Here is a 281,118-nt window from a genome sequence, read left to right on the forward strand (position 1 = left end):
ATCAATATCGCGATAAAATGGGCAATTTTACCTCGATAACGATAAAAGCACGATAAATTCCCCCTGAGGACCAAAATCAAAATAAATGCAGGAAATGCATATTAACTGTTTTTTATTGACCAACTGGTACACATTACTTTCAGTGAAAAATAAAAGTACACAAACCATTTGCATAAACATTCCAAATAGCTTTCTTTGCATGATTTGAACAATGTCACAAAGAACAGGAGAAAAAGGCTACCTCTCACAAAATCTTTTTTGGCAAATAGATTGTACCGAGATGCTGTAATGCCATTTGCAAAGGCCTAGATTTGTGTAAAGGTATCTTGTACACAATATAAATAATGCCATGTGCAAAGGAGCTAGTCACCTGTAAACAAACTGCTAAATAGAATGAAAAAAATGTCAATGGAATGCCAGTGCCAAATAAACGCGTGTGCTTCATCAGGAAAATGCCATCTCGAGTATTCTGGTGCGCAGTCGCCACTTGTGGTCTATGTAATGCACATTCAGGCTCAAACAGGGATGCATGTTGTGACTCGACCACAAGTCGGATGTGGATGTAAAATGCTTGACATGTCTCCGCTCCCGTCCCGATGTTGTCCATATTGGGAAGTACGGTTTGCAACAAATATTTTCGTACCTCTCTTCGGCTACGTTCATGAGGCGTTAAAATCCTGTGCGCTCCACTGTAACTAGAGGAGCTATATCTTTAGAGCTTTGTGCTCGGCTATCGCGTCCACCTCTGAGACGTTCTCTCGTATGGTGTCGCCTCCGTTATGGGCTGTTGTCACTTGTCCAAACTTGCTCCTCACTTTGAACTTTTAGCACAAGCTCCAAGTCAACAGCATGGTTGTGTTGTGGGTGGTGAAAAAGAAAAGGTCGGACGCGCTGTTTTGGTGCTTACGACGCACTTTGTAGTTCATGTTCTTTTGCTTGAACATCGTCTTTATGGAACGCAAAACATTTCCAAACGACAGATGTCGAATTTCTTTTCGGGACAAGCGCGACAGGAACAATTTCAACTAACGTTACTTCGTCTTCAGCCGTGTCAGCCGCTTCTGAATTTGAATCGCCAGCTACGAACGCGTCTTGTTTACATTCTTGTTTAGAAGGGTGGAGTCACGTGACGACGCGCGCTGTAGCCATCTTAAAGGGGCATGAACATCGCTGCAGACAGAAAAGACTTCTTTTTCTTTTTTTTTTTTTTTTAGACACCGAATTTACCGACATGGGCAAAATGATGTCTGTCATTGTAATACATTTCGGTAACGGTAAATTTTCGGTTTATCGCCCAGCCCTAGTAAGTCAGTTGTAGAAAAGTACCAGGAAAAATTAAAAGCAGGTTAGAAATAAAGAAGGTAGGCTAATTGTTATCTCGTATATACATAACAGTTTCAACTCTGTCATTTTATCATGATGAAAGACTTGCGAATGCCATTGTTATAAAAACACTCACCACAGTCCTTTGGGGACGTCATGAAAATGAGTAATCAGGAAGTCTTTATAGTGTATGGGTGCACTGGTAGTCTCTTTGTTTCTCTCTCTCCCCTCTATTCTCTCTTAAGTTTGGGAGATTGCTAACATATTGTGATGGAAATGCCAACTTTGGTCATTGGCTGACAAAAACAGATCTTTAACTACTGTGCACCACTGAAGTAAACACAAATAAAAATCATGAATCGAATTCTTACTTCTTCTTTTTAAATACTTTACTGACAATAATTAAGTACATTTAATAGAAAAGTATAGCAAATGTCAGACACTTTTAGGTTCTGCGTTACTACTACGGGTTACTAAAAGCATGTGGTATACATGCATGAATACAGGATGTGCCATACCTCAAGCAAAAGTAAATCATTGTTGAGCAACTCTTGCAGTAACGCTCTTGAAACCTGTTAACCAACATTTTCACCTCCATAAGAACACACCGTGCCAATGATGATTTTTTTTTTCATGTTAGTTCAATGTACACACCCTATGAGGTTATGTTCTATTTTTTGCTGTTTCTGCTTGTCTTTACTAGCCTACTGTGCAAAATGCAGAAACGTGTGACGTTAAGAAATTGGAGACAATGGGTAATGGTGGGTAAAATGCCCCGTTCCATTCCACTCACTTGTCCTCAAATGTCCCCGCTGTCCCCTATCAGCTGAGCGGAGTCGCTGCAGGTAAGACAAGAATGAAAGCTGGTTGGATTACTTTACATTACTCCAATCAATTATTCAAATATCCCCTTTGCTTTCGTGGCAACTTGACGGGACTTGCTGTGTTCTCACAGTAACAGTAAAACGTTCATTTTCTGGTGATTGACAGTGCAAATATGTCAGTGTCAGGTTTTGGCCCATGTCAAGCCGAGCCACCTGGGTCGCATAAAGTATATGAAGGAAAATTCATTGACAAACGAGTGGCACAGCCTTTGTCCCAGAGCGTGACTTTTCAGTTTTCAGGGTGTGAAAAGCTAATAAATATTTTAAAATTAGGTGTGTGTCAGAGGCAGGCCAACTCCATCAGGCGTCTGCTCGGCATACTCTCTCAGGGAAACAGGTGCAGCCACATGAAGGAGAATTTCATTTCCAAAATAGCATTTAGCATTTTGCTCCTGCTGCTGGAGCCCTTCTCTGAGAGAAATTCTCATGTAATCATACACCGTGGTTACGGAAAACGTCTGAAGTTGATCCGCAGAGACATATGGCGTCCTAGTGGAGGGGAGGAGCCACGGGGGCTTGAGGGACCCAAATAGGATTTAAATGTTTATTTTGTGATTATCTGCAAAGGGCGTATTGCTGTGACAACTACAGAAAATTGCCTGGGTGCATCATAATAAAACAAAATAAAATAAATACATGTGAGTAAACTATAAAGGTCAACAAATAAACTTTGAAAAAAGAATATTTGCGTAATATATGTTGTTATAGTATATAACATTATATATTTTCTAATCATATGCCAAGGAGAGTCAGTGATGGTGTAGCAAGCAACAACGGATTAGTTCCCACTCTGTGACGGTGTCTGTGCCCTGAGACTGGCTGGTGACCAGTTCAAAATTACGGTTTCTGAAATATTCGGAATAACCCATTTAAATGCATGAGCGCAGAGAGTTACTCCCGCATTTGAATATTCCGTTCATAACGGCAACGTCATGACGCAAATAGATGTCATTTGTGGTTGTTACTATCTATTGGCAATAAAACACATTATATTCATGTCACTCACCACAGGAATAAAGCAGTTGGTTTTCTCCTTCCTCCAAAAATGTGCTGCGTCTCTTGAGTTTAACAAATGATAGTTTACCTCACCTTGTGTATTTCCAGAGACATACAAACCTCTTGTGTGTCTATACAGATAGTGTCATTTTCGTATTTAGCAACATGAGACGGCCCTCGGTGGCTTCACTTCTTGCTACGGTGAGTAGAATCGTCCAAGTACTTCCTGTCCTACAAAAACTAAGTTTCCCTGAGAATAGAGCACGTGCAGAACACAAAGCAATGCGCCTTTCAAATGAGGCAACCCGACCACGTTTACATGAATAAAAAGGGTAACCTAAAGATCTTATTCAGGTTTTTTAAAACCCATACTTGAGCATATTTGGGTTTATGCATGTATTTACATGGCCTTTTAAAGGGTTATATTGGCTGCATGTAAACACAGTCTATGTATATGAGCGTGATTGAGAGAGCTGGCGGAGTAAGAATGAGGCGCCAGGAAGAAGAGATGGCGAGGGTGGAGGACTTTACGTCCTTCGGGTGACCAGTCCAGAGTGACGGTGAGTGAGCCAAGGAAGTGAAGAAACGGATCCGAGCAGGTTGGAAATTTCATTAGAGTTATTTTAAACAAGAGTCTCTCCCAGGATGAAGTGGAATGTGGTGAGGTCAGACATTCGGGAAGACATAAGGGCAGTTTGAGTTTGAGAGGTAGATGCAGAAGATGGACTTTGGTGGAAAGGATGATACACTGTGCCTACCCCTAACAAGACAATTCTAAAGGAAATAAAGGAAGAATGACAATGATAATCCAAATTAAATGCAATGACAGAAAAGTGCAGAATGGAATTAATATTACAAATATAAAAAATGGGAACAAGTCCCTTGAAAATTATTATAATGCAAGTAAATAATCATCTTAAAATGTTGAATTCAAAATCATTCATATATATATATATATATATATATATATATATATATATATATATATATAATGGTAATGATAAATTTCTCATCCATCCATTCTCTAAAGAACTTTTCCTCATTAAGGTTGCGGGTAATGTGAGGCCTATCCCAGCAAAACTTTGGGTAGTCACGCTGAACTGGTCGCCAGTCAGTTGCAGGGCCCAAGCTGAATTCTTTCATTTTAAATGGATTTGGATAACAATCAATGGTTAAAATTTCCCAACATCCAATATTTTTAATCTAATGTCTCAGTGCAATTATGTTCACAAATAATGATGCAAATAATGTATTTATTGGTAGTATAAACTAGAAAAAAAAAAAGATAAAGTAGAGGAAAGGTAAGTTTACATTTGACCACCTGTCATAAAAACTAAATAAATAGGACCATCGAGCATCATGAAGCACTTTAATGAAGACTCTCAATTTTAGTGAACCCCGACATTTATTCGGGTGCGCTAATAAATTTGCTGAACACTGTATATCGGGCCAGTTGTTGCTACTCGGACGTATGTGAACATCATTTAAATGGATTTGTATACTTTAGCTGCACTTCATTATAAAAATATTATAAAATGACGTTGGGTGTAATTTTTGTCAGGATGTGATTCTGTTGAGGGCCACTTTATAAACTGCAGGTTGTGATCCCACTCACACTTATAGCCAGTGCTGCGCAATTTTGAGTTTTTCTAATCGTGTCGTCAAATGCTGCCTGCTAAATAATGAGAGATGTGGCAATTAATTTTCTTTTAATCAAGGTTGAAATGAAGTAAATTGCTGCAGCTGGGCGAGTCCTCATTTTCTATTTTTGCAGCGATGCAAAACAAATACGATAAAATGATGGCCCTCCTCACCTCTTGTAATTAGAAAGCATGAATGTTGTGAGGGAGATGATACGTATAGTACCTCCGACTGCGTCTCTCCCCCTGGAGATCAGATTTCAGCGCTTTTGAAACAGATGACCATGTTTTCTTGGCCACGCCTCCCTTATTTGCCTCTTGTTGTTTCCCTCTGCTGCAGTTGAAGACAGCAAGAGCAGCCCAACGTGACATTGACTGCAGTGTTGTTTAATGCCTCTCAAATCTTATTAAAGACCACAGCTGTGAAAGACCTTGCTGACTCTTCACATTACCATTAACTGTGTTATTTCAGAAGCCTTGCGAGCTGATTAGGAATGTATTAAAATTACCTGGGCATTGTATTGTCAACATATGGCCAACAGCACTGTTCTGAAGCCGGCTTTTCTTTTTAATTTTGCCATGTGACGAGTGTACTTGTATTTTACATATCAAGCCTCTTTATAAACTTCTAAAGACAGACTTAGATTGGGATTTAAAGCCTCTTCTCTTGGAATATACCTTCTCTCTTGAGGGAAAAGTTAAGATTGTGGCGATATTGCCGTCTTCTCAGAGAACCTTAATTTCCTGTTGGAGGTGATTGAGGAAGTAGTCACCTGCCTCTTATTGTCTGCTGCTTTAAACATGTAAACATGGAGGCAGACAACATATCGAGGGGGGTTGTAATAACCACATTTGATGTATTTTAAATATGCATATTTGCTTTTAGTAATTGAAACTAAACCACAATGTGTTTTTGTACATTCACGGGTACAACATTCCACATGCATTCATGTACTTTTTCACAATTTTTATCAGTAGTAGTCATTTTTGCAATGATTTGCAAGTATAATACATATTTCATTAATTGCATTGAATAAATTCCTCATTATTATCATTACTGTTTGGCAAGGCAAAATATGTGAGATACATTTCCATTCAAGTTTTCATGACCAAATATGGTTCTTTCACTACAGGGGATTGCCCAACTACAGAGTTACGGTACATGTGTAAATGTGAGACAACACCGTCCTTTAATAGTTACTTGAATAAAATCCTAATCATGAGTTTGAATAACAATGAAGTGCTTGAGCTCCAACACAAAGGCTGCATTAAAACATTTGGTTTCTCCCGTATAACAATTACATTGCTCCTTTTTGTTTAGAAATGTTTTTGTTTGTTATTAAGTTGTCTTGCAGCAGTGTAAAAATGTAATGCATAATTCTGTAGGGCTCAAACGAGTCCACGAGTAATTCAGGTACCTTGGTTAAAAAAATTACTCAAAGCAATTTTTCTGCCTCTGGTACCCTCTTAATTACATGTACACTGTCAGGAAGATGTCAAGCTAAACGCAGCAACAAATGTTTATGGTATGCATGACAGTAATGTGCCGTCTACGTGGTGAGAAGGCCAATTTCAAATGATTACGCTGGACATCAATGCCATGGTACACTTTTATTTCAAAGTTGCTCCCGGCAGCATGTCATGGCGTAACGACTGATAACTTGTCTTCCAGACTATGTTTGAGGCGTTCATATTGGTGTCGCAAACTGTTGGCACTGACGTCAACAAGCCAACGTTGTCCTGAAATAACCTTCAATCGCTCACTAAGGCAGCTTAAAAAAAAACAATTAATTAAGATGAGACAGTATTGTATGGGGTCTGTTGATATCGTTTAGCAGTGGCTACAGCGCTAGCAGCTAGCAGTGCTCAGGTGCACGATAGGCTGGTGAAACCTATCTCTTTTAAAGCAGTTTAATACACTGTTTAAATGACTATGCTGACAGCCTGACACAGTTAGTGTTCCTACTGATCACTTTTTAACAATCCAGACTCATGCAAGTGTATTATTTTAGAGGTAGATAGAGACGGCATTTAAAATCTTGCCTTGGGCACTACATTGGCTAGGGCAGCCTTGCCTTACATGAATGCTTTTGGAAGGTACATTAAAGTAAACTGTCCTTTTAATTCGAAAAAAAAAAGTTAGAAATTCCTTCACATGCTCCTTGAGCAATGTTGACAGTATACGTGGGAGAATATTGTACTTTAAAAGAACAATTTCATCAAGTGCAGAAATGTAGATAATTGATTTTTGTGAAAAGCAACAATATTGATATTTAATGTTATTGTATCACCATTATGGTACAGTCAGTCTATTATTGACACTTTCTTTCAATCATTAAGACATGCTCCATATTCCAATTCTTGTCTTCTGCTGCTCATAAAGTCTCTGTGTGGCTGTGTCGCACGTGCAGTGTTGAAATACACTGGAAAACATAAATAAATAAAGCCCCGATTGAGGACGTACTCGGAGTTAGCACAATAAAGCCGGTACGACACCAGCTGTATAATGTTAACTACAATCCCACCACCACCACCGTTGCGGGGAAAAAAAAAATCGTTGTTTACCATACACCTGCCACCACCGTTAACTTCTATAAGACAGCCACCTGCTAAAGGACATTTGTACATGTCTTTATTTAATTAAGGTGAACGCACTTCATTGGCCCGTGCACATAATGTGACAGAGAATAAATCGACCTTGATCAGGCTCCTGCCAGTGGAGGCATGTGGAAGCAACGTGTCTTCCTCATTGATCTAAATGTCAGCTTTGCAAAAAGCCTTCCAACAACTAGACTATGCAACCAACGTGCATATCATACACATCGAACTTGCCCAAACTTGTACAATGTCCTGCATTTTGCAAATATAAAACCAGACATGCAGGACGATTCAATAAAAGGCTCTCCAAAAATGTCACTCAGATTGGGGTCAAATTTGACATTGTTTTGATGAGCATAAAAACATAAAAAACAATGACTCTTTGCCGAAAAATTTCTGTCTTTTAAGTTTGTTTAATCTTTTCCTACTATGCGCAACTGTGTCTACCTGACAAATGTGAGCAACTCACAAGCACAGAACATAAAGGCAAGACGTGATTGGATATACATTGTCACATGGTACTGTGACAATGAGGTCAACACTCAGTACAGTTGAGTTTATTAGTCATTTCTAGGTTAAAACTGGGCCAACAGTACAATGAAATGGGGCAAACTAGAAAAACAGGTCCGCTTGGCAAAAGGTGCCGTGCCTACATGTAAAATACGCAATTAATATTTGTATAAAAGATATGTGATCTAATGCAAAAATTACAATCAATGAGTCATTTCAGTAGAGTTGAAAAGTGTGACTCGCTAAAGGTGCTTTCATTAGTCCGTGTATGGATTTAAAAGAAAATAGTTTGACTCAGAAATGAAACCCTTTCTCTAAGTGTGACATCCTGGTAGGTAAAGACAAATATATAATTTGTTATTCACTGGTAGACATCATATTACATCTAAAATGTACTCTTGGTTGGTCAGCATGATGAAATTTTAAAAAGTGAGGATATGTTACTGTAAAATAGCCACTGAAGAATTTGCATATTGGAGCTACAGTATTTGTGACAAACAGATGCTGGAAGCTATCATTGCATATTGCATCACAAAGGTTTATAGTTGTAATGACATTTTCCATTTTGTGCGTCAATATGACAATAGATTTGAAGCTTGACAGCCAAACTGACTGATTCACCTCAGATTTGCCTGGATTTTAATAATCACACTAATCTATGTACAATACATACGCAACGGATTTAGTGAACGATAACAAAATAGCAAATGTGCAGTGGTAATTATAGAGGCCTTCTCTGAACATGTAATGCACTCAGAAAGAAGAAAATATTTAAAACTCTTACCTGCCATTCAAGTATGAAAACACATTTTTGACCTTCATGTTAGGTCGACTGAAGTGTATGATTAAGAAGAAGAACAATTCATGCTTGGACTTTTATATATTTATTATAATTAATATTCTTAGCTCTCTTCACAGCAATGATGTGCTACACTGAGGCTAAAGGGGGGGCAGACACCCTCCCTTGCAGAACCATATTACAGTAGATCAATATTGATGTAAATATTTTTACATTGTCATTATTTACCATAGTTGGACCTATTTAACTTTGAATTGGGGACCCCTGAATTATTTTATGCTTTTCGTTTTTTTTATCCACATTCAATAAATATGACCCCCACCATGTTTTTTTTTTGTGTGTGTGTTTTTTTGACAAGCCTACTAAACGCATGGAGAAAATATATTACAAAGCCATAAAAAGGTTACAAGACGGTAATCATATCAATGCAGGTCATAATCTGTATTATATCATTCTGACATAAATATTGCTTTACCTTATGTTAAAAACAATCAAAGATGTGTATTTTTGTTGGGAGGATACAGAGCAAACAATGTGTATTTTCTAACCTTGCTCTGACCTGTGATTAGCTTTTACTGTTTTACAATTAGTGAGACTGGTGAAGGCGTCAGCAGGGCGGAGGTGGGATAGCTACGCCCTTGAGAGTGGGACTTATGAATCAGCGGCTGGCAGTAAATGGAGCGAATCATTACTGAATCAAGTGATCTGCAGAATAATCTATTGATTTTCTGGTCTTTCGTACTTCTTTATTATTCTGTATCACAGTATTGCAACATCAGGAGGAACCCACTGATGGATGGGATGCGTCTGCTGGGGCCGTGGGGGCAGGCGGGCTGCTGTTTGCTAACACAGTCAAGGGTACTGGACGTGAAATGAGCTGCTACAGAAATGTTCACTTCTGAAAATCTTAACTAAATAAAGATGAGTCATACTTTAATTAATATGTTGATATTATGTTGGGTAAAGTTGGTGCGAGGCTTCAACAAACAGATTCCGCAACAACACAGATAAGAGCAGATGGAGAATGAGAAATGAAAAAAGTCCTTAACTCTTGTTTAAAATAGACATTTTTAGATGGATAAAGGTAGATAGATGTCTAATTTCAATTTTTCCTTTTTAAATGATAGGAAGGTCAAGAATACTGACTTTTCCTTTTTTTTTTGGTCCATCCAAAAATGATTGAAAATAATGTGTACACTCTTTTATTTATGTTTTAAAGTGACAAACACACAGAGCACAAAATCAGAGGATTTGTGCACTCACGCATTATTTGCTATTGATCCTTTTCATTCTTATTATGTACAACAGGATGTATCACCGAATTGCTAATTGGGAATAATCGGTCTGTCAATAGATGGCAAGAGTGCAGAATTTAGAGAAGGGAAGTTTCAAATACAACCTATGACAACGTGCCTTGTTTCAAGGAGCCTCATGCCCACAATAATTCCCAGGGAAGTATTGATGCAAGGCAGGCAACAAAAATGTGAGGGAAAACCTGAAGACCGGTGATGTTTGTGTTTCGCACGTGGGAAGGTAAACAGAGTGGCAGAAGCACTGAATACAACACATTTGACACACTCGTTTCAAATGACAAATGGAAAAGTTGTGTTACGTATCAATTAAATGTTTGAAACGAGTCAAATGATTCAGTGATTGATTCAGTGCAAATTCACCAAGTTCGTTTACAAAACCAGAGTCGGCTACCATCTATAATTTCAATAAGCAAAATTGTTAAGGTCAAGTTATTTCGATGTGTCCACTTTATGAGCCAACTGCACGAATCCGTGCTACAATGTATTATTTTCGTGATTATGTTTTATATATTATTGTGATTATTTGATTTTTCTTTCTAGCGCTGTATTGAACAGAAAACTGATTTCTGCCCAGTAGAATTTCCAGTTTGCCATTAGTGGCATGCTGTTCTTTTCCAGAACACAATCAAATTGGAACAGAATCAACAACGCCTCTGCTGGTTATAGCCAACTTGTGTGATTTAGTAGCATTTTAAAATTCTTTGAATTAATCCATTACATATCGTGGTCATCACTAATTAATGAATGACAATGACAAATATGTGTATTAATATCTGTAGCACAACGATTTAAAGTATTTTTATCTGTTCTCGTGGCATTTCCACACAGGAGACAGTCAGAGAGATCACGGCTTGATGAAGCCTACAGAACCAGATTATCTGCAAAAGGCAGCGTGGTAATACTGAGCCCCCCAAAGTGAAACCTCTCAACACTCCGACGGTGCATGGAAATTCTGTCTGTAAAGTTTATGAACAGAATCAGTTCTAAAGGTCAGCCTTGACGGAGTTCAACCCTTACTGGAAACAAATTTGACTTGCTGCCGGCAAAACTGCAAATTTCTGACATCGGTCAAACAGGAACTGAACGGCTCATATCACAGATCAGGTAACATATAACAGGGATGGGCAACTCCTTAATTTATTAAAAAGAAAACGCGAAAAATAACAATAACTTACTAACTAAATAAATAAATAAATAAATAAATTAGAGGCATTAGTCAGTGAACTCACATTTATGAACATTCAAAACAGTGTGCATCTACCGTGGTTGACATCGAACCGCAATGTAGAAGAATAGTAAACTTCGGTCATCTGCAGCAGGTTCTTGGTGCTGCCGTTCTCTTGCATCTCGATGCATGGCAAAAATTATTATACTGTAAATGACGGGTGTGCAGAAGAGAATCTTTGCATTTAAAATGATGTACGACCACATATGCCATTTAAGCAAATTGTTGAATAAATGTTACTGGTATTTTGCAAAGCGTGCTCAACATTTCATTAGTAAACAAATAAAGAAGACAGGCAAACTGTAGACATAAGATCATGTGTCATACGAGATAAGACGGTCATTAGTGTGACACTTCAACGGGCATGTTTGCAAAGAAACAATTTAGACACAATGATAAAATAGTAGCCAAAAATCATACGTAAAAACTGTTGGACAACTTACTGCTGTGAAACTATTGCATTTCATGAGTGGGGTAATTATGCAGTTAAATGGCCAAATATTAAATAAAACTATGTTTGAATTATATTGTTAGCCTATCTGAGCACTGCTGCCAAAAACAAACCGTGTGTTGTCTAAAGTTAGCCAAGTGCTGTTGCCAAAAATAACACCCTTACGTAGAGCTACTTGTGAGCTGATGCCAATAAACAAACACAAACCATGTATTGCACAAGAAGACACCAAAGTGTTGCCAATCTAACCACGTTCTCCATAAAGCTACCTAATCATTGAGGCCAAAAACTAACCACATAGTGGTTACTGTTGCAGCCTAGACAGCTAATGACAAGTGACTCAACAACTATTGCTTATAGCTACCATTTGGTGACAAATTGTTAGGTGCACTGGTAAACGAGGATTCTGAGAGTTGCACGACTCTCATCATGCCTTACAATACTACCCCAATAAACAATTATCTTATTGCATTTCTTTAGTTCAACACCTTGTATATAAAAAAAATCAAATACTTGTACTGTAGGTCAGTGTTTCCCAAGGTTTATCGAGCCAAGGCACATATTTCACATGTGAAAACATTCTCACGGCACACCACTTAGCTCAACAATGCACAAAAGTGGCTCCACGGGATAATTATGTACCTACTGTCATCTAGTCAAAGAAAATTTGATTGTTTGCCTGTTACGATATGTGGTTGGCATAGACAATAATCAAAACTTTGTTTTTTAAATTAGAAAATTAATCAGAATCAGGATGCCTTTTATTGTCATTATACTCAGTGTACATCTGAGGATCTCTCACGGCACACTGGTTGAGAACCACTGCTTTAGGCAATCTATGGAAATTGTGTTCTATTTTTGAGAAAGATTCTGACGTGGGGGTTCAAGGAAAGCCTAAAAAAAATCTTTTTTTTTTTTCTATTTTAATTAATGCTTTTGTTGTTTCGATATAAACACCGTCAACGAGTACCTGGGGAAAATGTGCGGTAAATGGTTAAATGGCACACCCCTGGTTTAGAGTGTTCCATCAACCCACCATGCATGTTTTTGGAACGTGGGAGGAAACTGGAGTACAAGGAGGAAACCCACGCAGGTATGGGGAGAACACGGATACTTACTTTGTCTTATTTTTTTCATGGTTTATCATATTTACGTGACGAACCTATGAATAAATCTTGTTAAACTTTGTGCGAGTGATATATCATGTACTGTCCACGTGGTAAAACAAACCAGAGGGTGATTTAATTAAATAAAGTAAAGTAAATTTAATTTGGTGTAATCATCACCACCTTACATGGAAAAAAAAAATTATTCAGTACGTGATGGAAGGGCATATACGGTGCACATAGTAATGGTATTTTTTTGTGATTAGGGGGGTGGGGTACTTATTGTGGCAGCACCTGCCAGAATCTGTATCCCCCCAGTAACTTTGCCGAGGAAGAAGGGATCCTGCTCAGATTTGCCACACTTACTCAAGATGATCCAATAAGTACACAGAATAAGTCACTTGATGGGTTGGGTTAATATTTTTGTGATTAGAGGGGGGGTACTTATTCTGGCGGGTGCTGCCAAGAATCAGCATCCCCTGGTAACTTTCCTACTGCGTAAGTGGTCAGTGAATGCACCTCGAGTCCGACGCAGAACGCGAGTGACTTTATTATTTTTTTTAGTCTTTTGCTACTCTTGACTCGGCTATCAGTGGTTATAAAAAAAATAAACAAATCAGTCAATTGGAATACAATTACGTGTTCTCTAACAGGATACCACCTATCTGCATTTTGCCACTTAATTTGATCTAGCTGGAAACACCATAGGCCACTTCACTCATCCTCTCCCCGTTTCATCGTGTTTTGATCACTGAAATTCCCTTATGGTAGCTTCATTGGTTGCAAAATTTCTTTGGTCTAACGAATGCAAATGCAGGTAATTTCCCCCCAATTTCGGCGGAGTCAAACGCTTACTTTACGTGTTAAATTGTAGCGAATGGTGCGCTGAAAACCGCACCGACGAAGACTACCACTTTCATGGAAAACCTACTTTAAATTGCAGCAAATCAAAAACACAAAATCATACATTCTTCGTGCCTTTCAATGAAAACAAACGTAGTAACATCGCGCCGCCTTCAGTCAATGCATGCGCGCTCCCGCGACAGGGGATACAGATTTTTTCGGGGGTAAGTACTATAGCACGACACCGGTCCCATGATGGTGCGAGGTGGGGACCAGTTCAGTCGTCAAAGTCACGGAGAATCCAGGCCACTTTTTCCAAGCCACACCTTTGAAGCGAGAAATTCAATTAAGGACTCCTCTTCCCACTTTGAGTTGGTCTCCAGGGCACATCTTCCAAGCGACTCGTCTTTAAAGAATCTAGAAAATAACACAATAAAACGTCAAAACACCCCCTCACCTAATAGTAATAATAGTAGTGATGATGCAAATAATAATAATAATATGACAACTCCAGAAAAGGCGCCACTCACCGTCACGGCACAAGGGTTGCTTGTAGTTTCAAGTGGCAGCAGGACGACAAAGTCCACCCAGGTAAGAGTTTGGCTTTTCCTCCAACTCCTCTCTGCATGTTTCAACCCTTGAGTGGAAGTCCACGCTGACGGAGACACGCGAGTGTGCACAGCTTGTGAAGGAGGGAGGGGGGCTGTGTGGGACAACCACATCCAAACGCTTGGCCGAGGGGAGCCGCTCGCTTCACCGGCCACCGGGACTTCCAGCCGCTTGGCGACGGCGACAGAGACGACTAGAGCCGCGTGTACTGTCCTGCCTTCCCTTTCCCCCCCTCAACTGTCTCCCACCTCAAACGTATCCGCTTTCATCCCAAACTAAATACTCCCAAAGCTATAACGGCGTCAAATGGGTTGAGACACACACTTCACTGAAGTCGAGACTCGTATTGCAACTTTTATTTGTTTTCGTTCGCTCTCCGCAACACGAGTTTAACTCACGCGACTTGAGAAAAAAGTACAAGTCGACACAACGACATTTATGTAGGACATGTTTTTTTTGCATGTGACGTAGAAAAACTGCGAAAAGTTCGCTTTGGGGGCGACGCTTTTGAAAGAAACTTAGTGAAACTCGCCATAAACAAATATGCAGCCCTCATATAGCATCATTTACTGTAAAGAGAGGAACTTCTATTGTTTACGTAGGTGCATTTAATATTGAGAGCTTGAAACACGGAAGTTATGTTTTTTTTATTTAATATTTTATTTCTTTAGTTGATTTGTTCTGAATAAATCGTGAACACATTTGCTATTTTTGTGCATATTCATGATTAACTTGTGCATAAGTGGCATCGTCCCATCATTTATCGCCAATTGGAATGCGAGTAAACACTTCTCAGAAACAGACTGATTTTCATGAACGTTTACGCACCAGAGCCCACACATTGTATTTGAAATGGTTGATATGATTCTGCGCAGGTTCCTGCTCTCAGTGGCTGACAGGCAGGTTTAATGACTTCCACCTCCTCTAGGACAAACAATCTGTTTAAAAAAACGTGTACATAACTCCTGCCTGTTTGCTTAGTCGTGATCGCTACAAAACACCACCATGATTTCAGATTTAATTTCATACGCCTTTTTTTTTTTTTGTTAAAAGGTGACTTCTCTTGCTGGCGTCTTGTCTGTGTTTGTTGCTCGTCTCATGTATGAGGACGAGGACAGGAATAGATGACTGGCACTTTAAACCCAGGTCTCTCATATTCTCGCCGGATCTTCCTCCTTTGCTAATTATTGTGTTGTTTTCAGAGCAAATATGTCATATCCATGGCGACCAGGCAGGTTTATTGTCTCTCTCATGCAATAGCTCACACAAGTAATTAATTATCCTTTCCCCTCTCTCTCTTTCCCCTCCTGTCTTTGGTTAAACAGATCATTCATGGAAAGCCATCATCTTTATTAAAATGCCACAGCTAGTACAACACAAGGTAAACAATGAACATTTTTCAATTTTACTATTTCAATGTCCCTTTTTGTGCTGTGATTCATTTTATACTGTACCTGATGTGTGTACTTTAGTGATATTTCTTCATCGTGCAGCAGCTGTGATGCATCCAATCATGCATGCAGAGTAACTCCCCAACAACCCTACACACACACGCACGCACCCCTACACACAGTGCTAAACAAGGCACCTTGAAACACAAGTTTAGGCAAGAAATCATCTTGCATTTTGTGTGAATTGCGTGCAAGCGTTTGCCAGATCAAAAGGCAAAATGGCTTTTGTGGAGACTTCTATTTCATGAGGTCACCATCTGAAATGACCAGCAGCAGGTGACACTGTCGAGGACTCTCGTCCACCTGCAAGCATTGCAGCTGTGGGTTAGGGTGCACTTCTGCCCCCCCCCACCACTGCCCTGCCCCCGGTAAAATAGATATGATGAGTTGCTGAGTGCTCCTTCGGTGTGGAATGTGACGGCACGTGTCTTCTGCTGCATGGAGGTCTGTCTTGAGCTGGACACCTTCCAGCCTTCACTGTCTGACTAGTGGCGCAGGTTCTCATCTCTCTTTAGCATTGATGTGACACAGCAATATCCATCTGTCAAACATATTGCCCCTTATTTTCCTTCCTGTCTTTTGACCTCTCTCTGCCTCCCTTCCTTCATCCTTCAATGACTTAAGTGAAGTACACAGTCTTTTTTAACATCTTAACTGGTCTTTAAAACGTGTGCGACCCCACATATGATGAGGAAAACTCAGCATGTGTGTGTTTACAGCTCCTGTAGTGTGCGGTGTGCTCAAAATGATCAACACATCACACTACACACATGACGATGTCTACACCGACAGTTACCATTCTCCTTACCTATCCCAAATGTCCGTCGTAGTTTCAAGACTGCCCTGTGAGAGGCAGCATGATGTCACAGAGTATGGGAGGGGGGGGGTTGTGGGGGTGACACCTTATTAATTGCTCTGGATAATTTGTTGGTGACATCCAATATTTGGGCTTTTGCTGACTTTGATTGCAAGTGTTGAATCTACTCAAATTGGCCCAACTGTTGGTATTTAGAGTATACACATTTGCTATTTGTGCTGTTTTATTTGTGTGTATACAGTTTTTGATTTGTCTGTCTTAAGAATGTAGAAAAAAAATCTCTAGCTGTGGACACTCTCATTGTAATTGTCGTGTGATGCACTAACATTCATATTTCCTGTAACTTAATCAGTCAATGAGATGCCTCATGTCTCATAAGTACCCATCTGCATCTGTCAAGGGGTGTTTAGAATTAAACCCATGTGTATTCTGCTTCTGTTTGACCTTGGCAGTGGACCTCTGTTTTTTTTATTTATTTTTTTATGTCAAATAAGCATCAGTAATCCCAGGCACCGCTTGACAGGCTTCAAGAGCCATTAGTTTTCTTTCCCAGCTCATAAGCTTTATCAATTGCTCCTTTGTGTAATGATTTTGTATACAAATTCACACAAGCATAGACTTTGGCCTTGTTAAAATAGACTGCCATCAACACGTCCTAGCATACCAGCATGGATATACACTTTTTGTTTTTTAATTACCTCGATTGTTTTTATTTTAGCACAGAGGAAATGCCCTTTTGCATGCTTGATCACTCAGTAGAAAAATCCAATATAATGGAGGTTCAAGGTGAATTGCATTCAGTGTGTTCTGCGAATGAAGGGAATTTCTGAGGCTAAATAAATAAATCACGTAGACAAAGAGCAATATGGACATAAAATAAATATTGATTATTTGCTGCGGTTCACATCTGAAAATGGCCTTTTTGGCAATTTGTCATAGGCTTTTTCAATACTTTTGAAAATTAGGCAGGCATGAAGTTGGAGGAATGGAACAAGTGAGGGAGAAAGACGAGAGAGATTTCACAGAGTGGAGAAAGGGACATGCTGCCCCTTTCTTAGCTCATTATCATTCCTAATAAGTCTTAAGGAAAGAAGGAGCATTGAGTGTAAATGCACAGTAATCCTTCCACTGTCCAAGGTTAGTAGGGACGTCAGCACAGACGCACCGTTCCCAGCTGGCCACTTTGGGACCAGAGGAGCACAGTTAAGGATAGATGTTCAAGGAGAAAGCGAGGGCATTTAGACTCTGGGTTAAGGTTATGCCCTTCCTTCTCAATGGCAATGCACCAGCTGGCATGTAGTCAGGGCTTTAAAACACCAATTTTTGGACATATTAAGTATAAAGCCATCACATGGGATTTAGAAGCCACATTAAGGATCCAAATGGGGCAATTTTGTCTTGGGCGTAGTGTTGAACTTAAAGCAACTCCCTGCACTTTTAGTGTGGTTCAGCAGCAAGCATTAAGATAAATCGGAAGAACTTGCGACCAATTAACTCATTGAACAGATTGCCACTCACTTGCAGCAATTGTTCAACCATGTTGCTTTAATGGATATCCAATGCAGTCTTTATTTATCTTCTTTTCTAAGATCACGGTCCAATGTTCTGTCACACGTGTTTTCTACATAGGTTTGCCACTATTGTAATTTCCATGCGTATTAATCAACTCAGACGTGGGACATTAATCTTAATTCACAGTGAAAAGCGGGGATTTCTATGACCGCACTAATTAGAGCAGTGAGTGGATTTGCTGTTACCTGTCAAGTTGTGTTTTTAGAATATATCAAATCTAATTTATTTATATATATATATATATATATATATATATATATATATATATATATATATATTAGGGCTGTCAAAATTAAAGCATTATTTCAGGTGATTAATCCAAAATTTTTTAACTCAGTTTGATTTACTTAAAAAATAATTTGCATACTTTGCAAATATTGTGCCATATTAGTTGTCTTTAGCACATCTCAGAACAAAACACCGTGTTTAAGTTACCACGGGGCCTTGCAAAGCAACACTGCTGGAGTGTGGCGCTGGTGGGGAGTTTTGAGAAATGTTTCGAAAAAAATGTCTGCAAAGATGTCTCCGTTTAGATCGTATTCAAGAATCCAAGAATGCTATTAGAACAGTCTTTGAATTAAATATACTTCATATTTGGTGATTTCGCATCAATTCCAAGATTTTATTCAAGTAAATATCTGTGATAAGCTTCGCAAAAAAATAGTAGTTGAAAAATGTGATTCGTCATGATTGATCATGGAATTTTTTGTAATTAATTAGTTAAATTAATCACGTGACAGCACTATATATGTGTATATATATATATATATATATATATATATCTAATGTGTGTGTGTGTATATATATATATATATATATATATATATATATATATATATATATATATATATAATGTGTATGTGTATATATATATATATATATATGTATATGTGTGTGTGTGGGGGTGGGTGGGGGGTGTGTGTGCGTTTGTGCGTGTGGGTGGGTGTGTGTGTATACTGCCATTTCTAAAGTGTAGTTCTCTGTCTGTAAAAAGATTTCAGCAGTGACTGCGTGTTGTAAAGTTTGTTGACTTCATGGTAAATTTGTGTTCTTGTGAATGCAGAACTCTGTTATAAAAATGTTAGTTCATCCAGACTTTATTATTAAGGATCGCTCCACATTTTGGCATTCGCTACTACTGCTCCTTACTTTGGACTTTCTTGAAAAGAGTTGCCTTACTTCCTCTAAATGAATGGGACAGAAGTCACACAAATTAAATTGGAGCTGGCCGTGTGGAGTTGGAGTTAACTTTTGTCTTGAACAGTGCAATCTCAGTGCCTTTCTGTCAAGCAAGGAAGGATGAATTAGCCTCAGGGCAGATGTTAACAGACCTTTGCTCACCATTTTGTTCCTTTTTTTGTATTTATACCTACCTTTTAAAGGTTATTTCCTGCAACGTTTCAGCAGCTTTTGCTCACTCTCACCTGTCACCATGTCTGATTTAGTGCCTGAGCCGCACTCATTGCTTTGACCCAACCTCGACTGTCTCACCATTTTCTTGATCAGTTTGCATTTTGGTTGCTGCCTATTTTGCTTTATTGCTGATCCACCCTCCACCCCACCTTACTCTCCAACCACCTCCTGAGAGGCTTGGGTGGCAGAGAGCCATCACCATGGTGATCTGAACACAGATTCCCTGCGCACCGGTCCATTGTGACAGGCGTGTGTTGAGGTGAGATGGAACAAAATGTTACAGCAACAGTTTTTTTTTTTGGTGTGTTTTTGTTTTTGCCTAATTGCCCTGGGATCCAACGGCTGACAGACTGGGAGTTAGAGTAACAGTTTTTATTTTATTGTTAGTTTTTCAACTACTGAATCTGTTGAAATACAGTAGAATACACACTGTCTCACACTTATTTTTCGTATGGCAGAAAATCTTTGATTTATTTTTTGCTAAGAATGATATGGGTCATCGCTTCACAAATGTGAAACTGTTTACCAATAACAAAATAAGCTCAAGCCCCTAATTATCCTGCTGCACATGCTTCAAGAAAACCACTCAATATTCCGGCTTTGTTCAATCACACGGAACCAAACAAAGTCATGATAATGTCCCCCAGTGTGTGAATTCAGGTACCGGGCCAGAACGATGCGTTAAAAAAAGCATAAAGTGTGACGCTGTTTTTCCTTTCGCCCAAATGTTAATTGACCACTGTGACTTACTTTATTCTTATATTCAAGGTAATTACTCGCCCTTGACCATATGTCAGTACAGTTTAACACAAGAGGATTGGGAGCTATATGAAGCACAACAAAAGACCAAGATGTTTGATTAATTGTTTTGATGCCATACAAAGATTTCTGGTTCAACAAGTTTGCTCAAAACCACATTTAAGAACAAAATAATTCAAATCTCGTAATTGTTATATTTACATTGTTTTTCTTAAAACCAATTGTAATGGCAATTTAGCCTGGAGTTTTATGAAAAGAAAATTCTACTTTATTTCTATCAGTAAAATCCAGACGCAATATACACTGAAAAGAAATGTTAGTGTAATTTATTTACTTTCATCAAGTAGTTGCACAAAATAAAATTATTTGTATTCAGAACCATGTTTTTAGTAGATATACAGTCTACCTCAATGTATATATCTGTATTCAGATGATTTTATTTTGTGCAACCAATTGACAAACTAAAATTGAGCAAATTGATTTCAGTCTACTCAAAACACGCTGCGCTTACAAGGTTACATTTTGCCTACAAATCATGGCTCTGCTTCAAATAACTGGTGAGCCGTGATTGGTCATAACCGTGATGTCAATTTCAGCCGAAAGAAAGTGACAAAATGGCCTCCTCCTGAGAAGGCCAAAAATGGGTGTATTTTGCTGCTTAACTCATATTTCGCAAACACAATATTAACTAGAACGCCTCGCAAACACAATATTAACTAGAACGCCATGTTTAGACTAGTGAAGGCGCACAGAATATTTTATTGCAAACGATTTTTTGGGGTTGACCTCCCTTTTAAAGCCACAAGATTTGAAATGTACACTGTGGTTTGATGTTTTGTTTTGAGACTTCTTTCGCCTACATTTTCCACAACTTCACGAGCCTCCTAATATCCTGATTGTTACAGGCTCTTTTAGCATTCCTGCAGGTAGCAAGTAATAGCAGATACTGCAAGGCCCTTCTTGCCCAGTTTATCTCTTGTCGACTGGCTCTCGATGATCAGACAGTATTGTCCTTTGAGCTCTTGCTTCGTGTTGATTTTTACCTACCTTGATCCAACCCGCATGCCTCTGGCTACCGATCTTAGAGAGAGTAAAGGTTGTATAGATAATATGGCATTGAAGAGATGTAGCAGGTTATGCCCTCAACCCTGAAGACGATGTTGGCTGTTACCATAACAGCTACCGGGTTGCCCTCAGTTGCTAGGGTTGGAAAGGAAGTTTGACCTGTAACACAGGGCACGAGGTGGGCTTCAAACACACAACCCTAACATCTGGACTAATGTCTGGGTTTCTTGCTCTTTGGGGGCAGGGGATGCCCCATGGCTTATGACATGACGTCCAAAAGTCATCTTGGTAGCCTTGTTAAAACTTTTGTGCCTGGCACGATGCAGTGGTTACTTTATTGACGGGGAATGCAGCGTTTGTGGAAAAAAAATCCACATTTTGGGCCAATTCAGTATTAATCAGAATGCCATGTTTGGGCGAGTGAAAACAGAACATATAACTGCAAAGGATATTTTGGGGTTGACTTCTCCTTTAAGTGGTTTTACGCATCAAGTATCATTAATTTTTGTGACTGCACAATAGCTGCCAGGTGTGTTCTTGCCAAGTCTGTAAGAGCAATAAGCTCTTTCGGTCACATTAACTCCCCTCGTAGGTGCAAAGGTGTCTTTCCCGAGAGATTCTTTTATGTTTGGAGACCTCACTTGCTTTATTGATTGCGATTACCACAGCAGCAACTTGTAGTCTCAGTTTGATCTTCGCTGCCGCATGGCATCCCACTTCAGGAACACTCTTGGCAAAAAAGGAAAATAAATAGTTTAGTGTACATTAGAATACAACTTGCCAGAAGGGACTCCTTCCTTCTCTCCTATTGCAGCTGGAGCAATGAGCAAATTGATTAGGAGAACTAGAACACACCTCCTTGGCTCTTATCGCCTCATTCTTGGACAATATTGCCGCGCCACGGGACAATCTAAATATTTCAAAGGGAACCCTTGGTAAATCTCAATAAATGGCTATGGGGCAGAGCAGCTGTCTCCTGCTGAGGGTTAGTGCCAATTTTCTAAACTATGATGAAAGAAAAGTTTTGGATTATTTAACCATGCATATCCTGTGGGCCCCCATTCCAGCAGCAGACCACGGTGATGATTGCACCCTCCACACCAGGACTACTCCCTTCCCTTTGGATCTATTAGTTTGAAATCATTTGGGTGATGACTCTTTGAAAGTGGCGGCCATTCTGGGATGTCGTGTTGAAAATGCCACAAAGACCTCTCTTTTATGCACAAACTCTAATTAAAAATGGTTAACCCCTCCACATCCCCAAGCTGCACAGGGAAAGACTTGGTAGCAATTTGGTGGATAATCAAATTGCATTTTAAATAGCGCTTAAAGATGACTGGGGTTTGCTCACAGGAAGAAGCAGTGGCACAAATTAGGCTTGAATAAGATGCTATGTGCTCAGAGGAACAATACAGGAAAATTCACATCATAACATGCACTGCTCGATTTACGTTGGTTAATGACTGCAAATGATTTTATTTAAAAAGACCATCAGATTTGTTTTCATGCATGCAGGAATACTGTTTTTATTTTAATTATGAAGTGCCCCTTGCTAAGTGGCATTTTCTTTCCAACGTGTCCTTACAATTTCACCAGTTGAGGAAAAACTACTAATGAGAGATGATTTGTTAACGGTTGTAGCACCTTGGAAACATTTTACTCTTAATTTCAGATTTTCGGTCCGACAGAAATGGCAAACTGGGTGGAAAATGTTGTCAAGAGCTATGTTTGTCTGGAAAATATCTGTGCTTAGACGCTGTCCCCCCACATTTGATTTACATCATTAAGTTCTTTTCAGCCAGTCAAATTGTCTATTCACCCAGCATTCCAGTGCATAGTGATATGCCGTTTTTAGAAAACAGAAAAATGACGGGCCCAAATTGCTTCTCCTAGAATAAGCAAAAAGTTAAATTACTATGAAATAAGAGAATTGGATAAAACTTGAACTCCTCACTTATCCTCACATTGTAATGTTCCTCGTCCAACTGCATGCATCAGATTGTGGTCTTTTTGTATCACCGGGACCGCGTTTCATGTTAAATTGGCTACTGAGACAAACCATTGCAGAGATCAGAAGTACTTTGTATGCACTTCATAGCACCAAAAGTGACACTTGAATATTAAGTGTGGAGCAGAGATGGCTAGTAACAATATATTTCCTCCGTTACATGAACTTTTCAAGTATTTTTTTGGGATAAATTGTACTTGCAGTCTTAATGCCACAAACCTTTTAGTTTTACTTAAGTATTTTGGGTAACAATGAACAATATTTAACTCCCATTCCATTGAGTTGTATTCTACCCTCTACTTAGAGTTGATATTTTTATTCTATCTATTACTCAGTCCGTGTATTCGTTTTGGTTTGATAGTGAGACTTCTGAAAAGTCCACATTTCAGCCTGCAATTAGGTCGGCTGTGTTCACACCCACAACAGCTCAAACCGCCATTTTTAAATATGCCTGCTATTAGATATCAGCAGGTTTAATACCCATCTAATCAGACATAGATTGCTTGTCGCACTCGATTTATGCCAGCCATGCACATAGAGCCGCACATCTTTTGACAGAATTGCCTTTATGGTATTTTATGAATATTTGATGGATTATGGTTTTAGCTAAAGTAATATTGCTGGAGAGTATTCACATTCCAAAATATTTTTGTCTATAGTGTTTGACCTTCATGTTCTGATGAAAAGAACAATCAGTCAGAGTTTAGTTAGTTAAGTTACTCGTTGTTTGAGTAGTTTTTCACTGAGTCCTTATTCTTATTTGGAGCAACTGTACTATTACTTTACGACATCAGCAACTTTACTCACCTCTGGTTTCCAGTCATAGCCTCTTTAATCATCTAAAACCATTTGTTGGCAATAGAATCTGTAGAAGCATATTTGTTTAATTAAATGGTATCTATCCACAATCCCAGTCTTGATCCACAAATTAGGTTGCACACGACTAGATGTAAATTCCACACTTGATTACTGTATACAACAATATCCAAATAAAGTCTCTTAAAATCTTTTTTCTTTCTTTCAAATATTATTTTTTAATGTGGCTCCGCTGCATTGTATGCAAAGTGGCATTTAGATCAAGGTGAGGCTACAATTATTGAACTTAATTACCATCATAACAAAAGTTCATTTGGCTGACTAATCTCATCTAGTACAGTCACGTAGATAACATGCTAATTGTTAGGAAAATAGGTAAAAACTGGAACAAACAACTAACAAAACAACAATGTTGTGGTACTTGTATTTTTATATTTGAGAAATTCTATTTGGTAGAGACCCTCCCTCTTCTAAGTGCAATGTAGTTTCTATCGAGTCGTTCCCGAATTGGTTTGGCAAACAAAGCCCTGATTGCTGTGTTAAAGCTGTTAAAGATAATTTCCAAGTTACTCTTATTCATGTTCATCTCACTTGATGAGTGTGGCTGTATTTACAGCTCTCCCTTAAATCCATGTTTATTTCAAATGCATTTTTAAAAACATCGGTCTTCATCTAAAGATTATTTTTGACTTCTTGCACGTTTATGAAGTTTGTTGCAAAGTTAATGACACTAGTGAGGTTTAATTGATCAAGTGGGTGACTGATCATAAAATTGAAGTCAATATTTGATTGTGCCACTGTGTCTGGGATGTATGACAAGACACACAAGGATGGAAGAAAATATTTACTCTTCAGTCTCTCCTCAGTCTCCGTTCGCTATTCAGTAAATACTCAGGATTTGGAAATGAATAGACTCGACATATTTTATTGAGTCCAAGCAAAAGAGTATTAGTTAAATATGCCCAATTTTAAGTGCGCTGGGATTAAATTTATGTCTGTATCCCCAGGTCACTCTCTTGTGACTGCAAATGATGTTATTAAGTCATTTTTTATTTATAGACATTTCAGCTTACAAGACAATAGACTCGTTCTGTTTTTACACTACGGCAGCCTTTATCTTTTTAATAAAAATCCTGACTTGGTGAAAGTTTAATTAATAAGGGACTTCAAGCAAGTGAAATGAGCAAGGGAGTTCAGTCTTTAAGGGACCGCTTATTTTTCAATCTAGGCTATCCTCCAAAAAAGAAAGAAAAAAAAAACGGTCAATTAGCGCGTTAAGCTGCAGAGACAAAAACTTCATTAGTTCTAGCAAAAAGAATAATAGGTTAGAAAGGTTTAGCTCTAGCGGCAGGGCGAAAGTACTAGCGTATTTTGTGTTACGCAATTATAAGTTTCAAGATGTTATTATGTTGAGGTATATGACTTTCTTATTGTAGTTTCTAAATTTGTAAGGACACCAGTTTCTCATCTGACAAATACAACTGTTTTAAGATTAAAAGTAAAACACGATCAAAAACCACTGAGAATATCTATTCTCTGGTCTGGTTGGTTGCTTTGGTCAAAATGTTGTTGCTGAATTTCTTATATCATAAAAAACAATTTAATGTTGTAGGAAGACCTTTCCTTTTGGAAACCTTCTTGTCCATTTAGAGTTTACTGCATGCTGTGAATGCTAGTAAACGATTGGCTACCGTAGATCCGCCAATAAATTAATTATTTCCACTCCATGGTTAAGTATGTGCTACTCTTCCAAATCGAGTGCTGGTACTTGGTTATTACACTTTAATAGCCAGGTTGCCAAACTAACGATATATTACACTGTGAGCTGGCTCAGATCAGAGAAGATGAATTGGCTATTAATTAGAGTTGTTCTGAGAGGGCACCGGGGAGAGACTCCTCATAGCCTCGCAATCAACGCCAACACAGCCTCTTGCGGCTGAGCCAGTTGGGACAGGCCCGGGTCACCGAGTTTTAGTGCAAAATTCTCTGAATCTGGTTGAAGGGGAACATTTAATCATCTAGCCTCGGCCTAACCATCGTCTTGATCGCAAATGTCCAAATTGCGGTTAATAGAGAGGTGTCGCAGGCTTTTTGGCTCTTTGAGCCTCTTTAACAAAAGCCTCACGTAACCAAAGACTTTGAATCAGAACACTTCACTGGAAAGATTTGACAAGCAAAGATGATTTGTGGGGAATATTGTTTGGCTCATTTTTGCTGCGCAGCCTCTAAATTAGCCCTTTTATCACAATTAATTAGGCTTTCTTATACGAGCTGTTCCATCTTGAGCGCATCCACGTAGGATAAATAAGTCAAAGCTGTAGGATATATGTCTTTTTATTGGCTCACTTGATCTCGGACGCATCTGTATTGGGGGCTGAAGCTGTCTCTGCGGTGCGACTTTGTGGAGGACTCTCTGCCATCACTCACTTTGAATGCCTCTTTTATGGCTCGTTTTGTTAAAAAAAAACACTTTTTTTTAATGCTAGGTATAAGGAGTTATGGGCCGTCGATGCAAATGAAGGAGTTTTGACAGTTTGTTATTCATGTCATCACCTTTTTAAACACTCAAATACAATAAATTTCACCGTGATATGCCACAATGAAATTGCCACTGAATATTATTAGTTATTTTAACAAGTTCCTTGTAAATAAGCATTAAATGTTTGAACGATGGGCAGGAAGAAAAATGGCTTTGCATCAACTTATTAGATGCTATAAAAGTGGCAGTGATTTATCATGGATGTTGTGTTAGCCATCTTTTGCTTATTTTGTAAGCTTGCTTTGTCTTGATGTGCCCATTAAATATGGAAGCGCTGTTAAAAGCCTGTGGTTTCCCTGATCATGAAAATGTTAGCTCCGGACATATTTTTGTACCTGTGGTCCTTGTGGGGAGATATATAGTTTGGAAATAACATCATCAAGTTTTTATGCTTTATATTATTATATTATTTATAGTTTTAGGACTTTAGTGTTTCTATGTAATGTAACTCAAATGATCTCAAGGGGCTAAAAATTGTGAAAACAAATGGAAATTTCCATACACTGATGGCGAGCTGTCACTATCAAATATTGTATTTTAGAAATTTTTATTCTTTCAGTCACTCCAGTGATTAATCGAGTAATCGTCTCAAAGATGTAGCATTGAATTGTATTAAATCAGTTTTTATCTGATAACATAATTTATTGTTTGGTATTACTATTGTTTATTGATGAAACAATGCCCAGTAGCAATTAAGCAATACCACGCCACAGGGAGTAATATCATACTGTATATTGTCACTCATGTGATGACTCTTGTCCAATCAAATTGCTCAGTCATACTTAAAACTAACTGTTGTATTAAATACCTTTACCGAATAATGTATCATGACAGACTAGTTTAAAAAAACAATGACTTGATTTATTCATCTTGGAAAACACACACAGACACACGCACGCACACGCACACACAAAACCTAGATATTTATCTCTAACTATCTCTAATCTTGAATTTATTTGAATCAACTTTGCCAGCTTGTGTATTATGTGTCAACTCATTTGACATTGCGAAAACAAATAAAAAAGTATCGGACAATACAGTATTGCCTAATACTGCTTGGATCACACATGAATCTATTAACTACAACTTAAATAATATATTTTGTTTTCCAAAGACATAATAAAATGGATTTTTTTGCCTAAGAAAACCCATCCGACAATAAAGAATGAAGAACTAAAAACGAATTAAAAATAGCATTAAATAAAAGAGGCATACACTGTATGAAAAATATTCATACAAAGTTTGTAAAACAAAGAATGAATAATAATTCCAGGCCACTAAAGTACAGTAGCAGTAATCACAAAACAAATGTCAAAGGCAATCGCATCCTTGCATTTTAACACAAATTAGTTTCCATTTGAAGTGGCGCGGTGGATGACTGGTTAGGATGTCCGTCTCACAGTTCGGAGGGTTCGATTCCGGCCCCGACCCTCCTGTGTGGACCTTGTATGTTCTCTCTCCTATGTGTGTGTATAAGCGTGAATGGTTGTTCGTCTGCGTATACTCATCATTGAAGTTGTTGGATGAAACACACACTAATGGCATGATGTTTGTGTTGTTTTCCGATGCTGAGTGGTAACACTTTCCACAGTACGGTTCACAACTGTAGTAAGACACGACCAAGAGGCTATACCTGTATTATCCCCAAATGCCGTGGTCACTTGGACAATATGCAAGTTTACCCTCAAATTCAGTTAAAGCACAAGTGAAGTAGCACCAGTGCAACAGAGTGATTGTTAATTTTTGAAAACCTTACATGTGTTGTGCTACGGAACACAAGATAAGACTGGTTAAAGAGGAACAAGTGCATGGCTCTCACTATAACAACAACCGCATTCCGTGTATTTTGAGTCGTCTTTTCATTCAATTGTTGACATTTGTTTCTATTCATCAAAATGTCTTTTCACATGAAACCTGTTCGTGGTGCAAAAAAGGTTAGGGAACAACCCACTGGCACGAATGGTCAAACTGCAAGTTAGCAACTACACAGTTGTCATAGCATGTCACTTATTAGCGTATTTTGATGGAGTCAGTCTCTCATCGAAGGGGGCCTAATGTTGCTTTGGCAGATGACCAATACATTGTTTGATATTTATCTACATTTGGAATAGGCCAGGTTGCCAATTTAATGCTATCAAATTTCATACGTATATTTTCTAATTCTTGCTTCCATGATATGAATCAGAATTTTGCCACTCGGGAGCAAAAAATGGAATTTTGTCAATTTAACTTTTAGCGAAAATCCTGTGTTTTTTAAAATTATTATATTTCATTGCACCTTAATTAAGACTATGTTCTACTAAATTTCTTATTTTTTCAATTTATTTATTTATTTATTTATTTATTTTTACCAAAACAACCTAGAAAAGTGTGCCAGATGAGCGGGTCGGTCCAAGTGACCAAAACTGGGTTATTTTTCACCCTGCAGTTCTAAGCGTGTGCCATATATGCATCAAAACATTTACATTTTTGCTAAATTGAATACTTCAATCATTTGCAGTGGTGTACGAAAACAAAATCATACCAACTATGTCATTGTCCAAATCCTCCTGCACCTAAAAATACCGGTGCATGTTTTGTAGGACAGTTTTGGTGACCAATGGAGTAATTCATTATACTGTAAATATGACGTTCTAAACATGTTTTCATTAGTTTTTTTTTTTTTTTAAACTATCCATTTTTAAGTCAAAATCATCAGTCAGTGGATTTTTGAAGGGTTTCAATAAAGGGCAGCAACATATTTTACTACAATTTTTGAAGATTATTCCCATCCTTGCCTGATTAATCCTTTGAAGTTTTTCTCTTTTTGTTAACAACATAAAACAATTGTTTCTGATTCACCGGAGTATTTACAGTATTTTATCCTGTATTGCAAAGTAATGCTTCATTTGGATGCTATTACAAGACTGGCGAGATCATCTCCGAACAAACGTGCTTTTCTTTGGACTTTCTTGACTCCCTTGTAGATATTCAGAAGGCTATTGTGGGTCATGTAATCCACCAACCCTTTTCTGTTTGGTTGGAAGCCACAGCAGCATTACACAAATCTCAGTGCTGTCTGCGCACATCACTCTTACTGCTTAGTGTGACGTGACGGCTGCCATGTCAGCAACACGGCACATCTCTGTTTTCCCTCTCCGGAGCCCTCTGTGAGTTTTCCCTGGGGTTGGCAGAATACGAGTGCCCCCTTGTCTGACTGGCTATAACCTTGCCACCAGCTTGTGTGTGTGTCTGTACGTGTGTGTGTGCACGCGCGTGTGTGATTTCTAACTCTAAAGACTTGAACAATGATGACTCAAGCCGCGCCGAGTGCACCTCAGGGAAGATATAGTGGAAATAAAAATAACAAGTGGATTTTTGACTGCAGTCAGATGTGGGAGGAGGCATGCTGGCACTGGGCTAAAAGCCTGACTAGATTCTATCCCCCTGTCATTAGATTAGGGTGTCTAGTGTTCAGGAAGTGCTGAAAGGCACTACAGATTGTATCTGCACGAAATGCTGTCCTTACGTCCAGTGACAGTTACCAGTCTCGGCTTTTGAATTCCACAGTAGTTCTCAATTCAGTTAATCCTGTTACTGTGGTTGTTTCTCTACCGCTTCCAAATATGAAGATGGCTGCATTTGACTCTCTGTTTGAACTCATCCGTGTACCCCACATGCCTTTGACTGCAATATTCATTTTCCTGACACCAGCATATGACTCTGTAACTTGTTTGTCTTGGATCATTGTTGAGAAATGCAAGGCCTTGATACTGCTTCTTTCCGTCTGTATACTTGAGAGACCTTCATCAAACAATGCTTGGTTTTTGTTATTTCTCCTGTTGGGTGGGCTGTGTTGATGTAACTCTGTGCAACTCTCTTCAGGGGCTTCCCCCATCATCTACTTGATGTGACGATAAACATAATTAGGCCAAAATGCGGAGATGTCTGAAAGAGCCGCACAGATTTACTTGAGAATACGATGTCTGTCAGTGGCTTGCAGCACGTGCCGGTGCAAATGTGCAAGGAGCTTAAAGGATCCTGGAAAAAATGGGGTCTTCTTTGAAATGCCACAATTAATTGCTATGCATTGTCCCCAACGCATGGATGATTAAATGTGCTCCTAAACTGCCCTGATTTGTGGGGGCACCTTGCCGATTTTATTTGCCACTGTTAACATTTTCATTCGTGCATTATGCATGGTGCTGTGGGCCAAGGAAGTGCTGCAAACAAATGGCCTGAGGGATCGGCGTAAACACGGCGTGCCATAAGGGCGAGACGAGTGGTAGTTGAGCGCCGCCCCGCTTAGCCAGTCTTTACACACAAACCAGGCAGCCTCTCTGCAGCTGCCTACTGTCACTTCCATCCCACATTCAAAACTATTGGCGAGGAATTTGCAGATAGAAATTGAAAATGGAAAGACAGGAGTTGGGCTTTAATATTAATCAACACTGAATGCATGTCTGATGGAATATTTCTGTCTAATTGGGTGTGATTCATCCTCCTTCAGCAAGTATAGGCTAAGGTCACTCTCACTAGTTAAATGTGACAGCTAAAGCAATGCACTGCCGGTTCCTTTGTGTTTAGGGATTTTAGTTCGTCATTGCAATAATCAGTGACTGATGGAAGCCTTAGTGTTTTATGAAGGCACGCCAAATCACATGCGCTCCTGTTTGAACATGAAACACAGAAAAGAATGATCTGATTTCACACATTTGAGGCATATTAACTGAGTGATTAGGATTCACTTGATCATGGTTCTTGATTGTCAGAAGAGCCAGCCTGCACCCGTGCTCTACTCGAGGTGTCAGCTGACATGTAATCGGCCCAGTGTGTCTCCATCCTCTCGCCCCTTGCTGAAAATGCAAATCCAAATGCAAACGACATTTAGACTGGACAGCTCTCGATACAGCACACTCATGTAATGTCATATGCAGTAGATAGATCGTGGCCATTTTTTCCACAAGAAATAATGTTCCAGCACATGAAAATGCTCAGGTTGGCATTAACTATAAATAATGTTCTTGCCACAGTAAAGACAGACAATATTGTATTTTATGGCCTGACCTTTAAAACGTTATTGTTTTTTTTTTTTTTTTGTGATAAATTTACTCTGAACGCGGGCATTAAACACGCCTCCATAATACAACAAAACAAAACCATCTCGCTGAATTTCCAGTTCTAGTGTATCATGCTGTCTATTGGATATGGAAAGTCTGTTTTATTGGACTGAAGAGAAGTGTTAAATAGGTGGCGACCAGCTCATTAGGATGCCTTTCCGAGCGTGAAAAATGACCTTTTCCCATCTAATTGTAGTCATAGATAGTTGACGGGAACCAGAGCAATACCAGAACCTGTACATTGACAAGGATCACTGGAAACAATTAGCATTACATTTCGCTACTCAGTCTGCAAGTCGCTTTCATTAACAATTTCAGTACACATTCTTTCTTTATTCTATGTCCGATTTAATTATTCATGACAGTTATAAGGTGGAAAATGCTTTATATAATTTATAAAGTGCAATGAGCTGCATGTTAACTTATGTATCATTGTCATACATTTGCTACTGTATACGGAGTGTATGTGTGCTTTATTATTTGTCAAATACACTGTGCACTAAGGTGTGCCGTAGGTTGACTCAAGCATAGTCCAAATTTCTGCGAAGTATTGTGGTGGATTATGAAAATGGCCATTGTCTGAATGGTTTGGAAAACCATGAAGCTTGATAGGAAGGCAAAACATAAAGGGATTATGTACTGTCCAAGCATTTCACACACTGTATTTCCTCAAATTGTTGCCTGGGTGTTTATTTACTCAGCTGCAGAGATTGCCATCCAGCTTTAAGAGATGAAAGAAACCTGTGCAAGGGTGGAGCTGGACATGCTAATGGGTGGGGAACTGTTACCTGTTCAAATGGGAATAGGATATGTCATTTCTGTTCTATTCACTATTCTACAGTATATTGACCAATGTTGCTATCAATAATTTTGCACTTGCCGCACTGCTCTAAAGCAATACTGTCTTGTCTTTGAACTTTTGTTTCTATTTCATTCCAATTCACATATTCCGTTTGTCTATAAATGAACCCAAGACCTCTAGCTGCATTGGCTATGTATGGTTTCAAGGTTTCTTTTAACACATATTCCACCTATTTTGTTGTCACACTCTTAACAGGGTTCATGTTTATGAGGTAATACTGATCATCCATCAGCTATACCTGTACCTACTATCACCTGTGGTGGAATGTTAACCAAAGTGTACCGCTTGTTGGGAATGTGGCTTTTGTTAAGGTTCTACAACCACCTTGTGGAACGACCTGCTCCCCCCCACCCCCAACCCCCCTGTTGAGTCTATTAGGGGAGAGGTGTTTGTTAAAGTGGATGACACCCGTAGTGGGTATTTGACACACGGCTGGTTGAGCACAGGCCATTCCTTGAAGAAATGCATCAAAATGACATTAATTGGATCACAAAAATGGAAACATTTGCCAATGGTGGAAGGAAAAAGTGACATCTACAAAGGAAATCATTGGCACAGAAAAGGATATACAACCAACGTATGTGATTGTTGAGATCATGAGACTGTAGATTTAATGTTCATGACTATGATTTTGTGGTGTCTGGCAGTAAACCATTTATTTCATGTTTTTATTTAAATATTTACGAATAGGCAAAATGATGCCCTGCAGTCCTTTAAGAGTACGTTAGATATTATCAAACATGTTCATCAGTATTCATCGATTATTATATTTTTAAAACATTTCGTCTAATCTCATTTAATTCCATGGAAAGAACAACCGGTTTTCTTCGAACATTAACCGCTGCCGTCGCAAGATTTTTTTTCTATGACTCTGCAATGTTTTGACCAATCATTCATAGATGAAGAAAACAATTTAAGGAACGTACAAATGTGATGCACATCTGTCAAACAGCCCAAGGGTGAAAAGCAGCACATAACAAGGCAACAAATGCTGATCTGGGACTTCTCTGCAGCAAAATAAAATATGGCTCAAGTTTTCATTAAGATCCTATTGATTAGCTTTTGCTTGCAATGAATTATGGAAGACATTAAATACAAGGGAAAATATTTTTATGTCTTTGCTTAGGCCATGCCAGAGTCCCCACTTTGCCTTGTTTACCTCATGTATGTTCATCTCGACAGGCATTTGAAGTTCTCATCTAATCTCCCAACTTTTGATACAAACATTAAATATTGTCATATTTGTTGCCAAATCAAATGAAATAAAATTCTTAATAAAGTTATTAAGTCACTTCTGAGAAAGACGCGTCTCAGAACCATCCCACATCTTGATGTGCTTTAATTTCAATTAACTTCAGTCTCTCAACATTTTATTATTTTTAACAAGAATGAGACAGTTCAAAATGTGGTATAATCAAGGTTACCGCTTGGTGGTAACATGGCTATAACAAGGGTAGCTACAAAAACCTAGTGGCACGATCTGTTATTTTTCCGCATTACTCATCAGCACCACTCCTCAAATGGGATAGGGGTAACTGGAGTCTATCCCAGCCGACTTCAGTTCTTTAGTCATTGGCAGGGCATATATGCTGTAATAAACAGTTAACACACACATTCGCACGTATGGACAATTTACAGTTCAGTTGACCAAAGAAGAATACACTGGATACGGTGGGAGAAACTCTTCCAAACCCTGGGAAAACATGCAAACTCCATAGAGCTGTTCCTTGGGAGAACTGTGATCTCCAGATTGTGGCAGGAGTACTAACAACTACATTGTCAACAACAAAAACAGTGTGTTGCAAAATAATGGATAATACAGTCATTTTGTATTAATATTAAACACATTTTGAATAATTCAGAAATCTATTTAATTTGTTGTTATCTAGCACCAAATCACAATACAAGTCATTGATTAAAGGGCATTGAACTATTATTTCATTAACCGCGATGGAGAAAAATTAAAAAATGATTTTGGTAATTACCTGTGTTATTAATTTAGAACAGAAATGGTCTGAAACTTAGGTTGGGTGATAAAAGAGGCAAGCCCAAAAACAGTCATCTCCAGGGCAATGTTTGACTTAAAATGAAATGTACATTTTACGTAACATCTTGCTAGGAATTGCACAAAAGAGAAAACAGCTCACTACATTTTTTACAAATAGCCCACATGCTGGGTCTGTGATCTTTAAGTATTTACCATACCTGCTGATAATTATCATGTTCTTCCCAAAGTGGTATCCAGTATTTCAGTAATTATTATATTCAAAATTTGTTTGCCTGTTTTTCATTTTGACAGAGCATAGAATGTGCAGCACATTATGTTTAAGCAATCATCACTTTACTTTGCTTTCCTTCTTGAGTCACTGTTGGAATATGAATGTGTCTTTTTTTTATTGTTAATTTGTCTCCTTTGCCTATAAACATATGACTTAAGTCATGACTTTTGAAATGGACTTGTACATGTACAACATGTGCTACATGTTATTTAGAAAGAGAAGAACTCGGCTCTCTCTCTGTGAATTTCTGTAGCTACGTAAAAATGGTAAATTGAAATAATAATTTTAATTGATATGGCGTATTAAATTTAATTCTTGTCATGAAATGAAATTGTTCATTTACTGTCTTGAGAGAGACAAGAGACTAATTTACAGTATTATTAAAAAAATAAATAAATCTTTGCATTGTTCTGACTGCAAGCACTTTGTATGCCAGGTGTTTTCCCTCAGGTCATTTCCTCAAGACAAATGGAAACGTGCCATGTTCTTTAAACATCCTGTTAATGTGTCTTATAAAAGTCAACGCAGCTGAGAACCCAAAAGCAGTGTTTTATTACAGTTTCTTTTCTTTGTCGGACATAGCTTTCTGTTTACGTTTTCAGGTAATTATAGTGTTGCTCCAGAAGATCGGCACAAATAAGCACTTGGAGGTAAAACAAAAAACAAAAAAAACATTTGGCCCGTAGCGCAACATCTTTGAGCTGGACTTGATACGCACACTGTCGGAATGCCTCCAAAAGACAGCCGAAGTGTCTGTCAACATTTTGATGGAGGATGTGTCTAGATTGATATGGCTTCTAATTTCTTACATTTTTTTAAGAGAAGTCTTAAAAAGCGTAATTTAAAATAGATATTTAAAAAAACTAGAAGTGCTGGTTTTATAAATGCATTACATTTTTTTCCAGGAGGATTTACAATGACAAATTGTTTCAAAATGTCGTTTTTGGCACCAGTAATCTTTTCACAGCCAATGTTATTTTTCGCATAAATGTATGTAGTTGGAAAAAAAAGCCTACTGCAGTCAAATTATAACGTATATAATGTTCAAAGTAACTTTTTCCATTCAGATGCCGTGAAAGAACGTAATGTTCTGAGAATGGAGAGTAGTACCTTCAGAACCCGAGACAAGCAAAAAAAAAATCCTTCTTTTCTCATGTGGAATTTAGTTGTCCTTCACGCAAGAGCCCATTGTTTTGATTTGTAGAAAGAAAGAGTGGGTGAATGTCTGAGTGTCTTTGTTTGGTCTGCGACACATTTGCTAACTTTCATCCGACAAAGGCAGTTTACTCAGCTAAGCATTGTTGAAATCAGACAATCAAAGCTATTACAGAAGGTCCGCATTCGTACACACAGTTTACTGAGTGTGTATGCGTGCTGCCTGTGCGGTAATCAATATATGCCAAGAAATACTGTATGCTTTGCACTTAGAGTAAGATCACAGAGGAAAATAACAATAAGTAATCTTGTGTCATTTAGCTGTTCTATGCAAAGTAATGCAATCATCTAATGTTTAGTGTAATGCATCAATCATGCAAAAATCTATTGTTGCATTAGCCGTGAAAGAACAATAATAATAAAAATGCTATAATGGTTTGGGCTTCCTTGTCATAAATCACACTTTGAGGGTGGGGAGGGGGGGGATCTTAACTTGCTATTTTAGCTCATCCCAGCAGCTCTGCTGAATGTCGAATAGCCACTGAAACAATAAAACAAACAAAAAACACATTTGGTCACTTTCAAACCCAAAGTGTTTGGAAACTGCGTGACGTCGCCTCCATCTGAAGATGACCCCAACACCTTCTCTGATGACATAAAGCAGTTTTTTGTTTGATAGCCACTCAACACTTCACTGTAAATCAACTGTAAATGCATAAAAACAGTGCCGCCTGCTCGATTTATTACTACATTACAAATCCTTTCAGACAAATATTAAAATAGGAACCAAATCAGTAGTGAGTTCAGTCTTGGAAGCTGACAGGCCGTCTGAATTTACATCGGTATTAGCATTGGAATAATAACACGGCTCTCAACTCTTGGCTGGATATGTTCCAAGTGTGTATTTCTGAGATGTATCAACAAAATGCTAATAGAATCAACACATTATCACCCTGTAGTTTACTTGGCACCATTACACCAAGATGCATACTGTATGTATTGTAGAGCTTGAAGCACACGTTCTATTCACTTGAACAAACACAGTTTTGTCGCAAATGTTTCTATTCGGTTTGGAGAAGTGTATTGTCAACCTTTAGAAGACTCTGAGTGGTGCTTTGAGTACTGTGTGAAGAGGATTTTCGATTTCACAGACTCTGCCGGGGAAGTGGGCGGAGAAGATAATATTCTGAAAGCGGGAGGAAAAAGCGAGCTTTAATAAACCTTTTTAGTAGGCATAATCATTCATTTTGAACCTTAAACTGAACAGAACAACAAAACAAATCATTTTGGGGGGGAAATACATGTATTTTAATGCCTCCAAGCAAAACTAATTAAAGACGACACCCAATTTACATAAATAAGCATTATAATTTGCATGCGTGCACAAGGGAATAGAGTCAGAAAAGAAAGCAATATTTTGCAGTCTGCTTATTTTGTTTTATTCACGGTTTAAGCTTAATAACGATTCATTTCGGCGGGGCGGAGAAAATAATCAAAGGGGGAATTGGAACTATCTCCAAAGATACAGCAGCTCTCTCTATTCAAAAGGTTCCTTCCAAGTAACCAGATGACTCCAAATTTGGAGTGGCACCTCCTAGCCTCACTCCAACTCAGGCTCCTTGAAAGGTGAAAAAAACGAGGTTTTAAAGCCCTGTATTGTATATTAGTATGCAGTTCTAGCATTGGGTAGAGAATTAATGGCGTTTACCGATAATGACTGTAATCGTGGCACAAATGGGGTGTTGAAATAGCAAACAACGGGCACAAGGCATGTAATGGGGATTTTATTAATTACAGCATGAGCAGTCTTCAGGATTTACTGTAGCCATGTGCCGGTCGAGACGAGGTCAACAAGTGTAATCTGACATTGAAAGGGTCACAATGAAAGTATCTTGGAAGTCTACAATTTAATGTTCTTTTAATGAACAAATGGTGGCATTTTTGTCGAAATTATAGATGTTCTGCATCAATTATTTATATGGATTGAACGTACAACTCAAAATAGTAAAAGCAGTTCACGTGTCTGACTGTCCATTTTAGCCATCCAAGACTCATTTATCAAAAATAAAACAAATAAATGGATAAAAGATGAAAACCCAGGAAGTGAAAAGCGGGAGGCTTTGACTGATGGTTTGAAAACGTATGTCATTGTAGAATTTCTGATAAGCAACGCTTTTCTAACGTAAAGCCGAACGACTGTCAAAAGACAGTTTTGCCCTGGAGGGCAAATAGTTGCTGCGCATACACATACAGTAGTGGTTCTGTTGGCCCGCCATTCATATTACAGCCTTGTTAGTCATTTTTACTGGTCGCTTGTGAACTGTGATTGTTTTTTTTTTTCAAAACCGCGCTCACACTCACACACGCACACAAAACATTCTTGTTTTACTAAGATGTTGTAAAATATATTGAAATACACTGAGAAGTTGTCAGCTAATTCACAAAGAAATCAACATACGGTCGCTCCGTCAGGTAAGAGACCATTCACCCATCAACTTATCAACAAGAGAGAATTGATTAAAAGTCCTTTTTATTACTCACTGCATCCTTAATGGACGCCAGACTTTCAAAATGGAAGAAACAATTAGAGTTTTACTGCTTTGTGGCCAATGCTGATTTATATAAATCATTGCACGGGTGTACATTTTCCAATAAAGGACTGAACCACTCCTGGCATACATAATTACCATGTCCGTATTTGGTACACACTGTCGACTGCATCGCTTTTAATTGGAAGGACTCAAAAGTCACACCAATTCATTCTCACTCAATCAACAGATTAGGTGTGTCCTTGATGGAAAATTTAAATCATTTTTCCCCTATATGCTTTAAAGCACAGGTGTCAAATTCAAGGCCTGGGGGCCAGATCCAGCCGGCCACATCGTATTATGTGGCCTGCGAAAGCAAATCATATTTCAACTTCCATGATCCTTGCTAAAATTCTCTCCAAATTTGAAATTGTCCGTGATAACGGGCCTCTGAGGGAAGCCGTAAAAATGCCCCGCGACAATAATCTAATAATCAAGCTTGGTTTTTCAAGCCCAAAAATAGACTTGACGCCAGCGGCAAACAAATATTATGAGAAGTACTTATATTTCACCTTAATGTTTAGTGGACGTAAACAAAATTTGCTTAGTTCATTTTAATTGTTGATGATTAAAGGTCATGTAACACGTTTTGCCCACTTACTATAAATTATGTACATCAGAGCCTCTCATCATTTTTGGCAAATTAGGCACTATTCACATTTAGTTATGTTGAATTAAAGGACAAAAACATGTGTTTTTAATATTCTAATCTAAGCAAGGCTTTGGGGCAAATTATTATCACACAGACTAGAGGAGTCAAATTCAACATCTGGCTTCATGGAACAAAGAGAGGGAAATTTAAACACAGTAATATACAAATCAATTACAGTGGCAACTTTTTCTTATTTAAACCCTGAAAGAAAGAGCTTGAAAATCACGTTTTTTTTTTTTTTTTTTTTTTTCAAGTATTGTATGGCACACCCTCGTTCATGGAGTTGAAGAACAATCTTTTTGAGGCACATGATCTTAACCTGACACATCAGACTTGAGTACTATAAAGTTCTCAGTCTTGGCACATTTTCAGCAAATAATTTCAAACATACGATGTGTTGGAGAACAAATATTTGAATTCACTTTTCAGGGGCTTTTGTCATCAAGTTTTAGGATGTGCTCACACTTTGTGCAGTGATCCATACCAACGGTTCTGCTTCGTTAAATACAACCAACATTTTATATGACCTATGTGAACATAGCCTATTTGTCATGTACATGCACGCGTGGCAGTTTTCTTGAATGCATGAAAACTTAACCCAATACTCATCTCAATGTGATCTTATGATTACGTTTCTAAAAATGTCTTTTGAAGTCAGTGACTTAAATAATAAATTTAAATATCTGCACTATGGAAACTGGATGATCCTTCACAGTGCCTTTGTAAACATTTTCCTATCCAGTGACACTCACACACAACTACACACAAAACACACGCACACACAAACACAAACTGGCTGAAACTAAGCAGCTGGGTTTTATTCTACATGTTAAGCCAACAATTTTGTGGAATTTTGCAAAGATAAAAGCGCGGATGAATCAGCGTATATGAGCAGTGTAATGTTGGTGCAAGATGTGTCAAAATCCCTAATTTTATATCCCTGAAAACATATGAACCCATTTAGAAAGAAAACATGCTGCTTTAAAAAAAAAAAGAAATACTGCGTTCTGTGCTGTCAGCAAATGTATCAAGATGAACAGATTTTTCGAGAAGAATTGTGAGCATGTGCAGTGGATTCCTTTTTTGTTCCATCGCGTGACAGCACAGTATTTTCTATACTGTTCTCTACAATATATTTATCTAACATGCCCAAAGGCAACAGATGGTAACATAACCTCAGAAAATCTCACCACTCAGGTTCCGATTTTCAGTTTTTTTCTGCCGTGCCCTTATGCATGCTGTTCTCAAACCTCACTTTGTTTCTGAGATGACTCAATTAATTTGAATGTAATTCAGTAAGTCTGCCCTTCTAATCATAACAGTATTTTTGGAAATAACCTGTACACCATCACGGCCGCAAAAGTCTGTCAAGTTTTTACTTTGTATTTGTGCTTTAACAAACATCAGTTCTCACAAAAAAAATGCACTTCAATTGGTTAAATATATAAATAAATTTTTTCTTTTTATAATACCTAATTTAAATGTTTTTGTTTAATCAACATCATCTAAAATAAAAATATGCCATCCCTAATCCCGTTTCTACTTCTTAATTAAGTGGGGGACTTTGGACTTCATAAAATTTCGTGGAAAAACATCACCTGAGTCCAAACTGGTTCTCAACAGTCAGTCACTCAACGGTTAACATATTTCAGCTCCTTTTGATTGCTGTTTTTATCACGAGAATCAAAATATGCACTTTTTCAGAGCCTTCCCTTGTTCGCATGTTCTGACAAGGCTTTAGCAAGTCACTTGGCTCCAGATTGTGTTTACTGCCTTACTCTGTGTTTTACCAAGTATGCCTTGTGGAAAATATTACCTTATATAAACACTTGAGTAACATCTAGTGAAATAGTACCCCAAAAAAGGCATGATGCTTCCTCCTCGCCTTTCAGTTACATAAATCAAAAGCAATAAAAAAAAACAAAAAAAGATAGTCACAGATTTTCACAACAGCCCCTCATTCATTTCAAATCGATATACAGTACTGCATTTTAAGTATATCTATAAAGATGCGATCTTTAATTCAGGTTTAGGTTTGGTCTCAGTTTATGATAATTAAATGAGATTTGGATAATTTTTTTTAGAGTATATCCTATTGTGCATTTCAGGTGTCAGTGGTGTGATGGAAAAAGGCGATTGTAAAGCAAATATCTTGAGAGACATATCTTATTTACTTGTGAAAAACTCCTCTTTTTGCTTTTTGGTAGTGTTTTTACATCAAGTATCTGTTCCCTGGGTGTGTACATTCTTTTGCAAGCTCTGAGGTCATGTGTGAAAAATGTATTGAAAACAGTCATGCCATAACGTATCAAAACCTGTTTTTTTACGTAATGATCAAGATGTGCTTGTCTTTTACAAAATAAGCCCTATCTGAAAAGATGCAATGAATGTACCTTTCAGTTTTTTTTTTCCCGTTTGATGCTCTCTGAGGCGAAAAGACACTGAAACCAAAGTTGGCAGCATTCTTTGGCAGTGACATACACCCACACACAGAAACAGACACACACCCGCACGCACACGCACACATACGCTCATGAGTATCACCTTATTTCTCAGTTTTTGAACAAGTCTGAAGTATATCTTGTCACACTTTGGGTATAGTGACAAAAGCGTATGCATAATAAGACTGACACAAACGATTATTTTGGTAGTCTACTAATCACCAACAGTAGTCGCCATTAGTTGACAAATTGGATCATCGCGGCATATCGCACCAGCAAGGAGCTACTCTTATATAACCATCATGAACTTATAATTTTTTAAGGTATATACAAATTATTAATAATGACAATTAAGATGGTAGTAGATTCAACTTTGATTAAACTTTGCAGGTTGTACCAGGATTTCGGTCATTTTTTATAAATGAGGGAGCAATTGAAAGTGATCAGGGAGTGATTGACTTATTTATTAACATATCAAACACAAAATAAGTTACGGAAGACCAAGACAAACCAACAACATCCGATGCCTGGACTCTTGGCAAATGTTATTCAGCCCCTGGGCGCTTGTTAACCACCTCAACCCCAGAGATATGAGAGCCCACCTCAGGGTCCCTAGACTCTAATTTTTCATTGGAAGTTGTATTGCTATAATTGAGGAGGTCTTTGAAGTATTCTCCATCTCCACCCACAACAATCTGAGTCGAGGTCAGCAACGTCCCATCCTCACACACTCTATGATAATGGTGCCCTGCTTGCCTCTCCTGAGCTGCCATATGACAAACAAATGTTAGTATTTTCCAAAACAGACTATTTTAGGATGGAAAGAAGGAAAACAAATATTTAGCAATTATAACATGGGAACAAGTGTCACGCAAGTCGGATGTAGCAGCCTCATGGGTATTAAATAGATCTCAGTTCATTGCAGAGGCATCTTAGACAGTCGTGTAGCCTCACCTGGTCTCATGTTTACCTCAGATGTTTGGATTAGAGAGCAGCCGGGCGGGACATATGAGACTAATCCATCGTACCTTTGCTTTACACTCAGCAACATCGTTGAGCAGCCTCCTTAAGAAATATGAAAAATAGCAGCGGCATTTTGAGGAATTTCATATTCATTTTTTTGGCGCATCAACACCATCGTCAGTATGCGTACTTAAATGTGATTTTAGGAAAGAAAGCATAAGCATGGGAGGGGTGGGAGAGAGAGTGGGAGAGAGAGAGGAGGTGAGAGAGAGAGTGAGAGAGAGAGAGAGAGGAGAGCGAGAGTAGAGAGAGAGAGAGAGAGAGGAGAGAGAGAGAGAGAGAGAGTGAGAGAGAGAGATGAGATGGAGAGGAGAGAGAGAGAGAAGAGAGGAGAGAGAGGAGAGGAGGAGAGAGAGAGAGGAGAGAAGAAGAGAGAGAGAAGAGAGAGAGAGGAGAGAGAGAGATGAGAGAGAGAGAGTGAGAGAGAGAAGAGGAGGAGAGAGAAGAGATAGAGAGAGAGAGAGAAGATGGATAGAGAGAGAGAGAGGAGAGAGAGAGAGACGAGAGGAGAGAGAGAGAGAGAGATATTTGCTAGTCAACGTGACTTTTTTCTGTTATCCCCACACCACTATGAGTAGTATCAACTTTTAATAATTAAGGCATTGTGATAGTGACTTAATTGAAAATGTAATAAGCAACAGTAATTACTTCATTTGATGAAGGCTCTCTTCCACGATTATAGTTATTTAAAACTGGTAATTAGCAGCCATGGGAATTTCACTTTTTCTCTTCTTTTCAGTTTAAACACAAATATATTTCATATTTTTTAAATAATTTTAGCTACATGGTTTGAATTATTATATTTTTGTCATTTGACAATGACAAGCATACCCATCTCAGAATATGTCTAATAATTAAAAATGTTTATTTTTGGGATTATTTTAGACTCAAACTGCAATGTCAAAAATAATTGAATTGCCAAACAACAGCTAATACACCGATATACATTAATGTGTATGTCATGACATGGTAATATGGGATGGATGCAATCATGATCTGGGTACGTAGATGAAAAGGTTTTGCCTCATGTGAATTCTTTTGATGGCTCATACACAACATTGAAACTAATATATGGACCTTGCGTACAATATGATTGCTTTGAAATGTCCTGATTTCTAAAAAGCTACCAATGATGATAAACCGTGTTTCATGTTTATCAACAGAAATCAGATGGCAGCGTCAGGATTGGGCTGTAGGTGATGAAGACAGCAAATTCACCTTCAGCAAACTACTCAAAAGTAAGGCCAATTTTCAAGGATACCATATAAGCTATTGATGAATGAATTACCGCAGTTTTTGGATCAGTGCAAGCAGAAGACACATCTACATCCAGATAACAACCCCAAAATTAAATTTGGGCCTATTATCATATCCTCATGCCGAGTCATCCCTGCACGTTGAACACTTTATCCTTGAAGACTTTATTGTTCTTGTCAAGTACAAAATTACCTTGTAAATGGGGGCAATAAAGACCAGTGATTCTTTTACTTTATTGAGCTAAGAACTCATTTTACATTAGAAAAAACACCCGTCAAAACAACACAACACAAATGTCACAAAAACTATGCATACTTAAAAGAAATGATGTCGAAATTTGCTTGTTGACATAATCAGTGTAAAATTTGGGCCTGTTTAATTTACCACAATGCTTAAAACCTTCCACTATATACAGTATTATTATGCAGTAGCTTCTGCCATCCAATGGCAAAACTGAATTTTATTGTTCTTATTGTCCCTATACAAGGTTGCCAATGATAGGCAGACATTTGTATTTTTCAGAAAAAAACAAGTGAAATTGGGTCATTTCCCCGCGGCACGGTGGCCCGACTGGTTAGCACGATGGCCTCACAGTGAGAGACAGCATCGGGCGTGGGTTCAATCCCAGCTCTGGCCATCCTGTGTGGAGTTTGCATGTTCTCCCCGTGCCTGCGTGGGTTTCCTCCGGGTACTCCGGTTTCCTCCTACATTCCAAAAACATGCATGGTAGGCCGATTGAACACTGTAAAATTGCCCCTAGGTATGAGTGTGAAAACCAACGCAGGGGTGGAGAGAACATGCAAACTCCATACAGGGAGGCCCGGAGCCGGAAATGAACCCTGCACCTCTGAACTGTGTGGCAGACTTGCTTACCAGTGGTCCACCGTGCCAGCCTCATACTATAAATATTTGTTCTAAATGAAACTCATCACTCAAATATCAAGTAATTTGTAATTAAAAGTATCCCATTAAGAACAAATTATTAGGTCATTGACATTTCTTTCAACAAAGCCAAAATGTGGCCTCGTATGCCAAGTACAGGTTGGTCTGCTATGGTTTGAACTTGCACCTCTGTTTTGTGAAACAACATAATTGTCTCCAACATGCACACAACCAGAATGCACCAGTCATGATACCCCAAGGCCTAGATTAATTAAGCTATGAAAACCCATGAGCAGAGCGCATTCAGCAGGTGCCTGTTTGCTTTGCTGTGGGACTTGTTTTTGGCACTGGTGCTCATTATAAATCTATAATGAAGTTACAGTTTTATTTTCTTTTTTTAATACTGTCATTGGCAATACTCTTGGTTATATAGCCCTATTTAGTAAAAATTGTGCGCGTGTGTTTACTCTTTAACATATAACCAACAATTCCTTATCAAGCTATTTTTCCGTAATTGTTGCTGCCGAGGTAGTTTTCCATTATGGGATTGATTGAAAATAGGAAAATATTCAAGTAATAATCTGTGATTTTCTTTGAGGTGTATTCTTCTTTTTACAGACTAATACTTGTAAAAATACAATATTAGATATTACATGTATTTTAGCTTTTTGATTGGCAATGCAGATGTGACTGAGTCAAATTACAGATTTGTCATATTTTGTAGTGAGGGACATCACATCCAGTCAGAGGTGCTGCTTTAATGATCGACATGAGAGACCATCCAGTGATTCCATGTGCAGTGAAATGCTGGCCAATCACGGTGCAGTTATACCTGGAAGGATGGCAGCATCTATGCACAACGGTACAGGAAGTAGGGAAAGTTTATTCATGATTTTCATTCTTGTCCAATAAAGTTCCGTTCCTATAAATACGCAGATTGAGGCCTTGGCCCGTTTTCAAATCGTCAACACCTATTTGTAGGTTTCAAAATGGGGTGAGTCTCTGCAAATCCAGACTTGCGGTGGCTCTACATAAACCACTTGAAGGGACATACTTTTCAAGCACTTTGTTTGACAGGTGTAAATTATACTTTACGCTTCAAGTTTGAGCTGTGGTATTCTTCGCTCAATGTGCTCTAGTGATTCTCACTGCTTTCCTCCACGCTTTCCCCCACTGGGCTTTACCCAAGGGGAAGAGGCCTTCCACGTGTTGTAATAAGGGTAGCTGATATAATGAAGGTCATTGTAATCTCAGAGCTAATGTGCCAAGGAGTCAAGGAAGTGTAGCTTGACTTGCCAGGAAGGCATGCATGTGGTGCCACCGGGGATCATGCTGATAGGGTTATCTTGGCTAACCTGACTCTAATACAGGCCTTGCGCTGCTGTTTGTGTCTGTGTCAGAGCTGAACTTTTCCCTGGGATCCCCTTCATCTGAGGGTGGGCATGGGATGAGGCTCCATCCTGGTTAAATCCCATCCCAAGGTGTTTGGCTCTCTTCTCTGTTCCCACACTCGCTGCTCTTCATCTCGGTGACTGTCTGACTCGGAAAACAGACTGCTTTCGATTGAATGTGCTTGACAAAGAAACATTACATCGCTGTCTGCAGAGGACTGGCTCATAAGAGATGACCTCTAAATCTAATCCTATCCCTCAGGATATGCAAATGTCCTCTGATCAAATTTGATTTGTTTTTTTGTCAGTTCAGGACCCGGCAGTTTGCTTACGACTCTGATACAAGCCAACCCAAAGGATGGTGCACATATGAAGCGCTGACTCCAGGCTTTGCTCTCAAACATAAGACACAGGAGATGACTGTGTTGTTGAGCGATGACCTTATGATTTGGAGCACGTTCAAATTTTTCAGTTTTAAAAATGCGCCCAATCTGTTTGTTTTTTATTTTGATGAGACCATATTTTTTTTCCCGTTTTATACTTGTGTTGCATTGTGGTCAACAAAACAAAAATGCACTGCTTTATTGCACTGTAAATCACTTCTTTGTACATTTATTGTTTTCTATGGCAGTGTCTTTGAAAAACTTTGAATGTCTTTCCTTGTTCAAAAGAACAACAAAAGAAAAAAAAAATGCACGCCCAGTCGCTGCGATCCTATCATTCAAACTTCTGAGCCTCTCTTTGTGGCTTCCTGGAGGACTACGGTGAGATGATCTCTTTTGTTTCGCATCATTAGTTCCATCTGTTGTGCGAGCAGGCCTGTCTGTTCCGGAGCATGCCGATGTGATGGTCGCTAGGAGCGACTGGGCGACTGGAGACGCAACCGTCCTGGTGGCTGGTGGCCTGACCTCAGCCACCAGCATCGCCTTGTCCGTGATCTCGATGACACTCATTGCTGCTTGACTGCTTTAACTTTGACTTAAAGAGAACATCCGAGGAAAGCCCACATGCATGTGCTTCAAGAACAGGAATTATGGCAAACACAGTTTTTTTAATCAGAACGATTTTGATGAAAGTTATTGTTTTTTTTTTTTAAACAAAATTAATTTTATCCTACAGTTGCTTACATTGCAATGCAATGTACATGGCGTCCACTCTGTCGGTCAGATTGTCATGCTTATCTTCTTGCAATCAGGAGTAAACGATGTGCCTAACAGATGTAGCATTTTCTCCCAACAAGGAAATATTTTATTCATGATTTACATGAATGATAAATCTTCAGAAGGTCTTAGCGCTGATGGGCATACACAATTTAACATCTGTCTACTTCAGAATAATTAGTTGCATATCAGAACACTTGGGATTTTATTTTTTTGATCTAATTATGTATTTCACAGCAGGAGAATAAATGCTGCGAAAAAAAAGAATTGCGCATTCCTAGTTTTTCCCCTTTAAAGAGTCCCTTTTAGTTTCTGGACCAAATACATGTACACTCCCTCCCAAGCTAAGGCCAAGAAACGTGGCCTTACCTTTTAATTAGAATTTGTAATTCTCCTCTGAATATTTCCATAATGTCTCCCGCGTGAATTGCTCCGGCCTTATTGCCACAGTGTGGGATGTACAGCACAAGGGCATCCGTGTGCATGTCAGTGGAGAGATCACCAGATCATTTTCATTGAAGATGGAGCCATCAAAGGTCATAGCCATCTAAATGACCTAACCTTGCAATGTAACACCTGGATGTAAAAGTGGACTCATCCTATCTAGTGGGATGTTCGTAATGCACCTCTAATGTATAAAGTACGGAAATAAAATGAGAGTTATAGGTTGACGCTAGAGGTTCAGTGGGTTAGAGAATACTGTAACTAGAGAGGGAAGGAAGACTGTGTTGGTATCACCCAAGGTGACAGGCTACTGCCAAAGTGCTATATTTGTTGGATCCATGATGAAATAAAGTCTGCGGAAAAGGCCAATATTCAGTTTGAATTGATTCTCTGAAAACTCCAGAAGTGAATATGCTTTCATTTTGATAGTATTACTATGGACAAAATGCGTTGCGTCCGTTTCACCTCGCCATTACTTTGCTCCATTAGGACAAAACCTGCTGATTTTATTTTTGCCCAGTCTATTTTCTGTGATAAAATGAAAATCTGAGAGCTTTATTAAGTCAGAGTGACACCTAAAGCTGAGAGCCTGTAGGAAAATAAGTCTTGTGGGATCTAGTTTCCGTTGATTTTTTTTTTCCCCCCTATTTCCAGCTCCTGATCAAATACTGCACTTTCCAGTAGAGGCCTAATGGGAGTGTCAAGTTCCTCTCACTCCATTACCTTTGAAGAGTTCATCTTTTGGCGTGTGTGTAGTGCCGCGCAATGCAGCGAGACCTGTGAGCATTTATGTTTGCTAAATTTAGAACTGAGAATTTTATTAATTGTGTTGAATGTTCCAAGACAAGCCATGGCTAACGCCAATGATGTATTGTGTGAATTCGGGATGTGTTTCTCCATCACTGAAGTTGATGTCATATGCGTCTCGATACACTGCCGCTTTTACTATACATTCATGATATGTATTAAGTTGCTCCTGATGTGACACGTTTTACTCCAATTACGATGCCGATTACTCCAATTGCACTGAGATATGATTTGATTGTATTTGGCAGACTGCTGCCATCGTAATGACGTTTGAAGCGATTTTATCTCAACCATGACACTGTTCTTCAAATTGGGCCATCGCATCTCAGTCCACGTCTCCACATAGTTTCAAAGAGACACATCTTCTCTGCATTTTGGCAAAAGTGAAAATGGTTTTATTTTTAAAAAAGGTATGACAGTGTATTGCTGCTTATAAGTTTTTTTAATCAAAATATATTTACTCCTCAGCTTTATTTATTTATTTATTTTTTTTATTCCACTTGTCTTTATGCTACAAGATTTCATGTGTGGCCGAGTCTCGGCAACTGGTTTTGTGGCGATTCGAGGTACGAATTCCTGGGTGTTATTTTCATCTAAAGTGAAAATGCCTTTCTCTCTCTTGGATGATGCAAATTTAATGGTTGAACACATTTTTGGAGATACTGTAGGCCTGTGCAGAGGGCCGAGCCAAGGGGGGCCTTTTTTCAAATCATCTGCTGGTGTATTGCTTCAGCGGCCGCAACATAATGCCTCTGTTGTTCTTGTACCTGACCGTATTTCTTGAGCACATGGCGAGTTCCGTCCCTTCCGGTCCTGTCTTACAGTGTGCGGTAGCTCTTGAGGGTAATTTGGATCCAGTCGCATTGACATTGAGGAGGCATGCCGTATCACCTTTCAAATCCGGGTTTCGATATGTCTGAGTCACTTCAGTGCACTGTGACAATTTGCGCTGGCCTCTCCCAATTTTTAAATGAAATGTTAGACAGGCTGGCCAATGCACATACCTGTACATCTAATTGCTAGTCTCTCTGGGAGAGTTAAATCTAACGGAGCGTGGCTTTTATGGGGTTTGCTGGCTTCCCCAAAATAATCAATGATTGTTTAATTTTCTTTAACTCATTAATGTTTGTTTGCATATTCCACTAACACTTCCAATGTCATCACTTCAACTTCATTTTGGGTTTTCGAAGCTCTCCCAAATTTTCCGTGGTGAAAACCATCAGAGCTATTTAAAGTTAAATCTCTCTTTTCAATACAGTGGACAATTTGCCAAGAGCATGCACAATTTCTTACGAGTGAGTGAACACTCAATTTAGTGCCCGTTCTTTGGGATTTTAATTAAAGATCACTTTCTTAGTATATGCACACACTAAACAGGACCACCATCAGTCCACACAATATGTGAGCGTTAACATAAAATTTAGTGCCCACTATTTGCTATCTTGTTAAATCGGGCTTTTACGGTCTATTCAGATGGCTTTGACATGCTCACAGCCTTAGGTGGCATGTTTTGTTTGCTTCTGTGATATGCTAGTCCACATTTGAGTTTTTTCTTTGGCATTTCAGCACCGCCGTCAATAATCATCTGCACTTGTTCATTTAAACTTTTTTCCTCAGTGAGGCTTTGTGATAGTGTTTCCTTTGAAAACAAACAAAACATGGGCACCAATCTCTTGGTTAGCGGCCATTTGAATATCCATTCAATATAACCAGCTCAGCTGTGAGCCATACAGGATATGTCATGCTGAGCATCCCCCCTGAAAATACGCCCCCACCCCCTTCCTGTTTCAAAGCTATCAGCTTTTGGTTCCCCTGGGAGAACCAGCATCATCCTGTGGGCTTTATTTAAACTTGTTGGGACGATCTGGTGCTTTTCATCCAGTAGGCTAAATGACATTTAGAGAACATCACCATGTGATAAAAGGGTATTTGAGTTCCAACCCGTGGGTGACTGTTTCCGGTTGCAGTAATATGCTTGCAGGATTTTCAATGGACGCACAATTTGGTCCACTTCTGTACTCCTGCTGCTCGTGTACTTGGCTCCAAGAGTAGGATGATGGATGCTAAGACAAAGTCTCTACTGATAATGTTAAAAGAAAGACAAATGTGGAAAAATGACAAAGGCACGGTTTCAACTTGAAAGGAGACTCTCAGACTAGTTTTAAATGACCTTTTCTCTTAAAATATCTACGGCTAAAGGTATGCCACTTAAATAAATGTCATTTTACAATTTATGGTTTCAGTGTTAGACTTTGATAGGTGGTATTTGAGCTTATTCTCAGGGGCATTATGTAGGCTTTTGTAAATGGCACTAGTAGCAAAGTACTGTAATTAGTCGAAATTCTTTTTTTTTTTTATATATATTTGTATGTTTATCTTAAAAAGCTTTGTTTATCGTTAAAAAAAATGATATGGTTATTGATATTCCCAACCAAGCACTTTCAAACAATCGCACGATTTAGTAATTGGCATGATACATTAGTCAATTATATATATATATATATATATATATATATATATATATATTTTTTTTTTTTTTTTTTTTTGTACAATTGGTTATTCTTGAAACATCTGCAGTATATGGAAAATATGTTCTTTATGTTCTGACATTTAAAGTCATTCAATTGAATAATAATAATTTATGAATTCATTGATTACAATAAATTCCTGTCTTTTATGCATTACGTGGGGGAATGGGGTTGTGTGACTGGTTGTTGTGGTACCCTTGGCAACATAATGCGGCTCTCTGTTGCGTTGTCTCGCAGTTACATTTTGGTGAGTTGAATTGCCAGTGAGTAAAATTCAATAAAATCCAAATGTGGTTGTTTTCAAGCGCAGCAATGTAGGCGCAAAGTCTGATACAGTGGGGAATTACCGTTTCAATATTCAGTTGAAGTTTAATCAAATTCCCATCCTTGTTTCAAGACGAAAGATGATGTTTTTAGGCACAATGGGATTTTTACACGATGCTCTCGGTTTATTGTGGCATTCCGCTGTGGGGCGGGATTGCGCAGGTGCAGATACTTTGTACATGTGGAGTACGACTCATGTTGTTGCAAAGTTGTCCCCTTTGGAAATGATGTTGTACTTACCCATTAATATGATTTCCTAGGAAATTCACATGAGATCAGGATGGGCATTTTAACAGAATCCTCGCGGATGGGGCTTTCATTACATCTCAGAGTCTTAGAGAGACGTTCAGTACATCTCAGGGAATTAATTAAGGCACTTGAAGTGCATTCCTTTTTATTGTTCATTTGGTATTTTACTGTCATTTGATGGCATGTATTATGAAGGTGGACAAAAAGTTAGGGGAACACTTTGACATAAAATAAAGGTCCCTGGCCTGAAGTGGACCTGTGTTACCACTGCCATGTGGCATGGGCCCCAACTGTTTGGCGATCAGGACACCCCAGCACATCTTTTTTTCATCACCTCTTTAACTGCCTTTTAAATCATCAAAGTGGTCAGCCTCAGTGTGTTACTTTTTTTTGTACCATCTTGGGAGGACGACTGTGCTTTGCCATTACATTATTGGACCATTAAACCGCAGCCCCTCCCACTCTTAAGCACTTCGGTTCTGTATAAATGCATCAGAATTACCTCCAGAGGGGGGTGGTGCAAAAAGACCACTGGAAAGCCTACTTACTCTCTTAATGATATCTTGTCCTTTTAAAAGTCGTCATCTTCTTTCACAAAATGGATGAGTATGGAAGCGGAGCACCTATGGGACTGAGGTCATCCCAACCTTCTTGTACAGACAGGAAGTTGCTTTCTCAGAAAAGAGACTGGGTAGTTTGAACCCGAAAGAGGGAAGCTAGAACAGGAACATTGCCGTTTGTGTGAGATTTTCTTCCTTTAGCTCAGGTGTGCGCAAACTACAGCCCGGGGGCCACATGCGGCCCGTTAAACGTTTTAAATACAGTGGTGTGTCAATGACATATTTTGTTGTAGTGCTTTTGTTCACTTTCTTAAATTTAAATGTATTTTTTTTTTCTCAGATGAGATGAGGTTACCAAAACACTCCATCCAACTGCTCCGGGTCCAGCCCCTCTGTAAAATTTTAGAACCCGGCAATCACAAAGTTTGCCCACCCCTGCTTTAGCTATTTAAGTTTAGCTGTGTGGCTTTAAATATTTAATAGAAATATCCACACAACTTAAAACTATCCTCCTGAGTGAAAGTAAATAATGTTGGCCATCCCAGGGAATGGTCAAGGATTATTTTTTTGTGAGTGTCTTTTTTTTAAAAATTTTTTATTTTTTATTAAATCAAGGCACCACTTCCCTTAATTTTATATCACAAATCACCACCAAATACAAACCTCACCGAAAATATCAATGCCGTACAGAAATAAGGAACACCTTATCTTCATTTACTCACAAATGGACTTACAAAAAGTGGGAAGTCTGGTTAATCAAATACAAATCTGATATAATTGATGGAATCCATCACTAATTCTGTTGTATGAATAGCAACAGGTGGATATGGAGCTTTATTGTACCATCTAACAGAAGAGCATATTTATTGCTGAATATGTCATTGGTATAGATAGATGAGCAAATATATATTTATATTTAATAAATACTAACTTTCTGCCAAATGAAGTGAAATGGATTAATTTCCCGCGGCACCCCGGATGATGTCTCACGACACACCAGAGTGCTACGGCACCCTAGTTGGGAATCATCGGGTCATAGAAGGACGACATGTACTTTTATTGGAGTTTTCCCCTGAAATGCCATCACCTTTGGATTTTCTCCAGTCACACATCAAATGGGTGAGGTGTAGTCAGTTATATACATGACATGTGTCTCTAAGGAGCCTCTCATTTGTATAATAGCCTTCAGACAAGGTCAGAGCAGTTGGTGTGTCTTTGAAGACGGAGGAAAGAGAACATGTTCGCTCTTCATTGTGCCTGTGGAGCCGAAGAAATGTGCGATCATGGTGTCAAGGGGCTTCCACTCTTCACAGATGATATGAATCAGACATGAAACGATTTAGATGGAGTGATAGCTATCTTAATACCGCGCGCCGTCCGTTGACTGGAGGAAAGCACTGGGAAGCGGAATTGGCTGCCGATTTAGAGTGAAATCGCAGGGAAACGTATCCATCTGGTGTATGAATAATTTAGTCGACTCAAGTTGGTTCCTGTTGCTGCAGTGTTTGTGCTTGCCTTCGTCTCCCTGCGCAGCACCCCGTAGCCCTTTCCTCTTAGACTTCTCTCCTGAGGCTTGTTTGTGATGCTTAAAGGGAAGTTGGGCGACACAAGGATTCTCTGGAAGAGACAATGATTTTCTATCCCTGTTGTGCTTAATGTCTCGTTTGAAATCTCCCACATGGACATGTTCCCAGATAAGTTTCGCTCTTATTAGTATATCGCATGCAGAGAGGCCTTTTAGACACACATTACCTGTGGATATAGGGAATGAGACGGGAATTTGAATATAACTAGCAACATACATTGTGTCAATTGATTATGTGGCACTGAAGAGACGTCTATCATTGTTCTCTGGCGATTTAATCTCAATTGTCATGACAAGAAGCGTAATATAAGTGATGTGCTCTTCAAACACATTTCACGCATGCTTTATACCAGAGGTCTCAAACTCTGGTCCTCCAGGGCCGCTTTCCTGTTTCATGTTTTCCATCTGTCCCTCCTGCAAGACACCTTATTCACATGATTAGGATCCTTATCAGGCTCCTGCAGAGGTTGCCGGTGAGCTGATCATTTGAATCAGGTGTGTTGCAGCAAGGAGAGATGGAAAACATGAAACAGGAAAGCGGCCCGGAGTTTGAGACAACTGCTTTCCACTTTGGATATCGAGCCATCCATTATCTGAGCCGCTGATATTGTGGGTATTTGGGGTGCTATAATAATAGTAGCGGATTAGGGAAAGCGTGTTAACAAAGCGCTTAAAAAGTCTTTATTGATATTCCAAAATGAAGGCTTTTATTTTTTGTAAATATTATATAACCTCCCTGTCTTTGAAACAAATTCAAATAACGGCATTGTCGAACTTGCTGACAAGAAAAATAACAACTAGTCAGTATTTCATTTTGCGTGAGGCTAAATAAGTCGGATTTGAGGTAGTTCACGAAAATGAATGGTTTTACTTGCTCTCTGGAATCACTGTAAAAATGTCATACTAATTTCATATAGCTAATCAAATCTTGGAATGTAACATTGAGACCAGCTCAAGCTTAGTCATGTTTATTTAAAAAAAAAAAAAAAATCTTCAGTTTGGCTTCCATCACATACTCTGCAATGACTTACCAATAATAATAATAATAATAATAATAATAATGAATACAATTTAAAATTGTGGTAATTGTATTTGTCCCCAAAAAATATTTCTACATGCTGACTCCACACACATGCACAATCGCACCCACTGCCTGTGCTGCAGCATGTGCGAGACAGAGGAAAGGGAGCTCAGCATCTCACTCAAGGGTGGGAACATACAGGACAAATTGCTCAATTCTTCACCCTAAAGAACATTGTTGTCACTTGCTTTCTTTTGATGTTACGACAAATAATATTCCTAACAATGAAGGGTTTTCATGGTCTACTTTGAATGAAATTAAATAGCATTGCATTGCTTTGGACATCATATGTATTACACATGTTTTTCTAAAGGAAGCATCCATTTAGGTGTTGGTCAGCTGCACTTGATCTGAAATAAAAAATGTACATAGATGTACTTGTCTCCTGCAGTGTACAAAAATGCAATCACTCTCTAAGAAAAGTCCCGGCGTGAAGGAAGGCAGTGGCTCTGAGAAAGATGAGGAGGATGGAAAGAGGAGGAGAGCGACGGAGGAAGAGCGGAAGGGAGGGAGGCATGAGGGGGATGTGACAGGCCCTTGAAATCTCAACCTCGCTCTCCTGGCGCCCGCACTAATCAACCCCTGTAATTTATGCAGAAAATATGATTTATATTTAATTTCACTACACTTGCATTGTTAATTTGAGATGTAATTAACGCGTCGCCACAGCAACCAATTTCTCAATGCTGTAAATTATCTCTGCCTTTTCATCAAAATTCAGTTACATTGACTCCTGTGTGCAGTGTCGCGATGCAATTAGGTTACCAGGGTAACTCCTGAGTGTTAATTTCCTTTTGTTTTATTAGAAGCAGAAGTTTTATAACGTAAGTGCGCTTCACTTTTTGATGCACATCTATATATTATTCTTTGAAATCTAAAGCAGAGGACTGTTATTTGAAGCCTGTGGAACATAGCGCTCATGAAGACAAGTCTACACCGGTGCTCCCTCAAATGATTGATGACCAAGAGTTTGCTGCTGCGCTAGTCGAGGTGTTTCCAAGTTGTCCTTTTGGGAAAGGGCATATTTGTCAAAAGGAATCTATATCAATGAGAAATGTGTTCATTGTTGAAATTTAAGGGAGCTCTGTCTTTCCACCGCCTCCCCTTCTTCCTCTCCATCACTTCCTTTCTGCCTCGCGCATACAAACATGCTCCTGCATATCACGCGCCTCCTTTATTTTATTTTTTTTATTCCCTCAACAGTAACTGTGAAATGACTCAATATTTTAATCAACTGTGTCTAATTTGCACTCCAGCAGAAGATCGGGCCACATGTGTGTTGTTGTTGCCCTGCTGTTGCCCGGGAGCGGCCCTAGATTGCCACGCTCACCAGTCTCTGTGGCCCACTCAGTTCAACCGTCTCCAATCCGTCCCCACTCGGTTAGTCTTCAAGCAAAATCAGGTCTTTTGCTGTTAAGCACTGGTTAAAGGTAATTACCTATATTTCAGAGCATTTTTTTCCATTTATTTAGAATCCGGTTCGGGCTGACATAACACACAAAGGCTTCTTTATCAATGAACGAATGAAAGAAAATTCATTTCAATCAGTCATTTTAAAACATAAACCAGAAAGGCATAGGGTAAAGATCTGGCTTATTTTCGTGTACCATGCATCACTGTGAATTATTCATCTTAACCTTGTGTAACTATAACGTGTCTTGGTTATTACCTACCAAAACTTTAAAACTGTAGAAATTCAAACCTAGAATTTTTTGGCCTGTCGTTGAAATACCAGAAAATTTCTTCATTTTAACTACTGATTAAAGCTGATTATGTTTTTTTTCTCCCCAAAAATTCTCCAAGCTTCTCATGCTTAGAAATTACGCAAATATAAGTGGCTTATTATCATCCCTGTCACTCACATGGTTCTGCTCCCATATAGTGAGATGCCCGTTTCAAATTCAAACTTACCAAACAAATATGGTTGCTTGGGATATAATTGGCATTTTAATTACCTCCACAAATCAATTTCCATTTTCATCACTGTTTTACCCCCCCCCCCTTCTCCTTTTATCAGTATAACACAGAAACAAGTCTCTGATTTCTATTAAACTTTGTGGAGTGGTAAATTAATGCATTGAATTTAATAAGGAGATGTTGATCGGCATTGTGAAGTTGCATTAACAGGCGTGCGAACCAAAATGTTTTGTTTTTTCCCATATATTGTCGCCCATCCAAATTCGACAGAATCAGACTTTTTTACAAGTGTGACACAGCCCACAGAAAACGTTTTTAGGAAAGTTAATGCATTGAACACCCTTAACTGCTGGTTCATGTAGCTTGTCTGTTGCTTCAACAAAGTCTCAAGTTTAACTATTCGTGCCACAGTCACATTAGTGTGTGAGAAAAGGTCATCAAGGATGCTTTCATGGAACTTCCACTTTGAAAGTTGATTAGACTTGTTTATTTATTCAGGTCCAAAAGAGTATTTGCTTTTGTCGCATTTATTCCCATTTTGCAAGCACAAGAGGCCTTGGAAGACAAGTTACCAAGGAACGCAAAATTTTAATTAGTGTATTTTAATCATTCAGGCTTTTCAAGCTAATCCACAGACCCCTGAGAATTCCCAAGATGCAGCTCTGTGCTGCTTTACCATTTATTGTTGAGTCTATTATAATTACTGTTAGCAGGTGGGGGAAGGGAGACGTTTATTATGTTTTTCCATCTTTATTATAATTACTAGGGGGGAAAAATGAAAGGATGCTGTTTCATTAAGTATAGAGATGATGCCATTTTCACCCTGTTTTCTCCTCAGTCTTTTTCCTGCCTTTGTTCTAAAGCGCTATTGTACTGCCTTTCATTCAGCCGCTTTCATACATTGCACAGCTTTATGGGCGGAAAAAAAACAACAAAAAGAAAAAGCTCTTATTAAGAAGGGAAAGATGTTTTAAAAAGACTTTTTTTCTGAAATAGACTCCAACATTTGAAACGGTGCTCTGTGCATGCAGTGGTATTGAAATACAAATACATGTTCGTTAATAGAGTTGGATCGGGATCAGAACATAAATGCTCAACTTTTCTTTAACATTCCTCATTAATGGAAGATAAGAGGACGAGTAAATCTTTAAGCCCCTCGCTTTTTGTGCTCTGCAGGGATTTTAGCATCTTCCAGCAATATTTCATGTTTGTTTAAATATTATTTTGCCGCAGCCTCTTCCTCTTAAGTCCCCAAAGTGTATACTTCTAAAACAATCAGACGAATTGGAATTTGGATCCAGTAGTACTTTGATGGAAGCTACTGTGTGCAGACCAACTTTAAGTAGTGGAGCAACTCTCTGCGTGTGTATGTTTGACAGTGCTTATTGTCAAATGGATGCTCTAAGCGTTGAGCTTGGAGAGTGGCTGAGTTGAAGTCAACCACTTCTCATAAGACTTAATGCTTGTCATCATTTCAGTTTCTGTCAAGAGCCCCATTTTGCCGATGGGTCTCATCCATTTTCCCAAGTGAACAGATTTGAAGCTGTCATTTGGGTGGAAAGCAGTTTGCATTACTTTTCCTCAGAATGAACTAATTAGGTCTGCATTTCTTGGAATGGATGTTACGCTGCAAGTTTCTGATTTCCAGCAATATATTAAAAGCCACCCTGAAAGATTATTTGCATTCTGCTGCAACCACGTCTGGAATGGGGAGAATGATTTTTACTTTTTTAAAATTGATTTGAAGGTTTTAACTATCAAGGATTCGATATAAAACAATATGTTTGGCATCCATTTCTAGTGGGGGAATTTATTATGCGTAGAGTTGGCGGAAGCTGACTCTATAGAGATTATTTTTCAGTTGTTTGGAAGAGCTTTCAAAGCAGAATTTCAATAATGTTTGGAAAACTAAGTTACAGTCCAAACTGTTGCAACTATAAAGAAAAAAAAACTTTATTAACTGTAAAGACAATGTTTTAATGACATTGGAATATTGGGTGCATTCATAAATTCACTCTGATGCCCAAACACGATTGAGAGTGGGAGTGTTCTGAAAATCAGAGTGCACTGCCCCCCTATAAATTAAAGACACAGCCGTGTTTTTGCTGTTGTTGTGACTGGCATGACTACTGTAAACATTAGCAACATCTTCCTGTAAAACCGCCAAAAAGCCACAAACCTCAGAAAAAAGTTAAGAACTTACCAAGTTCAGTTGCATTCATGGTGCAGGATTGACGATAAAAGGTAGTTTAAATCCCTCCTTGGCCGACAACATTTGCATCTTGTTTATACAATTTCCATGCGTCCTCTGGCTGTGCCGTATACCCGGTAAGAGCGGCAAGAGCGCGCTTCAGCACCCCTGTTTTGTGGCATTTTGAATAACCAAACGGCACATTGCAACACTGAGATTCTGAACCTTCTTAGTGCAACAGAGTGTGCTTGAAGTGTATTTCCGAACATACTCATTGTTAGTTATCACAGAAAAGCAGAAATTACCCAGTCAAACATTAGACTGTAACTCCTATTTGTGTCTGGTGTTACTTGAGAGGATGCTTCTGTAGTGTTCTGTACCTCAGTGTTTTAGTGAGCGATTTTGCCATCTCTCACAATTGCAGTCAGTCATTTTTGTTCATTCAAGGGAATGTATATCAACCATATCTAGTAATGAGTTCTAGTCAGAGGTGCGCAATTTAAAGAATTTTGCTGGTCCGTCATACATTATTTGTCAGCGGCCTGGGCACCCGTTTAGCATTGGCAGTGCGTCCATCCAAACTGTAATTGTCAGTCATTCTGCCCGTCAGTCCGTCATGTTTTTTTAATCTCACTTCAATCATCGATTCCGTCAGTAAATTTCACCGGTCCGCCAGTCCGTCTAGCAGCAGGCCTCACCCAAACTGACCTCCCCAAATCAACAAAAAACAAAACAAAATTATACTCCAACAGATGCAAAATCCAATGTGATTAAAATGGTAAATCAAGTGCATTACCTATCAGTGTTTCTCCATCAGATGTGTTAATATATATAACGAGTTACATTCATTTTTTTTGGGGTAATTTTATTACAGTTACTGAGTCTGGTAACAGATCATTAGCTTTCTGTAACTAACATTTTACTCTTGTCAGGCGCTTGGCCTGTGCAGCCTTTGAAGGGCACAGACAGTGGCAGGAATGCATCCTAATCAATGTAATAAATTCGCTTTAAATTTTTTTTCTTCCAAATAAAATTAGCGTTTTAACATGGTATTTGGGAGGGGTTATGTTGATGTTAATGTGCAATCGTATTCAATAGCAATATAAGGCATACTTCCAATTTTAACGATATGCTGTTTGGTAACTCAAGCAAGATTGCCTTTTTGGGGAAGTTCCTGAAAAAAAAAAATTGTTTTAGAGGTGAGAGATTTTCACCTGCCACGACAATAACATGATTGATTGATGCACTTTTCCAATTTTTTCAAAAGAGCAAAATATAAGTTGAACAATATAATACAGGGGGGGGGGGTGCTTAAAAATGATTAGCAATGAAAAATATCCATCTGCTTGGAACATTCGACAGATTTCTGATCATCACTGTCTTGGGTTAGAATGCTGAGAGTTTCATTATCTCTTCTGGAATATTCAAAAAGCCTGAGAAGACAGTTTTGACTATTCCCAAAATAATTTATTTATAACCTCAAAATCTGACCAAGCCACAGGAATCCCTTTGTAAAATGTACTGTTAACCAAGACCAAATGCTCTTGTAAATCAGTTACAAGATTGTGCAGATGTATGCTGATAATTGTGAGAGGCTGCCCAAAGAATGCACTTCCTTCTCACCATATGAAGTTTGGTATCCTGACAACACCTTTACACAATGTCTAATCTCACACATGATAATGAATGCATACATGTGTTGAAAGTTCAATTTTGTCTTATCACATTAAATGGCTTTGATACACGTGACAAATGATTCTCGAGAAGGCTCTCAAGACAATATTCTGTCAACGGCTTCATCTTTATGAACGACAATGCACTTTTCCAGTGCACATGTTTGTATTTAGTTTAAAGAGGGCAAGCAAAGGATACTTGATATGAGTGCCATTAAGCCATGTGGCTTCTCCCCTGTCTACATTGGCCAAATAACTGCTCAATTTAGTCGCAATCATGCTCTTAACATAGAGCTGGTTTTGGAGAGGAGCTTTTCTAATTATGGTCAATCTGTAAAAGATTGTTGTTGTGATTAGAGCACGACCGGCCCCGAATGCAAGCTGTACGTTCGAGGTAAAGACCAGGAAAACAAAACATTTAGAAGATAACTTGATTTCCCTTTTAACCCCATACTTTGTTGTGATTCGAACAATATTTATGGGATGTATGATGAAAAATTTGTATTCTCTCATGGGGCTGCCATTTTGTCACTTTTGTTGAAGGAAAATGGCATCACTAATGCTCAGGTCTTAGGTAATGACCAATCATTGGTACTTATTTTCTTAAGTTGAGTCTGATTTGTCGTTAGCTGTGCCCTGAGCAACTGTGATTTCATTTTCAGTCGACACAAGTGACAACTTGACAAGTGCCCCAACCCCCCGAAATTGCTAAGTACAGGGGAATTTTACTGCTCAACTCATATTTTACTAACACATTATTTGTAAGAATGCCATGTTTCGACTCGTGGGCCTGTATACATAGTTGTCTAATATACATTTTAGGGTTGACTTCCCCTTTGATTATTTCACAAAATAATTATCAACAATTAATTAATTAGGGGGCGGCACGGTGCCCGACTGGTTAGCACGATGGCCTCAAAGTGAGAGACAGCATCGGTCGTGGGTTCAATCCCAGCTCCGGCCTAACTTTTCTGTGGATGGCTGTGCATTTTTTTGGGTGTGTGGAGTAATGTTGTCACGATAACATAAATTCTGACTTTGATACTCTACTTGCGTAAAGTACCTCAATCAATGATACCATGTCAAAAACTTCAAACATCAGTAAAAACAAAATGAAACTGTGGAATAATAACTCACAGTTGGACAACTTCAACTTCATTGTATTTGTATTTATTTGAAGAATTGCTGTAAAATTTAGTTAAAATCAAGAAAAAAACATTTTTGAACACTACTTCACATTTTATATAAAAGCAGTACTTTACAATAAGACTTCGGGCACCAAAAGATATTTTCTTTGTTATTTAAGTTTGCTATTGCTTGATAGTTTGTGACCCAACTGGTCATATACATAATGTGTTTTACAACAGCATCTAACAATACATATAATTCCGCTTATAATTCCACTGGATGCAATAGATAAGCACACGGTCTCCGTTGCCAAAATGCATCGAGCGGATCATGCAGCATTTCAGTGACGGGGGCGATTGAGCAAGCGACCTGAAAATGTGCACACAACGTCCTCTATGGAAGACAAAGAGTGCCAGTTAAGTTTGTGGCAAATTACACATCCAGACTTGGATATTTATTTTTTTATAGGGGATTAATTTAACCTTCTGCACATCACAGATAGGCTTCCGCGGACGCACAAATACCGGTATTTGGAAATTATGGTGTCACATGATACTGCGCTGGTACTGGTACTTAGTGCAACTGTATTGTGGATTAATGTGTTTAGCTTGTTGCCCTCATTTATCTCCATCCATTTTTCCCCCCAAAGAAAAACTCCTCATCCACGCCTGGCCACCTTACTTGCTCTTTTTTTGTTTCTTATTATTGCCTGGCCATGATGCTCTTAGGAACGTTTCCTCTTCAATGTTCCACCATATGGTTGTAGTTAGGCACAATGCATCGGTTTGCCGTCATTTAACACGAGCATTAACCATGCTAAAAGCTTTGAAAAAGCTCCACTTCTGCTATTCTTAAATTCCTCATCCAAAACATTGCAGTAATTCAAACTTTTAGCGTGATTTACAGTCAGAAACCTTCAGCATTTTCTAACCAGCGTACGCCATTTCAAGTCAATTCGGCAACCTTTGAAACGGAGATCAGACAGCCTCTAAATTATGGTTACTGTTGATGAACTCAAGGGTCATACGGAGGATTCCAGCTTATTCATCAAACGTTTAGAGGGACACAAAGTGTAACTCACATCACAAATGGCAATTAAAAAGTACCACTGAGACTGAGTCCAATTTGGTGTTGTTCCTTTAACATTATTGGAAATTATGTTCCGAATTAAGCAAAAACATATTTTTGAAGAGGCTTTGTGACACATTACTCTTTGTTTCTACAAACACAAGCCATTCAGACTAATAACGGGCAGCAAATAGGAGCGCAGGTCGTTATTTAAAGGGAGTGAGCTACATTATAATAACTTTTAACACGTGACACCATTCAGTTCCTTTCCTAGGCACTTGTTTCTTCCCCTTCACACCTTTACAGCTCCACAACCAACCCTCGGAGTAAGTGGTGCCCTATGTGACATATTAAACAACATAACAGGTACAGCTTTAGTGTCACCTCCTTTTCAGTGAGATCCAACCCCCCGCACTAAACGTAAGCTGTTATAGGGCCCAAAGGAACTCAGCAGTCTATTTTCCAATGATGTTGTCAGCCATGTGGTGTACACTCCTGAGAGGTGAGGGTAATCAGCCTTTTCATCTCTCGAGGACGGCCCACGTTGACATGTTGGCGGGCTCTATCCTTTCCTTTGCTATCAATCTGTTTTGTACGTCTTTGTTTACTTTTCTTTCTTTTAAACATGAATTTTGAGCTCTGTAAATGTCATTTAACTTTCCCAAGAGAAATAACAAATCACACTCAGTTTGCTTAAATGACAGCATTTAATATGGGAACTTGAAGAAACAACTCTTTAAAGAGGACATGTTGAAATACTTGAACATTTCATCTCCCAAAATGTTTTGTAGAGTATTTTTGCGGGACTTTGTAATTGTCCAAAACATATTAAACATAGTTAATATATTTGGATCATCTTAAGAAATAATTGATTGACATTTAAACAATCCCCATGTTATACCACAATAGTGGCACATAATGTAGCGGTTTCAAAACATGGATTGTACTCCATGTTTGTGAAACTTCACCAACAAAAATCGACAGTCCTCTCCTCATCTTGAACATAAATAAAAAGTTGTTGTTGAAATGCCAAGTTTTTTTTGACTGTTTGTATGCTTATAAAATTAAGCTCAATTATTAGATTTTTTCCCACAGTTATTGTGACCGATTACCAACACAAGTGAGTTGCACAGGACAACTAAAAAAAAAAGTAGAATTAAAAAAATTGAGTCGCGATGTAGAAATAAAGAACTAACATACTGTGTTTGCACAAGTGTGCACACCCTCATAACTGGGGATGTCGCTGTGATCAGAAATGAGCAATCACATCATATTAAATGGCAGTCAGCACACACCTGCTGCGATTTATCGTGCCAATGAGTCACGATGAGTCACTCAAATAATGTTCACATGTTCTTGTAGGCTTTTGCATGCATGGTGGTGACGGCATCATACGGTGAGGTTGTTTGTATTCCGTTGGAAGCTTCTACATAGACAAGGTGCAAGGATTTTGAATTTCAACTTTTGGAAATCGATAAACGGACATTTATCATTTTAATTTTTCACAGTTAGTAGTATTTTAATAGTACTTTTTTCCCCCTGTCCAGTGTTGATACAAAAACTTCAGATTTCTGCTCGAAACAATGAACAAAGAAAATTCAATGGCCACCAAAGCCTACCTGAAATGTATTTGATGTTAATCAGTTTTTAAATGGTGGTGTAACTGTAGTTTTGTGAATGGATGAAAGAATGAATGGCTTTGCTGCCTGAAAGTTTACCCGTATGAGGTCAGCTTCAACAGCCGCTTTAACAACCTTGAGTTATACCTGATCAAAGATTTAGCTCTTTTCAGTTTCGGTCTACTGATAAAAGGAATATGTGAAGCAACTCTAAATTTGACATTATGGGTCTCTAGACAGGGTTTTCCAACCCTTTTTTTTTTTTAGCACAATACACATACTAATCGTACTTACTCCCTTGGACTTCAATTTACGAAACGTAATAAGAAAATACATTTTGTATTGCTGCATTATCAAGATAATACAAAACTAATGTAAACTCATAATGGGACCCAATAATTGAATACAATATACATAAATCAAGAAAGACCTTTTGTCTGCTTGTTGATCAGTAAAAATAGCCTGCGGCATTTCATAATAACAATCAAACCTGGTCCTGAAGCAAAATTTTGTAAAAGCTGCTGATTGAGTCGTAACAACTGATGAGCCTTAGAATCGGTTTTCATAAATGTAAACACAATCTCTGGCACAATTAGATTACTAAATAATGTTATTATGTTGCATCATTGTGAGTGAGCCGAAATCAGCACATGGCAGAGGATCACAATGTCATTTCTAGAAAAAGATTGCTACCTAAACACCCTCATTATCGCACACGTTTCTTAGAAGGCTTTGAACTCTTGGAACACACCTTCCTTTTGTGTAGGTGTGGAACAATTGCTCTCTTCTGTGCACCTCCCTAAAATAGCAGACGTGCAAGGCTTGTAAGAAAATTAGTCAATTTAATTTCCTTGAGTAATGAAAATGTCATGCACCATTTAATAAAACTGCGAGAAAAAAAAGTCTCGAGTTTTACACGCTGCCGAAAGAGAGGACCCCGTGGATTTGAAAGTTTGACAGTTGCCCCTTTTGATGTTTTCTCTGAGTTTTGTTTCTTTTCTTTTTTTTCTTCCTCGGTGTGATTTCAAATTAATCGTAACAGCTCGGATGTAAATATGAAATTGAGACTTGTTTGGTCTCCCTGTGACAAGCCAGAGCGCTTCTGGCTGAGGCAGCTGATATCTCTTTCCCCTTTAAACTGCAAATTATTTTACGTTTATGAGTTTGTCTCATCTTCAAGGTCAAAAATGTAATTTTTGCTCTTTCAAAGTGTTATAACCTTAAAAGAGAAGCGCCATCCTTGCTGATTAATGAGAGACTCCTGCATTTGATGTTTCAGCTGTGACATTTTAAACTTTAAATATTTTATATGCATACCTGTGAGAAAAAAAAATGAAGACATGCATTCATGTGGAATAAACGGTATTGCAGAGAAGAAAGGCTAGGCCGGGTATCATTTTAATAGAACAGTTAGAGTGCAATGGTTTTTCTTGGTGATTTTTATTTGAGGTTTTTATGTGTGCGCAAGCTGATTTAAAGGCACACTAAATCATTGGGGATGGGGAGTGCTGGATTATGCATTTAATCAAGGAATAGGCCTTGGGAGAATAGCTAGCCGAGTCACCGGGGCATCAGTGAGCCTTGGCTCGAACATGGGGCCAACCTTCTTTGTTCTTCACCATAATGGGCCATTTTCACATCATTTGGAAGGGAAAAAAAAAATAAGAGCCTTTGCTTTTGTTCTAGCCGTGCCCCCATGATAACTGGAAGAAAACGCCTGCATCTACTTAGAAGAAATTAGGAAACTGGCACACAAATCCCGTTTAGCAGAGTCCAAATTAGGTTTATTTTGGGAGATCACATGTTTACACAATCTCTTTCATAATACTATATAACATTTTATTCCAAGTACCAGTTTCAGGAGCATTTTTTTTTTTATTTGCTCCAAACTGGTCAATGCAAATCCACAGCAGTAAAAAAAGCATCCACAAAAACATACATTCAAGAAAATGTAAGTGCTCAACACAAAAACACAGCATGTATCGAAACAATTAGTATCATTTCATTTATCATTATATATTGTGATTTGAATATTTTATTGCACGAAAGCAGCACACCGCGTAATCCGATACGTCGTAGCTGATCTATCGATAACACTGAAGTAGGTGATCTGCTGAAGTAATGGAAATCACATGCGCTTATCACAAGTCAGTGTCGCCTGGACACACTTTTAAAGTTTTTTAGATGCACTCGCGACTTATTGTAGCTTTAAGGCCCGGATTGTAAAATGAAACTCAAATCCCTCATTTTCTGTGTCATCGAGACAGTTTGGTGTAGCAATGAATTGTTTCATTATTAGTCTTTAGCAGTTAGCATTCGAGATGCTCGTCATGACTGACAAAACCACATTATCTTGTTATAGACAATCAGTATTTTTTTTTCAATTCATTCAAGTAAGTTTATAGCCCTCAAAACTACTACTGTAAATGTAGTGCAAAGTCTAAAGTGACTCTTGGGGTGAGTTTAGATAGGAGTCGTATATACTGTAGTGTGCGACTGTTGGAAATGATTTTAGTTGAAGAGTTTAGTTGAATTGTTAAGAAGCAAATTATAGATTTTCATAGGTCGTTTTGCATTTTATATATATATATATATATATATATATATATATATATATATATATAATTTTTTTTTTTTTAATTTTTTTTTTTTTTTATTTCACGCTTGACGGTTTAGAAGATACTCCAGACACCCAAGTATGTATTTGAATACAAAAATTTAAGAGCAATTTTCCGCAATCTGACCCCTATAAATGGCACTTACTTTCTGATGCATGTTTCTGTCTGAATATATTATTGCCATGAGCAGTTGGGACACGCCCATTTTCAACACATTTCTTTAGATTAGATTACTTGTTTTATGGTCTCCGTCTTGTTGCTCTCTTTGTTGCCGCTTTTAACCTGTGGTGCCCTTTCAGAAATGCCGAAAAGCACAAGGAAAAAAACCCCACAAGTTATCCTTTATCCTTCACTCAGATGAAGTCTTATGAAGGTCTTGTGTGACGTCATGTGCACTAACAATTCCACTTTTGGCATGCAGTGTTCCACTCAAACACAGATCGTGTTTTCCTGTATTCTGTTCTCCATGAAGCTGACAGCTTGGTTGGCGAGATGTGCACAAGCAATTGAGTCGGCTTTTAGCATGGCTGTGAAAGGTTATCTGATGAGCCATTGCCACCTTGTTTTCGTTGATGAAATTTAATTATGAATTTGGACGCATTCCAGAATAATAACAAACGAGCAAGATTTTGGTGTGTAATTTAAATTTTCTATATATTCTGCAATTCTTTTGTACTTTTCTCATGTGAAACTCACCATGCAAAGTGAAATGTGCACAGTCCAGCATCAGTCTTATCTCTGCACACACAGTGCTGCTATCCATGAAATTGAAACAGTCTTTTGAAAGAAAATAAAAGTGTGCGCATATATATAGTTGTGCCGGGATCGATTCCGGCTTCGGCCTTCCTGTGTGGGGTTTGCATCCATTATCTGTACCGCTTGTCCTCACTAAGGTCGCGGGGTGTGCTGGAGCCTATTCCAGCTATCTTAGGCGGGGGACACCCAGAACTGGTTGCCAGCCAATTGCAGGGCACGCAGAAACGAACAACCATCCGCGCTCACACTCATGCCTAGGGGCAATTTAGAGTGTTCAATCGACCTGCTATGCATGTTTTTGGAATGTGGGAGGAAACCGGAGTACCCGGAGGAAACCCATGCAGGCACGGGGAGAACATGCAAACTCCACACAAGCCGGAGCCGGAATTGAACCCCGGCACAACTATATATATGTGTACCCTTTTTTTTCCCTCTGGCACTATATATATATATATATATATATATATATATATATATATATATACACACACCATGTCAAAGGTTTTAATACTATACATACTACTACTATTAATGCCAGATGCTTAATAAACATGAGTTGAGAGAAAAGGTTGTTGAGGTTTTTCGGTTATGTTTAATAGTGTAGTCCTGTTAGCCTGAGGCAAGTTATTGTCACAGTCTCCAAGATGTTCCCATTACCAACAGTTCTTTGAAAATTAATACGTGTGCTTAATGCTTGATGACTTGCTTTCCTGCTGGCCGGCAAAGCTTAATGTTTAATTTAAAAGTCATTGCGTGCTTTGTACGTCAGAGCCATACAACTGTCTCAGGTCGTAATCAAGCTGGCAGTGCATGAATCAAGGATGAACTTTGAAAGCAAATGGAAGGTAATGGTAACACATTCATACAAGGTGCCAAGACATTATTTTTTATATGGCAAACGAACCGCATGCCTGGATAATATCCCTTCTTTTGGTATGTCTGAAAGCTTTGAATGGATTGCACATGCACTATAATATAATACATAGCATTGTGTGAGCAAACATTGCCTGAATTATAGTACAACTTTGTTCACTTCTTTTTGTCTATTTCAACAACCGGGAATCAAACCAGCCCGTTTCTGCTTGATGATCAATACTACAGCTCTGAGAATTTGACATTAAAAATAAAAATATAATAATAATATACACATAGTGAAATAGTAGCATTCATGCTGATCGTGGTCAGTGGGTGGGTAGGAACCAATCTTGTATTTTAGTTCAGTTTCAATTTCTGCACACAATGTGTATGACAATGTCTCTCAATACATTTGTCCATATAATTTCGATTTACATACAACTGGATCTCCAGTTTTGTCAGTTTTTCCATAGATCAACCATATAGAGGAGGGATGTGCTTTCAATGAGTGCATAGTTTGTTTTCTCCTTCTATTTGCTCCTGTGGGGGATTAATGCTGCCAATCACTCTGACTGGCACCTCTCAAATCACACCCTTGCAGCAAAGTGGCTGATTTTGTCAGGGAGAGAATGGCGTTATCGGTACAACCTTGTTTGGAGACTCGCAAAACCGCTAAAGCCGCAATTCATGGGAGATCTGTTTACAATCTGCTCCGGCCATTGACTGCTAAACAGCCTGCACAGATCCATCCTGGGCCACTCTCAGCAGGAGCGGAGCAGAGCAATTACATCCTCAAACAGCAATCTGAGGCTTGGACGGCATGCAAACAGACATCAAGTACACACACAAACACTGACAGATTCTGTCATAAGCAATATGTTTTCTCAAGACTGCACGGAGTCTTGTTAAGCTTTTCGTATAAATATGTCGGGTCTATATAATGTCGCATGTGCTGTGGAGGGTACTCATTTTGCTGACTTGGAGGTGTCTAATTTCACTTTACCTGATTCAGAAAGCCTCATCCTGGTTCTTGGCTTTCCTGTACATGATGGCTGAAAAAGAGAATTTTGTCCCTTTTCAAAATATTTTCCTTGCCAAAAACTCTGTTGATGGTTGGTTGGGATTATTGCAGATTGGTCAAAATATCCATGGATAGGCTTTGTAAAATAGAGCAGATGTGTGACAAATATTACAAGCACCACCGTTTGCTGCCAGGTTGTCACACATTAAAAAAAAAAAAAAAGGTAATACATGAACATCAACTGCAATGCTTTTCGTTTTTTGGACTTGATTTAGCTTTATTTATTTATTTAGTTATTTTTCCTTCACATGTTTTATGATATTGTAAAATTAAATGTTCAAACTTGATCCTTAAAGTGGGCTTGTTTTACACGTAATTCTGAAAGCCAGAAATGACTAAGGTTGAAATCAATTGACTGGATATAAATATTTCGTAGAGTGTTTTTTAAAAGTGTATAATTTGTATACCCATGAAAACAACAGCGATACAGTGTAGCTGCCTGCTCTCACGTTGACCGGACAACGTCACCCCGTGCGTCAAATTTGAGAGCTGAAAATGATGTCCTGTCAAAGACAGTTACTTGGTTGAAAACAAAATTGACTAAACAAACCACAAGGAACCTTTCTAAATCTCGCTTGTTGTCACACGAGGCCAATTTTACGACCAGCTTTCTCAGGTGCAATATATATTCGTTCTTGCATAGCCGCGTACCGCTACGCAACAATCTTTCTGGATTTCAGGGAACTCGCATACGCACTCCAACTACAAACGGGTGATGAATAGTCAGTATGAATGCGGACTTGGGGCAGTCTCATTAGTCCATTGTGACGAGTTCTGTAATTTTTATTGGTCAGATGTGAAGCGTGAATAAACCGCGTTAAAAGCTGAATCCGTAATGGTGAATGATCGTGAATTTTTGCCGCATTTTCTAAATATTCCATATGCACAAAACACAGAATCCCCCCCCCCCCTCCAAAAAAAAAAAATAAAATGAAACATTTACATTTGGTGCTTTGCTGTAAATGTGACTAGGTTAAAGTAAAGAAATTACAATACATTTAGCCATAAATAAAATGGCAATTACAAATTTAACTTAAAACAAAGTAATATTTTTAACAATTTGAATTAAGAAAAAATACACTATAGGAGTTAGAGCTGTTGTACACTTTTTTCAGTAGATGTGTATGGCTGTATGTTTTCCCTTATAGATACATCGATTAACTAAATAAAGCCTCCTGTGGCCCGGGCCTTTACAGTAACTGTGACTATAAATTTGAACAAATATTAGCATGCCACAAAGCTTGTGGGAGAATGTCCTTTGCGCAGATGAAAGAAAAGTGGAAATTTTTGGGAAGTCACATCAGTAATGATGCATCCAAAGAGTAGAACACTGTACCTACTGTGAAGGGAGAGTGGAGACTAGTTACGCTCGTTACTGTTTTGTCGCATCTGGCACCCGGCGTCTTAAATTTGTGCAGTGTTCAATAGCATCTGGAGATTATCAAGGCATTCTTGATTATAATATGCTTAAAAAAAGATCAGTCTTCGCTGCAGGTCATGGCTCCCCCAAAAGGACCAATAACCAAAAACACACACATGAATAAACAAAGAATGGTTGGGAATAAAATGAGCAGACTATTCTGAAGTGGCCTTCCTCAAGGATTGATCTAAATCTTAGTGAATATCTGTTGAAGGAGCAGTCAGAAGAAGTCAGCGTTCAAAACTGCGAGAGCTTGAGTACTTTGTTCACAATGAGTGGGCCAAAATAGCTAACAACAGGTGCACAAGAGCCACTGAGAGTTACACAAATTGCTTGACTGCTGAGATTGCCTCAAAAGGTTGTACAGTAAAATATTACACAGTTGGTTTTGTCCAGTCCAGTTTCATTCCTTCTCAAACTGGGTTCCCCATTTCCTTATGTCAAACACACTGTAACTAATCTGGGGCTAAAAATTGATTTTGTAATAGAGCAACAGATTCAATCTTTTGTGAAATCCATTTTTTTCAGAGAAGGATTTGATTTAAGGTCAAGTATTTTCTTTCTTGTCAGGATTTTGAAGGACTTAGACATACGTCTTTCTCCATCCGACTTGATGGGTGCTAGCCAGGCCTCCTTCTCTCGATCGCAGTCGGTCCAGAATGCTGCTGCCCAACTTCTACCTGGCGCGTGCAGGCGACATCATATTTCACCTGTACTGGTATTTCTCCATTGGCTCCAAATCCATGTTTATATAATTCAGTTTAAAATAATAGTGTTTGCTCATCGAAATCTAAATGGACTCGCTCCTTCCTTTCATTCTGCCATTTTACAACAACACATTCCAGTATGACCTCAGAGGTTAGACGACAGATAACTCCTTGTCGTTCCAAAATAAAAACTCAAACTCAAGGGAGAAAGGCTTTGCTGATGCGGGCCCCAAACTCTGGAATCAGCTTCAAATAATTATTTCCAGGATTTTATGACTTGAGGCACGCATGTCTTTTTGTTAACCCTCATTCCTAGATACAGTTGACAATAAGTAAGTCAGCAAGCTTCTCAATTGAATTTTTTTTATTTTTTTTTTTACTAACTCGAATAGCGAATATTTACAGTACATTACACAAACTACTTTACCTTCTGGCTCCTTACAGGAGGTCCAAACTGCAAAGTGCTTTACATTCAAGATGAACCCTGTTTGGAATTCAAGCAGGGAGACTTGCGAGTCTTCCGAAGCAAGGTTAAAAGCTGTAAAGATATCATAAGAAGATTAAAAGCATTAGAGGTGTTGTCAGTGGATCATTTTTATTTTGCCCACCACACTGCTCGTCAGCATTTCTTCTTCTTTTTTTTCCGTTGTTAGATTGGACATATGGCTCTCTAATCCAAAGTGGCTGATTGTTATTTTTACAACCGTGCAAGATTTTCTCATTTGGGGTGACACTAAATCATCATTTCACTCAATGGTCTACTGAATGAAAAAGTGGAGAACAGAGCACAAATGCACTTTCCATCCCAGCTCAAGCCGTTTACGGTATGATGCTTATATTTGTAGTAATTATTTACTTTATTCAATGCTGTTTGTCACTCAACCTTGAAATATTGCATTTTGTGCGTAATTGTCATTCATTATGACTTGATGTGTGTTGAAGTCCACTGTGCTATATTACAATTAGCAAAATAATGAACTACATTTTCTGAACAATATATCACAGTCGGTGTCAGTCAGGGTTTACGATTCTTAAAATGGAAGCCCTCTGATGAGTGTTTAGTGTTAAACTTGAGGATGATGCAAAAGTATATTGTTTCATCCATTAAAGGATTTTAATAGTTGAATTACATTATTGATATATTTCTTTCTTTTTACAGTGACAAATATATGACTGATTTGAAGGTTTGTCATGTCAAAGACGAATTACATTAGTCTGGCTTTTGGAGGAGTTGTCATTTTGCGATGCCACTGGAAAGCGATAAAATGTATGCGACATTCAATGTGGTTGTTACAAGAGTGCGCGTCTTTTTAAGGGCATTGTTTAAAAAGACAGTAATCGAGAGGGAGCAGCAACAGTACATGTAGGTGATATATGATGATGTAATCACATTTTGTGATGGAACGAACAATAGCGTTTCAGAACAGATTCAGATTTATTTTGAATGTTCATCAGCTTGTTAAGCACAGATGGATGATCCTGACAGAATTAAAATAAACTAAAGTAAACAAAAAAATTCATTCGCCTGTATTTTTTTTTTATTAGAATTGTAGGTGTTTATGAGATTCAGAGTGAATGATGATATGTGACAATTAGTCGCAGCAATTAGTGTTACTGTTAAGAAGCGTTTTTGTTTTCTCTCACCCATACAGAATGTCACAAATAAATCCTGGCTTGCATTTGCATATTAATTGGATCTGAGACGTCAAGCATCTTTCATTAAGCAAAATGATCTGCATATTTGGAGACATAAAATAGTTTATTTCAGTGTGGGGAGAGAAGTCATTGAAAATGACCGCATACGGGATGTAAACTTTGGCTGATCCATTAAACCTTTACCCCCTGGCAGTGGATGGAACACACAAAGCGACAGCAGGCTGATTAACAGTGTGATGTTTCAAACAAAGCCACGCCAAAAGGAAAGCAACTAAAGGAGCATACTGAACTCTGTCTATTTCAAATTCTATTTGTTCTTATGTATTATCAGCACAACGATGACAGTTTCTACGTCGATGACACACTTTTTACTTGATTGTTGTTGACAATGCAATCGCCGCGTTTTACATTGATAAGCGTGCGTATGGACTAGACAATGTGTGCGTGCTGCAACCTTGAAACTGTGTGAGCAATCTTCCACACAAACAGAAATTGTCTAGCATTGGAAATTGTCTTATTGAATAAGTCATAGTTGTATTTGAATCAGCAGTTTTGTTTAGCTTCTTTTCGGATTAGGCCCTCAAGGAACCCAACCCCACGATTATCAAAATCCCTTGTGTCATCTGCACTTGTCTTTCAAAGTTACCCTGAATAGCTCTAACTCTGCTCTGCTAATTACTACAACAGCCAACCTCCCTTGAAAGCGTTATTTGGACATCTTGTCCTATTGTTTAAAGATTGTGTACGCCAAGTGATAAAATTCTCCTCCACTTGGTCTGCTCTGTACTTCAAAAGTAAGTCAAATCCCAGGAGAATATAATGCTGGACAAAGTAGACAAGGAGGCGGATGACACAGACATTGTTTGTTCGCTGTGTCTGGTGGCCAATCTAAAGGGAAAAGTGACATTGGTTGCTTCGATACGATTAGGCACAGAGGCTGGGAATGGAAAGTGGAAAGACTGCCTATCGCGGCGTGGACATAGTTAGGGGCCGGACTTGTGAATAATTTGATTAGTTTGTTGGGGAATATATCTGGAGGATTATGTAAATGGCGGTGCCCCCTCGCACAATTCTTTTGAACTCTTCACAACTCACATCTGCCGGGGTCGACAGCTAGACAGGACGGCCGCCTTCTTGTAGCCTGATTCCTCCGCGTTGGAGGAAGGTGCTTAAAGGTCATTTTTAGTACAAACAGACTTGTCCTGAAAGACCTCTCTATTCCAAAGAGCTTCAATTCATTTTGTGTTGATGTCCATGCAATTATCATTTTCTTTGAGTCAACAATAGCTGAGCGTAGGACAATTAATGTTGTATACTAATTAGCCAGACTGTGTGCGTGTTTGTCACCAGTAACCTCTTGCAAGTATATGTACACACTGGAATCTCTTGGACCTGTTTACAATAAATTTGAGAATATCTCTGCCTCTCCCCCTGTGTCTTTTGCTCATGAGATTTCCCCCCCCCCATGCCTTATTTGGTATATTTCGGGGTGGGGATATGTTTGTGTTGAGAACTATGGCAACCAAAGTCAAGGTGACCAAGAGCATGTTACACACAATAGATTACCAGAATGGAGGCTAGAGACAATGCAGTCAGCACACACCAAAAAAAAAAAAAAAAAAAAAAGAGCCTTTATCTGCAAACCGGTTGTTGGGATTTTAGAGACCATCCCTGGGCTGGATTTATTGTTCGGGTGAGTCCAACCTGTACACTCTTCACTGCTTGAATGATAACTTACTATGTATACACCCACTGGCCACTACATGTGATACACCTGTATAACCAAATTAGTTCCAATATAAGTAATGGTGTGCGTGTGCGTGTGCGTGTGCGTGTGTGTGTGTGTTGTCTGTATTTGTAAATGGGCTATTATGAATGACACGCTCAGAGATGCACTCAGCTCACTAAAATATTACAAACAGCTATTGGTTAACACCCTTGCAAACTGTCATTACAAATATGCAATTCTTAGCAATGACTACTCTAAAGGCAGAATACAACTGCACAATAGAGCTCTTACATTTGGATCTTTAAATTGTGTTACTGTACCGAATACTGCAGCCAGTGAGAGGTCAAGGTTCATCAGAAACACTTTAATCCAAGTGAAAAATTATATTAGATCTTTTTAACTTTAAAGAAGAATTAACTACATTTAAGTCCTTGTTGTAAACTTGACACAACACAGAGAAGGGTCTGACTCCCGAATTTGACAGATTTAAAAAAAAAAACAACAACAAAAAAAAAAGACAGGCATGTAAAATGAAATTTCAATATAGCCATTGTCTCTGGGCAGCTCAAGTTTTTACTCTAAATCAGTGCTTCTCAATTATTTTATGTTACACCGCCCCTAGCAAGAAAAAAACAATTTGGGCTCCCACCCCACCGCCCACTCTCCACCGCAACTATAAATAATAGCATTTTCGTTGCAAAACAAACCTACACCGTAGAGTTAATACTCGCTGTGCACAATAGGCAATGAGCGCCACTGCCAACTACTGGAATGGATGTGCAATTACACTTTATTGTAGGACGACGGAAAAAAAGCATGTTACCCAGGGTCACGCGCACACCCCCTCAGCATTACACCGCACTAGGGTGGGGGGCCCGCCCCACTATTTGAGAAGCGCTGCTCTAAATGATGGGGAAGGAGCAACTCATGCATTTCAACCGCGCAACATATTCAGGAAATTGGCACTATTTGCAATTGTGTTGATGTAATCAAATGTTGTTTTTTGAAATGTTTTGTTGCATCTAAATTTCATAGAGTAAGCCTTTTAACAAAGCTCTATTGTTCGGCCAACCTCAGGAAAAGAGCAAAATTTCAGCAGCTGGTCGAAAATCTGGCATGCTCATGGCAGCACATGTTCAGCAAACACAGTCAACAACTTGTGCTCGCATGCGCGTCGTGTCTGCAAATGTATGTTGAGGCCTTCCGAGATGACATGTTTCTGACTTTGCTGTGCGGTGTGGTGCCAACCCACTAAAACGCATCATCCTTTTGGCAGACCATGTTGTGGGATTTCAGTCTCATTTGACAATATGTGAATTAAATAAAACATGCAGATTTTTACTGTCGGTAACACATTTTTTTTTAGCTTCCCTGCACCAGCGCACCCCCATACTGTGATATGAAATACAGGCAATGCCTAGTGCGATAGCGTGTTTGCTGTGTGCTGCCGTTTCCCCTCTCCAAAGACTGATGTCCTGACACACTGACATGAAAGAAGCCTGACAAAACCTCCCACTTCCCATCTTTGGATATAGTTTATTATTTTTATTCTTGGGAATATCTGCATGATTACTTCACCAACAGGAAGGAGGATACAAGGACATACTGTAATTATGTTCAAAGATACAGTTTTTGACTTGAGCAATCAGTTTTGGAATCCTCTTTTGTGGTTGTCGTGCAATTGGAGGAGTCTGCTTTGCCCCGGCTTGTGACCACTTGTTGAAGGGGTTGGGAGTGATTTAGGGAGGGCAGCTGGATAACAGAGATTGCATTTATGTATTCTGAGAGCGCTTTATTTTTGCAAGCAGCTCTCAGCTCACAGTTGCCTCTTTCATGTCTTTGTGGTGGATTCTATGTAATGTGTGTAATGAGTATGACTAAAGCGAGGAACAGCTGAGAGAATGGAGGTGTGGAGAGAAGAAAAGGATTGAAAAAAAAATTGCAAAATGTTCAATGGTAACCGTGGGGCAATGTGGACCACTGGAAGCGCTTAAGTGTTAAATGCGTATTTCCTCCTGCTCCCTTAGAAAAAATGGAAACGGAAGACAGACATTTATAGATCTGTCCTCTGTGACACACTCCATGTGCATATTAGATTCAACATGTTTGAGAATGATTAATTCAATATTCTGATAAAGTAGTCCTTTAATCAGTTCATGACATCGTCTCTAATAGGGGCTTTTTCGAACATACCCTTCCTTATTGTTTCCTTCAGCTTAAGGAAAGCACTTCAGGATTCCGAGTGTGATTGTTCAGTGTTGCTATGTGTGTGTGGGTAGATATGGAGGTCTTAATACCCGAGAGAGGTCAAGGGTCAAGCATTAAGAAAGCTGCCTGCTTGGATCACTGTATTAAAGATTTCGCTCTGTTGAAATACTCTAGTGTCTTTTTGTAAATAATCAAGGAGTCCTTGAGCATACACATTTAAAATCGAATAAATAAACACCAGAGACTGATTTAGACAAAGGATCACAGGAAGTAGTCCACAGTGCCAATATGAAGAGATTTTTATTTATTTTTTTTCCTTTTCACTCTCGACCACAGAGAGGGTGTTTACAGAGCCTTGCTCAGCAACAGGAATACCCTGATGGTCTCATGCTGTTACCTTTAGTCTTCTTTGCTTGGTTTCATAATCGTGTTGTTTGACCTTCTACACTGGAACAGTTTGTTTTAACCTCATTCCTCTAAAATTCTGGAAAACAATGGGGCTGGGGATAGGAAGTCACATCTCACCCTATCAAAAACAGATTGTGAAAAAGACTCAAATATAGCAAGGGGCAAGAGCAGTGGCAATGCTTTATAAATAAAACTGAAACTACAAAATAAAAGTTAAAAATAAAAAGAAAATAAAAAACAGAAAACAATAGGATCATTTTTGGGCAAGCACATATACTGGGTGGGTTAAAAGTGCATGTCTGGTTTTACAAATGAGTCTGGCTAAAGCACCAAGTCGGTTGTACCAAACCAAAACATTTGGAAGGACATGGAAGTGTAATTTCCCAAATTCATCGTAGTCTTTGTCCTAAGAGTTGCTGTTGAAATCCGTGAACACGACGACTGGTTGAGCTGGAGGACACATCATATGTTAATTAAAAACACGGAACTAATGTCTTACTTTTCTTTTAACTTGTAACCAAAGTAAAACAATGGCATTTGCAATAAACCATAGTGAGTTTCTTTTCACTCACTCTTTATTCAAATAATTTCACATGACTTCACTCATAATTTTACCTTCTTCCTTTTGTTAGTAAGTACATTAAAACTCATGCATGTGTACTTTACATTTTTTAAATAGGTGACCGGAACATTGTTCTTGATTTACACTATTCTTATTTTTTTGTTAAAAGTGATTGTTGAAGTTTGATAATATTTTTCATACGTTTTCTCAATTCAGGGAGCCACATTTTGTAAATGCATAATTGATACGAATGTGCTACTTTATGCTTGAAGATACCAGGACTGTGTTTCCTCCAAATTGTCAGCGATATGAATCATTTTCAAATTATGAAGCACCATGAATGCTCCATACAGTAATATGTTGTCACTTGCAAATAAACCAACTAAATATGGAAAGTTAGCCCAGGATATGAATCACTTTGGTGTTAAGTGTACTGGATTTGCACTCAGTGGTTGGAGCAACAGTTCGTATTTCACTTCCATTGAGAGTCTTTATCTGCTCAAAATAACCTTCTTCTGGTTTGCCTCTTGTCAGAATCTCTAAAGAGGGACAAGAGTGAGCATTATCACACAAACTCAAAATAACCCCAGAAATCAGACAGTACCTTTTTAGGTCATGAGTCCCTGAAGGGAAGTAAGTGAACAAAACTGTATTTACGTGCACAGGACAGCATAACCCCAGAATGACTTGTTGGCAAGCGGATTGACTTTAAAACAATCACTTAAAATAGTAAGCTTGCACACTTTAAAATGGATTTATTTGCAATATCTCGCGTCAAATAGACCTGTGTTGTTTTGCTACTGACTAGAAAATTCCTAACATAATCTGAATTTTCATTTGCACTCGACGAATGCGATTGTCTTCTAACAGAATACTTGCTCAGTACCGTATAGTAAATGAAAAGAACATAACAAGTTTAACAGGTGAGTTTTGATGCCTCACTCTTTTTTGATTCACTTGACACACAGACAAAAAAAGTTCTGCCTGTTCCACAACATGCCTTACTTGTGTTTTTTGGACTGGATTTTGTCCTTGAAAAGGGCATGAAAACTGACAGTCTGTGGGTGTGTGCATGCCTGCGCTCAACACTTGGATGGGGCTGAATAGCGTCACAAGTGACACAGATTGGGAAAAGTGACACTTCCTTGAAATACTCTTTGAGGCAGTTAGATAAAGATTTTTGTGGCTTTATCATAAATGCCACTGTTTCATTAAAAAGGTTAAAGTACTTTGGATGTGGTGGTGGCCTTTTAAGTCTGGTGATGAATATGCGAGAAAGGGGACAAAATTGTGCAATTTAAGAGCAGATTATCAGGATACAAATATAGACGTGGCATCGTCGGTATTCGTCAGGTGCTCCTTTGAACTGGTAGCTGCTTCTTGATTTTGCTTTGACAATGGGGCGAAACTGCATGCTGATTTTCCTTAACACCTTAAATACCCGTAACAAATCAATTTAGTAAATTCAAAAAACACCACAGAGAAAAGTGTTGCTGACTAACCAAGTATATAAAATGAGGCTCCACTCTAAAAGGGGAGTGGGCGTGTTTGCTGAATGTGCCGATCCCCGCCCCACTCAACCGTTAACTGCCAGTCAAATGCCGCTACTGTAGATAGCAGTGTATGCATGCACTTTGAAAACGATGGTAGCTTACCCAAGGTAAAATCACGTTGGGAAGCTCACTTTTAAAATCAAATAGTTACTGTGGGCTTTCATCACAAAATGAGCACAGCATGCATTTTACACTTATTGGTGGCCGTATCATTTCTTCCAGCGGTCAGCCAACCATGTCACTGTGCAGCTCAAATGATTATTCTTGCTCAATTCCCAATTGAATCACTGGGCAGCATTTTTGTCTTACTGGACCAAATAAATGTAGAAAAAGGGTTTGCTATATCTCCACAATTTAAAAAGACACAGTTCTCAGTCTTTGCAAATGTTTTCAGCAATGTGTCATGTATTTAGAAACAAATCTACAATTTTACTTTACAGGGACTTAAAATGTCCTTCAAATTATTTACTGAACTGTGCCTCAACGTACAATGCTTAGCAAATATATTTGATCTGCTACCCAATGTAAGGGCTCTGCGCAGGATCGGTAAATTGCATTTTATGCAAAATCAGCGATCGGTTTGAGTGTCACACATCGGATCCGCAAACTCAGAAAGGCTGGCAAACTCTCGTTCACTCCAGAGGCGTTGGGTTCAGGTTTTTTCCCCAATATCTTGTAATATTTATTTTCTTTTTGGGGGAGGGGGCGCGACCCCATGATGCATTTACCTATGCATTTCAATGGGCATCAATTATGGGTGATTTTTGGCTATCCGTGGCCGGGGCCACTCTCATTCCCCGACCCGAACTAGATTGGTCGACTGAACAGTAAACAAACAAGTTGTTGAAATAGATTGGATAGATTGTTCCATCGCCAACCACAATGAGCGGATCGATGACCTGTTTTTTATCTTGCTCGTCAGTGATCAGCTCCAGAAACCTAATCGTGTAAAGCCTATTAAAATGTTACTTAAAATTTGTTCAAGTTTAAGTTTCTTTTTTTTTTTTTTTTTTTTGAATGAAGATGGTTTCTACTGAGACAAAACAAATGCTTCCAAATTGAAATGTTTTGCAACCTGACCAAATCAAAGTTTGACTAGCGTCATGGAACGGACTGCTACCAAAATAGCTCTTACGTAATTGTTATATTCTTCAAATCTAGTAATTTACTTGATTCTTCTAAAGCTTCTCTTCCTCCCTGGCCGTGTGTTCTTGGCAATGCTCCACACTTTGATTGTTGTGGTTTCCAGAAGTCCTAAACTGTAGTCACTGGCCACTCTTTCTGTCACTGGTAGACCTTCTGTCTCGTTAGCCCCCACTGACTCCTCTTAACCCCCTCCTGATTTTGTCGCATTGGAGCAGCTGCTTTCCATCACCTTGGCATATTTCTGCACGGATATCCTTTGATTCTTTTTATTTTTCCGTAAAATGAGTCTTGCTGTGGGCTAGATATGCAAACATACATCACAATAGTGAATATTTTTCAGGGGCCCTTCTAAGAACTGTAGAAAAATCAAAGAAGGTCACAGGTTCACTCTTGTAAACAAAAATTCGTTTAGCCAAGATAATGATTCACATTCTTTAGCTTATGAACCATCGTAGCCATTTTCTTGCCCCCAACCTCAACAATATGTAAAACTGGACCGCAGTTAATCAGCTCAATTGAACCCATTTCTTGCTGTGACCTCTACACACTGTAATTTGAGTGATGGAAGAAGGGGGGAGTTGAGGCTGCAAGATCGTAGTTTCAAGGAGGACAATCAGTGACCCTATATGGGCGCCTTTCCTGCATATACCAGCATGTTAAGGGGGAAACTGATAGGCAGGTGAAATATCTGGCACTTACAGAAAAGAGGCAGCGAGGACAGACAGGACAGAATGGATATGGATTGAGTCACAAGGCTGACGCGGCCTTCCTAAGGAAATGAATATTCCTTGTAAAGTACACTTGGTGACACTTAGTTGTAAGGACATAACACAAGAGCAAAGGCAATCTACTCACTTTTAGTTTGCACGCTAATGCCATGCTTTGTATGCGGTTCAGATGCTTTCTTCTTTTTTATACTTAACGTTCAATATTATTGTTATATAGCAAAGTATAAACAATTGCAAAATCAATTTGTATGAATAGTCATGTCTGATAATTCCCACAAGGCCAAGGTATTGGTCCACTGTGTCCACCACATTTTTTGTTTGTGTTCAGAACACACATCGCAGCTTTATTTTGTATTTGTATTGATTTATTTTTCAATGTATACAGGGACAGTGCATATTAATTAAACCGTTTCCTGTAAATATGCCAGATCATAGCCAATGGCTAATTTGCATCCGTTGTCCCTGTGATTTGCATTCCTTTTAACTTGTATGTATGCTTTACAGTATCAAAAACAACTAAAAGGTGCCCGCCCGGATGTGATGTTCATTGTACCTAGCATCCATTTAATTCCATTTAGTTCAGGGAGTGCCGTTTGTTTATTTGATTTGCAGTTCAGTCACAAAGCTTTCAGCGCCACAGTTTGGTTGCCCATTTTTTTTTATTGGGCCATTGGGCAGTTAGGCTTGGGTGTTCCAAATTCTGCCGTGTAACAAGTGGCCACAGGACATACGACCTGGAAGAAGCCCCGAGGCAATCGGTTCATCTGCTTTAGCTAAACATTTCCTTGACTTTTAAACCATTATTTAAAATTGCATATAACTTATTTTGTCTTGAAATAACATCGCATACAAGAGGAAATACAATTTTAAATATTACTGCAGTTGCACAGCGTGCATAAGTAATTGTTGCCCCGCCATCCAACTCTTTGTAGAATAACAAAGTAAATACTGAAGTATGCTCCTCAATTTAAAACTAAACAAAGTGATTTAATTGAATTGTGTGTACGGTTACATAGAGTACCGTATGCATCCACTTTCACCCCACCAGCACAGGCAAATTATCATGTGGTGGACTTGCACTTTGTATCAGATGAAGGCGATGCAGTGGAGGCTCAACTAAACATGCCCAGGGGGCTTGAGTGAAACCAGCGTCTCGTTTTCAGGGGCAAACAAACACATACAGGGAGCAGACATGGCTGTCACATCTCCCTTAGCTCCCCTGTCACCCCTGAGGGCTGTGGGCAGAGGCGAGCTCGGTGCTGTAATGATGCCACACGAATGTACATCATACAAGGACAGCGATACCGCACATGACCAGACATGGTCACAAAAACATGCGGTGAGTAGACTCCAATGCACGTTGCCAAACTGCTGAGAGTATAAAATATTCCCCAGCCTTCCGGTTCCTCCCGAGGTCACCCAAGTGACCTCCCAAGGTTGAAAAGAAGCACGACAAGTCGACTGACTGGACTCGAGGATTGATCAGTGATTGTGCTGGCGCCAAGCAGCTGTATAGCTTTACAGCAGCCGGGGAGGAGGTTTAGTGGTTTTCAATAGTATTTCAGGATATCCTCGCTGCTGCACTTTTTGGCAGACTAACAGCTGTGACCAGCATTAGTGTTCAAGCAGCCGGTTCTTAATGTACCCCAGCCCTTTGCCTCATTTGTCACATGGCCTCCATTCAGCCCAAGTTACCCACTTGCCATCCGCATTGGTTGGATTGGTTCAAAGTAATGTGAGACCAGCCGTTTGCAATATGTTTGAGACCATCTCCACATTTGAATTTAAGGTCAGTCATGGTTATATGAGTGTTTGTGACATTCTCCCACAGATGCAAACAGCGTGGAGACACCTTTCTAATTAACAGAAATAAAAATGATTACTCTTTTTTTTTTTCTACCAGTCTATGGACCAAGGGAAATTAGTTACAAAGCCGTGTTGCTCATAATTTGACAACACTGCCTTGAATTCACTGAGATGTAAAATTAATTCTTGCAGTTGTTTTCAATGGGACCTTCATGTTCGCCGTGCTCATTGTTAGAAATCTGAGAAAAATACAAATGATTGGGCTTGGCTGAGTAACTTCATTGTGCGAGGAAAAGAAAGCCAAACTGGCTCGGGTTCAGTGGGTTTAGGCCTTTTGAGGGTTCATGTGTCAGGATTTATGTATTTAATTACACACACATTCTACTAATGGAAGTGGAGGAAAAAAAAGGGAAATGGATAAATAAAAGCCCATCAAGCCAATAAGCTTGTAGTTTCCCTCTTACTGAAAGTTGGCCACTACTGCTGTTTAGCTCCCCTTGAACTGGGCTAATACTTGTCTATTCCGATTAGGATTAGTGTGTGATGCATAGGCTCAGGGACCCAGGGCTCGTAATCTAATAAATCAAGATAAAAAACTCTGAGATTGGTTTACAGAGGACTGGGATTTACTGTGGCCATCTCCGAGAAAGAGGGATTAACACAGCATTTGGTGCTGTAGCTACACACACCCTATTCTGTTCCTACAGAGATGCAGGCCAAGCACGGAGGGAAGAAGACTGACTGGGAGGGGGTGGCGTGGAAGGCCTGGCATAAGCTTTATATTGCCTAACAGACAGCAAATTAGACTCGCGGTGACAAGGTCAGGTTAGACCTTGTTCAGAAGGCTTTGCTCCATGGACAGATTAAAGGTCCTTGACAGTTTTTGCACTTTCAGATCATGTTGAACATATTAGAAGTCATTGCTGAATGAAGTCCCTTTGCCACAAAGATGAGACATGAATGTAGAGACAGGTACACTGTCCCGTCCTTTCGCTATCGCTGAGAAAGGACTGGAGGCAGCAGGTTGAGTTGGATAATGTGCGCTCTAGCATGCCAGCAGTTCTCCAGACTGCTAAGAAAAATTTGGGCTGTTTACACCTGAAATGTGGGGTGAGGGGTACAGATGTTTTAGAGTCAAAATACAATCTTTTAAAAATGGATCTTGCAGTGGAAATTTTAGAAAATCTTCAAAGTACTGCTTCTCTGTGAAAATGTTAAAGGTTTTTGAGTCATGCGTGTCAAGATAATGAACTTGACTGCACATCTCCAGCTAAATATACTTTGACTGTGACCAACGGAGAAAACATTACTCCCATATCTGAAATTCTTAACCCAAATATTTGCAGATAAGCACAGATGAGCGAACAGTTGGTAAAATGCTGCTCTGTCTTGAAAATGACATTTTTTAAAAAATGTGCTTTTTCAGCCCTGTAGGAACGTGGAATGCTTTGACAATTTTATTGTCAGCGCATTTAAAACAAATAAAAAAAAAAAACAATTCTCAACATTTTCTACTTAATCGTTCTTGTCAACATCATCGGGAGTTAAAAAATTATTTCTATCCATCTACCATCCATCGATGCATCCATTTTCAACAGTTTTTTTCCGAATCATGCTGGGGTGTAACCATACATTGTTAAATAAATAGACTCGCCCATGCGTCTACTTTGCCACTTCGCATTGAACATGGATTATATATGTATATTTATATATATATTTATATATATACACATATATATATTTTTTTATTAAACTTAATCGACCCAAACATTTGAAATACAATTCAGTAAATTTCCCCTCCCTCGTCACATTGTATAATATATGGAGAGAGCAAGATCAATGAATAACGCAGAAATATTTTGGAAGCTCGCCGACTCACAGCAATGACGATGGAGATGAAGCTACCGTAATACAGTACATTCCCGTTTTAGCGTTGAACGTATGGTGTCTTATTTGTGAAAAACTGACAAAGTTTCCATGGTCTGAAATTGACTGTTGAAAATCTTCCGTCTCCTTGAGCATATAGTACAACCGCTGTATTGAAATGCGCTATATAAATAAAGTTGTATTATATTGTATTGTATCAACATGGTCTCATCCTACATTAGTGACGTTTTGGTTTTGTTTGTCTTGTTAAGACATGGCTAGAGGCAATTGCTGTTTCTTTTTCTTGTGTTTCTTCTTCATTCCTTTGTGGCTCAATGATGCCTTATTCGAACTGCAGTGCAGACCAATGTCACCATGCCGTGCCGCTATCATGACATTTCGTACAGTAAGGGAAAACGCGGAAGTGAATCAGCAAGGCGAGGCAGCACGCTGTGTCTCTACTGACAGAACACAAAGCGACACTCTGATTGGCTGAATCCGTACATACAGGTATTAGTTAGTGACGCACAGGATTTGAATGCCGAAACAATTCCGCAAAATGCCAGCAAACTGCTAATACATTCATTTTTAATCAACTTAGCAAAAGAATTCTAAATTCTGGAACCCATGATGGAGGGGCTTTACTGTATTGCGTAAGTATGTTAAGGTTGACATCAGAGCTGTTAAATGTATCTGGTATCACACAGGTGTATAGTACATCAGATGAAAAGCCTGATAAACACATATTTCCTGCTGCTCTTTTTTAGGCAAGCTTTTTCTAAGAAACCAGACCAACACGAGACTTTCTATACACTCTGTTGACTTGATTTTCACATCAGAAAAAAATCAAGCAACACATCCCAGTTTGTGCGGGAAGGCTCTTTGCTTTCCTTCTGAGGGAACTCTTAGTAATATCAGTGGGCAATTAGCAAGTAAACGAGAGAGAAATAGAGAAGCCAATTACTTCTGCGAGTTAGCTAAAGGCCATTTTAAACTGTGTGCCCATGACATAATAATGTTTATGGTAAATATTATAGTTGGAGACAGTGAGTGCATGGCGTGAGAGGCGAGGGGGAAAAAAAGGCATCAATCTCAGATGGAGAATAATTTATTAAGATCTGAGATGTGGCAATTACGTGGAAAGGACCAAAAAGAAAAAAAAAGAAGAAGCCAACTCTCCAGGAAGCGCATACATGATTGCAATCTTGATTAAATCCCCCTGGATCTAATGAGTTGATTTTCTGCTGTTAATATTGCATTGGCTGATGATGGATTCGTTAAGATAATGGAACGAAGCTAAAATATAAATGACTCCCTGTCAAGGAGCAGATTTTCGTCATTTTCCGTCTGACACCTCTGCCGTGGGGATTTGGTGAAGCCTTTTTGTGTTTAGAACCATAAGTATCTAGAATACTAATTGCTCATGTGTAGGAGCTTCTAATATCTCGCCCCCTCTCTACACCCCCAACCCCTCGTATCATCTTGGTAAATATGTCTACTACTCAGTCCTCAATGTAGAAACAAAGGAACTGAGTCACTCTTGTCTACATTAAAGTATAATTTTAGATCACTTTTACTATTAAAAGAGCCGTTACCATTCCTTATTTTGCATTAGTCAGCAAACATCCATTTTTTTCCTACCTGTGCCAAGTGATAAAGCACGTGCAAGAGGCTGTTAGTGTGTTTGTATTAAGATGGATTACACCAAAATTATATCTTTAAATTTAGATTTAAACATCTTTTAACATTTATTTTCTCTCATCGCATTTAAGTCAAAATGGATCTGCTCTTGCATTTTTATTTTACATTTTATTTTGAAATTCCCGTGGTTGTCTGCCCCTACTAGCGTTTCAGACAATCTTGAAAATTGGAGACTGTCACAAAATTGAATGGTGTCAGCTCTAGTAGGACTGGGCAAATAATTTAATCGGGATTTGATTGAAGAAAAATTTATTAATGTGCCTAACTGTGCATTTTCCATCTTATGAAAGTACCCTGAATGCAGCGTGTAGCCTGCGCAGTAAGCTTGTGAGATGTACGTGATTCGGCCCTCCTCGAACATGCTTTAAGATGTTTAATGAAAATCCAAGAAGCTTGAATTACACATGATATTTGCATTGCCATTTTATACTTGACAAAATAATGTTCAAGAATAAATGTTCAACGTGCAAGGATGAATAGGCATAAGAGTATGAAGATAGTTTTGAGCAGTTTAATTTTTTTTCTTGCTTAAATACTAACTTTTGAAATCAATTAATAGTTCTTTTTGCTAATCATTATTTAAATATCAGTAAAAATAATTTAGTTCCATATTTGCCCAGCACTTTTCTGGCCCATGGCAAGTTTTTATTTATTTATTTATTTATTGGGGGGAGAAACTGGTAAAATGCTCTTTGCATAATCCTATTCAACTTACTCAAAAACATCCTCTGTTATAATTCAGCAGACATCTCTCTATACGTTTACACCATTAGAACGCTATACAAAACATAATGAATGACAGAGATTAGTTTCAGCACGAATGGTATACTTTATTAATTTAACATAACCCACCTATTGACGCAACCCACCTGTGTAATCACAAACTTTGGCCATCATTCTCTTAATCACCATTGTAGTCAAGTTTCACGCTTGGCCTGACCCCTCTCGGGTGACAGTGATGATATTTTCCTGTTTCTTTGCCCTATTACCAGGGAACCTGTCTGATTGGTCAATCTGCTCTGGCCCTTTCTTGTGTGTGTCACTTTTTGTGTCCTTTAACATGGTTTTACGAGAAAGTCTTTTTTAATCAATCAAAAAGCAGGCAGAAAATAGGTTTTGTTATGGTCAGGCCCGGGGTCGTGTGATGCCTGGTGACAGCTCTTCAAAGGGGATAAAAAGGAATATTTTGTGAGGAAAACGGGGGTTTCCATGGCACCGGTACTTGTTGCACATGGATCACTATTCTTTAGTTCTGCGTGAGATTGAGGTTTCAAAGGGCTGGACAACAAAAATTAGGCGAGGACGGGACAGCGGGACTGTGGAGGTAGCTGCCCCCTACGCCCCCGACTCTGTCCTCCCCTGGGGGACAAGAGAATAGAAGCCAGAAGTGACAGCTCAAAAAGGGGCCTGCTAGGTGCTGTCAAATATGCATGAGTAAATGGTCAGTTTCCCATTCTGCTCCACTCCAAATGCTGACCGGCGGACACGCAGTGCAGACGCATTGTTGTGGATCATATTTCATGTAATTGGAGCTGGATTAATGGAAAGGAGATGTTCATCTGAAAATGTGTTTGGAAAATGAAAACAAGGAAGCAGAAACTTAATTGGCAGTTGTTGCAGTAAAAATGGTTACATTTAGCTTACGTTGACAGAACAGTGCTATTCCCATTTTAACTGGTTGGATGTCAAACCGAGTCAAAATAAAAGTGTAAAAAATGAAAAATGTAAGTCCAGCAAACTTGGCTGAAATCCACTTATCGAAGTTGTATTGGGATGATGTGGACAAGGCAGTGATTACTGTTCTTTATTGTTGTCGTAGCTTGTGTGCCTCACAAGATTGTCTCGTTATTTCCAATCAAGTTTCTTGTACGTATTTAGAATGCAAACCAAATTAAACGATTTTTTATGAAATATATCCAGGGAAAACAAAGAAAAAGGGACTTCCTTCAAGGTAACTCCTGGGCCGAATATTGTATGAAGCCACATCAAGCTACTCCTCATTTATTTTTCAAATCTCCGTTGAGATAAGCATACCAAAAAAAGTGGATGTACAATTTTTTAGGTGGAACAAATGGTGAATACAATGCACACAGCTCATGTGTTGCTTTCCTTTAAATCAAACAAATTTAGTTCAATGCCACCTGGTGTTTCAATGCCTTTCAGTTACCTTAGAATAATTACCTTTGTACTCCACCTTGAATTCCTCAACAATTACATATTCGTGTCTCTTTGAGAAATGACATTGAGAGGGCAAGGTGTTTTTTTTTTTTTTTTTTTGCATGTCAGGATTCCTTAAAGCAATTTGCAAACATTTCCATAGCATCATCACCGCCACCTTCATTAACAAACAAGGTTACCAACATGCTGTCAACACTCGTGCAATCAGCAGATTGTGTTTCGTTGTCGATCTTCCGTCACTCAGTCTTCAGTAGATTTGCACTCAAAATTGGAGCATTCAAAGAAATAAAAGATTTGATGTATTGATGAAAGTATAAGTGTAAGAAAGTCCTTGTATATCTATGTCCTGATTCAATTTCATCTTTAAATATTTCCAACTGCAGTCTAGTCAAAGTGTGACTACATACCACAACGACTTCTCAGTGTATTCTTTTTTTTTTTTATTCTTATTTTGTTCTTCAAGGTGCCCAACAATGTTCTGTCAGTCTGTTTAAAAGGTTAATGCAGCCGGGATATGTTCCTTGATAGGATTTTATCATTCTAGGCATGCTCTGTTTCCTGATGAATATATTAAAATTATTACTGTGCAAACAGAGTTTCTAATTACTGACCTGCTTGCCATTGTACTCTGCGTTCTGTATGCCCCCTCAAACCCCCTCCTCTCCATGCCTTGTTTATTTATCTGCACCAGTGAATACAGAATAGTCAATGCAATGTCATTTCCATCCACATGAAAATGATTTTGAAAATGCCAATCTTGCCTATTATACAGTGTAATTACTTGTCCGCTTTTTGATGTTATCATATATTCAGTCCTTGCTGAGGCTAAACATCTTTGTGGAGCTTGTCAGATGATGAAAAAGCATTTGGAACAAAAATACCCCATTTGGCAAAAGAAAGTGTTTTTTTCCGCCTTTACAAAGCCAGTCGTGTATTGAGGAATTCATCCATTGTGAGAGAAATTGAGATTCACCGCAAAGTGTAATGTTACTAAATTTGTTGGACGAAACGGGTTATGAGAATAAGCTCTGTAAGTATCATGCATCCGTGACATTGTTATGGAATACGGTTTTCGCTCTGCATTGTACATTCACCCCACATTTCACAGCAGGTGCACTATGTACAGTGAAATACGGCAACACCTTAATGCATTCTTGCGTTATGAATGAGCCTTTGCGAGTTTACAGGCCTGTCACCTCAGCAGGTTTTTCAACTTACATTGCCAAAAATGTTCATTTTGATCAGCCCAGCCTCGCCACCATCATGCAACGGTTCCTCACCAATAGTTGAAGACTTGGTCGGTACTCGGTGGGAAAGTGTCGTGAGCATTTGCACCATGCAAAAGGGCAACCTTGTTGTTTACTTGTCTGCCTGCAATGTTGCACAGGGGGGTTGATCAGGGGAGTTGATAGGAGCTGCAATTTAAAAAGAGGACACTTCAGCTCAGAACAAAAACAATTAAAGGAAAATGAAAGACATCCCCCAAGGGTTAAAAATAGAAAATTATCAACGCGCATCCATGAATCCGCTACGTCCCACACCGCCGAGCCCCCCTTCGTTCACCCCACGCCTCCCCCCGCAGAAACTTACTGGGTCTGCATTGTTATGTATGATCAGATCTGCCAGTTCTTCCTCTAAGCTCCTTGTCACATTTTGACTTAATGAAGTGCAACTTAGAAGGGAATTGGGTTCATCATGCTAGTCGCACGATGCTCCCTTGTTGTAGCAAACAGGAGCGGCATGGGACCGAAGCGCTACAGCGTGAGTCGTTATCATTCCGGTCAGTCTGTTTAACACAAAATTAAACAAAGAACTAATTAGTGCCTCATGAATTAATAACTGCACTGTTGCCGAGAAGAAGTTAGGTTGCTGAGGGGAGATATAAAATAAGTAGGAAGATCAGGTTAGAATTATTATTACTTTTTCGGGGATGCATGCGCTCTCAAGGTTAGGAAACTTTTTGAGAGGATTTAAAAGTGACTCAACCAGTACGGATGAAGTCAGTGTTTGTCCTCGTGTTGCATCTCGCCAGGGTTAATGGGTATCATAAATGACAAATGCACCTTTACTTTCCCACAAATATCAGAGGCATGTGGCAAGCGTATATTTGAATAAATCTAACATTACTTAAAGACGGGGCTGAAACGCAACTGAGCTGAAATATACATCTAAATGTGATTGAAAGTTAACTACTGAGGATGAACTGCTGACGTTAGAAATGACATTGGAGCACCAACATGTACTTATTTGACCTTCAAACTACGTACTAAAATCATTTACAGTACTGTACATTATTTCTCAAACTTTTCCCGCAAAAGACCTGACATACACTTTCTTGGCGTTCACTGTGTGAGTTAATCAATTGTAATGGAAAGTCCGAACAAACGCTTGTCTGTTTACTGACTCCTCTTCCTTTCTGTAAGCTTGCCGGCTTTTAAAATGAACCAGAAAAGCTGACATTTAAGCCGCCTGTGCCCTTGAAATGCTAATCTTAAGAAAAATTGTAATCACGAAGGAGGTTTTCTTGTTTTGTTTCTTGAGCTCAACCAAAGCAGGATAAAGCCGCCAGTTTTGCGCTGGTGCATCGATGGTTAAAGTCTCAACAGAATCTGCTTCAACACACAGCTCACTAAATTTCTGTCACGTCAGAAATTCATCTGATCATCATCCACCAACCACTCCTTGTACCCACCTGTGAACTGCACATAACAAGTCTGACAAGACTTGAAATTGGTTCAAAAGTCAGAATCCAATGACATTAAACGGTAATTGACAATGTGCGTCTAAATACAATCGTAGAAAATATTCTACCTTTCAAGTCTTGCAAACAACCACAAATGAAAGTCACAGATGACCCTGGTTACAGACAAAAATCTGACAACAAATATTGCTTTGGCTGACAAACTATGCTTCAGTTTCCAAACAGTCACCTCATCCTTGCAGAATGCTCAGTTGCATTTTCTCTCACACAACATATTTTTTGCTGATAATATTACTTTGGAAAACGGAGGAAATGTTCTTGTTTCTGACCCCATTACACAAAATCTGAACATACACCCCCCCCAGACGTCAGAGCTGCAACATGGGCCAGTCATATTGTAGGTCATAAGGCGGGAAGTGCAGTGACGCTTGAGTAGGATCTATACTATTCTAAAAAACAAAGCGGCAATAAATGTTCATTTATATGTGTATTTTTACACTAAACCCATAAAAAGAAGGTAAACATAACTTGGTACTGGGGCTGTATTTCCGTTCATTTTAATGGCAAAATTTGCTTTAGATCACAAACAGAGCGTCTGAACTAATTAAGTTCATGGCTCCATTTTACTGCTTATTGCAGGAAACCGTTGCCATTTTATTGTGATCAATGGTGCTGTGATTGGTTGGCCAGTCAGTATTCATGTTTGCGTCGCTTTGTTTTTTAGTTTTTTTTGGGTGTCTTAAATCCATCTGCAATATCCCATTTTGCCGGTTTTGTATGTGGATGAATTTATTCTCTTGATTTGCGTTTCGTCCTCAGTGACAGTTGACCGCAAATTTTTGGCTTAACGCCATAGCAGGCAAACCTCCTAATTCACTATTGAGATCCGGAAAAGTATTTGTCCAAATTTTCATTAGGGATCCTTACTTTTATCACATGCAAATGGTCCACACTCGGATTTTTGTCCAGGCAAAAACCACGCTTTGAGAAAGGCTTCTCTCTAGTTTTGGACCATCCTAGATGGCTCATGTTGTGCTAGCAGTCAAAACTCTAACATTAACTGCTGTGCACCGCGTCTTGTATGCAATGCATGTTAACAGTTTAAAATGTGTTTTAAAATGCATTTGTATTTGTAGAATGAGTATCTTCTGACCCAGTTGTTCCTTGATGCTACGTTGTGTTCTCCCAATTTTTCCTGATGCGGTCTTCTTCTCCAAGCTCTGACATATGTGCTCTTTCATACTGTTCATAAAAATCATGTGAGCGACAAGTCATCAGGAGTACAGATTGTTGTCGCCAGGTCCATATAGACATGACCTGTTTTCATTTATACACGACATGTTTCAATAATCTGCATCTCTGTTTTTTATGCTTCTCCTTCACTCTGCTTTTCAGATGAAGTGAGCCCCCTGAACGCAGTGACTCCCCAGGAAGAGAAAACGAGGTAAGACAAATCCTCAACATGACTGATTACTGTCCCCACCATCTCCCCTGTTCATATCTACAACAATATCAGGCATCTTCATTAATCCCCATGGATCAATGTGTCTGGGGGTTGTAAAAATTGACAAATGACTTATTAGAATCCCACCGTTTTATTTTCCAACTGATTAACTCACAGCAATGTCGTACACTACACTGGCACACTGATGTATCTGTTTTCCAAAGAGGGCCCCTCTCACTCGCTCCTGTTCTTGTCATGTGATGAGGTATGTAACGCTGTGTAAAATACATGCCAAACAGTGTATTGGCTCCGTGCTACAAGAACAATATGCTGCTTTTGACATACAACAACTGTGCTTTTATGAGTTCTTGGATATGAACAGCTGGAGCGCTTTGCTTTTACGTTGTGTTGCGCAGATATTATTATGAGCTCTGATATGTTTTGTGGAACAAAAGGTCCATTTACTTTGTGCGACGTGTTGTTATATCCTTGTGTTAATTTAAGGCTGATGTTCCGTAATACCTGGTTTATGTCTGGAAATTGTCACGGCAACATCCCACATTGTCTTCTTGACAAAATAATGCAATTTTGTTCCACGGTATGGCATTTATTACTGGAGCAGACATTAGACACAGACATCTAAGTACAGATGACATCCACCAAATTAACAAGAGGATAAAACCTTTTGTTGCTGATAAAAAAAAAATCTGCCTCTGTACAATTTGACTCTCCAGAGAACACTAATGACTTGTGACTTAAAGAAACTGGGTTGCTCCCCCCCCCCCCCTTCCCTCCTCCTTCTACTCCTCCTCTTCCCTGAGATGAAACCTTGTGTGCTAATGATGTTAGCTGGTATGAGCACAATGCTGATGTGGAAGTCTGTCATGAGGATGCAGACAACAACCCCTGCCCCTGGCCTCTTAGTCAAGAGGGATCTCAACATTCAGTAGTGACACCGTGGGCTGCCTCATGTCAAACTCGGAGACCCCGGCTACCACTGAGGGCTGGCATGGTCGTGAATTGAGACGGAAGGCTACACCACACTCCTTTGTGTCTGACGGTGTCACTCGCACACTGGAGACGAGACATGAAATGACAACTGTGGCACTTAGCGAAGATTCCCTTAAAGACGTGAACATTTATTATACATTTCTTCTATAGTGTAGGTGTTGATGTGCCATCCACAGCTGCATGCATGAACAAGTTGCTTTGCAAGTGCAGTATGACTGTCAAACTGTGTATACCGTCCAAACGTTTCCCTGGTGTGTAACCACATCGCAGCAACATCGTTAGTTTAATTGGCTTCTGATAAATGTTAATGCAACTTATAAAGACCAACTGGCTTTAACGCGGGGTTGGCGCGACACGAACCCCCCCCCCCCTCTCCTCATGGCTCTCATAGACGTAACGTAGGCCCAGGGAACACTCCTGGAGCAACACACAGTCGCTCTCCTAGACAGTGGGAAGAAAATTAAACTGCCAAATTTGTTTTCATTGGTCCCGGGGACGATCACAGGGGACGTTTGGGCTTTTAATTGAGCTCACTGAGCAGAAATGTATAGGGCTGCTTACCAACAGTGACGTCTCCCCTTTCCTTCTCGTTAGGCTCGAGCACATTGTTTGTTAAGTAAAGTGACGATTTGCCAAACATTAGTACCTACTTTGTAGCTGACAGTTGCTCCGTTTGTGTTGTTCCAATGTAGAAAAAGCAATGCAGACTTGACCATTATTGATTTTGTAAACTGTGGCTTATTTTCTTTAATGTTCTGCTTTTTTTGTCAAGCTCTCTGTATTAGGTTAATGTTTTAGGGTAAACATTGAGTTCATTCAGTCACTGACAGATCCAAAAAATCCAAAGTTTCACTAAAATGAAACCTATTGAGCATAATCCGCATTACTGATTCACTCTGGATGGGATAATATAGTCAACCTTATCATTCCCCAGCTCCTCTGTTGCAGTTTTTGTCCTTTAAATTTTTTTTCCACTGTGTCAAAACAAGCAAAGGCGACATGGATACGACAGTCCAGTGTAAATATTTATGATGTAACATCTCCATGTGAATAGACTTTCCTCTGAATCCATCCATCATTACGGGCATATGGTGAAAGCCCACCTCCCGATCCTATGGAGCTGAGACAGGAGCGGTGTGTCCCCCTCTCTCAAAGTATTTGTTTTTCTTTGGGCTGGGGGCAACCCAGCTGTGAGGGCATTTCATGTGTCAGCCCTGCGGTTTTTATTCAAGACCAACTTCAAAGCCCATTTTGCTCCATTGTTTCTTTGACTGGACTCCTGGACCTGAAAATCCCTAAACAGAGAAATTTGATGTAGGTCAAGTTCCAGCAGCCCATGAAAAAGTGACATTCTTAAAGTCAAAACATTAAAGTCACGGTTACCAGCTAATCTTTTTTTCGGCTTTGTACTTGTGTTTTTTTTTTCTTTTTTCTTATCAGAGTGCTTTTTGATACAGTCCAAAAACTAAATATTGAAAAAAAGATTTTTGCTATCGCCCTGTACGTTTGTGGGAACATGTCCCATTGAGTAAGTCAAGAATGGGTGTCAAATCTTACTAAATGTTTAACAGTATTTTCTTGCAAAGTTGGATTTTTTTCCACTGCTCTTGCAAAAGTCTGTAGTGGTTCACTTGAAAACAATGATGAGTCCAGTGAGGCCCAGAAGCATTTGGGAACTGACAGAGATTCTGTGAATTTCCTCCATACACCATCACAATGGGTTTGAATTAAAATAATGAAGTTGTTGAAGTATTGATTTTCAGCTTTTCCTGAAGATGTCTCACAAAAATATGGCATTTTCAGCTATTTTAAGTGGCGTACTCCCATTTTCATTTGCTCTAATCAAAGTGGCCTTTTCGCTGATGTCGCTACAAAGATCAATTCATATATTATAATACTCAACTTTAGTACAATTTTGAGTATATTCATTGAGTTTAGACAAAAAAAAAAAAAAAAAAAAAAAAAACCAATCAATCAATGCCCAAATACGTCTGGGCTTAACGAATATCAAGTGTGTTTGAGCTCTGACACACTTTTCCATTTTCCTTTATTGCTGTTCATCAGGATTCTAGAAACACTTCACTACTACTGCTCTTGTGTATGAACGAGACTTTGGGCTTGAAGCACAACTCAAGGCTGACTTATGCGACGCTTTAAAACCTGTACTTTGGATTTAGGCTTGCCTTATTGTTACAACGTGGAAGTACAGTATAGTTGAGTTGTAAGGCGCAGTGGATTTATCAGGTTGTGTGTTTGCAGTAGCTAAGGCTACAGCATTACCTAAGTGGATTACAAGGTTTTAGGCTTTTCTCCTTGCACAACATATTGGCAGAAAATAGGCATCGCAGACATTGGCTAAATATCACTACACGGCCTCACATCAAATTATCATTAGCTACGGAGGATCGCTGAAATGTGAATGAATACATCACCATTTTGACATGCCTCCAAAACGGTTGTAAAATCTTAATGCTGCTGTCCAGGTTTGTCCATTAATCTGCACTGATGAGGCTCCTTTGTGTTGTTAGCAATGGACAATATCTAAATAACAAAGGTAACTTTTGCATAGACAATTAACATGCCGTTAATACTCGGCCAATGCCAGCCTCACGGGAAAGCTGAGATACAACTTGACTCGGAATGGAGAAAAGTTCAAAATGCATGATGAACATTAGACTTGGGATCAGATATCCGATTATCTCAAACCAAACTGTTGATCCAACATTGTTCACTTGCAACTGGTTGCGTGCTGAACGATGCAACTCACTATGTAATTGTTGTTTGTTTGTTGTTTTTTTATGATCTTTGTGTTTCATTAAGTCACCTTAAGATGATACATGGTGAATAAATGCCATTTTTCCGTCCTTTCAAGTGGCTCTTTTCCCTCAATGCATCCATTCAAGCTTTCAATACCTTTTCTCCCTCTCTCTTCTCCTGTCTCTTTTTTTCCACGAGCAGGAGGGTTTTACTTTACTCCTTTGTCATCCTAATTGATTGCATTAACCTTTTGAGTATTGAATTTCCTGTGCATCACGCCGAGCACAATGTGGAATATTATCATAATCCTTCCAAGTAATGGACACAGGGCAATCAACAATGCTTTAGGAAAAGTACATCTTTGAAAGATGGAGCATCATATTATTTTCAGCCCAAAGATGTGGATTGGCTAGGAGTGTTGGGCTTGAAGAAACTTGGTCAAATTAAGTATGGCCCATTTGTTCATCTATCATGTAAGAGATGTATACCTCTTATGACTAATTTTGAACCATTGTGTCATGATGACCGGATGATTACCCAACAGTGTAAAGGAATAGCACAAGCATAGCAGCCTCCGTGATTTTACAGTTAATTGCCACATTACTTTAAAAATAACATGTTTAATGTCTGGTCAAGAGATACATCAGCTACAATGCTATTTGTACTAACGTATTTTATCCAAATACAAAGAAAGGGCATAAATAACAGAGTAATATGATAGCAAGAAATGCCTTTGAAAGGCTTTTGGGTAAGTGTCACTTAAATAACACTGATCGGCCAAGAGCTTATTTACTGAAAATAAAAAATAAAATGCATCCAGTACTGTCTACATTCAGAAGCGCACATGTTGCGATGGATTACATCCTTCCAACGACCTAGATGTACATTGGTAATTTACACAGACTATGTAAACACTGGCCTTTAACGCATCAAAGTAATTGATTGTTGAAAAAACGGACAAAAACCATTATTGTTTCCTTGGCAACGGCTAGTATTATCTGAGTGGTTTTGATGAATTGAGGCAAGATAGCCTGTAATTCATATTAGCTCTATTATTTTTTTTCACTGCAAAGGACAAAAATCAATTGCAACAAGCTCTCATGCATGGATAGATGCTATTATTGATCGGTACGTTGTTCATAGGGATAGTGCATTTGAGTTTGATTTAAGACAGGTCAATCAAAGCTACAGAGTGAGGCTCTTGGCTTGGATAAAATGTTTACAGTCAAAGAGGCTGTAGTCAGCTTTTGGGCACATTTTTGCAAATTCGCTCAAGTTTGTGATCAGAATAGAATCAAGTGATTGACTGAGGTGAGGTCAAAAAATAGGTCAAGGTCAGTCAAAAGCACAAAGCTTTACCCTGTCCGTCTTTTGTCTTCCATCAAGCGTCACTGGTATTCCACTGGGAAACTCTGCCCTGTCGGCATATGGAAAACAAGGACCGTAAGTTCAATTATACAAGGCCATGGGGCTCAAAATATTGACTGTAATAATTAACCAGTTCACCGGAAAAAAAAACTTTCTCAGGAACTAAGATGTTGAGGTTCCTATCAGTGACTTTGTGAGCTGCAGTGATTGGCTGATGGAGTGATCAACTATGTGATCTGCTGTTTGTGTTCCTCCGCTATCTTGCGTCATCATTCACCCCGCTGCGGTGTCATTTTTTTGAAGGATTTTTTACATGTATTTTTACGGTACAATATACTTCTGGGGTCACCAACTCCAGTCCATGAGGACCCCTTGTCCTGATTTAAATGATCCGGATCATTATCAGACTTCTGCAGAGTTTGTTGATGAGCTGATCATTGGAAACAGCTAAAATATGCAGGATAGGGTCTCTTGAGTTGGTGACCCTCTGTAATGTTCCCACATGTGGGAAAGTAGAGTCACAGTCACCAATAAACTCTTCATTCGAATAAACTGGAAGAACAGTAAAGCAGTGAACAAAGTCATGCCGCTGCTGTCACATATGTCACAATTTAAAGTGCCTGATTAACCTCAAATACATTTTTACTTCTAGAGATTTTAAAAATACTTTGTTTACTTTGCTGGTAGAAGGCTGAAGTTGCTTACGCTGAGTATTTCACTCGCTAATAATTCCCTTCGCCTTGTCTAAAGAAGCATAGCATAGCAGCTCCGCCATACTTCACTGTAGGGATGGTGTTCTTTTGGTGATGGGCGGTGAGGGTTTGCAACAAATATACAGTAGCTTTTGGAATTATGGTTAATAAGTTTTACCTTGGTTTCTTTGGATCATTACTCATTTCCCACATATATTTTTAAGATTTGTTGTCCATCGAAACCAAGGTGTGGCGCACAAAAGAGAGATTTTCGGGGTTAATCAGGCCCTTTAAATGTTGGCAGGTCTGTGCTGACATCCATTTTACATTTGTGTGAATGTAATTAGTTCATACCTTACACAGCTACATCCTGAGGAAATGCACCTGCGCAACCACATTATTTCAATTGTTTATTTTTACTTACCCTCTCGAAATGATACAAAAGAATGAATAAATTTGATTGTACAAGTTATAGGTCATGTTTCATGGTGGAAAGCGTTGAAATAATTTTCTTGATCTCCTCATTTATAGCACGGAACTTTTATAACAGGGGGTGTAGACTTATATAAGTGTATTAATTTCACTTGTGCATTTACTTGTGCATAAACTTTAATTCTTGTAAATTCCTATTTTTGGTTAATACAATGCATATTGGTCATTTTGTGGTGATTAATAATTTGCATTGATGTTGAGACAGTTCACATAAAAATATAAAGGCATTCAAAGTTAAGCAATGTTCCATGTTCTTGGCCATTTCTTGTCATCTGTCCTTGTGTTTATTTGTCAGCCTGGCTGCATTCGGGACCAGAAAAAGACAGAATCTTAATTGATCTAATCTGGTTAGCGCTTGCTATTTTCCACAGTTACATTAGAAATCCTCCCCCACCCCGCCTCGCTCCCTTCACCTCTCTCCTGCTCTACCCCCCATCTGCCCTGACCTACATGGTAGTCACATGGCCCCGACTCCCTGGCTTGCCATTTTATGGAAAATCTGCAGGAGATAAAGCCACAGGGTTTAAAGTGTTATCCCCGACTGTCCTTTGAGAAGGGCTAAACACTGAATGAGGTGTTATTGCATCAATGCCGTTGGACACTCACAGGCAGCAAAGAGGATATCTTCCTCCCTTTCTCTCTCTCCTCCTCCCCCCTTCAGTTTGATTGGATTTATTAGAGTGTCACCACTGTGACTTTGGGGGATTTCTCTTTCCCTGACACTGTCTTTGCATGCTTGCTTGGGTTATTTACTTAACTTGTCCAGAAAATGGACTGTGATCTACAGCTTACTGCCATGTCTGGGCAGGGACTTGTGCCTCATGCAAGTTAAGATGTACCAGACAGACACCTACGATTCTTGCTCACGCTGCTTTGCGTACTCCGCCACTGGTGCTGAGGGTTTAGTTTTGCACTGTGACCGAGTCCCCTTCACACTGTTGTCTGCCTCGACGTTTTCTGCTGCCCTTGCCATTCAGCCAATTACTGCAAAACAGCTTAAGCCATTTTATCTTTACTATTTTTTTCCTCCTCCCCTTCTCTTGTTCCTGCTATATGTTGATACACAGCTCCAGCTCAGAGCTGAAGGCAACAATTATAGTTTCTTGTCAGGTGCTTTATGGTTTAGAATTTATGACCGTTTAAAGTGGTCATTGAACTTGAACTCTTTTTTTGGGCTCGAAATTGAAATAAATTGCTTTTGTTTGTTGAGCAAATGCATAATTAAAGTTTTCAAAGAGTGTGGTGCTTGGTAACGATTTGGAATACTGCTCAAATTGCTGCTCTTTTCTTTATTTTAGACTCAGTGGTCTCTGAAGACTGTAATTAGCACAAAAGTAATGTATTTTTAGGCTTACTTGAAAACCGCTTGTCGTTTATTTATCTAATGAAAATTATGTACCCAAATCCAAATCATTTTTATGCTTATGACAGCTATGAAAGTGTAATGCAGTTTTTACTGTCACGCCTAATTTCCACATTCTTCATTGTCTTTGGTCCCATAGTCCATTTTCTTACATAACTACATGTTCAATAATTGTGATTATTTTTGCGTTATAAGCTTGCAGTTGTTTTCGTACGCGTGTAGTGCTTAACGGATGTATAACATAGAGTTACTATAGTTTGAGAATTTTTATGAATTTATTTATTTTTTTAATTTAGTTACCAGTAGTTTTAATTAGTTTTCAGTTTTTAGTCAAGTTTTATCATAAACATTTATGTAGTTTTAGTTTAGTTTACATTTTAATTGTGTGCAACATTAAATAAAGCCCATTGGTAAGAATTATGCAGTAAAAGTTCAAACAAAAAAAAAAATATCATTTTAAAACATTTTGATAATACAAGGTACAGTTTGCAAGATTAACAGTCCACAGACTTTGCATTACAATAAGCGCAGGGCATACCGCTACAGTTAGCATACATTCATGCGCCCTAATTATAATAAAGCTAGGATGCCTTGTTTGCCAAATTGCCAGCTTCTTAAGTGGATTGTACAGTGTGGTATATTTTTTATAAATGTTATGTTCTATATATGTTTTCTTCATCTACACAAACCAAAAAATGTCAAGAGCAGGTGAGCGAGCAATTGAGCCAAAGACACATGTAAAACATCTTCGTCTTCTAGGAGTCTTTTTAATTGGCTGTTTCTTGATGGTGTTGCTTTTTACCGACACACATTAAGAGGACTAAAACTCCCAAATGATTGATTGTTCGACCTTTTCTTCTTCTGGAAAAAAGCTGTAGTTGTTGGCAATATATATCGCCGGCGTTCTTTTCACGACATGTACTTTTACATTATCGGAAGAAACTGAAAAGAAAATACAAAGGATTTTGCGTTTCTCATTCTGACTGCTGTAGTGGCTGAAAATGTTAGATCTTTGCATACTACACATCACATTTTGCTGAGATTTTTCATGTGTGACCTTCTAGGTGGCATTTTAGATCACATGATACAATGTGCTTGGTATGCTGTTGGGCAACTGAACCACTGTCAATACAATGTCAAATGTAATGCAGCGCCACAAAGTACTTAGGAATGTGTCCAAAGTGCTCTGACATGTTGCATTCTGGTGCGAAAATGAACTGTGCCAATACACTCCTAAAATATTTCACTGTTGATGCAACTGTCAGGCTTGCATTTTGTGTGAAAATGAACATCTGAGTTTCTGCCCTGTTTGTACGTGAACCTTCAATTCTGAAAATGCACAGTGTTCTTAAAGAAAAGATGAGCTAAGCCCAACAGTGGGAACGGAAAGCAAAACTGCTTCATATGACAAAGTCAAGCCACTCGAAGGGAAGGTTAGAATTAGGATCCTGAAAGATTCATGCCTCCTTTTTATTTATAATTTGTTTTCTTTTCCTTATTGGAGTGTAGTTGCAAATGAATATTTGATGTATATAGCCTTAGAAGTAAGGAGGTGATGTGAGGAAAGGGAACAAAAAGAGAAAAGCGAAACAAGAGAGAAATGCATATTGCTAAGTTTGCGCTTTGGAATAAACTCAACTCTCTTTTCACAAGTGGCTTGTTAATTAAATGTGAGGGGAGTTCGCTATCTGCAGGTTGTGCTGAGCCCTGGCGAGGCGAGGGTGCGCCTCTCCGTATGCGCCGCGCTGGCCGCTGGGTAGTCTCTGCGCACAGAACACCATCTGCATTTTGCTGTTAACGCTCCTTCACATCCGAGGGAGGATTAGGAGAAAATCCCCAGGTTTTTTTCAACCAGTTGACAAATATCAGATTTGTCTCTTAAAAATTAGCTCCATCTATATCTCCCACCATATGACACACAAAAAAGATTATCTGTAATACCCAGCCAGCTTGGGTGTGGAAAAAGCAGATTAAAATTTCAGTTTGGTCATATTTACCCAGACACTTCTGTCTGCATTACACAGCAGACAGACCTCCTCACCAAGTGTCCCCCCCTGTCCACACGCACTCGTCCACTCATGGGCTCACACGCGCACACACATACAGATGCGCATGCACGCACGCACACATTCACCCACACGTACACACATCCCATACCTTCCAGAAACAAAATGTCTGCCTTGAACCAATTAGACATCATACCTAAATAATTCAGCGTTTTCCAGTTGGGCTTTCTCCTCCATGTGTCTTTAAACAGACACAGTTAGCTGCCAAAGGGGGCGAAAGTGAATAAAAGCAGCAGGTGCCTTTTCAGATGAAGCTTTGTACTCTGCAGAGGGTGCTGGGCTGTTATTTTAGCAGCCCACTGCTCAGGAGCAAGGGGGTGGTTGGGAATTGGGCCTGCTTGCTGACCTGAGAGCCCAGAGCTGTCCTGTTAGTGGCAGCGTGCTTGGCCACTTAAGTCGACTTGTAATCGGTATTGGCCTGAGTTGTTGGAGAAACAAGTATTCAGGTAGGATGCAGCATGTCAATAAAACCAAACAAACATTCTTAGATTATTAGTTGAATTGGTTTGTGTTCTAACCAGAAGTTCATGTGCCACAGTAATGTACAATATGACTTCACAATTTACTGTTAAAATGTTTATATACTGACAACCTCTGTTATTCAAGGGGGATAGAGGCCAAATCCTATGGTGAATAATCAAAATCAGTGAATAAGTGAACCCCCCCCAAATAAATTTCCTGTAGCTGCCACAAGATGACGCCAGAGTAAGTGAGAGGAAGATGATCATAAAGCATCAACACCATGCTTCTAGCATGAAAACAATCATGTACCCGTGTTCCATAAATATATCTTATATTCTAACTAACAATGCTGCTGATTCCGGTACCGATTCTGATACCGATCATGAGCATTTTTTTAGAGCTGCTAATAATGATTATTTTAATAATCAATTAATCTGTCAATCTTTTTTTTTTTTTTATTAAACTGATTTAACCGATTTTAAAATGATTCAATCCAAATTCCTATCCCTTTATTATACAAGAACAGGACAATTTGACAAAGCAAAAATGTGCAAACATACTGCATATTATGATTGAGTAACTGGTTAGGTCTCTAACATGCAGCGTTCCGACCTCTACACACACATCCGTCGTCGAAAAATCACATCTCCTGGCTGTCTGGAGAGAAGAGCGCGGAGACAAAGTAATCACTCTCATTCACGAATTACCGTCAAAGGCTACGCATTGACTATCGCCGCCGATGGCATGGAGGGGTACTACATCACACACATGTGCAGAAGGTCCGGAGTGGTTGGCATCTCATCTGATAAAATATTCAGCGTAGAATTCAGCGTAAGATTTACTTTGAGAATTGTACGCTAAATATTTTACTCTCAAATCTTCCTTTTTTTACTGGGACCAAAGATTGTCTTTTTCACAGTGGAATGTAGTGTACAAAATATACTGTGTAGAAAAGTACTTTCTTTTTCTTCAAGTTTAACATGTGGCTATGGAATGATCGATCCAACTATCTATCTATAACAATAAAAAGTAGGCCTATTTGTAGTAAGATATAGGTCATATTTATCCCGTTGTTTTGACACGTGTGTGTGTGTGTTACAATAGGATTCAATGGTTATTGGGCACGCATGCATTACTCATCATAAAGGTACTGCCTTTTAATGACAGGTGTGGCATTTGTTTTGGAGGACTGTAGCACAAAGAAATATAAAACTAAGATATGAACTTCAAGTGATTTTTTTTTCAGCATAATTAATTACTTTAAAAATTTGAAAGAACACTGGTCGTGACAGATGTGTGGATGTGCATGGACACTAGTCATTCGTATCAGAGGGATTTAAACCTTCAAGTATGATGCCGCTTAAGCTGAGGCTAAGTCACGTTGTTCTTCTGTACATATTCATGATCACATGAATAATCATCACCTGAGAAGGACATAACTGAAGGCCCGGGCCTCACCTGGTGTCCTGAATGCCGACAAGACCACTGCCCCACCCAGAGGTTGCTTTATGAACACAGGAGCCCCATAAATGAAATTAAGGTGTCAATTAGTCAATTACAGCATAATAACTCTGAGGGCAGACATTTAGAGACAGAGAGAATCTCAGCTAAGTTCATTTCCTGCGGCCCAAGAGCCTAGCGCTTGGCACACGTCACTCCCCACCCAGACTCGCTGAATAAGGGCCCCAGTGCTCTCCCTAATGTTATTTTCCCCTGGATATCTTTTTTGATCAACAATTTCCTTTCATGGGATTGTTTTTCACATGCAGGGGATGCACTATTTCTCTACCCAATTTGGCCAGGGAGAATTTTATAATTTAGTAATTAAAATCTTTGTTAGGCCTTAGAAATTGCGGCTAATTGAATTTAATGGAGAGATGAATTTCATTTTTATTTGATTAGCGGGACCCCTGGCATAGGTATTTATGGAAAAAACTCGACAAAAATATGCTGTGTGGGCTAAGATGGCATAATAGAATTACACCTAATCGGATTTCACTGTCATGAATTTCACTCTAATTTCACTATAATTTTCCATTAGATAGCTGGTTTACAAATATTTGCTCATCTGCGATGGGAAAGGCTATCTGTCTAAAATGATTACCGAGCAAGCCTTCAGAAATATGTCCCCTTCATCCCCCCCACCTCCCTTTTAAAAACCAGATTGCGAGGGATCAAAATTAGGAAGATTGCATTATGGATGTCTGCATCCGGGAGAGCAATGGGGGAGATATGATGATTACGGCCGGGGGATGAAAGCTGTGTCAAGAAAAATATATTACTCTAAAACATAGGCCTATTCTATCTACAAAATCTCTGCTCTCAGCACACTGCTGCCAAGTAACATACTATGTCATAATTCATGCGCTAGCATAAACAGTGCGCAAATAAAAGAAAGCCGTTGCAGCATGTTATAATGTGACTTATGCACCAGACAAACTCCATGTTAATTGCTTCCAAGTGTGTAACCATAATGAGATTCTGTTGTGATTTTCATCGTGTGTGTAAGTCGATCTAAACACAGCAATTATAAAAAATCAAACGAGATTGTGAAGAATCATTGTCAGCAGTGATGCAAATGACAATCATCAAGAGGTGCTGTTGCATTGCCATCATCATCGTCGTCGTCATAATCATAATCATCATCATCACCATCGAGCTGCCTTTAAGTTTAATATTCAGCTCAGTCCCTGCACAAAAATAAATATATAATGCATTCTAAACAGACGTGAGAGGGAATAATATCCCACATCATAGGCAACCTTGAATAACACAAGGCTGAACTCTTGTTGAATCCCACGTTAAAAGCCCCTGCTTCAGAATTAAGCTTTTACACGTTCAATTTCCTTTCCAATTTGACAGCAACATGCCAGTGAATATCAAGAATACACTTGTCAACGGCCTACAGAGAAGACAAACTCTTTATTTGTTGTGTTTAAAGTTTGATCCAGTGGAAGTTTCCTATGCCGTCCCCAAACAAAACCAAACAAATAACCAACCTGAACCTCCACCTGTCGGGGCAGAGCTCCACCCTCAGTCCATCTCTTGCAGCCCCTCCCTCCCTCCCTCACTCACTCACTGGCCCGAGCTGCCAGGAGACGGCGAGAGGAGTTCGAGAAACACAATCTGACTCCCAGCAAAGGTCAGATCTCCCACTCGGCATGTCTCTGGGCTTTGGGCACAAAAGCCACAGAATTCACATCTTTCAACTGGACCGTAGCCTTTGTCCCGGGAACGATGGCTTGTGAGTGGGCCCTGCACCAGACCAGCCCCTCCTGGCGAGCACTGTGAGGGGCAGCCAAACGTCTGCCCCCGCTGGCCCTTTGACTGATGCACCCCTGCCATGTCACATGCACGGCAGCCCGCGCACACACTCACACACGTACACACTCCACCTTGCCCTCAACATTCTCCTGCATGAAGCATACAATACACTGGGGCCACATCAAAGGAAAAGCCCCCACAGCTCCTTTTGAAAAGTAATGGTTTGGCCCCCGAAGATGGCCGTGGGTTGTGCTGCATCCACCCTCCCTGCCACTTGAATAGAATGCGTCTCTCCAAGTCCACTCGAATGGTACTGTAGATATGTAATCGGACTTTTTTTAATGATAGAATGCAACTGGACAGACATTGACACAACATATTCTTGAAACACATTCCACCAAAGAAAAGTGCTCTACAATCTCAATGTCTAATGCTGATGATGACTTTGTCCACATTGTTTTCCATTACTTAGATTCTCACTTAGATGGATCGCCAGTCTTAATGGAGCGTTCTGGATATTGCCAAAGAAAATGCAATGATGCATTTCTATCCACCACTGTAATATTAGCATTAAAAGCGGGTTCCGCTCAGACTATTTGTGTCTTTGTCAAAATCCTGACTGGAATATTAGGTTGTTGCCTGGCCAAATCTTGCCTACAGTCCATCCATTTTTTTTTGGGGGGGGGGGGGGGGGTACTGTCTAGTTATTACAATGATCTGCTTTGAACCCAGATGACCCATATTTGATCCTGTGCTTTCATTGAGTGAACAACAGAAACAACCCATATTTACACATTTTCCAAAAAGCTGTAAAACCGCTACACGTTGGCACAGACACAGAAGCGACAACCTTGACCAGCAATAATGACGATGTAAATAAAACGAACGTGATGACATCGCATTCAGTTTGGTCTCGACTGACTGTTCCCTGGGGAACGTGGGCATTACTACGCTGGCTGACATTGTTTTCTCTGTTTATTGGCCCTGCAAGCTTTTGTTTTGGCCTTCCGAGCTTTCGTTTTACCATGGTATGTTGTTTTAGATAGCTTTGAGTGTGTGTGTTTGTGGGTGTGTGTTATCAATCAGTGTATCTTGATGACATCTGTCTTGCATTGACTAGCTATGTGTTGTGAAAATCCAGAAAGGGCATTTCCGAGAACCACGCAACGTTTTTGGTAAAGAAGCAGGAAAATGTCAATTTCCTTGTTCTAAATCACCACAATTACGTTTTCTAATATAAATCCACAAAATGTCCTTTACAAAATGTCCATGTCGTGTAGGATAGTTGTGCTCTCATTTCACTTAGTTTTCAATGTTTTAATTATTAGTCCCAGACTGACAAGCGTGCATAATTATCTGTTTGGCAACATGACACCACATGCTAGGATTAAAGATTCTATTGTGGAAAGTTGCTTGAGTCTTTTGTAGTCATTAAAAGTATTTCAAAAACATTAAGCCTCACGAATGATATGATTCACAATAATGTAGTTTGAGTCCAAGTCAAGACCTCTATCATCTTTCGATACATATTATAATGTCCACATTGTAGAATTAACTTTACTGTAGTTATGGAATAATTTGTTTCCTTGCCAAAGCACACAGTCATAGTTTTTGGGCTTGGTTTTACATACCCACACTGAAATGCTGATTGTCAGATTAGCATCACAATGGAAACACATCATGGATGACCACATCAAAGGCACAAATAACACTCTTGAAAAACAGTAGGTTAGATGTAGTTCGACCTAGAATTCCAAGCACTCCAAAAGTTGTACAATTTGGAGTTTGAGCTAAATTGAATGAGTGGTCATCAAAAGTGACATCATCGTATGAGCCACCAGTGCACCTGGTTTGTGAATTCCATTATTGTCAGCTGATGCCAGCTGCACCTTTTATCTTCAATGAATATCTTGCTTTTTGCAACACTTTTTCTCTAAGGGCGATGGTGGTAAGTGAAAAAAGAATATCCACTTGTGATTATTGTGTGGGGCTTTTATTTTTATTTTGTTCTATTTTAGAGTTCTTTTTAAGAGACTCTTCAAATGGTCGCTCCCCACCTTACCTTTTTGAGTCCTCCACCCTTGCGCACCTGCCGGTTGCCTCAGGTCTGCGGACCAGACGCTTGGAGGTGGAGCCTTTTCCGGAGCCGGTTCCTCTCTTCAGACTGACCTCACACTAAACGTTAGGCAAGCCCCATCGCTTGACTTGTATGTTACTTAAATCATGGCTTAAATATTTGGTAAAGGATTTCCGACCAAGTTAACCAAACCAATGTTTGTCTAGTATCACAGAACTCATTGTGGTCGACCTTTGTCATGGTGTTGCCAAGTCAAAGTAAAAACACCCCTTTCATGAAACAAAATAATTAAGAAATATAACTTTTGATAAAACGGAGGCTACTCATGTATTTTTGGCCAGCACTGGATCGAAGCAGATCAAGTTTATTACATAATTAAGAATGCGAGCATGATACTTTTACCCTCAAGGAGTGACTGTTTTCCCTTTATGATCTTCGACGAGTCATCACATTTTAGAAATGAACCAAAACCTATTTTATGTATCTACTTTTTTTTGTTTTTATGCTGACAACACTCAGCTGAAGCCAGCACGGTGTATCATTGCATGCTGGTTCACAGCCATAAACTTGTTCATTTCCTCTTTTCTCTCTCCAGTAAATGCTAGTTAGCCACTACCTTTAGCCAATGCTTTGCCCTTTTGTAAACTCTGCATTCTTTATTCCAGAAGTCATGTGTACACGACAGGGGTATTATGTCCAAATGGTCCAGACACACTTTGCATGCCACTGCGGAAAAAAACTGCCAGGCAAATACGAGGTTTGACTTATAAAGTATTCATTGTCACCTGGTAACGGCCGCCCTTTATCATTTCACCTGAAATTACAACGAAAAATGATAGCTTATCAGAGGGAGGCATGGAGAGAGAGTGAGTATTAGATGACGTGGGAACTCTATTTGCGTGAGACCTGAAACTTATTTGCTTTAAGCTAAAAAGTCATAAACGTGTTTTTTTCCCCCCCAGATCTTTTTATTGATGCTTGGTGATTTTAAGACACGCCTCACCTTTATTACAGGTATTTTATTTTACTTTGTATCTAACAGGTGTGCACGCAAGTAGTGTGCATTTGCGCATGTGTACTTAAAACGTTAAATGCACGTCACATTCAAGTGTGTGACTGCGCAGTTGTGTATCAAGCATTTTGCAATTTCCGCTTTTAGTGGGATCGAAACGGAGAATGGGCCTTATTAAATAGTAATGTTGTCTCATTAGTGAACAACTCATTCAAATGACAAAGTATTTTGAGTGAATGTATGGAATCACTTAATGAACTGATTTGTTCCTTTCCTTCTCAATTTAGTTGAGCTCACCCGCAAGCGTGTGCTACAAATAGTGCTACTCGTGGGATGGCAATGGTGGATAAGCATGGAGGGGCCACCAATGTGATTGCGGGTTTTCTTGGAATCTCAGTCTTGCTGCATAGAACCTGTGTATATAAATATTTATATTTACATGAAACTGGTCAATGGTGCAAAAAAGATGTGGGCTCATTAACTTAGAGAAGTAGGACTGCCAAATCATTACTAGGGAAAATTCCATCGTCCAAGAAATAATAATTTTGCTTGCATCACAATTGGCTTGGGGACTATCCTTTGCTATTTTATTTTTAAATTGCTTCTTGAGTTGTAATTAAGTAAATGAATACAGCAATGACCTCTCTAAGTCCACATAAAAGAAAAGGTGTTACTTTTGCCGTGTTTTATTTTGATTTTATAAAGGCTGTGGAGGCCACTCAGACTCAGACTGCGGACAGGTTGGGCGGATATCTCTCTCTCTCTCTCGCTCTCGCTCTCTCTCTCTCTCTTTATATATATATATATATATATATATATATATATATATATATATATATATATATATATTACCCCCCCCCAAAAAAAAGAAATATATATATATATACATACGTGAAAAAATGCTCTCCAAAATTAGTAAATCCCATTCATTCATTCATGCTGGAGTTTATTCCAGCTGTCATTGGGTGGGAGACCCTGAACTGATTGCCCGCCAATCGCAGGGCACAAATAGACAAACAACCATTAACACTCACATACACACCCATGGACAATTTAGAGTCTTCAATTAACCAACCATGCATGTTTTTGGAACGCAGAAGGAAACCAGATTACCGGGAGAAAAAAGACGAATGTACGGGGAAAACATACAAACTCCAATACATGAAGGCCAGACTACGTTTTCAAAGCAATGACCTCGGAACTGTGAAGCGGATATGCTAAGATAAATACAATTAAATTATATAAAATAGTCACAATGAGTAATTACGGTGACATTATCAAAGTTTTGTTGCTGTGTCAAAATAGTTTTTGCTTCAAGTTAAAGTAGTCTTTTAGCAAAGTAATATTTTATTTTTAACCTATACCGTATATCCTGATGTGTTATAAAGACGATGAATATGCATAAAATACTTCTTTCTCCCTAAAAGAAGGAGGGGAAAAGGGCTCCCCTAATTTGAATGGAGGCAACACAGGCTCCTCCCCGAGAGAGTTGAAAGGCTAGAAGAGCACAAAGATGGAAAAGGCCAGCCCACTGAGGGAGGGAGTTTAAAAAAAAAAAAAAAAAAAGATCGCAGGGGCTCCTCTGCCATAATTTCCTATCAGCCTATTGAGACGACATCACCAGCAGCTTGGTCTGTGCGTGTGTGCATGGAAGCAAAGCAGAGGGCGAGAGAGAGGCAGAAGCACCAGAGAGAGAGAGAGGAGGGTAAGGGGGAGGCTCCATATTCTTTCACCTACCTCCCCCCAAGCCGCGAGAAGGAGGGGCCAGTGCCGAAGCTGCCAATCAAATCTGCTTGTGGCAGCCGGCATTATCGCAGCAACAAACTATTGACAGATTACATGTCAAGGAGTTTAGTGCATGATTGAAGGAAGCCCCTTTTTTTTTGTTGTAGTCACTTTTCCGCTTTATCTGCACATCCACCGAGCAACATTTGAATGACTTTCCACCAGAGTTGAGTAGTATTATGAAAGTTACATGTCTGAGAGGATTTAACTTCGACTTCCCTGAATATGGTGAGTACTCTCTTATTTTCCCACTTTGCCAGGTATTTTTTTTAATGCAGACAGTTAAAGGTGTGCCTTTATCTCGCTCCCTCACGCACACCTACTCACGCGCACACACTCACACACAGACTCAGGGGGAAGTTGTTCATGATTAAGCTATGTGCCAGCGAGGACGGCATACTGTATATAGTATACCTAAGTATTGCAACACCCTTATTTATAGCACTTTTCAGAGTGCCCAAAGGTGACTGCAATATCAAATATGATTGCCTCCCGTTCCACTCAGTGTTGACACCATAAAGCACACATGTGGAGAAAGTTCACTGGACCAGTTTCATTTTCTCTTGTCTGCTACTTACTTTCTTGTTTTAAAATAAATTTTCATCTATTTGTGAGCAGGCCAGCATATTTTTACTGTACAAATACAGGTGTTGGTTTTCTCCACAGAGGGACTGACAATGCCATTAGGATAGAATGAATGGCCTAAGGATTTGTTACCAAGGGGACAAAGCAAACAAACTGTTTTGTTGTCACACATGTAAATGGTGCAGGCCAGTCACTCTGGCCACCTTTTCATGTAAATCTGAATAGTGTATGTGCTGTTCAATCATATACACTTAAGTGGGAAGATCAAATTAAAATAACGTATACACTCTCCAGTGAATGGCATTCTGGCAGAAATACTGCATATTTCCGACTTGTGGGGATGAGATTGTCCTCCTGTAATCTGAATTAAATCGGCAGGGTCTTCTTGTATTTTATTTATTTTTTTATTATATTTAAATAATTACTATAGCACATTAACATTTAGCTCTTTATGTTTTGTGTGTTTGTGTTAAGTTTATACGGGTGTGTTTTCTATTGATGTGCACTTACCGTTGTGTGTGTGTGTGTACATGTGCGTGTGTGTGTTTGTGTGTCTGAGTAGTTGCTCTACATTTTATTTCGTATAACTGCACAATGTATCACCTTTTGCAAAACTTTCCAAATTAAATTTTCTATTCCGAAATATAAATATATATGTACTGTATATACAATCTATATATTCTGTATATGGCATAGTATGTATAGTTATATGAGAAGTTATGAAAATATTTGTTATGCTGCGGCATAATCGTAAATTATATTGTCTTACAAATATATTAAGATGCAGAATTTTTTGTCTTACATTTTTTTCCTAAACTGTAATTCACTCTCGTCAGCTTTTGCTTCAGGCTCTGATTTTTAATATGTCTGTGTGATACTTATAAACTCCCTCTGTTAGCAGTTTTTTTGTTTGCTTGTTGTTCAGAGTCCATCTTATTGGCACTTGAGCTCGTCATGATGGAGAAATTAAAGATGTTCTAACTAGGGCTGTTCACGTTACATTCAAGTAGATGTTGTCCACGAGGGCAAACTCATGCGAGTCAGACTCACGGGCTCGCCTGTCATATGTGGTCACTGTCGGTAAGCGCTGTGCACTTTTAGTCAAGAATAACAAGAGTTGAGTGGGATTCTTATCACGCCACACCCTAATTTTAAACTTTTCGTCAGTTCGGAAGATTTTTTTTTTCTCTCCCCTTATGAGTCATAATGTTGATTGCTTTCACCCTCACGGAGTTGTCTCATTAACCCTTTGTGGCACCCTCCATCTTTTATGGCCTTCTACAAAACCAGGATGAAATGAGGGAGGAAAACAAGTCGTGGTCTGAAGGGCCTCAATAACCTTATATCACAATTTAGCCATAACCTGAATCATTTTGATGTCCAAGCAATAAAATATGCTGTTGCGCTCCTATTTCTCCTGCTCCTCGGATGACAGTAAATTTACATTTTTTAATTAAACTCGCCAGAATTTTTTTATTGGGGGGCTGGGTTATGCAAATATGAATGTTGTGTACAGCAGATTAACAGAATTTTGAAATCAATTTTACAGGCATTTCATTTAGATGTGAATAAAAGTGAGTCATTGTCTTAAACCTCTTTCATGACAATTTTTTCCTGGGGATGCCATATATTCTATGAGGAGCCTTGTGGAGTTCTCCTCAGCAACGAGGCTCTGTCAACTGATTACAAAAAAAAAAAAAAAATTACGTCTTTAAAATGCTCTAATCTTTTTTCTTCTGTACAAACAAAAACATAAAAATGAATTTGATTATATGAGCCAATAACATGCTCAACTCACGCTCCCCAAAAAACTTTTAAAGTAATTTTAAGACTTAATTTTTCTGAGCAATTACAAAACATTTACAGATTAATTAATTAATTAACACATTTAATATTTCAGCATTTTATTTTTTTTTTCATTTTAGAAAGTTTTTTTGTTTTGAACTCATTTCATTTTGGTGTTTAAATAGAATTTGCCAAATGTATGGTTGCAAAAGAGAGTCACTGGTTGAAGATCATTGTAACATAGTTTAGTTATATGTAGCTTATATGTTTGTGGCGTTTTATGATCCGCTCGCACCGCTTGATTGATGTTTGTCGTGTGTGTGTGCGTGTGTGTGTGTGTTTTGCTTGGTTTGTGCAGAGGGAGAAGAGAGCGCACACAGACTGGAGACAAGGGGAGGGAATGGGGTGTGTGTGTGTGTGTGTGTGTGCGCGAGTGTGTCGGGGGGGCGTGTGTGTGTGTGCGTGTGTGTGTGTTTGTGTGCGTGATCGGGATAGTCGGCTAGAGATGGACAGCAGAGTCCTGATTGAGCATGTGCCCAGTCATCAAGTGGCCTTTTTAATTTTTGGAAAGAAACAAGTGAGATCAAACAGTGGAATAAAGTCCAGATGCACGTGGGCTGTCCTGCATCTTACTGCAGTAGTCAAAGTGTTGGCGGCTACTTGATATGGGCCACGAGTAAGGCAAGTGGCATCAACACCCCTTTTCTTCACGGCTGTGCACTCATGCATTGGCCGGCACCTAATTAAAACCTCAAAGCTCCCCGTCACCAATATGGAGTAATGGCCTAATTAATACACTGCACACAAATATTACAGAATGAGAAACATCTTCATTTTTTTTTTGTTTGTACATATGTGTTGAAATATGGTGGGATTTATCCAACTCAAAATGTTTCATTGTGCATTTTTATCTGTTGCAACAAATTAAAATCTGAATTAAAATTCCACAAAAAGAAAAAAAAACAACAGAAGAAGCTTCCTGCAGCAACTTGTATCATTCTCTTAATCTTACATAGCAAATTCAAATTTCACAGGGAGAAAGGGGAGAGAAATAATCTCAAGTCATTGATATGCCTTATAAGAGGGCAAAATAGAAAATGAAGAGGTAATTAGCAGAGTGGAAGACTTTGGCGTGTTTGTCTGAAAGCGCGGTCTCCACCGGCCATGAATGAATTTGCATGCTTCGCTTATCGAGGCGCACTTATTAGGCGGGCTGAAAGAGAGATTAAGCCGGCGCAAAATGTGGTGACTAATCCTTTTAAATGTGGCAGCGGGTTTTGAGGCGCAAACCGGGCGGCCCGCGCGTTCGTTAGCTGCAGCGGAATGTGACGGGTCGCAAATTTGATGCAAGGAGGGAGCGGATGCGGAGTTTGGCAAGGACGCTTATTGGTGACCATCTCTTGACCCTCTTATCTCTACAATCGAGGCACCATGTGGGGCTGGGCCCATATTAGATTTGTTTAAAACAAAAAAAAATTGCATATTGACATGTCTGTGTTTCTTTGCGTCTTGATGAAAATCTAAGAGAAGCGTTTCTCCCCTTCTTTCTCTTGCGCTATAAATGAGGAAATATTTGTTCTGCTGAGTTACAGAGCCAGTAGCCCCGTCCTCATCCGTAATTGACTGCAAACATGAATGTCTAAACACTGCCTGCACTCACCCTCCACTACAGCTTCCACCTCCTTCTTTTGCTTCATGGTGACATTAAGGTCAGCAATGATTACTCCTCTCGGTGCGTGTTATATCTGAAGGCCAGCTGCTCATTTTTGTCTGTGCCAGCGCAAAGAGAGACAGAGAAGTATAGCGAAGAGACAGAGTGGAGCAGGAGTTTGCCGTATTTCTTTCCTTTTTTTAGTTGGTAACTTGATAGGATTACATGGTTCTGGAGCCTACACCTGTTAAGAGGCTGTTAGAAGAACAGTTGGCAGTCCCGTGGCCGTGCCGCTAAGCTTTTTTTTTTTCTTTTTCTTCTCTCCCTATCTGTTGTCCGTTCCGTGTCGCCTTGTGGGGATTTTACCCGGCATGTACTGGTGGAGTTCATTTTGCAGGGCTTCAGCCACAGTGGAGACGGAGCGAGGGGGGCAAGCGCTCCTTGTGACATGCGAGTTTGTGTTCAAGTGTGTATCCTGCATCGGTGTGTGTGTTTTTGTGTATGATTGGGTCGCCCTCCCCACTCCCGAGACTCATTGTCTCCGTGCAGTCGCGCTTCCTTCTCTGACCTCAGTCACACGGGCAGAGCCACCCCCGCAACAACGTATAAGCAACACAAAGAATTTAATGTTGATTTGTTTTTCCTCACGGGTTGGGGACAGGTGTTGGCAGAGTTATAAAATGCCCAAATACTGGTTAAACCAGACCATTTAAATGATTAAGGGTTAGGTTGAGAACATTTGTGCATATTTTAGGAGTGCCAAAGACCTGTTGTCAATCAAAAATACTTTTGGAAGGAGTGGAGAAATGAGTAATGCATAAAATGTCTTGCTTGTTTTCTCTTGTTCGTCTATTATTTAAGAGGAAAACAGTGGTGAATTGTTGTCTCAAGCCGGGAGTGCGATTGCGCAGGAGACCGTTTGAAAGTGGTGACGGTTATCAGAAAAATCATATTACAGTTGGGTGTTTGGCGCCTGGCTGCAATGTTTCCCACTGCCTTATTTGGCCTTCAGCAGCTCCGTCACTTTCTGTAGGTCCGCAGCACCTGTTGCCCCTATTGTGCCGGAATTTTCTATATTTGGCGAGAAGTGGGGACTCTTTGGATTGGTGCGCGGGTCACAGTTTGTACTAGTTTGAGAGACATAAACTTGATATTCTCATGTCTATTTTAGTTTTTCTCCCGCAGTTGTTCAGCAGACAATATTAGACAACATGATTCACCCCACGAGGACCAAACATTTCTCAGCGGGGCTTCTAAATGTCATGTATGATATTGGCACGTCGTCTTTACACGGCCGCAAATGATCTCCCTTCTGAAGCGTGGGAGAAATTAAAAAAAAAAAAAAAAAAAGAGCAAAGTTAATACATATCTTGGGCTAACTTTTAATTGTTCTGATATGTAATCGCTAAATGACAATAAAAAAAGGAGGACGGCCACTTTAAAAGCTTTATCTCTGCTGCTCTGCGCTCAAAGTGTCATGTCCATAACAGCACCACCTGATCTACAGAGTAAAATAACCGCTTAGGCTTATTGTTTGGACAATATTGGAACCCCCCCCACCACCGCCACCCCCGACGCCCCAGCTCCCCTCGCTGCTCCGCTCCCCTCTCCCTTGATTCATTTCACCCACTGTCCTCGGCTGCTGGAAAATGGCGTTAATTTTTTTATTACCTGTTTGACTCTCCAGCCTTATTACTGTAGCCCCTTAATGTTCCCTGTAACCGTGGAAACCAGATGAATAAATGTCCGCCAAAGAAAATGAGATGATTAAACAGGTCACCCTTGCAAAACAAATTCGCTTGGTCGAGCGCAATTTGTGTACCAAGCGGCTGTCTTAACAGTTTGCTAACAAGGGGATTGTTTGCCAGACTCGTTCTAGAGGGGAGGGGGTGGTCCGGGCTTGGGGGATGAAGATATCTTGGAGGGAAGGGGGTTGATTGAAGAGAGAATATTTTAGATGGCCGTGCAGTTTGTCTCATCACTTTATTCTTCCTGATAGTCGGGTGTATGTTTATGATTTAAAGTTCCACCTTCATCCTTTGCGAACGGCACTTTTTGCTGCCTGCGCGCGTGTGCTTATTTAAATCATGTTGTTGTCAGCGGCATTTGGTGTGTGATCATCAGCAAGTGCAGTGGCAAATAGAAATCTCCTCATTTATGTGGCAACCAATCATTACTGCTAATTGTCCTTGAGGCCATCTGTATAGGGTTGCTCGTCCTCTGCGGGTTTTGAAACGGTGCTGGTCATGGGTTTACAAGTACTCGACCCAACTCCGGGGCGGCACAAATAACATCCGATAGTTTCCACTACAAAAGAAACGGCTTTAAGCCGCCGACAAAAATGATGACGCAAACCCAATCTGGCGGCAAATGATCACAATGTTGGTTTTCCATCCTGCAGTGTAATGTTCCCTGAAAAAACACCTTTCCACCAATCAGTACTGTTCATTTTTGTTTGCCATAGAACAGTTTGAAATAGTAAACCCTTATCCCGCCACTTCCTATGTAGGCAGGATGTCGATAGCGCGACAAACGGGAACCAGCCAATCAATTCAACAAGGAGAAGAATGTGACACAATTTCATACTAATATTTCAGCATGCTGACATTTTCCATAATCAAGCTACACAAACAAATGTTAATCTTCCGCGCATGTTTTGATATTCCAAAATTCAATTTCTGTGCCTTGCAATGGCTATTCGCCATACCACAATCATTCTATACCATTGCAGGCAGTAGTACCCCTTGGCTATCCTTGAACTTTTTTTACATTGCTTGTCATTCAATACCAAAAATGTTTAATGGGTAATGGACACAAGATTTTTATAACCTGCTTCCAGAGAAAATGTTTGCCGTTGTCATTGCTGGCTCAATGGTACGATGGCGCCTGTTCTAAATGACTTATGGTGAGTTGCTATCCAGTTCCTCGTAACCTGTCAAAACACAGGACTGACACACACAGGCCCACCTTGACATTTTTGGGCTTTCAACTTGCCGATGTCATGCTCTTTATTAGACAACCACACAATTGGCTATAAGTTTCATAGCACAAATTAACAGCGTAATTACCCAAAATGTCTTTTGGTTGTGGTTAACTTGCCGTATAAAAAAATATTTTGAACACTAAAATGTAATTATCATTGTTATCCATGAATTTTCAAAATTACTGTTCACGCCTTCCAAAATGTTTTAAAACAAAAAAAGTGTACGTTAATACTTGTTGTAGAAAACGTCAAATTATATTTATTTACTTGTATTCTGGGACAGATTTTTTTTAATGAAAATTTTCAGTGAAGTCCAGTGAGGGGGCTCACAATTAGGATGAAAAATGTAAATTTCTCATTCCTGTTCAAAACCTTAAAATGCCCAGAGCAGAAGCGTGAGCGTTGACGGACTTCCTGATGCTTCCGGAATCAGGATGGTCCGTTTATGACTGACGGTCTAATACTGTAAATGAGTTAAACACCAGAAATGTTTGGATTGGACCGAGGCTTACAGCGGTGCGGGCACCCTCACCCCCTGATGTCACTGATCTATAATAGAATAATGTGCATTTTAAAGGGGCATCCTGGGATGAAGGCAGCAAAAAAATGTTTCTGCCAGTGTCCAATTGTGATCGAGGGGAAATAATTTTGAGAAAAAATGCTTTCCAAAGAGAATCTAATTTCAAAGCTTTCTGAGCAACTGTGTATCCGCTCGTTGACTGAGCTGATCATTTTTGAGGGATGAAGCCACATAAATGATCAAACTTGTTAACGTCCAGGATGTGGCTGCGGTGTTGCATATGGAGGGATGCCAACGCTTGTGCCACTTAAGGGTGTTGCCTGTTTGCAATGATGCACCACCAGCACTTAGTGCCTTCTTGCTTAAAAAAAAGCCACATGGCTCTCAGCCCATGCCAATTTACACTTTTACAAATCCCAATCATTTGCCCCACATTTGGCCTTAAAAAATCTGAGAGAGGTCATTTGCTCAGGGGACAGCCATGGCCCTACCTGAGAGTGAGATTGTTGATGTGAACCATCATTTTTTTTTTCTTTCCACTGCGTGGCAAGGGGGGTATTTCATCCCAATACCGGGACACTATAGCTCAAAACTGAAAAGCACTTATGCATTATTGATGTTTTAATTTGTGCAAATGCCCAAGTCTTTGTTAAGTGATTATAGTGCTAGGGAGATAACAGGGGAGGTACTTTTCTATGAAACAAGAGCTTGCTTGCCGGCCGCACTGGAAGACCATTGAACTAAATCTAACGAGCTTCCACTCTGCTCAGTGAGACGGAGCTTCGTTGGCTGAGTGGGAGGGAATGAAGAGAGTTGACTCTAAATATCAACAGATAAGAAAAGAATCAACCATTGATCTTTCATCCATATTTCAGCTACACCCCTCCCGTTTATGATGCATGGTTTATAGGTCTTTTACATCCCTTATCAAAAATTATTTGATGTAAATACAATAGAACTGACCTGAAAAGCCCCATGTGCAAATACTCCTCGTGGCACACTAGGACCTGACCTTGGATGGGGGGAATGAAAAGTTGTAATACTTGCAAAACAAGCCAATAAAATAATGTCCTTCTGAAAGAAGGGAGTTTGGATAAATATAAAAGAGAAGCAATGATTAACTCCAGAACAAAGGTTATCAAGGATGACATTTTTAAAAACACAGTGATTCTTGTGCCTGCTGCAGTCACCCCTCCAAACTACTATCAAATATTTATTGCAATGGTTGATAATCAATAGTCGCTCTGATGCACGTGTATTATTTTTATTTGTTTTATTTTTTTGTGTGACCATACACTCTTGGGCTTTATTCGTGCGACCCAAGAGATAAGGGATTTTCTACCATTTAGGCTGCACTTTCAACATTAGTCACTTTGCTTTTCATTCATGAAGAAAGGCAGCTTCAGTAAAGCCAGCCTTCTTTGAGGTCCCCAGTTGAGGTAAAACACAAGATCATGCATGTGCATACGCGTATGCGCACACCCACAGAGACACACACGTGCACTCAAACTCACGCGCACACTCAAACTGCCTTACCAACGCATTTACTGCTTTATTAAGCTGTCTCATGAACCCTCCAGCAGAAGAGGAAAAAAAAGAGGAGGGGAAAAAAGAAAAAAAAAAAAGCCCATATTACTTAAATGATTTTATGTCATTGGTGAAATACAAAATGCTCACTTTTATTGTGTGCACAGAGAGCAGAGAGCCAGAAAAAAAAAGAGGTTGTCTTAGAAATTCAGAATTTCAATTAGCGTATGTAATCTGAACCTGCTGGCTTTGATAGGCGCTTTTTTTTCCTTTCACGAAGAATACAGCAGCACTTGTAAAACATTAATTAAGATGGCCTTTTTTTTTTTAAAGGAGTAAATTGTGCTTCATGCAGCCTCTGTTCCCCAGTTACCTCACAAGAGCTTCAACCCAAATCATTTGGAGAAAAAAAAAATTCAATTGGAGTTGTTTAAAACATGAAAGGGACACCATTGAGAGGATGATATCATGTGAGAGCTTAGCCTTTTGCTGGAGAATTGTAATGCATCCCGGCTGAGTGAAACCTAAGCTGCGTGCGGGAGAATGAGCCTCTATTTTAATGCCTTTCTACCTGACAGATGACTTTAGACTGTTTTGTATCACATTGCTCTGACATAGCAAATCATTGATTATTAATCATTTAATTGACAGCTAATCCTGCTTTCACGATTAAATCATCATAACTATTCTAAAAAGATGATATGCTATAAAATCCGAAGCAGAGTCCACGGAATACGGCACGTTGGCTGGTGAATACTACTTAACATGAAAAGTTATTACAGTCCATTCACAGAAAAGAAGCAATGGAATGAATCAAGACATAAAATGATGTAGTTTAGTCCCAACGGCGCATTTACTAATTTCATACGTACATTATGTCTCAGGTATAAAAAGGAATGTTAAAGATGATTCTTCTATTTAACTATTTATGAAACAAATTAGAATTTTATGTCATGTACCTCTTTGGAATATATAGTGAAGCGTGTCCCTCAAGTACACATATGCTCTGGCGCAGACTATTGTAAATCCTCTGGCAGTGGGAGATGAGTACACATAGAGATGATACATTAAAAGTGCCATAACTCGCACACCCAGCAAAGCTAAAAATCAATTGGAATGGATAGTTAAGCTGGCCCCTAAAAATCAATGAGCAATTCATGTCCTTGATCACAGCGAGTGTCATTCCTCTCAATGTTAGACCCAGCCGACGTGCCGATATTCACATTCAGCGTAAATTCATAGGAACATAGCATTCTCATATATTTTAAGATAGTGTTAAAGGAAATTTTGTAAAGGCCAACTGGTATATAAAATGCTCTTGTCAAAAATAGCAGTGTCAAATTTCCAGCCAAGTGTTGTTTTTAAACGCTGCAAAATGATGCAATCCAAGGACATTGTACACCAGGACAGGAAAGTAGAGAGGATCTCACACACACGCACGCACACGCACACACGCAAGAACGGGGGGGTCCAAAAGAAGAGAGTGAAAACTGTGTTTCAAAATAGCAATTTTGACCTTATTAATGCCATTAGTGTAACAGTCATAGTCGATCAAATCAAGGGATGACCGAATCTACTCTTCTGTCTCTGCACTGTGACGGGATCATGTCACCAACAATTTGGCCATTTTGTCTTGATGAGGGAAGTTTACTCTGCGGTCGAATGCAACATGCCGAATGATGCCTACTACCCTTCTCTTCTCTGTTCTTTGCTTGAGCCCAAGTAACTCAGCCAAGGAAGTGTCCATCGTTGTTTTTTTTTTTTTTTAAGGAGCAGGATTAAGCATTCACAACCAACATTTTGTTCCCAATATGCGCTAGAATAATCTCAAGCATTTAGCATAATTTCCAGATAAACGCTGGATATTATCCATGTAACAAGTACATTTGTATTAACCCCAAATTTGTATAATATTGAATATGTTTAATTTTGTACTGATCCATGCTAGAAAAATGTGGCCTTGGTAAAATTTCGCAAGAGTTTAGACATGGATTAGCTATTGCCATCCTGTTTTGTGCCTGCTCTTAAGAGAAGTGATCCATTCTTGGAGAACTACCATATTTTTACCCCAGATTTAGATAACGGCACTGTGACAAGCCACAATCTACTCCCAGGTTATTTCGGGCCCTTCCTGTCACTCACGTGTCCTGCCCGGCTTTGAGAGCAAAGACCAGTTCAGGGCAATGCTTCGACCCATCTTCTGTTTTTGCAACAACATATTTAACCCCCAAATCCAAGATTGTCCTGTCTGAAGCATTTTGACAGCATGCAACAGGTGGCCATGTTTTACAGCCCATTACTCTGGTAACATTTAAAAGGGTCATTCAGGTCCGCGAGCAAAATGCCTCAGATTTGGGGAGAGGGCCTTGGAAACAGTTGTCACCAAGAGGATCGGTGGAGCAGTTGCTCATCTCCTCATTGAGGTGCGAAATTTTCCAGCAGCTGCCGCTTGGCCTCTTCGGGACTTTTTTTCTTTCCCCTCATTTCCAATAAAGCAGAAATGAGTGTTTGCGGCAACTGGGAGGGAGAGGCCAACGGATTCTGTGTGCCCCGTCACTCACAATGTCAACCGTGTGTGTCCTCCCCGTCCGCCGGGTTACATCTCTCATCAGCCGCCAATCATAATGCACCGTGAGTTGGTGAGCTGAATGTGTTTCCACTGTTTTTTGTTTGTTTATTTGTTTGGTTGGTTTTTGTGTGGAGCATCTAAAATATCAAAAAAACATAATAGCATTTTTCTCGCCTGCGCCATCCTCCTTGCTGCCATTTCCTTGTCCTCTCTCCCTCACTACCCCCTTCTTCCCCCTCAATCCATCTGCATCATGTCGATCTGTCAGACTGCCAGTGTCTGTTCCAATTAGATTCCACTTAATTCACGTAACCTCGATTAACACGCAATCAAGCCCAGATAAATCACGTCCTTTAAGTTCCCCCCTCTGCCTCTCCTGTGTTGCTTTGCAACACTCACTTTTCCCCAACAAGCTTCCTTCCTCTGCCACATTTTTTGCACGCAAAATGTAAAAAAATTGCTGGTTTTATTTTCCGACGGGGGTTTACCATCATGTAAAGCGCTTCTTGTGATTCCGAGAGCCTTGCCGCTGGCCTCTCACCCCTGAAGATGAAGGTGTCCTAATTACATCTTTGGTACAGAAGCTACTAAAGACAGCCCTTGCTTTCGGGAGGCTGTGTAGTCTATTGTCTCTGTGACCTTTTTAGCTAGCGGACAATTGGTTTGACTAGATTACAAATTAAGACACAGCACCAGGCACTTAGACAGCAAGTCTGTTAGAGAGCAGTTGTGTTACCGGCATTTTGTGGAGGCCACCAGGCCACATATATATAAAGCGCAGAATAAAACACCACAAAGTCTGCCACTACCTGCTCATGTTCCATATTCATTTGACCATAAAAGGAAATTTATTTTCATGATAACTACAATGAGAACCTGCCAGTGGCAGGAAGGTAAAAAGAAAAAAGAAAATCACAGTGCCGCTCGGGATACGCGACTGATTATAGTTCTTTCAACAAAGTTAATAATTCACACTGTTTATGCAAATAGGAAAGAGGAATGTGGAATAACCAAACGGCAAAAGGCAGTTAAAAACACAAACCAAAGAGAAACAACCAGGGGCACTGAGAAAGCACACGCAGCACTCCTGGGGTCTTCTTTTATTAATCACAGCTAAAAGTGCTAACATTGACATGTTGAACAGATTAGCCTCTTTAATAACAGGGCGGGTCAACATGGCTACTGCTGCTGATACACGAGGATATCCTGTCGGGAGGTGAATGCTTCGTGTGTTCCATATCCTGACCTGTACCTCCATGGGCTTGGCCCCTGCGGAGCACTCAATCCAACCTGTTTATTCACTGTAATCGTTGTAAACAATAGCCTCCGTCTTTCTCTCACTTTAATTTTACCGGCATTTTTATACTTTGTAGTGAACATTTTGCCGGTTTGTTGTAATATATATAAAAGCATTAGTGCTTGCTGTGTTCACACGCCTATTGTTTAGTACAAAGTCATTGCATGAATATCTCGAAGCCAGTTAGAGCTGACAAGGCCTGCTGCAGTGCAAATAGGGCTTGAATTTAAAATGACATGAGGCTCTGACAAAAAATCACATTTGTCAACTCGTTTCTTCTGCTGCCTTAGCCTCCCTAACAATGTAATCAATTTAGGACTTTTCGCTTGTAATAAACATATAAATGTGGAATAGAAACTATGCCTATTCATCAGAAAGTTGTGCGTGTTTTATTTAATTAGTATTGGGTGCAAACACAATGACTATTGAATAAACACTCGATAGCCATCCGCTCTATCTTTTTCCATTTCTAAACTCTGCCCTCTGCCACAACAATGTCGCACTGTCTCTTTAAACAGGGTGACAGTTTTCACTTTAAGTCGAGCTATTTTTTTCCCCTCCCTTTCCCAGAGAAAAAAAAAGTAGAATAACGCTGATGAGTTTTAACAGCTTCAGCCAGGCGATGGGCAAATATAATAAATGTTTTTGTAGACGCCACCAGTGATTATCTCGTCGAGGCATTTGGGGTGAATGTAGTGGATTTAGAGGCTTGCCTCCCATTGTGCTGACATCACCCTTTCACAAACCAAATTAAATCATGGTTAAAATCATTTGAAACTCTCCCAGAGTCTGTCTCAAACGACTAAACAATGAAAGTCTGGGAACATTTTAAAGGGCACGCTGTGTGCATTTGATTGTGCGTGCCTATGTATATGGACATGAGTGGGTTGTGTCAGGGGGGTTGGGGTCGTTATGTTGAAATGGGGCCAATTTTACCCCCATGGTGAATAATGAGATAAGGCCTGCAATGGCCACTTGGTAGTATCTTAACGATATATATATATATACATACACATATTTCATTTTCAACGCTTGATTTTTTTTTTATTTATGCATTTTGCTTACTATAATTTGACCATACCAGTATTTAAATTGTTGTAGATTATTAGACTATTATGAATAATACATTCTATAATTCTAATACTATTATGTACATTGATACTGACACTAATCCTGCAGATTACAGTCACACAGTGGTCTGTTGTTAAATTGGACTTAAAGAAGTGTTTTAGTCCCATATTTGTTTGGCCTCCGACTCACCAATAGGATAAGTTGCTGTAGCGCGGCAGGAACACACTGGGAGTCATCAGCTGTTTCACCACTTGTGTGATGGTGCTTGGCACCTGTGACCTTGTGAAATGGACAAGAGGGGAGAAAAAAAAAACATGATGGAGCGCCTGAGTCAGCCGAGTCAGGGAAGGCGCAGTGGACAAGTGCGGAGGTGCACGGAGGTAGTGCATGATGAGGGTGGGGTAGGGGGGACTTACTAAAGGCCTCAGCTCAGCCCTTGTGTCCTGATGTGACAAGATTAGCTAAGCCCCGGTGAACAGGGCTGGTACTGCATGCGTGTGTGTGTGTGTGTGTGTGTGTGTGTGGCGGAATGGGAACTCAGAACTGCTGCTCGCCACCAGCCGAGCCAAGACAAGACATGCGAGATCAACAGCGAGTGGGCCCGTCGCTGCCATTACGCCTTCATCATCATCCTCCTCTTCCACCGACGGGAGGGGGCCAGACCACAGAAGCCGGGGCCAAGGCAGTCAAGATGCATTGGGGAGGGGTGGCACACAGTGGGGGACAAGTGGGCGGGCAGCTGGGGCTAAAGTGAACGCGAGCAGGGAAATGATCCTATTAAATTGAATTAAAGAGGCAGTCTTCATTTACCCCAAGAATGATGGATTTGGCTAATTAACAGTGTTAATGGGGACTGGTTAAAGAGGGCAAAGGAAACCAGTGATTGCAGACTGAAAAGGCCAGGTCGCTTGTCGGCAATTCTTTTAGAAAGACGGTGACACTCTTGCTTCTTTGTTTGATTTTCAAGGTGTTCTATTTTTTACCATCTCCATGAAAGGACGGCGGCTGTAAGTTGATCTGAACGCGACACATCAAACGATGTTGTTTACGGCACAGGCATGTGAAATCATAGCAATGGGCAAGTGTGGGTTTAGCGAGGATGTATTTCGCAGCAGTGAGTGCATTTTACCAGTTTAATGCCCTCATCCTGACAATCTAATTATGGCAGTCGCACTGTGTGTAAACGTGCGTGTGTGTGTGTGTGCGCGTGCAAGCAAAAACGGCACAATGTGGTGTGCTTGTGCGCCTGCATTTTCACTTTGGTCATTGCACAAACGCTATCTGCATGTCCTTAATTCTGGATGATGTGCAGGCCTCAGGCAGTGTGTGTGATGGAGAGGTTGCCTGTGTGCCAAGTTGGAGTGATCAGGCGGAGGGGGCCGTGCGCCGGCCCTCACCCCTTTCTGAACAATCCCATTGCGGCCCACCGCTTGTACTGTTGTGCGTTGCCAGTTTTCACACGGGAGCCAAGTAGCAGCGAGTCGGGCCCGCAAAGGAGCCAGATTTATGGGCGCTGTGCGGGGGCAATCTGCAGCTCGTCTATTGCTTTGGAAATAATAGCTAATCCCGGAGAACAACTTTAGTTAGCTTCATTTACATGATGCCAGCCATTGCCTTGCCTTAATAATTCTGGTTCTTCATTACACATGCAGGATATATTTCTCCCTGCATTGTTTGAGGTCAGTCGTTTTTCTTACGACGCAAAGCGGCGTATGTAATCAATTTCGACAGTTGCAAAGACACACACTCGACTGTCCATTACGTTGTACGGCAGATTACCTGCGCCCTGATTAGGCAGAGGGTGTAAGGGGATCAAATAATTTTATGCTACTTTCCCCCTCTCAAAAAAAAAAAGGAATTAACACCGCTGCTGTCTGCGCTTATGTGCGAACAAGAGAGTGTTTGGTAAAAAACAATCTCATCAAGCAGGAGGCCCTTTGCTTAGCAAGAGCTGACAGTCTTTGTGTATGTAAATGAAGAATTTAGACTAATGGAGTTGAACCGTTTCTAATTTTGTGATGGCAAGAGGATTTTGATTGAAAGTAATTAAGCAAGCTAGCTGTAAAATTAATTAAAGCAAAAGGAGGAGGGGTAGGGGGGACTTTTATTGGATTGGTTAGCGATATAGCTGCTGTCAGGCAGGGGGACAAATGGGGGTGACCTGGATTCTCTGCCCTCCCTCCTCCCACTCGGGACTTTTATGTCACTTTAATCTCCTTAGAGCGGCTGGTGTGCATTTGTTCGAAATAATCAAGGAAATATGGTCAGAAATTGTCAGCTTTCAGATCTAATTTACCTGACAGCCTTGCGAGTGTGTGTGCACGCACAAATATGTGACAGTGGCAGGTCCTTCTTTTTTTCTTGTCCTCCCCTCAGCTTTGCGGAAAATGCTTTTGACAGTCTTGAAAGCATCTCGCTTGTCGTTGGGCAGGGTGGGGGGATGAGGGACTTGGGTGGCGTTAAGATGGACATTTCAATGAGTCGTATTTGGCCCCGACTTAACACCTCTAACCCTGGTGCGTGTGAGCGTGTACTTGCGTGCGCGTGCGTGTGCATGTATATAAATGCTTAATTCCTTGTAACAAATTCAGATAACTTGCCACCAGTGTACCTGTACTTCCGAGCTACTGCTGTCTGCAAGTTAGCCCCAAACGAGCAGAAGCAGATTACGGCCATGACAAAGCCTGTTACAGCTACTTACCAATTGACAAATAAGATTGGACAATCTTGCGCCAACTCTCTGTCCCCTTACGTGTAGCTAAGCTTTGTATAATGTTTTGGGATATTCTGGATTTTCACACTGTAAAACCATAACTCAACGGCAGTTCAAAATATCCGCTCCCTGGTGCGATATTTGCTAAGCTAATAAGCAGCCATAAAATAGCCCTGCTAATGTCCTGCGACATCTATATGGCTTGGAGCTGTATGCGGTCCGTATTAAAGGTCCACGGGGTTCCTAACGATTCCACAGTGGGTGAGATGCCACTTCCTCTTAAAGCTTCTGTTTGTTGGCGTTTGTGGCCCAGGGTCGCGGTGTGGCCCTCAGTACCCCCTGAAGAGATAGTTAATTAAGGTCTAGGCCCAGACAACGCTGCTGGGATTCTCAGCCGCCGCGCTGTTGTCCTCCTGCCTTCTCTACTCTCCTCCTGGACTCTGCTGTTTGCGGAAAAGCAAAGCGCCACCATCAGGGCCTCTAACAGGATTAGGAAAGCTTCTCAGCTGCCCAAAAGACCCCCTTCCCTTCTGTACAATCCAAGTCCCATCCCTTCCTCCAACCCGAGTCCTGTTTTATCAATTAATATAATAAAAGGTGGAACAAAGAGCTTTCTTTCCGCGGCTGTGTAATTAGAGTAGGAGATCTCCTGAGGACTGGCATTCCTTGGTCCCGAAAAACATGATTCTCACTCCCAATCAACCCGCGCCGCTACCCCGTCGATTCAGCCACTCAGGCGGAACATGGCTGCTCGATACATAAGGGTGATAATGTAAAAGTAATGTACTCGTGACAGGAAAACGAGGCGTCATCCCATGTCCCACCTTTATCGGCGTGTTAACAAATGGATGCAACATTTGAGAAAATGATACATTATTAACTCAAATTTGCTCCTTTATGAAACTACACACCGCTGTCACCTTCACGTATCGGCCCGCACCAGTTCGTACACTCCAAATCACATTTGTCGTTGTTCCTATTCTAACACGTTAGGTGTCACTGCACACTGAACAAAAGTGAGAAATATTCACCTGAATTGAGAATATCAAGTTTGGCGTCTCTAAAGGTGAGATGCCATTGACTTTTTTAAGGCTGTCTTTGTCTCTCTGTTCTGCTTAACTATGTCTGCACGGGTGTGAAAGAGAGAGAGAGAGCGAGGGGGAGAGAGAGGGAGAGCGCCCACTTTCACAAGCACTGGAGCTTTCAATAGAAATTAGTTTTACAACATATGCAAATGTTCCCCCTTGCGAACGGGGTCTTTAAGTGACAGGTTGATATGTGATTAAACGACAATTAGAGTGCTGCAAATACGTGTCGGAAGTGGGTCGAGCACTGGGCGGCTCAGATGGAAAGGTATCACGCTATTGGGGAGAACATGTTCCAAGGTGGAACTATGCAACAAATTAGAGGTGAGAGCAGTCAAGGTTACATTCTCAGAAAGCTGCAGTGCCTTACTTTTTCTTTTTTAACAAGTAGCTGTATGGTGATTCAGAATATCTTGCATTCGGCAATGATGCATAATCCTGAAAAAGTTGCAAGAGTGAGGCCACCAAACTTAGATTAAACTCTTCTACTGTAAAGTACAAAACTATGACATATTTTATAGTAGCACAATGCACAATGCTTACAGACACATAAACGGGCTGCTGCTTATTCTGGCAGCAGATGGCCTCGTCTCTTTAATCCCTCTGATGCTGCGGTGGACAGTGGCTCCCGAACATCTCAGAAGCCAAAGCCTTAACAAAACTTGAGCTACTTTTCCTTGAAGTAACCCCAATTTGCCAAGAATTTGTCAGCTGTCAGCGCTTGTTAAGACACCAAAGGACACAGCTTTCTGCTTCCTCCACTTTGCGTTGTGTCACAGACGCTTCCCTTCACTTCCACCGGCAGAGGCAATGCAGGCAGGGTTTAGTGGTCGCTGTGTAGACCGCACATAACTTCTCTCGTGGTCTCTTTCCAGGAGGTGGAAGACTTTCTGCGCTGTAATGTGGCATGTGCAGAGGGCCGCAGGTGGGCTAATAGGCTTATAGGTCATCAATGAGCTCACCTTAATTAACGTTATTTGTGAGGCAATATTTGGTTCTTGTCATTATTGGAGAGGTTTAGCACATCCATGTAGAAACACTTTAAAATCACAGCAATATTTGAATAAATCCAACCTTGATATAGGAGGAGAATTGACCAAAATACAAGAAAAAATTAATTCTCTGTATAATGCAGTTGAATACTGCAATTCTTCACGTAAAACATTCAAATTTGTCAATCAAATCAAGCGCCTTTGTTTCAGCTCTTGTTGGATCTCGCTGAGCACGCATACTCCCTTTCCAATTGCTGTTTAATTTAAGTCCACTGTCAACATTTGTCTTAACCCTCGGTCATGATGTTCTCCGCAGCTTGCTCCTTCAATTTAATGTCAGTAAACACACTGTTGCATGCGGAAAGCACCAAATTTGTAAAGCAGCGTAAACCCAAATTAGGGCTGACTCTCGATAATGTATTATCACGTGAGAGCTTGGTGGGGGGGATAATAATCAGTGAGATTTGCTCACGTTTCCTGCAGGTCTGCTGAGATGCATGTACGTAGCTAATGGGATTGGGCTTTTTCCCCTCTATCCCTCTCCCGTGGCGTTATGGAGCTGCCAGCTGAACTTGAACGGATGCGCATGCTGCTGAGTCGTGCACAGGACTATTTCAAGACCGAAATGCGATTGTTTTAATACTTTAATCCACCTGTCCTTGGCATTCAGGATGTTGCAGAAGTCGCCTAATTATTTCACGGCCCTCTATCCTTCCACGTTGAAACACAATAGACAGCCGCAATCCCCTATTGAGTAGCTATTCAAATTGTTCATAGGAAAATAACGCACGCATGGAAACAAATCAGAATTTCTCCAGCCTCCTGTTTTGTTGTTGTACAGCTTTACTCCAAAAACTTACATCTTAATTGAAATATTAAAAATGCATATATGCAACGAGGACGTGAAATACTCCAAATCTCGCTATTAAATGACAAGTTTTCTCACATTTGTCCCAGGATCCAACCCCGATAGTATGCAAACACAAATATTTTCTTTTAATTAAAAAGGTCTCATCTCGCTATATCCTCCCCCAAGTCTGCCGCTGTTCTCACCGACCCCCCGAGTAAACACACGCACCCCCCAACACACACACACACACGCTCACGGTGTTGGTACTTTATCTACACTCTACACGCACATACAGGCAAATTTGAGAAAAGTGATTATTTTAATTGTGTCCTGGGCCATGGATTCCTCTTGACTAGCTGTTAATCTGTCAGAGCCAGGTTGTCAATTAAGAACCGGGGACACCAGCAGTGACGGCTGTCCAGTTCACTGATAGCCCCCTGAGGGACAGTTAACCCTCACACAGCCCCACCAAAAAAAAAAAGCCCAGCCTGTCGTGCAACCACCCCTCCTCGGGCTAGTACAGTCTACCAAAACCCAAGTAGGTACGAAAATGAAGAAAGAGGTTGTGCGGGTGGCATTTGCGTCCATGTGTGTTGATGAGGGACCGTCGCGTTGGCATGGCGTGTGCGTGCATGTGTGTTTGCGGACATGCAAAACGCATGGTTTTGTGGAGGCTGGCGGCTTGATAGTAATGCATGTTGATGGTTTTAGTGATTCTTCATTTCAGAAACAGGGGCCTCATTAACTTCAGTCTTCATCAGGCCAGCGAGCAGCGGGCACATTAGGGGTCCACAGGAAGTCGGAGTACAGGAGGAGAGTGCATTAGGGAGGCCTGGGGAGACACACTTCCCCTCGGTTCTACTTCCACCTCCAGTGCTTTTCTATATCTTAATGTAGCTTTCAGAGGAATTCAGATAGAGGTCAATAATTATACTCTTTAAATTATTCAGTCGAGGTCCTCTGTAATTGTGCTTTTTAGATGCTTGGACATCGACATGTTTTACTGCGCCTGACCGGATGAGGAGAACGTTTGTGCGTTTCGATGCAGGAGTCTGCCTCATTTATGACATGACAACACGTCATCGCCAAACGGAAGAATAAATCGCTCTGCTGAGCAAACCTGTCATCGCATCAGGTTTCTTAAACTAAGCGCCAGGACAGAGTTGTCAGAGACACGCAGCCACAAACATGTGGGAATGTTTTGTTTGGGACACGGGCGTGTTATCTTTGCAGGTCGAGGAGTGGAAAGCTCAAACTGCAAGGGTAGCGAAAAAAACTTCACTCGCCAACCAAACTTTCACCCCAAAGCCTGCCCCCCCTGCTACATTGACTGCACATGATAACACTGTCAAGAATGAATAATAAGCAGTATAAACACATGCTTGTTGAGAGCAGCGCTGCTCATTTCTGCTCTTGTCACTAAGGTCTAATATGTATCTGATACGTATCTGTTTGGGAGAGGCACTGAAAACTGTGTCGCACACCTGCAGTGCCAAACACACTCTGTAGACTTTTGTCACGGCCGGGGCAAGTCTGTAATTACTGTCTGGCGGTTCTTCGCTGCTGCATTAAAATAGTGTTTATCCTGTCGCCCGTGTTCCTGCCATGTTTTGCACCCAGACAGCCGACTCGCACCTCCCAAAACATTCTTTTTCCTCTCTTCCTCTTTTTGTGTCTCGGGCTCGTTGTGTTCAGTTGAGAACCGTTGCCTTATAAAAGAAGATATGCCTTTCGCTCCCCTCTGACACACCCACGCACAAATAAACATAAAAAGCTCATTTGTTAGCGCGTTCATTTCAAAGGCCTGCGCTGGAGAATATTGTTGGGGAGGAGGTGGGGGGTGCGGGGGGGGGGGTCGTTGGGGGGTGGAGTAATGCTTTGTCAAATGTTGACATGTGTTGCAAACATGGGGCCTTCAGCAGCAGCGTTTGGTGGGGCTGCTGCGGCACATTGTTGGCACATGAAGAGAGGATGCTTTGAAACAAGATTAGCCTCCAAATGCCCCTGCCTGACCCAACCAACCCCTCCTCATTCTGCCCCATCAATACTGCTGTGCATTTGAATGTGTGCATGTGCCCCTGCACTGAAACGCTAAATGATCGGATCAAGTGAAATATTGCGCGGCCCTGTTGTCTCTCTGCGCTGGCCGCTCTTGTTCTGCTGCGAGGCCCCAAAGTTTGGCACGTGGTCAGGGTGGGTTTTGCTGGCCAGGAAGAGCACATCGCTGCCACTGAGGCCTCCTCCTCCTCCTCCTCCTCCTCCTCCCCCTCCTCCTCCTCCGCCTCCCCTTGGCTTTGGGTCAGGGTGACACCGGGCAGGGGGAGGAAAAATCCATCACCCGACACCCTGCCCCACAAAAATGAATAAAAATTGGAAAACAACATGCAAGGTCCGCTTAATACAAGAACACTTGCAATATGCTGATGTTTTGTTTTGCACACTGTGTTTGCTAAATTGCCTTTGACTGCGTGCATCAGTAATGAAACTTTATGTCCTTGTGGAGAGGGCAGCAAGTCCGTTCCAGTTAGGACCGGGACGATCACACTCCTGTCTTGCTTTTGTAAGACTTTTATTTTTCCTTTCTAATCCACGTCCTTATGAATAAATGAAGCACATGAAGTCATTTTTTCCATATTTGCGTAAATTGCTTTAAAAGCATTTTATCATGTCATAAAAAGCGCAATTGATCTGCTGGGCTTAGCCCATTGGACAGCTGTGTGTTTTGTTAATGGCCACTTTGCTCCAAGCAGCTTATTAAAAAATTTATATATAAATGCTAAAATTGCATAAATTATTTAGATACAGTAAGCATTTTTTTTTGTTTTAGTCTGGCAGGGAGGGGCTGCTATCAGTATGGAAATGTACCATTGTGCGATATAGTAATACATCGGTCCAGACACATATGTGTCCTCTTCACTACACCCCCGCATGCACATGCAGAGACGCTACGAGAGAGGGAAAAAAAAAAAAAAAGTATATATTTTTTGATGACTTCGTTTCAGCAACCACGGAATGTCACCCATATCCCGGTTGATTGTACTTTCGAGTTTTATGATGTTTTTCCATTGATTTGTTTCCCCGGCGCAGCTGCCGACCTCTATTGAGGGACGAACATAATCAGCGCTGACGCAAATTAGATGGTTATTCGTTTTGAAAATTGACAGAAAAACAATAAAAAAGATGAAATGCTCCCAAATCAATAGATATAATGAAATTCAAATAATCCGAGAGATGGGGTCTCCATGGCAACTGATAATGTGGAAAAGAAAACAATTTAATAAAGGACAGACACGCTTTGAAAACAGATTGGGGAGGGTGGGGGTCGGCTGTAAAGCGGGGAGAGAAAGGTGGGGGAGATGGAGGGATAGGAGAAGGGAGGGAGGTCGGCCGAGGGGTGTTTGAGGCTCTAGTGCTTGCTCTATAGCTTGTTTCCCCCGGCGTGTGAAGGATCTGTGTCTGTCCCAAGGACACTGCAATAATTAGAAAAGCTTTCAGGCCAGAAAGTGCAGATTCAGGTTTTAATGCACAAAATTATTTCAGGGGCAGTGAATCGGAAAACCATTTGTTGGTGACCTTCCCGAAAGGCCTGCACCCCGCCCCCCCCTCCCCCTCCAACACTCCCTCACCCACACCCCCCTTCCGCGCGGGGCAAGATGGAGGCTATGTGGCATCGCTGGCTGAGTTATAGCATATTTGTGTTTTTATAGAGGCATGGGGAATGGAGTTGTGGGGGTGCGGGGGCTATGGGGTAAATGTGCGCCTATGATTATTTGTGTGTGGGTGTGTGCATGCGCAGGGGGATGGGTCACAGTGAGACCTTCATGTTTCGAGTGTGGAGTTTTTTGGGAAGAGGTAGGGGAGCGCAAAGATCAGAGCGGGGAGAAAGTGCGGTAGCGACAGACAGCGGGAAGTTGAGGATCCGGCTTTATTTACAGATCACTTGTCAAAAGGAGCAATTTAAGGGGAATACGCCCGTTCCTGCGCTGTGACAGGCGAGGTGGCTGTTTAGACGGGGAAAACAGCAAAAGACAAGCATGAACCTGAGTGCGAGATAGTCAAACAGACTTTTTCTGTTGAAGACACACAGAGCACACGGTGGCGAGGGAGGCGAGTGGGTGTTAAGTGACTTCATTTGTAGTCTATTTAAGGGATGTTTAACTTGCCCTTATGCTGCTCCTCCATCACCTAGTACTGCCTCTGCCTTCAACTTCCCCAGTGTGCAGTATTTTTGTCTAAATAGCAATTATTTTCTGTCATTTGAGCTAAAAGGTGTTTGTTTTCAGCCCTGCTTTCAAAGCGAGAATTGCAAGTACGTACTTGATTCAACATCCGTGTGCTGCTGTTTTCACATCCTTTTTTTGCGTGACAGTATGACACTTTGTCACGGTTTAGAAAGTCGTCTGATAGGGCGTTGAGCCTCATCTGTCAACGAATGCCCACAATTTTTGCGTCATTAGAGGGCTTTGTTTGATTCAAATAAAGGTGATCCACCCCTTGTTCAAATGAGAGCACGTCCAGGATATCTCGTCTTGACTGCAGATACCTTATCCTGTTCCTGGCAGCAATAAATAGAAAAACAAGTCCTCAGACAAACTTTGACCTGATAATGACACTTTTGATATTTTAATGGCATGGCAACTTGATGCGATCAGCGCTTTCTGCATTATAAACCAACTTTACAAGTTGAGCAATATTTGATAAAACAAAAATAATAATATGAGCTGGATAAAGTTCCAGCCTGTGTTAATCTCAGTGCTTTCTTATCTCCAAAGCAGAATCTGACAAATGTGCTGTGCCATTCTGCTGCTAATGAGACATCGCACTCCTTCGTCAAGTCTTTAACCATCATTTTGTTCTTTCCCCTGCATGATGTTTTTGAAGCAAACACGTTAAATTTGGCGTTAACAAGATGCGGCACACAGAAGGCAAACACGGGCTTGTTTAGACTCTTGACAGTCACATTCGAACTTCTTATCCTCTGGGGATTGTGCCCTTATTCGAAGACAAACACAAGAGATGACGCTCTTCAGCGGGACAGCTCATATGCTGCAGTATTGTTATTACGATGTGAAAAGTGACCCTCAAGTAGGAGAGAAACTAGAAATTCCCCACCGCAGACTAGCTGAGAGCCTTCAAATCTAACAGGCCAGTGTCAATGAGAATTGCTTTCACTTTTTTCCCCTCAAAAATCCTGTTAGGGCTGAAATATGAGTGCAAACAGGCACCCATGATGTATTTGTGTGCTTATGCACATATGCGCACACACACGCACACCCAGCGCACAAAGCAAGTGTTATCACTGTTAACAGCAGCACAAAACAGTTGATAGCCTGTGTTGTGTTTGAGTGGAAATTTGTGTGTCCAGATATAATAAAAAAAAAAAAAACACACACCCCCTCTCCCCTTTCAGCAGCTGGTGTTGCAATGTAACTCTGCCTTAGTGTGTGAATGTGTGTGTTTCTGTGAGTGTGTGACAGAGCGAGAGAGGGAGTGCCACTCCAACAGTGCCACACACTTGAGGGGCCAGGGGCCAAGACAGAGCCAGGTCGAACTGGACTGGAAACGGCCGAGGGCCAGCTCCCTGTGCAAATCACCCACTTTACACCTGTCTCTCTCTCACACACACACGCATGAACACCCCCACACGCACACAAACGCAGCAGTCGTGCTGTTCAGCGCAGGGTTCTCATTGTACCAGTGACAGGGGGGGCGTCCGTTAAGTGGCTCTCTCTTCCTGTGTGTGTTTGTGTGAGAGTTTTATGCCTGTGTGTGTGCGTGTGTGCGCACTTTTCCTCATGTCTGTGGGGTGGAGAAGCACGATGAAGGACCCCTACCGGTAAAGTGGGTAAACTTGCACAGCTTCGACATCTGTGCTGAGAGGTGGAGGAGGAGGAGGAGGGGGAGTGGAGTCAGACAGTGAGAGAGGAGGAGTAGGAGGACGATGAGGAGCACAGAGTGGGAAAGAGGAGAAGTGTGTGAAGGAGAGAGGGAGGGAGAGAGAGAGTAGAGCCCCGGCGCTGAGCAGTTGAGGAGAAAATGCCTTGTTTTGTGGAGAGAATCCTTCCAGGGCAGGAGGGAGAGGTGAGGCAGAGCGCGGAGGGCGGTCTGCTGCCAGGTAAGATTCTCACACACCTAACCCCTCACACGCACACATCCCCACCCCGCCTCCCGACCCTCACCCCCCCTCCCCCCTCCCCTCGCAGACAAAACACACACACGCACAGTGCAAACCTCGAGGTGAACCGCCGTGCTACTAGTTGCAGCTGGCGATGATGGCGTGGAATTGTTTAGAGAACAGGTGTCAATGTTAGTCTGGAATTGCTCTTTTACGATGATGTGATGAGGATTCACTTTTGCTTCAAGATCTCGACTTCAAGTCACAGACGGACAACTTTGTTAAAAGTTTTGCCCTGCTGGAAAGGACTTAACTTCATTCGTTACTGTTCAAAAGTAGTTGTTCTGGTTTTTAACTCTTGTTCTGTAGAAGTCACTTTTTTTTTTAATAACTTGTGCAAACAGTCTGCTTTCACTGTGATAGAATTTTTTACGATGTAATTATGCAAAAAACTTCAATCAAGATTTATTTGTTCATTTAAAATGTAATGGAATTTAAATCTAGTTTCCAAGAGTGGCCTAGACCAGAAAGCAGTACAAAGACAAGACAGGAGACACCAAACAGAACTTTTACCTGTTAGGAATGAATCAAAGCACAAGACAACTGAAGGGTCAGCATTAATAAGGAGCACGTCGGAGAAACTGTAAATTTAGACCTCCACAGTCCACAGAAATGTCATTCCTAATAAACAACAATTTACCTTTATTCTGCCATTTTAGGAGTTGAACCACAAATGAAATATTTTAACATGCTGGTTTTGTGCTCAAGTAAAGGATTACTACTCCGGCCACCACTAATTATATATTATTTCACTTTATTGCAAATGCATTTGATATTTTATGAAGCTCCTATTCAAGCAGTGGTGATGATTAAAGGCTACATCAATACATGGTGTACTGTAAGTACACCGTTGCACAGGCTAAAAGGGGAAATGATTCAAAAGTACCTTAAATCCCGCTGCTCTAATGTCAAGAGCAGATGTTTTTTTTTTTTTGTTTTTTTTTCGGACGCGACATTGAAATAATTTGCAGTGTGGAGATTGATTTGGCGGTTGAGGCGCAGATGTGATGGAGAGGTTTGTCATCTAAGGGATTTTCCACTCTGCACATGTAAACACTGTGTGCATGGGGCTCAAGAGTCTTGTTCCTCACTGTCGCGAAGGGGAGCGAATCCTCCTAGCGTACAATTCTATTTTCTTTTGCTTAAATAAACACGACATCACTAAGCGTAAACACAGATTTACATGCGGCCCCGTGGGTGTCTGCCTCGGCCTGCCGCCACACCGTGGTCCTCGCGAGTCAAGATGAGGAGCAGACACAAGTCGGTCGACTTTTTGGATTGCGCTTGTCTTGTTAAATAAATAAATTGATAAATAAATAGATAGAGTGATAGGGCTGCAGCTTCCTGAGTGAGAGGTGAAGTCACAATTGAATTTGGATTGTGTTACCATGACGATCTTGAAACCCCTCCCGAGTCCCACTGGGCCGCTCTGGTTGCCGTGCGCCAGCGCGTGTTTGTTATTTAACTTTATGTGTGTGTGTGTGTGTGTTTGAGCAGTGGGTGGTGGTAGCTGCATTCACCAGAGAGACATTGTACTAAGCAGACATTTCCCCCTCTGTTTTCACTCTGACCTGGTAGGAGATTGATGACTGAATTGTGGAGTACATGTTAACAGTAACTGGTGATTTATGAAGATACTTAGGGTAAGTGAGGCCGCACAAGCTGGAGGGGAAGAAAAAAAGAAAAAAAAAGATCTAGCCTTTTAAGTTAATGTAAAAATATAGCCTTTATAAGTAATAATTGTTATTACTGCTGCCGGGGCTGCACACGAATTTTGAGTTGGACTTGAAATGTGAACAACGTGAGGCTCTTCCTTTTTTTTGTTGGCCATGTGCCTTTTCTGGCTTTTGAACTCAACTTCAAAAGGTTTACTACATGGAAATACAATTTAGTGGAAACACTGCTACATTGGTGTCACATATATTATATACTGTACAGGATAACTTCAAATAATAAACGTAAAAAAAAAAGAAGAAAAGAAAGACTTTATCTGTTTTAAGTACAGTGGAAAACTTTCCTTGGACGACCTCTTGCACTGCAACAAGTGCACAATGTGCTTTGGCTGCCCCACTTAGCCCAATTTCTCAGTAAGACTTTATATGCAGTTTTTGATTCATTTTATTTTTCTTGGCTCACGACTTCCCGAAATATTATTCACAAGGGGGACATTACCTCTCTATTCAAATTTTGGAATTCAATTCACTTGGATGTGATCTATGGCATTTTTAAGCAAGAAAACAAAATTGGGAAATAAGGAAGAGAGCTTCCTGTGGAAAGATGGATAGTACTTCTTTTTTTTTTTTTTTTTTTTTTTTTTTTTTTTTTAAAGCCACCACTGAGTGACTGAGTGAAATGTTTCCCCTGTTCGTTCAGGGACAACTTTATTTCTTACTGGGGATTTAACACTCACTCAGTCCCCTCATAAATACAGCGTCCCTCAGCCTTTTGCTCGCCATAACTCACGCGCCAACTCTCCTGTTAACTAAACTCGTATAGCAGAGCCAAAGCTTGCTTGTCTTTTTGCCTCAGCCTTTCCCTCTCTTTTTCTTCCCTTAAGCTGATTTACACTGGACACAATCTCCTCTGACTGCTGCCTCACCTGGCGGCTCTGCCGATCTCCTCGACCCACTTGTATGGTGCGTTTTGGAAGAAAGGGCCATTTGAAAATGAGCCAGGCTAATCTCCTTCAAAGTCATCCGAACGCACGCCGAATAAGTGTCCCAGAATGTCCCAATACTTGGGACTCACTATTCCAACAGTTCAATAAATAGTCAGCACAGAACAGCAGATAGGCTTTGTTGATTGCTTGCAGCTGACACGAGCGCTCAGGTGGCGGTTTACTGTTCATCTGAAGTCGCCATTCAACAGAGACGTTTAGTTGACTTTTCCGCGGTATGGTTTAGAATGATGAACCCTATTCTAACTTGCGTTTCCGCTGTGGGGTGCGTAGGCCGACTTTAGTTGCGTCATTTACATGAAGTAAAGTGACATCAGCTCAAAATGGTTTTGGGCTGTTTGCATGCTAGAAACATACAGAACCTTTGCGGCCCATCAAGGTAATTTTCGTAATAGTTTGAACCCTAACAGAAGGGTGACTGAAAAAAAAAGTTAAAAAGTGTTATCAGTACCTTTAACCACCTTTGACAAGTGAAAACAATAACTGTAGTGCAAACGGGGTTGGTACCAGTTGGCAGGTTGGGAGGAGACTTTCTTTCCTTATGGTAGGGTTCCTGTATTGGTTGTTAACTGCCTCCTGGCGCCTTCTGTTCTCACAGTTCTGTCCCAAAGGCCCGACTCTGACATCTCCTGAAGCATCTAAAGAGCCTCTGAAGTCAAAATCGCCCATTTTGATGTCTCGTGGCAGTTTGTTGTATTTGCGTTTGAAAACACGGTCCTTGCTTGGAGAAATTACCTTGAGCACTTGTTGGTGGATGGGGGAGGAGGATCGCGTTCGGCTTTTTCTCCCCCGCCATCTCCCTACTCTCCTGGCTGTCCTTCCTCCCTTTTTGATCTTGCTATCAAATCTTCCCTTCTGTTTTCTGAGTGACGTTTACCCGAGAGTGCCGAGGGAAATGGCTGGCGTAAGAAGACGTTTGAGAAAATGCGTTTTAGCAAGCGATCACCTTTGATAGCGCCAAAGTTCCGGTGGGAGAGGAGAAGAAAGGCAATGAGTAGAAGAATTGTTGGTAATGAAAAAAGGCCTGGCAGGAGAGAGCATTGCTGTGATCCCAGCCTGGTAAACCAACATTGTACAGTACAGCAAATAGTACAGTGGCGCATCAAGGCTCCCTCTGCTCCGGTCCACCCACAGGACTGATCTGGATCTGGGATAGCACACGGTGTATTTTATTGCACACCAGCTGGCCACCAAGTAATCTCATAATGATACAATGACATTGTGCGCACGCACACACAAACGTACACGCGCACACACACAGTCTTTCACGCTAACAGGTGCTGCCATCAAACACTTATGCCTGCATCTTTAGCTGTGTCCAAAAAAAAAAAAAAAGAAAGAAATAATGGTGGATGTGGATCTTTGCTGGAGGACCGGCGAAACAAGAAATGTTAACTTTGGTAATTACTACCTCCATCGAGAAGCCGTGGAGAGGACAGAGAGGCAAGCACGCTACGAAGGAGGGCCCCGTGTGCAGATAATGATGGGGTATCATTGGAGCTCTGACTGTGTTAATCTTGCAGTGCTCAGTGTGTGTGTGAGTGTGTGTGTGCGTGTGTTTCTGTAGCGTTCAGCTTTACATTTAGTTCTTAGGTGCATTGCACAGTGTCATTTGATCTGTTACAGCCAAAACTGTACCCTCTAACGAGAGTATAAATGTGCTTTAAAGCAGGCAGGTCTTAATTAGGTGATTGGTTAATGGCATTTAAGTAATGAAATATTATAAATAAATCCGGCAGTTGGCTGGTGACCTGTTCTCACCCAAAGTCAACTCAAGCACACCCGTGACCCTTGTGAGGATAAGCAGAGTACAGAGAATATATACCAGTGTATCAACTACCAAGCCACAAATACTAATTGCCCTGAGCTGTAAAGTAGTCCAGAATGGTATGAAAGAGTCTCGTTTATACACCGTTGGAAGTGGACTGATTATCCTTGTGTTTAATTCCAAATAACAAACATCTTGTTTTACTTTGAAGAACAGTGACAAACAGTTTCTCATTTTACATTTTGTGACATGTTACAAACCAAAACTGTAACTGAATCATAATCACTTATTGAAAAAAAAATAATAGTCTGTTTAATCTTTAATCAAAAAACAAGGATTTGCAGTCACAATAAGAATGACCTCTAAGTGACCTGAAGCCCTCAAGTGCTGCCCTTTGCATTAATCAGTACCCAAGAAGTAGCTGTCAGTTTCAAAAACATTGTTGAGACTCCTTCTCGTGTGCTACAGCTTAATTGTTGTTTGGTTTTGTTTAATCAGTCAACAGGAGCAAATAACCAACAGTATTTGGTTTGTAAACAGCAATTGGTGGAAAAAAATGAATTTGCAATTCCATTTAATGCAAAATACGTTTCTATCGATTAATCGACTGAATAATCGAAAAAATAATCAATTCTAAAAAGTATTCAATAGTGGCAGCCATAATATTAACTAATACAGTTCATGACCTGGTGTTGTAAATGTATAATCCCACCTCAAAGGGCCAAAAGTCAAACCTATTTTTCACCTGAGGTCGAACCTTGACGATAGCATATAGACGATCCTACCCCACTTTTAGCCTGAGTGTAGTTTAGCAACGAGCTGTCATAATGGATCCCGCTGCAGTCACCATTTCTTGAAGACCATTTGGGAAAAGCACGCAACTTAGCAGGTTCCTATCAAGACGTGAGTGTGCGCTCTCTTTGCACGAGAGAGAAAGAATGGAGCAACGCATGAGGGGATGGAGCAAGTCAAACTTTCGATGTACTGCACCTTTTCCTCTTTTTTTCCTCTCCTCCTCTTTCCATTTGAAGTTCTGAGAGCCTGAGCCTCACCGCGCAGCAACGCAGGAGAAAGTGTAATGAATATGTATCAACACAGCATATGGCAGCGGTAGCACTGGGACTAGGTGTGTCCAGAAGGTAGAGTGCTGCCAATGCATTATTCTCCATTCAAATTAGAGAAGAGGAGCTGAAAGGTGTTCAGCACCTTCTCAGATGGGCCACTCGCAGAAGAATGAGAAATGGAAGAAGAGGCACCGTGTGAAATGAGCAAAACGCGAGAGGCTGTCACGAGTGCAGAAGTCAAGCAGTCAAGTTTTCTTGATTTCACATTTTTTTCACCCAACCCAGCGTTCGCTGACACAAACGTGATTAAAAGTGATCTTTCTGACACATTAGGATGCACACGGGAAGTAACCTCCTCTAAAGCGTTCATTATTAGATGCATGACAGACCTGAATATTTATAAAATAAGTTTAAATAATTAATTGCAGCAATCTGCTCCTGTAATTCATCAGATTTGCACTTCAACGGAGTATCCGTTTTCACTTTAAAATAATAATAAGAGGAATATGAATGTTGCAGAAATGTAAAACGGGCAGCTGGATGCAGCGAACGAGCGAGCGCCCCGCGTTTGCCGCTCAGGCTTTCCCTGTCGCCCGTCACCAGTTCAAGTCAAACTATATTTTAAGCCTTCAGTAATGCGCAGTCAGTTGTTGTGCGTGACAGTTTGGTGCGTGGTGCATCACAAGTGTCATGAAGATGAAGATGCAGGAAACAAAGTCGGTTTGGGGTACAATGCTAAAGTAGTTTCTGTGGTTTTTATAAAAAGGTAATTTATTTGTTTGAGTCAACTTAACAGTACTTCCTTCAGTTTAGTAAGACCCAAAATAGGCAGCGTTCTTTTTTCCCCGTAAAGTAGCACTGCTTGTTTCATTTTTTATTTTATTTTTTTTCCCTAAGCCCTTTTGAAAGATTTGTTTTATCACACCTTCAAACACAGTCACAGCGCATTCCTCTTTCGACTGAACTCCCAGAAACAACATTGTTCCTGTTTCAGGTGAAAACTGCCATGTTTGATTCTACCTCCTATTAAAGGTCTCACGAAAAGTTTTTTTTTTCTGATGATGATGATGATGTAGATCAGTTGAGAGAGTGAAACTGCGACAAACTGAGCCCACAATAATAAAACATATTGCTCAATGAATAATTCTCTGACGCTATTCTCTTTGAAAAGGCACAATTAATATTTTGATTTGACAGATGTCTGTAAATAATGTGGCTGGAGAGTATGCACAGCAGCAATAGATTGTACACTCACTCCCAACCACACTTGCGTGCGCACCGGTCATATCCTACTGACACGTCAGGCCGACTGACGTTTCCATCCTGCTTGTAAGAAAAAGACAACAAATGAGGGGGCTCACAGACACCGGGGGTCTCTGAAATCCCACAAGCAGGAAGACGCTTTCTTCCCACTTCCTCCTGCAGTCCTACAAAGAAACGAGTTTCATCAAATTTTAATGGTGCATCGGAAAAGTTTTGTGCAATATTATTTTATGGATGTGAGAGAGTGAAGTGAGATTGTGTAAGGTGACGTGGACAGGCAAGAAAAGAGTCGAAGCAAATAGTTAAAAGGCCGGCAATGATAGATGTAAAAAAATATATAAATTTATAGGTCTGTTGATAAGGAAAAGACTACTCTATCAGGGTGATGATGATGGAGGGCAACAAGATGTGTTTCAGAATCATCAAAGTCTTTAAAAAAAAGAATGAATTAATTAAAAGGTAACCTTGGACATCAATTAAATCAGTGGGGATGGAGGGGAAAAAAGTTATAGTAACTATGAAACCTCTCCTCCTTTTGGTGTTACTCATTGAGATTATTCATTTATTTTTATGCTGCAGTGCCTTATTTGCTGTCAAAATGTCTTAAGCCTCTTATTAGAGGAATGCCACAGCTCATTTTCTTGTAACGGCATTCATATGCTGGTGAAAGAGGGCATGTCTAAAGATCTAAACAGCCGGCTTTTTAGGCACCACATTAGGGCTCGGGTGTCATTGATTGACATTATTTGGCCTGACAGGGCCTCACATCAAGGTTAACCTCATGGACAAAAAGTGCTGCCCGCACCAACACACATTGACGCACGCCGACGCGATACGCTCATTCGCCCGCTAATATGCCGTCAAACAAAAAAAACGATCCTCAACCTCCTGTTGAGAGCCATGATGATGATGATGGCGTGTGTGTCTGTACGTGTGTGTATGAGTGTGTCATCTTCATTGTTGTAAGCGTGATGCCAGGTGGAGATTTGGAGACTTAATTGATAACTAATGGAGCGGCATGTGCTGAGTTTACCCTGGAGGATTGACACTCTGCGCGTGTGTGTGTGTGTGTGTGTCCTTTGACTTACTCAGCAGTGTATCTCCGGATTGTGCTGAATTAAACATGACCCCAAAAGATTACATGTCAATCTAGGTCACCTGACCTCTCAGACCAGCAGGTAATTGTGTTTTTCATACAAAAAGAAAGTGTGTAACAATTCCACACACACACACACACACCCCCACACTCACATAGGAATGATCTCACTCTCAACGAGCCACAAAAACAAAGCGAGATCCCCGTGACCAAACTACAAGTGAAGCAGTTAATCTGTACAGATATTAGCTGAAGGGCCCTTGAGAGGTGCACCGCTGAGCCCCCTTCTCCACTCACTGTACTACCCACGATGCCTTGCTGCCGCGCCACACGCCGCAGCCGTGGGACACACACACACACACGCACACACACCCCCACACAGGAGATGTCTGCTCATTTACCGTGGCGCTCGGTTTATCAAATTGCACCCCTGCGAACGTCTTGAAAGGGAACGTGGAAGCGGAGGCCCAAAACAAAGCTGCAGGAATAAATTTCCCCTGCTATTCTCAGCAAAAGCGTTTGAACTGTGTGTGCCAGTTGTGTATTTATCTAAATCCTGGACTCATGAAATTGAAACACAAGCGAAGTAATCCTGTGCTTCCAGCTGTGCGTCCAGATTTGATGTACAATATTAACACGTTAGCCATGTGTCCTGTGAATTACCCAAAGCAGCAAAGAGAATAAAAGTTGGCTGTTTTGGTGCGTAGCTGTCACAATGTTTCTTGTCACTATTGTCAGATCCTTTCTTCGCCCTTAAACCACTTTAGGCTGCTTGTCCTCTGCTCTGGAAAACACCATAATTACACTGTTTGTGATGAAGCCCCAGGGCGTATTTGTCCTTAGATTTGCCCTCAACTTCAGCGTCTTTTCCTCTTCCTCTTGCACTTCAAACATACCTTACATTGTTTTCTTCAGCCATCGTTTCTTACTTTAGCGCCTGCCCGTAGCGTCTTGTTTGTGTTTTGTGGCGACAAGATGGGCGCGTGCTGCTTAGCTTGAAGGCTCGTGTGTGATAATAGCTCGTAGACAATGCCAATACGAAATAGTCCGAACGGGCCCCTTCACTTTCGGAAGATGACACGCAATGAGCAAGGTCACATTCTAGACTGAAAGCAATAAGCGCTTTCTTGATAGGTAATACTTTGCAGAACAAAAAAAAATAAATAAGTAAGCAGGCAGATGTGCAAGCACCTGATTAAAAATAAAATAGATTTGTGCGAGAGAGGGGCCAGTGAGGGGAGGGGGTGCAAAGAAGACTTTTTGACCCACGTGCGTGTCGCTGTGCGCCTGTATGCAGGCATCGATCCTGCAGCGGAAGCTAAAAAAATCCATTAAAAAACAGAAAGGGAACAAAATGTTACAAATTGATAGTGATGGATGTTTTCCACAGCGGCACGCACGCACGCTCCCCATCTCTTTTGTTTTTCTGACTCTTTCTGCTCCGTCATATCTGCGATCATTGTGTCTACACTGCTATCTTCTTTCATAAAACTCAACTGAAACATCCTGGCAACCAGGGAACTCCAAAATGAGCAGATTTACATTCGAGTTGGGGAGCGCCGTCCCAGCACCAACTAAATCAGTTCCTTCAGCAAGACGCTGAGGCTCAGGTGGGCTGGCAGGGCTCAATATGCTATGCCAGCCCTTCTTCCACCAGTTGTAATCCGCCTGCAGGTACACACCCATCTTTACAGCCTGCTCTCTAAATCCCCACTCCACATAAACTTCCCCTCTGATGTGCCCACCCCCAAATCTTCATCTATCATCTAGTTGGCAATGGCATTGTTTTTAATCATCAGAACCTCAAAATTATTATCGCTTCTGATGCGGCAATTAAAACTTCAGGTCAGAGGCACAACGAGCGGTGATCAGCAGCCGAGCTGAGAAGTTTTAATTAGACGATCAGAACCATTAATGCACAAAAAAAAAGGTGTGCGCTGGGAAATTAACGGGAACGTCTTAATCAGGGTTAGCGACTCCGAAGAGGAGTCAAGTGAACAGAGAGCAAAAAACAAATCATTTCCGCACCACTGGGACAAAACTCAATTAAATATGGATGCGGAAAAATGGAAATTTCCCGGCATCAGCTTCGCAGACTCTAAGAAAAGTGTAGCAAAATCTCACACAGGGGTTGACGACCCCGCTTATTGTTATTCTTGTGTAATAAAAATGAGAAAAGGGGCCAGATGCTGAGGTCCGGGCATCGTGGCGCACGTCCATCAGTGGCTTTCCGCTTGACTAGCGCGCGGAGCAGAACAATTTCAAACACACTGCCTGCAATGGCCGCTGTGATTTGGAAAACACACACACACACACACATCTCAAAGACACAGCCCGGGTTCAAGGAGGTACACACTGATTGTTTCATCCACCAAAGGTTCATAAAGTTATAAGCTAAAGCAAATCTCAGTTGCATCATGTAAAATAATCTTCATCTCGCAGACCCTGTTTGTATTAATTAAGTCCTGATATTGCTTACTTATTTGCCTCCGCATCGTTCATATTGGAACTCAGCAGGAATCTTCAACAAACACTAATTTTAATAGTTTTATGGGGTAAATGTATTCGCTGTGTTCATGACACTAAAGTGGTTCGGCAGCTACCACTCTTAGTCCGACTATAAAACTCATCAGCTGCACAAACAAACTAAATTAAAGATTTACTGTCGACACGGGTTTTTAAAAAATCTAGATGTAAATTTTTACAACATAAGACACGTAGTGCGAGTAAAATGGATAATTAGTAGCAAGATGACAAAAAAAAAATTCACACAGGTTTACTTGGAGGTGATATATTTAAAACACAAGCAAACAAATATTATCTATTATATAGAGGCATGAAACTGATCTTGAAATGACCTAAAGTTGAGGAAGGAGAATGCGTATGGAGTCTCTATGTTGCGCATTAAAAATAATAAAATAAATAAATAAATTAAAAAAAAAGAATTGGACTCGGCTGAAGTCAGACAGACGTAAAGCCGTGACCCGACTCGTCACAGCCATCATTAAAATTCTCACATCCTTTCGTCGAAAGCCGCCTTGATTACAGTCTGTGCGCGTTCACGCAGATAATGCACTTCCAACAGCGTTATTAGGATTTGAAACGCCACTTGATTGGGCGTGATATCGTTCTGGCACACAAACAGAGCGTCTACATAAAAAACAACAACAACAAAAAAAAAAAAACAGACCTTTGGGGAGTCGTTTGTCGGCTCCGCGGTGTGTCGAACGCCTCTGAAAAAAAAACAGACTCTGAAAAGAACTTTCTGAGTCAACTTGAATAGGAACCAAGCCCATTTCAAGCATTTTGAATTGTTTCCTTTCTTCTTTTCCGCAGGTTTTGGCCTTATACAGACAAGAAATGGCGCTTGTGCTTTGCTCTGCGCTGTTTCCACTAAAAATAGTGTCACACTTAACATAAAGCAGCTGGAGAAATTTTATTCAGACATGTTCGACTTCAAACCTCTTGCTTTTTTTTTTTTTTTTTTTTTTTTGCTGTTGTTTTTTTTGTTCTTGTTTTTTATCCAAACTCGCAATCCAGACTGTGCTTGACAATTAACACACCGGGGTAAAACAAAAGTGTAAATACATCCAATCCACATGACAGCCTTGTTTTTCTTTCTGATATTCATTAATAAGGCAGAACGCTTAGTGGACTCATCGGGAGGTGGAGGAGTTGCTCCCAGAGGGAAACCATCTTTCATGTAGGTCCCCTTAGATTTGATATCATTGTACGCTATCATGCACACAAACGACTTGAGGTAAACAGCTTTCGTGTTACCATAGCAATCTGTAATGTAAGCAAAGGGCAAAAGAGCTGCTGCGGACAGAAACCTCAGCATAAATAATAGTGAAGACAGCTTCTATAAACCATCCAACCTTAACACCGTCCTCCTCGGGGCCTTTTAAGTAAGTTCTGCTCACGTTCTTTGTTGTTAAAAGAAAATCCGACATAAATAGTCTCTCGTGGAGAGGAACAACTGTGCAGGGGTCATTTTCTACGAGGATCCAGCGATGGCAATGCAAAGGTATTGGTAGTTAAAGCATGAAATACTGAACACGGTAAAAAGAAAAGGGGGGGGGGGGGGGAGACCTCCACTGCAACACCCAAATGACCTCAATCTTGCTTGGAGTGTACTTGTAAAAAAAAAAAAAAAAAAAAGTTGGAAATTTATGTCTTCCACTTCCTAATAGTTTTTCCAGCTGATTTTGTTTCTCTACCACCCCCCCCGCCCTCTGCCCCCCTTGAAAAAAAATTGCTGTCCTCTAAAAGGTTACCCTTTCAGCCCTGCTTGCAATTGTCTAACACTAATTTGTTGGTGTAATGTGCCGTTGCTACTTGCCCCCACCCCCAGCTCTCAAAACGACATCATTCCTGAAGTCATTGTTTCACTGAGGAAGTGTGCAATGTAAATACAGTAACTGAGAAAGCATGTGTGGCAAGCGCTGCTTGCATTGTCCGCTGACGGGGTGATTTGTACACTCCCTCCAATGGTATATCCTCTAATGATTCTTTGCTAAAGAAAATGAAAACAGGATTTTATGTTGCACCAGCGTGATTTACATAATGCCAGCAATGGCTCACGCGTGATTGTGTTGCGTTTTATGGCCGAGGGAAAATGAAGTGGCTTGCACTTGTTATAGAAAGTCAATTGAGTCTTAAAGATAGAACTTTGCAACCTATGATATCATGCATTCCTCTCCAGTGAAATTGTGCGCATATTATGTTAGGCGAGATGCAGCGTCAACACAACGAGAATAAATATCCGCTTCAGCCGGCTGCCGGAGCTTTACGTGAAATGAAAAAAACAGATCCCAACTTTTAAAAATATCGCAAATGGCGCGTTGCTCCTTAGTTATTTACAACCTCGATAAAAATCTGGCCTTGAGTCAGAGTCTGCAAAATGCCGTTGCAAGGTGAACTTTGGTGGCTCTGGAAATAAAGTGAAAGGTAACAGAGTGCACTTTCTGCCCTAAAAAGGCAGCTCGGGATGTGGAATGCCACAGGCAGCTGTTCCTGCCTCATCAGAGGACATGTTATAAAGATAGCCCCACTTGGGTTGAAATAATGCCACCCATTCCCGCCCCAAAGCACACTCTATCACACTCTATTGTTCCGGGAGGCCATCGTGGGGGGAGCCGGGCCATACGGTACGTCCAGGCCGCATGTCAAACGCGCTGACTTGCTGCGTGCTTTTGCATGACGTGCGACCGTCACGTTAGATGTCAGACTTGAGCGTCACAACCCAGAGTCGTGTTGTTGATCATAAGCACGCACACATTTTCTTTTTTAATCACTGGTAGTGTCCGTAAGCATTTATTTGTACAGTTGAGGCAAGAATGATTCATACCTTTGTCAAATTTTGAGTCAGAGTGACTTTCTGTTTGTTAATGGGTATCTTTAAGCTAGAAATGACGCATTATAGTGGCAAAAGTTGGATTAAGGGTAAAACAAAAAGTGAATAAGTACACCCAAAAAAAAAAATATTTTTTTTTATCACTCCACTTTAAAAGTGTTTTGAATCTGCGTATCGCTCTCTTGTCTCAGAGGCAGGTCGGGTCCACAGCCTCTAGAAGCACGATTGAAGATAACATTTCAGTGTTTCTATAGCGCTGTCATGTGAAGGATTATCTCGCCTGCTTGTACTGTAGTAGCATAAGGGGGAGAAGGGGGGGGTGATACATATCTGTCTGTGGTTTCAGCTGCCACTGCTCTTTTCTCCTTGTTTTTTTTCCACCACCCTGAGCTGCCAGTGGAGGTGCCACTTGGAAAGATATGTACAGTATCTCTGTGTCCTCACTCTTGTGCTCTTTTAAGTGCTTTGGACGAGTTATTAATAGCGGCAGTTACCATTCAATGTCCGTTGTTTTTCCATTGTGATATTTGAAATCCGATGTTGTTTATGACTGTATGCTTTGCAAGGAACCTCACAGTTCTCCTATTGAGAGCACGTCAAAGTGAGAGACTTAATCGACTATTTTCTGTTTTTCTTCTCCTCCCTCAGCTGAAAGGAGTTTATGCACTGAAACGACCTCAGGAAAACCCAAGATGGCCGCCAAAAGGAAAGGTGGCCTAAAACTCAATGCTATCTGTGCCAAGTTGAGCCGCCAGGTGGTGTTTGACAGTAGCTCGCAGAATGCCGAGGGAGAACAGAGCGTCGCTGAAAACAGCGAGCACGGCAGTTCCCACTACGATGACGAGACCAACTTCCACGAGAGCCTGAACTTGAGTCAGAGCCTAGAGGAGGACCAGAAGAGACGCGAGGCCATCGAAAAGTGGGTCAATGGCGAGTACGGCGACGAGCCGCCGGCGCCGGAGGGCGGCGACGAGCAGGAGCACGAGCCCCAAGACGCCGACGATGAAGACGCCCCTCCCGAAGGTGTCTACATGGTCCAGCCCAAAGGCTGCAGCGACGACGAAGATAACAACGGCGAGGAGGCGGAGCCCTTGGTTGGCTCTCAGGATGGCAGTTACCACGACGACAAAGATGCTGACAACGGGCCTTCCAAGCCTGACGCCTACATGCCGCCGAGCGAGGCCCAGAGCCGCCAAGCACCTTTCTCCTCTCCAGGTACATTTGACACCAGTCACTTTACTCAGCACCCTTTCTTTGCCCTTTAAAAAAAAGTCCACTTTAGAGTATTAAGGGGCAAAGGCTCAATTTGTGAGTGTGTGTGTGAGTGAGAGAGAGAGAGAGAGAGACATTGCCACATGCACATAAGCTTAAGTGTGCCCATTATTGGAAAGAGACACTCTAGAGTTGCGTTATGAATAGTCGATGACATTATTACCCTAAAGGCGGATTCAACTGGCGTGCTGGAGGGCGAACATAGGAACTTGTCAGTGTGTGCTAAACTGTACGAAGAACTTCATAAATGGAGTAGGCTTACAACGCCAGGCAGTTGTAGCAGCTGCGCGTGGTCAAGAGCACATGGCGGGGCCGGACTAAGCTTCATATTACACTCAGGATTACATATTGAGTCTTTGATTGTCCCTAAGCTCACTAAAGTTAGCCACTGCTGCACCATCAGCTTGACTATGTTCTGCAAAACATTATCTGCCAAGGGATCGGGAATAGTCGTAAAAACATAACATCCATCCTTGGCCCTCCCTTAAAATTACTCAAAAAGAAGATACATCGGAGATGATGCAATTGATCTGTTCCATGGCTAAAATGTGTTTGTACAGGGACTATTTTAACAGACTTTTTTCATATACCTGTAGTAAGATATTATTCGATAGAATAATTGAGTCTAAAAATATTTAGTAGTGACATCCCTAATTGAAAAACAAGGTGTCGTTTGAGAATGCTCACAAAAAAAGTAATATTTTACAGTTGAAAACTAACAATAAAAAGCTAATTGGGTAGAAATACAGTATTTATTTAAAAAAAAAAATCATTTTTATGCTCTTATTGTCTGTCAATATATGACTAAATCTGTTTGAATAAGCACAGAAGGCCCACACTCTTACCTCCACGATTGCACTATTACTGCAACAATTCATTTTATTTTTCCCTCGGAGTTCCTCTTTGTTGATTGTAAGTAGGGCATCTATACTTCTGTGTTTCTGATCAGCACACAATTAAAACATTTTTCATTCTCTCTCTTTCTCTCCCTCTCCACTGTCGTTCAAAGGCTGATGCGCAGTGCACATCATTATGCATATAAACATAGTGGCTTAATTATCTCTCACAACATCAGTGACAATGTAATTAACAAACATTGCAAGATCAATGAGAGAAACTGTGACCTTCAAAACATTTAACTCCTCACGCTGAGGCATCGTAAGGGATTTCCTATCAGTGCCAAACCCCTGAATAGTTTTCAAGATAATTTAAATGTGGGATGAGAGCCTCCGTCCGTATTTGTCAGTTAACAGCAAATACAAAATGCTCATATAGACCAAATAAGTTTGACCAAGACTCACATTTTGCTCAACTCTTAAAAGTTACTTTATATTTTAATCTATTTCAGAAGCTTTTTTAAATCTAATAATTAAAAGTAGCAATAATGTATGTCGAAAAAAAAATCAAAGGGACACATAAAGCCATCTTTGATTAAAATGTTGATCAGTGTAATGAAAAAATAAAATGTCACAATCTTACGTGTTATTTTAAGTTGGTTAACATTTAACGTAACTAAAAAAAAATGCATATCTGCAAGTGGTTTACATTGTGCAGGTATGATTCCAAAGTGACAAGCCTGCTCATGTTCCGACTCTAGATTAGTCCATATATAGCCACTAGCGTGCACCTTTATCATCAGCGACACCTCTGCCTCTCGTCCCGTTTGCAGACCCGCTATGCCACACTGATGCCCATATTTGGCTTGCTTAAAGGAGATATAATGCCCATCTGTTATCATATCTGCGAGGGAAAATGTGGCCTAATTGTCTCCAATATAGACAAGGCAGGTCTGCGTCTTGTTGCATTTTCAAGTGAGGAAGATTGCGAAGATTTTCCAGTGCCACCAAAGACACATTCAACGGCTACAGGAAAATGAATGAATTAAGATTTCCGTGATGTTCACATTAGAAAGGATCAATAGAACCTTAAATGTCAGTGGGAAGCAGCCTGATAGAGCTTGAGTGGGAAAAGTCATTTGCACTGTGTTTAAAAAAAAAAAAAAAAAAAAAAGGTTATCTCCTGTGCGTGTCAGCCCTAATCCTTGCAAGCCAACATCATTTGCCTCGCACTGATAGCCTTGTCACATGGCTCGCTCTCTAAATACACTCCTTGCGCTTTTTTCTTCTTTCCCAGGATGACGATAATACCGCAAGTAAATAAAATACTTTGAAAAAGCATATTGGCACCGCCGCAAATTACATATATATGCTTTTTTTTTTTTTATACAATACTCGCTCTGATGTAAAAAGAGGACATTACTCAAAGTCAATACGGATTAATCATAGCAGGGTCAATGTTTACATAAGTGATTATCATATATATTTAATTTTCAAATTGGCAATTTGGTGATAGGCTTTTTCATTATACCTCAAGTAGTCCAATGAAGTGCCATGTTGTGTGGTATAACCGGTATGGTAACTTTAGAGATATATGATCCACTGTGTCCTGGAATGACCTGAAAAAAAGAAAGCAGCACCAAAGTCCATTCAAACACTCTCAAGACAGTCACACCTGTTGTGAAGGTTTAGTACCCTAACGTGTGTTAAAGCACATTGAAATGCTGCCAGCCCGTTACCCCTCCTAAGACAAATAAGTCAATAAATGAATAAAAAGGTGAAGGGAAACAGGAGGCAACTCCAGTTTCAGTTTATGTGAAAACATTTGATGGAATTATCTATGGGCGGCTGATTCATTCAAGCATTCCTCTTAAATGTTTCATGCCCTTTTCGATCCACCGGATACTCTTTCACACTGATCCACCACGCACAAGAGCGACCCCAAAGCAGTGGGTGGAAATTTGGGGATTATTTTACATGCTGCTCAGGAGATGTGAAAAGCAGAGCGCAGCAACTCATTTAGCAATAACTGAGAAATTGGAGACAGGAGCTGAAATATTTGTGTATTAATTACACGAGTGGTAGGCGGTATTACCTCTGACCAGCTTAAGTGCGCTCTGCGGCTGAAAAAGCAATAAAGCACTTTTTTCGATGGGTAATGGGCAGTCAACTTTGCAGCAAAACATTTTAGGAAAAGTTAAGCGCTATTGCATGTAGGGATGTGGATAATGCTGCCTGGAGGAATTGGAATGGAGCATGTAGTAGTTCCCATAGCTGATCATAAACTTGCTGTTCTTTTTCAGATGTGACATGTGACTTTTTGGAGAAAGGGGGTTTAAAGATTAAACAAGTGAAGGTGTTGAAAGTAATATAATAAATATCATTCAATATTGTCAAATACCAACATGTGACTATAAGTAAGACTCTACTTTGTTGACAGTTTCACAAGTATGACGTCTTTTTGTCTTTTAGCTTGTCATTTGATATTCTACACACAATCAAGTTTCACAAACCGCAACGCATTTGTGTTTGTCGTGAATTGATTTGCAATGAGCCGATTCAAAAATCTCCAAGGTTTGTGTTCAGCGTTTGCTCGATCCAGTCAACCTGCAAATTTTGCAGAGGCGTAACGTTGAAACCAAAACAGGAAAAGCGCTACCTCAGACTGCCTGTTGACTGTTTGTCAAATGAAAACAAAATACACCAAGATGTTGTGACCCGGTTGTTTAAAACACTTTGCCAGCAAGTATATTTATTTCATCAAATCATATTTGCATCGATTTTACTAATATTTGTGACGTATTACATCATAATTCATGTCCTTTTAAAATGTTGTTTCAGTGATGTAAACTGAAGCAGTCATGAAAGTTTTACCTGTCAAATATGATCTTTGCATTGTTTCAGGAGAAGCATCTGCCCTGCGAGACTATGCAGCCAACACAATGAATGAGTTTTTGGGAATGTTTGGCTATGACGACCACCATATGCGGGATGAGCTCAACAAGAAGCTCACCTTTGAGAAGCTCAAAGCCGCTACCTCAGACCCCTCGACCCTCAGTAGCGAAGAGGCCTCTCGCCGAGCCCGCTTCTCCAAGTATGAAGAGTACATCCGGAAGTTAAAAGCCGGTGAGACTCTTCCGTGGCCCATGCGTGCGTCCCCACCCAAACCAGATGACCTCAATTCAAAACTGTCCCAAGACAAAAGTCCAACCATGCTCCAGACCTCCGGTGGCCTCCCAACAGCCGAGGCTCCGATCTATCCCACAAGCTTGGATCACAAGCAGCAAGGAGGAGCTCCTTTGGTTGCCGCTCAGCCATCGAATCCCTCTCACTTGCAGAACATAGCCTCCCGGGCCTCCAAGTATGACTTCTTTATTCAGAAACTGAAAATGGGTGAGAGTATACAGCCCAATGGTAATGCTTTTAAACGACCCTCCAAATATGACCTGGAGAACGTCAAGTTCCTGAACCTTTTCAAACCGGGCGACGGCAGCCCTGACATGGGCGGGGCCATTGCCTTTAAGACTGGTAAAGGTGGTCGCCCTTCCAAGTATGACATCAGAACAATCCAAAAGATGATGCCAGGAAATCCCGAAGGCTCGCTGATGCCCAACATTCTCGCGACTGCACCGGGGAACCCCGGAGCGCCCGGTGTCCCCACCATCGGCGCAGCTGGGGCCAGCATTCCACCGGGACTCACCGTGGACCAGACGGGTCATATAAGCTTTAGCACATCTGCATCCGACTACCTGAAGTCCAGCTTTTCCAAAACTGACTCCATCACCACTGGCACTGTGTCCTCCGTTAAGTAAGTCTGCGCAAACATTCAGGATTTTAAGACAAATTTCATCTGTTTTGATATTTATATATTGCCGCATGGATGCAGTTAGTGAACCCACACCAGAACCACAAGAACATGCTTTGCAAATTTTACTATGAGATAAACAATTCATACACAACTAAAAGTTGTTTAATCAGATTATTTCTTTTTTTAAATAACACACACGGTGTAACATAAATGTTGGGAGCTTAGTGCTAAAGTTATTGCTTCGCAAAGGAGCAGCTGAAGCCATGAGCTCACACACACACGTGACTGCTACAGCGAGTCACTTTGCCCGACGTAAAGGTAATTACCTCAGTGGAAGCCAACAGTACTGTAGTGTGAAATAGTGCATACAGCCCAATAGGACAGCGACATGATGAGTTGCGAAGGCACATGAAGTGTTTACTCGCTGTAGAGGCCCACTGGCGACTGATTTAGCCCAGTCATCGCAAAGTGACTGACTTGGTTCATTTTGGCTCGGGTGTAACAACCCTCCCTTTAATTACTTTGGAGTCATGGCTAACCTATCGCCGAGTCACATGGGCACATGCAACACTTTAAAGTAAGCGAACGAGAGGTACGCTAGTGTGCACCATTGGTGCCGAACCACTGTTTGATTAGTTTTAATCTCGTTTCTAGTTAGGTGAGGGCTATCAAAGGCAGCGTTCAAGAGCCCTCGGGCGCGTCTCCCTTGGGGGTTGGCCTTGGCTGGATTGGATTGTGGCTCACATGAGCTACAAGCTTGGCTAACTGACCCGTTTAGTGTGAGACATGGTCTGGCAGGACGTCCTCCCCTCTGGGCCAGATTAACCTCAGGTCATTCCCCATGTGGAGCTTCGCATGGAACTAAATGCCGCTGCTGAGGGGGACCAAAGCTGCATTGTAACTGTCATCCTGCAGATAGTACTGCTACCTTACAAAGGGAATCTTATCTCGGGTGAAAAAATATCATCCATTTAAATCCTTTCAAAGGTGAATCAGCTGGATATCTGAATAGTCCCATAAAGAGGACAGAATTTTCTTCCACTAGCCCATTATCCAGTTTTGCATATAAGCACTCACCAAAACACCCCCATAAAAGATTAATGTCCTTTTTGCTCCTGCATTTCTCCTTCCATTGGTTGAAAGGCCATGCATCAAATGTGTGCTCCTTCCGTCTCTGATTCATATGGCACAGGAAAATGCTGCTCTGCCGCGAGAAAATGTGAATTGATAGTCGAAAGTTTCCGCAAGTAAATATTGTGTCACTTTGTGTTTATTAACAACAGGCAGCCCAAACCTGCCATTAATCCTGTACCTTTTGTGTTTCCTGCGGCGTTAGGAATGGCCTGCCACCAGATAAACCTGCCAGCGACGACGTCAACCTCTACCAGAAATACATCGCCAGGTATGCAAATCCTTCAACGGGCCATGCTAAGCACCAATGAAACAATACATCCAAAGAGAGACAAAGCATTTCCCCTTCCACTGATGGTGTTTTATTCAGTGGTGTAACTAGATTCTGTTATGAAGATGCTCCATGTGCAGTGAATTGATTAAGAAAGAAACAATTTATGTGGCGAGCGGGATGAAAGGCAATGAAAACGAAATGGGTTGATTGTGCTTGTGACTGTAAATGTTGGATTACATTGCCAGGGTGTGCATACGCGCACGTGCTTAACCCACCTTTCATTAAACATGGCCTCAGATAAATACTAATTGTTGAGCTACTTCAACTTAAACTACGGTGTTCTTACTAATAATAATACGTTGGTGGAATACGAATTACGCAGCAAAATCCATTAGTTTTTATCAATTTTGCCATTTTGCTGTTGACTGAAGGTGACATCACAGCGCCTACGGGCTCAGGTAACGACAGCCACGGCTCACCTATTTTCTGGGTTTGGTCTTGTGATATTCGAATGCCGAGGCCCTTAGGCACTATGATGTCGTTTTCAGTCGACAGCACGTGGCAAAGTGGCCGGCGCCTGAGATGCTTAAAAACAGGTCGAGTTTGCAGCTTAAATCATATTCCAAAGAGGCAATATTCATCAGAGTGCCGTTTCAGACTCGCGGGGGCGCGTCAAACATTTTATTGTAAACAAGACAACGCTAACACAGCAAGTGGCGCGTTTGTCTCAATATTATCAGCGCGTGCATCACAGTCCTTCTCAAGATTTTTTTGTCTTGGAAGTAGTACACAAGAAAGGAGGTAGACCGGGAAGAGAATGGCAATTGTAGCATCTGCCTTCATACAACACGCGTTTGTAAACATGTCGATAATTTTCAAAGAAGGGATACGTAATGAGAAGCGCACAGCATGTATCAAATTGCAAACACTGTTCATTTCCGCGTTGGCCTTTTCTTACCAACAAGTTTATATGTGCGGAGAGCACATCATTGCATTGTGGCACCTTTGGATGAGAAGGCAAATATTCTACCAGCAATAAAACAATACCTCCAAACTCACACAGAAATGTAACGTGGATGTGTGTTGTAATTAAGACCACATAAAGCCAAACCAAGTAAAGTCCAAGATTTCTTTGTGCTATAGATCAACACAATTGTATTATTTCTGTTTTCTTTTCTGTTGGTCTGCCATTTATTTTTAAATGCACGATGCATATAAAAAGTCAATCAATTACAAAATAAAAAGGAACAAAATAAAGGAAGTAGAGGTGTCTTTGATGGCCACAGAACAATGCCGATGTCCCCCCCCTCCACTCCCCCCCACATCCGCGCCACCTCTCCCCCTGGTTACTAGATTCATTTAGAGCTGATGCTCAAAGGTGATAATCACTTGTTTGTTTATTCGGTCTAAAAAAGAAAGAAAAGCAGCATTTGAAAAGCCGAAGTGGCTTTGGCGTTAATGATTACTTCTCCAAGCCATAACATGAAGGGCACAAATCAAAGCCTTGGCACTGACACACACGCGCGTGCAAACACACACGGACACGCACAAAACCTCTTCCTTGGACTGATTACATTTTGCAAGAAGATTTAATTAAGGAATTTTTAATGAGGCTTCTGCTGGCACTGCCAAGAACTGTTTTGATATTTGCACTGCATAATGCATAAAATTTGTCTAAACATCTCGGCAGTTGATGCACGGGGAGGCTGCAGATAAGCTCAGATACAGTTTCAATTTCCGTGTTGGGTTGGGTTGGAGGGAAAGAGAAAGGAGGGATGGAAAAATGGGAAAGGAGAGCTCATAAAAAGGGCAAATGTAGCACAGAGTGGGAGATAGGAGTGGGGGAGGCTCCTCCTTGGAGCTAATGAGCACACGCAAGTTCTAAAAACTGCTTTGTACATGTGTTTGCACCCAATCCTTGTAAAAAAAAAAAAAAAAAAAGAGTTATCTAATCTCCTCACCACAAAACATTTGAGGCTTCCCTGGTTGTGTTTAGTCGCAGTTTTCCCTCTTACTTTCACGCACCCACGAATTGCCTCGGCACTTTGATCCGTGTCTCTATTGTAACTGGAGATGCGCTGCAATCTCTGCATCGTGGCGATATTAATATTTAATCTGCCGCTGAATAGCGGCGGCCCATTAGGCCCCCTGACGCGGCAAGTGGGAATTGTCCAGAGGCAAAGTGATACAGCTGGGCAATGAGCAGAGGGGTGGGCCGCAGTCTCAGGGGGCTCTGTGTGTTCATAAGGATGTATGCACGTGAACGAGGAGTGTATAGAAAGCACAAATGTTTCAGACATGTGTTGGCTTTATTGCTTTTTAAACCCCCTCCTCAATTTAGTTCTGCCGTGTTCCAGGCGCAAACGCACTTTCACACCCATGCATTGGACGAAAAAAAAAAAAAGAAAAAAAAGAGTAGTGGATATGGCGTTCAATTAGCTTAATGAACTCTGCAAAGTGATCTGTAAATGCAGCTCTGGGATAATCTGAACAAGGAAAAAACAGAAAGCGAGATGGGAAAAAAAATATTACTTAGTCCCCATCACTCCCCCCAAACACACACACACACACACACACACACGCACACTCCCTCCTCTCCTCTAGCGCTAGCAGATGGAGTTCTTGGCAGCAGCAGTGCAATGTTTATTTGTGTGTTTTCACTGGTAATTGGAGGATTTTAACAGTCATCATCGTCTGGCTTATAATCAGCGCCATAAAGTTGCTGTACTGTAGCAGGCAACAGCCGCCTTTTCCTATCTAGCGTCACACTAGATGAGAAGATGGTGAAAGGAAAGCTTTCTGATTTAAAAAAATAAATAAATAAATAAATCAGTATGATGTTTCTACGTCTCAAAATATAAGACCCTTTCCTCCCCAATAATGCAATAATGACATCGATTTGACAAGGATTTTCACAGCGTCGCGACATAAAGCATCAGGGGGCTTCACTGTGTGTAATAAGTGTGTCTTACGGCTGCGTTGGCAATAAATGGAGATAATTTGCCTGAAATTGGTGTGACAGCCCGGTAAATTGTCGCGTGGAGTGGTTTGTGAGCAGCGCTACTTTGAAGGTGAGTTGAGCGTCATGCCTTTGAAAACTCGCTCACCTGTTTTATTGCGCCTGCTTTCACTGTTGACAGGCTTCTTGATAGCCTTTATTGTTACACAGCTGTCCTAAATAGAAGTCCCCTCCATAGCCTGCGCCTATGTACAGAGGCGACAAAAATAACATTATATGTCATGTAAGGGGTCAAATTTGGTGCAGAAGTGTGGGCCTGGTTTTCGCTAAAAGTTCACCATTGCTTGGTAGGTTGGTAATCTCCCACTGCAAAGATATTCTCTTTTTAGATTATACGCAACTCACCTTGTCATTGGAATTAGGAAACAAGCGTTGCTCATCTTTTGTCCTGTTGGTGCAGCCCTTCCTCATCTCAGCGCTTCACTGCAATCTCCATTCCCATTTTAACCACTGCAGCATATTGCTTGAATTTTGCACAACTTACACATGATTTTTTTACATAGTGAAATAAGTCTTCTTTTGGTCTTCTTTTTGGGGATTGTGGTTACGCAAACTGCATGCAAAATGAATATGCCAACAAGCCCCACGGCACATGCGTATTGTCACAGTGTGCCCTTTGTTTTAAGGCAAACCACATTAGAACTTTGAAAATGTGACACAATTGAATTTACTGTAACACACCATAATCTCAGTCAATGAGAATCGTTTTCAACTCCGTGCTCACTGCACATTTAATTTTTCTTTTTTGCTCTTCTTATTATTCTCATTGTTATTTATTTGCCTTATGCTTTTAATGTTTAAATGTATCATTTTTGCATTTTACTGGAGGCAGCCAGGCTGTGACAATTGCGTTTCTCTTCAGAGATAATGTTATGTGTCAAATGTTCAGTTTTTACCCCAAAGTGGAAAATGGCAAATATAGTCAATTCCATTTTAAAAGCCATTTTATCCAAGTGGAGTTGCCTAAGAAATTCATTTTTTCACATGTCTTAATGTGTTTATTTTTCAGGTTTTCTGGGAGTCAACACTGCGGCCATGTGCATTGTGCCTACCAGTACAGGGAGCACTACCACTGCATGGACCCTGAGTGTAACTACCAGGTGAGCGTGAGTAATTTCTCCCTTTTTGAACAGCACTTAATGATTTAATTTGCGCTCACCCTGAAAACAATGCTGAAAGAAATAATGTTGCAACATTTGAGAGGTTTCAAGAACTGAGCGTAAGTCTGGAACAAAAAGTGTTCCGATAAAAATGTTGTTGTTTTGTCACGCAATGAAAAAGGAGACGTGACTACACAAACAGTGTGATGTGTCATCTTTTCATTATTCATAACTTCCTGCCGCATTTTAACTAATAATAAGTTTGTTAGCCTGTGGTTTTCCAAACAAAGCATTGTTTCGTTTGAAAGTGTCCCCTGGCTATTACTGTTCCCTGCTTGAAATGTGTTTATGATTTTGTTATTTATTTAGCAATATGCATCATTTAAAAACGTACCACCGTGGGGAAGAGTTGTCTCTAATCCAGTTTCTTGAATTTAACCTTGGTTAGGAAAGAGATCAATTATGTTGAGTAAATCACATAGCTGCAGCATATGGATTCGTCAAAAATGTCCCGACATCTCAACTCTGCACCATTTTCCGACTGAAGCCACTCTTTTTATTTTTTGGATGGCCACTGTTCAGAAAAATAATTTCATGTCATCATTTCGGGCGTTAGTTCGGGTGATCACCGTAATTTCCATGCATGGGCCCACGTTCCTCCGCTGCTTCTGCGCAAATCTTCTCGGCTAGCCGCTGTGGGTGTCAATTCCCTGAAAAGGAAAAAAAAGCACATGATGTGCAGTCCCTTTCGAAGTGATAACTCATGAAATGTTACGTGACACACACTCCTGGAATATTATCCCACTGCCAGCCTCTGGCCTATTGGCTGAGTCTTAACATTCTCCTTTCATGGGCTTGTACATGAGGGACGGTGTGTGTGCATCTTGCCACACTAGTGGGAATCCTAAAATAAATTGTAGCAAGTGGCTCCCAACCTTCATCACCACTCGACTGAAAATGAGATCTTTTTCCCAGTCAGCTCTCTCCATGGCCTATTTTGGACGCCTTGATGGATCGAATGTACAGAGACTGTTTTTCCAACTCATCTTCCGGTCCACGGCAGACCGACGTTCAGACATGTGCCGGGCTTTTTTTTTTTCCAGGAAAATCCTAAAAAGAGCTGAATATTAAGGATCCTAATGAAGTCTTTTCGAGTCAAACGAAAAAAATATGCGGTGGGAAACAGGCCAAGAGCGATGAAGAGGCGCTTTTTTTTATATTTTGTGCGCCAGTGGAACACACAACACAAAGCAATTAGCCTACTTTGTAGAGCAATTAGTTGCTTTTCAAAACACTTCTTTCTGATGTTTTTCCCCTCAACTGGAGATGAATATGGATTGAAGACAGAAGTGTCTCATTGATTTGCACATCTCCCGTTACAGTTTCTGTTACATCAGCTTAAGGCCAATTACAGCAGATTTGGTTGCTGCGGGTCTCCGAGGACTCACTTTTCTGCTTTCTATCTGCTGCATGTGGGAGGGATCATTTATTTAGTCATTTTAGATGCGAGGTCTCTTAGCGCATGCACTCATCATAAACGACAGCAAAAGCAAGTGTTCATAAATTGAAATTCCACTCTCAGCAATTGAACGTGAAACCTTATCTCTGCAAATTGAAAGGAAAAATGTTCTTTTTGGTGGCTTGGCTTGTTCATTTATCGTCTTCTTTTTGACTCTGGACAATTAATATGGAATGTTTTATTTCTAATAGTTTCAAAAAAATCAATTGAAACATTAATCTGATGTAAATAGCACACAATGCAGCTATTGCTTAAATTAGACCTTGATACTAAGTTTTAAAAGCACAGGTTAATGAACCCAAATGGACCTTAAGTATGGATGATGTCCGCAAGAAATTAGTCATTGCCCATAAAAAAGTGGACATTTTGAGTAACAGGAAACAAAGTGAACAGGCAGCGTTTGTGGAAACTTAACACATGGAAGCCCATTCGGTCCCAGTGCGAGCATATGGGCTGCCTGTGTTTGGAGAAGACTCATGTTGAGGAAAAAACGTCTTTTGAGGCATCCTGAGCTCCCCCCCGCCCCCAATTCCCCATCCTAACCCTCCAGCCCTCAAATGCCAACTGGCCAGCGTGTGCTGCAGCTGCTGTTTCTTTCCACTGAGATAAAGTGACATGTTGCTGTATCTGTGCCTCGTTTAAATAAACACTAACCTGTTGCTTTACACATCCCCTCCACTCCCAAATGCCCCCATTCCATTGCAGAGGTTTACCAGTAAGCAGGATGTGATCAGGCACTACAACATGCACAAGAAGAGGGACAACTCCCTGCAGCACGGTTTCATGCGCTTCAGCCCTCTGGATGACTGCAGCGTCTACTACCACGGCTGCCACCTCAATGGCAAAAGTACTCATTACCACTGCATGCAGGTACATCTCAACAACAAGAACACAGTTTGCAGTTTGCACATACTTAGAAATTCTTGTTTGGCCATCTGCAGTTGAACCAATATTATCCAAACCTATTTCAATAGTCAACTTGTATTTGTTGACAGGGTATATTTGAATCGGAATTGACATGAGGAAAAACACGAAGATATTGTTTTGTCATTGTTTTTTTTTGTTTTTTTTTCTTACAGTTTAAAATTCATTCATATGCTTGGCAAACTTCCACAGCATTATAAAGGATCATATTAGCTTTGCATGAGCATTTGAATAAACTGTACATTTAAAACATGTAATCTGACATAGCCGGAATAATTTAAAACGTGGAGCTGAAATGATGGGGAAAAAAAAACTTTTTACAACTGATATCAATTTCATACAATCAAATACAAGCTCAGCATTTCAAAATTTCAGTCAATTGCTTTAGAGCTTGACTAGTGGATATTTCAAAATGTACAGTATGTATGAGTCAGTTGTCCTGATTTGCTGTCACCCTCCTAACACATGAGGCGCTCATTGACATTCAGAAGCATTTTGCTGAAAGGACTTTATTCGGGGTCTTTTTTGTTTAAAATAGCATTGATGAAAATGAGCGATTGAACATGTACTCTACAGCTAAATATAGAAGCTCCACGGCAAAAAGTGTTTTTCTTAGTGCAGCATATAGATGCTGTGACGTTCCCGTTTAAACATCAGTCATGTAGTTATGTCACTTTTATGTTTTCTCCTATTGAGTTGTTGAGAGCACATGCTGCAGTAGAGGCTTTAAGACACCAACCACATCGAGTCAAACATCAAAGGCCATTAAAATAGGCTAGCAAAGGTAAAAGGTGTCATCTCGATTTAGGGAGATAAGTCACTCACAACAAAAAAAGCACCCCCACACTCTTTTCCATCCACACTGAAGCGTCTGAAAGAATGTGTATTCAGATTGAAGATTAAAATTGATGTACTTCTATCTACACACTCAAGGCAGCTGCTCCCACCTCTTTGTTCCCTCGCTCCTTAATTGGCGTGGATGAAATTCAGTTAGGTGTTTATGGAAATGTACACATTCTTCATGTTTTAGTACCAGGCAGACGGTTGAAGAAAATTCCCCCGTCTGGATTTGTTTAATTTTTTTAGCACATCTGCTTAATTTCAATGTGTCATTTTGCTTTTAAGCATTCCTTGCTAGTGGAGGATATGCTTGAGAACGATTTGTATTTTTTTACTATGTTATTGTTATTAGAACATTTCAGCTCTTGTTTTAGCTCTGCTGTCAAGCTGCAGATGTTGGCATAGGGATCCATCCATTATCTGAGGAAACTACAGTGACATTTTTTTTTTTGATTGTTTGACTTGATATGGAGAGGTTTGCCGTTTTGTGTGGGCAACAAACACCATGGATGATATGCTGTATGTTTGATTCTTTGAATTTAAACATTGCCACTGTCCAGCCAGCACCTTCCGTATTAGGTTTGAGGGTTCAACTTGAGACCATCATGCTCCACTTTCTTCCCCTGTTAGAGTAAATTTGTGGTGACCTCTGCCTCTAAATGTGAGAGGAAAATACTGTAGTTTCAGGTACCTCTTGCTTCTTGAAAGCAGCATTGCTTTCAATAGCAAACCACAAATTAAATGTTGAACATGAGAACCATTTCTCGGACGTTTTCTTAACCACAGAAAGAGCTTCCTTGTTTGCCTCCTCTACCAAACGGAAATCCTGCGGGCCAACCCTTGTTTCTACTTGGCAGGTTGGCTGTAGCAAGGTGTACACCAGCACCTCGGATGTCATGACGCATGAAAATTTCCACAAAAAGAATGCTCAGCTGATCAATGATGGCTTCCAGAGGTTCCGTGCGACTGAGGACTGCGGCACAGTCGGGTGCCAGTTTTACGGCCAGAAGACCACGCACTTCCATTGCAGGTGACGTTTGACAAATCAAATCCACTTTTTTTTTTTTATTATTATATTTCTTTACACTAACTTACATAACCTCACAGAAAGTTTGTCCTAACTTGTGTTTTTTATACCATACCAATATTGACAAAACATTGCAAAGCTGTGTGGCATGGATTGAGGAAGAAACGTTTTGGGTGCCATTTGAAAAGATACAAAATTCATCTTCTTCTGATTTATTTCTTTGTCTCTGTAATGTACATTGTCTCCCCCTAGTGGACTGGAGTCGAACATTATTGCCGGCAAATTACCGCAACTCTTGACTTTGATAGCTGATATCAATGATTAAAAAATAACCAAGTGTGTAAAATGAAACTTCAAAAATCAGAAAAGATCAAACCGTTGTCTCCACTCTCGAATACTGAAGGCTTGTCTGAACCTGTGCCTTCCATTGGTTGGTATATATCCCACCAGATTGTTGCGGGGTTTATCCACGCTTCTACCACATGACGCAGCCATGCCTGAAGCCCTGATCCACATGCTGGCTGTCAGTTTGGACTATCCATCCATCCATTATCTGAGCCGCTTTTCCTCACAAGAGTCGCGGACCCGTTTGGACAAACAAAAGCAAAACCAAGAAAAAAAAGTAAAAAAAAATCTATGCATTCACAGCCAACTCATCCTGGGATCCAAGTACATCAGTTGGCCTCTTTTTAGTCAAGCCCCCAAAAAATCAGGAATCAGGAAAACTGAAATGCTTTAATATACTGTAACACCATATCTCCACAACAGAGTACTACATGCAAAGTAGTTGTCAGTCTTACCATTTTTTGCAGAAATAATCTTCGAACATGTCCAATATTAGCAGTCTTCCAGACACTCTTTTCTGAAATGTTTTTCTTGCAATCTGTGTCACACAAGCTGCAAGGAGAGCCACTACTTGGCAAATGACAAACAAACACACCTACTGAGGCCCACTTTGCAGTTTGCCCACAGCAAACTATGACGGAACGTCTCCCACTGCCAACCGGTGAATACGTGTCAGACAGCGGTCACTGAATTGCCTCTTTAAACAGCCCTCCATAATGGTTTGAATTATACGGAACCCTAAGTGGACATGGCCCAGGCGTCGACTGTATGTAACAGCTCACCTAACGCTCTTTATCCTCCTTATTTTCTCAGGCGCCCCGGCTGCACATTCACCTTCAAGAATAAGTGTGATATCGAGAAGCACAAGAGCTACCACATTAAGGACGACGCCTATGCCAAAGATGGCTTCAAGAAGTTCTACAAGTACGAGGAGTGCAAGTACGAGGGTTGCGTGTACAGCAAAGCCACCAACCACTTCCACTGCATCCGCTCGGGCTGCGGATTCACCTTCACCTCCACCAGCCAGATGACCTCCCACAAGCGCAAACACGAGCGCCGGCACATCCGCTCCTCCGGCGTCATGGGCCTCTCTTCCACCTTCCTGGCCCCGAAAGACGAGCCGGAAGAATCGAGCAACGATGACCTGATGGACTTCTCGGCCATCAGCAGCAAGAACTCAAGTCTGAGTGCCTCGCCCACCACCCAGCATTCTACCACTGTATCCCACCTCATGGCCACACCCACTACTGCTGTCTCCTCCTCCTCATCGGTGGGCCTCACCCTCAAGCCTACGTCCTCGCTGCCCAGTGTGGGCCAACGTATGTCCAGCCTGCTGTCCCAGGCCCTGCCCAGCAACATGCCGGTGGCCCTCTCTCTGTCCAATAGCCCCATGGCTGCTTCCAGCCCCTTCTACCCACTCATACCCAGGTTGCCTCTCCAGCCTCCTTCACATGCTGCTGGCCTGTTGTCAGCAGCCTCATCTGGGGCCCATTCCATGCCCACCGACTCGCTGACCCAAGGCTGCTCTACAGCGGGGGCGGACGGAGCCATGGCTTCTACCCCGACCTCCTTTTCCAGCTCCTCCATTATGGAGAAGATTTCGGCCAGCAAAGGTCTGATATCACCCATGATGGCCAGGCTGGCTGCTGCTGCGCTGAAGCCTTCCAACGGACCAGATGCAGGTCAGCCACTCCAACGACAATCACAAATCCAAAGATCATTTACCCTCAAATTGTCTTGAAAGCTCTAATAAGTCCTTTTGTACCCGTCAAGGCACGAATGTATCCCCACTGAATTATTATTGGATTCAAATGACACCATGTCAACAAGAGGACAACACTAGGGTCACTTTTTTTGTCTTAAAGGGCCATACCAGAAGCATGTTCTTCTGCTCTGGGCTTGTTGTTGTGTTGATGATGGTTCGTGCAATACTCATCATGCATTTGGAGAAAAATGCGTTGACAGAGCCGAGTAGACCCTGTAAAAGTCTTTTATGATGCTCAGCGAAAGGGGGGAGGCGAGCTCCCGGGGCCTGTGTGGTGGTTGAGGTGGTTCCTCATCATCAGCCCTCTTATCTGTGTCTGTCTGCGCCTGTTCCAAGCAAATGGAGGTGGAATCAAATTAAGCGTTGAGGGGGAAAAAAAACAAGAACAAAAAATCATGTTTTTTGTTTTTTTTTTGGGAGCTCCAAGCAAACTAAATTCTGAGGAAAAAAAACAACAGAAATCAGCCAAGCAGAAATGACAGCTGAGAGATTTTCCTCCTTCCATTAATACAAGATCAGAGACACACTTGCACGCATCAGCAAAGACACGCTTTTTGAAATTCCCTCAAAAACATGTCAACATCTATTTAGCATAAACAAAATCCACATACACTTTGAGAGGTAATTGCCGTGTTTGTGTTTATCATATTGTGCTCAATCAAGCCCACGAAAATGGAAATAAAAAGAAAGTTAAAGCCTTTAATTGATGAAGAACTGCACAGCGCTGTCTTAAATGTTGTCGCAGTGGGACCTCCTGTGCTGAGCCAGAGCAGGTGGGGTGCATGATAGAGATTGAGGCTGCAAGGGAGAGTGCGTCCGGATGTTGAGACTGGGAAGGTTTACAATTCCTAGTGGTGCTCCCTGGGAGATCTTTGGGACGCCTGCTCCGGGGGGGCTGAGGCGACCGAGCCCAGGCTGTCAGGCAGAGCTCCACCTCTGTGCTTCTAGCAGGTAGTCGCAATTGCTTGAAAGGGGCCCCTGCTGAGGGCGGGACCTCCACAGATGGTGCCAGCACCACCCCTTCTTTATGGCCCAGAGAGAGGCATCAACTCACATTTCGCTGCTGTTTAGCATCTAAAATTTTATAACGTCTATTGTAAGGTTGAGTGGAGACACAGGATGGGGGGTTAGCTGTGGTTTTGCTTCTCGGATTTGTCTCATCAATGTGTGATTTTTTTTTTTTTTGTGGGGGCTAAAATATAGGAAGTGGTTTTACTTCTCTTTCACAAAAATAAGTCCGTGTTCCAGTGGCCATTTCCATTGAGCCTTTTTTCCGTTGCTTTTACAATATGACAGTGAGCCTTTTTTTTTCTTTTACTTCCGCTATTTTTAATTAATGTTCCTCTCTAATTTACCCCTGCGTGTTTTGCCCAGAGATTCGAGCATATGAAAGGTTTACTAATTAGACACACTGTACAAATGATCTTTCGCAAGCTCTGTATCTTATCCAGCGCAATTACATGGCGGTACATTATTCCTGGATAATTTCCAGAAAGAAGCTGCTTTGAGACAAACTCATTTGTACTCCCTCTTTGGGAAAGAAAAAAAAAATCATAATGATTTGAAACAGAACAAGAGATGTTTGCACTTTCATCCGCCCTAAACAGTCAATTTATCCTCTGAGAATTTGAAAGAATTCTTTTATCTGCCTGGTGATCATGTGTTGATCACATAGCGAATGGCTTCTAAAGTCGCCTCTCATTTGGGCTGATTTAATTGTCAGTGACAAGGCTGGCTAGTTAATTTTGTGTGCACTGTGATCAAGTTGGGGGAGGGGGGGGGTGGACTTTGCAACCCTTTATGACCTCAAAGTAGACGGAAAATTATGACTGGATTTTTGTTGAGTGCCGCCCACCCCTCGCCAACAATCCCCTCAAACCACAGCCATTGTCAAGCTGAACTGACATTGACACTTGCCCGTCTCCGAGCTTTTAGCTGACAAGGCCCAAGACTGGCCTTTCTACTTCTATTCTGCCTGATATGTCTCTGGGTCATCTTGTAGCACCGAGTAGAGTGAGGGGGAGGGCGGATCATGGACATGTCCACCCTCCCACCTCTCGTACGTTTGTTCTTGTTTTCTCCCCAGCAGTTAAAAAAAAAAAAAAAAGGGGAAACCAGCCTTACCAGGATGAGTCCAAGGGCACACACTTGGCTGCCCATGACCTTGCCTGTCACAATCCCTCAACACAAGCCTCAATTCCTTACCAGATTCCAAAACCCTGCTGGTGTTCTGATGTTTTGGTGTGTAAGAGGGTACACCAGGGGGGCGGCCCCCATGCCTTCCGCGCTCCCATTTTCGCAGATAAAACACCACTTATTGTCTCCCAAAAGCCTCGGCTTCCCTGCATTGCCTCGGGACAAATTAATATTTCAATCCCTTGGGGCTTGGGGGAGAGGGTTCATCTTCCTGTCAACATTTCAGTCATACATTGTTCCACTGGTCTTTGTTTTTTTACCTCCACCAAGGAGGTTATATTTTCATGACTGTTTTATTTGTTCATGTTCACATTTCCTCATGTAGTGGTTGGAAACCTCTTTTTTTTAGGCCGGCTTTTATTCATACATAAATACACATTTAAAAATAATTAAGCATATGTTAATCTTTTTTTACCCCACAAAAAAAATTAAAATATCCTTGAATCGAGACTGTTTAATGCTTCGCTTTGTGCTACTGTTTTGGTTAGCACAAGAGATGAAATGTGCTAAGCCATTAATTGCAAGTGTGTGAACAAGTGGGTTTCCTGAGAGGGGGGAGGAAGTGGCTATTGAGAGAGAGAGAGACTTACTATAGTGAACAACCGTGGAGGCCACAGTTTGAGGAAATGGTGTTTACTTAACCATTTTCCATGGAAGTTTGAGAAAGAGTAGTCCAAAGAAAAACCGATTACAGCGTAGGTGTGGCGGACCAACAATATGAAGATCCAGATTTTCTTTTTTTTTTTTTAATTTCTGTTCTTAAGATGAATAAATCATGGGTGACATTTACAGTACATAGATGGAAGTGGACAATTTGGTGTTGGTCCTTATGATCATTTCTGCATCCGCATTCAACTGAATGCCATTGAAATTTTCTTCTGCATACTCCTCCCTTGAAGAATCTTCCAAATAACCTCTTTGGATCAGAACGCGAGCAAGAGGTCACGTAGTTTGAACCGATCTGATTGGCTGTCATCTCCAATCTGACCGTCATAACACCCCTGTTCCTCGTGGGTACGCTCGGCGGTATTGGCTGCAGCACGTCGCCAAGCCAACGAGGAGTCGGTAGGGTGGGGGGTGTCCAATCTGAGTCTGCCACTTTCCCTCAGCATTAGCATCTCACTTAATGACCAGTTAAGAGGCAGCCCGGCAAATGAGTTGTGACAAGTGCTGCAGAAAAAGGAGACTTTTTCCCTCATATCGCCCGCCTCTCAATCAACATTTAAAAGGCTTGACGGCCTGACATAATTTCACAATAATTATCACTCCGAGTTCTCTTTTCGAGCCAGGACAGAAGTCAGAATGGATCTCGTCACAGGATAATAGTGCTGACCAACAATAACGTTGTTGTTTCTCCTTGATCATCAGGGTGCGGGCAGCCGGTCTCAGTCAGCCAATTTCATCTGGCTCAAGTGAAGCAGGAACCGGTGGATGCCGCGTCAGGGGCCTCACAGGATTCCACACAGGAACACAGTTTGGACCTGAGCAAGAAAGACAACAGGTAAACTGAGTCTCAAGTCTTTTTGAAAAATGTGGACCATGCAAATTAACAACTCTGATTGATTGAATACGAGCGAGAATTGCCGACGAGATTGTTTATCTGAAACTCACCATTTATTCAAATCCGCTCGCGTCTCAATTTTTGTCGGAGAAGAATGTTTGCGTAAACCTTCAAGTTCAACTCACAGTCTATCTTTTTTTTTTTTAACAAGACAGTGTTTTCATCTTCATTACACTGACACACCTTGTGTGATAAATAGTAATATTTACTGTTCTCATGCAAATCTTTACTAAACATTGTTCATTTTCCTTGTTCCAGTAATGAATCAAATGGACATGCTGTACCAGGGAATGCATCTCTTTTATCCTCGCTTATGAATAAGGTAAGATCCATCCATCAAAGCCCTTTCATCCCAAGACAAATTAGCGGCACACGGCGGGGCCTGTTTGTTTTTTAATGTTTCACCGCTAATAAGATGAGTTTGTATCATTTAAATTTTCCAGCCATTTTTCACACAGTGTAATTTCCATCGCACCTCACACAAATTAATATAATGAAGTAGTAGCTGGCTGCTACACCAGATATATAGTGATGTTTGTTTTCTGATGAGCTGTTTTGAACTCGGGGCTCCAATTTTTTCTTCCCCTTTATGTTTCTTCTCCTGCCCTGTCTGGCACTGCATTTATCCACATTTCTAAATGATATGATTAAAACGCCTCCGTAGAAAAGAAGAGGGAGGTGTACTCTCATTTTTTAGCAAGTCCAAATGTAAGGCTATGGAAATTTGAATGTGTGTGCGTGTGTCCGTGTGTGTTGTGAAGATTAAAATGGACAATGTCTTCCATCACATTAATGACAGGTCAGCCCCCCGTTTCTTTTAACACATGGGCAACTGTTCAAGATCTCCTTTCCAATAAAATGTTCCCAATGTCATCATTATTAGTATTGAGATGGACTTGTCCTCACTTTCAGTTGAAGTCAGAGCGATTAAAAAGCTTGTCAGGTTGGCTTTTGGGAGGTTTATTCAAGCCTCCACATCACATTAAAGGGTTAACCGACAGTCCCAGAGGATGCTTGGCAGACATTCCTGGCTTGCACTCAAGCAAAATGCTGAATGTTTGTCAACCCGTTTGCGTTTTTCTCCCCTCGCCAAATCATTTGCACGCGTGCGAGTGTGTAAACTCTCCCACCACAGTGAATATTTTTGAAGAGCCCAGCACATGCTTGTTAGTTTTACACTGCACGTCTTATTGTAGATGTCACAGGTGAACCCTGCACTCTTCAACGCCATGCATCTGAAGACAGAGCTGGAGAGCGGCCAGGGCGGTGATAACCCGGAGGCGGCCCAGTACCTGAGCCAAGTTCTGAAGAGGCCCCAGCTAGACAAACCCAGTGAAATCTGGAGGACATACCTCCGTAGGTAAGAAAACAAACATCAAACTCATGGTCAGATTGTAGAAACATTAACAGACTTGTTGTTGGTCTTCTCATGGATCTAAAAGTCAGCCATTATCAAGGCACTACTATTTTTAAAAAAAATATATATTTAAATTTCGCTATGAATTGAATTGTTTTATTTTGTGAAAAGGTAAAAGAAAAAAACAAAATGTAAAAATGGTGAGTGGAACGCCATATTTGGTCCGAGTAAAATAGACAACAGAGTACAGTCTTTTGATAAGTTTTCAGTCTGAATGTGCTGCTGATAGTCAGTGTACAAGAAACACAGTTCTGCTCATGTGTTTCACAGGAAACCCCCTAAAAAAAATCTTATGCTTGAACCTAGTCTGACGGGAATCTAAATTGATTTGACATTTGTAATACAGTTAGAGAGATGACGTCAGATGTGTCATTTGTTGTAACTGGTTTCCTTTCTGTCTACGTAAAGGTTTGACACAGATGACTTCTGTGAGGCTCAGTGTGACTTCCTCCAGAAAGTGCACTTTCACTGTCTGGTAGAGGACTGTGGTGCTCTCTTCAGTACTGTGGATGGAGCCATAAAACATGCAAAGTATGTGCTGCATCATTTAAGGCTCAGAAAATATATCATATTGATCTGCATAAAAAAATTAAAAAAAAAACAACCTCCTGTGATTTTAGTTTCCACCTCCGAGCCACTCTGAAAGTGAAGTCAGAGCCTCCGTTCAGCGAGGGCAAAGTGTCCGGCGAGGGCGGTCCTCTGCGGCCCGCTGCCCCCGTCTCCATGGCTAACAACCCCTCAATGGATGTGGCGCATCTCCCCTCCTCTGGTGGCTACAGCTCGCCACCTCCCTCCCTGCTGGCCTGGAAGCAGCTGACCGGCAGCATCCCTCAGATGCCGGCCTCCATGCCCAACTTGCCAGCCAACTCCCCTTTGGCCACCACCTCGCTGGAGAATGCAAAGCCGCAAGTCAAACCTGGTTTTCTGCAGTTCCAGGAAAAGTATGACAAACATTTATTGACATGTTAGTCGTTACGTGGAAAGCTAAAACGCAGAACTTTGTTGCATAGCTTGACTATTTTCCAGAGGCTAAGAATGCATTCCTTGCATGAGCTTCAATTTGCATGCTCACACACAAACACACACGCGCACTACTGTAGTGGTGCACTCGAAAAATACCATGGCCTGCAGCAACACATTCGACAAACATGGCTGATATGCTGTGCTGAAAATGCTGCTTTGCTTTGAAAATTGCATAAAAGTGGTTAGGCAGTGTGTGTTAAGACATGCCACGTTGTCTGCCATGGATTAGAGTTTACACAGTGACGAATAGTGGTGTCTTCCTCATTGCACTTAGCAAAGTAAAACCTCCTCTGCCCTAATTTGCTCAATTTCATATATTTTCACACTTCAGTGCTTCTGGTCAGTCCCCACGTTGATTATTTTTGCAAATTATTGATCAATATGAGTGTTGAAAATCTGCCCATTTCAACATTTTAAAACTTGTTCACAACCACTGACAAGTATACTATTGCATTTTTTTTCAACAAGGGCGCGTGGGAGTGCATGAGTATGAAGCTACTCCACGGTAAATTTCACATTTTTAAAAAATGTTACTGATGCACAACCACCAGTAGATGATATTGATACCCTGCTTTAGATATAAGAGCAGCAGTAAACAAATTAATTTTGTGCAACCGACCTACTTATGATTCTAAAAGAAAGAAAAATAGCTGAATTTTTTTTTTTTTCGTGGTAATAGAAGAGTTTATTATTTCATTTGGCAGTTTGGTGTTTATATAATAATTGACCACAATATCCAGTGGGTCTTAAAATGTCAAAATGCTTTTAAATGTCTGTCAATCGATGAGTTTTTACTCATTCTTTTTCATTGTTTTTTCATCCAGTGATCCCTGTTTGGCAACGGACTGCAAGTACTCCAACAAGTTCCACTTCCACTGCTTGTTCGGCAATTGCAAGTATGTGTGCAAGACATCGGGCAAGGCCGAGTCCCACTGTTTGGACCACATCAACCCCAACAACAACCTGGTCAACGTCCGCGACCAGTTTTCCTACTACTCCCTTCAGTGTCTGTGTCCCAACCAGGTGAGTGCGCAGTGATGATACCTGCTGTCAGCCCGTCTGCCAGTGTTTTCAAAGCATGAAGTATGCTGCCCATTAGAGCACTATTTGAGGTGATTGGGCTCAAGGCTTTCACAAGCGCAGCTCACCGTCTTCCATCTCAGCTGAAAAAGACAGTCAAGTCAGCCCAGTAATGCCTGTTTATATGTCAATAATGTCATTTTGACTGGCGCATTCTCCTCTCAGAAAAGGCCAATTTAGCTGATATTACCCAATAAATCATTGTCACTGGCACAGTAAACAAGGCTGTCTGGAATAGGGCAAAAATCAGCCGAATGCTTTGCAAATGAAACCTAAATGGCAGCCCCTGCCTGCTCTCATGAGCCCATATTTGGAAAACCGTTTAAATGAATTCATTAATGTGTCGAAAATCACCCCTTTCACAAATACACCGCCCCCCACCCCAGCCCAGCCCACCCTTGCCTTCACCCTGTCCTCCCTCCCTCCTCCCACAGCTTCCATCTCTTGAACAGAGCAGATCTTATTTGGCTCGGTCCTTTGGGATGTGGGCCTCACCAACAGATGGTGGTGTACAGACACGATAGAGAGGAGGGGTGGCACCTTCTTCTTCTTAGATAGTGGCCCTGTTCCAGCAGGGAACAATTCGTCGAGAAATTGAAATCAGAAACGTTGTTGTTGTGCTGGGGCCAAGCTGAAATGACAATCAAGAAAGTCAAGACGCTGAAGACTATCAGAGGCGTTAATACATCACAGGATATCATAGCACTCACCAGATATGCAAATATGCCAGAGCAGGTATGAATTAAGGACTGTGGTGGGTAGTGTTCGTCCATAGAAGGCTCTATGGACAGGGTCATTATGTCAGTGTCATCGTATGTATGTATGGCATCAATGCAATCAAATGAGCAAAACAGATAAATTCTGCCATTTGATATGATCTTGCAATGCTGTGACATCATGAGCTCCCTTTGAAGTGTTTAGACTGAGCAAAGTAATACGCCCAAGGAATTAGTCACAGATTTTATCCTTATATGGAGTTTAACCAGCACGATGAAATTGACTTTATTCAAGTATTCCGGCGCCTTTTACTCAGCGTTCACACGCAACCATCAACAACTGTAAATTATATAATTACTATCAATTTATTTTTTTCCTTATCCACATCCGACGTTAGCTCACGAAATTCTATGCGCGTCCTGTCTGCACAGCACTGTGAGTTCCGAATGCGCGGCCACTACCACTGTCTGCGGCCCGGATGCTACTTTGTCACCAACATCACCACCAAACTGCCGTGGCACGTCAAGAAGCACGAGAAGGCCGAGCGCCGCGCCGCCAATGGCTTCAAGTATTTCACCAAGAGGGAGGAGTGCGGGCGATTGGGTAAGAAACATTTTCATCCTTGAGTGAAGTGATTCCCAACCATTGTGCTGCAGCGCAGTATTGTGTCGTAAGAGATAATCAGGTATGCCACGGGTAATTAGCCAGTTTTACTTAATAGGTCGGAAATGTATTATTTCTTTCCAGCGAGGTACAATCTGTGTCTTTGTTCATCTATCTATATCCATCATCATTTAAGCATAGAGAATATACTTTTTGTGACATTAATGTTTGGTTGTCTTTTGATTTTCATGTCAAATTTTTGCCCCGGCTCAAAAAATGTTGAGAAAGTGAATGAGACCCAATTGGCTTCGCACAAATCCTCCATGTTGTGAACTCTTTTCCAAATGTAAGAGTTATACACTATTGATATTTTCTAGTATCATAAGCCACTGGTGGTCATTCGATGCTGGAGCGGATTCTTGTTGAGGAATTTGAGGAATCACAGCTGGCCATGACTAAAATAAACCACATGCTAAAGTCAGAAAGTCAGATCTCATGTTAAATGTACTTAAGTTTTGAAAGTTAAATTATTAAAAAAAAAAGAAAAAAAGTTTGATTATGCTTTTATTCTATTTCTATTCATTTGTTTTTCTTCAATAATGTCGTCAAAGATGTACATGTCAGGTAATGAGCGGAATTACCCAGGTCCATTGTGATGCTGGCCTCTGCTGGCCTCGGGTCCAAGGGAGCGACACATGCACACACACACACGTAAAGACTTCCTTGTTACCTGCGTGTTGGTTTCATTACCTCCCTCAAATGCTATTTCCACCACATCAGCACAGACAGGTAGTTTCCGCTTTGTGCTCCGCAGTTGGCATTACAACAATTATGAAATTCTTCAGGTGAAACAATTGAGCAACAATTTTGTAGTAATGAGTAACAAGGAGCTTTAGGGGGGGTTTATGTAACACACTCAAGTACGGATACATGAGAATTTTACTTAAATACAACAACAAAATATGTGAACAATTTTGGTCTTCGGTCTGTTTTCTTGCTTTCCTCAGTCTCCTTTCAAATAGAAACGTCCTTACTTTGAACAAAAGCCTCAGGAGTAAAATACTGGAGCTCCTGATTTTCCTCCATTGTTATTGTTTGTTAGTTCTGACTTGTGCGTTTTATGCGCTGTTAGTTTTCTCAGTTTCCCTCGGTACTAATTTGAAGTGGAAAAACGACAACCTCTTTTTTTCTGACTTTGACCATCAAGCTTTCGTTCCCATGCCTTGAGATGTACATTAATTTTCGGTCAACTCTCAAAAGCCAAAGTGCAGTGTTGCAATGAAAGAGGGGAGGAGATGTTTGTTTCTTATTTTTTTTATCACTCGCAATGACACTTCAGGTCCCCAAGGTAGTCGTACTGTAGCAGCAATAACATCAGTGGGTATCCGGCTTTGTTTTCCTTTTCCTTTTTGCCCCTGTCAGAAATGAGCAATTAGGTTTGTGTTAGTTAATTAACCGGCTTGTCTGGTTTAGCCTGTTTGCGCTGGGAAGCTGCGCCTCACAGCCGCCATTGCCACGGCGCACAAATGAATTAAAAGTGATCTGGGTTTTTTTGTTGTTGTTGTTTTTTCAGACGGTTACACAAGCTTTTCATAACGCTTAGACAAAGCAAACAAAAACTAGCCCGAAACAGCTGTTTTTTGTCCCCAGCCGGATCTGCCAAGTGTATTGTTTGAGCGGGGGCGTGGGGTGGTGGTGCTGGTGGGGGGGGGACAGAAAGGATTAACATGGATAACACTCCAGTCATAAAGAATTGATGGCTTGCCAGTATCCATGGCAGCGACATTAAACTAAACACCACAGATGATGTTACCTGGTTTGTGTGTGACAAAAGGCACGCCATGTCACAGTGGTTACTGTTATTTGCTCAACTTGGCCTGGTTTAAAACGTGACCCGTGTGTGTGTGTGTGTGAGCTATTTGATGACACACACGTATGGCGCTCTTAAACCCGGGTGCCATGGTTACTGACACGCTAGCACCTGCCCAGCATGTTACTCAATTATTTCAGCCTGCCTTTATATGAGAGTATTTGATTAAGTGGCGCAAAATGGAACATTCATTTAATTCAAAATCATAAAGCAATTAGGGATTAAAAACAGGAGGAAAGAGCAGAAGATGTTTCAAAAGAAGGGAACAAAAGAGCAAATGACAACAGAGACACTTGGAAAAATGAATTTAATACGTCAATGATTGTGTATTTACTTTGGCTCGCAGGGGTGCGTGTGCATTATTGGCCCACAGAAAATGAGAATTTATTTATGTAAATTCCTAATTGAATAAAACATGTCAGTGTAATAAAAGAGCTCCACAGGTTTAGTGCACAAAAGTCCTGACTTGCTCAGTGTGACACGCCAATGATCTAATATTCCTCCTACGTGCACTTTCTCTTTTACCATACCTGCTGCATATCATGAAATTAAAAAAACTAAAAATATTGCACTTTGTGTGATCTAATCATTATAACCCCTATCGCACCAACAATATTCAGGAAAGCAGCTTCTCGCTTAAACGGCAAACCCAGTTTACAAGAATTGTTGTTTCTGTATGTTTTGCCAGGTTGCAAATATAACCAAGTCAACAGCCATTTTCACTGCATCCGCGAAGGCTGCCAGTTCTCCTTCCTGCTCAAGCACCAGATGACTTCGCACGCACGCAAACACATGAGACGGATGCTGGGGAAGAACTTTGACCGCGTCCCATCCCAGGTACTGACTCAGCATGTGACACAAAATGCATGCCATTCTTAAAAGGGTAATTACACAATTACACGAAAGTCTGTCAAGGACACGTAGGTGCCCAGGTGTCTTCCACAACTTTTCAAAACAATTGACAACATTTCCTTTTTTTTCTGTGCAGAATTCACTTCAATTTATAAACACATTTCTAATCCAAACTATGGTTACAGAGAACTAATATAATATTCTCGTGTGTTATCAAATTTGACATTATGCACTCACAAGTCCCATTTCGAGAAATGCAATTACTGTATTTTGTGGTAAGCATGAAACAGGAACATCAACAGTACATGTACAAATAAAAACGTAAAAATACATTCAAATAAACACATAATAATAAATACAAAATGATACAACTTGATTTGTATAGCACATTTCCTAAATAAAATAAAATAAAATAAAACTTAGAGTAAGGGTCACCACCATGTTGCCTGAGGGCCCCATGTGGCCCCCAAGGACTACATGAGTTCTCCGCTGGACTGTTATCTAAATAGCTCACCAGAGATGGGACATTGTGATTGACGTGAACATTTGAAAATGTGACCACTGTCTTAGTTTTATAAAAATAAAGTGTTGTCTATTGATGTGTATCTCTTTCCTATTTTTAGGTAAACAACATTAGCATTAGTGGTCCCCAACCACCAATAGATAATTAAAAAAATATATTTATCAATTTTTTTTGTAACATGTTCTTCCTTGACTAATAATACAACTTGCAATTCTTCTCATGCCATATCAATCTGTGACATTCAAGACTTTGAAGGAAAATTTTCTCATTGTGTCGCATTCTCAGTCTCTGTGGCAAGTATAGTACTGCAAAGGGACTCCCATGTGGATTTTCTGGTTCTGTTTGTCCTTTTTTCCCGCATGTAAAAACAAGTATGCGGTTCCAAAAGGCAACCCCTGCATGAATTAAATGTGTTTTTGCATTGTTACAGGTCATGCCACTGAGCCAGAGAACTGATGACCTGCATCGTGGCTCTGGCATGATGTCGGGGGCCATGGCGGCCCACTCTGATATCACTTCCAGTTACTCCTCCGCCACCGTTGAGGAGGCTGACGATTACGTCGACTACATGGGAGGCGGGGGCAGCCCCTTGGGTATCTCCTCCGAGTCGTCCAATCAAGACCGCAGCTGCACCAGCACCCCAGTGGGCAATGATGGCTCCCCAGCAGGTAGGTTCTTCACACAAGTACACACGGGAGGAGTGTGACAGGTGGAGACACGCAATGTCATGCATCACTCATCATCATGAAATCACACACTGTATGTCCTCATTTAGGAGTTCAGACCTAATTTAGGTAATCAGAGCTGTATGCTGCTGTTTCTTTCAGTTACAGCTATGGATAAAATCTGCTTGGGTGTTCTTATATCTGTGTATTTTTTTATTTATGTGTTTAATTAATATGGACATCACGAAAATAATGGACAAACCAGATGCTTTATTTGAAGGGTAATTAATCTTCAACACTTCTTAAAAGGTACTGTTGATGAAATATTAATAATTTTCCCTCTAAATGTGTGTGAGCATTCAACACGGACCACGATAGCAACATCAGACACGCACACGGCGACCAAACTAGTATCGCACGTGTCCAAAACCCGAGATCATAACAAGTTATATGATGCAGATATGTTACTAAAACAATTCATATTTCAAATCTCTTTCAGAGGTAGTAGTTTCAATATGAAACATCTAAAGCGTCATGTAAGCAACCCTGTCCAGACTTGAGCCAAGTTGTGAGGTGCCTGTTAGGCTCAGTCTCCAGCCTCAACCAACTTTGAAAGTAAATTTCAGAGTCTGGAGGCTCCTTTAGTGGACAAATTCCACCATTCAAAAGAGGTCTTAAACATACAGTACATCTTCTCCATTTGTTCCAAATGTTTTGTACATATAATGTGGCTTCATGTGAACTTTATCACTCTTTTAGTCTGGTGAATCATGCTTATTTAAAAAAAACTGTATACCTGCTTTCTCCATGTGGTGCCTCCTCTGTCATCATTGAAGTTCTAGCTGGTGCTTACTTGTCTTGAATGGCCCTCATTTTGTATCATTCTCTTATCTTTATCTTCCCTTTTTACCTCCCGTCCTTGTGCGTGTGTGTGCGTGTGTGTGTGTGTGTGTGGTGTGTGCGTCCCAAACCTCTTCCCTCCTGCCCGCCCTTCACCCTCTTTGGTCAACCTGTCTCTCCAGGACAAGGCTGCCTCACCACCACCACCACCTCTGCTCCCACCACCCCTGCTGACACTAGCCAAAACGCTCCTCCTTCCTCACCTCCTCCTGCTCCTCTTCCACCACCGCCACTTCCACCTCCTCCTTCCGTTCCTCAAGCTGGCCTGCTGGCCCAGGCTACATCACTGTCTCCCGCTCTCCTCCGACCACCCCTGCCCTCGCTCCCATACCTCCTCTCTCCATCCTGTCTGTCATACTCTCTGCTCAGCGCCTCTCTGGGAGCCACTCTGAGTGTTGTCATGCCAACCAACACACCAGCTTACAGCCCCATCATTGCCACTCCGTCGCCGGTTAAAAATGACGTCCCTATAGTGCAGGACGCTGCAGGTACTTATCCCCGAAGCAAAACAACACTGGAGCTGTCACTCACTGTTGAGTTCTGTGCAACATGTTCATTGTGTCAGTTAAACTTGCTGAGTGGGTTTGTGGGGAGAAAATAGTAAAGTGGGTTTCCCAGCATGCATTTACAGTCGTGATAAAAACACTGGCTTTACATTACACCAGGGAACTATTTTTTTTGTTGAATTAGGTCTGATCTGCTTTTCTCTGACACATAGTTTATGAGCTACAGGAACACGATTTCTTAAAAAGAATACATTATTGTGTATGCATGTAAACAAAACACTAAGCTGGGATAGTTGTAGCCTTTGAAAACAAAAAATGCATAAAACATAGAACTTGTGCCCATTGTTGCAAGGTTAAGTTTGCAAATATTGATAGTACTGACCTATTGGGAGCCGTACACACCTCTCACCTCACTTTCTCAATGGTGACAGCGCCAACAAGTTGCCACATAGCTGTAGACTGGTCTAATCATAATAACATAAGAGGTTTTACCACAGCTCATCAGTTGAATTTTGGTTGTCTGGTAACCTGTGGAGAAAAAAATCTGCATGCCAATTTTCATTTTAATCAATATAAACATCTAACTCAAAAGATTTTTTTTTTCTGTGAAGTCTTTCTAAAAAATGTTGGATCGTGTCCAACTACGGTGCATGAAGAATTGTGATTCTTTGTGCAGCGGAGCTCACCTCCTGATTGCCATGACGAATGACGATTCACTGTCTCAATACTTTTGTCCCAATAGTGCACATTGAGAGCGTGAAATATTATCTCAAGGAGATAATATTTCAGCAATAGTGCTCTAAACTTGGTACTGTCTTAAAAAAAAAAAAGAAAACCTTAGTCCTCATCTCATCTTCCATTAACAAGGCAGTTATTTTAATCACGCCTCAAGTTTTATCGAGGCCCAATGTTTCCCATCTTGCCGAACGGGGATCACATCATTAGCGGTGACCGCAGGGTGTTGCAGAAGGTGGGCGCCCCCCCCATAAAATAACACGCAGATGAGAGGGCCGGTTAAGACCCACAGCTCTGTCTCTGTTTGGAGGCAGGAGACACCCTGTAAAAGTGTCATGTTCCAAAGTCACTCTATCACTTTCCTCCCTCTTTGAATCATTATGGGAATAATAGGAGTAAGAATTTGTGGCTCTCCGTGCTTACTCAGCTGTGAACCACTTCTGGCTGAGTAAGGTCGGACATTAGCGTTGCAACCAGGAAGATCCCACAATGTGATTACGAAGTTTGTGGCTTTCACTTGGAGAAGCAACTGATTATTCTTTAATGTGCATCCTCTCTTTATTTTCCAACAGGAAACACCATCTCCATCCCCACTGCCGCCGGGGCCAAGAAGCGCTTCTGGATAATCGAGGACATGTCCCCGTTCGGCAAGCGCCGCAAAACCGCGTCCTCACGCAAGATGCTGGATGAGGGAATGATGCTGGATGGTTTCCGGCGCTACGACCTGTACGAGAACTGCAAGGACTCGGGCTGCCAATTCTCCCTGAAGGTGACCCACTACCACTGCACCCGCGAGAACTGTGGCTACAAATTCTGCGGCCGCACCCACATGTACAAGCACGCCCAGCACCACGACCGCGTGGACAACCTGGTCCTGGATGACTTCAAGCGCTTCAAGTCCACGCTGAGCTGCAACTTTCTGGATTGCCAGTTTTCGGGCAACAGCACACACTTCCACTGCCTGCGCTGCGGCTTCCGCTGCACCGACAGCACCAAGGTGACGGCCCACCGCAAGCACCACGGCAAGCAGGACGTGATCAGCGCCGCCGGCTTCTGCCAGTTCAGCTCCAGCGTCGACTGCGAGGTTCCCGACTGCAAGTACAAGCTCAAGTGCTCCCACTTCCACTGCACCTTCCCTGAATGTAAGCACACAGTGGTGGGGATGTCCCAGATGGACTCCCACAAGCGCAAGCACGAGAAGCAGGAGCGGGGCGAGCTGCCGTCCGTGTCGCCCAAGCCAGAAGCCATGCACCACCTGGCCTCCTCGGCCGGCCCTCAAGCCTCCATGGCTCTCAATGCATCCCGTGGGCTGAGCCACTCCGTCAACAACAGTAGCGCCCACTGCATGCTCTACTCAAGCGGCTGCGTTGGGTCAGAGTACAACCACCCGTACCCGCCGTCCTCCATCAGCCTGGACGGCTCCCTCAACCTGGGCACCGACACCAGCAGCTCCCTGTTCTTCCTCAAGAACGCAACCGGTTTGGGTCTCAACGACTCTCTGGACCTGAGCAAGAAGATCCACCAGGAGGTGGCGCGACGCACACCGGGCCACAACGCGCCACTGCGCATGCTGGCGGCACAGGACGACACCACCGGAACGTCCGGGGAGGCCGAGGACGATCTGTCACCCGAGGAGGAGGCGCGAGCTGAAGATGAAGAGGACGAAGAAGAGGAGGAGGATGACGACGATGCGGAGGAAGAGCTCAACACTGACTCAAATGATGATTCGACGGCAGAGCCCGAAGAGGAGAAGGACGCCGGGGAGAGTTTTGATGCTTCCGTCAGCCACGCTGACGCTTCCCGACTGGAAAAACAAGATGGCGACCCCTGAAGACAAAACGTCGGCTAAAGCGACCCGATGTACGATGAACAAAGAAGAATGAAAGAGGCCTCATTCATCATGTTTGGAGACAACTAGAAACAACGGCAGCCAGGACAATAGAAGGAAAAAGAAGATGACAGCCCAAATATGATTTATGATGATGTTTACAAGATGACCAACATTATTCATTCAATAATGCATTAACAATTATGAACGGAGACACGTGGAATTGAGCCCCGGTTTACACATCGGAGCGGCAATGTAAAACATTTTACTACACATCAGTCTTTGTGTGTGCGTGCATGTTTGACTTTAATTTATTTCTATTTTTATTTTTCACGTTTTTGTGTGGAAAAAAAAAAAACAACAACAAATCTCTCTCTATAACGATCTATGTAAGTGTGCGACGACAGAGAAGGAACTTTGCCCTCTTGCTCCACTCCACATGACCTGCGAGGAAGCACACGTTTTGAAAAAAAAAAAAAAAAAAAAGGGAAGTGAATCACTAAGGAAGAACAGGATACGTTCAAACGTTAGATTTTTTTTTTCTTGTTGTATTATGTGTAATTATTATTATTATGACACACCAAGAGAGTGCGGGAGTCTCGCCTCTTTAACTCTCTCTAAGACGTTGGACTTGTTCGGGGGAGGCGTGTAAGCGAGCCGCGCGGTTGGTCCGGGAGGCCGCTGAGCTCAGCCTCACTCCGGCTGACATTCTGCAAGAAAAGGCACCAAATAAGCAGCCTGTGTAATTTAAATCCCCCATCCGATGATAACCACCATCTTTGGTGGAAAAAATCAACTCTGTGTGTGGTTAGTGCACTTTTCTACTAGCTGACCATGACGCAAATACCGTGGCGGTGGATGACTCGTGTTTATTTTTGTTACCATTTGCATTACGATGTTGTTTTGTTGCTGTCAGTGAGAAGCATATCAATCTGTAAGCTGAATTCATGAAAGTGTGTGTTATGGGGGGGGGGGGGGGGTTGTCCAAGAGTTGATTAGATGTAGCGTGGGAAGGAGGGAGGAGCATCAGGTAGTGTATTTAATGTTGGAAAAATGTACAGACCGAAACTGCCTCAAACGGCGTTACGTTTCCTTTTTCTTTTCTGTTTTTTTTTTTTCTCCCGCTGTTCTCTGTCTTGGCCTTAACGGTCATGCTCCGGCTGTAACGGTTTTTATTTAATATTTATGTGAACTTCCAAAAATGAGAATTTTTAGGGTGTTATTGCACTTTTTAGTTTCATTTTACCATCTGGGGATTAAAAAAAAATATTATATATATATGATATATATCTTTTTACAGGGAATTTGCTTTAAATGATGTTGTTTTAGTTCATTTTGCTTTAATGCACAAATAGATGTTAGTGTGACAAAAATGTTTTGTGGTTTTATTTAAAAAAAAAAAAAAACGTTTTTTTTTTCTTTTTTTTTCTTTTGATGGGAAACTTTGGTAACAAGAAAATGTGTGTGCCAGATAAAAATGGCATGCTTGCAAGAAACACTAAAATGGACTGTGATTTTAAGTTTTAAACTTCATGGCGATGCTCTTATTGTAGTGCTAAATTATGAATCTGTCACTCTGGTTTATATTGAGCAAATATGTATGACTGAGGAGTGGACACACTGGTTATGAATGATCTCCTGAGCTTGGCAGTGGAAATAAATATCCATCATATAGGGAATAATGACGTGTGTAGATGATTTTCCTCCAGCTATTGTTTTAAGAAGAAAAAAAAGAGGCTGTACAGTATTTTCCTCTGTAAAAAAAAATGGAAAAAAAGCTCCTTGAGGAAATTTTAAAAACAAACCCATAAGAAGGAAAAAAGTGAATAATAAAAAGAAGAATACAAATAACGTCATAGTTTGCTTGTGTGTGTGAGACATTTCTCCAATATGACTGTTTCCGATTTTTTTCCAAACAGTTATACTGATCATTGGCTTCCGTTATTCAGCATTTTCACAACAATGTCAATGCTCAAACTCACTGATTAGAATGTGTCTGGTTTATTTAAAAATGTGTTTTATTCTTTTGTCATTTCTGTGTGTGCTTTATGATTTTCTTCCTCATTAAGTGAACTTTTTTTTTTTTTTGGTTTTTATTTGTAGTTTGCTGTGGGCATGCCTCGTTCACAGACTGTCTCCCGGGATTCTCTCGCAAAGCAAGAGATCCTCCTAGATTGGTTTTTGCATCTTTTTTCTTGCTTGTTTGTTTTTTTTCTTTTTCTGACAACTGTAGGAGCTGGGAGACAATAATCACTTGAATTTAGTTTCTACGTTTGTATGTGTGTGGCTGTAAAATTGCAGGATTTGTAAAAAGTTGGAAATAAAGAAAATATATAATGACGACATACAGTACATGTTGTGCTTGAGCTTGTCAGAGGGGCTCCGGGGGGGCTTGATGAAAGCAGGGCCAAAGGTTAAAGCCGTCCATTTGCTGCCTTTTTTGTAATGTCACCGACACTACTGAAGTGTGTGTGCATGTGTCTCACTGTTAGAACACACTAAGTTCCCCAGCTGCTCAAAGCTTCGATTCATATTTCATGACCTTGTGCCCTGCTTTGTTCTACTGTAAATCCGACTGGGACATTTTTGTCTGTCTCACATGATCCATAAAAAAAACGAAGAGGCGATAGGGAAGCAAAAAGTCCAAATTCTCCTCATTCACTCAGGTGGAAGAAGCTGCAATATTAGTTGTCGGCCACAGTTGATAGCTAAGAGTAAAGTGAACCTAACAAAATTTGTATTGTATTGTAAATTTGGAATGTAAATTGTTGTTTCTTCACACCGCCGCACGTATCGCTTCTGTGTTTTTACCCACTTAGAGTCTCTCTCTCTCTCTCTCTCTCATCCTTCTCGAAGTTGAACTCTCAGTCAAAGGGTCAGTGTACACGCAACAGAATTACAAAATTTCATTCTGCTTCGAATGCAGATATTTGAATTCTATACACGCGGTATTTACCCGGTTAAGGACAAAAGATGGCTATTTTTTTTAAAGAGTAAGGCGATGCAGGGGTTAGAGTATGGGGCACCGTAATTTCATTATTTGCTTTGAGGGACATGGTGGGCTCCACTCCCACTCCCATGTGTCACTGCGCTGTAGCCTGTGTGCCAAGCCTGTCCGTCTGTCTGTCCACTCGTCTACAGCTGTTGCCGTTCTACCTCCTTCACTTCCTTGTGATGTTTTTCCCCCAATAAAAAAAAAAAAAAACGCTGAGGAAAAGGAGGTAAAGACATCACCATCTGCCCACCAGCTGGCATCCTGTATATAATCATCAGATTATAAAAAATGCTAAACATGAAAATTATATTACACCAAAACCAGACGGAAACAACATCTTAATCCTGTGCAGGCTTCTATCGAAAGGACATATAGTTTTGGATTGAAAAGCTGAAAAAGGCAGATTCTGATGTGAAAGTGTTTTGCATTCTGTGGTCAAGCACATAAAGTAAGAATTTATCACTTTAAAAAAAGTCTGTCTTTTATCATGAAATATTTTATTTACAATATTTTATCATGTCTTTTTGGCACCTTTAAGCTTGCTGAACTGATATCCGGATGTTTTACAAACAAAAGTCACGATGTCACGCGAGGCAGCAAATCTCATTGGGCTCAGTGTGTAAATCCGCAAATGTTTGCATTTTATTTCTTTTTATGAGTAGGAAAGGTTAGCAGTCATTGAAAATCTGAAAGCATGACGGCTATGACTAAAACATAAACATTATCATACCAAGTAAACCAACATATATCTCTCCATCAAAATGACTTTCAGCCTAACTGTTAATTTTCTTTTGTGGTATTTGCAACACAGATTTTTCATGTTGAGTAATCGTTTTGTATGCCAGGAAAATTTTGAGTACGAGTGAGACAACGTTATGTGCTGAGAAAGCCGACCGACAGGTGTATGCTACATATGTGATCGTATGATGCTTTAAAGGCAGAACAGGGCCCAAAAGAGATGAAGTGCTTCCTAATGGCAGCTTGTATTAAGTTCACAAAGCGTGGAGGGCGGGCGAGCTAATGCAAGCAAAGCAGGCGCTTGGGCCTGTGCGCTCTCACGTGAACACAGATATTGTACAGTGAACTCTGACAAGATTTATGAAGATTGGCCTCAAGACTCAATGCATGCCTGCTCCTGTGGTGATAGCTACAAGATGAACTGGAGAGGTTCTAAGAGGACAAGGCGCCAGTGATGAAATTTGAGTGTGCTCATGTGAAATTAGAATGCCAGTCAGACCAATTGTGACGATACAACAAAAAGTGCAAAGATACAGACAAAGATATCGTACATTTGAGAGCCAGAAGTGTCACACATTGAGTCCAATCTGGAATAATGTCGCCTTCGGAGCAGGCTGGCTCAAATTATTTTTAGCCAAAAACCTGAAGAGCCTCGCCCAGCCATAGACATCAATGTCGGTATGTTTTATGAGGCACTCTCGCTCGAGGTCTGCGCAGAAGAAGAACAGCATCAAAGTAAACCTATGTGCTCTCATATGCCCACTTCCGTTTGGCTGTCACGGCCAAACTAAACGATGCTGCGCACCACTGCGTGGAGGCCTCTCTCTTCCCTCAATCAATATTTAAAAAATTTAATCCTGCAAAATAATCGATAATCATGACTGTAACTGTAATCATTTTTTTTTTTACTTTAACAGAATAAAGATACCGTACATTTATTTGTAGCTGATTATGTAACGCCGGTACATCCGTCACTCCCCAAGCCTGGTCACACTCGTGACTAAAAGTGACGCCTGCACCTTGTAACAAACGCAGGTGCAACTCTCAGATGGTTTAGTTTTTTTTTTCTCAAATCAAATCATGACTGCAAGTGTGTCCACTGTATTACATATTCTTTTGAAATGTCGAACACCCCCACCCCTCAAAAGAGTGCGGACCTCGGCAGATCGCTTCCGAAGACGCATAACTGGTCTGCTTCTTTGTTGCTGTTAACAATGCAAAAAGTGTTTGATGGAAGTCAAGATGTGGTTTGCGTAAAACAAAACATTTTACTGCTTTACTTGCAGACGTTTCCCCTCCTCGACCTTCCTTTAAATCTTCCATTTGTCTATTTTTGCATGCGTATGGGCTTATTTTGGGAAGCCCTCGGTCTCGCGCAGAAAAAGGCGTCTTCGCCATCGGTAGCAGCTGTTGCTGCTGAGGCTCCTCGAAGGAAATGGCGTCTTGGACACCCATTCATCCAATTTTGCGTTAACAAGACCTTATTGGATGCGGGGCCACAGGAGCGCATGTGGCTTTGCCTTATGTGGTCGTGTTTGGACGTGCTGCTGCTTTTCGTCAACGTGTGAGAGCGCCTTGCTGAGTTTAGAGTTTGAGTCAAGTTGCTCTGCCTTGTTACAATAAATCAGCGGCAGCTTTCATTGAGATAAAGCCTTTTCAATGCAAACTTGAAGTGTGTCTGTGAAGTTGAAATAAGAAGAATGCTCTTGGCACAGCAACCGCCACAAGAACAATTATTCACGAGAACGTCACACTTGGAGCATGAGAAAAATGCTTTTTTCCAACAAGTGGCTTGTTGAGACACTGTTCAGACACGTTTTTATTTCCAAGCAATCTTCCATGACCTGCTGCTAATGTACACATCTACCTTTGTGTGTTTGATCATAATTCCATCTTCCTCCCCTCCAGTTGTGCAACTGCAGAATGCTCGGCTTCAGGCTGGGTGACATTTCTTTCTCCCTTTTGCCTTAAACACCCCTCCCGTTGCTTCAAGTGGTGGTTGGCATTTCTTTCGCTCTAACTGAAAACAACAACAGAAAAAAAAAAGTCTTCTTTCAATCTTGGACCTACAGATGACAGCATTCTTGACACGGTTTTGCTGGAACATTCCGTTAGCGACACTAGACAACCGTGTGGGTGAGAAAATGTTGAAAAGCAGAAAAAACTGGATTCACTTCACACAGCGCTGCTGCCAAGATTGTGACAGTGTCTTGCTCAACACATCTTGTGCAAAACATGACACTGTCTGACTTTTCGGAGCTTTGTCACAACTATACAGTAGGTTGAGTTGTTTGCGTTCTGAAGGAAGCATGGCGATCACTTTACTCGGGAAGTCTGTATTGTTGCTCCCTTGGATTTTGTTGTGGTTCACAGGAAGTGTCATTTTTTTTGTGTTTTTTTGTGGTTCCTACCTTAGATTGAATTTGTGCGTACACTACTGCTTTTGCATTCAAATTTTTTTGGGGGGTGAACTAAAAGAGACAGAATCCAGTGGGAAGATTTGCACTGCGGCTCTTTAAACATCATTCAGACGTGTTACATAAATGTTTACTGAGTAACAACAAATATTGTTCTCATTTGTCTCATTTCTACCTCGGGTTTTTTTTCAGTCATACATAAATTCATCGTTCCTAGAATTAAAGCTGACTCTGCCAGCAGAACAAACCACAAATAGCAGACAGCAGCTCGAAACAAGTGCAAGAATTAAGTCTCCAGTGGTTGGCACCAACTGGACCTGACCTCATTGTCACAAGGAAGGAGTGAAATGGGAGGAAAAGAAAAAGTCGCAAAAGCCAGAGGAATATTCCACTGCGAGTGCCACGGTGAAGTTCGTCCGACTGGCAAGTGAGGCCTCGCTTACTGCTTTCCTGGCAAACTGTGAGCTCCTTAAGTGCTAAGCTGTAAATTTGCTTAATTTGACACGAGTCTGAGGGGAATGGGATCATTTTCTTGCAGTGGAATAAAAAAAAAAAAAAATCTGGCAAAGAGTGTGACAAGGAGTTGGAGTGCTCCAATGTGCTGTTTCTGCTGCGAGATGATGGCTGTAACACACAGCGGACAGTGTTTGACGGAGCTGTAAAACCACTCCATTCTGGCGCTAGCAGACTATGACTCACTGCAAATGAAAATAATGAAAATGAACGTTCCCACTCGAGAGGCTCGGGGTGGGTTGCGTACCGAGCTTTAAACCCAAACACTCAGTGCGGCAATTTGTTTCTGTCATTGTCGACAGGAAATACCTTGTTATATTCTCAGCTCATTTACAAAAAGACAGGTTTCATTCTAAAGGTCACTGGTGGTGTGGTAACATGTTTCTGACTACTGACAGGAAACATGCCGGTCAAAAGAAAGGAATTGGAGACACAAAATGTTGCTTGTGTAAGTGGGATTTCCACATCTGTAAACATTTTTGAAATACCAGAAACAAAAGTCCTCGCAACATATTGGGCTCGATATTCGTGGATAGTGCTCGGGTGAGCGGGACTAAAAACTGGTGCATTTTGATTTTTGTGCCAGAGCAAGTTTATGGTGTGCTTGGAAATTTGGCAGACCGTACGTTTCCTTTTACAGCCCGTGGCGCACATGACAATTTGGTGGTTGAAAGTTGACTCAACTTTACAGCTGTTACAAGCAGGTCTAAGTTGTGGTGCAGGTGTTGTAACTTTATTTTGATGAATTTGTGAATTTTAGAGATTTTTAGGGAGCTTCTTGGCCACGTCAAAGATGTTGGGGATGCGGACGATGAGCTTCTGCATAGACTCCAGAGAGTCAGTTTGAGCTTCCACAAAATGGGACTGTGCCTCTCACACACCAATTTTAGAGGTGGTTGTGGTCATGCCCACAATGGCACAAACCACCCCGTTTAGAACTGCGTGGGCCTGCCAAAAAAGACAAAAAATACCAAAAGGAAGAAAACGCCACCCATTCGCACAGTTAGGTTGCATTTTGTGCTAAACTTGCGATGGGCACGAAAAGACAAAAAAGGTTAGGTGTTAGGGTTAGGGGTTAGGTGTTAGGTGTTAGGGTTAGGCATTAGTATTAGGGTTAGTATAGGTTTAGGGTTATAGGTTAGGGTTAGGGTAGGGTTAGGGTTAGTGTAGGGTTAGAGTTAGGGTTCGGGTAGGGTTTAGGGTTAGGGCTCGGGTTGGTGTTGGTGTTGGGTTTATGGTGTTAGGTTTGGGGGAGATAGGGTTAACGTTTAGGGTTTGGGTGAGGGGGTTAGGGTTTGGGGTTTTTGTTTAGCGTTTAAGGTTTAGGGTTAGAGTTACACACACTAATATTAATTTTGTACTTGTGGTGCACTGTCAAATGTTCCATGGTGAAAACCATCAGAGCTATGCTGAGGGTGGATTGCAAAACCCGCATTTTAAATAGGCGAATGCCGCCATTTGTAAATCTTTTGTCACTTTGTTTATTTCTCCGGTTTTCAAAATCTTTGGGATCTTGGTAAGACACTCCCTGCTTGCTTGTGGAGTGCTATTCTGCTTAATTCACTTAACGTCTGGCGTAACTTCTTCTCTTAAGACCCCTTGCTGATGTTGGTCCGCAGGATCTCTTCATAGGCATGCTGGTTCGTCGGCCAACATTGAAGAGAAAAACTTATAGTTTGGATTTCAAATTTATCTTTGTTTGACACCAGTCCAGGAAGCCCACACCTCATATATGATGCAGAAAAAGCAAAATGTACCACAGTTAATCCTCTGACACTCCCAGAGCTGCTTGAGGGTGGTTGCACGTCTCACAGGTATATGTTCGCTTCCTCTCTTTTCTCATGCAAACATTACTCTCAAGTGTCATTTCCAAACAACTACACATTTGACACCGACAGAGTGACTTTTACCCACAGGTCATTAACATTGTTTTTTCTTAGTTCGTTAGTCTTGACCTCATCATTCAAAAAAAAAAAACACAGTCTTGATCTCACAGTGAATTTTTTTTTCAACACATTTTTCTGGGGGTTAAGATCGGGGATGTCGATTGTGGCTATGTAAAGCCCTTTGAGACTGTCTGTGATTAAGAGCTATACAAATAAAATTGACTTGACTTGACATATTTTTCTTACGAAGATTAATAGCGAAAGCAACAAAGCACTGTAGATTATTCTAGAGATAAATACATGTTCTCTTATATTTTAAGATTGGCTTTAGTGACTTTATAATGTTCATGTAAACAGAAACAAAAAGAAGCGGAAAAGGAGCGGTCGGTTCTTCAAAATCAAGTTTTTCTTTTAGGAACAAAACATTGTTAAATGACGCAGCTGTGGATGCGTGACGAGGGGGTCAAAGCTGAGTCAGAAGAGTAAAGCAAAATTTCTAGAGTCTAGAAGAGAAACATACAATTTATTAACCAGTATTTATTTTTCACAAATTAAAAACCCTTCGCAGGAGTCTTGACCCTCCAATTATTATTAGGCTCATTTGGACCCTATTAAATATTAATCATCTCTATTTATTTTTTTCTCTCGCTTGTTTACAATTAATGACTTAATTTAATGAGGACAATTGGATAAACTAAAAATAATTTTCCGTCTTTCCTGTCCTGTATAATCATTTTCTGCAGTGTAGAACAAGAATATGCACAGGACAGACTGTTCCTGTTAATCAATCAAACATGGCTGCCATCTGAAGAAAGTGCTGCAGTACATCCATGTACAGTATATCTGAACCGAGGTCCGACGCAGAGAAATTGTTGAAGTTAGTTGCAAACACAGCAGGAGGTGAAACTGTGTCGTTTTGTGCTTCTTTCCGTATACTGGAACATAGCTTCAGATTATACGGGGCATTCTGGCGCTGGTGGCTATGCTAGCAACTATGCTGTGATCCTGTATCATGTGTTCCTGTGCTGTCACAGGCGGTCCGATAACTCCACTGATACAACAGCTCTGCGTAGCTTTTGGCTTTGACATTTTTGTGACACGTTTGTGGCGCTGGGTCGTAATGGCCATCTCTTGCAAGAAAAAAAACAATGGCGGATGTTCGACCAGGATGTTGAGTGAAGAAACTCACTGTGAACAAATTAGCCCAACACATTCGGGATAAGTGGCTCATCTAAAGATCTAGGCCGCTCATTAAATCATTACTTGGTTGTGTAGTTTCACACTCGGTGAGTGGTCAGACCCTCCGGAGTCAGGATTTTGAAAGTAAGATGTGTTTTCCCTTCAGTTTGTGGAACATCAAATTTGAATCTGAAATGGTGCTTCATTTTTATCATCTAATTTCCACAGTTAATTTTTGTGACGGTGGGTTGACTTCAAATCTTTCAGTCTCCACTGAGCCTCTTTGCCCCCCCCACCCTCGAATGTCTAACTTTAAAAATACTGGTTTGCGAAGCACAGCTGTGACCTTCATAAAGAGTGCAGGACAACAGGTGTGAATCACATGTGCGCTAATCTTTCACATTATGGTTATTGATAACAGACACCGCACAGGCTGCAGTTAAAACTCTGTAATTTAATATCGAATACATCAGCAATGTGATATTTGTAGCACAGAAGAAGCAAAGGTTGGGAAGATTCTGTTGACGCTAATTTTAGAAAAAGTCCATCATTTACTCGGGGGTTCTGTTACCAGAAGAATTCTGTCAGTATTGCAGACCCTCTTAAACAAGACATTGGGTTGACCAACATGGCCTTTGGGGATTATTACTCCATTTTTTGGCTTCTGTAAAGGCATTAAAATGGGATTGCATTTAGCTGAGATGACATTGTGGCCAATGTTGGTGGACAAGGTCACTGAAAGTACAACAAACCTCTATGGTGTATGTTCACATTGGTTCTGGCTGTTGGTCCTATTAATGATGTAAGAGTGACAATAAAAATAAAATCAAATGGCACTTTTAAAGTTGAAAAACTATGATGATCTGTAGTTCTTCCTTGTACTGCATATGCAATTTCCAGAATGGAACATAAGCTGCCAGCCCAGTAATGCAGCTGCAGTGAATATAACATCTACACACTCCTACCAAGGTTTGAAAATAAAATAAAATAAAATAAAATAAAATAAATAAAATAAAATAAATTAAAATAAAATAAAATAAAATAAAATAAAATAAAATAAAATAAAATAAAATAAAATAAAATAAAATAAAATAAAATAAAATAAATGATTCCAAAAATTCTCCATAAATGTGAACTATGATCTGTGCATACCAATTTGATATATTTTAGAGACAGGAAGCTAACAATTGAGGGATGTGGCTGTAGCTTTCACATTCAAACTCGTGTTAAATAGTAGTCAACACACACCTGCCACCAAATTAATTACTCTGATTCAGCCGAAATAAATCTCATTTGTTCTAGTAGGCGTTTTCTTACTTCTGCCTGAAGGTTATCTTACTTAGATCCCTAAACACTTCTGGGAAAAGATTCTTGCCTCAAATTTCAAAAAGGATCTTTGGCGCAAACATAACACTGTTCATTACCAAAAGAAAACCATACACAGAGTGAAGCATGGTGGTGACAGCATCATAATTTTGGGGTGTTTTCGACAGCTGGAACTGGCCTTAGTAAACATGGAGGAAATTATGAGGAGTTCCAAATAGCATTGGGGTAAATAAAACATTCAGGCATCTGCTATAAAGCACTAAAAAGCAATAAAATAAAACAAGACAAACAAATAAAAACAATACAAGAAAAGTCGATGAGAAGATTTGAACTTTATTTTGGGTTAGTCATAGGCACTTTTAACATGAGCTTCAATGTGATCGATTAAAAGGGAACTCAAAACAACATTTTTCTTAATCTGACTATTATCACGCTCGTGCAATAAGAATTAAATCGAGCAATTCACCGACCAACTTCGCATGAGTAATGACTAAACATGGCGCCCCCCTTAGCCAAGTAGTGTTTTGAATATTTTGTGTTTAGAATACGTTGTGGATTAAAGTAAAGATAAAAATGACAAAACAAAACAGCAATCACACGACTTAAATGTTGAAAGAAGTTTTGAAATGACTTATCTTGGGTATTTTTTGGGGGGGGGTTACATGGCATGTGGAATCCATTCCATCTTTAGCGAACCTAACATGGTTGCTCATCCCTACAAAAAAGCTTACATTTTATCCACACCCTGAAGACAAGCAGCCCTGTTTGATGCCTGTAGAATAAAAGTACAAATGTCATTCGAGTAGATCTTGTTTATATCTCGCGTATTTTATTAAATATATACTAAATAAAGCAGCCATGCTACACTCCGCAAGACTCGTTGTATGCCCCCACCTTTTGCTAGCGGCCCAGTCCAATATGCACAGACACCTGTTGCTTCTGTGGCGCCTGCAGCTGTAGTCTCTTTACAGGCTGACAGGCCTTCCCTTGGATAATCCAATTTACTCACAACTGCATCAGTGATTTATATGCTGCATGATCGCTTGTTTTTTTTTTTTCCATTTACAGTTTGTTTCTCCTCATCCTCACCTCGGTATGATGGCTCATTAGAGCACTGGTGACAAGAGCCGTATCACTCTTTTACCTGCCGATTAAAGCTAGTGGCGTCCGTGGAAGAGCCCTTCCGTGCGTTGACATGACAGCCCAAAAGTATCCATCCATGCTCTACATTTGGATTTGAAAAAGTGCCAGGACAAAATCAAGTGATACAAGCCAGACGAGGATTGAGTGTTTTTATAGCTGGTGATGACAAAGTGCTTATACAACTCGGACACACGCTACTGGCAAAGCCCGTGGCTGACCTTGGATTTTCAAATGTTCCCCTTTTCACGAGGAAGGAAGGAGCCAGTGTCGAGTAGCTGCGCAGCGTTCCTGAGACACTTTTAGTGACAGTCATGAAATGTTTTTAAAGGACTTCTTACATCATCAGGAAGACACTTTTGAGGAAAGTCATCAGTCACGCACACAGAGCATGGTAACAGCGGCAGAATGATGGTGGTCTAATAACTGGAAGGTTTCTGGTTTCACCACTGACACATGTTAAGAGCTGTAATGAAAGAGGTGAAAGTTTATGCAATAGGGTAAAAGTATACACTGTACGTTACTTCCAAGCGGCGAAGGATAGTCAGTTTTTGGGTGAACATTCCAGATTAACCAAAAATGCACTACAACTTTTGCAGGTAAACTTAATTTGACTTTTTGTCAACCAGTGCTTCTCAAACCTTTTCCAGCAAGTTCCAGCAAATCGCTCCAAAGTACCACCATCGTGACCACCATTAAAATGTAGTTGTGTAGCAGGCCACAATCAGGGGCGCCCATGAAGCAGATCGTGAGCAACCTGTAGCTCTTGATGGGAATGTCTGTAACTCGTATGGCGGAACTCAATCATTGCCAGTCCTCCAAGTTTTTGCGATTGAGTTAACTGCTTGTAAATAGCAGTGAAGGAGTTAAAAAAAAGGAGAAAAAAAAAGTAGACTCCCGCCTGTCATCCATTGTGAAATTTGTCACTTGATTGACAGGGCTGCAATTCACAGAATTGGGGTACATTTCAGTTCTGCAAAGTACACCAAAATACATAAAAATAACTAAGTCAATTTAAATAAAGAGGGAGATCATCTGGATGCCGCTCACATGCTGAAAAAGCATCGGAATCGTTGGCCTGAAAGTTCAACAAAAACTAGGCACATGCTTTATTCCTAAAGTTTGTATGTAATATACTTTATTTACCTTTACAGTAATTTCCAGTCAACAAAGCACACCTGATTAAATGCCACAAATCACCACAATATAACATGGACTATTTATGAAGAAATAGGTCACACAAGAGTTTTTTTTTTTTTTAATTTTGCATTACCTTAAATAACGGGAAATTCTTTTCGGATTGCAATCATCATCTTCCCCCTGTTGCGCACCAAACCCACCAAAGCCCTTTGTTCCTTTCTCGCGATTGAAATTCACAGACGATCTCGAGCAATCTTCTTTATCACGCAGCATTCCAAGCCCATTGAAGACTGTTGGTAAGAGTGGATTTTTTTTACTCTGCTCTACGCTGTCAGGAGCCACTGTTTGTAATTGCTTAATAACAGTGTTATTAACACAAAATTTTTATTTATTTATTTTTTAACTATTTTTAATGTCACTCACAGCCGCCCCCTCCTCACTGTAAATGGTTGAATGTTCTGTATGAATGAGGAGTGCAGAGTTGTGGTCTGAACCATGTGTAGTAGTCATCTGAGCATCTGCTTTGAGCTCACAACACACGCATTGATCCAAGGAGATACCCAGCCCTCTAACCTGCTGAGTGCTCAGTTCCAGTGAACAATGGAGTTCGCAGCACGTCAATACACTATCCTATTGAGTGCTCTCCGTTTAGCAGCATGATTGATGAGGTTAAGGCTCCCAGCCGGGGAGCAAAATCATGTCAAATCCAAGGTGCTGCATTGAGCAAACAATTTGTCCCAAATGAGGGAGAACATAGTTAAAAAAAAAAGACTTCAAGTGTTTTTACACTTTGTAGTGTTAGCAGATTATGCAAATTGTAGTGTTGTGCAGTGATGTAGTTGGGAGCCACTTTATGGACAAGAATATCCAAATAGCCCCAGACGCTAAATGATGTCCAAGTGGATTTATTACAGTCGGCCCCTATAAATCTCAGGTTGGCTTCAGCTGCAGCGAGGGGTTAATGGATTACAAAGGGATGCAGTATCGAACCACGCACAAGTTTATACACCTCATCGATACATGAAACACTATTGATCATTGAGAACCAGATCAATTAAATTCATACTCTTGATCACGCGTAGTAATATTCCGAATGTAGACTATGAGTGGAGAAAGGAGCCCCACTGTCAAAGGGTCATCCTACCTGACATAGAGAAATGACAAATGACAAAAATTTAAACTGGAAATACGGATGTGAAGTGCGGAATATAACGCGTTAAAAAAACATGTTTAGAATCTACAGTTCCTGAGGCATATTTTAGTATAAAACACAACACATGTGGAAATTCTTCCCAAGAAACGGTACAGAAATGATTATTGTACACCCCAATGAAAAATCAAAAATCAACATTATTGTAATCATCAAAATTCAGAACATTTTCTTGTATTCACTGATAAATGGATAAAATGCTTTCTTTTCAATGGCACTGTACTTATTTCTGATGAACACAGAAAAAAAACCAGACAAATCTGTGAAAAAAAGAGAGCCGACAATAAATCGTTTCTAAACGTAAACATAGTGTGACCTATAATGCGCATTAAATGAAAAAAAAATTAATTGGTTCAAAGGTGAAACTATTACTTTGCTTAAGTACTTGCTTTAATGACATCATTATTTTGGCGTAATTTATCAAGATGGCAATATTTATCCACTTCTCCTTGCAAAAGTGCTCCACTACATCCAGTATGCCAGATGGCAAGGGCAACACTTTTTCACATTTCACTTGAATTTACGTCTGGCAATTTGGGGGCCAATACACAACTTGAATTTATGCCGGAAAAGTATTTCTTAAGATTATTTGCATGCAGGCTTGCATGATCCATCCATTGCTTTTACTTTTCGGGGTCAGCTGTAACCTGCACATAAAAATACGAATCGCACTGTGGATTTTAAGTCAATTAACCTAACATGCATGTTTTAGAAATATGGTCTATGAGGCAGACATGCATGCACCTCAATGATGAATTGAGAAAAAAAAAATCCTCTTCATTTTAACAGACTAGGTTTTACTGTTCTATATTTTGGGGGGTTTTTGAATTATAGTTTGCTAAATTTATGAGTTAAAACTTTATATAGGGAATTATAATCACATTTTGAGAGACCAGCAGTCGCTATTGATGAATTTTCACGAATCACGGTCACGCTCTGTCTTTATCCCTGACTAAGGGAATCCACTGTATTTATTCTTTCAATATATGGGAATAACCTTGCATTGTAATGTCCTGGGTACTTTTTTTTTATCAACCGTATTACAAGGTGTCAGAAGCAAGGGTGAACCAAAGGACTTGGTGTTAGACAATGTGTGTGCAGATTCACGTTTGGTCCTTCAAAGGCTCCTCCTCCCTCATGCAGTGGACCTCATAAACCGTGGCAAATTTAGACAGGTCTAAAGTGTCTTATTTTATAAGGAATGCTTTAACATTAAATATACTTATACTTACATTTAAAAGAAAACTTCGCCGATTTCGAACGCGGTGCCTTCGGGTGCCTCCATGTTTTAAGGGTAGAAGCAATGAAGGCAACAAAAAAGTCTGCCCCTTCACCCATTTCTCATCTCCACTGAAACGAAAACCATATTTGAAGGCAGGATTCGATTTAGACATGAGTAAGAGGTCAACTTGTGCCGGAAGTAACATCATGTAGCAGACCAATTGAGCCTATGAATTTGAACACAGCTACAGAGTGTATAGTAGCCTAGAAAAGTGAACAACACGACCCGAAAAACATAGCATCAAAATGAAAACATCTGCTTTATACCATTGAAAACCATTTTTTATTATAGACCGACACCTTTCAAACAAAGAAATTACTAGAAACCTCATAATTTACATTACAGCATGATATTTTCAGTTTCCTACTAAGCTATTGGTACAGAGCCAGATGATTCAAGCATACAGTAAATGGTTGGTCAGAACTGCGATCACACATGTGGCGTTGTCCCTCTACCTTGGTGTGTTCATATGAAGGCCAAGTGATGGGAGATGAATGTGGCACAAGAGCCGAGATTTATCCTGTCTTCTCACTCGCGGACCCGTCTCGAGCTGCAGACAGAGTGACTAATTCAATAAGTCAAGTATTCATTTATTACTTTCCTTTTCTATCACGGGACATTTTCATAAGCTTCCCGCATCCACCTGCGCACACACACTGAGAAAACAAGTGACACAAATTCTGCAACTTCCATCTGTGGCAGCCCTTGGTGTCTTACTGCATCACAATAACAAAATACGGGCGCAGTTTTCAGGAAAGATTAGTCACTGTGGGAGGGTCTGCTTAATTTGGACCGGGGGGCTTGTTACGGAAAATAACACAATGCAACTGGGCGTTCTGTATTAGATTTGCGCTCTTAGCCTGCTTGACATTTCAAGCTGCATGAACTAATACATCTGTTATTTGTTGATCATTTGATTATTTAACATACTTCACAAACCAAATCAGCTGCTCTGCTGGAGATGCGGATACAGCACACGAGTCGCGACTCCCCCCCTCGCCCGCCCCCACCTCCCTCACCTGCCACGCACAAACAAACACCCTCACTGATTCGCAATTCAGCCCTTAGTGAAAGAGGAAAGAAAACATTTATCCAGCACTCTCCTCTGAGCTTATGTGCATCCTGACACTTGCATGGAACAAAGTCACTCATCACATTCTAATCTTGAATTTCAGGGCTTTTACTTCACCCAAATGCCACCGCGCTGGCCTTGTGAGTTATTGACAGACGGACACCAATGTGGTAGCGCCCATAAAAAAAGGCTAAAAGCTGGTCGGGATTATACTTTCCAACTGCCACCCAAAAGAATTGAGCGAAGTGAGAATGTGAGAGTACCTTTTTGAGACAACAAATGAATATATGACACTGACCCACAGCTGCTGAGAATGAGAAGATGGAACTATTCTATTTAAAAGCATTTACACTGCCTTGTTAGTTCCACAGAACATTTCACCTAATTTGCAGGACGAAATCGTCATCAAAAGTATTTAGAAATCCTGCAAATGTTTGCTTCATCAAATCTTACATTTTTATTGGCAATTCTTTTGAGGAGATATGAGGGGAGGGATCTGTAATTTTAATTTCTTTGCTATTTCCCACTCTGAGAATTAAGTTTGTGAACCGAGTTTCCACTGAATTTAAAGAGCAACTGCACAAAGCTGAATAGCACAGTAACAATGATGGAAGCAGAATCAGGGTAAGCGGAGAAGTCCCAGATGGGTGAAAAACAGTATTTAACAGCTGTCTAATCCACCTCACTTTCATTGCCAGCACCCTCTGGGCGCCTGAGTTTATCCTCTTGGTTGTTATGGATGTGTCCCTCTCCACCTTGACGATCCTCGCTCTGCATGCTTGGGCCGTCCAACTCTTCGTTTTCCCGGCTCACATCGTCATTCTCTCCCTTCTCTCCCTGCACCTCCATGCGAACTTGGTCTTTCAAGCCCAAGGGCAGCGCCGCATCGAGAGCCACGACATCGCCGTTGACCCCGAGTGGCCCACCCAACACATCCCGCGGACTCAGGCGTCCATCTTTCACTGGGGAGGAGTTGGCTGACTCATTACTGACAGGAGATATGTCGCTGCTGCTGTGGTTGACCGACTGGGAGCTGGACGCTGAAGACCCCTTCAAGGGAATCTGCCAAGAGGGGATCTTAGAAACAGAAGGAGTGGATGGAAATTGTCTCCTGTGACAGAGAATAAAAACATGATCACTTATTGACTGGAAATACGTGACGCCCACTAACGCATGCAATACTTAAGGCTCTCTCTAGTGAGCTCACTCATATAAAAGCTGAAAATATATACCCCATAAACGCATCCAGTTTGTGACCTGTTGACTTTGCTAACTTTCGTATTTTTCTTCCACGATATTGTCCCGGGCTTGCACGACTACCGTTTTGGAGGCGGTGTTTCTACCTTCAGTCTCCTTTTTTCGCAGGTAAAATTCACACTTCATAACCTTCCACTTTTTGGCCCTGATGAACTCTTGGTTGTTTTGGCTCATTGCATTTCTGCGTTGTAATCATTCATCTGTTTACGTTATGGCAAATTCCAGTGTGGCCTTCCTATTCTTCCTGTGCAGTATCTGTACTTTTGTTCATGAACTTCATTTATTCCCTGTGGAGGTGCTTGTTGACACTGCAATTCTTTTTAGGCCTTTGTTACAATGACAATGTTTCTTTCATTGACTTGCTGTTTTCTTGACTCTCCCCATACAACGTCTGTGAGGACACCAGTGGTTTCTTCAAAATGGTGGCCAATGCTTATGCAGTAACTCTAATTTTCCGTCATCTCTAATCTTCACTTTCTCACCTATAGACAGCTCTCTGGTTGTTATGTTGCTTACATAATAACCATCAGGTATAAATTCAAATGCGATCCTGTGAAAAGACAATAAGTGGCATTTATTGGTCTAAAGGTTGGAAAAGGCACCATCTACTTATTGGCGTATAAAAGAGGTTGTCCGACATTCATCTTTTAATGTTAAACTCAAATGTTTTCAGTTGACGGCAAAAACAAAGCACGTGGCCTATCTGCTTCAATACTTCAGGAGAGGCGTGTAAATGTAATCCTCTTAATTGGACAAATTGATCTTGTCTGTATTATGATTAGTGTCAGGACTCGGTGAAGCAGCAACAGCACAAATGCAGTTCTGTTGAGGAAAACATCTTTTTTTTTTTTATTTCAGTTAAACTGTTTCCCTTCTTCACTTTACTCTCACTAATAGGTGAGAGTAAACGTAAGGTCTCAGGAGCAATAGATGTCTTGTTTACCCATAAAAGTATGAAAATAAAGAAAATGGTACTGAAATGCTGATGATTGCAGTATGCTAATGGACAAAAGCAAGTTGTGAAATAAAAGCAATGGCGCAATCTGTAACCTCTAATGCCACAGTGAGATGATACCCCAAAACCACTTTTGACATTTATGGTTGTCTAAGTGTGCAAGTAATTTGGAAGACCATATAATATTTTATTAATTCATACCTAAACATAAATGTTTGAGTGATTCCTGGTGCAGTACAACAACTTAAAACCAGGCTTAAGAATGTGGCGTGATACTTGTTGGCAAGATGACGATCTGTACATCAAGTGATGCCATGAACTGGTGGCTCACTTTTATTTCATGTTACGAAAAATGCATGGTGGTAAATAACCACACTGTGTCTCATCAAGCATCCTCAAAAAATAATGATACTGTATATACTGTACCATAAAAGTTGTTACAATAAAAAGGTCAGCTCTATGACTAAAGTAGATGTGAACATCACCCTTGTGTGTGTTTTACAAATTCAACTATGCACTGAATGCATCTTAGGAGGAAAACAATTAGTCGTGCACGTTAAAAATATATTGTGTCCTTTAAAACGGAACGACATGGTGTGGATAGATGACAATGTAAAATATTATTCTTAAAATGTAGTCCGATTTGTATTAAAGCTATTCATGAGGGATGCGCCTCTTTAGTACTGTCACATGGCACGTGTGTGTGTGTGGGGGAGAGTGGGGGGTGAACAACTTTGTTACCTGCTGAGTAGTAAACCCTTCAAAGAGGCTATCTCAGCTTTCAGCTCTCCAACTGTTTGGTTGTCTAGGATGCGACTGCTTGTGGACGCCGCCTATAAGAAAATAGGGCACACAATGCATACGGCCAAAGTCAACAGGCCACTTTCAACAAATCTTCCATTGTCACTCAGTACAATATGAAATCATTTGAAAAACTGCTTTGTTCCACCCAAAAAAGAGACATTTGGCTATTGAGTAAACAAACATGACAAACACACACAAAGAAAATCAATACTTAATGGTTATGGTTATGGGTAGTCAGTCAAGAGTCTCCCAACTATCCAGAAAAAAAATTAAGGCACAAGGTTATGGGATAGATTTATGTGGAATAAATAATGAGACCAGTCTCACTTGAGTACAACTGTTGGGACATAAAGGTAAAAATAATCGGCCGGACGACTAATCAGTCCGGCTCGATAAAAAATACACAGGTTTAGATACAGGGAGAATAAAAAGGGACTAAAGTGTGTCTGGTTGGGATTTCATGCAACATGCACACAGCTAAACTCCTTTCATACAAGTGCTCGGGTTGCCTCAGTCTCTTTTTCTCCACTCTCGCAATCCTTAAAAGGGCCACGCACTCACAACAAAAGACACTCTTTCTTTGCGTGGGTGTGTGCGTGTGTGTTTGTGTTCTTTGAGCCCAATTTAGATCGTTGACGTGACACTTAATGTTTAACTGTTGGTCCGTTAAATGCACCGTTCTTGAATATTAAAGATGAAATAATTAATATTTGGATGAGATGACAAGAAGTCATTGAAAAACTTGAATACAGCCAAATTAAATTAATGAGCTAGTGGCTTGTCAATATTAGCATCCGAAAATACATCTTGCAAGTACGTTCCAATATTTGCTGTTTTGGGGTGGCCTGATGAAAATTGTATGATTTTAGAGATTGATTGTATCTATTTGTTGACCAAAGCGTATTTGAGTTTAAAAACGGCTTGTGGTGTGAAATATTTGTTCTGTATCAAATGACACTGCGACTCATTCGCATAAATTAAGTCAATTATAAATCAAATTTATTCAATCGTGGGTTTTTAATCAAGGCCTGCTTCTAGAACGTGTATGAACTTTGACAGGCTTCTTGGAGCAGATTCCAAATCATTTCCAGATACCTTGCTTTGAAACACAGACGTAGTCCCCGAAGGAGACCAGGTGAAAATTGTATGTGGGGGGAATAGAAAAAGGAACAGGCAATGACTTGATCTTTGACCTCAGTTTCCTCAGGGGTTTTGTGTTACATAATCATAAAATCAGTAAGATGACTGATTTGGTCTACAGGATTATCCCTGAAAATTGAGGTCGAGAAAGACACAAACTCAATAGACAAAGTGGACCGCCTCCAAAATGCAGGGGGACACACCATTAGTCCTGCTTTTTCTTTTATTCTCTTTCTTTCCTACAAGTATATTCTACAGGGCAAACAAAGTTCAGACAAAAGCCTTAAAAAAAAGACGGTAGATTTATGGAATCTGGTCCTACATTGAAGACTTGCATATGAGCAAGAAGAGATTACGTGAGGATACTCAAGTGAGAAGGGGCAAAGTCATGGGGAAACTGGACTAAAACCGTAATTAAGTCTCTCCTAACTCACCAGAGGACGCTTGTTAGGAATTGTGGACCCCCTATCAGGGAAAGAGTGATAATTTGGACTCTATCGCTTGTAATTAAATCTAAGAGAAATTAATTGAATCACATCTGAAAGGGATCATACTCATTTACAGAGCCAGGAGGAGGCCAAGGAGGAAAAGTGAAGGGCTGAAGAAAAGGAGGCGATGAGATGTATTTTCTCAGAGGATATGGTGGTTATCAGCTAGAAAACCTTGCCGAAAAAGAGCCATGTTTTAAAGGTGCTGCATTGGAAGCCAACAGAAAAAAAAATCTGAATACAGTCGGCGCGACATTAGAACTAGTAACGAGTAAAATTTGATTTTCATAACTAAGCTAAAGGCAAAACTTTACTTAAAAAAACAAACAAAAAAAACAGGATGAGATTAACTAAATGTGCTGAAAAATTAATACATGTAACTGAAAGCGAGACTAAATTTAAAAATGGCTGCAAAAAATAGAAGAAAACTAACAGCTAAAATGATAATATTTAGAAAAGAAAAACCAATCGGCAAAAAAAAATTAAAAATGGCACAAGTGCAACCTTGACTGCATGAATACGGCTTCGTGACGGGAGCCCTTGAGGCATCGACGGAGCCGAAAGCCCAGGGTGGAAAGTTTAGATTAACACTGACCAAAGAAGCACAGAAGCCTTCATAAATTAAGCACCGTGGAGAAACAAAACATCCAACTAGAAAAGTCCCTTGAATTTTTGAGAGAAAAGAAAATGGGCTGCAGCTTAAGAAATAACAATCAGTTTGAAAAGAGCTTTGAAAGCCAGCAACTTTGTAGCCAGACATTGGATAAGAGAACTTTCACCGTAGCGGCAACACAAGTTCCACTTGCAGCTGCGGAGATGACCATGACAGGATGGGACAGGCAAACGTAATAAAAGTCAACATATATCATAATTTATGAATGGGCCCCATACAACTCTGTACAGGAAAAGCGGGGCCTAAGGTCAATAAGGTTAAGAACCGCTGAGTGAGACTTACAAATTGGGCAATTAATTAATATTGTCATTAAATTAAAATTTAATTTCATTTAAATGTAATGACATCGTTTAAGAGCTAATGCACATTGTTTACACTCACGCCATGGGTGTGAACAGAGAGGAACAAGTTCACAAATGTTGCCAACTTAAAGATTTGGTCACGACATCTAGCGACTTTTGAGACAATTTGAGAAAAAAAAAACAAGCGAAAGAACAAGGATGAACCATTTTAAGAGCGTTTTTTTCTGAATGCCAAAAAAAAGCCCATTTGGAATCAGGGGAAATAAAGCAAATCTGGGAAAGGGGCAAAAAAAAGCAAAAGCAAGCTCGTTTTTGAATGTGAGTCACTTGCTTTGTCGTATAAGCGAAGGGAAAAAAAGAGAAATCCGATTTGTGTTTGCCTTATTATGAACAGTGTTGATATTTAATCACATTGTACTGACTTTGATACATGCTGTTGTCATGTTCTTCCTCAATTTATGCACTGACAGCAGAGATAGAAGAAACTGAATCCAATTTTATGACCAGGATGTACAATGGGAAGACAAAATATGTGAACCTGTTGGTTTATTCTTGTGATTTAGATGAAAGTCAGGTTACATTTTATGACCGATTTATGCAGAAGCCTAAGCAATTCCAAAGGGTTTACTACATTCTACCTCTTGCCCAAAGCCAGATGGGAGCGGCGCCAGCTCACCTGCGACTCGAATGAGGACAAGCACTAAGAAAATTAATCTATGAATAATTAGACACTTCTCTTCAGCTCTTGGAAATGGAAAGGAAATATGAAAAGTAAAATAACGTGGCTGTGGGAATGGATGGGTCCCAAGGTGAGACTAGTTGAGAAGCCTGGCTTTATATCATCACTTCATATGAAAAAAAAAAAAAAAGAAAGCTTAACAATGAAACCGTTAACCTCTTGCTACATACGGTACATAACATGTATTATCTTACATCGATGCTGTCGAGCAACACTATCTCTGACATGTCTGATTAAATTCAAAGAAACCTAATCAAACGTTGAGCCCGTGCTGAATTTCAGCTTTGCGATACATTACGTGAGCGTGTATACACACACATTGTGTGGAACTTCAGTGTTAAGTGCTTGGCTGCAGGCTAAGTGTTGGAGTATCAATGTCCGCTGAGACTGAAAGTGCGCTCAACCTCAAGTGCTGACATATCTCACACACCGCAGAAGCTTGTAAGATCTGATGTTTGCACAAACTGCTGATCAAGAAAATTATTAGCAGGCCATTCCATGGCATCGACGGTGAAATCCCCGCCCCCCCGGTCTGAAAGTTCTGTTTGAAATTTACAGTGACCTGAATTTTTAACTTCTGATAAAACTACATATACAAATATATGGACACATATACACACTGTTATTAACACCATGGTAGACTCTTGTTAAAATAATATCATAGCATTCATATAACCTTAGACTGTGTGTATTTTCACTCGCCACTGATACTCGCCCTACAAGCTAACGTTCAGCCAATTTGTGACTTCATCATCGAGATGACATTATGCAAATAACATTTTTGAGGTCTAGCTGACTTCCTGGAAAGCAGGTGCAGGGCTCTATGACATTTGTGTTAATTGTGCACTCATCTTTCTGAGCGTATTGTAAAAAAAAAGATACAATAAAATAATTTAAAAAAAAAAAAGTCCAACCATCTGAAGAAGACTAAATTATATAGCAAAAGGTTTAACCCACGAGATGTGTATTTAATTACCCAACACTTTCCATACTGTTTTTCATTGTGTAAAGACTACAAAAAGAGATTTCCTCTGCTAAGTATTTGTAAAGAAGAAACCAGATTAAACGCATTGTATTTCACTGCTCGAAAAAAAAAAAAGACATCAAGTGTAGCAGCACTCAAGGACAACAGCTCATCTGGTTAAATGAAGATAAACGCCTCTGGACCATTAGCAAAAAGATCTTTAACAAGCCTTGTTTAAGAGTGTCTGAAGGCAAATGAGTTCAGTTACTCTGCCGGCAGACACTACATTTCAAGTAACGCATGTATATTAATGATGGAATTAGCTTCAAAAGCAAGTCCCCAGAGGAGAGTTTTTGAGTGGAAACACTGGTACAGTGCAATTGATTTCACTCTATTTATGCTATTTCCCACTGGCAGTTAGTCTCGCACAAGCTAGGAGGCGGTTTCTAATCTTCAACGCTGTACCCACTAATAAAGAGAACGATCAGTGAGTTGAGACAGCGGGGCAAACACGGTTAACAGGCAGATTTGTAATGATAATGGGGCAGAAATATAGCAGTCTGTTTAACATCAGGGATGAATCATCCAGAGGCAAATCTATACTTCAGTTAGGCGGTAGCAATAGAGCAAATGAACCAAGACAGAATAGTTAAAAAGAGCGAAACAATACCATGCCATGAGGTATTGAAATGTGCATCAAAGGCTGCATTTACACTCCAGGTCCAAGTGCGCAATTCCAATTTAATGCTCATATCCTTGTTTATACATTTCAAACAATGTGCTCGTGCGCACAGACAACTCAATAAAGTACAAACATATCTACACAAATATCTGCCTCGGGCAGCAACAACACAGAATAGATTTTTTTTTTTTTTTAAAGAGAAATCTTCAATGTTACATATGGTTAAGCTGGCCTGACTGACAAGTTGTCAACACTGGTTCATGCAGGGAACCACAACACCTATTTTATTCTATACACGCAGTAGTGAATTTCGTTTAAATTTACTCAGAGAGTGTTTTTTTTTTTTTTTCCAGTTTGTGTTGTTTGGGCAGACACAGGCGTATATGACACCGATGCCGTATCTCAAGGCTTGCATTGACATCACAGTCAGGGACTGGGCCGGCCCACGAATAGTAAATACAATTGACATACAAATCGATTTGAGCTTTTTTTCCTAAAACAACAACATTTTTCACCAACAGTCAGTATATATTTTTTGCAGAAAGAGGGGAAAATCACGAGAAATGAGGTGTTGGGCTGGCGGTGGAATTTTTATTTATTTATTTATTTTTATTGCATATCCGTGGTTGGCTGAACCATGAGCATGCCGGAGTTGATTGTATATCCGATCTGTTTGTATACGCTGCAAGCAAGCGCATTGGCAGACATCCAATTCATAGCAGATTTTAATTCACATTTGGAAGAGACCAGATTTCCATTTCATTTTAGTTTGTCTTCATGCTGCAATGAGCCATATTTGAATTAAAAAAAACAAAACAGCTGAAGTGTGTCACTTGAACTATCTATGTGTGTTTCATGTAAATACAGCCAAAGTGTATTTTTGCAAAAGAGACATTTTTTTAGTTTCCAGTTGAGGGTCACTACATGCCCTCTACAAATGAGTGGTTTCCCAACTACAAGAAATGTTTACTTAGCATCCGAGGAAACCGAAAGTACCATGTGTTTTGGCTTAAGCGCACATTTCCGTGTTGAGAGGTATAATTGCTAAGCGTGGCGACGTTTGAGCAGCGTGGTGAGGCAAACCCATAAAACCGCAAACGGTGAATAAAAAGTAGCTCACCAACATAAACATGTGTTTCTCATCTTAAATCCCAACCCTGAAAACAATTTCCCAATTTCCTCCATGGCCAACAAGTCTTCCTGAACCAACTCGCGGGGAAAATTTAAGATCTACGCTGCAACTATAAAGCTGAGTTTACGATTTGTTTAATGGGTATTTTGATGTGAAATATACTTTTTATACACTACTGCTCTCCAACAAGGTACTCACAGCAAATGAAGTAGACACATTTTAATGCAATGTGTGATTTGAAAATGACAAATGAAAATGAAGAAAAACACTCCTCCATCCACCGGTGATGTGGCTGGCGTTTATTATCGCCACAATTTTATCAGCAGGATTCCACTTCAGGGACAATTGTCATTAATAAAGAAGAGTGGCACAGGCATAAAAGCAGAGTCATATTAATTGTCAAGTAAACAGACTGTATAATTTTAAGTGGAATCATTTTTTAATTTATTTTATATTTTTTTACATTTTAAAAACTAAATATTTCTGCGATTGTGAACGACACAATACGCAGCTGAAAACGTGAAATGGCACAAAGCGAGTTACGAATCTTTAAATCAATATTGGAGACACTTCTACTTTTTTCCCCTCATTTGAGCCGAAGCAGATGTGTCCACATATGTTTCCCTGAGGTATCCAGATGCTAGCCATGTGCTTAACAAGCTGTGGACATAAAACATTGTCTAAGATTGTCTACTTCCAAGACACTTTTTAGAGCCCAGAGATCATAAAGTAAATTACGAGCCGTGTTATAAAAACAGCGAGCAACATTTCATGCCAGCACATCACTTTTTAGAACACAGCCACTTCATCTAAACACTTACAATTCCGAAAAGATTACCAACACTGTCTATAAAAATCAAGGCAAAGACAAACGACAGTATAGCTTAACATTACGGTCTCATAATGAGATGAACCATACTTGTGTTGCGCAGCTTTAGTTCTGATGATAAACTGTATAATAAGGCTGTCTATCTATGGCAGTTATGAGCAAGGGCAGCACGGGAAGTTTTAGTGCATAGAAGCTTGGAGAACCCTCTTCGCTCCTCTCCTAATCAATCTGGAGAGTTCAGCTGAGCACCTTTACTGGGCTCCTTTGCAATTTCAAAGTTATTGCCTGTCCAACAATCATCACAGTAAGTCATTGCGATATTACAGGAAAACCTTCATCGTATTGTCTGCTTTGTTATGTTGTCTCATACTTGTTAGGATTTTCCTTTAGTGACAAAAATTATATTATGGGACTATGATGACAGGAAAGATAAGGTCAGTGAGCGAGAGGAGCGTTCACCATTAAACCCACAAAAAAATAAAAACAGCATAAAACTGTAATTGTTGTTTGGACAGGCTCCACCCAGTGCAAAATCCATTTTGGAGATTATTTGTAAAAATGAATAAAGTAAAACTAGCATGGTTCACTTTTCATTGTTGGCAATAAGTGACACGTGCCGAGATGATGACAACGATGAGGCGACAACTACCTCTGCTGCAGTCAGTTCCTGGGAGAGCTCTTGGATTTTCTGCTGCTGCTGGAACAGGAGCTCCTGGAGAGAAGTCATGGTCTGCTGTAGCTGTCCAACTGATAAAACAGGGGCGACAAGTCGTATTTGATACAAAAAAAATTACAATAGAAAGGCTACATGGTGTTACAAAAATAAATAAATTTTAAAAAAGCCTTCAACTTGTATCGCAGAGCAAAGCTGTCCAAGAAGAATTAAAGGAAATCGCCAGATGCTATTTGGTCAGTCAGTGGAGGCTGCACATAGGATGAAGATATTAATCTCTAGTGTCTGAACTTAAATCAAATAAGAGTCTCTAACCTTCCATTATCCACCCAGACACTTGCCTTCTAATGCATCTTAAATCCTCAAACGATCAACAAAGAAAAAAAACAAGGCTCTCATTTAGGAGGAGGCTGCCAGACAAAATGTCCCTCCTAATCCGAATAAATATTGTTCTTTTTTCCATTGACTTTGAAGATTGAATTAGTTCAAGTGTTGGTGTTGGATGCGGGTGTATGATTTCAAATAACAGCGGGCACAGTTTGTTGCCCCCTGCTTCCAGTCACGCATGTATTACCAAACAATGCATTAAGTTTCCCTGAGCTGATTATATTATAGAAAACCAATAAACATTCATATAAATCATGGGCGTGTAAAGTGTTAAATCAAGCCTAATAGGATTAACATCAACAGTTATTGTGGCGGTCCACTGCTGAGGTTGTCAGGCCAATGCTTAAAAAAAAAAAGCCTGATCTGCAGCCGGCTGGATGGGATGCGTGTAGAACCACGAAAATGTAGGCTTGGACAAAAGCTCGAGCCAGTTTGTGAGGTAGAAACCCAGCACATACAAAATATTTGATCTTTGAAAAAGGCAGCACCTGTATTTAAAATGGGTGGGGTGGTGTTTAATATAGGTAGGGTGCTGACATGTTTGATCTTTTCTTGCTTGCAGAACCCAACAAAATACAAGTTTGAGCAGGATGGCTGGTGCCAAAAACCCAAGCATTAAACCTGCTTATTCAGTTTGGGATCCTGAATGTGACCAAACTCTATGAGGGTTGTAATCAAAGTAAATAAAACAGCCCTCTTAAAAAAGGTGTCACTCAGGAAGTGTGTGCTAAATCAAGGGTTGCCCTTTTGGTTTCTAATGACGCCTTACTGTACAATGACTTTTCCATATGAGTAGGTCAGTCCACCAGTCTGTGTTGCTGACTTCTGAATTACCATTGGCCCGGTTTTTCAGCAACTACAGCCAAACTGCCCACAATCCAACCTTTGACTCCTTTGTACGGACAAAAATGCATAACTTCTTATCCCTAGTCATCACAGATATGAAGCCAAGAATAATGAAGTCAATGACTTTGGCAAAGCATGAATCAGAAGGCAGCTGTAGCTTTGACACATGCGTGTGCGTGTGTGCACTCATGACAGAAAGATGAGACACGATGATATGTGAGTCTTGCAGCTGGTGTGTGGGGAGTTCATATTGTCCATTCAGTAAATTATTCAGTAAATACTTCAATATAATGTACACTACATATGTCCAGGCCTGTATATCTTAATGGCCAGCTGGTCACCAATATGGTGTCCAAAGACACAGAGTGGCCAAACAGCCGCACAATTCCATTACAACTTCAGTGCATTGAAGTTGTTCCAAGATCCATTCATTAATTGAGAAGTTGCAGGCAAATCATAATGGGAGTCAAGGCCCCTACTCTCGAGCTGGTGCTGGCGAGAGAGACTAATGTAGTCGACTGTTCAACTAGATGCATCACCTTGTTGCACGTGGCACAAGAGAAACATGTGAACTCTAACAAAAAGGGGTTCAAGCAGTTGGCAGCAGCGAGACGCCTGGTCGCTATTATTCAGCGCAGGAAAGAGGGACGCAGCGAGAGGTGGAAGCAGACAAAGCAAAGGCAGTGGGAGTAGTGTAACATAATTGCAACCCCCACACCCCAATTGTAGACTGCAACAGTCATTAACTACAATAGCCGCTTGACTACTGCGAGTCATAGCAAATTAGTTCCAACACTGGCTGCAGAAGGGTATGTTTGTATTCTTTACCCAACTGGAGTCATATATTGATGACATAAAGAGCAAGAGCAAAAGATGAAAGAACAATGGAAGCACTTTAGACTTGACAATTGACAATTTGACTAACACTGATCTAAGTTACAGTAATATTATCCTTTATCTCTCATCAAAGGAGGCAGTACAAACGTATGCCTCTTTGACACTGTATATTACCATCTCTATTTAGATCTACTCAACTCGGAAACTACAAAAACTCATGCGGCATTGAAAGACAAATTTGGAACAAGACATGCTAAAAAACATCAAAAAAGGAAAGTGAATTTCCTGATTACTTTAGGATTATTTACACTCAGTTCTGCTTATACTTTACAACGTTTGAACATCATTCACATCAAGTGTCACATATTTCACAAATAGATATGTATATTTTATTTTTATTTTGCTCTAAATTAGCCCTTAGTATGGCTCACATGAATGTAGAAAGTGCACTTGTCGGACGACCTGAAAAGTCAACAGTTCAGGTGGCATTCGGTGATCTCTCTCCCTTACCCGCGCGTCCTGAGCGACATAAATGGGGGGCCATTTGGTGGCAACCTGGCGGCTCAGATCGAGATTGGCAACTCACAGGGAACTGAAGGCAGAGGCCTCGCTGTGCGTCTATAACAAAGGCCATACGTGATGCGACTTGGTTCTGAGACTAGAACGGATGAATTTTGTTTCCGTTCATTTTAATGGTAACAATTGCTTCGATTTTCAAATATTTGAGTTTGCAAACCGAGAATGAAATAAGTTGAACCGAGACAAGAGGCGTAGGTACCATCAATGAAAAAGGGGCACTGAGTCGAAGCTTTGTCAAAGTGCCTCTTATTTACACCATCCTGGATTTTTAATTATATTGACGAAGAGCAAGGGAAGCGTCCCTCTCTCTCTCTCTCTCTCGCTCGCTCTCTCCCTACGTGTCTGACAGCTAGCTTGAGATTCCTCACCTGTCCAACATGGGAGCTGCACCTGTCACTGTGTACTTAATCACCCACAAGGGCCAACGCTGGGTCTAGACGCCACACGGCGCCATGCTGCATGCACATCCAACCAACATGCACACAAGCAACACAGCAAATTAAAATGAACTTTCTCGCCACCGAAGGGGCAGAGCGTGGCTGATGATGATGACAGTGAAGCACTGGATAGGGTCGGTGCAGCGATGGAAGTGGGGGATGAGAGAAGGTGGGCGGCGGGAGGGGGGGAAAAGTTGTCATTTCCCGACTCCTCATTAATATTCTGAGGTTAAGAGCTTTTCAGCGAAACGTAATTAATTGAGCTCGAGCCTGACAGTAAACAAGCAATTTCAAATTAAAGCAAAATGACAGCGGCATCATTTGTTAAAAATGCGCAGGGCCTCCCAATTTTGGCAACAGATAAATGAGGGAAAATGTTAAGGAGGGAGAAACTGATGAAGATATTAATCTTCACCTGTCTGTGTCAGCGTGCCACTCATTGCTGCGATGTTGCTCTCCATCTTCTGCAGATGCTTCTTGTCCTCTCGGCTGTCCATAATGAGGGGAAGGATGTATTTCTGCAATTAAAAGCGTGGCGCAATATTAGACTTCTCTGGAAGAAAGATGAGTAGGAGCCAGTGCCACCAAGATGTGGCAATGGAGGGTCAAAGACATTGTTTTATTGGACTAGTGTATCATTGTGTAAACTGTGGCTGATTAAGTGCACATTTCCATGTCCGAGCAAGTGATTCAAGTATCAGGTGTTGAAGCCATTAGTAGATTAGAAAATGGCTTCACAGCTGTTGTTATTATTTCTTTAACATTTTAGTAATCTATCAAACTGGTTCCACATTTAAATTGGTGGATTTGATTTAATGTTGTCAATTATTTACGATTCAGATTCACTTCCATTTACATTTATTTGATTTCCAACAAGTCAAGGTAAATGATAATGAGAAAAAACCCCAAAACAAAACAAACATTTATCAGCTGAATCTATAATGACAATAATTATAAGATAAGATAGTTCTCAAAAAAATGAAATGAAATGAAATGAACATTGAACACAATAAACGGTCAAGCCTGCGTACTTACTGATTACTTCCTAATGAATAAAAGTTGACTGTGCGCATGGAACAGCGTTCACCAAATAAAACTGTATTTAAAAAAAATAAGGATTCACTGAAAATCTGGTCACAGAAACATTTTGACCATAAATATCCAATAAGTACATTTGCAGGTTTGGACCCACGGCTTTTATACTGGAGTTGTAAGTACCACGGCTTGTGATTAGGTGTTGATATTATTGCATCTTCCCCGTGTACAAAACTAGCCTTGCAGTTTTGCGGTTGTAGCTAGCTGGATAGCTAGCTAGCATGGCGGTTAAAGAGCAGCGGCTCTTTTTAAAAGCACTAATATTCACCTCCATATTGGCAAATAAGTTACAATTCTGACAAGTAGCGTTATCACAAAAGGAGGACGAGGAATAATTGAAAGGAAAAGACATGCTTATGCCAAACCGGAGCTAAGGCAAAGTCCAGAAATGTATCCAGATATAATTTAAGGTATGGTATTCTAATTTCTTTCAGTGCTTTGGTTTTCATACTTGGGTTCTTCGTTTTTTGGTTTTGGCAAAGAATTTTCGTTTTGGTGCGTCTCTTAAAAAACGTGAAGGACTCCTTCAGAGTCAATTTGGAGCCAATTTTCTGTCCAGCTCAATTGACAAGAGACCACAGCAGCGCAAGTAATAAACACTTTTTAGGGGGGAAAAATGAATGTCAACACGCGGTAACTAATAAATGGGTTGCTGTGACTGAGGTGTTTACAAGGTGCACAATAACAAAGTATGGGCAGAAGCCGGGACATATGGTGCGACTGGCGCGATGCTCTTGTGACATGACAGCAACCTGTGCCGTCCCGCCAGGGGATCCAAACACCCTGGTGATTGGGGGGCTGGCGAACTCTGCATTAGGGAAACTGAAGACTGCTAGCACTCTATTTTTGCGAGCTAACAACGTTGAGAACAAAAATGACGTGGTGATCTGAAAACTGGAAAAAAAATAAAAATAAATGTAATAAATAAAATAAACAAATAACAGGACAGAATAGTTCATGTCTGGCTGTGTCGTGTGTGCTGGCGCACCCCAAGAGGAAAACGGCGTGTCATCGGGCACAAGATTGCGTGCTAAAGCTTCTGTCCATCTCCAAAATGAGCGTAATGGCTTCCACATGCCACTCAGACTGCTACGACAGTAACAACCACTGTGGGATTAATCGCACTGAGGACAAGGGGCCCCATGAGCTCATGTTCAAGTGCCGTTAAGCCTGATACGAACCAGCGTGATTATTTTTAGATGGTCAGATGTCAGAAAAGGGTTTGGGCCATGTTAACCACAATATGTTTTAAAGAGAAAAACATACTGTAACTGTGGGGAAGGAAAGGGGAGTTGCGTCCATGTAAAATGAAGAGGTCTAAATATGGTCCTACGTTGACGTGAAAAAGGATCGCTTTAAAAAGCAAACCGAGCAAAGTTACATGCTGCTGAGATGGCGGCTATTTTAACAATATAATTCATCAAACTGATGCACTGGCCACCGATTTAAATGTAATATCAGTGAAAAAAATGAAAACAAAGTCAATTAGAGCACAGTCCCAAAGAGGTGGGGCCTACAGTACCTTGTAAAGTTGATGACAGCCGTAGGCAATGCCCACCATCATGATGGCGAAGGCACCATAGTCTCTCCATCTGTAGCCTTTTGGACCTTGATAACAGGGTACAATAATTCCACGTCAATACAAGAACTGCAAAATGTAGTCTCCTCAGGAATCTGCAGAGAAAAAGTGTTGATTCCGCAGAGAAAAATCCTGATTCTGCCGAGAGCAATTCCTGATTCCGCCGAATTAAAGTTGAATTTCCACGTGTATTAAAAAGCCTAAAATGACCAGTTGTAAAGCAAATTTCTGTAAAAATCAAGTCATTATTTTAGGGAAATGATTTGCAAAACCAAAACACTGTGAAACATTGCATCCATAAAATAATCAACAGCAATAGTCGCTCGTAGTCTCTGTTGCATTACTTCTATAGTGTAAAATATTTTACCAAACTGTATGTAATATGTTAACGCACAATTCATCGCCACCTATTTGAGATTTTTGCAACTCAGGCCCAAAGTGGGTAGTGAAAATAAAGTGTCTAAAATTACCTTCGATTGCAATAAAAAAAATTAATGTTTTTTTTTACCAATGGTTTCCCGACAGGACAGGTATGAAAAAAGGCCAGGATTAGACATTTACAAACATCTTTGAAGAGATGAGCAACAGGCTTTCAAGAATGGCTCGAGATGTTTTAAAATTTTAGAATTACTATTTTAGAATTCAGATACATATAATTCAGAGTGAATTATATGTTAATGACGGTGCTACGACTGTTTGCATGTCAATTCTGACTGGTACAATCCAACTGTACATAGTCGTTAGAACATCGAAGGCCAAGGATAGCAAGAGACTGTAAATCGCTTGAAATCATGTGGTAAAATGTGTTATGGTCCACTGAAACGGTTTGGTCATATTTCCAAAAGGCGCAGGCAAACACAACATTGCTCAAAACCAAAAGAACACCAGACGGAAAGTGAAGCAATGGTAGCAGTGTCATGGTTTGGTGTTGTTGGAACTGGGGACTTCGTCAAGGTGCAGGGGACTACCAAATACCAGTCAGTGTTACCACAAAAGCTTCAGGCTGAGGTGTGCATGGAATATGTCCTCACAATCCGACAAAACTGGCCCAATTTTGCTAAAAAGCATGGGCACATTTTGTCACTCAAGATGTACCATATTGATTGACTAAAAGTCGCATTAATGGAGGAAAAAGGTTTTTAAATGCTTTATCTTGGTCTCTTTTTTATTTTTTTATTTAATATCACAAAAAAATGACATTCGTACTGGACTGTGTGTGACTTTTTATAGCAACTGTAAACAAGCCAAAAACTGAAACAGGCAGAAATTAACTTGGGTAGTTATTTGTCGCTGTTCAGCTGAGTGACAGTTACTGTGAAACTGTGAAAAGTATGTCATTGTCTACGTTGTCATGAGGGCCAACTGTCTGTCACACTGGAAATTCCCCACTTAAGAAAAGCAGTGAACTGAAAATGTCATTACACAACAAAACAGGTCTTGTTGATAGTTTTTCTTTTATTTAACTACGTGACACTCAAATGAAAAAGAACACAAACCTCTGAATCAGAACACAGACACAGCATTCTAGTGCCAGTCTGATTTGACTTAATGTGACATTTTTTTTCTCCTGGCTTCATACGATTTGGCATGCAAATCAAATGAAAAATTGACTCTTATATTGTACGTGGTATATAATTTCAAGGTGAATGCTATTCGTTTCATACAAGGGGCATGTTTTATCGCTGCCGCAGCATTCAGAAATGAACCTGTAACCTTCTCTATCGAAATTTTTTGAATCATTCCCCAACATTTATATGGTAACCACGTAAATTTGGGTCTTCATCAACATTATAGCTGCGATAGACTGTCACCTGTCCCACAATACTGTGCTTCTGAAAGGCCTCGGAGTCCTTGGTATGGGTGGTTGACCCTGGACAAGACTCACTGCATCACATTGGGTCTTCACCTGCTCCCCCTCCCCTTTTGGACCTTTCATTCTTTCGCAGTCTCTGCCTTTTTCTCCAGCACTTCCACTCTGCCATCTTCCTTTTTTTTTTATTTGGTCACTTAAGCTGGGGAACAGTGGACTCCATCCCCCAGTTTTCCAATCTCCTCTCAAATTTATTGGGTTCAGTGGAGGCCTTCCTGTCCTTCTACCACATGGAAATAGAGATCAGAGTATCCATTACTTCGACAGAGATGGATGCGGGTCCCCATGTACAGTCCCTATAACAAGGACATCAAAGGAAGGTAGCCCTCTCTTTTCGGCATGACCCCCCATACAAGACTTCCCGCTCTCACCTCATTATGCAGCTTCCTTATAGCCATTTTGATATAAAACCCCCCACTATGGACAGAGAGCCACGAGTCCCCCTAACTACATGGCCATCCCATCAACGTCACTTTCATTACAAAACATGAGATGCCGGGGGAGTCAAGGACAGTGTGGTAATAAATGAGGGTGGAATACATCCGGAATCATTGTCATATGGGTTAAGCATTACGCAGACTTCATTCTGCATTGGTAAATCAGTGGACAGCGCTCATAACCTCTTGAGGTAATAAAGACACAAGTTGCCTTGTGGGGTCGTGCCATGGCGGAACTGTTTGAAATGCTATGGCAAGGGTAGATGTCAGGGGGGCGGAACTGCACAATGCCATATTCCAAAAGTCTGAAATCTCTATAACGGATATGGCTCTAATACATACAATAATGTCCAAAAAAAAAAATCCAGGAAATTGTCTAAGAATAGAATAGCACTCAATAGATCACAGTCCAACCATATACTGAAAGACATCCACATTTTGTACATGGAAAAAATCAGTAAGATGACTTTAGTATTAAGTTGAGCCTTTATTTTTTTACTTTTACTTTAAACTTTTGTGGGACTCGCACAAATTATAATAATGAAGAAAGAACAAAGTTTACTTTCCATGTAAGTATGCCATTGTGCGATCACCCAAAAAATAGTTGGTACTCACTGTGTGGAACAGCAGCGAAGTGAGGAGAGTAAAGAGGCTGTGGTGGGCCTCCAGTTCTCAAAGGCACGACCTCTTCTGTGCTGCCCGAACGCCGAATAGCCAACTCGACCTCCTCATCCGTCAAGCCTGCAATCAATTACGACATTTAAGAAACTCCTGAGGTTTTGGTGACTTACAGTATAATGTTCACAACAAAATGGCTCCTTTGCTAACCCAATGCATACATTAATACCTTCAATTGTCCTTTATATGAACTTATTCAATATCCCCAACTGTAAGTCTTAAGAATATATTTTCATTTCATAATTCAAAAATTCCTGAGAGAGTTTTAGGGATATCTTAAGTTTAAGGAATGCCCATCGAGGGAGACAATGTGCAAAGCTTCCCTCCAATGAAATCTGAAACTCTGCAAGCCTATTAACTGTCACCAAAGGCAAAGAAAATAAGTCTGTCCACTTCTCCTTGTTATATTTCCCATGTGGAAATTTCATACACCCCAGACAGCTGAAATGCATTATTTTAATTTCTTCATTGTAATGTAAATGTATTACATAAATTTGCAAATGCCAATATAATTTAATCTTCAGATCTTTTTAATGATTTTAGTTTTGATTAAATTGCAAACGGCTCCCTGATGGAGAATCAGAAGGGAGGAAGAAAAAAAAATCTAATATGAACATCCTCTTTTGTGGGAAGAAAGGGCTGCAGTCCAGGCTGCGTGTTGCCATTGATGTGGGTCTAAATTCAATGAACATTTGAGTCGAAACACAGAATAACATAATGTCATGAATTTATGATGAACTCGAGCCTATGAAATTACCAACCAGGACATCCCAAGAACTTTGTAGAAAACATTGTTACCATGAACGACAACTTACATTTAAAAATACACTGCAACCTTGACTTACGGGTTTAACTCATTCCGTGACCAAACTTGTAACTCAAAACACTTTTCTCCATTGAAATTTGGAAATGCAGTGAATTCGTTTCAGGGCTCCCAAAAACACAAAAATAATCAAAACATGCTTTTAGTGTGTAAAATACCACGAGAGGATTGTACTTCAAATTCAGTAATAACGACATTTTAAAGCATTGTGCTGCTAATTTCTGGTATGCATGCCGAGGCCACCAGGGGGCAGCAGAACAAACGCGTGCAAATGCCTGTGAGTACCATGGTATGGTCCGCTTGCATGTGCTGTTAGCGCTTGTGTTAAAATACAAGTTGTATAATTATTGCAACATCAATGCGCGTTTTGTGAGCTTTTCAATGCTGTTTTGCATGGTGTGTTGAAATGATTGAAAGGAGTGTTGTGAACAAAGGTAATGTGGCTTTGGTAAAATACACATGTAATTCCCTTTGTTTTATATTTAGCTTAAAAGCGAAGTTCAACTGGGAGTGGCAATAAGCAGTATGAAGCAAGTATTTGTCTCTTTTTAATCTGCCAAACTGTTGCCTGTTGTGTTTGCTGCCAACACAGCGAAGTAATCGCTCATATCTTGGAAAAAAAAACTTGTAAGTCAGGTTATTCATAAATTGAGGTGTCACTGTGCACCCTTTTAACACAAAAACTGCTAAGGTTACTCCATTACTTCAGAGGCATGGCAATTGTGAAAACACTGACATTCAAAAACTGCTTTTTGTGGGCTGACCTCATCAATGGGTTCCGAACAGGTAACTGATTCAAAACTGTCCTCTCAGATTATGGTTGGCTAGCCTTCAACTACAGTGGAGGGTGGGCAGAACTCGTAATAAATTCTGTCAAACGAGGGCCAAAGACTTGTCCTTCGGCCCTCTCCCATTAAAGAAGACCTCAACGGTGGCTTAGGTGGCCAGCCTCCCAAGCCAATAGGGTACAATCGAGACCGTCAAGATTTTTCAGGGCGCAACGAGATCTTCACGTTATTTAAACAGAGATCTCGAAAGAGATTCTTTTGGAGTTAACAGGAGCGCCTCATCCTCAACTTGAGAGTGTGGTCCAAACTGATGGTGGACGCTGATTCACTTCAAGAGTCATTATTTCCTTTACTTTATAATTAATCGCCAATTTTCTCATGCTATACTTTACAATGCAAAACAAACTGCAGAGATAAAATAAACAACTTCACGGAGCTTTGTGATGTTGTTTGTGTGTGAATGAATTTTATGCATTTTAAGGCGGTTGCAGCCACTTCCTCTTCGTGTCATGACAACACACCCAAGTAATTAAGAGCTCTTTTAACCAAGAAACTGGCAGAAAGTCAATGCAACACAATACCGTTTAATCGAGTTCCACACTGTCTGTAATGTGATTCTACATCGCCAGAAAATAAATCGGTAAGGTTCGATACCCCATGTTTTCAAAAGGTGGCACTCACAATCTACTACTGTAATCTACTGTGTACTTACACCCAGACGACATTAGTAAACCGGAAGTTCAATGGGTTCGCTGCAAAATCACAAAATCGGATTTTTTAATTGTACGACGAACAAGTAAGCTGTGTATCAAACGGGTTCATTTTTATGGGTAACGCATGTTAAATAAAATAGATCGATAACATATTTCACGCTAAATGCACACACTATTTCTTTCGTGTATTCTTCAGCGTTCGTCTGCAGGATTTAAACAACACACAATTCAGCTGCAGGCATTAAGTATTTTGCAAAGCAAAAACGGATCATTTATTGGAGTCTACTGTGCCTAATACTGTAACATCAAACAAAAGACTGAGTCAACTATCGTTATTTATCGAGAGCACACTTAAGGGATTCAAAGGATATATCATTTTGATCTGGTTTTGAACAAGTTTTTTTTGGAGGCTCTCATGTCACATGCCTGGATCACACTTTTCCAAGAACCACGCATGTCTCATAACCGCTTGTTGTATTTGAACTTGAACAAGTGATTTTGCACTTGTGTGTGGGGGATTAAGAGTGTATAATGTAGGCCAGGCAAAAAATACAAAATAACATTTGTTTTTAACCGAATGTGATATATCCACAAAGTAAACACAAAATTATGAGCATTTCCTCTATAAAATATAATGTTGTCATTTAGAACCAAAGACATTATGATACCCGTAATGCATTTTATCTGCTATAAATTGTCCTGATGTCAAATCAACACAGCTATTTGCATGTCAAAGGTATGGGAGCTAATTTCATGTAAATATGCAAAACTGTCTGAAAAACTGAATTGATCATTTGTCATGAACTATAAAAAGGGTGCAGCAACTCAGTCAGGGTGTTAAAGGGGATTTGTGGCTTAAAAGGTTTGGGTATGGCTGACTTATTACACAAAGTAATCTCCAAGTAGACTAAGGGGGGTCCTGGCCGTCCCCTACTTTAACTCCACAAGGACTTCAAATGGCAATGAAAATGGTTAAATAATTGACAGCAAATGTTGGTAATCTACAACAGGTCCTGAGTGCCAGGAAGTGGTGCACACCATGTGCTGAGGTTGTGCAGTCAGACTGCACTGTCAAATAAGCAATAATGTGTCCCTGGACTCCAGATTCATCTGACCACACCAGACTACACGGTGGCAGAGTATTGAGTGAGATGAGCAAGGATCTCGGTAGATTTTACCTTGTACCTTGATATGTAAATGTATTCGTGGCAGCTAACAAGTTTAACGAATGCACATTTTAATGGATGTTCGGTCATTAACATGATGTAAAGTTTATATAGGAAAATGAAAGTCAAATCAAGATGAAAACGTAATGCTCTTAAGCAGTTCTACGGTAAACGTGCAGCAACAAAGTAGTGTGGTTGGTGTTGATCTATTTGAACACAGCAGCAACAAATGAAAGCAGCCTTAGATCCAACAGAAAAGCGAACACGGTTTTACATATAAAAGGAAAGACAAAAAAAAAAGGCTTGATGAAATTTATGAGCGGTTCCAAAACCTGTAGAACGACCCCTGGACCCCTATTTCAGATCGACCCATGGGGTGATGATTTTTTTTAAGACATAAATTACACCTAATGACGACACCATAAAAAAGAACAATAATGGAAAGCTATTCTGTATTTCATTATCCTGTATTATTTGGTGCACCTGATACACACCGTGGCTGTTTATGAGTCACAGTATTAGCAGATGCTCAGCCAAAGCATTTGCTTTGACCTTGCCATTCTCATTGGGGCATGAAATTACGGTGCTGGCACCTCGATATTACAGCTATAAATACTGTAAACTGCATATCTGGACTACCTTTTCTATTGTCTTTCAACATAAACCTGATCGGTATTTATTTAAAGGAAAACCCATTGCTTGTCAGGTTATTTACAGCTCTATTTCCAGAGCCTCATATTCTCTCGGCATTTTTAAGGGCAAAGAGGCACTCAGGCTCTTTTATTAAATCAATTTCTCCGATTCTGGCATTCCTTGACTTTATGGGTCAAGACCTCGGCAGGACAGTCAATTCCAAAAATTGCGCACTGAAATAATTTGGGTAAAAGGTGAACACATTGTATAAGGGTCCTTGAGAACAATTAGATTTTGGATATCGTTTTTAAAACAAAGATCAACGGTACAGGTTATGTCAAGTAGAAGAAGGTCAATAGGATATTAAGAAGGGGAGCGTGACATCAACACATTGAATAAGTTGTGGTGATGGTCCTTCACATCCTTTTAGCTTCATACAACTGCTAGGAAAATGGCATACACTCTCATAGAGTATTCATTTATGTATTAAAAAAAGAGGAGACTGCTCTCATTTCCCTGCTTTTATCGCCCTACTGATGACAAAGTGGGCAAGGCCTCGACTAGGTGGCGCCGTGGAGTAATTTATAACCACATCAATCCCTTTACCTTCTTTGCAGGCCTTGGTCATTGTCATTTTTGTCCGAGAGGTGAGTCACATAACCCCACTTACATATAGCATCACATTAATATGTGGGATGATGAACCTTATCCTTACCCTTACCTTCATACCAGGCACGGTAATAGTCCAACAGCCTACCTATGTTCTCTCTGACCCTCACTCGATGGCCCTCTCCTCAGGGTGAAATGCATTATTATTTTGTCAACTCACAGCAAAGACGACACCAAAGAAAAGAAATAAGTCAAGTCAATCACTTAAGTGGAATTGACAGAAAATTAACTTCACTCTCATATTTTATGCCCAAAGAAACACCTTCCCAAACAAACTTGCTTGCTTGTCAGCTTTGGAGCTTCGGTCAAAGTGACACGTAACAAGATGGAAATGTTGTTGTCTTAGTCTTGAGAATGACATTTTAGGGTAATTGTGTGTGAGTAACTACTAATTGTCGAGGCTAAATTGTGGCTCCAAAATGGGTTTCAACACTTCAACTGGTACACACCCGCGTGTTAATTGTCAAAGACAGCACAAGCCACTAAATGAGGCAGCATCACATTATATTTCACTCAAACAGTAAAACATATTTAATGTTGGCAAAATTGCTCAGTTGGAGTAGTGTCTCGATGCAATTTATTTCCCAACTCCCTTTGCAAAAAAACCAAATGTATCTGTTTGATATTGTCATTCATATTACCTCTTGGAGACAAACTTTCAATATTTCAGCCAATTCATTCAACCAGATCTCAGATATGGCAGCTACAAATATCGGACTGCATAATTGCCAATTCATACCCGAGAGTTGACAGTTGAGGCAAAACCAAAATTATATTTTTCAATGAATATTGAAATCAACCAAACTATTAAGATGTCTTTGAAAAGAGAGATATGACCGTAGAGAAACCCTTCAGCGCAGATTAAGGCACAAATGAGCAGTGAAATAATATGCACAAGCGAGATTATTGTGTAAAGATTCTGCAACATGCAATCAAAGTGGGTCCTATTTTCCCCTTCATCAGCTGTCCAGACTCCAGCGTAAATATTGCCAGCAAGAGGAATCCAATTTAAATTCCACTCTACCGGGAGATAGTATTGTTTCATTTTATGTGTGCTTTGACATTTCTGGCTGTTAATATAAAGTAAAATCCAGAGGTATTTACATAAATATGACATTAAACTGTATTAGAAATTAAGACTGACACATTTGGAGTGGGAGAAGCGGGATGATTGAATTTCGAGATCAGATGGTGAGAAGACTGAGGCTGCGTTTTCACTGCAGGTCGCAATGCACAAATTCTCATTTAGTGCCTATAATGTGATTTGTCTCTTTACGTGTGTACCAATATATTTTTTTAAGATGTCCAAAATATTAAGAGTTTTGACACCAGGTGGATGTTGGCAAAATTAAGTAATTATTAGAATATACAATTTAACATGTCATTTGATGGACCGCGACCCTTGTGAGGAAAAGTGGTTCGGATAATGGTTGGATGTCATTTGTTGGACTGACTCTACCCCCAACCCCGATTTCCCACCATACTTCATCAGGGGTCTACGTTAAACCTTTTGGTGTGAACCAGTACTGGACCTTTATATTGCTGGCGTTGGGCTGATACCTCAAATGCCACAATTCGTCAATTTAGTATTTTTTCAAAAATCAATACTATTATTTTTTACAAATTATTCAGCAATATTGAGTATTGCAAATGAGTGAACCAGGTCAATAGTGTGTGTCGGACCTTTCACATGTTGCGAGAGACCAAAAGTATCAAGTACAGTAGAAAAGTTCTTTCATATTCTGAATCAAAAGGAAAGCAAAAAAGGTATCGATTAGCAGACTTACACAAGGAGCAAAAAAATAATAATAAAAAAAAAGCACGCTAATAAAACAGTTACCGTATTTTCCGGGCCATAGGGCGCTCTTTAAAGTCCCTAATCTTCCCCAAAACAAACAAAGCCCCTTGTAAAGCGACGCGCCCATTCTATGGACTGAGGCCCATTATATGGACTGAGCATCACTCTCGACCATCAACCCTTTTACTCATTGGGCTGTTCGGAGTGCATGTTAGCACACCCTGCTGGTCAAAGTCGGAGTCATCTGTGCTGCAAATTGACTGTGACTTATACATTATGTGAATATGGTATTTGGGTGATGGTGTAGGAGAAAGCTGGACAAAAGGGCAGCTGTCCACAATGATGTAGTCTGTCTTATCATTTATGTTATTGCAAGCAAGAAACGTCCCAGGTTTAGACAACAGACTGCAAAAAGCCCAGAGCACAACAGCACATCTCTCTAAACAGCCATGTGATTGGCTGAGTCTGAGTGGCTCCCAAGAAGCCATTGCTGTAATTGGCTAAGGCTGAGTGGCTCCCAAGAAGCCATTGCTATAATCTTTTTGTGTTATTTTTATTTCTTTTGGGTATTTCGATGGCATGAGAGATACATGTTTTGTGTTAATCTTATTTCTTTGTTTGCTTGTATGCAGAGTTTTTTTTTGTTTTTGATTTGAAACCGTGACTCTAAGGAGTGTGGTGACCAGTGAAGTCCCTCCCCTGACGTTGTCTAGTAGACTATTGCCATGACACCTTTTATTGGTCAGAGTCAGTGTTATTGACAGTGATTCCTTATAGTTTCAGGACATCTGTTTTTTTTTTTGGTTTGCTATATGTAAATGTATATAGGGGGAGACAGTGGCTGTAATGTCTTATTTTATGGAGCCAATCAATCAAGATATTAATCAAATTGAAGAATAAGGACAAGCCAGCTGATCACAAAATGTCCATAAAACGATAGAGACATACATACATTTTTGTACTTTGTTGTTTGCAACCTACAGTACATCATCAATATGAGCATATAGCGAAGAGTGAATACTGAGGCTGTGACAATTACATTTTAAGTGTCAAAGGTGGAACCAAGTATTTAATATACAGGGTTTGCGTAACCACAAAGCGCCGTAGGTCGAGATGCACTTACGCCAAGCACGTACTGTAAATAAAAAAACGTAAACCCCCCCAGAAATGAAAATGAGGTAGCCTTGTCAGAAGAAAAAAACTCAATATACCAAAACGGTATGAGGATGCAAAGTAAGCACTTTCCTAAATTATTTGATTTCCAGCTTTATTGTTGAGTGACTGAAGAGTTATCCTCTCAAAACGGTAATGTACTCTGTGCTTAGTGTTTCATTGCTCGAGTTTCTCTCATCTTTACAATGTCTTTCCCTGAGATCGATGTCCACATGCAAATTGAGGCTTCTTGCTCAGATCTACAGTGGAACTAACTTTCCAAAATATATCTGCATTAAAACATCATACATATTTCATGGACTCGAAGTGCAGTAAGAGCAAACAGTTTTTCGACTGCAGCAAAGAGTTTAAAACAAAGAGGAAAGAATGAAGTGTATGGCTGTATAAACATCTGATGACAGGCTCTTAGTCTTATTATTTATTCTAGCAAATCATCTTCACAGCGACAAACACAAGGAAAAGTCAAAAGATATCAAGAGCCAGGAAAAGCATACACACAGCTGGTTTGATTATGAAGCTTTTAGACTCACTTTAGGCTTTTTAAGTATCCTTAAACTAAAAATGCCCCTTAAGCAAATAACTTCAGAGAAAATAAACCCAACTTTAATAGTGCTTGCGTTTCGGATAGAAGAAAGGCGTGGCGCAGCACAACATGATTCCTTCAGCACATTACACTGAGCATGCCAAAATAAATTCAGTTTGGTGACTCAAATAATATTATGCATCATGTTTTAAAAGCAAGCAATGGCACAAAAAAATCCTATCGGGCAGGTTTCACATTTACAGTAACAGTAAAATTAAGTAAAAGGGTTCAAATGCTGGGGGGCAATATTGAAAATTCCATTGGAAATACACAGGGAGTTTGTCAATATTAATTTTCCTGAACCCAAAGGAGCGTCCCAATTGTTGTGTCATTTATTCACAGGACCTGAATCGTGCTCTCTGTAGAGAAAAATCGACCCTATTAGATGCCCCGGAGCAACAGCCCTAACCTCTGACTCCAACTAACAACTTTACAAAAACAAATAAGGGGCAGTCTCTCCAGCAGCATTTTCCAATACAAATGACTAAACATTAACAGTGCTCTCATTTGAAACAAAACTATGATTTCATTTTTTTATATATTCAATTTTACAATATTACAAAGGTATAGCCCCTTACCTTTTTTCTTCAGGAAGGCTTTTCTAGTGGCCAAGGGACTCTGATTTACTTTGGGATTTTGAAGAAATTTTATAGCTGTGGAAACCTAAGGAAGAGACAAATGGCAGATAAAAAAAAGAAAACATGAGATACACAGAAAAGCGACACTTTTTAAAAATCTACACTGTTTGTAAAGACAAGTATTCATTGTAAATTGGCTTTAAAAAAAAAGAGAGAGAGAGAATAAAAGGAATCCATTTAATGGAGGCCGCTAATAATGGAGCCCACCTGACTACTTTCAAGCCACTGTAAATGGAGAGAATGACCAAATCAGCAGTTATAAAATTAGCCCATCAAGAGTGGTGGACAAATGGAGTATGGAGCTTAATTTGCTATTACCCTCTTAAAGACAAACTTCCATTCTTAAGTGCGCACTGAAAGAAAATCTATACTTAATGCAGAGGTGATCATTTGTATCGAATAACTTTGGAATCCTAGGCTGAAAACCTTGGTAATTCTTCCAGTTAAAAACCTGCCATGATCAAATCACACAGCCTAAACGTTGTAATGACTTGAAACGTTAATGCACTAGAAAGTTAAATAGCATCAGAACATCAAAAGTTTTAAGTGCACTGCTTTCATCGATTCTATTATGTTTTCCTTTGAGATGAACTTTAATTTTCCATCCCAGTATGCATTTCCAAGAATCGGAAGGGAGGAGGGGGAATCGTCCGTCAAACTGCATTAAACAATAAATTTGAAGTGGGCGGCATGACGAGGAGTCTTGGAAAATGGATAAATATGCAAGAAGTTAGGGAAAGGGGAGCACAACTGGAGCGGAGGTTTCAATGACTTATTATCACACCTGTGGTGCCCGTGATTCAATGTAGAAGTCATCCCTCTAATGGGTTGAAAGGTTTTGATTACTCTTTGTTTCTTTTAGTGTTGAAAGATACAAAGTGATTGAGCGCCCCGCCAGTAGTAATTCATTTTGGGTAATGCATTGCATATAGCGTGCACCCATTTCAATCCAAAAGCGCGACCGTTTAAATATGTCCAGTACAGACAAGGAGACCATGTCAAAGCAAATTGATGGTTATTAATCAGGTGTATTTGGCATTTCATTAGTTAGTAATTAAGGTGAAACCAAATTAAGTATTCTTGATTCTACGCGGGTACATAAATAACATCCAGGCAGTAAATGGAGGTTCTCTCTCCTTGTCCCAAGTAAAACTCCAAACATTAAATAAGTATCAATGTTGTAACAATTAAGTGGCTTTGATGTACATGAGGGTCACAGAAAGGATATTTTAGATTTTTAAATATGACCACTCTGGTCATGCAGAGCATCACAATTTCTTTTGAACTATAATATCTCTACATATTACCAAACCATGAAATGTTTTATAGCGATTCCACACTTTGAATTCAACATTTTTTTCTGGTTTATTGCGTCTCTGACCTTTAAAAAACAGATTGAAGGATTAAGTGTCACCTTTAAGGATAATTAAGGCCTTTATTTAAAAAAATAAATTCAAGAGCCTTTTAGATCCCTGGTTTGTCACCCAAGCACTTCACAGACAAGCAGATTAGAGGACAATACTACACACCCCCCCACACACACACACGCGCACACCCCCACGCACACACACAGACAACCCAAAGCCCCGGAATTTTGGAGTCGGAAATTCTTAAAAAGAATAATAATACGTTTTTAAAAAATTAAGAGGAAAGTTTAACTTGAATGTTGGAAAACTTTAACTAGGGTAGAAAACTTATGGAGCGATTTATTTGTTTAGGTTTTCATTGAACTTAAGACATGCTGGTGACCCTGTGAGCTACAGTACCTGCACTTTTTGTCCAAATTTTAAAACACACTTGTTTTTGCTCAGTAGATCTAAATTTAATTGGACAATTTCAACATGTTGCAAATGTGGGAATAGTTATTTTAACAACAAAAAAAAAACACTCAGCATTTCAACAAAGTTAAGAGTTGGAGTTATTTTAAATTTCTTAAGACATATTGGTCTATGACAAAATATTTGTAATAAAATATTGTGGTTGTGTTAACAGTCATAAAGACAACATCTTGGCTAGCTCAGTGGCAAACTAATGAGGCACGTGTCCATTTGGTTAGCAGGAGATCTTCAGGGAAAGCAAAAGTGCACTTCTTAGCAGATGACATAGAAGCTTTAAACAAGTTCCACCCAGACATCTCAATCAATTATAACCACATTGCACAGATTTTAGTCTTGTCTTGTTATTGACTTATAGATCATCTCAGTTATAGTGTTAGGTAGCACAATTGGGCTTTCAGCTGTGTGGGGAGGATAACAATACAAGATAAATTGTGACAGATGCAAACATAAGGCAAAAATAATGACAATTTACTCTGAAAATTAAAACTAATAGATTATTTTGTTTTATTTTAACATTTGCTTTTTTTTGGTTCATTTTTTAACTCGACTTGCTAATGCACCCAGCTTCATGTTAAGGGCAATAATCATTTCAAAGCAGATATCCATTAAAGTGTGAGGTAAAGCTGAAAAGAGAAGCAGAGACCATTAACCAACACACTTACCGTGAGTGAAGTTGATGAGCGAACAGGATTACAGCCATGTTATTGAGTTTCAATTGGACAAGACTAGCGCTACACTTCACAAAATTAGAAATGTAATGCGTGTAATGCGTTGATTTGCGCTAAATGAGAATAAAATGTATTTACGCTCAGCCCACATGGTGGGGGAATGCATGTACGCAGTTGTATACACGTGTCAGAAAGGTTCCAGGACTGGTATCAAGAAAGGTACAACTTCAAATCCAAACTACAGAGTACCATTTTTTTCTCTCCAAGTATTCCTCTGGTAGCCCAACACACTTTCCCAGAGTTCTCTGCCACACGTTCATGCACAGCTGCAAGGACTGAGGATGGGTCCTCAATTGTCACGGCTGTCTCTATGGGATCCACATCTTCAAAACAGGTCCATGTGATGACCTCCTTTGGGCTTGGGAAAGAAGGGTGGGAATACACAGAGCCTGGTCGCGTGAGTACGGTAGTTGCTCCAGAAGAGTGATGTTCTTCTCAGCAAGGAACTGTCAGATGCTCAGGACATCGTTAGCAGACACGGTCCAGGCAAGAGTTGTCCTCCCACAACTCTCATCTCTTCTCTCCACTCAACAATGCCACAGGATCTCTTTGTAGACGTGCTGGTCTATCGTTTGGTCCACAATGACGGGGAAACCTTGTAGTTAGGATTTAAAATCCACATTTTTTTGTGACACTAGTCCTGGAATTTTACATATTTTAGCTTTACCAAATAAAAGCAGCAACAGTTTCAGAAATACAGTCATTGTGGAAAAAAAACAAAACATTAATCCCACAATGAACTTGTGATGACCAAATGGTCAATAAGAACAGTTATTTGAATGCATTGATGACAGAGTTGAATTCTATTGCGCCTTTTACAAAACTTGAAAAACGTGTTTTGCCAATTTAAGCAAGTAAAATTAGCACAAGAAAATCTTTTGGGTAATTATAAAATGTAGAATTTTTAAGGCATTCTTTTCAAATTATTATCAATTGATGTGATCAATTCCACAACCATACTTTTTCTCAATTTGGAGGACATGATGCAAGTACAATTTAGGATGTTGGTGCAATGGAGGGGGCTAAAAAGGAAGTCATTAGCAAGTATAGGATTCGGTCTCAGTGTGAATCAATTAATTCCCAATTGCCCTGGCCTGTACATTCGTGGAAAAGTGCCCCTGATATGATAATAGACTAATAGACGTGGACAAAAATTGTGTTAGAATGGTCTCACATTTCCACCCCTAAACACATATTAGGATGACCAAAGGCAAGAGAAAGTGCAAGACATAAAAAAAAATGAAGCTATTAATTTGTTGCTTTCATTGTAAGATTTTTTGTATAACTAAACCAAATATCTCCCTGATATAAGAGCACACAGATCTAAAAAGAAATTACGGTTTAATAAAATCGTATTTCCCTTACTAGCCTGACTGGTTGATGTGGCAAACAGTGCTTTTTAATCTTTCTCAAAGAGGGGCTTTAAATGCCCTTCTAATTGTGACATCATTCCCACCTTAATATGACCTTTAACGGCGGAAGCAATGCCTCATGGGAGCAGCTATAGAGACTCATTGACCCTATTAGATATCAGGAAGTGAGGCACACACTGCACTTAGACACCATAGAGGCATGGAAAAAAAAATAGAATATTAGACCACCTTGTGCATTGCAATTTCTTGTTTATTTTAATGCTTGGTACCACTAAAGGCATATCATGTGAGCAACAGAGAAAAGAAAACACAGAAAGCTTAAAAGCACAGTTTTGGGCTTTACAATAACTTACTTTAATTGTTTTGAGTAATTATAATAATAAAAAAAAATGTTTAAAAAAAATGGCTGGATTACATCAGACTCTAAAGAGCTATTTTTGTTCTCATTATGTTAGTTTAACTTCAGTCCGACCAGGCAAAAAAATGAAGAAATGAAAGTGAAGAAACATGGGTGATTCAACCATGGTTGTATCTGACATCAACATTGCCGCTGCTGTTTAAGTACTTCAACACTTACAAAAACAACAACAACAAAAAAACAAACAAAAATACACTTAATTGGTTTTACTTTGATTACTTCTCTTGTTGGGACATGTGGAAAATTTCACGAAAAAACTGAGAAATGCATGCATATATAACAATTAGGGAGAATATTGGTCAAATATTTTAAAAGTTTTACTGTAGACTTTGTAACAATGCTGGAAAGCAAAAGAGGAAATAACCTTGGTTGCATTTCTGTGTCCCGTGCTCTTAGAATGTGGTCAATTTTTATTGAATGATGCCCAACGTTTGAGAATTAAAAGGTCAAAGTCAACATTTCAATACATGAAACACAATGGAAAACCCAATTGACATTTAGGTTTAAAAATAACATACAACAGTGTCTCAGTGACAGCCACAGGCAAGGCTACAATCAAGATATCAAAGTGGGATTATGCAATTTTTCAAAGGGGCACAAAACGGCAATCTGTGTTTTGTGTGGCCTCTCCCACAAAGCATTTACTGGCCAAACTTTCCATTTTGTTTGTCCATCAGCACTCTATCAACACAAATATGAAAAGGCTGCGTGCTAAGAAAAATAGAAGGGTAAAGTACAATAGATTCACCAAGGAGTATGAATCAATAAAATTGCATTTAGAGATAATATAACAAGTGGGATAATGGGTGGATAACTGAAGGTATCATTCTGTAGATCACTTCCTATAAACAGTATTGTTTGCTAACAGTAAAATCCATCTATCCATTATCTTCTCCTCACAAGGGTCACGGAGGGTGCTGGAGCCAATTCCAGCTATTTCGAAGAGTAAAATAAAAAAAGAAAGTAATACTTTCAAACGTACCTACCCACACCTTGTTGAATAATGTTACATTCTCAACATTTAGGATGGTTTTGTTCTTCTGACTGATGAGATCAGTGGCATGAGTTAGACGGTTGTGTCATTGTGACCTTACATTCTGGCTCAGCATCTTCTTATATATGACACCCATGGCAAGTTTCATGTTACTTCATATTTACTTGGGTCTGACCGTTTGATCTGACAATATTGGGCCAATGTAAAAAATAATCAGCAGATTTTTGCCAATTAAACGACACAATCTTGCTTTTTAATGAAACAGCAAACACTGTTCAGTAGATATGGGCAGGAAGTACAAGACTTGCATGACTGACAAAACATTATTCGGTGCGAATTACATCCTTCTCCAGCCTCTCATTAACCCATTTAGATGCAATCCATACAAAGTATTGTAAAATAATCAAATGTTCCGCCTGCAATTCATATCATTGTTTCTGTCAGTGGAATTTTTTTTCTGCCAAATATGGAAATCAGCCTCGGCCTAAAAAAATCCGCATTGGTTGCACCCTGATATTTTAAGGTATATTTTTCACCAAAATATGGGAGCCATTACATGTTGAAATGTGTTCGGATAGCAACAAAGCATTAGTTCAAAAGCAATAAAATGACAGACAAAGACGACAAAGGTGAATCCTTTTGGAGTGTCCTGCATTGCTTAGGATTGCACTTGAAATACCAGAACCCCGATGGCCTCAAGATAGTGAAGATTGTGATGATAAAAAGACTTAAATCCAGATGGCAGAGTTCAACATTTTCTAATGTGCAAATGCAATTTGGGCACATTGTGTTGTGTATGTGGTGAGAAAAGTGAATGTTTAGATAAAGAGAAGCTGACAGAGCCTCGCTAGATTAAAAAATAAAAAATAATAAAATAATATTGACTTTATTAGTCCCACAATGGGGAAATTCGAGATTCGAACCCAGGCCTCCTGGGGAGACTGGGTCCTGAACGCGGCGCCTTAGACCACTCGGCCATCCTGGCAGCCATATAAGGGGGAAACCTTCATAAGATTTGGACAAAAACACTTAAATGGGCAAAAAAATCCCTTTTAATTCAAGTAAAAGGCCCAAACCATGAGTTGGGCGCTCTGAGTGAGATACGAGGGTCATCGGATATTAACCCGTGGCACTTTAGCAGTCAGGGGTGTAGGAGGGGAGTCGCAGTGGAGCACAACAAACTACTTAGCCACCACAAAACATTCCTGCCTCTTCTCAGCTGCAATCCAGTAATGGATACTTCCTCAGCTCCTCAATTGGTCAAAATGTTTTCATACATTAATTTAATTCAGAAACACATTTACAAAGCAGGAGTAATCAATTTTAATTAGTTGATTTTTTTTTTTCATTCGCATGAAATTTAATGTACTGCCATCGATCTCTTTTGTTCTTTAATGCAGTGCCTCTTCCCTGTAATTTGAGGCTTTCCTTTTTTTCCCCCCTCTCTTTCCCTCAAATACTCAACAATGACATTCTGTGACAAAAAGAACGTGCTCATCAGCAAAGGGAACAGACATACCAATGCAACTTTAGATCAGTGGAATGTACCCGAAATGCAGCTTTTACACATATGCACAAAATAAGAAAACCTCAAAGTCAGAATGCATTAACAAAACTATAAAACTGAAAATTCTGGTGAATTGAAGACACAAAAGTATTCTTAATTACAGTATGCGCACACTTGTGCTAAATGAGGGAAGCTTTGCATTATATTTGATTAACTTATAAACTTGTAAATATTTTGCCAAATGAAAATATTTTTTTAAACTTCAAAACTTCATGTACATCTAAAAATCTTGTTAAGTATTTTTATGCTATTCTGTGACTTCTGAGTTCAGCGGTAAAATTAAAAAAAAAAAATGCTTTCATGGTCCACACTGGAACGATGTTGCTACTCACTAAATCAAACTTGCCAAAACCACCTTTTTTAAGCAATCGGTTGGATTTGATACGGTCCGAATACTTGAAAATGTGGTGGTAAAGAAGCCAGATAAACCCCAACATTTTTTCTTGAGACCGACCCTGCACTGCGTGTTGTCCTTCATATCATTAAGGCCCGGCGGGCTTTCACATTCAATTAGCTGATTGAGGCGAAATGCAAGCGGCATCAGTAGCAAACATTGTGAAGCTTGTGTCCAACAGACAAAGCACAGAAGTTGCGTTGCAATGTCGGGAGGACCAAGGCCTTCGTCACAGGCAACTTACTCTGACAAGCTTATCCTCTAAACACAAACAGTCACGTTGGCTTGTGTGCGGCATCCTGTCACCTGCCAAATTGAGTAATAAAACTACAATAGAGAGGCTAGTGACAGTAGAGACAAGTGTCCTTTTATTGATCAAATGATTATTTCTTGGGTACACTGTGCCAACCTGGCAACATTGCGCTAACAAAGACAACCAGACAGATTGTGACATTCCCGTGACATTATAATCACACGTCAACCCCCTCGCCAGTCAATAGGCCGAGCGTGCTAATTGTGTGTCCTGGATCACCAATTTCATGGTCTTCAAAGGGGGGGATGCAGGGGCAGGAATTGGTGGCATGACCCTCCACACATGAGCTAGAGCTCGCGTTCCTCTCTGAGGATACATGGATGGCGAAGGGGAGGATAGTGTCAGGGGGATGCACACTGAGGCCAGAATGAATTCAAAGAGGATTAACATCACCATCTACTGGTTAGGGGTGGCACATGTGTTTCCAAGGGATGAGGAAAGGATGGCAGTACCCTTGTGGCCTGTCTTTGACATAGACCTGTCAGAAACATTTAGACACACTTGCCAAAACAATGGCATATCTACAGCGGCAGATAAGTCAGAACGCAATTGCAGTCAGGCGGGGCAGAAGACAAAGAGCACAGGCTGAAGAAAAATGTTGGTAAACTCCTTTACTGGAGGCCTGCAGCTATTTGTGAGGATATGACCCATGGGAGTAGGATAAGCATTAAAATGAGTGTGGTGCTGACAACAGAGGAAAGTAACAATCATCAGGCCCACAAAATTATAAGTTATCTTTCTTCTCTCTAAGCCCCCACTGGAGTACACCAACATGACAGCTCGTCACATCGAATAATCATTCTTCATTTCAACCTATCTCAACCGGTCAGGCTTCGCGCTGATGATCTCATTGTAGTAAAATGGCATAAAGTCACAAGCGTGGCGTTTTGTTTATACGTGACACATCTTCACACGATACACCTTTTCTCAGAAGTTCACAGTCGAGTTTTGAGTAATGCAGCGATTTGAAGAAGAGGAATTAAAAAGGATGAGTGGAAGAAAAAGGGTAACCGAGAGTCTTTATTAAAAAAAAGTGTGTAGTTACTTTGTTATTATTATAAATGGAATATTTAACATTGGGCCTTCAAGCCATTTCCTTTGGAAGGATGTAGTTTATGTGCAAAAAAAAAATGTGCAGCGTGGTGAAAAGATCATTGATGATTGTTAAATTTACACTGGCTGGCAAAAATATTCAGCCCCCATTGTACGTTTTGACCTTTTTCTACATTTTAGCATTCAAACAAAGATTAAAAAAAAAAGAAAAAGGTGAAGAATCAATACCAAGTTATGACATAATCCTGAAGTAGAATTAAATTATTGCAGTATTTCTACCTTTTTTTTTTTTTAGAAATAAAAAAAAAGAAATACAAGTAGGGTGTGCGCTAATATTCGGCCTTTACTGTTAGTGCAGCTAACTGACTCCAGAAATCCCCTGAGCATTTATGAATGATACGATGTTTACCTAAATGAATGGACTAAATTGAGTCCACTTGTGTTATCAATCTTACAATGAATACACCTGCTCGGTTATAGTCTCAGAGGTCTGTTCAAAGCGCAAATCATGAAGAAAAAGTCACATTTGGAAGTTTGCCACAAGCCAGCAGGGAGACACAGCAAAATGTAGAAGGTGCTCTGGTCAGATGAAACCAAAACCGATTTTTTGGGCGGCCAAAATGCAAAACGTTAGGTGTGGCGTACAATTAACAGTGCACACCCGAACAGGCCATCCACTGTCAAACATGGTGGAGGAAGAAGCTTAAAATTGATGCAATGGAGCCAAATGTGGCCATTTTGGAAGAAAACCTGTTAGAGTCGAGAAAAGACCTCATAGTGGCACAGACAGTTACCTTCCAAACATGCCTTGGTCCAATACATAGAGCAAAATGGAATGGTGCAAAACCAAACATATCCAAATGTGAGCCTAAATGGCCAGATCAAAGTCCAAACCTAGACCCAATTGAGGATCAGTGGAAAGATCTGAAAACTGCTGCTCCCCTTCTAACCTTACTGAGCTGGAACTGTTTTGCAAGGAAGGATGGGCAAAAATGTCAATCTTTAGATGAGCAAAACTCAAAGTGACACAGCCCAAAAGACTTGCAGCAGTAATTGCATCAAAAGATGCTTGTACAAAAAAACGGCCTTATGACGGTCCTTTTTTTTTTCTAAAAAAAAAAAAAAAAGAAAAAATTTAAAAAGTTGTACGGATTTTGCTACTTTTCACAATTATGTGCCACTTGGTGTTTATAGAGAAAAAAAAATCTAATTTTATATCAAAAAGGGTACTAAATACTTTTGAAAGCCAGACGGATAAAACCCCAAATGTTGAATTTTAACGACTAAAAAAAAAAAAAATGTGTTAATTTCATTACATTTACTTGTTGACTGGCCCGGTGGATCAACACAGTCACATAGTGGCACTGGGTTGCCGTTCGTGGTAAATCGTAAATGCGTTGGATTTTTTAGACGAGGGCAACTTTGTTAAAAATGAAGCACTTGCATAAAATGAATGTGTTGAACCACATTACAATTAGTCTCCCTCCCGTAACCAAACTCAAAACTCTTGGTAAATTCGCTCATTCCATTTATTGCACTAAAAATGCAAAACAATAACAAATTTGACATGTTCTTTATACAGAAAATATGGCGTTTTTATTATGTCTGTGGAGTCATGGGCTATTTAAATGACAAATTTATAGATTATGTGTAATTTTAAAAGATAAGTTAAGTCTTAGCGGCAAACCAAATGTAATGCCTTTTATGGAATTGCAGACACCCTGCACTGTACGCAACACGATAGAAAATTAAACTGTGACAGAATCCACAGAGAAGCAATTAAAAATCAAGAGGAAATGAGGCATAACTATTTAAACCAAGATGAAACAGGCAAGAAGGAAAAACTTGTGGCGATGAGGGAACCAACACATTGTCCAAAAAGAACGGCAGGCCCAACAATGGTAAAATACGGAGAGTTGTGTTACACCAAAGAGGCAAAGTTGACAAGACCTAAACACAAAAAGAAACACAGATGCCTTTCTCTGCATTTGATTCACTTCCCTTTTCCCCACAGCTGTGATACTTAAAACCACTTTCTACAGAGAAAAACAAGCTTTCAGACAGATGACATGAACGAGGACAACTCAAATGAGGAGACAGACCAACAGTGTTGTGTTACCAAGTCATGTTTGGGCTTTGGGGACAACCAAAGAGCACTTCACTCTTTCCATCAGATGGCAGACTGCCAGAGCCACCCATAAAAAGAATCCAGGTTGTATTTATTGCAGAGCTAGTGCAATAAATACAATGTGGATTGCTCTAGAAGTTCACGGCAGCTACAATACATGCAGCCATCTATGATTCTAATCAAAGAGAAAGCAAAATACCGGTGCCAGGAGAGCTGCAGTAGAAAACAAATGCAATATTCATGTTAATCACGGCATTAACAAGACGTTGACAGTCTTGACAGTTGAGCAATGATGGGAAAGCCTAGTTGTTGAGTAATTGTATGGTGAGCCAGAGGGGATTGTTGCTTTCTCAGTGTGCCATGCAGTTTCACTCCGGATCTCCACTTGTGCCACTCCACTTTCGAAAATGGAACGACACACAAACAGCAAACGTTTCATAACAGATAAAAGGTGGCTATACAAGTTGAAGCGTACATTCTGTGGTCAACTGTGAAGGGAGTGAAGAATTGCTTGTCTAGGAAAATGCTTCACATTTCCATTTTGGTCAAACTGAGGGTGGGGGTGATAAAGCGTTTCATTCATGCAGATTAGCCAGCAGAAGTATACTTCACACAAAGGAGAATTTTAACTAGACTGAATATTATATTAAAACACTTTTGAAGTGAGGCTAATTACACTGCATCAGCTACACTGATGCGCTCTTCAGTTTTAAGATGATTTATTTTAAGAAGATTATGAGTTTCGTTTTGTGTTACCGTCATTTATTAGCACTCACTATCGCTATTTTAGATTCCCTAGATAAGGGAACAATCTCAGGATGCCATACACAGAGGAATGATGAAATCCCATTAGCATTTTGCTTTCATTATTTTTAATCAAAACCAAAAAACTGACACATTAATTAATAGCCATTACCACTTTTACCACTCCACCAGAGAGAAAATAGTTGAGAGGAGGCAATTAACTTCACAAAATGGCGCAAAAAAAAAAACACTTTCAAAAATCCAAAGAAATGTCATTAAACTGCAGATCCCACAAAAGTAAGATGAGCAATACATTTTTGTTGTCATATTCCTTTAAACCGCTATTACTGTCTTGACAGAAGGATTATTTACGACATTATTATTACAGTATATTCTGAGTGTACACACTAGCTTTTCTACAACCATATAATTGCGTACTTTCACACAAATACATTAATGCATATCCAGGACTTTTGTTTATTACTGATTGAAAAACACCAAGTCAAATCCCCCTTATGCGTCCTCCTCCACCATTATGTATTGGACTAGGTTGTTTACATTAAACAAACCAGTATAAAGTGCATTTACGTCTGAAGCATAACTTCATCATTTACATTCTATCATTTATTCGAGGTGACAAACGAGCATTTTGTCAACTCCGGCTTTTCCACAATGCAGTCGGCGTTCAATCTATATAAATTACAGCTGGGAATGGAGTGCAAGAGCAAATTATTTTATTATTATTTATGCATGTATGACTCTATAGGAGGCTACCAAGGCAAACAAGGAATTACTTGATTAGTTCAACTTCAGTTAACAAAGAAAGAAATATAACATTTGCAGCTGAGCCAATCAAACGTCAAGATGATTTAAATGGTCACTCTAAATTCAGATATCTAAATTAGACATGGCAAAAGCTTACGCATATGTATGTCAAATACTTTCTCCTCATCTCATCTGTATCTTAGCTTTAGCTAGAACTATGATTCTTTAATTAAAATCTTACCCAAAAGGCAGCATTATGAATTACATAATTAGAATGGGTAGCCTTTTAAGAAGTGTGGTTTACAAAATGCACTGAGGGAAAGCCAACATTTAGAGTAAATATCTAGCACTGTGGGGATGCTCGCCTACAAATTAGCCGATAATAACTTCTGGTGAAGGCAGATGAAATGAGGGGAAAATGCGACCCAAAGTGTCAATTACAAATAATTATCCTTTCATTTCAAAAGTAGGAGAGCCTAAAACACATTTTAACCGAGTGCTTAAATCACACAGCATTCTCGCCTGTTTGCCGATTTTCCGCACTGGTAAGATATGCACAGATGCCAACCCCTGTCATCACCGCTCAGGAACATTCTGCATATTTTGTCAGGACCATTTTTATTTTGTTAGGAACATTTGCGTCTCCATCAAAACAAACACATTACCAAAAGAACAGCAAAGACTTATATGATTATATTTTCTCTCTTTTTTCACTTTGTATTTCTTCTGAACAACGTCATGGCACTGTATTGGTAAAAATCAAAAAAGAAAATTGTAATTACAGTTGTATTGTCCGGTTACTACAAAAAAAGAACAGTTTGCGACATAATGGATTAACGCATCAATTAATTTCCAATTTTTGTATTTGTCATGAGTGTCTGTGTATTCTATTTTCTCTCTATGCACTAATTTTCACTTCATAGTTGGATATTCTCCAGTGCAACGCCATTCCAACAAGACTTCAGTGAAAAGGGTCGTGTCGCACCACACAATTATCCCAGTGTTTAGAGCCATACATTTGATGATAGTTTAGCTAGCGATTTAGCATGGGCCAGCGGTATTTTCTCCTGTTAATGACGCCTTTACCAATTGGGAGCGGGATAGTGTACTTGTCAGAATTTTATTTTATTCGTCGCCTTGGATGTAAGATTATTGACTCTTAGAGGAGCGGCTGCTGTTTAGCCATGCTAGCCAGCCGCGGAGCTACCCGCATTGTAATCAATCTTCTTGAAACTAGTTATGTACACAGAGGAAGATGCAACAAAACACTATCATGATTTGTTGGTAGAATCTTGAGAGTGCTAATCACAAGGCGCAGTTCTTCCAAGCCAAGCATGTGATAGGCACTCGCTGCTCAGTCACTAGCAAACGACGTTTACCAACCGCCTAGGTCCACCTTGGAATATTTTCAACAAGTTGACAACACATGGCAAATTCAGGTAACAACATAGACCAAACCGGAAAACGTGGCATCTCTGGATACGGGGCGAAAGCAGCAGCACTATTGTTTTAGGATGGTGTCAGCTTTGCAAACACACACCACCAACATGAGAGAAGTTACTGGAGACGAGAATTATGGTTGGGATGTTAAATCGAACACAGAAGGCATTGCAAAAAAAGTGAGAACTGTGATGACAAATAGAAAGAACTCAGTACTTGAATTACCATAGTCATTTACCTATTAAAGTGAGGATGCTTCCTGTCAATCAACAGCCATCACATTCTCATTTTGCGGCGGAAAGCAGGCGTAATTGCTTCTCATACTAATCAACACAACTTGTGTAATTATGCCTTGAAAGTGACATTGGAGCCTGAGAGCGATGTGAGCAGTCTTGACAGCGGAGACGTCTCCGATTCATCAGGAGATTTCCAACCTCGCTGCAAGACGACAAGCCACTCTCCGACCAAGTCGCTCACTCTAGCAGTTTGCGACCGTAAACACAAAGAAAAGATGATAAATCAAGCGGAAGTAATTACAAAGCAGAAGAGGGAAGAGAGCTCAGCTTGGTGAGGCCACTTTCCCCACAGTACTGTAGCAAAATGACTATGGCGCGATTAAACCAGTCTCATACGTCTATAATGTCTCAAATAAACACTATGACAGTTCACTAAATTGTGGAAGAATGGGAAATTATAGCATTGTTAACCGACTGTTTACGTTCCTAATCTTGCCGAGACAAAACACAACAAACACATTCCTCAGCAAACATTTTACAACAATTGCACTGAATTCGGCTTAATCACAGACTTAACACATGGTTGCCAAACTGAATTTGGTGTAAAACCAGCTTTGACAAAAACATTTCCCCGAGATGCATCTGTAACTAGTCACAATGTGGCTCAGCCAGCAAGGTCAAAGCCAGGTCAAAAATAATTACTAAAACCGACGAGCCATGGAAGATGACACAATCCACAGAAAATATGTGTAGACACAAAGTGACAACAGCTTCAATACGGTGAACTTTTCAGCGAATTAAAGGATCTCAATTCTCTCATTAAATAACGCAAGATAAAAGGCTGTGTTGGCAGAGCAGATCCAAGTCCAGATCTGCACAAGCAGAAACCACAAAATAGATCAAATTCATAAACTGGGCTGGAATCATCTGGCCTCGTCATTTTGAATGATGTGGGTGGAACCAACAGAAAGGAGTTGCCAACATCAAAAAGAAGTCAACTGGTAATTTTGGCACACTATTAGGGGAATACGCAAAATGATTTCATCTGCAAACAGAGACAAAGAATAGATTTATGGCTTATAAAAATGAGTTCTTAGAAGGAAAAAAAAATCCCTGTCTGTGTCATTTCTCCCTCAATGCTTTCAAACTTAGCTCATGTCGTGTCTAAAGAATTTCTCTTTTGACGATGAATAAGTGAAGTGCATCCTCTGGCATGAAAAAGCAAGGCTAAATAGGAAAAGCATGTGCGATTCACCTCCTGCGTTCAACTCTAATGAGTCAAAGAGTGTGACCTGCGCTTAAACAAGAAGTCCCACCCAGAAGCTGTAAACTCATTTTCCCTCATTCGAGGCAGCGATGTCGGCAGCAAGATGTGCTCTGAGCATGCACGATAAATCTGACGTGAAATCATAATCATAAAAGCAATTAGCTGACCCTGTGCCACTCGTCCTTGGACATGACAGTGAGAATTCATTCAGAGTCCTCTAAGGATGCTGGCTGCGGGTTGTGTGTGTGTGTGGGGGGGGGGGGGGGGGGGGGTTAGTGCAACACAGCAACAATAAAATGGAGGGCCCTTCCTGTATCATTAAACACTGAAACAAGCAGCGCATGATGCACCAAGACTGTTGTGCTGCCAAAACAATGCTGATACTTTTCAAAGACAATACTGGGCTCTATCGCGCACTCATACACTCTCAGAATCTGCTCAATGTGAGGTCACGGGTGATGCCGTTTATTTAACTCGTGTGTCAGAAATCAGTCAGATTCTCACTTTCACTTTCGCACCCAGCAATTACACAGAGGCCAAACTAGTGCCTGCCACCTCGTGACCAGCTTCCTCAATAATCATGAAATATCTCTGAGCTTCTTGCCCCCGCTCGGACCATAACTCTCCTTTACGGCAGACAACTCCAATAAAGGATTACAATTACAATTAAAGTAATGAGCAAAGAGGAAAAAGGAAAGATCTGTGAAGGTTCCCTTGACTAACTAAATGGTAGCCTAGTTTCCTGACAGAATTGAGTTAACATAGCAGAATCATCAGTGACTCCCAAATAATTAATTTGGAGTGTGCTGCAACTTGCGAGCCCTAAAATTTGAAATAATGAATATTAAAAACTGATGAATGTGAAATGTGAATTATCAGTGTAGACAACTTCCATGGTATTTTTTTGCAACTATTCTTGAGACAAATCAGAAAATTAGTAGAAGAAAATTACAAGGCCAGCTCTGAGTAGCGATAAAGGGGCCTTACAATCCTGGCCACGATTGGGTATCGGCACATTGGAAAACAATAATGCCTAAAAATATTTAGATGAATCATTCCAAGTTGGAAGATGTTCTGGTAAACTCTGTCGGACTTTGTTCAAATTTGAGCTCTATAAAAGGCACGAAAAGGTTCCAAAAACTAAAGTAAATTAAAAATGGCCGACACCCAGGTAGGTTCGTTACATATACCTAGCTTTTTTCGCAGATTTAAATGAAACAAATACACCGGCGCATTGCATTAAAATGTGACAGTTGACATTTTTTTCTTGATGACGCTATATGAACACCAAAATATTTACACACCGAAATCTTATGGAGATGACAATTAATCCACACATTAAGCGTGGGATTCTTTAGAGCATGAACAGGAGCGTTATTAAGCATTTCCCGTTTTGTGACGAAGAAATTATGAAATATTAAATTTGAATTCCCTGCCCCATCATATTATATGCTGAAAACTTGAACTGAAGACTTTACCCCATTTAAAATCCCAGGTCAAAGTTAAAATTTAATTACAGAGACAGGCCATGGTTTACTGACAAGCAAAAGGCTGAGATTCAATGTTGTAAACTCATTTGGTGGGCAGGTGTGTGGTATTTGAAATTTGACTGTGGCCAAATCTGAATTTACAGTATATATATATTTGTATTTATTTTAATATATTTGTAAGTAACAGTAATTACTTTTTGACATTTCGGGCATCTTACTTCACATCCGTGGCCCTCACACTTCCCAAGATTGAAGTTGGACATTTTGTACCATTACAATTCTGAACTAGCGGTAGTCATCAAATCTTTTCTTCTTAGTACACATGACACTTTAATGTGTTAGCCTTGTAGGCCTATTAAATGTGATCATTTTTAATGGCATATATGCATTCTAAAGGTAGCCTTTAATGTAACATTTGAATAAAATATTATAATCATTATGGCCTTTATAAAAATGTTTTTGTGGGGAGACGGGGCAGTGCGCAATATGACCCTATGATGCGGCCCAAGCTTTTGTCCTTCAAGTCATTTTGGGGAAGGGGGGATTCATCTGATTAATTATTATTTCATGAACGCAAGATTAATCAGAAAACCGTCCTTTGAGTATCAGGCCACTTAGAACATAATGAAAAGAAAATGTTTGAGTCGCCTACCGCCTTGCATTACATTTACTTTTATACTTTAAGTAGCTTTAAAAACGAATACTTTTATAATTTTACTTAAGTAAAAAGCTGGAGTTGATACATATTCTTCTTAGTCATTTTAAATCCCAATCGCAATACTTCAACTTGAATGTGAAAACCTTTGACACGATTGTACATTCAAACACTCATACGTTGCTCATTTCTTGTACTTTTCAGGATATGACTAAAATTTTTTTGAAGGTCCCAGGGTGCAACACATACCCAATATTTGTAGACTTGGGCCTAACACACTTTGCTTCGGAAAATAATAATGACTTCTGCAAAAACGATAGGGATGTCACATCGGCTTCTGTAGTTGTCTGTTTCTAACAAGGTCCAGAAGCAGTGGGAAGATTGTACTGAATTTTGTGGGGCAGTGCACTACCAGATCCATTAGATGGCGCTGTGATGACAAGAACTGTTTTGTGACTTCAGACTTTATGATATCGCTAGTGTATTACAAACTTACATCACTAATAAATAAATAAATAAATAAAAATTCAGGGGTGACACATAAAAATCATCTACCTGCCTGCAAGGCTGGTTGGAGCAATAAACTATTCTGATGAATAAAGGCTTCAGACAGAACCAAAACGAGACAGTACCAACAGTAGCGCCTTCATGTTTGCGGCTGTACTGATTACTGCTGGCACACACATCCTCTGCCAACCAGCCAGGTGCCCCCGCCCCGCCCCGCCACTCCAAGCTTAACACACAACCTCTGTAGTATGACGGCGGCTGCGGAAGGGCGACAGAAATTTGGAGACTGCTGAGCTGCAACAGATCACTTCAAAGCAGCTTATTTAACGCTCACTAAATTTTTCATCATAGTTGCTAAATATCCTGGGGAAGAGAAGCTTTTGAAGTTGCAGCGAGAGCAGGGCTGTTTCTACAATTCTTTGTTGCACTCTAAAAATTAATTTGAAAAAAAAACAACAACATGCAGTTTACACCCAACGCCTACTATAAAATCTCTGAAAGATATCTAGACTTTTTCCTTAGTAATGCATACATTTATAAACATACCTGTAAAAGCGATAAAACTGCCAGATGTGAAGATGTTTTGTGTTACAGATAGATCTCAAATATCTTAATAGTTAAAAAGAAACAAAAAGAAGCTAACCACTATGAAATGAAAAATCTCAATCTTAACTTTTGGTAAAAGGGACAATACACATTAGAAAGCTGGAAAAAGTATTACGTTCCGCAGGATGTAAGTACTGAAGTCACTCCATGACCATTTTTCTGAAAATATACAAACTAGTACAACCTTAGAGGCCATCAACTTCACGCGGTAGTTCATTCAAAACATTTCCTTGCAGTAATATGCTCTATGTGACGCCATTATTGTAAACATTGTATTCTGATTAAAATTGTATTTGCGAAATAATTAACGTAATAATAATCAGAATACCGTGTTTAGACTAGCGGGGGCACATGGAACCTTCATGCAAAGAACATTTTGGACTTGACTTCCACATTAAAAAGTTCTAATATGGTTTAACTCTGCCGTTTAACATCACTGTAAAAGTTTAGTATTGCAATTATTGATATTATTATCAATGACTATATATAATATGGGTTTTGTTGTACTTTACTACAAAATTACTACTACTAAATTTAGTTTAACCAAAAATTTAACTCATTATTTTGCTAGCTGCATACCGGTATTCCATTTTGATTTGGATATTTATTGGCATGCATGCAAGTATAATGACTTACATGAAAGAAAATAACATAAGAAGCAAGGGCGACACCAAGAAGAACCAGGAGAGTGTCAACGGCACTACACCAATAAGCGGCAGGTGGCGAGCGGATGGTGTGCATGTGGGGGTGTGTGTGTGTGTGTGTGTGTGTGTGGTGAGGGCAAGAGGTTGGGAGGCTGGGGGTGTGACAGTCGGCAAAGAGCAGTGCCGCAGGCAACAAGAGCGGCTGGCAGCGACTGGTACACCAGTCAAGCATGGTTGTCCCAGTCTCTCCCATCCTCTCCCTCTCTCTCACTCAAAGCAGGTTCAGATTTGCCCCTCTGGCCTAAATTGTGTCAGAGGCTGTGGCAATGCCCACACTCAGCTGGACCCCGTTACCACAAAGGAAAGCCCACATGGTGCAGTGTGCCAGGGCCTGCTGATTTGGGAAAGGTAAGTCAGAACATCTTAGCTTAACTGGTATCCCCAGTCTGACATGCACATGTGCACATAAATGTCATACAAATGTGCGCGCGCTCTCTCTCTCTCTCACTTTTGCTCACTCACTCAATGCCCTCCCAACCCTGCCAGCACTCCCATTCCTCTCATCCAGATAAAATCCTTTCAGACACAAATTTCAATTATTCACCTCATCCAAATAATGCCATGTGACAAGAATTATCCCTACTGTAATAATCCACTTAACTGGGAAAGAGCAGCTCATCAAAAAGAGAAAAGAGAAAAGGGACTGCAAGTGAGGGCAGCGGTGTGTGCGCACACGCACGCGGTTGGGTCGCTGGGGGGGGGGCTTTGCTGCTTGTCAACCAATCTCGAATCAGAACCCTCCTAACAAGAATTTCTTCCCTTTTTGAGAAGGCCATCTTGAAGCGTAGTGGGATGATGAAATTGAAGTAAATTGAAAGAAAGCCTGAGAGAATGCTCCCACAATCAATCAATAACCCCAGGATTAAATTAGCCTTGGCATGAAGGCATGATGTGGGGGGGTGAGAGGGGATGTGAATGATGGTGAATGACATTGAGACATGTTAGTTAAACAATACCCCACACTCCTAACCTGGACGCTATGCTGCAAGGACATTTAATGTACAGTACACTCTATGTGATGTGTTCCCTCCACTGCTTGGCAACAGCAATCCCAATTTTTTATCATAGTCATCACATGGGAACTTGCTTGTGTGTTACACTTTACACATTGCCATTGAAAAACAGCTGATACGACTTAAAATGTTGCCAACCTTGCATTAAATTAGTTTATGTGATGTAGTCACTGTTTATATTGCTCAGCGGTGAGGATGCTATATTATTGTCAGGAGTTTTACTTTTAAGCAATACAGAATATTTACCCTGTGCAAAATTCATATTGAAAAATATGAAAAACACATAAAAGTAATTTAAAGATAAAGAGTGTAAGGAAAAATTAAGAAATGGTGGGGTTTTTACTTGGATTGAATAGTAAGGAAACAGATAAATGGAGGTTTCACGAAAAACATTACTAGAGACATGGAAAATTAATTGCTTGCAATTTGGGTTTTCTGTCGATTTGATTGGTTCAATCAGATCTGCAGATATTTACCATATTTTGCAAACCTTATGATTGACTGTCATTTCTTAATTCACCAATCCACAAATTAAGACATTATATCTTCAGTGTTTAAAACGTATACATTTATCTATGGTGGGCCACCATGAATTTCGGCCGCCACGAATAGATTGTGGTTCTACCTTCCTATATGTAATCGATGCATTAACTTTGTTTTACTGCTCAGAGATTCTGTTACGTTCTGCTCCTTGTGTCTGTCTGCACATCATTGAAAAAAGATGCCGCAAAAAAAAAAAATCTCACCGTTGTACAAAATATGGCTAATTCTCACTGTCACCAAACTTTGGGTAAGGTTGCAGATTTGTGAATCATCTCTTTAGTATTCCAAATGTTACACACTCTAGAGATTTTAAGGTACATGATTGAGAATCACGACATGCCGCATAATTAACAGTATAACTCCCATCATTTATTAAAATGTATTCATCGCAATGCGTTTTCCTGATTACACGAGATTAAAATAAATATCTAATATGCTCCTACTAATACGTGCTTGCATTAAAGAGAGAGAGCATACTCAATTTCTGCAAGAGATTCTAGTCCCTTATCAGTGAAGTTGTTTTTAATTACTGAAAAGTTGACTCCTTACTAGTGCTTCTCTGGGGGGAGCTGGTGCGTCATTACCAGAAGGAAGGAGAGCCTGAGAGTCAAAAAAGAAACAGTATTAGAGTGCCACCTGCTGGAAGACAGATGCAGTGAATGTTGTACTATATCTCATGAACGTCTGTGTACTTAAATATGAACCATAGAATCTTACCTGGCCCGAATAGTCACTCTATATTACTTAACAGTCATATCATTTTTCAACCTATGGTACTGACCAGTAGTTTGTTTGGCAAACTGTGACAGAATATCCATAATTAAAATTAGGCATGATCAAGATCAAGTTTCAACCTTTTAGAAACATACAGCTATGGTAAATTATCACATTTGCACAAATGAATAAATTATGAAAATTATAGTCTTACATCATGAAATGTCATCAAAATATTTGGCAATTGCAATAACAGTACAGGTGTGCTACTAAACAATCTTTTTTTCCATCCAATATTTAGCATTTTGCATTGTTTTAAGCGTGTTCCTGCACAAATGCACTGCACATACTAACAACATGGCTGCAAATAGAGAGGAGTTGGTTTACAAAAGTAATCAGTGTTGGCAACAGAAAGTTTGCCATTACACTTTACTGACATTTCCGCCCCCTCTAATGACTGCGTCATTAAAAAAAAAACTAAAAAAACTAGCACGTTTAATTGCTGCTAAGAAACAGACAACATGAGTGGAATCTGGAACCATTTTCACATTGTTTCACATATGACAAGAAAAGGAGTCCAGTGGAAGGCAATCACGTAGTCAATTGGGCTGAGTATTGTCAAAGGCATGGTGACCGTTTATCCATCGCAAAAGCTGTGATATATATTTGCATGTTGGAAACTTCTGACCCCAGGAATGAGCTTACAAGCCACAAAATTTTTGGCAAGGTTGTCTTGCCTCACCTGTGCAACTCTACATGGGAAAAAAAAGCGTGAGAAACTCTTACTATTTCTCTTACATAGATTAGCCAAGCTTTGCAATTTGACAGCTCATCAAATGACATGAATTCGTTGAATTTTTTTTTTAAAAGATAACCTGGTTGTTTTGAGCGAAGGGACATTTTTTTCCGAAAGCACTTATTTACATGTGTTTATGTAAACCTTGATTGCTATCAGGAATAAAAGCAAACTTTGTTTGAGTAATGTGCTTTTGGTACAAAAAAGATGAATATTAAATTAAAAGAAAGTATTTTGTTTTTATCAATACCCATACATTTTACAAGAAAAATAGCTGTCAGTATTGCATTCCAGCCATCCATTGTCTGTAACACTTGTCCTCATGAGGGTCACCCTATCCACACTAAATTTGGGTGAGATGCGAGTATTGTCGAGGACAGCTGCTCTGTCAATCGAAGAGCACACCCGAGCAAATATGCACAATCCACTTCGACAGAATATCCACCCATAATCTGAACCGCTTCTCCTCACGAGGGTCACGGGGGTGCTGGAGCCTATCCCAGCCATCTTCAGGCAGTAGGCGGGGTACACCCTGAACTGGTTGCCAGCCAATCGCAGGGCACACAGGGACGAGCAACCATCCACGCTCACACTCACATCCAGGGCAATCGAGAGTGTCAAATCAACCTGCCATGCATGTTTTTGGAATGTGGGAGGCAACCGGAGTACCCACGCAGGCATGGGGAGAACATGCAAACTCCACACAGGAATGTCAGAGCCAGAATCGAACCCTGCACCTCTGTCCTGTGAGGTGGACGTGCTAACTAGTCATGCACCGTGCCACCCACACAGAATATATTTGCCGAAATGTAAAGTACTTAATCAATAAAAATGTACTATTATCTTTAGTAATAGTGGTAGTAGTTGTAGAAGTATACCATTAATCCACCATGGTTGGTAGGATATCTACGTATGGAGAGATAAACTGTTGAAATTTGAAGCACCTTTGAAGTTGAATGTGTCAAGCATTTGAAACAATTTCAAGCACACGCAGGAAATGAATTTTATGCTTAGCTTGTAAATTTAGCTCACGAGGAAAGAACAAGTGTCACAGCTGTGTATTTATTTCAATATTGGATCTAAATCAAAGGCCAATAAGTACACCTTTGCCACCGTCGTCCATATGTTACATCGAAAATGGCAACATTATGTATCTGGTTATGATATCTTAAGTCTCATCTTGGGTGGTTCATTTCAGCACCACTAATATTTTACTGCGCCACTAAATAATGGACTTTTAAGGTTTAGAATTGTCAGTGTTGTTTTGTTTTAGTCAGCAGGGTACGGAAGTTATTAAACAACCACAAAGTTAACGAACAAAGCCATCTTGACGGGGTCAACTTGTTAACTGCAAATCAACAGTCCACGCCTTTGCTCGAGTAAATAACTCGAGATAATGGAAAGGATATTTATGAGTTCCGGCTAATATATGGGGTGGAAAGTTAACAGAATTATCTTAGTCCTCAGTGTGGCAACTTTTGAACGCTTTCAATAGCTACCGAGCATTGCTAACTAGCTATTATGCTAACATTTACGGAATAAAACATACAGATGCGATTAATGTAACTGACACTTAAAGAACAATGTGCAATCTGCTATAATGCATGTGCATATTAACAGGCAAGTGACATTATGTGATCTCTGTTGACCTGTGCTGGTTGATCAGACTGGTCCGTGGATGTCATCTTGCTGTTCGCGTCGAAGGCTGCTCGATGCTTGATTGCTTCTGCCTGAGCTCAAAGTGCAAGCTCGCTGACCTAAACGGAACATTAACATTAAATTCGACTTGATTCGATTTAAAAAATGTATCTGAAACAGAACACCAATTCAACCGTAGTTTACATATTTAGTTCTTTTGGAAAATATTTACTGTAATTTGGGGGGAAATCTGCTCCGTGATGCGCGCAAGCAGAAAGACTACACATCCCAGAGTCCTTATCGTCATCGGCGTTCCCGTATTCGAAACTGCCAACTACTGAGAGCTGTCACCCGCTGTCTTATTAAGCATTATAGTTGAACGTTTCTGCGCATAATGGCGGATCGAAAGCCGTGTAAGGTATGCAACTTTACACGCCAGAAGTCATATGGCTTGGTTGTTCCTTCGCTGGAGGAGCTGAAGGTAAAAGGTGAGATGATGCACATTTTAAACACAACTTTGTTGCTGCTTAGCTTGAGAAAGTCACTGGTCTAATGCCTGTGTATGAATACAAACGCTAAAATGGAATCTACGGAATGAGGCTGCGATACATATTTATCCTATAGATTTAAACCTCACTGTAAGGCACAATAAGGTAATGAATCCTTGATTGAAGGGATCCTTAACACTATAGAGTCGTCTCACCCACTACCATATTGGCCACTTAATCTTATCTCACATGATCAAGAGCTGGCTTTTCGTCTAGCAACATTTCTAACGTGCTGAAACTTGCAGGAGCTGAACGTGAAACGAGTCAAAAAGATGCCTCCCTCCTGTTGTCTCATTCCTTAAATGCTAGTCACCACCAGGCGTTGGCCAAAGCTATGCTGGAGTTCACTACCTACACTCTAGGGGGGCGGGTCAACTCAAAGTTATGTTTTAAAAGAGCCAAGCCACCCCTTATGTAAAGTATGTTTGAGCTATGCCGGCCTCCATAATGGAAAGGCATCCATCAAACCATTTTCAATAGCGTTTGTCTTTTAAGGGTCAAAGGTCAGCTGGACCCTTTCCGAGCTGACTTTGGGCAAGGCAACCAACCATTCACTTTCAGATTCACACTGATAGGCAATTTAGTTAAAGCCGAATTACACTGAGAATGGGAATAACATGTTAACTACACATAAGAGGGCCTGATCAGAGCGGTGAACCCGGAAACTCTTGGTTATGATGTAGAGATGCTAACCACATGTGACAATATTGTGTTCGATATTTTAAGCATTTTAAAGACTTACAGGTACATGTGAGAAATTAAGTTTTGTTTAAAAAAATGCATCACTTGGAGATGCTTGTCATTGTGCAGTGGAATCTTGTTGAAGTCATCAGGCAATTTATTTTGTCACATTAGCTTTTTTTTACATCATATTTAGTGCATTCAAATACGTCTACTGTAGAGTAAAAATAATTAGCATTTGCGAAATATATTACGAAATTTTGGAAAAACACACATAGAAGGAATTTTAAATGGCAGGATTATTCTCCTGATTGTTAAAACGACAATTTATTTTCATTCTTTGCAAGTAGCACAAGTGTTTTCAATGTCTGATCGGTATGTGCACAACTGAATGCAGCATTATTGAGCTGAACTGATCATTGTTTGTGTAACATCATCACACTGATCATTTCATTTCAGGAAGTGAATTTCTTGGTTTCACACCACACGACCCAGTCACAGTGGTCTTAGAAGACGATGGGACAATAGTCGAGGACGAAGCCTACTTTTGGTGTTTGCCCTTAAACACCAAGTTCATGCTGCTGCATGAAAAGGAGACATGGTCGCCGCTTCGCAGGGGTGAGCATATTTGGTTCGACCTGAAATAAGTTTATATTATTTTTTTTTATTTGATTAGCATCCTGTGCACCTCTTTATGCCTTATATTGTAGTTGATGGTGGCACAGCGTGGATGGCGAGGGATTCCGTGATGCTTGAGAGCGACGCTGTAGACGCAGCCCATGGTACTGCATCATGGTTGGATGTGGCCTTGCAGCTAAAACAGGACCTGGCCAGCATCATCCTCATGTGTGAGGAAGACTTACAGGTGCCAGAACTAGTTCTATATGTATGTATGTACAGTATGTGTGTAGATAGCATATGTATGTTTTATCAAAAAGGAAGCAAAATCTTTCTCTCTGATGTATCTTTAAAAGGCAATACAAACAACATTTTCCTTTATTTGACATCTAAATGAGCACTTAATGTAAAATCAGAGTCATATGTTGTTCCAGTGCTTAGTGGACGTCCCTTGTCCCGAGCTAGCTTCTGCTCTCGGCTTCCAAGAAAAGAAGACTGAGAACCTTCAGGAAACACTGCAGAGGGTTTTGGACCGTCGGGAGGAGGAGAGGCAATCGAAGGAGTTGCTCCAACTCTTTCTCAAAGCAGCAGACAAAGAAGACGGAGAGCCACAGGAGGAGACCAGGCGGCACAGTGGGGGAGGTACGTTGAAATTAGCTACTTTTTAAAATGAATACCTCTTAATACTCGCAACTTGAGTAGTGGTTAACACAACTGCCTTACAGTCTCGGTGCAAATCAGCTGAACCCTTCTTGTGTGGAGTTTGCATGTTCTCCCCATACTTGCATGATTGTTCCTCCCACATTCCAAAAACAAGCATGTTCAGTTGATTTGAGAATTATCAGTTGTCCATAGGTGTGAGTTAAAGTGTGGATGGTTGAAATGGCTTGAATTGTTGCCCTGCTATAGACTTGGATTGTTATTGCATTGTTATTACGTTATTATCGTCTGTTATGCATTTTTTAGGGACGTTGCACTAATGCCAGTAACCACTAGGTGGAACTATTGTCACAGTTGAATAGTCGTATCCCCTTTAAAGAACCTCTGAAAGCAACTAATTCTTCTGTTTATGTTGCAATTACTGCAGGTGCTGATTTGCCTGATGGGATGGAGGTGGATCCAGCATCTGGATTCACTTCCAGGACTTTGATGGTCCTGAAAGGCAAAACAAGCCCAGAGACCAGGCTGTCCACTGAAGATCTCCAGGTAATACGCAGTCTTCACCTCACGCATTACATTGCACTTTCTTGAGCAATTACTAGCTTTATGTATTTACAACAATGTGTGCATCCAGTGTTTTTACCATTTGTGAGCTGTCATACAGGTTTAAAAATAAGTTCTTATTAAGATGTTAGAAAAACAAGTCAAATCTTGACTCCATTTGTCGATGCTGGTTCTTCTTTGCATAATGACACTTTCCAATTCACAAAAACAGATGTTATACGTGATGCAGCACGGTGAAATTTGTAGTGGTTGATCAGCTGTGGTTTTGAGCAATCCGACAGCACTTCTAGTTGCTCCCTGGGTGTGCATGTTCATCAGTATCGCATCCTTAATGAGTTTTTACAAGCATAAAGAAAAGTCCACATTCCCCTCATTTGCTGAGTTCTTTTTAGCATTTATCTCCTGTACAGCTCCAAACTAGTTTTCAATTTCAAACAATGACTGAGGTGGTCCAGTGTAGCAAAAAAAAGAGCTTTTCTCTCTTGAAAAAGCAAAACATGCATCAAATGCATAATTTTATGGTCTTTCTCTGTACTGACCTTTCATAAAATGGGCTTATCACTAAGGTGCATTTGCCAAATTACAACTCGTACAACATCAGGCACGTCCAACTTGAGAGTTTGCTTTGTATTTGCATTCAAATGAGACACTTTCTGTGTTCAGATGGTGGTGACCAAAGGGACGGAGGTTATGCAGAAGGTGTTAGGCTGGGACAACGTCAGGACGTCGACGCTGCTTCAAGACTGCGAGTCGGAGCTAAAACGACGTCTTCAGCAGATCCAGGCCGTGCAGTCTTTGAGGGGCAACATGCCGCAGGGGATCAGCAGCCAGCCGCCAAATGACAAGAATGACGAGGAGAGCCAAGCAACACCGCCTCACAGAGGGAAATAGTTTGTTACCTGACCTGAGCACAGACTCCTAAGAGCTTAAGCTGACCGCTTCAGGGCCAGCAGAATGATTTCGCACTGGGTTAGCGATACTATTTTTACCGCTGGATCTCGTATAAATGTCAACAAGGTTCATGTTTGTAGCATTCGGTACAACTTTCAAGCCACTTAAATACTTTTGCCTAAAGCAGAAGTGGAGGGCTTTGCACAAGTTACGTTTTTATGAAACATCTGACAATAATCACAGATAGTCCTTATTTGGATGATGACAAGCTGCTGTGAAACAAACATCACATGCATTTGTGTGAAGCTTAATGTCGAACTGTTGCCATCTGATATGAGCGGGTACATTTTTATTCACACTTTATTACATGAATACAGTTGACTTGTTGGTTTTAATGTAAAGAAAATGCACTCGGAGACTCAGATGGAGATGTGTTTCTGTTCTATTTTTCTTGACCGAGGCCAGTAATCTTTGAAATATTAAGAGTCTTTGTTGTCATATCCTGCCAACTGGTTTTATTTCCTCATTCGTCCGGACAGAGCTCCGATCCAGTCAAATGTTTTCTGTCCTTTTCCAGCTGACTTTGGGCAAGAGGTGGCGTGCAGATTTAACTGGTCACCAGCTAGTGAGGACATTAAAACATACACACCTGTGGACTCTTTAGTGTCTTCAGTCAACCTAACGTGCATCATTTTGTAATGTGGGAGGAAGACGCTGTACCAAGAGAAAACCACTGTGAGCACCAAAATAACATCCGCACACAGGAGGGCCCTGAACAAAAAAATCCACCTCCAAATTTCGATTGTCAGGCTTTTTTTGCCTGATTGTGATGAACCTCTCAAAATATCGACGTTTTGTGGCAAGGTTGTGTGGTCACTCCCGTGTTGCTGCTTTGATTTCCAAGTAATGATTTTTTTTCTCGTCAGGTTTCTGTGCTAAGCGGTATAGCTGATTGATTGAGTGATAAAAATGTAGCGCAAGATCTGACTGTGAGCAAAATTATTTCCAAGATATACAATATGCAAAGAGTGACAATATATTTGCGTAAAGCCTGACCTTGCTTGAGATAGCGTTAGAGTCGAGTGCACAGACTAATTTATCATTTTCCTAATAAAGAGTTAGACAGGATAACATGTTCTTCATTTCATATATGCACGCTTCATTGCACCTGCCCATCTAACAATCGTGGGCAACGAAGATGCCGCTTCATGTTTGAATTACGTGAAGCCAGCGTGAGGCTTATGAAACTTAGGTATTGGTTTGCTAGACACGAGATGCAGGCCCATGTGAGCTATGTAAGACATGATCTTCACTCCAATGAACGCACATGACGGTGCACACACCGAATTGATTTGCCCTCAAATGCTACTGTTCACATTTGTATTTTGGATGATGTTGCTAACAATAAAAATTGTTGAAACCTAGCTGTAGCCACTGAACAGACATGTAAGATGAAAATCGGAAAAGGTGTAAATAAATCCCCGTTATAAATAGAATTAATTACCAGTACATCTCACTAGGCTGTTAAATATCACAAAGTCAAAGTATCGCTCGCATGTACCGGTTCATTTTGTCTTTGACTTGAACATTTCATAAACACTTTTTTTATGATGATGGGCGTTCAAGCCAATTCACTTTATATTATTTTCTAGGGGGAACATTTTTTAAAAAATTAGAACAGCTTCAAAGTCAATCTGCATCACAGAGCAGAATGTTTTTCTGGAATTAAAAATATACTGTCGAGGCCAGTCAGAAAAATGCAAACGAAAAAGTCACTTTTAATCAGTGGAGCCCTGCCTGTATTTTGTTCATATATTCATGATGCGGCAAGTTGGCAGCATGCTACCACTCGACATCTTAGTCGGTGTCATGGTGGGCGTAATTCCTGTGGAATTAGATCCGACTGGGCTGCTGCGTGTGCAGCCGATTGTGTCGGGATTAGATTTTTCAATCATACTGCACAGTCCAAAAGTGCAAACTACACGTTTGCGTTGGAAGCAAACATGACTGGAGGACTTTAAAGATTATTTTTGTTGTTGTTATAGTGAAAGCAATAATTGTATAATGTGGGCCAACTCACAGTTCTAAATAGTTCTACCTGGGGTGGCAGGAGGAGAAGCGGTACTGATAATGGATATATATATATATATATATATATATATATATATATATATATATATACGGGTGGTAAAGGAGGCAACTGCCATGACATATTTCGGTTTGAAAACAACACTGAGATCCATTGTGATCACCATTTCCACGATTGCTATGATAAAACAGATGGCAATGTACAGGAAATGGTTAATTATTGATTCTTTTTTAACTAGAATATGGCAGTATCCAGACCGCGGCTAGTACGAGATGCAGTCGTCTCCATCTTCAGTCATCAATAACACACACACAGATGGACTACGATGCACATTGCACAAATTGTATTTAAGCCCAAATTTTATGACATGACCGTTATTATGCTGATTTGTCATCATGTCAGCCTAATTCTACATTATTCACAGAAGAGTCATAAAAAGAAATGACTAAATCAATACAAGGGAGCTTCTTTGCCACCTCAACACTCTTATGTGTGCTCCTCTGCCCCACTTGCTGGGTGGAGACGGATGAAATGCTAGTGAGCAAATGCAAAAGTGCCAAATTAGAAGCAATTTAAGCAGCCTATAATAACTGTTTTGACAGAGAAGTAGAGCTGGAATTAGGTAGAAAGAAACTGCATAATGTATGAAGGTTAAAGGAGTAGCTTTCACAGATCCTTGAGTCCTAGACTGTTTTATTCTTTTCTTAACTGATGTCTGGGCATTAAATCGCCTTTCGCTAAAGCAGCGATATTTGAGCAGCTCGTTGACACTACTATGGTATAACAAAAAGCCTGTCCAATCACAGAACCTCATGAAACAATTTATTTGAAATATGGTCTCAATTATTGAAGTATCGCATTCGCATAAAATCAGGAATCAAAAATGTCATTGCTTGAGTACCTTAATAAGAAGACGATTATTGTAGGCTGTTATTTTTATTAGTCCACACACTCAAGTTTCGGTTTTATCGAGGGTTGCAGATTTCATACTTGTATATTTGATCATCCATCCTTTGTTTTTCCCGCTTGAGTCTGACCTGAATGCAACATGCACTTGGCGGTTTCCGCTTTGGATGCTATCTGGTGTTGTCGATCCGCAGTATGGTCCGTACTCTCGTCCGGCCGTCGAAATCTTCCAAATAAGAAGCAGTGAGGGTGATTTGTGAACCGTACCACTGGTGTTAAATATGCAGTAAACCACATGGCCCAACAGTAGTTCACCTTAGCGGGACGAAGACAGCGATAGAATGCCTACGCACGCATGAGGACGAATACATTGGTGGGGTCACTGCTTGCAAGTCACATGACTAACCTTCAACATATCATATGGACATGGGTGGTCTGGGTGTCCCTCAATGTCAAAAGGCTCCATGAAGTCCAGGATTATTTTGTAGCCCTCTGGAAGAATGATGGTGTGGTTGCAGTGACTCATGGGCGGATATGGGCTCGGGTAGCCCGGACTCGTCAGATATCCTGACTGGTTGGTCAACATCTGGCTGAGGCATGGCACTATTGAGATACACCACACAGCATACAAACATACTGCGGTGTTAGTTACTTTTGTGTTCATAATACTGCTACAAGTTTTGCGTTGCACATTTTCATTATAGTACGTTTTGCCGCAATCAAAGTCTACTTTGCCATATCCACGCCACGTCATCGTCATAGCATCAGCTTGAGATGTTGAGGACTCGTAAAGCCAGTGACAGCAGTGACATAGAGGAATGCGAACGAGGGAGAGTAAATGTCAGGGATGTTTCTGTTAAAACAAGCTGAACAAATGAATCAACCAGGCAAGATTGTCTTTGTCACTCGCGAGGAGCAGCTCCCTGGAGACCCAGAGAAACAGCTGTTGCTTCGTGCTCCCATGTGGTTTTTATTGCATCACAGCAAAGCAATTTGAATATGCAACTCATACAGAATGGAAAACTTCAACCTTGACTTTATCGCACTCGCCCAGCTCTTCCTGCTTATTCTAACAGTTTCTGTTTTACAAGACATCTTTTTGGCTTCTGCTAATTCTGAACAGGGAGTACATGTTCTCTTGTGACCTTGAGACGCAGACATTTTTGCTACTTTTTATCAGTCTGAGACGTGCATCTGGTTTGTGTCTTTCTGTCAGTGCAGGAACTTCTGTTAACCCTGAATCACAAAGGAACATGTTCACTTGAACTTCAATTGGCCTGTAAGCATATTTTGAAACTTGATAATATGACAAACTAATTTCTTTGACAATTAACGATGATGCAACTGATTTGGAGAAGCAAAATATTGCCTATCCAGCCAAGGCCTGATTTAAGAGAATTGTTTGAGGCAGTTGACGCAATTAATGATTCACGTGAACGTGAAGCCTGAACCTCTGTATTGCAAGGCGTACATGCTAACCAGTCGTCCACCCAGATGTAGAATCCGCTATGGCAAAATAATGGTTTTTGGTCACGACTCTGTGAGAACAACAACAAGAACGCTCATGATATCACACCCGACGAAAGTGTGCGAGGAATTTAAATCCCCAAAAATGATGGAATGCTGTTTTTAGCTAACCAATGGTATTTTTATTGATTTGGTTCCAGCTGGATAAAAACAAGTTTGGAAGCTATAGTTTTCTTAATATGTAGCCAACAACTTGGTTAAAAAAAATATTTAAAAAAACACTACAGAACAACAGACAGTCCAACCATTAATTTAGAAAAAAATAATAATGTGAGAAGCTCTTAAAAAAGTTATACAGTATATATTTTTTAAAAAAGAATACAAATTTTAATCGGCTCCTTTTGGCGCCATAATTAATGGGATTCATTAAGATTGCATTAGTGACTAGCAAGTGTGCAGATGTTGTCCCAGACAATACGAATGATTGTTGCTAAGAGGCTGTAATTAATATAATTAGTAAAATTTGTGGGCAGATAATCTTTTTTTTTTTTTTTGGCCTATTCATTGCGTGATTTATTTTGTCTCCTTTCTTGCTCCTCCAGCCAATAATGATCAAGTCAAGGTACGTCAAATCGGTAATTGTGATGCATTACCTCATGTCAGCACACTATTAGTGTTGCACAGGAGGTATCAATTTTTAATAGCATTTTGAAGTTGCCTCTCACTGGAGAATCAGCAGTAATTAGCGTTGTTTTTTTGGCAGTTGGCAGAGATCAAATGCTTTATGCAATTTGACTGTAAAATTTATCAACAGCAGCCAGCTGGAATGGAACCTAAACCTCTTACAAATGGAGTAGACTGTGTAGTTATGATGAATTATGTTTTTTTATTTTTTTTTTGGGAGGGGGGGGGGGCTAAATACAGACAATATTCTGTACTGGTACCCATCGCAGGGCACATATTGCATAGAGACAGACAAACATTCACACCATCACAGAATGGGAACAGAATCCACGCTGCACGTTGGCACGGTGAGGCAAGTGAACCTCTACATGATCAATAATACTAGGACAGCAGGGTTGTTGATTTTGTCGTGATTAATTCCAGTATGTATCATTTATTTGTGACTTTTCTGTAATTATGCTATTAATATGTAATTATTAATTATGCTCATAATAAGTTGTATCAACTTCGTTTCACTCACCTGTACAAGATCTTTTGTTGAGATGGAGAAGATATCCTGGCCTGCATGTGCAGTAATACCCACCGATGTAATTGTGGCAGAAATGGTCGCATATTCTCTCCTCGTGCATACTGGACCGACACTCGTTGATGTCTGCAGAAGAGCATGAGGAGGGTATACATCATGCTGGGCGATTATCTCGGCCTAAATGGTTATCAGTTGATTGTATAAGATTGGCGTTAATTGGAGTTCCCAGGTAGCATACTCGCATATACAAACTTTGTTTGTGATGTCCAATTAAAGAGAATTCAATTTGAACTATAAAAATATCAAAACTAAGCTGGATAACAAGACAGGTCATCTTATAGGTCTTTTGTTCTTTGAGACTGAACTAATGAGCACAGGCAGTTTGTGCACCATCGCCATGAAATGATTCATCTTTAGTCATTTAATGTGACATCAAAACATTGACGCTTACGGAGTTTAAATATAAAGAGTATTATTTTGGTCTTGAAAACTGTACATTTATTACAGTTGAGTGCAGTTCTTCGACAAACGTTCTGTAAAAACGTGGAATAATGTTGCGGAAGTATATCAGCACTAAAGTGGAAACGAACAAGCCAACTGGTAAATATATTCAATTAAAGTGTTTCAAATGATTTGCCGTTAGAAATGTGAGGAACAGAATTTGGACCCAGGAGCAGACAGAACACAGGGGTTTCTTTACATGAAAAAATACAGGATAACAACCGAAAGCAGGGCTGGATGCAGAAAGCACGGAAGAAAGCTTGACGTTCTGACAACGTGTCACTGAGTAACTTGCGCTGAAATAGCGAGCGACATCAGGCCATGCCCGATCCTATTTGACAAAATAAATAGGACCTTAGCAACTCACAACATCAATAATCCAGCAATTGACATCAAGGACCCCAAATCTTGTACTCATCGTCTGCAACTTAACCATTTGCTGGAGGTCTGATTAATGAATAGCTGCTCAAAGATGACAAGCATCTGGGAAGAAAAAGAGGCAAGTGGTTCCACCGTCTCTAACCATGACACCCACAAGGAATTGGCACACCTCCCTGCTCGTTCCCAACGCAAGTTGATAACATGGGCCAACTTGGCACAAACGTCCAAATACATGTTACTCACTGCTCCAAGACAAAGGAACAGTTGAGCAGGAATTGCACACAACTCCTACACGTGGACGAAAAAGAACAACCATTCACACTCACAGTCACAGATAGGGACAATTTAGAGTGGTCAATTAACCCACATGCATGTTTTTGGAATGTGGGAGGGAATCAGAGGACTTGGAGAAAGCACATGCGGACATGGGGAGAACATACAAACGCCACAAAGGAAGGCCGCAGCAAGCATTCAAAGCCTGGACCGCTGAACTGAGGCCATCGTGCTAACCAGTCGGTCACCGTGTTACCTTAATTGTGGCATGAGTTCAAAATTTCCTTGAGACATAAAAAAACGTTAGCAAGCATCACACAAACTTCTTTGCGACTGCTTGTGAGCGTAAACGAACTCTGACAAAAAAAAAATATCAACATTTACTACTTTCACAACTCAGTGGGGTTTAAACATTGTGCTTCTGCTGCTTAGCTAAAACTGTGTGCAGTTGTTTGCGAGAATCGTGAAAGACACTCATAATTGTAGATAAAACTTGATTTTCAAAATTTGTAAAAACATTTCATTACCCAAATGCACCTTTGAAATAATATACCCCCGAATGTATTTTATTTTTTTTGTTACAGTACTAAATTCCTTGTCTGTTTTAACTTTCTTAACTTACTAAATTGTTTCTGATCTTGAGTCCGATTCTGAAATTGAGGACTCTGCACGGCGAAATATTGACGTGAATCTATGGTGGGACTTTCTTTTGGTTGGGGTGCATCGATACATTTATTCATATTCGGACTACCGCTTCAGACACGGAACATATAAGGTCTTGGATGTTCCTACATAGAAGAGACGTAAGTAAAATTATGTTTATCGTATTCTGTGCAATTGGAATATTTACTTTGATGGCATTAATTTGTGTACACGCAGTTGTCATGTTCATGGTCAAGAATCTTAATGTACGCTGAAAGGCACCTTAATGTTGAAAATGTAAAAATATTCCAGATAGGTATTTATAGACAATTTTTGAGTATCGGTCCTATATTTTCTTTAATGTGCCAAACCGGGTTGTCATGTGAAGTTACTGGTCTGTCAATGAAGCAATCATTTATTTTAAATACATGTTTTTTTTTTCTGTAAATCATTAATGGAACGTGAACATGTATTGTGTTTAAAGTATAAACCCATAAATTACTAAAGATAAAGTATGATTTTACAAGAGACTATTTCATCATTTGTCATTTGCCCAATGTAATAGAAAACAGCCAGATTCAGGCAAATGCGTGCCTTCAGCAAAAAAAGGAAAAAAGTGTCACAAGTCTGCATCACCTTCTGAGGTGTAAAATGCTTGAAAGCCGGTGAATCGCTCCTCGTTAGAGTAGTCGCTCCTAAAGACCACTGACATGCGGTTGCCGGCTGACAGGATGACGGTGTTCCTCGGGGTGCTTTCGTCGTCCTTCTCTTCTTCGCCACAGAACCTCACGGTATCATTGCCCTCTGCCAAAACCTGTTTAGACAGGGTCAAGGCACGTCTAACCAGCACTCAAATTGAGTAAGAAGACCGTACCTGAATGTAGTCGTATTCGCACAGATTTGAGGGTTCGACGCTGAAGTGGGTGAAGTAGAGTTTGACCCTGTGTCCCTGTGGGACGGTGATGTTCCACACCATGTACGCGTTATCAGGGTATGGCTGGGGGAAGTTGGGGGTGGTAAAGTTGCCGTATAGGCCTGTCATTTCCACACTCAGCGACACATGGAGGAGGCAGAGTAGGACAAATACGCAGCCGCCACTATCACGATTATGTGTGAGTGTCACAGTTTTAAGGAATATTTGTTAAAAAAAAATGAAATAAATATGACGCTCACCTGGTCATGTTGACATCAATCTTCCAATATGTTCTCTCTCTTTGAATTGTGTCCCCCCTCCCTTAGCTCAGTGCTCTCTGGGTAATTGAACCTGTGTGTCCTTCCTAGCTGACAGTTAGGTAAACAAAGTGCGACAGGCACATGATCAGCGTCATCATCACCCGCCTCCCCTGGTCACAGATGTCAGAGGAGCTAGACATCAATAGCATGTTGAAACTTCTAATCTTACAAGTCGGAAAGAGGACTGACGGCTCACCACCAACCTTATAAAACATTCAATGCATTTAGAAGAAATGACACTAGGAGTTAAATGTCACTTTTTTCATTGACTCAGCATTAAATGGAATATCTTGATATGTTTTCTTACCCCCCCAAAAAAATCAAGTGCCCAAATTCTGAATACCGTGGTGAAATTTATATTTGTTGTACAGCTTAATTGTTTCCGTCACATTTTTTGGGGGTGCTCAACCATCCCTAAATTGGATCCTAGCACAGCAAACATTTGAGAGGTTATTAATCCATCCATCCATCCATCAAACTCCACATAGGAAGGTGGTAGCCAGAACTGAACCCTGCATGCACCTCTGAACTGTGAGGCCACTGTGCTTAAAATGGAATGAGAGAAGCTAGCTGTTGTGTCATGTGCATGTTTTATTATTAAAGTCAAGGTGGTACTAACTGTAGTTTATTTACAGACTGTCCCAACTGCCCTCTAATCTCGTTGCACACTTGAGTACAATGACAATAAAGGGATTTCTAATTTCTAAAAGTGTTATGCTTCTTTTTTATAAATGTGGGAATGAAATTCAGATATGCAAAAGTGAAATTTCAACGACCCCAAAACCTCTGATCCTACACTTGCCCATTTTACAGGTGCCCTTCATCTGGAAATGACATAACAAAAGAGGCAGACGACTGGAATATGTTATGTTAATAATGCAAAATATGTCACAGTCTTTTTTATTTATTTTTTTGCCATTTAAACAATAGGTAGTTTTTCCATAATGCGCCAAACAACAAACAGCGATGACAACATTGGTTTGGAGGAAGTAACAAGATGTGTAAATTGTTATTCATATGCGAAAAGACTGGTTGGACATTGATGCAAATCAGACAAGACACACACTGCTAATTATTTCAGAGCCTGCTTTCATGGGTATTAAGTGGCGAGACAGTTAAATAAAAGCCCCAGAACAATGAAAACGCTACACTTTTTCCCTCCCATTGCTTTCAGCATACCGCGTCTCTTTTTGTTTGGACGTAATCACAGCATAGCGTTAGTTATATGAACAAGTTTCCAAGTAAACATGGAAACATACTGGATATTTGTTTCCTTGTTTGTTTTTTGTCTGTGTCTCGCCAATGCTTAGAATGTAACCAATAACACGATAACTTATATAATGACAGACAATTAAATGATGTCTGTTTGGAAAGAATGCACGTATTGACAATATTCAATCGGTGTAAGGGCCTTTTAGGCAGCACACGTTTAATATTTGGTAAGCGTTTAATACCCAAGCGCACATTTTCTGGCCAGCAGTGAATTACTATAATTATCCACATAAACATCACCGTTAACTCCCGATGGCAAATGACCTCTCCGATGGTACTCTTACAAAATGGTGCTATAACGTCCTATTTTTTCCAATAACTAATGTGTGAGCTGGCGGGATGATGAGCCGCAATGCAAAGCACGTTTTGATGGCAGATGTTCACCTCTTTTCTTTTTTTTTTTAAATGCCATTCAGCTGCCACTGCCTTTGACGCTTCAGAATGTCACCCCTATGACTCTAAATAAATAAAATACTTCCTGGGAAAATATCGACGATAATCATAAATAACGTATTGATGCATTTTTTTTTACATTTATGGCCCATTAGTCATTCGGGTCTGCCGTCTCATGTTCGTTTCCTCTGGCAGGAAAAATACCTTTTTGAACTGTCAATAGGTAGCTTTTTTTGTCCATCATTATGCATCTGTATAGTTCCACATTGCAGTCGGAGTGATTAAATCAGTGTTTGCAATTATTTGCAGCTTTTCTCAACACCGATTGAAAAGTTGCAAAATGCTGCTGGTGACATGATGTTCTAATTAGCACATTTGTGACATCATTGCATTCTGTTAGATGTGTCAGCCCTTTCACACATGCTTGCTCGTGTCATGCTCATCCTCCATGCTTTCATACTTATACAGGTACTTTTATGGTGAAGTAATTATACTGAAAATAGCAGTGGCAGCCCATGCATTTGCTTCCTGGACCTTCAGTGAGGATTTACCGGAATTAATCTATCCCTGTAGACTGTAGCACCACTATCACATTGCAATTAAATGCAGTTCAGAATCGAATATGTATTACATCATGCGACACGCATATTCCATCGATAAGAAGGCAATTCAATATATATATATATATATATATATATATATATATATATATATATATATATATATATATATATATACAGATAGGCATTCGTCCCAATTTTGGGAATGGAGGGCAAGAGGTCGTTTCAGAAGGATGCCCTCAGCAAGGACAGAAGTGGGTTCTCGTCCGTCCTTTTAATCGTCCCTAACCCACGGTCAAGTACCCACTGACGCCCAAATCACTGACGACTGACGGAAACACGCCCAGTCTGTCTTGCATGTGTAAACTAAGTTGTGGAGTTTGCATGTTCTCCCCCGTGCCTGCTTGGGTTTTCTCCGGGTACTCCGGTTTCCTCCCACATTTCAAAAACATGCAAGGTGGGTTCATTGAACACTCTAAATTGGCTCAAAGTGTGAGTGTGAGCACGGATGGTTGCACGTCTATGTGTGCCCTGCGATTGGCTGGCAACCAGCCCAGGGTGTACCCTGGCTTCTCTCCGTTGTCTGTCACTAAAGTGAGAACATGTTTGTTTTCAAAATGTGTCTTTATTAAAGTCGTTTCCGTCAAATAATTTCTGAAGGCAATATTTCAAGCTTAGACCTTTGCCAAGTGGCTCTGAATGTCACTTGAGGGCTTGACGCTCAAATGCCACAATGATTAGACATAACAGGATGGTGAACGAGTCCTTCCTATTTTAATGCTTTAATGTTTTATTGACATGAGTGTAAAGATGAATTGCTTACAGAAAGAGCGAGCTTGGGCCACCGACACTAGCGAGACTTCACTGACTATCCTTTTCACATCCTATAGTCACGCATTAAGTGAGATCTTGACTTTAAATAGACAAATATGCACAAAGTTTAGGTATGTAAAATACAGATAGAAAGTAAGCCTCAGTAAAGCTAATGACAATTCCTTTTCCTCATTCTCTAAAACTCTCGACTGTGTATGTTCCCTGTGATGATTACAAGTACAATCAACCTAATGCTAAAAGACAATATATTATACAAATATAAGATCTATTGAGAAAGACCACAATGAAATTAAAAATCGCCACTTACGCACTTAAGGCTGTTGGATAAATTCTTGATGACAGGTGCACTAATAAATTTGCTAAAACACTGGAGCGAGATAGTTTGCGTCACAAGTGTGGCCCATTTAGAGGACATTGGTGCTGCATGTGCTTGTGCATGTAGCATGAATAATTGAAACAAGTCACACGCACACGAGTATGAAGTCCAAACTTGCAGGGGTGCAAGGAGGATGTCGGCTGTCTGTGTGCTGTGCTCACGCTTTAGCTCGCGCTACCGTGCCTTAAACAAAGTGCTTCCTTAGAGGAAGTCAGCCAGTCATTAAACACGCGGCAGCCAATTGAAAAGATGAAAGAGCAGCAACTGTTTACGTCTGCGGAGTGCACAAAAGATGTGAGCAGAGCCTCGGAATAAAACTAAATCTGGTTTTGAAAGCTTTGTGCTTTATTATGCATGTTGTTCATTTCCTTCTGCTGGCGTCAATCTTGTTGTGATGCGGTAGTTTGGACAAGAAAGGCAAAGATACACAAAAGATATTTTGTGAGAGTACAGTAGCCTATTTCCTTTGACATCTTCATGCATCTGCTCAATCGCCACCTACTTGGGCTGTTTTCCTGTTCACGAGCTGCAATCACGGTCCCTTCAGCCACTCACATGATGTAAATTGTACACATAATTATGGACTTCAGTAAGTGGGGCTGTGTCACCTGAGCCGACCGAACACTGAGGAAATGTAGACTTCATCCACTGTAATTTGCTCATCCCCTACGACTGCGCTGAAGTGGTTGAAAAATAATGTTTTTGCACACCACATACCTGCTCCAAAGGAAGGCCCTGTTGGCATTGCATATTTTTCAAAAGTAACAACTGGATTGATTGATTGAAGTGATTGCCAGTCAGGGCCAGCGAGGCTTGCCTAAATGCAATCCAAAGCACGAACAAATTAAAAATGTAATATTCGTTCCATAAAATTATTTTAATTTACTTGTAAAATGTTCACCTGTTGGATGGCAAACATTCAGGACCACTGATCCCAGCTTCATCCATACAAATGGTTGTTCAAAGGAATCCAGTTAAAACACACTATAAGAAGGAAAGGAAGACTTAAAGCTACCTGTATTTACTGTAAACTTTGCTTCTTGATCCTCTCATAGTTGTGTTCAAAGGACACTCTGTATAGTAGCTTCATCTGAATCCTGTTGCCTTTGAGGAAAGGATGAATGGCGAAAAGGCTGATTTCTTTGCAGTTTTATGAGTCATCAATGAGTGTTTTATGATCTGGAATGGAAATACTGTAGTTGTCCTCCCCCGATGCAGCAGTTTTGCAGTTCTACAAGAAGAGAATATGCTCTTACAGAACTAAACATTCGGGGCTAGGCTTACAAGTGATGCATTAAAACATATTTTTACAGCACTGTATGGAGTCATACTGTAAACATGTATGTACCTGTTCTCCTCTCTTTGTGTTTGGACAATGGTGGAAGCCAGAGGTGGGAGTAAGTCACATCAGAAGTAAATCTCAAGTTGTAACCTTCAAGCCATGACTTGGTTCAAAATTCATAAAATCTTGCTCAGTCACAACGTGCTGCGGTGATAAAATATTTTTTCTTTGATCATATCACAAAGAAGTACATTATCTCAAATCTCTAAAAAAAATATTTGATTTACTAACGTTTTCATGAATTTCACATTGTTACTGTGATGATCATTATTGGAATATTCTGAATGTGAGCGTTGTGTAAAACCATCAAATTTAAAAATGCATTCTTTTTATTGTGGTGCCAACCTGTTTGCCAATTATAATTAATGTGTGTAAAGCGGTAAATGAGAGGCATTAACTTTGTGCAACTTGTAGGTTGTCGCTTTTTTTCAGTTGAGTTCATTCGTTTAAGGTGGCCCTGCCATATCAAACATGGCAGACATACTCATGACCAGAAAAAGTACTCAAAGTGGAATCTATGTATAAGTGTGTCTGATATACCGCTGTATATTGTCTTCCAAATTAAGTGCAAATCTGACATGAAGTTTAGTTTCCGTATTTTCCGGACTATAAGCCACTACTTTTTTACTTTTTTACTAGATTTTGAACCATGCGGCTAATACAATGGTGTGGCTTTACTTTGGATTTTTCTTTCACCAGTAGGGGTGCTCTATAGTTCAGAAAATACGCTAAATAAATGTAAATTTTTTTCTCTGGGGTCTGTTCTGTTTTAATTAACAAAGTTGTTGCAATGTTAAAAGGCACTGTTTTAAGAATTTGTTCATGTACCTTTATGTACATTCACAGTACAAAATCGTTCTGTACATGCAGTAAACAACCATTTTTTTTCAACATAGAAAACCGCGGCCAATAGTGGTGCGGCTTTTATATAGTTTTTTTTGTTTGTTTTTTTGGTTTTTTTTTTTAGAGTTGCTACTAATTATATACAGGTGCGCCTTATAGTCCGGAAAATACAGTCATATTTGTCCGGCAATTGGGGTGCTAAACTGTTTAGCGAACCTAGCTAGCTTAGCTACACAGTTCACAAAGCTAGTTTACGTGTTCCTGACAGATGAAAGTAAACTACATCATAGATGTTGTGCGTCTTATCGTCTGTCACTTTCTGTCTGTGGTAGGCTGATCTAACTTGGTCGTGGTGGAAATGTGCCATCCTGAAAGTTCACCTAAAAGATAAATATTACAAACGTTTTTAGCTTAACGTTTAGCTTTTGACTCCACACGAGACTGTCACTGTTCTGCTGTTCTTCTGGTATATATACTTTTTGTAATGTCAAAAATGTTGCCATACTCAATAAATGTTGAAAAACGCTACCAGAGGGCTTGTTGCTGGTCAGAGAGTGCAAACGTTCTCATTATGCACAAAGAACACAGTCTAAATATGCTACTGTAGAAATAATGTAAAAAACTTGATATGAAGAATAGGAAGTACTGTTTAGCTGTTAGCAATTGATGAAGCATACACACATTAGTTAGTGTTCCAAAAGCACAAATGAGTTCCACATTATGATGTATTGCCCACCATGTTTCAGAACATCCGCTGGTGCCATTGATCCCTGATGAATTAATGTTGAGGCTTTCTGTGCTGGATTCCGTTCCTGACGTCAAGCCCATTATTCTTTCAATTTGGTCCGCCACGGGTGCTTTTTGCCACACATAACAAATACGGTCATTTCATGGCTAATTCAAATCCAGCCTCGGGTTGAGCAATTCAGCCGGGTCACTACGAGGCTCTAAAGCTGCGCACCGTGACATTGGTGCCAGAAAGCAATGATGAGAAATGGCACACAGGTGTGCCGCTTGTCACTGATTCCTTCATTATGTTGCTTTGCCACCATTACGCCTCAAACTGCTTACAATTCAGGGCCAACAGAGGACGTTAAAATGGCAAAGACCACAATGGACAAGTACTCTACAAACCTGTGAGAGGCTGACTCATAAAGCAGATACCATTGCTATAAAATGATCTAACAATGCTGACGGAAAAAGATTCAATAACTCTGGTGGGGTTATGGGTGATGGTTTATTTTGAGTAAAATTGATGGGACATTTTCTGGTCTGTTAGGCTGAAGAAAAATGGTATTAACATGAAACATGGATTTCCAATATAAGCAACGGTGTTGACGGCAGTGAGGAGTTCCCATCCTATTAATTCACAGCAGCCGTCACTGTCGCCTATGGCGCCCTGACATTTAGGATCCCAGTGGTCACACTTGTGTTTAATGTGTACGTGTACGCTTGAGCACGTGCTTGAATGCATGTCTGTGTCGGGGCCTGACCATTTGACAGAATGTGATTTTTGTGTTGTTACAGCAACTTCAATCATCTGTATTGCCATGCCACAAGGGCCCAATTGTCCTGAAAATAGTCTTAAGCAGGCCATTGTGGGATTCTCATCTGCTACTGTGGCAACAAATCTATTATAGGTGCAAAGGCTAGGCCAGACGAGGACTGTTCTGGTACTGGTAACTAATCACAGGAGTGTGATTAGACAGCCGTCTTGTACACATTGCACAGGACTTTGGAGTGCTTCAAAAACAGATTATAAAGTGTCTTGCGGCTCTTTCGTCCCTCTCTGCACTCTTATTCCATTATTGACTCTGTTAACATGGGTGGCTCCAGATCAAGAACAAAACAAAATAAAGCCAAAAAAAAAACAAAAAACGAATGAACTCTAGATTGTCCACGCACTTTATCGGGATGGCCGCAACCCACTCTGACAGATAGAAGTAGCAAAAATAACTGCTATAATACCTGCATGATTGTTTATTGTGTTTCAATTTAGAAACAAACAACACAAGCAAAAGGAGTAGAACTGATGTAGTTACCCTTTGTGCTTTAAATGCTGTCATTTTTAAGCAACAACACAAAACTATTTTACCCGCTTCAAAAGCATGTTGAGCAGTTGTTACAGTCAGAATTATATTTATATCCATGCATTCAAGGGTCGCGAGCGATATATTGAAAAATGTGTTTGGATGAATAATGATTTCCATTCAACCTTTGTTTGTGGTTTATATTTTGAATGCAAAGTGGTGAAAGTGCACTATAAAAGGGTTAACTTCGTAATTGTAATTAGTACTGTATTTCCCTGACTGTAAGCCACTACTTTTTTCCTAGATTTTGAATTTCAAATACAAATTTGGATTAAAAGCAGTTTTTCTAGAATATTTCTTTTGTTGCGTCCCGACAGGAAAACGAAAATATTATTCACACACCTACCCAACTTTCCACCCTGACTATAAATAGTATAATTTTTCAGAAAATATACTATAAAATATACATCCACCTCAGCAGAAGCGTTATTACTTATTGTGTGCTCTCTGGCAATGAAAGTGACACTGCCAACAACTGTACTGGAAGTGCAATTAAACTTTATTGTAGTACAGCAAAAAAAGGACAAAAAAAACATGTTCTCTGGGTTCCCAGACAATATTCTTGATGTAGCAAAAAAAAAATAATAATTTTGATAAGGAACACATTTTACAATTTTTATTATTATTATTGTGTGAAGGCGGAGGCCTTCACACATATGTTATTCTGATTCTTTATTAATTGTGTGAAGGCGGAGGAAGTAAACCGGAAGTGACACAATTCGACCGGAAGTGAACCGGAAGTGCCGCAATTTGGCAGGAAGTGAACCGGAAGTGGAGGTAAGAACCCGGAAGTGAGCCGGAAGTGGCGTCATTGGACCGGAAGGCACCCGGAAGTGAGGTGATTCGACCGGAAGTGACGTCACAAACCCGGAACTGGCGTAAACGCACCGGGAGTGAACCAGAAGTTACGCAGAGAGCCCGGAAGTGACGCATACCTGCCATAAGTGAACCGGAAGTGATGTATTTTGACCGGGGGGTTCAGAATTCAGAATCATTCATTGTCGTTCAGTATCATTCTGTCTTGTTCAATGTTATTCAGTTTCGTTGCTATTTTTTTCATTTCATTCGGAATAATTCATTGTCATTCAGTATCATTCTTTTTTTTTTATTTCAATAAGAATTATTCATTGCCATTCAGTATCATTCACAATCATTAATTTCAATTCAGTATTTATAATTCTTCAATGTTATTCAGTTTCATTCACAAATGATTTAATTCATAATCGTTCATTGTCATTCAGAATTTTTAAATGTTATTCAGTTTCATTTACATTTTTTTAATTTCATTCAGAATCATTCATTGTCATTCAGTATCATTCAAAATCATTCATTTTCATTCAGTATCATTCACAGCTCTTCAATGTTATTCAGTTTTATTCAAAATGATTTAATTTAATTCATAATCATTCAATGTCATTCATTATTATTCACAATTATTCAGTATCATTCAGAGTTGTTCAATGTCATTCAGTTCCAGTTAAAATTATTTAGTCATTCAGTTTTCATATTATACACTTTGATTTTATATCATTCAACTTTATTCACTTTGATTTTATATCATTCAATTTTATTAATTATGATTCAAAATCTTTCACTTTCATTCACTATGATTCAAATTCATTCAACCTCATTCACTATTTCAGTGTCATTTAGTTTTTTTCAAAAACATTCAGTGTCATTCAAAATCATTCAATGTCATTCAGTATCATTCAGTTGTTCAATGTTATTTACTTCCATTTAAAATGATTTAAAGTCATTCAGTTTTCATATTATTCACTTTGATTTAATATCATTCAACTTTATTCACTTTGATTTTATATCATTCAATTCCATTAATCACTGCCTTTCCCCATTTTCATTCAATGTCATTCACTATAATTCAACATTATTCAATATTTTCAACATTATTCAATATTTTTCAATATTTTTTTTCTATTTCATTCATGATGATTCAATATAATTCACTATTATTCACTGTCATTCAAATCATTCAATTTCATTCACTGTGATTCAAATTCATTCAACCTCATTCAATATTTCAGAGTCATTCAATATTATTCAAAATCATTCAATGTTATTCAGTCTCATTCAAAACCATTCCACAAAAGAAATTCCAGCCTTTCCGCCTTCACACGCAATTTCTTCAGGAATTGCATTCTCTAGTTATTATTATTATTATTATTGTTATTATTATTATTCTTATTATTATTAAACAACCTCTGTTTTAGCCTGTGTGTTTAAAATCAAGGCCACAGACCAGCATTTTGGCATCCAAATTTAAACAAGGATACCATACGTGCCTAGCATTTAAGATCCCAATTCCTCATGTGGGAGGCAGCTCGTTTTCTGGGGCCCAAGCTTTAGCAGTTAAAGAGCACTCAGGGTCCTGTAATGATCAGCTTAGCTAAGCGAGGGCATAGTGCACTTGAATAAGCCATCAGCCACGATTTGCCTCTGCTGGGAAAAACAAGCTCTCCATTCCCATAACCAAACCCAAACAAGAAGAGAACTGTCAAAGTGAAATACGTAAAAGACACTTCAGCATGGTGTAAGAATGTAGAGAGCTTTCAGTCTGAGCTATTTTTGATATGACCGTGAAACATTAGTTGCTAAATGGAGGAGAAAAGAGGGTGGTCATCCGCCAAAAGTCACAAATAACTGCTCTACAGTTTTACAAAAATACAGACCCTTTACCCGGACTGGTAATGGGCCTTCTCCAAAGTAACAAAAATGATGTATTTCTATTCTGTGCACACAAGCCGTCCAAAATGTCGCAAATTAACTAAGTGAGGCTGGCTGACAGAGATAGATCACGCCGCTTTGAGCAGGGTGGCCTGTCGTCAGGTTTAGAAAATTCATTTAACCTTATGTAGCATGCACGCAACATGTACTTTATCGTTACAGATATAGTAGTGAAATCACTCTAAGTACTGTAAGTGTGCAGTTATGTACTAGTAAGGAAAGAAAATCCTGACTACAACAACAGTAATAGAATAGAAGCACAAGACAAACAACAGCAACGGCACAAACTAGTAGCATGACACAAAATAACAAATGAGGGCAGAAAATCCATATAATATGCCGTAGTGGCTGTACTTCAGTCAATTTTGGAATTAGTTTGTTTTCTGACGACTCACTAGTTTTATTGCCTCCACAACATCAAATATCCATGAATAGAGAGAGGTCAAATAAACGGTGTTTGAGATCTTCATTGATTGAGATCCGGGGAGCTGAACACGGATACAAGAGAGACAACCGCAACTTAGATGAACAAGAACAAAAGTACATTAACAATGTTGGAAACAGATTTCATTGGACAGTTTGTTTTGAACCAAGGCCCAGCCGCGGTTATGGGATTGGTCTCCAGACCCACTTTGTTACTGGATGTATCTTGCCAGACTAACCGGCAGTGGACTTTTTTTCTTTTTTTTTTACCTTTTCTACAACGGCTGAATAGGGTCACCTAGTGTGAAAGAAATAAGAAAAGACTAAGTTAGCACGATGGCCTCACAGTGCAGAGGTCGTGGGATCGATTACGGCATCCCCGGGTACTCCGGTTTCCCCCACATTTCAAAAACATGCATCGTAGGTTGCTAGAACAATCTCAATTGCCCCTAGGTATGAGTGTGAGCGCGGATGGTTGTTCGTCTAGGGGTGACAACCAGTTCAGGGTGTCCCCTGCCTACTGCCCGAAGATAGCTGGGATAGGCTCCAGCACCCCCCACGACCCTCGTGAGGAGAAGCGGTACAGATAATGGATGGATGGGGGTGTCTATCCATAGGCAAGCAGTTTGGCATCTCACTCAATAGCAACTGGTGGGTGCAGCGGGATGATCCAGTCAACGACTTGATGTCATATCCAGTTCTAACATGGCGCCTTGCATTAAAATGAACCAGGGGGATTATTTTGGCAAATTCAAGACTATGCACATAAGTCAGAACAGCAAATATTTATCAAATATTCTAATAGTGCTCCATTTCCCCATCCTTACCTCGCCAGAAGTACACTTTAAGTGTGTCCCAATTTAGATCACACATCCATCCATTTTCTTCACCGCTCATTCTGATTAGGACCACGGGGTGCACTGGAGGTTATTCCAGCTGACTTCAGGCGAGAGGCGTGGGACACCCTAGACCAGGGGTCACCAACTCATGACGCAGCCCATCAGCAAGCTGATCATTTGAATCAGGTGTGTTGCAGCAGGGAGCGATGGATAACATGCAAGATAGAGAACTGGAGTTGGTGACCCCTTCCAGAGAATGATCGTAGGGCACATAGGAAAAGTAAGCTATAAGGGAATTATCTAGTTTAAAAAAAAAAAATCACAATGTTATTCTTCTTATCCTCTGGTCTGATCTACGACTGCCAATTTCGGTGGTCGAATTAGCATGCACATATTTCAACTGGTCATTTGTTCACAATACTTTGTAGCATTTCCAGAGCTGTGCAAGTTCACTGTTAACATAAAAAAAACAAATTTCACTCCAAAACAAAGGATTAATATTTGGCCTCACAAAGTCAATATTTTGGTGTAAAAGTTTTTGCTTTTTGTTCACATTGAAGATGTTTTTATTCCTCGTTAGAATCTGCAACAACACTTCTGAAGCTGGCCACTCCTTTTTACCTCCTTCAGATCAAAAGGAAGGCAAACAAAATGCTTGGCTTGCAGGCATCCGCTTTGATGTTGCTCCTGTGCACGCTCATTTGCGCTCCGTTGAATGAGGTCTAGAGTGACCAGCAACTCAAATTGTGTCATATTTAGAATCTGAAGGCTTCGGTTGCTCTGCCACAGCTCTTATATTTTAGAACTTTTTTTTGTTCCATATCTTTTTGTGTGTGGCTTCTATTTTCCATATTTTTTGTTCACATTTCTGGGCGGAACAGTGGATAACTGGTTTGTATCCATCTCACAGAGGAGAGGTCATGGACTTGAATCGGGGGCCCGGCCGACCTGTGAGGGGTTTGCATGTCTCCGGATACTCCAGTTTCCGCCCACATTCCAAAAACATGCATGGTAGGTTGATTGGACACTAAAATATGCCCAGGTTTGATTATGAGTGTGAATGTTTTTTTTGTCTATGTGTGCCCTGCGATTGGCTGGCAACCAATTCACGGTGTAGCAAGCTTACTGCCCAGGTGCTTCCAAACTTTTACTGGTACTGTGTATATACACTGTATACAAATTGCATAAACTTAATTACCGCAAACAGTCACGTTCGCTTCGGCATTTCCGAGAATATCAACTCCATTTCTGAAGGACTGTCTACTTTTGTAATGTTATTGCCGCTTTGATTCAGGACCCCCGACTCCCACGTGCGAGCGATCAATTCATTTTGACATGATTTGATGCATGCCACTGTGAAAGAATTATATTCCCACAGATTCTTTGATCCACGCAACATCCAAAGGAAGTAATTACATGGCTTTGAGCACTTATTCACCATCTTGTGACTGTCTCCTTAGATTTTGCAAGATGGGTCATTAAAACGCTTTTCTTGTAAGCCCACACTACACGAACAGAAGAATTAGATCACTGCAACCTTTAATGTTCCAGTCATGATTCAGTCAGTGTTGTGAGCAATGTTAACTCAACCTTTGTACCTGTGAAACAAAGAAATTTCTGAGTCATTATTCATCCTGTTCTGTGCAAGTAAAGTTAAAAAAACACACTGCACTTGCCGTTCCTCGCTTGGTAGTAAAAAAAAATATATATATTCCAGATGGTTTTATTCTGCAAAATGCTTTTGCTTAAAGTGCTCGTGTGTTTATTAAATGTTATTTGTGCGATGAGTAACAGGATTGGCTATTAATGCAAATAACTTATTCAGTAATATAGCAACATTAAGATGTTTTGTCTACAAATCATGTCTGATGGAGAACTAATAGCAAGGCGATGGGACAGCAACTTTATTTTTTTTTATCTTTCTTGACAGCAGTGACAAACGTGACGGTATTCCATAAACTAGAAAATTTATTTTTTTCCCTCACATTTTACGACTTGTGATAAGTCACAGCGGCA

The 281,118-nt window shown here is 40.3% G+C and overlaps 4 protein-coding genes and 1 long non-coding RNA gene across 14 annotated transcripts; 2 read left to right on the plus strand and 3 right to left on the minus strand.

The window, feature by feature from the left end:
- Positions 1-11,279: 11,279 nt before the first annotated feature.
- On the minus strand, positions 11,280-14,584 carry LOC148340217 (uncharacterized). The gene is made up of 2 exons (XR_015842522.1): positions 14,219-14,584; positions 11,280-14,094 (listed from the first exon to the last, which is right to left on the minus strand). It is a non-coding gene; the product is annotated as an uncharacterized LOC148340217 (long non-coding RNA).
- On the plus strand, positions 14,028-187,880 carry casz1 (castor zinc finger 1). 7 transcript variants are annotated; one of them, XM_088290474.1, is made up of 22 exons: positions 14,028-14,279; positions 15,623-15,678; positions 44,000-44,074; positions 93,775-93,823; positions 151,848-152,414; positions 156,212-157,115; positions 158,452-158,517; positions 162,549-162,645; positions 164,864-165,028; positions 166,780-166,952; positions 168,108-168,976; positions 172,624-172,756; positions 173,075-173,138; positions 174,013-174,176; positions 174,642-174,764; positions 174,854-175,174; positions 176,081-176,279; positions 177,485-177,656; positions 180,215-180,363; positions 181,332-181,569; positions 182,589-182,954; positions 184,280-187,880. In XM_088290474.1, exons 5-22 carry the CDS (start codon positions 151,892-151,894, stop codon positions 185,536-185,538), a joined length of 5,985 nt encoding a protein of 1,994 aa, XP_088146600.1. In that variant the 5' UTR covers positions 14,028-14,279; positions 15,623-15,678; positions 44,000-44,074; positions 93,775-93,823; positions 151,848-151,891; the 3' UTR covers positions 185,539-187,880. The 7 variants fall into 7 exon arrangements, with proteins under 7 accessions (XP_088146600.1, XP_088146601.1, XP_088146599.1 ...); XM_088290475.1 differs by lacking the exon at positions 14,028-14,279 and adding an exon at positions 14,392-14,502; XM_088290473.1 differs by lacking the exons at positions 14,028-14,279; positions 15,623-15,678; positions 44,000-44,074; positions 93,775-93,823 and adding an exon at positions 112,024-112,400.
- Positions 187,881-199,661: 11,781 nt separating this feature from the next.
- pex14 (peroxisomal biogenesis factor 14) lies at positions 199,662-254,838 on the minus strand. Of its 3 annotated transcripts, XM_088291371.1 has the most exons (10): positions 254,736-254,838; positions 252,126-252,176; positions 230,741-230,825; positions 221,754-221,879; positions 218,775-218,860; positions 216,573-216,675; positions 213,048-213,145; positions 205,387-205,478; positions 203,120-203,544; positions 199,668-201,911 (listed from the first exon to the last, which is right to left on the minus strand). In XM_088291371.1, the coding sequence occupies exons 1-10, from the start codon at positions 254,769-254,771 to the stop codon at positions 201,877-201,879; spliced, it is 1,137 nt and encodes a 378-aa protein (XP_088147497.1). In that variant the 5' UTR covers positions 254,772-254,838; the 3' UTR covers positions 199,668-201,876. The 3 variants fall into 3 exon arrangements, with proteins under 3 accessions (XP_088147499.1, XP_088147497.1, XP_088147498.1); XM_088291373.1 differs by lacking the exon at positions 252,126-252,176 and having other exon boundaries at positions 199,662-201,911; positions 254,736-254,820; XM_088291372.1 differs by lacking the exon at positions 199,668-201,911 and having other exon boundaries at positions 202,383-203,544.
- A 190-nt stretch (positions 254,839-255,028) lies between these two features.
- Positions 255,029-259,666, plus strand: dffa (DNA fragmentation factor, alpha polypeptide). The gene is made up of 6 exons (XM_088291374.1): positions 255,029-255,212; positions 256,413-256,571; positions 256,664-256,818; positions 257,006-257,213; positions 257,659-257,777; positions 258,459-259,666. The coding sequence occupies exons 1-6, from the start codon at positions 255,119-255,121 to the stop codon at positions 258,684-258,686; spliced, it is 963 nt and encodes a 320-aa protein (XP_088147500.1). The 5' UTR covers positions 255,029-255,118; the 3' UTR covers positions 258,687-259,666.
- A 1,918-nt stretch (positions 259,667-261,584) lies between these two features.
- Positions 261,585-267,432, minus strand: masp2 (MBL associated serine protease 2). Of its 2 annotated transcripts, none has more exons than XM_088290915.1 (6): positions 267,329-267,432; positions 267,030-267,252; positions 266,792-266,969; positions 264,353-264,484; positions 262,088-262,284; positions 261,585-261,907 (listed from the first exon to the last, which is right to left on the minus strand). In XM_088290915.1, the coding sequence occupies exons 1-6, from the start codon at positions 267,334-267,336 to the stop codon at positions 261,728-261,730; spliced, it is 918 nt and encodes a 305-aa protein (XP_088147041.1). In that variant the 5' UTR covers positions 267,337-267,432; the 3' UTR covers positions 261,585-261,727. The 2 variants fall into 2 exon arrangements, with proteins under 2 accessions (XP_088147041.1, XP_088147042.1); XM_088290916.1 differs by having other exon boundaries at positions 267,030-267,152; positions 267,329-267,411.
- Between the last annotated feature and the right edge of the window lie 13,686 nt (positions 267,433-281,118).

Source organism: Idiotropiscis lumnitzeri, chromosome 3 (assembly GCF_059441095.1).
Source record: "Idiotropiscis lumnitzeri isolate Australia: NSW breed Sydney's pygmy pipehorse chromosome 3, RoL_Ilum_1.0, whole genome shotgun sequence".
NCBI classification, from domain to species: domain Eukaryota; kingdom Metazoa; phylum Chordata; class Actinopteri; order Syngnathiformes; family Syngnathidae; genus Idiotropiscis; species Idiotropiscis lumnitzeri.

Excerpts from the sequence above, each read along its gene's own strand:
- casz1 (XM_088290471.1), top strand. The coding sequence starts at position 137,837 with ATGCCTTGTTTTGTGGAGAGAATCCTTCCAGGGCAGGAGGGAGAGGTG. Across the intron at positions 165,029-166,779 it reads CTCATTACCACTGCATGCAG|GTTGGCTGTAGCAAGGTGTA; the intron begins GTACATCTCAAC and ends TCTACTTGGCAG. Across the intron at positions 166,953-168,107 it reads ACCACGCACTTCCATTGCAG|GCGCCCCGGCTGCACATTCA; the intron begins GTGACGTTTGAC and ends TTATTTTCTCAG.
- pex14 (XM_088291371.1), bottom strand. The coding sequence starts at position 254,771 with ATGACATCCACGGACCAGTCTGATCAACCAGCACAG. Across the intron at positions 230,826-252,125 it reads CTCCCCCCAGAGAAGCACTA|GTTTCCACAGCTATAAAATT; the intron begins GTAAGGAGTCAA and ends TCTCTTCCTTAG. Across the intron at positions 218,861-221,753 it reads CTTCGCTGCTGTTCCACACA|GTCCAAAAGGCTACAGATGG; the intron begins GTGAGTACCAAC and ends CCTGTTATCAAG.
- dffa (XM_088291374.1), top strand. The coding sequence starts at position 255,119 with ATGGCGGATCGAAAGCCGTGTAAGGTATGCAACTTTACACGCCAGAAG. Across the intron at positions 256,572-256,663 it reads ATGGTCGCCGCTTCGCAGGG|TTGATGGTGGCACAGCGTGG; the intron begins GTGAGCATATTT and ends CTTATATTGTAG. Across the intron at positions 257,778-258,458 it reads TGTCCACTGAAGATCTCCAG|ATGGTGGTGACCAAAGGGAC; the intron begins GTAATACGCAGT and ends TTCTGTGTTCAG.
- masp2 (XM_088290915.1), bottom strand. Across the intron at positions 266,970-267,029 it reads GCGAATACGACTACATTCAG|GTTTTGGCAGAGGGCAATGA; the intron begins GTACGGTCTTCT and ends CTGTCTAAACAG. Across the intron at positions 262,285-264,352 it reads CAACAAAAGATCTTGTACAG|TGCCATGCCTCAGCCAGATG; the intron begins GTGAGTGAAACG and ends GTATCTCAATAG.